This window comes from Strix uralensis, chromosome 1, assembly GCF_047716275.1.
Source record: "Strix uralensis isolate ZFMK-TIS-50842 chromosome 1, bStrUra1, whole genome shotgun sequence".
Taxonomy (NCBI): domain Eukaryota; kingdom Metazoa; phylum Chordata; class Aves; order Strigiformes; family Strigidae; genus Strix; species Strix uralensis.
In genome coordinates, this window is record NC_133972.1 from 167,008,023 (window position 1) to 167,296,380 (window position 288,358).

Below are 288,358 nucleotides of genomic sequence, written 5' to 3' on the forward strand. Positions count from 1 at the left end.
TATCTCACTCCCTTCATCTCGCCCTGTGAGATACAGCCACTGCCAGCTGCTCTTTTGTTAACACAGATATTTATATCACATTTAACCTCACTCGGATTTATCACTGCCTTTCCTTAAAACGGTGTGAAATTTATCCTTGCTGCTCCTAAGGGAAAGTATTCAGAGCCCAGTAAAACAGCTCCTCAGAATGCCTATTGGGTATGAACAAAACATCGCATCCAGGGATTCACTGCGATCTCTGATAGTGCTGCTGATGCCCTTTTCTGTTTTCTCACATTTTGTTACACTGTGGATGGGCTCAGCTGCCTTTCTGCAGCTGTACCATGCAGTAGTTAGCAGGAGATGGAATAGGCAAGTTATTTTGTAAACCGAGGATTAAAGAGGGCTAGGAATAAACAAATGCTTGACAGAAAACCAGCATGAACTGGAAGACATACACACAGAGCATTTCCCTGGACCAGAAGAGCACAAAACTGTCCACACCCCAGAAGGGTCCCCATGGTGTCCTACAAACCGTGTTTATGGAAATGATGACTCAGAACTTCCATTTCCCTGCGCTTTGCTGGCAGCATGGTTACAAATCATATCCAGCATTAAAAGTGCACCTCAGACACAAAGGAGGTGAAAAAAGGGGCTAATTTTAACTCATCAAGAATATTTTCAGGCTGTCAGACCCAAGTTGTGTGTCTTTGTGAGGGAGAAATAGAATGAAAGGACCTAAGAGCACTTGAGAAAAAATTTAAAGCTAGCACAAGCACATCATTAACTCAAAGAAATCCTGCAGCCAGGATTTAGAAGAGCACCGGTACAAAGTAATAGGTTATAAATCCTTGATTCCCTTAAAAACACTAATGCCAATCATCTCAAGTTTGTTATTTACCGCCTGCCTACACAGCTGTCTTTCAGTTTGATCACTCAAGGAGAAATTTGTCTGGACAACAGACCAGCAGCGATTTAAACTTCAAAATCAAATTCATTACTTTAACCCCACAATCTCCAATACTCCGTGAAGAGAAAAATTGGTATTCCACTTAAAATTTAACAGAGCAGACCCAATCTTGCCAGTTTGCACAAGGTGACCAATTTTTCAGGGAAAAAAAAATAATTAAAGAGAGCTTACATTATTGGAAGGGGCTAGGGGGGAGAGAAACTTTGCCGTTTGCGTTTAGGGTTTTATATAAAGGGTTTTGTAAAGGGAGAGAGATCCAAAACATCTACTTGGGAAAAACCATGCAGAATCTGTTCAGAACCCAGGCTGTGTCACTCCAACCCCGCTCGCTTATTAAATGGAAATAGAAGCAACCAACCCAAAATGCTCCATCTTCTGATTAAAAAGAGAAAAGAAGAGGGGATGGAATTGTTATCACTGTATTTGCAGCATAGCATACTGACCTTTTTTTTTTTCTTCTTTTTTTTTGGTAACTTACTTTTACAAGTGCTCCATTAATAATTCATGCTGTTTCTAAACGGCAGGGCAGCCGCTGTTTCTTTGTGGCATATTACAATGGCTGAGTGACAACAGTGGCTCTGACTCCAGGCTACTATCTTTGACTATCTGCCGGGAGAGACACATTGCTGTCCTTCCTTTGTCATTCAATCCCTGACACAGTTGTGACAAATGTTGGCATGCCCTGTCATTCCCTTCACCCTCCGATAACAGAAATCTGCCATTTTTCAATATGCAGTCTGCACTCTTGTCCCCCAAAGAAGAAGCTGTATGTTAATGATGCCTGGTGATGTGCAGGTCTGCTTCTGCTGGTTGCTTTTCCTCCACTTACATATTTGGATTGACCGTGCTTCAAAAAGCACAGATTTTAAACGCTGCTTTGGGATCAGCACCCAGCTGAAGCTTGTGTGATAACAGTGTCTCCAGGAGGTTGAGGGGGAAAAATAAAGGCTTTTTTAGCAAAGGTGATAGGAGACAATGCCAGATTTTAGCTCAGGTAATAAAAACCACAGATGGAAAGAACTACATGTTTCCCATCGGTGCTAAGGAGCTTTTGGGCCTTAGGTGGCAGGGCATGGTGTAAACCCCAGTACTGCTGGAGGCTTCCCAAAACCTGGATAGGGCAGGTTAGGGCATGCAGGACATGCCACACACCCTCCTTCTGAGCTCAAGCATCACAAACTGTTTTGCAGAGATTCGTAAAGAAAACAATCCTGCTTTCTTCATCGGATGCTTGGCAGTGGGTGGGTTTGTTTTCGACAGGCAGAGCAAAGCATTCTGGGGTACTCTCTGACTCTCAGAGCAACTTTCAGCCCCCCTCCCTCTCTCCCTGCCTGCAGCAGGGAGGCACATGCTTGATGCATTCAGACAAAATTGCTCTATTCACTTAATGTGTGATATCCATTACAGAGTATCTAAGCACCTGTTTGTGTTGCTGATTCCAGGAAGGGGCTTGGAGCCTTAATGAGTTCCCTAATTTCCAGCACTTTGATCTTCCCAGATAAATGGATGCAGGCAAGTACAAAACAAGGATTAAGTCACCATAGCCAGAAATGCCAATACCAATCTATTGAAGCCACCATGCCCTCAGAGCAGGCTGCAGTGCTTTAATGGGGCACATCCAGCATTCAACCAACATACCCTCTGCAAACGCTCACTACACATTGCTATTACAAACACAGGGGACAAGATGTTACAAGGGCAGTCTCTTTCCCATGGAGATATTGAATGCTGCTTCCTTTACCCTTAGCTACAGCAGCGCTGATACCAATTACAATCACTAAAGGAGAACAGCTGGCACTTGTTCGAACAGAGCTCTCTCTCCAAAGCCCACTGAAGCCGACGGAAAAAGGATCTCCTTTCTTTCATTGGATTTTGGATCAGACTCAGAGAGACCTGATGGTTTAGAAAGCAGGTTTGGGTTTTTCTTCCATGCCTTTGTTATTTCTCCATCTCATGTTTGTGACTAGAAATCATTTTTTCCAATCTATACACCCAGTGACAGGAGGTTGGGGCAGCATTACCCCCACCATTTTTATAAAATAAGAGATGTTAATTAAAAAGCTGCACAGCGGGGCTGGAACTATTAGAAACTAGAAAGGAAGAAAGAATGAGGCAGAACAGCAAACAGGGACAGACTTTTGATGTCCTTTGCACATGATTTTTTTCCCATTACAGTACTTTCACGGCTGTTCCAAGTGCTTCTCAAAGCTCAGTTTGCCTTGCACACAGATCTTACTGAAAGGTAATAAGCAACTTCTTGCTACAGAGTCAATTAACATGTAATCTTTGACATTTTGAATCATCAGTGGCTGCCAGATGGGTTTTTCCTTTATACAGAATGAAATCTATTGCTTGAGTGTTTGAAAATTTGATTTTATGTTACATTTTTCCATATTCATCTAGACTGCTCTGTCTTCCAGTCCGATGGTGGGAAAGTGCACTGAGTTTTGCCTCGGAAATTATCAACAAAACTCTTTTTGAGCTCAGGGAGTTACAAACTGATCCAACAATGAATGTGTTGGGAGATCAAAATTTCCTTTCCTTTCTTTTCTTCTTGTCCATTTGGAGCCAAATTTTCATTTTCGTACCTGTAAGGCTCTGATTGGTGAAGAGGCAGCATACCCAAATGACTGCAGCAGCTGCTGACACTACCCTCCATTAAGGGCTCCCTCTCTTGCTGGATGAACAGCTCAGCGGCTCCTGAAGCAAGGACTGAACCCGATGCACAACAGTAATATGACCTGAGATTACCCTGTATTATCAGAATGCAAATCAGGAGAAGTTCAGCAGCTGCTTCACAAAGCAAAAACCACGGGGAGAGTGTGAAAGGGTGTGCAGTTTAAGATTATCATCTCTACATACTTCCCAAGTTGCCAAGACACTAGGTCCTTTATTTGCAGTGCAATAACAGTTTGAGCAGTTTTGGCAGGATACGTTACAGGTAAGGACAATGCAAGTATCTCAGAATTCAACTTGTAGACTGGTTGGACAGGAACTAATTTCTCAAGTAACTGTGAATGACCCCAACTGAGGTTTCAATTGCTACAGCGACAGAAAAATAATGGTAAGTAAACGATTATCATTGCTTTGTAATTTCATTATGTATAATAAAATGGTGTCTGTTAGTGAATAATACGCACATATCTAAATATAGCACTTGCAATAAGCTCCATCTTGCTCACCTTTCTGCATTACTGCAGGTTCCCCACCAGTCTCAACATGGCTGAGATTCCACATCAGTTCAAACAGTTGTAATTATCTGGCCTTGAAAGATTAACAAGGAAGCAGGATTATATAAAAGGATTAAACATACACATAAAAATAACATACTAAGTAACATAAAAAAAATTGTAGGTGGATTAATCTTTGAAACACCTGTGAAGGCTGAGAAGTTGTGAAATTGCCCTGTCTTACAGAGCTGAGTAATTTCTACACCTTGTTTAGCTATGTAGAATGCTTGCAATAAACTGTCACCTGTAACTAGACAAAAGGCTACAAGAATGTTGTATCGATAACTTCAGTTATTCTGGGCCACTTGCTAGAAACAGTCACAGCTCTGCAAGATGTTCAGTTCATCTGAATGTCATGCAAATATATATATGTTTGACATCAAGTGATGTCTCTGCTGTTTTCTCTTAACGCTTCTGAAAACCAGCCAAGATAATAGCAAGACTCATGAAAGAGTGATTACCATCACTGTGTTAATGATGGTCACAGAAGAAAGGCTCAGGCTCAATGAGCTCTTAATTAGAAATGAATTTTACAAAAGACGTAAGGAATAAATGGGAGAATCTGAAACGCAAATCCATGAGGAAGTGATTTACTGCAATTTTCTGTGGACTATATAATCCTAAAGTAGAACAGAATTCAAGCCTTTTAAGAGAGATCTCTGCCACATTAATAAGTTCGCTGCATCATCACTACAAACTGTCTCTACCCACGGCAATACGCTGCCCCCCAGTCAGATGAAATGGCTCACATCTCAGGTTCACTAGATGGTCAATTAAATCAAGCTGATAAAGCAGACAAATTCAGCCAAAGGAAAATTAAGCAGCACAGAAGATATCACTGCCAAAGCAGAAATGTAACACACGGAGCAGATGCAGAGAAGCTGCTGTACTCCCAGAAAGTGCCGTGCTGGCCAAAGCAAGGAAATGCTACCAGAAATAAATGGCAATAACTTGCTGAACAAGAAAGCCATGCCATGGAATGCATGGCCCAAACATTGCAGTTGATAAAAGTAAAAATGAGAGACAGAGAGATTATTCAAAGGGTAATCCAGCAGGTAAGAGTTTACCATCTTTTATGAAGGGTAGATCAATGTAAGAAGGTTCCCAATGAGAGAAGAAATTACTTGCAGTCAGCATTGCTGGTGTATGAGCAGAAAGGTCACCAAGGGTCTGGAGCAGGAGCTGAACAGATTGAAGTTTCCATTACACACTGTTAGATGGAAATGCAGAATAATTACTTTTGCAAGCTTGCAAAGGATTAAACTGATTTAAATGGGGTGAATCTATCTGCAGCCCACTGCATCAGCTGTGTGACAGTAATTAATATGCAGATTAGAAAAAAATTAAAGAGAGTAGTTTACTTTGCATTAAGGCAACATTTTCCTTTCAAAATGTTAGCGACATCTCAAGCCTTAGCATATATAGATAGTGTGGAAGATGTCTTCCAATAAGCAAAGTTCTTACTGTACAGATGAATTAGTCTTCCAGGCTTCTTTTTAATGATGAATAACTTTAGAATTGAAGTTCTAGTTTTACACTACAAATTTAAAAACTGTTTAGGAAGAAAATGTTCAAAATACTTACAAATATACATAGTGAAGTTGGGATAGATGTATTTGCTTTGGCTTGTATTTGTGCTTTGCAGCTACGTAAAGGCCACAGAGAGCATTAGACATGCTTAAATGGTCAAGTTAATTATTCCCAAATATGCACATTACAGTAGCATTCACACACTAGGGCCTAACTGCTTTATCCAATCTGTCAATCAAACCTAAAAATGCATGGGCAGAGCCGGGTGGTTGTAACAGGGTCCATCAGCAGCCCCAGACAAGGCAAGGGATGAATCCAGTCCAGGGTTCACCTAGAAATGCAGGAGACACAGCTACAGTGTAGGACTGAGGTCCATCCAGGAGACAGAGGCAGAGGCAGGACTGGAGACAAGCTACCTACAGCCAAGGTCCTTGTAGGAAGCAAGGCCAGAAAAGTCTGCAAAATATCCACAACATTTTCAATGTTGATCCCAGCTTCCAAAATACTTCTGTTTTCTGTTGGCTTTCAGTTATGCAGACTTAATAAGCATACTGTTATAACAGTCATGATGTAGGCAAGTACACTTGATGCCCATGTTAAGAAAAGAGAAACTAAGACTGGAAGCCCAGATTGTGTTACATATTGCTTCATTTTCAAAAATGTCATGATATTCAAACACTCCAGAGGGCATGCAAAGTGCTCCTCACCTCTGATAACAAAACCCGGACCTCTAGCTCTGTGCAATCTTCAAAATCATCATCCTATGAATTTCCTTTTTAAGATTACTAAAAATTCATTTTCACTTAAGAAAGTAATTGCATTCTTATTTAAGTTGTAGCTACCTGTCACTAACTAAAGAATGCTACTGCTTTAACCTCTACTATTTTTAGCTTAGAAATGACAGAAGGATGGCAAGAATAACTCAGGATTGTGACACTATTTGCAGTCAGCTGACAATCTTATAGAAAGCTTCACAAGTTTTGTGTAACTTACGTGAGAGAGAGTTACATCTAGGGAGAAATGTTTTATTGTTAGTTGTGCATTTCTCCTAGGATAATGTACATGTTACTGGTGAAAGTTTTAAACTACCTTTTTCACTGGACTGACTTCTTTGAAGTTCACTCCCTGCCTACAACACTACGAAATCAAAATCACCTCAAAGGTACTTGGCTCAAAACACACTGCAGCATGCTGGGATCTTTGCGGGCTGTTACCAGCGTGCAGAGCTGTTGCGGTGCTCTGTTTTATGCAAATAAGACTTGACCTTTGGCTGCTGAGAAACCAGCGGTGCAGCTCTCCAGCAAGTCCTGAGCAACTCTTCTGCATCTATTTTTACAGCAGCTTCATCTCGTATTCCAGATATTGCAGGAGTCCCCCAGCCACCGGCGTGTCAGCAGCGCAGTAATTGCTACCCAGCCCCCAGCTCAGCCCACCGTGCAGTTGGATGCTCACTGAGTTGCGATGAGCCCCCAAGCTCATTGGCATTGGAGAATTAGTTCTGTTGTTTGTGTGCTGATGCTTTATAATCTCTGCATATGCATAGCTAATTTTGTTTTTAACCACACTAGCTGTTCCTCTCAATCTCTAAAACCTCCTGAGAAGTGGTATAATCCCATTGGTTCCCATTTTCATGATACATGCTCCTAACACATGCAATTACTGCATGCATAATTGTCAGCTCACATAGGCTCAATTATTGGTTTCTAAATCAGGTATTTAACTAGTCCTTCTAAATCATTGGGAGGGTGATTTAAACACAAATTCATATACCCTTGTGGTGTCAGCCTCAGTGAAATGGTTTGGGTTCGCAGTAAATCACACAGTATCCAAGTCTTAGTGCCTTCTGTTTTATAAGCAGGATCTATCGTCTCGGAACAAGTAAAATCCTTTAATACACAGAATCCTTTTACATTTCTGAGCATGTGGATAAAGCAAACTGCCTTGAACAAAGGTTGAAAAATGGACCAACCTAAGCATTCAGCATAACAAAGGAGCATCAAGAGATCTGAAAGCAGAGCAAAAGTGGCAAGGCATTTTCTTCTGAATATAGAACACAAGGGAATAAGCATGAATGTCCAATTCAGAGGGATCTTGACTCAACTGGGAAATATGCAATTAAATGACAATCTGGCTTTATGCTGAGCTGTGATGTAGGACATTCTGACATCTAGTGTAGAAGCCTTATTGATGTCTCGCAGCACTCACTGCTCTGAAGTCTTTGCAGACCAACTTAAGCATGAAGTACAGATGCCAACAGCTAGTGAACAAGGCTGTGAAAAGAGAGAAGAAAGTAAAAAACAAAGTTTGTAGCTTAAGACAAAACACTTTCATTGCTTTGAGGGGTGGGCAGGAGGAAAGAAGTCCTGGAGGCTTACCTATAGAATAGTATAAATATAGAATTTTGCTTCTAAACAGATTAATATTGTTAAATCAAGACAGACATACTTCTCTCTTGCAACACTACAAAACCAGGCTTTTCAAGAACATCCCTTACACGTGATTTTGAAAGCTGTTTATGCTTACCTTGGCATCTACTAAAGTCTACCACTAGAGGCTAGACAGTAGCTATACAACAAAATATACTGATTTTATATATCTACAGATGTTCAAAGCTAGTCCCATGTAGACTCCCATACTGAGAATACTAACCAGAAATGTAACTGTTTGAAAGCAGCATAACAACTGAAATCATGCTGCCATCATTCAGCCAGTATCTGTGCTTTCGTGATTCCACCCCCCCTGGCACTGAAATATCAGCTACCAGAACTCAAGAAGCTCCAGGCTCTCACTTGTTCCATACACCCGTGTATGGCACCGTCTCCACGTGGCACTGCATGAAGATGCTGCACTGTACAAAGACATAGCAGAGAGGAATGTCAGTTAAGAGCCCTTTCAGCTGTGAGAAAAGCTTTCTTCCAGGATAGGTTCCACCTGTTTCCCTCCACACGCCTGTAGGCTTTTCTGCAACTTCATTATGTTTTGTATATCAAGAGGAACGACAACACAAGGACACCTGGCTTCTCTTGGCTCTGCTACAGATTTACACTACCCCCTACTCTAATTCTCCATTTAAAGACGTGGAATTCATATCAATCTTACATACTTAGAGAGTAAGATCTCTGGGGCAAGGATTTTCGGTGTGATTTTACAGCACCTACCACAAGATCAACCAATTCTCTTTTAGTACAAACTAATGGTAAAATAAATAGGCCTACATTAACTCCAGAATATGACATAGTAATATATTTCCTTTTTATCAATTCTTGTCAGATCTTGTGTTGCACTTTGCTTCCTGTTGTAACAGTTTTTAATATGAAGGTTAAAAAAAAACAAAACAAAACCAAAAAAGACCCCCCAAAACCTAGTAAACTTTGCACATAGTGCATCTTGCTTAGTATAGAATACCAGGAATAGATTTCATGTTGACTCTGTTTTAAGTATGACTAAATAAATGTTAGGTTTACTCAAAAGCAACATCTTGCATCTTTTACACAAAAGTCTAATAGTTTTACCCACTTCCCTTGTTTTCCTCACTTCAGACAAGGCCCTGGAGAAGCGCTCTAGTTAAATGCATCGCATGGGAAGCTGGAAGTTCTGGTGCAGCTTCAGGTAAAGTAAAATAAAAATAGTATTAGACTAATCACTAAAAAGTATAACACAATCACTGTGGCAGTCCCTCTGTTATTTATTTTCTGCCAAAGTACATACAAATTTAAATTTTCTGTCAGCTAGTTGGTTTTGGGTTTTTGTTCCAATCTGATCCAGGAGAACTAAAGCACTGAGACTGGCTAAAGTACACCATCTACAGCTTTGTCCGTGTTTTAGTCTTTTTTTTTTTTTTTTTTTTTTTTTAAAATCACACTTTAAGAGACAGAGAACTATAGCAGGTCACATTTCTAATGCAGATGCTGTTATGTTAGCAAAGACCTTTTGCCAGGAAAAAAATATTCTATACAGGCAAGTGGGAAAAGAATTTATTCTAAATAAGAAACACATTCAAGTAATACAGAACAAAAACATCTTATAATGATATTCCCAGCCTTAGCTATACCAGCGTAAGGAGTTTTATCCTGTCACCATTGCACCCTTTTCCACAGCCATATTGGTTGATATCGGTGGAGTCCCCAAAATGCTCATAATCAGCTGCCTCCTTGAGGCTGCCCAACAGCTCTCTGTGAGCAGAGGGCTCAGGTGAAACTCTCCAATATGCTTCAAGGGAAGTGTATGTGTTTAAGTTGATGCTCCAGTTTCCTTGGAGTAGACTAGAGAGCTCCTACATCACCTTTTCTGCTGGCAAAGCTATTGAGTAAATGCTAGCAAATGGAAGAGAATAGCACCTGAGGACCACACTGTCTTTTGTAAACATCTCTAGGTTCAAAAGTGGACATCTGTCTAGCACTTCAATAAATAATTTTGGTAGTTTCAAGTGTTACTGTCCCCCAGCTGTTTTCTGACCACACAAACCAGCACAGTTACGCCATAAGAACTTAACAAGTACTAGAATTTGTAGTAAAAAGTTCTTGTGTTGAGGCAGTGCCCAAGGAGTTCAAGTCAACACCCAAGGTGCCAGAATCACCCAAACAGAAATGGAAAGCATCTCTACACTAGTGGGACTGCACTGTAAATAGACAAGGCTTCACATGCAATTTATTATTTAAAGATTTAAAATGCAACCTGAATAGCTAAAACCAAACTTTAAATACAATGTGACCATCTAGGCTAACTTCGTGACAAGTGAAGGATGGCTGTTTCTGCTGGGTAAACTGATTGACCTTTGATCAAGGTGTAAGAGGTACGCACAAAACAACTCCAGAGTTAAAGACAGGGGATAAATCATCCAGAGTTTTTTACATCAGTTAGAGAATTATAATTTACTGGTATTCCTGAGCGTCATTCATGTACCCTATTTCTGTTGAGCCATGAACAGGCACCTGCTGTAATGAGAGAACACAAGCCACAAGGTGAAATCAGCAATGAATTTTTTTCTTGAAATTCAGGTGTGTATTACAAGTCCTGAACTTGTTACACGATGAAAACTGATACATTTATAATTAAAAAAAAAAGTTTCTTAATTTGTCTTCCATTCTTTTTCTAGTCTGAAGTTGTTTCAGTTGCCCTAGGATTATTTATGACCCACTCTGACTCCAGTCCCACTGAGGAAGAGTGTTCTCATCAGCAACATGCTCTCTATTTTTTTTTTTTTTTTTTAATTCCAATGCTAGCAGCTTGGACTGGTTGGTTCTAACACAAAATATCTCTGTACTGGATGTTAGTTTTCAGACAGAATAATCTAAAAAGGCAGCTACCTGACACTTCTGTCATCACCAAAATTGTAAATCTTATTTTCAGAGAAGAAAAGACATGTCACAGAACTTGCATCACAACAGCCACAGAAACTTTCCCACTGATCTACTAATGTGTTATTCAACTACTCTGAATATGACCTAAATTCAGGCTCCACCTGGCTGCTTGAAGTTTTGTTGTTTCAGTAAAAACTGACATGCTACTTCATTCCCAATTACATGGAGATTTTTTGACTTGGACCTTTTCTATCATATCTTGGATTTGAACTCCTTAACTCACTCTATTACCATCAGATGAAAGAAATCCTTGATGACTATACCTTTTGAATATGAACAAGCTACCTAGCACCAAAAAAGTCTGTACTCTAATACCCCAAGCCCATTCAGCTTTTGGCTTCCAGAAAGTATTTTCACTCCTAATGGTAGTAGCAAAATAAATGCTATCAAGGCTAATCAAAAAGGCGAACCATTTCCAAAACAAATTATAAAGCCATTGACTAGCTCTGTATTCCACTGTGATATTTTGTCCTTTATTTCATTGCTATCCCATAAATAATATTACAAATGATGTAGCTCCTATGGTCTCATTCTCACATATCTTATGTGTTCCTGTAAAATACACTTACAGTGTGTTTCATTTGGGTGCACGACACAAAATGATGCCTTATTTTCCAGAACTAACATTCCTTGAACTGAAGAAAAACACGTAACAAAACTTGCTTTACAAATTCCCATTAATTGTTTGATTTAATTCCAAAACACTGAAGACCTTTTGATCCCTTTTAATTTACCAGTGCTGATAAAGTTATTTCCAGCTTTTCAGAAAAATTTACAGCATTTAAAAAATCAGGAAGAGCTCTGTGCAATGTATTGACTGTAATTCCCCCTCTTCATCCACTTTTAGCAAACAAGACTGTAAAAACATTTTTATAGAGAATAAAAAGGTCATTTATAGCACTGTCAGAGATGTTTATTTTGTGGTTTTGTATTTTACTGGCAACCACTACTCACTTCAAGTCTTGCACTGGACTTTTCATGAAGAATAAGTGACATAAGAGTAAGAAAATATAAGTGACAATTTTGCTCTTCTTTAACATCCCATCAATGCCCAGCACATCAATTCCTTCCGAGTAAGCTCTGACAAGCAGCCTTGTTAGGTGTGGCTCTGAATATAAAAAAGATCTTAGGTCATTTTCTTCTCTTCTGCTGTTATTAAATGCACAGATCTCTGAGGTGTAAGAGAAACTATTGAGGCCAGCTGCTCTGTTCTTCACACCAGGCTCATTCCTAATGTCTGGCTGTATTTTACTCAGTGCAATAAGAGAGCAACTCAAGATGAAGAGTTTCTACTATTTCAGGTACTACCTTCCAAGCTAACAGTTCTCCCCAACAGAATGTTAATCTTGTTATTTGGCCTAATATTTCTTTTCCTCAATGACAATCTTATCATTCCATGGTTTTGTATCACACTAAGCCCTGCCTATTCTCCTCTGGTGAAATCCTTAAATACTATTGATCAGAGTACACATGGGCACTTGGTATCAATCACCTGGCCAACTGATGTAAACCTAAATCAAGAGACATGGGGGAAAGGACAAGAATATTTTCAGTGATCCTTAGCTCCAACTTCTTCCTCTCTTGGTTTCTGAGGAGTTGTAGGCTGATATGGAGTCAGTTGAACTCAGTAGAAAAACTCTACTGAGTTAAAGAAAAAAAAAAAAGGCCAATCCACTTTCACACGTCTCTATTAAGTATAGCATTCTCCTGAAGAAACTGTGGCCCATGGAGAGCCCAGGCGGGAGCAGGTTGTCCCTGAAGGACTGCAGCCCGGGGAAGGGCCCGGCTGGAGCAGGGAGACGGGGCAGGAGGGAGGAGCGGCCCAGAGGGCTGCGAGGGACCCACCGCAACCCCCAGCCCCAACCCCTGCGCCCCTTGGAGGGGAGAGGAGTCAGGAGTGTGGGAGCAACGTGTGCGTGTAGGAGAAAGATTATTTTTTTAAACTAGGATAACTATTGCCATCCCTTTCCTTCATCCAAAGGGCTTACAAATTAACTTAAGATTTATTAGGCACCTTAAATTGCATGTAGAGAGCAGAGAGAGGAAAATAGGTAGGTGCACTAAAACAAGAAAGGGACTCTTGAACTCTTCAGTTGAAATCCCCTCCTGCACATAGTGCTATCAGAGCAGGAATATACTGACTAGCTGGAGTCACTTGCTGACCAGCTGCTGCTGCAGCTGCAGTAGTCTCTTCTAGAGTTCTTACGCTTCACTGTAACTGAGGGCTGTCTGCACTCCTTGACAAATATCTATCCTAGCTGATGGCTTTTTATCAATGCGGCAAGTCATTCCCATAAGCATCAACATGTTCTGTACTCTCAAACATTCTGCTGGTTAATCTGAGAAAAGGTGATCAGGTTGGTCACTGGCAACTCTTTCTAAGTAAGAAAAAGTCACTCTGGGATGGTGAGTTTGTACAGGGATCTGCTTTGTACAGGACCTCTCAGTCCTGTACAAACCAGAATTAAAATCCAAAGGTTCACATCCAAGGACTTATGTTTATATACAAGCGGAGCATTTTTATCCATGAGTATGTAGCACGAGAGAACATGTGATGGCCTTTCTCTGCCGCAACCATCTTGAAGATTGACAGGGGGGAACACAACAGACTTGAACAGAGTGTTTTGTTAGGAACACACAATGAGGGTTCTGTAATTTGCACTGTCCTTTGAAATGTGTGGCACTGCTGCTAATCAGAGTCCAATAGAGGCAAGTTGAGAACAGGAACACATGAAAGATCTCCTATCAATTACCTGTACCTGGTGGAATTATGAATACAATACTGCATATTTATGTCGTAATATCAAGTCTGATACTCTCTGGATGTGCCAAAATACATCTCTGTGACTGAGTGAACATGAAAGTCTTCCAAGATGCAAACTTGTCCTCATTTCAAGGAAGAAAAAAAGACAAATGGAGCAGTGCTGCTACTGATAGAAATGACGTCTGCTAATGATGGGAAAGTTGGAAATGCAAAATGAGAAGCTGTCAAGCCATGTGCAGTACAACTCCGTAACCTCATTGTCATCGTATTACAACAGGGAAAAGAACACCCTATCACGTTATGAGCAAAGACTGTATTATTAGCATTACCCAAAGAAACCACATTTTTTCTAACGATGCAGTCTGCAAATGAGCTCATGTCTTTCCTTGTTTAAACTTTCAGATACAGCTCCAACATACCTACAAACGGCAGAAATTGTAATCTGGTGTAGAAAAAACCCCACAAACCGCAAAACAAACTATAATGATCAATATACTACAATTTTGTGTACACCATCTGTTTCACTCAGCTCTGCTATGTGCACTCTGACAAATCATTATTTTCAGATCAAAAGAATTAAAAAATAAAAATCAATATTCTTTTCAATTCAATACTAGCTGCACAGTCCTCAGTTGAACCTCACTGTTCTTACAGAAATAAAACTCCTCATTTAAGCAAGACAAGAAAAGACAGGCTTGTAGTCTCTTAAGGCTGGTTGATAATTCTCCTACCTCCATAAAACATTAGGTGCGACTTTGGAAAAAAGTTATTCCAGTTACTCCTCAGTATTCAGTATGCTTTCATCCCAGGATTTTGATTTCCAGAAGGGCCAGGTACTTAAAACTTGCTCACTGTGTGAATTTTTACATCTCCATTGACTTTACTGAAGATTCAACAATCTGGAGCAGCTAATGGTAAGTCTCCTCCACAGGCAGGCACAAAGAGTTCAATCCAAAAATCAAATGCTGATCCTTCAGTTAAGCACAATCCAAAAGGTTCCCTCACATGCCAAACTCTTTGCCCACTTGGATCTTAAAACATTTATTTCAACATCTGAGTATCTTGCAATATTTCTGCTACTTTCTTCCTTTCTCTACTGTGCTAATAGTACCTGCTCATTCTTGAAATGCAGGGGGTTTTATGTGTTTTGGTTTGAAGTTTGTAAAGCACACGTCCATGTTGTGAGCAAATTTATGAGAATGTGAAAGCATTTTTCTTTTTCTTTATTAAGAGCCAATGGATTAAGTGCCACATTCTATATGGCACCGCTAGGATGTTGTGTGGACTCAGAATTTTGTAACTTCAGAAGAAATTTATTAAAACATTTTGAAGATCTCAGACTTGAAGCAATGTTACTTCCGTAATCTTGTCTGAAAACATGCCATTAAAAGCATTCAAGTATATATACTCAAGGAGTGTAATTCCTTATTACAGTAGGAAAAATTGGTCTAACATTACCATCTCTGTAGTATTCCTGTCTCTAGCTGTGATTTCATACAACCCAAAATTTGAGGTAAAATAGCGAAGTAGGAGTATGTGGTTCCTTTCTCTTTTCATCCCATGGATTTTGCAGGTAAGTGATACAGATACAATACAAAGCCTCTATAAATTAGGATGTGATACAGATCCAGCACAAAGACTCTTACGTTAGGATGCTACAACAGCCAGCTAAAATCACTAGTATCAAGAAAAGGTGCTGGGATCAAGAGGAACCACAACCAGCCACAGAAACCAAACCACATCAGAAAGAAAGGCAGATCCCATCTTCTCCTCTACTCAGGAAAGAGAAATTACCCTCTGTGGATATAATAAATTAGGAATGTAAACGATTTTGGAACCTCCAATTTCCCATACCCTCTCCTGTGCCTTTTGCCCTGTGAGATCCAAATTTTTCCCTTTCTGTACAAATACTTACACCATTCTGTAACATGAGGTCCTTCCAGAACTAGCATTAATTTCTGTAAGGCCTTTCGAATAAGTCAGCTTCAAGCATCATAATCTTACCTTCCATTTAATATGACTCTGCTGCCACTAAAATTATTTGCAGCTTCCTTTTTCCATTTTTTAAAATCCTTGCACGATTCCAAGCCCTATCTCCCCTCTGTACTCAACACATTCCCAGAAACATTAGATGTGTTCTTAGCTGTGAAGATCAGTTAGCCCATCAGTTACTTGATTTATGCATGCATAAGCTTTTAAGAGTAATATTTGCCAAGTGTTAGCCTAAAGCCAGGATATTCCTCAGGTGTCAAAGAAAGAGGAAAAACCAGAAGATCATATAGTGTAGTAAATGCTAATGAAAACTATTAATGTGTGTGGAAAGAATGTATAATCTCTAGAAACAGGAGCTACTTGACTACCTTAGAACTGTGACTACTTGTCTCCCCTTAACTGAAAAGGTCACTTAACCCTCAGAAAAGATTAATTGGATGAAAGGGAGTTGAATCTACACTGAAAACAATCTGTGCTGTGTAGGTGATAACAGAAGCAGAGTTTGCCAAGCAAAAGATTTAATTCTTACCTTTTTGGTTGTTTGGAATCCAGACAAAAGACAACTGGAACAGCCACGGCCTCTCAAAACAAATGCCTGGTATAAACAAAGCTCTCTTTGCTTTCTTTATGCTTCTGAAAAAATGCAAATCTTTGGACATTCACTGTGTAAAGTATAATGGCTTACATTAAAGAGGAAGTACTTACCTCCTCATAGCATTACAGATGTTGCATATTCTAGAAAGAAGAAAATGTATTAATTATGGAGGCAAGAAATCAATACACAGTAGTCAGCACAGCTGAAAGTCCTTCCTGACTTACACCTCGTATGTTTCCAACCATTGGATTTCCAAGCACAGTTGGGAAAAAACTTGGAACTTAAGAAAAGAACTGAATTGGAAAGTATTTTTTAAATTAAAAAAAAAGGATACAGAAAATTCACAAAAATGTTTATGCTTTAGTGTAGGAAAATGTGATATAACTTATCAATTGTAAATCAAGCCTTAAAATTAGAGTAGATATGCATGGCAGCGATATACTAGAATTAAAATAAACAAAAAAACAAACCCAAAACCTTTCCTCCAAATACAGACACACCTCTCATAGACTTAAATACTGAGTCTATCTGGAAATAATTTACTTAAGGATTCCTGAGTGATGCATAGCAAAATACTTTTCCATTCTCTCCCCCCAGTCAGAAAATAATACAATACATTGTTGGACAGATTCAGAAAGGTTTTACATTAAGAACATAGCTGTTACCACATACGATCATAACGCTCTTCCAAATGTGGTTTTAACAGCAAGTAGGCTGTGAATATTTCAGTAAATTCTAAGAAAACTTTCTGAGACTGTTTTCTTCTCTTTTAGATACTAGAAACCATTATTCTTGCAAATCAACACTGAATTTTAAGCAGTGATTACAAAAAACAAAGTTTCTTATGCAGAGTAATCAACTTGATACATTTGGTGGATCAGTTTCTATCACGTTGCAGATGTTACTAAACACTTCATGGCTCATTCTAGTCGTTTACTGAACATACAAGAAACCAACACTGCCATTTGTGACCAGCTCCAGGCAGTTACACCAAATGGCAAAAAGGCCTCCATCCTACAAATGTAACATCCTTGGAGCTTCTTGTGCACTTTCAAGATTAAAACAGAGGAAACACAGCTATCACCAAAGCTGAATGATTTTCTGTTCTTTTCCATTAACAAATTTAAATTGCCTATCACCAGAGTTAAGGGAGAAGCTACCACTAAATGTTTCCACTCTGGTTTTGTGTAGCATTACCAGACTTAGAAGAGGCAGACAACCAACTCACTACATTACTTCAACTTAAGTCAAAAGCTTTTTTCCACTTTTCTACCCAGAATGCCCATAAATAAGTTCAATCACATAGAAAGGTCAGCCTGGATTTCATTATGCTACTTTCTTGATTAGAGACTACTAACTGGAGGAATAATTTGTCAGAGTGATTGCAAAACAGCATTTTTCACTTAGCTATGAAAGGGAAGCCAACACTTAAGAAATTGGAGCATTAGAAGAAAACATGACAACCTTGTTATTAATAACTTTTATAGCCCAAATTTAAAAATATTAAATCAAAAACAATTCAAGATTCATGAAGAAAAATCTGGAACTATATACATGCATAATTAAGAATATCTAGATTCTTGTCAATATTTACTTAAGATTTTTTGTACAAGTTCTTTCACACAATCATATTTACAAGCATGTCTGTTTAAAACATATGAACATACATCTTTTATAGCATTTACAAAACATTTGAATATATTTTTTTTCTTAAAAACAAAAGAACATTTCATCAATCTGACAGATTTGGTTTCATCGTATGGTACTGGACACGTATTTATCCAGTGGGATGGGAAGAGTTATCACTATTCAACTATCTAAGTAACAGTCATCCTACTGGTACCCAGAATTATCATATATGGCTTTAAATACCTCCCAAACTCAAATGATCATCTCACAAGTACAAGCTACAGTCCATCTGTGGTATGTTTCTAATTAAAGTCTTGAGCCTTTGTTTGGGTTAGATCCACAACTCAGCAAACACATTCTAAGCATGTCCTCAGAAATAGGAAGCACTTCTAATTTAAAGAAAAAACAACTCTGCTGCCAATCAAGTCAAGCACATATTAAGTATGTATAAAATGTGATGTATGGACTTTTCTAGACATTCCAGCTACCTTTACGGATGTTTTATTATTGTGGAATAACATGGTTTTGAACAGACAGTATTTGTAGGGATTTACAGGAATCAAGTGAGAGATCTTCTAAGAAGGGGAAGAATCTTTTTCCTCAAAATATGAACATTTTTTAGAAAAAAAACTTCTGAGGAGGTTGTGTACATAATATATCTAAGTTACTGATACAATCCAACCAATCAGATCACTATCTAGTAACAAGGTCTCTCTTCACAAATTAACTGAAGAGTTGTCAGCTTGCTTGCTTTTGGCTAGGTGTCCTGGTTTCAGCCAGGATAGAGTTAACTTTCCTTGGGCTGGGAGGGAGCACAGCTGGAGGGCTGGGCGCAGATTGCTCATTGGAGTATTCCATATCACGTGACGCCATGCTCAGTGTATAAAGAAGACGCGTGCTCTCTCATTTTGGTTTTCCAGTTGGTGTGGTGGGATCTTTGGTATGGTTGGGATCGCTCCTGGGGGTGGGCTGTGTACCAGCTGCCAGGTGGTGAGCAACCACATTGTGTGTTACCCATTTGGACTTCCTGTTGTTAGTTGTTTTGTTACCATCACTAAACTGTTTTTTTTTTTTTATTTAACCTACAAATTCTCCCTTTTTTGCCCCTCCCCTATTTTACCAGGGAGCGGGGAAAAAAGTAAGCGACTGGCTGCGTGGTGATTGGCTACCAGCAGTGTTCAAACCACAACAGTCCTTTTGGCGCCCAATGTGGGGCACGAACTCACAACCCTGGGATTAAGAGTCCCATGCTCTACCGACCGAGTTAGCCATGAGGGAGATGGCTTACTATGACCCAGATAATGCATGGCTACCCACAGATCCAGACAAAGTCCGATGCACCTGGCCCATGGGGTGGAAGTTTGTACAGAGCACACCATCATATGCCAATGCATTAGCAGTAACGGACTGGAGAGACGAAGAGGGACCAACCCTGGATGAATTGGCTCACTGACTATGACAATATGAAGAAAGTCTCTCTTCCCCCTCGTCATGGCTGTGGAGAAATTATCTCAAGAATTCCAGCAATTTAAAGAGGACATGGCCTACTCCCCACCTGCACCGACTAGAACCTTGGCTATTAGGAGTAGTCGTTTCCCCACTCGAGAGAACTGGTACACACCACGGGGGAAGCTGTGGCATCGCCTGCGTGACCATGGAGAAGACATGAGAAACTGGGATGGAAAACCTACCTACCTCCTAGAACAGCGGGTAAGTGAGTTGGAAGGAAGAACAACTACAAAACAGGGTTCTTCGAGAAATGTGGCTCCAGTTTCCAGTAATCAGTTGCCCAAACAGAGCAGAAAGGTCACCTTTGCTCACGATCCTATGAGAAGAACTTCTGATTTGTATTCACAAGAAGTGAGTGACCAAGATGACTCTGAAGCGTGTGCATGTCACACTAACCCACTTGCCTGTTAATAACCCGTTAGCGGGTATTATGACCAACATCAGAGGGGCCCTGCCTCCAGCCAGGTGGAGGACAGGGACAATCGAGTTTATTGGTCCATGTGGATTCGATGGCCTGGCACATCTGACCCCCAGCAGTATATAAGGCTCTAGTGGACACTGGTGCTCAATGCACCCTAATGCTGTCAAATTTTAAAGGGGCTAAACCCATTTGTACTTCAGAAGCGACAGGGGGGTCTCAACAGCTGACTGTATTGGAGGCCGAGGTAAGCCTAACTGAAAAAGAGCAGGAAAAACACCCCATTGTGACTGGCCCAGACACTCCATGTATTCTTGGCATAGATTATCTCAGGAGAGGGTATTTTAAGGACCCAAAAGTGTATCGATGGTGTTAGGTGTCAGAAGCGTGAGAAAAACAAAACAGTGAGAAATCTGTAAAGCACACACATTTCCTTGACACAGGGTGCCCAGAGCAAGCACAGGATGGGATGGAGGTCCAGTGATTTGTGTTTGTTGTGGCGCCAAGGAGGAATGAGAAGCGAGGGTTGATGGTTGGACTGGATGATCTTCAAGATCTTTTAAAACCTAGATAATTCTGTGATTCTGTGAGGTGTAGGCCACGCGGTCCCATTCTTTCACTCATTTCAATGACAGATTTATCTCCTGATCTACTCTTTCCTCTCAAGGGATGATTTTTGCAGTAGCCTGCCAGCCTTGTTCCTCTTCCTCCCTTTTTTCTCACAAAACCCAGCTGTATCCCTAGCACCAAGGAACGTACTGTGTTGTTACTCAAAAGATAATGGCTTGACTGCAGTCCCACCCACTCACACATATAAACTAAGATAAATACTACCGCAAGTTTGTACCTAACTTGGAGGGACGATAATCCAACACCAAATTGGAGGGACAGATCAATGGGTTTGTGCTCTTGCCCCCACCCCCCCCCCCCCCCCCAAGAAGGGATGCCTTTTGGTAAGATTTCCTCAGTTACGCCGAGTGTATACCCGGGAACTTTGTGTGACTGCAATCGTTTTCCTTTTGTGTAGTGCTATATAGCCAACCTGCAGTTTGTGCATTTATTGTAGGCAATCTTAAAGAATCTGTAGATGTTGCATAAAAATAAACCATACTATTCATGAATCTGACTGCTTCTCTTGAATGCAACTGGACCTACAGCATACCGGCTGCTCGGGCATCTGGATCAGACCTAGAGTTACGGCCCCAATTGGCATACCTACTAAGAGATAAGTCCAGCCACCCCTAACCCCTCTAATCTCTGAGGACCAGCTAGAACGCAAGGGGATTTATCTCTTACCAAATTTATTCTCACCCTAAAAGCAACAGGTGGGCTTTTGGTATAGCTGCCTTGGAAACAGAAGAAATTAAACAGCTGTCTGTGTTACCTGGTCTTTCAGAGGACCCTTCTGTTGTGGGATTGCTGAGGGTTGAAGAACAACGAGTGGCAATTGCCACTACAACAGTGCACCAACAGCAATACCGCACCAATCGAGGCTCTGTAATCTCTATCCATAAACTGATTCGTCAGCTAGAGAGCCAAGGAGTCATCAGCAAGATGTGCTCCCCCTTTAACAGCCCCATATGGCCAGTGCTAAAGTCTAATGGAGAGTGGAGTTGACCGTGGTCTATCGTGGCCTGAATGAAGTCACACCACCGCTGAGTGCTACAGTGCCAGAAATGCTAGAACTTCAGTATGAACTAGAGTCGAAGGCAGCCAAGTGGTACGCCACGATTGATATTGCCAACGCATTTTTCTCCATCCCTCTGGCAGCAGAATGCAGGCCACAGTTTGCTTTTACCTGGAGGGGTGTCCAATACACCTGGAATCGACTGCCCCAGGGGTGGAACCACAGCCCCACCATTTGCCATGGACTGATCCATGCTGCACTGGAACAGGGTGAAGCCCCAGAACATTTACAGTATGTTGATGACATCATTACATGGGGTAATACAGCAGAAATTTTTGAGAAAGGGGAGAAAATAATCCAAATCCTTCTGAAAGCTGGTTTTGCCATAAAGCATGCTAAGGTCAAGGGACCTGCACAAGAGATTCAGTTTTTAGGAGTAAAATGGCAAGATGGATGTCACCAGATTCCAATGGAGGTGATTAATAAAATAACAGCTATGTCCCCACCGGCTAACAGAAAGGAAACACAAGCTTTCTTAGGTGTTGCGGGTTTCTGGAGATGGCACATTCCAAATTACAGTCAGATTGTCAGCCCTCTCTACCAAGTGACCTGGAAAAAGAATGATTTTATATGGGGCCTGGAGCAACAAACTTTTGAACAAATTAATCAGGAAATAGTTCATGCAGTAGCCCTCGGGCCAGTTCAGACAGGGCAAGATGTTAAAAATGTGCTCTACACTGCAGCCGGGAAGAATGGCCCTACCTGGAGTCTCTGGCAGAGAGCACCAGGGGACACTCGGAGTTGACCCCTGGGGTTTTGGAGTTGGGGATATAGAGGATCCCAGGCCCACTCTACTCCAACCGAAAAGGAGATACTGGCAGCATATGAAGGGGTCTGAGCTGCTTCAGAGGTGATCAGGACTGAAGCACAGCTCCTCCTGGCTCCCCGACTGCCAGTGCTGGGCTGGATGTTCAAAGGGAGGGTCCCCTCTACACACCATGCAGCCAATGCCACGTGGAGTAAATGGGTCGCATTAATCACACAACGGGCTCGAATAGGGAGCCCCAGCTGTCCAGGAATACTGGAAGTGATCACAAATTGGCCAGAAAGCAAAGATTTTGGAATGGTGGCAGAGGAAGAAGTAACGTGTGCTGAGGAGGCTCCAACATATACTGAGCTACCGGATAATGAGAAGCGATATGCCCTGTAACCGACGGGTCCTGTCGCATTGTGGGGAAACATCGAAGGTGGAAAGCAGCTGTGTGGAGCCCTACAACGGGTTGCTGAAGCTGCTGAAGGAGAATGTGAATCGAGTCAGTTCGCAGAGGTGAAAGCCGTCCAGTTGGCCTTGGATATTGCTGCGAGGAAAAGTGGCCGGCGCTCTACCTCTATACTGACTCACGGATGGTGGCAAATGCGCTGTGGGGGTGGTTACAGCAGCGGAAATGGAACAACTGGCAGCGCAGAGGCAAACCCATCTGGGCTGCTGAATTATGGCAAGATATTGCTGCTTGGGTAGAGAATCTGGTTGTGAAAGTACGCCATGTAGACGCTCATGTACCCAAGAGCCGGGCCACTGAAGAACATCAGAACAACCAACAGGCGGATCAGGCTGCCAAGATTAAAGTGGCTCAAGTAGATCTGGACTGGCAACATAAGGGTGAACAATTTCTGGCTCGCTGGGCCCACGACTCCTCAGGCCATCAGGGAAGAGCTGCAACATATAGATGGGCTCATGACTGAGGGGTGGACTTAACCATGGATGCTATTGCACAGGTAATCCATGAATGTGAGACATGTGCTATGATCAAGCAAGCCAAACAGTTAAAGCCCATTTGGTATGGAGGACAATGGTCAAAATATAAATATGGGGAGGCCTGGCAGATTGATTATATCACGCTCCCACAAACTCGGCAAGGCAAACACTATGTGCTTACAATGGTGGAAGCAGCCACCGGATGGTTGGAAACTTATGCTGTGCCCCATGCCACTGCCTGGAACATCATTTTAGGCCTTGAGGAGAAAGTCTTATGGTGGCATGGCGCTCCAGAAAGAATTGAGTCAGATAATGGGACACATTTCCAAAACAACCTCATAGACACTTGGGCCAAAGATTTGGTATTGATGGTATTGAGTGGATATATCACATTCCCTAATATACACCAGCCTCTGGAAAAATTGAGCGATACAATGGGTTGCTAAAAACTACACTGAGAGCAAGGGGTGGTGGAACTTTCAAGCACTGGGATGTGCATTTAGCAAAAGCCACCTGGTTAGTCAATACCAGAGGATCTGCCAAGCAAGCTTGCCCTGCTCAATCAAAACTCCTACATACTGCGGATGGGGATAAAGCCCCCGTAGTGTGCATTAAAAAAATGGTGGGGAAGACCATCTGGGTTATTCCTGCATTGAGTAAAGGTAAACCCATGCATGGGATTACTTTTGCCAAAGGACCTGGGTGCACTTGGTGAGTAATGCAGAAGGATGGAGAAGTCCAATGTGTGCCTCAAGGAGATTTGATTTTAGGTGAAAATAGCCAATGAATCGAACTGTCAAATAACCCTGGTATTGCAATTGGTACCTTGCAACATTCCCGTGCCACATCCAAAGCCTCCTGCTCCACCGACTGAGCCAACTCCACCTCATTCCTCCAGCCTTAAAGACTGTCATAACAGATGGAACCCAAAGTTATGGACTAAATTAATTCAGTAGACATCTTGGAAGGATGAACCATAGACTGAGGGAATGATATCTGTGAGACCTGGGAAAAGGGTGGTGATTCCCTAGAATGTATTTGGAACCTGAGCATAACGTAAATGGTATCAAATAAGGGTTGGAGACTGTCCTGGTTTCAGCCAGGATAGAGTTAACTTTCCTTGGGCTGGGAGGGAGCACAGGTGGAGGGCTGGGCCCAGATTGATCATTGGAATATTCCATATCACGTGACGTCATGCTCAGTGCATAAGGGGACGGTGCTCTCTCATTTCCACTTCTGGTCGGCTGGTGGGATCTTTGGTATGGTCGGGATCGCTGCTGGGGTTGGGCTGTGTACCGGTCACCAGGTGGTGAGCAACTGCTGTATATTACCTGTTTGGACTTCCTACTGTTACTGTTGTTTTGTTACCATCACCAAACTGTTTTTTTTTTTATTCAAGCTATGAATTCTCCCTTTTCTGTCCCTCCCCTATTTTACCAGGGAGGGGGGAAAAGTAAGTGACTGGCTGCGTGGTGATTGGCTACCAGCAGAGTTCAAACCACAACACTAGGAAAAGAAACCCAGACTTTTGGCTTTTGCAAATCAAGTAGTCATCTCCTTTGAACACTGTTCTCTAGAGCTCCTGCACCGATTGCTCCACAGTTTGTTCTTCGACAGGCTGCATAGCTTCCTGAACGTAAACTATGAATTCTGAAGCCTCTCCCCCCTGCGTATAGACAGTCACTGTCTCAATCCCCTCCACTTCATCTGATGAGACTACCAGGTGATGCTGCTCAGACAGCTCCACTGAAGCTTGCTGCAGTGTCTCTTGAATCATCAAAGTGTGATTGGCTGATTGCTCCTCTTCTTTTACCTAAGGAGTAATTGAAGAGGTTACAGAAATTTCACCTTTCCAGTAAGCATCTGGTATTGTGATGATTAATGGAAATACAGCACAGAAATTAGAAATCAGATAGTTTTGAAAGAAAATGTCAGTTTTAGAGAAAATTTGTTGTCAGTACTTTTGATTAATAAGTGTATAGCTAGATAGAATACTTAAAGCAGTAACACAGGATCTCAGTTACATGCACAGAGAGCTGCAAAGTTCCAAGAACACAGGTCTTTGGAGACAGCTTCAATCTCTCAGCAGTCATTCATAGAATCAGAGAATGGTTTGGGTTGGAAGGGACCTTAAACCAACCCCCCTTCCATGGGCAGGCACACCTTCCACTAGACCAGGTTGCTCAAAGCCCCGTCCAACCTGGCCTTGAACACTTCCAGGGAGGAGGCATCCACCACCTCTCTGGGAAACCTATTCCAGTGTCTCACCACCCTCACAGTGAAGAACTTCTCCCTTATATCTAATCTGAATCTACCCTCTTTGAGTTTAAAGCCATTACCCCTTGTCCTATCACTACATATCCTTGTAAAATGTCCCCCCCCAGCTTTCCTGTAAGTCCCCTTTAGGTACTTAAAGGACACTATAAGGTGTCCCTGGAGCCTTCTCTTCTCCAGACTGAACAACCCCAACTCTCTCCGCCTGTCCTCACAGGGTAGGTGCTCCAGCCCCCTGATCATCTTCGTGGCCTTCTCTGAACCTGCTCCAACAGGTCCAAGTCCTTCTTATGTTGGTGCCCCCAGGGCTGGACACAGCACTGCAGGTGGGGTCTCATGAGAGCAGAGTAGAGGGGGAGAATCCCCTCCCTCGACCTGCTGGTTACACTGCTCTTGATGCAGCCCAGGATATGGTTGGCTTTCTGGGCTGCAAACTTATACTGCAGGGTCACGTTGAGCTTCTCAACAACCAACACACCCAAGTCCTTCTTCTCAGGGCTGCTCTCAATCCATTCTCTGCCCAGCCTGTATTTGTGCTTGGGATTGCACCAACCCATGTGCGGGTCCTTGCACTTGGCCTTGTTGAACGGGCCCACCTCTCCAAGTCCCTCTGGATGGCACATCCCTTCCCTCCAGCATGTCGACCGCACCACACAGCTTGGTGTTGTCAGTGAACTTGCTGAGGGTGCACTCGATTCCACTGTCCATGTCACCAACAAAGATGTTAAACAGCACCGGACCCAATACCAACCTCTGAGGAACACCACTCACCACACATCATTTCGAATGAATGATGCCACTCATTATTCATTCAAAACCACTCTTATTTAAATAAATCTGAAGTCAAACAATTCCTCTAGTAGCACTGAGATGAGAATCCACCAAGAACCACATGAAGAAACATCTACTGTACCCATCCTTTCTTTTTCTTTTTTGTCCTAGCCAACTGATCGCTCAGAGAAGCAAAAATTCATTGTAAACCTTTTATTAGAAAACTGCAAAATGTAAATATTACTGAAATAGATTCCTAAAATCTACTGTTTGTGAGACAGCAATTTTTACATTATTGAAAGGATAGACACAGATACAAACAAAAAGAACAGAATTCTTACTGAACATTTTGCTTCTTCTCAAAAAGAAAAGAACGAATACTACTTGGAATTGAATTTCAAAGAGTTCAAACAGCTGTCTGTCAATTATTAAAATACAGTACTTACTAGAATTAAAGAACAAATCTCAATTCTTTACCAGATCTATATAAAATTCCTATGCAAACTACTCCAGGGCAGTAAATACACATCAGAAAACTCAAAGTCATGTGGAGGAAATGCATTCTCTGAAGTTTCAGTGATAAAATAATGTACTTTTGAGAACAGAATGGAATAGCAATTTTTTGTTATGCAAGATATATGCAAAGGCATTTGTTAGATGCTTTCAGTACAATACCACTCCCTGAGTTCATTGAAGAGAGCTGTTTTATTTGCTGGACCATAAATGCCAACCCACCTGCAAATGCAACACGCAGTTAATCAAATCCTCTCTTCCTTCTCGTTTCAGAAAATGGGTTGGTTTTGTTAAGGCCTATTTCTCTTTCATTTAGGCTTAGCAAATATTTTATGAAGTAAGCTTCCAGAGATAAATCATGTTTATTTCTCACTGTAAGAAAGTAGCTGATTGAATTTGTAGGAGGTCACATTCTCTACAAGATACTTTTTTCATATCATCAAGTGCATCTATAAATTGTCCACTTACACAAACAACAGGGAACAAAGACAGAACTGCTGGCTCACCTGCGTCTCATGATGGAAAGCAGAACTCCACAGTCCTTTCAATAACCATATGAAGTGTAATAAGAGAACAAAGGACTGATAGATATCAATTTACTGGATCTCAGTGTACACTTGTATCTCGGAGCAGTATATGGTGTGCCCTTCACAGCACTGAACTCATAGAAGATTTTAAAAAGGATAGGTCAAACATGGTGGATTATGCAAATTAGAAAGGGGTTATTTTTTTAATGAAAAGCTGATCCAAAAGTTCTTCTCCAATTCTCATTTATATGACACTGTTTCGTAAACAGTAGTATTAGAACAATCAAATTCAAGAAAATATAATTAAGATCAATGTTGTTGCTTAAGAGGGGAGCAGGAACAGAAAAGAACTACAGCGAAGATTCCAAGCATGCGTCTGACTCCTCAGAGACCAGCAATGAGAAAAAGAATGTTTATTTTCCTGATGCACTTTTCTAATTTTTTTTTTCCCTAAGCAACCATTCCTATTATTGTACACTGACTTTTAACTTTTTTATTCCGTGTTTAAAATACCTGTCAGATGAGTATTTCAGAGATGCATAAACCCCTTAGGACTTCATATCACTTTGAACTTTCACTCAATCCATCAGGCTGTACAAAGCTTTTTCCTGAACAATAACAAGTATGTTCAGGTGTTAAATTATTCAGAGGTCCCAGAGTCAGTATGCCTGTAATATATTGATGAAATAGATAAGAGTTTATCTGGTGAAAGATTTAACATCTAAAGAGAATCTTGCATTGTCACTGACCTTAATGCAACAGCACAATCGTATCTACTGATGCTGACTCTGGCTTTGTTGCACAGGATTTAGATTACAGGGATACAATTACAGGAATGGGCTGAAGTCCTCTCCACATTCTGTTTCTTTCACCAAGCATATCTGAACATTTCAACTGAAAGTTACTTTAAACAGCTCCTGTTGAAGTTCAAGCTCAACATCCTACAAAAGTGGGTGATGCTGGACGCTTGTCTTGACACAATAAAATTTGCGAACACCCTCAGAAAAAATAATTTATGTTGTCACAAAATATGGGCATTACTAAAGTGCCCTATACTAATGGAAGCTTGAGCTTCTCTTCAAAAAGCAAGGAGCTAAAATCATGAAAAGACATAGCACTGTTAACTGTTAACTTTCTTCTCTTGTTCATCTCCACACACCCCCTTTTCTTTTTTTCCTTAATTCCTAAGTCCTACTGGCAGCAATAGGAATTTTGTGAATCATACACAGGACTCCCTTTTCATAACTATTCTCTTCTCTTTGCTGAGGCTACCTGCTCCCAGTGTCAGCTCGTGTGAAAGGAAAGGACATACACAAGATCTGCTAATGAAGACCACAATAGACAGACAAAAGCCTAATCGCTATCAAATTCAGATAGGAAGCTGCAGTTAAAAATGTTAGATAATTAACATCTCACAACTTGTTATGAATCAGCTCACAATTACAGCCCTTGATGCTAGAGATCCTCAAACAAATAGACAAATAGGGGTGTCTAAAATTTGGCCCTTAATTATGTAATATGCACTAACTTCTCTCGTGCTAGTGCACTACAAATTATCCTCTGACAACATGCCTCAGCTGAGAAAAATTACACTACATTTGCTAAGAGCTGAAAGAATGCACAACTCAATCTAAGCAGGATCTCGCACAGTCTTGCTTTAGTCACTCTAAATCAAAACCCATAAATAATTTTAAATATAGTTTTGTGAGTGTACATAAATAACAAAGAAAGGAAAATAAATAAAGCAGAGTTGACATGAAAATGAAATGAAACCAGAATCTCATTCAATTCAATAGGAGCAATCTAATACTTATTCAGTTTTATATGCTTTTGAAATGAAAATGGCCAATAAAGAAAGTTAATTTAACCTCCCTACCTGACTTTATCGATGTGGTTTTATTACCCTTGTCATGCAGGGTAAAGAAGACTAATGCCCTTATTTCTGGTGTTTCTAGCTTCCAGTATCTTTTTTGGACAGCTATCTGTAATCCTTTTAGTTTGACAAATCACCACATTATTTTGGATATTTACATTTCAAATCAGTTCAATGTTTACATGCTTCTGCTTGGTTCCTATTAGATTGTTCCACAGGGAATAATCTCAAAATGTTAATTTACATCCCTCAAATTGATGAAACAGTGGGACAGCTGCCATCAGAATGAATGAAGTCACTGTGCTCAATTCTTTTTATTGGCATCTGAAATCTTTTGAAGAGTAGCATCCAAGACCTCTTTTCTGTTTGAGAGCCAGCTGAAAAGCATCTGGCTGCTTATCCTTCGCTAAAGAATGACAGCAAGAAGCTGAAGCCACACACAGCTGGCATATTAAATCAATTCAGTACCTGCATAAATATTCTTTACTAGCTAAATGTGTCTCTCTCAGAAGCCAATGGGACTTTCACCCCATGTCTTCATAAGACGCTCAATATTTCTAAATTATAAATGTTCCTAATTTAAATATCTGAGGACCATCCAAATACATGCAAGTGACATTAAAAATGGGTATCTCTATAGAGGAATCTCTTCCTCTCAAAACAAGCAAGTATTTTTTAATTTGAAATTAATTCAAGCCATTAAGGAAAATATACTTCTTCCCTTCCCTGAAAAGGAGTTAAAAAAAATATTTGCAGTAAGATGCTAAAGCTGCTTTCTTATTCTAGAGCTCATCCTGAGAAATAATGAATATCTTCAATTTTCTTTGAAGCCAGCAGGAGTTGCACGTCCACAGTGTTTAAAACAGTCTTGCTGGGCTTGACCCAAAATCCTCTACAGAGTCTTTCCCTTGATTTCAGATTGAATGCTGTCTTTTAGTTTGCCATGAAGAAGAAAAGTTAATCACAGAGATCTTGCAGAATTTCAAAACATTACACTAGGTTACAGATGCTCCTGTTTATAAGACACCACAATAAGAAAATATACAAAATATCTACAGAAAGGATTAAAACTGAATATAAGCATTCTACATCACAGAGAGCACCTGGGTATGTGATGTGCCAGCTTACTTTGGTGCCTACAGGACTGTCTCTACCATTTTGTTCAGTGCCATTCGAACAATTTGATCTCTCTCTCTCTCTCGATTCTAGTTTACATATAGATATACTGTGTGAAAAACACACACAGACATACACAAAAACCACTATCACTTGATCATATGAACCTCTATAATGAGCTACAAAACAATCTGGCGCACAATAGTCTCAGAATAATAAGAGACTTGAATATGAAAGACTTGCTTTGCATAAAATAAAAAATTCAAGGTGGCAATCAAATCTTCATATTGGTGATGTAGATTTTTTAAAAGTTTTAGCAATTGGTTTGTTCAATATATTCTGATAGAGAGACTGTAACTAGTAACTTCACTCATCTGGCAAAACACTGTATCACCAGATTTCCTCCTGAGGAAGTATGGTAACATGCCATCATTTCAAAAGCTCTAACAGGACAGTAATCTTGATATGAGATTTTAGATGTATGTTACACAAATGACAAGAACTCCACAGAGGCTGAGAAAACAGAGCCATGTGCCCCAGTTAAAACTTCCTTTTGCTGGTACCATCACATTAAACAGCAAATTGCTCCATGTCCTAAAGCAACCACAAACTTGACAATCAACCTATATATAACTCCATGTTTTGGCAAGTTTTCTAGATGAACACCAGCATCCAGCATCATGTAGGTACAAATCAGAGCCAGACTGAAAAATAAGGTGTGTTGCTGAAGTAAAATGTGCAGTAGCCTTTAACATGACAGGCATGCTAATATTATTAGATATTTATTTTTGAAGATGTGTTACACTATAAAATTCTGTTTTGTGATCAGCTTCAAGCTGGTGTGTAATCTTTGCTGTGTATTGCTACCGCTGTCACTCTGAAGATAGTGACTGTTACCATGGTAGGATTTTACTGGAGCCTGAAGAGATCAGAGAATAAAAGGATGAAAGGAACTAAAATAAAGGGTGAAGTGCATGGAAAACCAGTGTTTTTGTAAGCTTGATAAAGATCTGCCTAGTTAGTGAAACAGTTGATATACTTACTCTTCAGAGCAAATTACGTAGAAGTCTAGGTTGAAATTATCTTACTATGCTTTTCAGGAGTAGAGTTAATCCTACACTCCAAGCTACAGAGGCAGTAAAAACATCAGTCCTGTCTCTTATTTCTGAATAGGAAAAAAAGATAAAGAATCAGCAGCCCATTACTGCTCTTTATTGTTAGTGTAGTGCTTTGGACCAGGACCTAGATTGCATCAGGTATGCTACGTACAAAAAGCATTTCATGCCCCAAAGGCCTTATAATTTCAATATTAAACAAGAGACAGCAAGCAGACACAGAAAAGGGGAGGTGGGGAGTACAACATAAATGAGACAGTGGTAGTTTTGTGTGACAGGCATTAGTATCAATATACCAATAGCCTAACCACAGATAATTACTGTCATCATATTTTTGAAGAGTAATTGAGAGAAGACAATGAGGTACAAATTGCTCTTCATTAAAAATCCACACAACTAAGCACAATATGAAAGAAGGCATTAAGAAACTTGTTTGAAAAAAGTAATGAGCAATTAAATCTTCATGGACTAAGTAAAGGTAGGAGTGAAAATCTTTACAGCTAATGAGAAATGGGACACGAAGTCAGAAACGAGTAAAAAGTCCTGGAAATGAAAATAAGGTTTTGTTTGATGTGGCAAAAAAGGAAGATCAAGTGAACAGAATAACAGAAGATGATGTCAAGAGGGGCAGAGAAAAGTAATATTTGGATTTTTCTGAAAGAATACAGAAGGCGCAAAACATAATCTGCGAATGTCAGAAAAAAGACTATCACAGTTAACTGTAGCATAAAATAATGATGGCTTGGACAACCATTTTAGCTAAGTGGTTGAAATAAGAGACCATATAGAAGTCGCCATGCAGAACAAGTCAGCACCATTTAGCTAATCACCTGCACAGAGGCCCAAGAATCCTACCTGAAGAGGACATCAGCTTTCTGGTTTGAGTAACAGGAAAGACTTCCATCCCATAGGCTTGAAAAAGAAAGTGAACTACTGAAGAACAGTTGTGCAGAAAGACTGATATAATAATTTTTGTGATTAATAATAAGGACTAGTGATTAATAAAATCTTAGCCATCTTCAGAGTGAGCTCAAAATGATGGCTCTAGAGCAACAGAAAAACTTTAGAGTAATATTTACTTGGGCCAGAAGATTGTTTAGAGTGGCAATGTAATTTTGCAAAGAAAGATAATGCAAGTCAAATGTCCGTGTATTACTTAGCATGTGAAGCTCAGGATTTTTGACTAAAGCTTTTATATGCTAATGTGCTACAAGTAAGGTGGCATAAAAATGTCTATTTGAAGTGCTCACCTAGATATATTGTTCAAAAGAATTAGAAATTAAGGAAAAGAACAGGGAGTTGACAGGGTGAACAAGACCGTGGGCATAGGTTAGTTGTTTTTTTGGGGTGCTGGTTTTGTTTTGTTAGAAAAAAGACTGTTGCTCTGCTCTCTAGCTGTTCTCTGTATAAGAGGCAGTCAGGATTTGTTCTGAAGAGGGACCTCAGTGACTTGTTCAGATAGGAAAAATAATATGGAGGAGAAGATTTAAAGCTTTACACAATCATCTGCTGATGAGTTTCTCACATCAGGACAATAATCTCTGGTCCGGTATGACACATAAAACATATCTGTGGTAGGTTAACCCTGGCTGGATGCCAGGTGCCCACCAAAGCCACTTCCCTCCTCAGCTGGACAGGGGAGAGAGAAAATGTAACAAAAGGATCATGGGTCAGGATAAGGACAGAGAGGTCACTCACCAATTACCGTCATGGGCAAAACGGACTCGACTTGGGGAAATCAGTTTAATTTACTACCAATCAAATCAGAGTAGGATAATGAGAAATAAAAACTGTATCTTAAAACACCTTCCCCCTACCCCTCCTTTCTTCCTGGGCTCAAGTTTACTCCCTAATTTCTCTAGGTAAATTTCTCTACCTCCTCCCTGCCAGTGGCACAGAGGGATGGGGAATGGGGGTTGTGGTCAGTTCATGACACGTTGTCTCTGCTGCTCCTTCCTCCCCACTCTTCCCCTGCTCCAGCATGGGGTTCCTCCCACAGGAGACAGACCTCCATGAACATTGCCTATGTTGAGTCCTACCCACGGGCTGCAGTTCTTCTGCTCCAGTGTGGGCCCCCCGCAGGGTCACAAGTCCTGCCAGAAAACCTGCTCCAGTGAGGGCTTCCCACCGGGTCACAGCCTCCATCAGGCATCCATCTGCTCTGGCGTGGGGTCCTCCACGGGCTGCAGGGGCACAGCTGCCTCACCACAGTCTTCCCCACGGGCTGCAGGGGAATCTCTGCTCTGGCACCTGAAGCATCTCCTCCCTCTCCTTATTCACTGTCCTTGGTGTCTGCAGGGTTGCTGCTCTCACATATTCTCACTCCTCTCTTTGTCTGCAGTTGTGCCAGGTATCTCCCCCTTCTTAAATACGTTATCACAGAGGCACTACCACCGCCAATGATGGGCTCAGCCTTGGCCAGCAGTGGGTCTGCCTTGGAGCTGGCTGGTGTTGGCTCTATCAGACATAGGGGAAGCTTCTAGCTTTGCCACGCAAACCCAATACAATATTACAGGCCTAAACATGGCAAATTAGCAGCACATTTGTCTATCAGTATCTAAATGAAAAAAGTCCAAAAGATAGATAACAAGCAAACAAATTTCACACGTTACTATATTATACTGATTCAAAACTCTGGTTGAGACTAGGAATCCAAAAATATACTGCTTTGGTTCAGTAATTTGAGGCAAAAAGAAAAATTCAAATTTGGACAAAGGACCGTACATAGTTTCTACCCTTTGTTTCAAAAAGTTTTGGTGCAAGTAATACATGCATTTACAAAAAATAAATTAATTAAAACAGAACGTATCTTGCTACCATTACACATTCCTGCTTACAAGGACTGGAAATGGGAGAGTAACAACAAAAACTAGAGCAGATGGACACAGACCAAGAAGGCACAACTCTCCTGATGTTCTGGTCAATGCTGTGAGGGATTCAGGAAATAAGCTTTCAAGGACGTTCACACTGTGAAACCAAGAAAACGCTCTTTGAATCTTGTCTTGTCGGAGAATAAGTTACAAACACTACACACTGAAAGAGTCCCCTCTGCAAAAATTAAGGTAACAGGAGTGCTCATTTCTGAGGAAAATGTTTCTTCACAAGAAATTCAGTATTTAAATCAAACAAATGTTTAACTTGGAACAAACTTTTTCAGGATCATTTAACAGCCTTACTTGATGTATATGCTAACTTAAAGAAATAACTATACATCAAGGTAGTTTGCAGTTTAACATTCTCTCTCTCTCTGTTCTAGTCTACATACAGATAGATATATTGTGTGAAAAACAAGTCTCTGAACACAGACCTGCAGACCTGTAAATCAAGGGTGGCTATGATACTACAAAGACACTCATCCTCCAAACCTGCCTTTATATTCAGCACATGAGCTAGGAGAATAGTCTGCCTATATAAATAATGGACGGAACAGCCTCTGCTAGCAAAATAAACAAAAAACCAAATCAATCAGTCGTTACCCTAAGGCATGAGAGCAAAAGTGTATCTGTAATATGGACACAGAGTCAAATGCGCAGGAAGTAAAGTAGCTTGTTTTACACTTCCAGTTCCTCCACCTTGCTAGGTGCACTGTTCCCACAAAACTCCTTTCTCCGCAGTTTCTTGTCTGTGTTTACCATCCACTATGAACAATACTTCCTGCCTTTTCTAAACATGTTAGCCTCTTTTCTAGTTATTCTTCAAACTCAGCACTCTTTGCTCTCACCTTTTCCCCACCTTGTTACTTTTTTTGATCTCTAAGCAGTACAGAACAACTCAAATATTATGCCATAAAGAAATGTCTTCATTAGCTCTGTCAGAAAGACATCCAGACTGGATCACTAGTAACTGAAAAGGACTCAAATTGACAAGGATACACTTCTCCTGCCATGCTGTGAGCAAAGATTCAGTGTGGATTTTTGCCAATCTCAGATCACACTGGTAAAACTTCATATTATTAACTTTTTTTCTCAGGCATTTGGTGCGTATTATGTTCCTTAGCAGCTGTATGTTTTCATAGCTGTCACACAACAAGACTTCTCCCAAATTAGATGCCAGAAAAGTTTAACTTTGATAACAGGTTAGTATACTGACTCTCAGGCAAGAATGAGCTAAAGTAATTTTGGGCTCTAGACACAACCTTTGAAAGGCCTCATAGACGTGATGCTACCAGAGCCAAGAAGGATTCCTATTTCCCAATTATAATCCAAGCTAAATAGGGCTAACTTTGCATTTTTGGGGTTTAAAATCATAAACTGAGTCCTGATTCAGGCTGGGATTGGTTATTGCTATGCTGTCAGAGTGTTTTCTTTTACAAAATCATTCCTATGAACAAAAAATATAAGCTTTCCAAAGTCAGAACTGAAATTTTTTTCTTCTCAACACCCAATTCAGGAGCTGGGGGCTTTGAACAGCCAGTCTGATCTTGATTTCACCACCATTATAATGTGTAGGCATGATTTAAGATACTTGCAATAAGACTACATGCAACCCAGAACAATAATTTGATAGAAGAACACCTCAAGCATGGTATCCTTTCTGTTTTGTGATGTAGGAAACAATTTTAAAAATACACCAGTCAGATCTAGCTAATACACTGGACATCTTGTGATGTGTTGAAAAGGACTTATGGATAAAGGCAGTTTGTTTCTGCAGGCAAAAGTCTTGCATTAACCTGAAATACTACAAGTATTGCACACCAAAGGTATCTGAACACACAGGTTAGGGGAAGTGCTAAAGCATGAAGATGGCAGCATTACTGATAGATACAACTGGATTCACATAAATTTAAGGATCAAGTGCAAATGGCACTTTTATGGGTGAAAAGTAAGGAAGAGGACAGCTGTGGGAGAAAGTTCCAGGGAGGAAATGGGAGACAAAGCAACTATATAGTGTAAAATTACAGAAGAATTTACTTCTAAAATGTTCTAATAATTTAGGATTTAGAAGAAATTTCTTGGTGCAAATAGAGAAATATAAAGGCAACTTGTAAGGGCTAGCTAAAAATGAGATATGAAGGTAAGAACTGATGAAAAAAAATGGATAATGTATGACCTTAGAGAAAAAGAAAAAAACAACGTAACAGCATAAAAATCGGAACAACTACAATATATGTTTTTATGGAAAAAAAATGGAACCAAGCTGCTAAGCAAGGACTTGGTAAGGCCATTAAAGAACAAGAGGGGAAATCCAGTGACAGATGATGCTGATATACTGCTGACACCCTGAATGAATTTTTTGTCTCACAACTCACAAGAGAAGCTGAAGGTCAGAAAAGAAAGTGTGGAATAAATTTTCCAGTAGGAAAATAAAATATGAACATGTCTTAAGATCGCTTCAAGGTTAACAATTAGGAACTCAGCATAATTAAAACCTGACAAAGTCACAGGTACAAATGAGTGATATCCCATAGAAAGCATTGAAATGTTGAAGAAAAAAGAAAAGCTGACAATTCTGAATAGGAGAGGATTACAGTCATGTTAATAACATTTAAAGGCTTCTTTCCCTCAAATTAAAAATGAGTAAGGCTGTAATTCTGAAGCAATCTTCTGGTGGGAAGACAAGAACTGGAAACTAAAGCTGTATAACAGATCAAACAGACTTTGATAAAACACTGATTTCTACAGAAAATTAAAAGAGAAAAATGAAAGGAGAGAAATTTAAAAGAGAAATAATAATAATCATCATCTACAGATCTCCTTTGGTCCTTGCTCTAGTTCTGTAAAACCCACTAAAGGTAACTCAGCAGTCAGGTGTACTGCCACCTGATCCTCCCCTGGGATATCACAGATCTGCACACTTTTGCACACGCAGAGTGAAAAGTCACTGAGGCTACCAGAGAAAGAAATGAGTAGGCATTCTAGTACATGCAAGAAACACGTTAATAGATGAACGGTGCTTCGAGCAGTAAGTAAGGCATTAGTAAAACCCAGCATAAACAGAGGTGGCACAAGACCACTCAGCTTGAGATGTACTTAAATTCTTCACTGATTTTGCTTCTGTGCAACTTCAAGTTAGGGGGAAAAAGGCGCTTTACATAAACAAGATTCTAAAGGTGGGAAGGGGGGAGAAAATAAAAAGCAGGGAAGAGATTCTGTGCTCTGAGAATTTAGTATTTGATTTGATATAGGAGTGAATCTTGTAAGTTTGACTACAGACCAGTGACAGTCATTGATGTATACAAGGAAAGGGAAAAGTGATCAACGCTTAGCAGCTTGTAAACTCAAAAGGCTAGAAATATAGATTAAAAGTGAGGGAGAAAACTGATTTGGAATATAAACATTTACTTACAAAAAGCTATCAGCAAATTCAGATGGTCTAACAAGGAAGATGATCGATTTTAAAATTAATCAGACACTGATCAGATTTAATACTTGGAGGAGGAAGAATCACTGAATTATTTTAATTATGTATTTTTGAAGTTTAACATTCAAATATCAAAATGCAGGTTCTCCTTGGCAGCTGATACTTCAACAGTCACTTTCTCCTACACTTTTAGTAGAAGGGCCTCAAAAGATGCATTTTTAAGGGAAGAACACCATTCAGTAATATTGACAGACAGCACAGACTAACACTAATAGCCAATACTGCATTCAACCCTTAAATAGGTCATATGTATAGCACAGCATGCACGTTGGCAGTCACTCTACTGTTAAAGTTGTTTTGAAACTTGTACGTAATAGGACTAAAATGTTTCTTCTCTTTAATGACTGAATTTAGTTTTCAAATCTGGATCTGTTACGCTTCAAAAACCCCAAAAACTCCTGCATGGTTTCTAATCAAAATACCTGTTAAGTATTGCAAAGCAACATCTCAAAATGCTTTGTCTTAAAACTTGCCTTATCTCCCTGACATCTGGGCAGCAAGTTTAGGATCTATCCAAATACCGCCTTCAGAGACTACAGACTTCCCACTGCTATGGAGCTCTCAGGAATTCAACATTCACAACACTACAAATAAATACTAAACTCAATAGTTACTTCTAGCACTCAATCAGTTTGGGTTCATTTAAATAAAAGGAGTTACAGGAATTTAAGACTTCTCATGTACTTTCCTTCCCTCACCTATCAACCATATTGAGCACAGAGACCCCAGTGAAGCAATGAACAGAATGAGAAAAGGGATAAGCTGAGAGGTATGATGAAACAGGAGGAACAAGTGGGGCTTGGAGAACACTGTGAGGAGAAACGTAAAATGTCAGCAACAAAGTTAGCAGGCACCTGTGAGGAAGAAATACTGAGCAAAAGTTTTGATGTTTGCACTCAATAGCCACCTCAAATTGGAAATTATTTCCTTTCACTTGCGATTTTGTGTATCTTCTTCTTAATTTCTAAAGTGCTTTAGTAACACTGTACATTGCAAATAATTTTAGCAAAAACTGTGCAGTACCAAACTTCATGAAAAATGTACACACATTAAAATTACTTCTACCAATATCTTATAATGTTTGTCTCATTTTAAGAGGAACTGTATTGCCTACCACAAATTATGTTATGTAATTATCAGCTGAGTCCACCATTTTTCTGTAAAGTGAATTTGTGCAAAAGCGTGAAATTAACTATCAATCTTATACTTTTTTTTTTTATATTGATCTGTATCTTCCGGTCTTGCACAATTTCTCTGGTAACAACAAAATTAAACACAGATTTTTTTCAACCAACTACAACTCAACTGAATTTTTCTTTATTTATCGCAAACGTGGGTGCCCACGCTGACTTTTCTCTCACATAAGCAACTGCTGTAAGGAGCACCTGTAATATTCTTCTCGGAGCTGTTACATGCCTGCAGCTCACTTGTGTTGCAACCCTCCCTAGAAAGGCAGTGTGAACTCAGACTGAGGAGAAGTCTCATTTGTCCCCAGGGTACATGACTTTAGGACCCCACAAGTCTGTCAAACTTCAGCCACAGGACAGCACTGCAAAGACTAATGACAACGGTTCATCTCTGGGTATGGTCCTACAGTGCTACGGTTGTAGAGCACACACAGTTCTGCAACACCCTTTCATGCTCTTCTGTATCTGGATGAATGATGTGCCAAGGATCTCCTGGTTCTTTTAGATGACAATGGAACGAAATGCACATGCACAATGCAGGCATGTTATTTTAAAAAGCCCGAAAACACCTGCTAGAAAAATGCTGTATTTTCACACACACACACACACACACGTACATATATATGTGTATTGTTCATTCATATTTTATATACATGCAAAAATGTATGCCTTTTTATATGTATAAGCATATATGTGTCTATATGTATAAACATGTATGTGTGGGGGCATATAAACACACATATATACAATATGTAGTAAAAAATTAGTTTAGGGAAAACTCTATACATGTCTTGCATGGTCATTCAAAATTTAACCGTTGCAAAATAATACTCATTTCACAATAAATATATGAAAATTAAATATAGCTGTTTTAAAGAAAAGAGCTCTTACCTGCTTTACCACTGTTACAGTGCCAGGTGCCATGGTAACTACAGAAGCAACTGCAGTGGCATCATGGGTTTCCGAACCCAACTCAATGATTTGCTGGAGGATGTTTACAGCTGTTGGATCAAGTCTTTCACCTTATCAGAAAGACAATAACCATAAGATCATTACAGTTAACCAGCTCTCAGAGTATGTGAATCTAAGTGTTACAGGCACTCTTTCCCCTCCTGCATTAACCCCGACTCACAGCACTGTTTATACATTTCAAAGAGCTTAATAACATGACACTTTAATAACAGATCTATGTCAGGAAGGTATTAACAAAACAAATTTGCCTGAGGAACGCATGAATCACCAAGTGAAGCCACACTGATCATTTTTATGTCTATTTGAAAGAGATCTAAAAGAATACATTGAATAAACAAACAATACGTACAACTCAAAGCAGTAACTGTAAATTAGGAAGCTGCAAGCCTTTACAAATCCAAATGTGTTATTTGCCAAACATTCAGGTTAACCAGAACCTGAACTCTATACCTATAACCACAACAGCTATTTAGAATATTACAAACCTGTGTTTACCATCTGTCTGGCCATCTGCAATACCCCTCAACCTAGAAGAAGTACTGTTATCAATAGCATGCTGAAGGGAAAAGTTAATTCTTTGAAAGAGTTTATGCTTATCATTTTATAAGCATGGGATCAGAATATGTTTTCCCTTTTTAAAAAAATCTTGAGGTATGTAGCCCTGCTAAAGGAAAGGCAAGTTTACAAAAAAGCCCCCACACATAGTTGTACTCTCCCTTCTCCCAAAGTGGGAAAAGGAAAGATTTGGATATTGGAAAATGCTTTTTGTTATGCAGGAATATGAATTCACCTCCTGTGGCCCACCATTCCCACATGCCCAGTGTCAGCATTAGAGAGATGTCAGAAAGGGAAAGAAACTGTCACAGTCACATTACAGCTGTCTTGTATTTGCTATATTCACTGTGGGAAGTAGGAAAGAGACGGTAAATAGAATAAAACTCATCTCTTAACCTCAAACCCTTTCAAACTGAGTTTGATACTGTGATGGCAATCTAGGTCAGATAATTTAATTTCAAACAGGAAGTAGTTATATTTTGTTATCTACGTAAGATACAAGTTTATCTGGGTACTGAAAAATGTTTGCTTGCTTTAGTTTTTTTCTATATAACTGCCTTTAGATGCACTAAAAAGCAAATCATTCTACTCTGAAAACTACAACCTCACGCTCAAAATCAACACTGTTATATACAGCATATTCCACGATCATGTTCACTTAAATTCAAATATAGAAAAGCTTAAGAAAAGTTCTCAGGAGGATTTTACTCATTCAGAATTCCCAGTTACTACAATAAAATTGTCAGTAACATAATTTAATTGCAACATGCTTGGAAACTCCATTAAAGGTGGGAGTTTTTGAAACGTACCTGTATTCTGAACTATAAAGACCACAGTGGTAAACAACTGTAAAATGCTATCTTCTGATAACCAACACATTTATTTATATATATAAAAACAAAACATATGAACACCTACTCTAGACTCTGATGTTTTAACACTCAGAAACCTGGACATTTTTCCTTTTCTTCCAGTTTTTGTAATTTCACACTTAGCAATCATTATCTAATCTCACTCTTGTTCTTCCTCAATCTGATACAGAGTAGCTTACTTAGGTTTGTGTACCATCAGAATTAAGTTTGTTAGTACTCTCTTGGGAACATGGTAAATGAGCTATTCCGTGTCACTTCTGCAGTCTGGCTGACTTAAGCAGGGAGAAAAATAATAGCTAGAGAATTGCCATTAGATACACACCATCTACTCTGCCAAGATAGCTGATTTCACAATATATTTAATAATATAGGCAGGAAATTCCACATACCTAACAACAAAGTGCAAAACAGTGTGGTAAGCATTAAAGACTTAAGGATATAGAAATTCATAAAGAATGGCAATTTCTCATTATTTATCCTCAAAGAAAAATATAACCCCCCAGAAGTAAGCTCTGGATGACTTTCATCATTTTTAATAGTTTCACAGGGGATCATATACTGCCCACTATACTCAAAAGAATTAGATATTTATGAAAAAAGATATATTTTGTGTTCCAACCTAAAAAAGGTAACTTACCGTTCTCAGAAGTATATCTAAGGTTCTGTAATGCAGCTACAGCAGCTTGAGTGCCTTGAACATCTTCCCCAGCCTCCGTGATATGGAGATACTGAGTGGATGCTTCTTCAGAAACTTCAGCAGTTAACTTGAAAACAAAACCCAGCCAAGGCATGAATAATCTCACTCTCATTTTAGCAATTTAGAGGACAATGAAAATTCTGAGTTTAAAGGGATGAGTTTTGAACAATAAATATTGTAACAAGAGTTATAGAAATACTGGGTGAGGCAGAATTCAGGAAGAATGTTACGTGGGAGTCAGGACATCATTCCACAGCATTCTCTCAGATTTTACTTCAAAAGTTGTTTTAAGCATGCTAAATTATCTTCACTTCATTTTTGTTGCAGAGTTATTTTAGAACTAACAATGGACTTCTATTGTATCAGGGTCTAGTAAAGACTTTTTGGGCAAAATTAGTTTATAATGGACGTCCTTGCAGATTTGGTAAAATGCCTCTGAACTTTGAAAATGGCATTTTGTTTTAGAAGAATTTTTCTTTCCATAACTACGTTTTTTCAAGACAAGCTGTTGATATGTATTCCTGCTCTGATGGGACTTCTTTATTTATAGCTGTTTCAGCAGCAGAGACATGCTTGCATCCTGGATGTCCTCTTATTTCTTCAGGTTTGGACATCTACTGGGAGAGTGTACAGAGAATTGTTTGTGAAATGCATGTGGATACAAGACTTTGAAGGACTACATTTTAAAATGCTTGCCCTGTCTTCTTTGAATAACTGTCCATTTAGAACCTGCTCTGATATTTTTCAAGGACTTAACATTCTATCTGTGGATACTCAAAAACTGTTAAACAAGAACTGCAGGATGGCTCTCCAAATCAGGCATTAGATTTATAACACGGGCTAGACTGCCTGAAATTTAGCAGAACAGGTCTTAGACTGTGGAGGTCAGCCAGCTGCAGTTGACTTCCAGCTTCTTCCTCTCATTGGACACCAACAATAGCCTGCTCAGGCAGTGGAAAAAAACCACAGCTAGCCAACCGTCATTTTTTTAATAAAAGCGTCTAGATAGTTCTGTGGTTTACCCACAGGTTCTGCATCTACAGCCACCTCTGCTCTAGAAGAGTAACAGTTTTCATTTTAGAACAAATTGCTATGCATATGACAGCAGATAAAAGCTTGAAAGGGTAAACCCTCTCAAGATAGCTGCCCTACCCCATCCCAAACCGAGAAAATTCAGGTTGCTGGTTTGGTTTTCTAACCCCGTTTCTTAGGTCTAACTTTAAGGTCTGATCTTAGTGATACTGTGATTTCCTATACACTTTGGAATGAAGCTGAAAACACAGAACAAATGATAGAAGACTTACTCTGTATAACAGTACCATTTTTTTAGCTATCAGTTTACAAATTTGTTTTTCTAGATTCCAACCTTTTCTGGACCAAGACATAAGCTTTCTTCATTAATTCCAAGTTTGCAGCTTTGCACATCTTACAGTTAATACCAGTGAACATTTGGCATACAACAAAATGTAGCAAGTTTTTCAATTTCACGGGTTTTTGCTAAAACTTTCACTCTTTCTGCTGCAAATACAGGACTAGAGGCCTAAACTGCAGAAATAAGCACTTACAAGGTTGTTAATCCTACCAGGTATTAGAGCAGTCAAGCTTAACAGTCATAGCAATGTACGCATTCAAAATGGAGATGAGATCACATGATCTCCTGATCTTATGTAAAGTCAAGAATACATTTTTGAATACTTCTTATTCTTATCCTTACTTTTCTCCCTAGAATTTTTTAAAATCTTAGGGCCAAAGACATGGCAACTTTGCTTTACCTCCCACTTGGTGTCCCCATCATGTTCTACTAGCTTCATTCCATGCTTGTTTTTAAGATGTCTGTTGAACTCCCATTTTGTACCATACACAAAGCTGCAAACAGGACATTTAATGCCACCTATAAGGAAACACAAATAAATTTCTTGAGTTATTTTCATATACATTATTTTTCAAGGCAGTAAGGATCCATTTACGTTAACCCCATCTCAATCAAGCCACATAATTTAAAAGTTTTTCCCTTAGCCATGTGTCCAACATGAAAAATGAGGGAGAAAAAAAAAAAAAAGTAATTGAACTCTCACAATGCTTGAAGGGCAATTTTGGATAATGGTAATGGAATGATTCTGGAACAACTCATGTATCTGGGAAGCTATAGCAATCCTGCTCCCCTGCCTGCATGCCTCCCTTTGGTGGATGTGAAGTTGCAGAAATGCTGTTCCCATCTTCCTCCCCCTCTCCAACCCTCTCCCTGGGAAACCCCTATCACAGACCAGTTAGAAAGAGAGAGCAGGAATAGAGAACTATTTGCTTTAGTCTCAGATACAGCACCATTTCTGCAATTAGGTCCATGTAAGAAGCACGGGTTTACTCTCTCAGGAGCTAGATGTTAAGGGAGACCGTTAACAGAGAGAACATAAACTGCAGAGTAAATAATAACTTATCTACCGGGTGAGAACTTGTACTGGCTTTGCTAACAAAAGTCGTTCTAGAAGTGGCATGTACATTAGAAAGTGAGAAGTTTTTTTCAAGGAATGACAACATACTAAGTTTGACTAACCCCACCCCATTTTTTTGCTTGGCCACACAAAAATACTGCAAACCTAGGGCATGCTTTAGTCTGTGCAGAATCATTTCCACAGTCATGACTCTGGTTGAAATTCAAGTCTAGCAGCACCAATGAAGACTATCAAGTCTGAGGGTGTCTATGACTTATGTTCTGCTTTAGGCCCACCAAAAACAAAGCCTAGCACATGTTTTAAAAAATTCTGAACTAATGCTTTTGCCCTGTAAATGCTCTTTTATTTTAAAATATAGAGATCCTTAAAGACTATTTTTAATGCCTACTCCATTACATGTCATTGCAGCTCCAAATCTAAATTGTATGTATAGTCCAAAAACCTACAAGACTGGAGTCTCTGACAAGCTTTAAATATTGGTTCTCTGTTGTCTTGCAAAGCCCTGGTGTGCCAGCCTTCAGGACACAACACAAACCCATAGTGCATTGTACTCTTCCAGTAAGTGCTGGGATTCTTTTTAAGTGCTTATAAACACACTGAGATCTCAATATTTAACATACACAGTAGTGGCATACATTTAAAAACAATTATTAAAGTATCATCTCTAAGACAGCTGTTCTAGTTTTCCCAAGTTTCAAACAAACATGATTAAGTTTTTGGGCACATTATCAAAGCAAACTAGGAAGAGTTAACAATGTAATGTCATCTTCACCCAACTATCTTTGCTTTTGAGAGTTTCTACTGTTTATGTTAACATACAAAACTGTAAACCTAAGTTTTCTGTCTATCTACAAAATGATGCATAGCATGAATTTAACACTATGTTTACTGTCTGAATATGCGGCATTACAAGTGAAAAACAGCATGGTGAAATCACAGGCATCTGATTTTCTACACTAGATTAAACAGTTTGGACTTCTTTTTCTTATGAAAGTCATTTGGTCAAATGCCAGATCTCAGCTGCTCATAATTATGCAAATAATATTTCTCTTCTTTCCTCCTATTGACTAAAGCAGAACAAAAATAATCTGCACGTGATAAACAGCTGCATTAGGTGACCAGAACTCACTCTAACAAATCTAATGGCTAGGGGAGTGCGTTATGCCACTTTAGGAACTATGCCACCAGATGGCTGACTCCACGTTATCACGGCAAATTACGACTCTTACCCATCATGTTCAAATGCTTCAAATATACTCTCATAAACTGGTTATAAGCCAAGTCCTCACTGCACATAGTCTTTTATGAATAAGGTGATTAGACAAAGCATTCTGGTTTACAGTAATGGAAACCAACCATATGGTATTCTATCAGGCAAAAAGAAATAAACTTTTTATTTTTATAAAACAGAATATAACAACACCCAGTCGCTAGAGTTTTCACTGACACTTCTTATTCCTATACAATCTTCCCTCTTTGCTCTCAATCTATTATAAGTCTTCACCAAACTTCACTATTATAGCAGATGCTCAGTACTCCATCTGTAGACAAAACTGAAATAGTTTCCCTGTTAAGGGAAACTCAAAAGTTCACAAAAGGAAAATACCTTTGCTCAGATTAGGGTAAAGATATTATTAGTTACAGAAAATGAAATTAGATATTAATTTCACACCAATGTGCAGTATTAGGAAAAACTTGCCATTGTGAAAGAGAGGACACTTTTCCACATTACTTTGATACTGAAACTACTATAATAATACACCTGATAAATTAAAGCTGTAACTTTTGTCGTTATGACTTTAATTAAAGAACAAATAATGGAAGAATAGAATGACACTGGTAATATGTAACTCCATGTCAGTGACTTGATATGAAAGCTCAGGAAAATTAATTTTCAGACAATTCTTTAAAGTAATGGGTAACATACAAAGTAAACGAATTACACACCTTATCTACTTTCAATACCAAAACTGATGCTTGCAACAAAATAATGCACACAAATATTATACAGCTCCACAACTGTTTTCCATCAAGGCACTGACATGTGTTCTCCAAACAATTTATTTATTGGCCTAAAATCTCTATAAGGCAACTATTATTTTGTGTTAAAAGAAAGCATGTGATGATAGCAGTATAACAGAACATAGAGGCCACAATTGGATCATCATCTATGTACTGCACAAGTTGCTGCACAAACACAAATAGAAAATCCGTCTCCCAGAGAGTGCAGGAATACATAAGCAAATCAATGGATGGCAGGGAGTATCAGTGAAAATAAACAATTTTGGGAGCAATTTTATGTGACTTGCCCAGCACAAAGCAAATGAAACTAAAAAAGGAAGCTATCAAATGAGCAAGCAGGTAGGGTCTTGCAAAAAACTAGTGGGTAATGCATATATAATACTCTTGTCCCCTACGCAGAATACATCAAATTCTTATAGTATCTATTTTCCTTTATTACTTTAAAATACTAAAATAAATGTCAGATCATAGACTTCTATTTAAGCAAACAAACAAAAAAATCCCCCAAACCCCCGAAGTATTTCTCTGATCCTGGCTGATTCTGATTGCTAATATAAGCCCAGAAATGAAATACTGCTCTCTATCCCTGGCAATGCACTTGCTCAGATGAACATCTTCCCTCTTCTATTCTATGAATCATTCATTTATTTATGAAGTCATTCTAGGAATCCTGAGTAGAGTCCAGCAGTCTACATTCATATAAACATTTTCAATTAAGGTTATTTGCAAAGTCTGCAATGCAGTCAAAAACCAGTTGAGAGCAGAAAAGAAAAGATGAGTAAGTATGAGGCAATTCACTCTGGGCTCAGTGGGTAATGTAGAACAAGCAGAAAACAATACGAATAGATATAGACAGCTTTTATTATACATTAATCTTTGTTAGTTTCCCTTCTCGCTTTTTTCCCAAACCCTTTTGCTTGCTGGTTCTCCCGTCTTTTCCTTTTCATCTATAGTCCTCCAATTTCAAAGGACTTGTTTAATATCAGGTCTGAAGGGTCTTCTTCCCTCTTATGAATACATGAATAATTTTCCAAAATTGCTTTTCAGATCTATGAATGTGGTAAATTGAAACTTGATAGAGGCTAGTCAGACAGCAAGTTGCAACTGCTGGCCCAAGCAGCTCAGAAACACATACCTTGTCATACTGCATAATATGTCCAGAATGATCTGTTTGTGCTATGTGACCCAGATACAGATCTTCTGATTCCAAAACCAGGAAAAATTTTATTAACTTCAATAGGACTCATGTTTATCAACTCAAAATGCAAATCCTAATTAACTAAAGTCTCCCACAAGGAACATCTTTTTTTTTTTTTTTTTTCCCCCAGTGAGATACCAAAACACTGAGACAAACTGATATTTCTACAGTATGATAAAAAATATGCAGGTCTTGTTTTTATTTTGAGCCCATGCGTAAGATCCATGTGATGCATTACAGAGCAGGAAATGGAGCTGGCAAAGGAGGTTGCATGTGGCAAAAGTGCACCTATTGACATGGCTTTCTTCATGGCAGAGTCCTGATATGAGGCAGTGACTTCACACCTACTACATGGATTTGAAGCCCCTTTACTCTTCTAAAACTCCATACAGTAGGTGAACACATGGAAAGCAGGCACAGCGCTAGTGGTAGCACAGGAAATATAAATGCTGTGTAAGGAAGGGAAGAGATAGAAGGATGCAGAGTCAGAGATGGAAAGAATAGACTAGACTATTTCAGTTGGAAGGGACCTAAACCAATCTTCTAGTCCAACTGCCTGACCAATTCAGGGCTGACCAAAAGTTAAAGCATGCTATTAAGGGCATTGTCCAAATGATTCTTAAACACTGACAGGCTTGGGGCATCAACCACCTCTCTAGAAGCCTGTTCCAGTGTTTGACCACCCTCTTAGTACAGAAATGCTTCTTAATGTCCAGTCTAAACCTCCCCTGGTGCAGTTTTGATCCATCCCCACATGTCCTGTCACTGGATCCCAGGGAGAAGAGCTCAGCACCTCCCTCTCCCCTTCCCCTCCTCGGGGGGCTGTAGAGAGCAATGAGGTTCCCCCTCAGCCTCCTTCTCTCCAAACTAGACAAACCCAGGGTCCTCAGCCGCTCCTCACAGGACATGCCTTCCAGCCCTTTCACCAGCTTTGTTGCCCTCCTCTGGACTCATTCAAGGACCTTCACATCCTTCTTACATTGTGGGGCCCAGCACTGCACCCACTATTCAAGGTGAGGCTGCACCAGCACTGAATACAGCGGGATAATCACCTCTCTTGACTGGCTGGTTACGCTGTGTTTGATCCACCCCAGGGTGTGGTTTGACCTCTTGGCTGCCAGGGCACACTGCTGGCTCACACTGAGCCTGCTGCCCACTGGCACCCCCAGATCCCTTTCTGCAGGGCTGCTCTCCAGCCACTCCTCTCCCAGTTAGACTTGTGCTCAGCGTTACTACATCCTCTGTGCAGAATCCAGCATATGGACTTGTTAAATCATTGCCCAATGCTCCAAAGTGGTGGGCAAAGCATGTCCACCACAAAAAAAATCAAAGGCTGCTCCCTCCCATCTCACTCTAATGTTTTCACTATAAGACTACTCCTGCATTCTCAACAACTTTACAGGTTTTTTGTTTCAGTGGAAAAGAATTAGTTTCAGAAGTGCATTTATCTGACTCCCAAAGGGGAAGGAGAACCTAACTAGCATACGATTAATTTAATTTGTTCAAAACATTATAAATATGATCCTTAATTTCATATTAACAGAATTCCATCTCAGGTACCTGTTCTTATGAGTGGCTATGGACAAATAATTCTTTGCAGTGCTCAGATATCTGGAAAGTTAAAGAAAGCTCCCCATAGTGCACAGTTCTTCCTTCACCAGCATAACTACAGAATAGAGGCTTTGTTTACAGACCAAGTAAATATTACATCTTTAAAATAACTGCAGGTTCCCTGACAACTTTCACTGTCTGTGAAAATAATCATAAAATTCTACTATACATTCCTGCCAGGAAATTTATAGACAAAGATCTACTTTTTAAATTATTTTTGGTTTTGTGAGAAAAAGGAAACAAAGAAATGTCATATAAAAGTAACACAGGTTCAAACTCCTTAATGTAGTTATAGATTTCTCCATTTTATTGCAAGTTTAAAGGTATAGTCTCAGACTTTGAGTCTTTCTCTGTGTCATGATTTCAGTATTATTTTAACATGGATTAATGCCCTCAATAGATAAATGTTCTCTGTTAGATGAATAATTTGGAAATACTATTTAGAAATAATGTCATCTTAGAAGAATTATATTTAATTAATTATCTAATACTACAGCATTATTTTGGTCTCTATTCTTCTTCAACAAAACCAGAAATTTTGAAGATCCCAAAAGATACTATAAAAAGGCTGGAAGTTTCTATTAAAAAATAGGGAAAATGCTCAGCAAAATTATCAGAAACAAAGTAAGAAACTCAACTCTACCAAGCATTAAAATATTTTCAACACAATTTAATATTTCACAGAATCACAGAATCACAGAATCAACTAGGTTGGAAAGGACCTTGAAGATCATCTAGTCCAACCATTAACCTAGCACTGCCAGTTCCCATCTACACCATATCACCCAGCACTATATTGACCCTAGTCTTAAACACCTCCAGGGATGGGGATTCCACCACCTCCCTGGGCAATCCATTCCACTGCCTAATAACCCGTTCTGTAAAGAAATACTTCCTGACATCTAGTCTAAACCTTCCCTGGCGCAATTTGAGGCCATGCCCTCTTGTCCTATCACTTGTTACTTGGTTAAAGAGACTCATCCCCAGCTCTCTGCAACCTCCTTTCAGGTAGTTGTAGAGGGCGATGAGGTCTCCCCTCAGCCTCCTCTTCTCCAGACTAAACAACCCCAGTTCCCTCAGCCGCTCCTCGTATGACATGTGCTCCAGACCCTTCACCAGCTTCGTTGCCCTTCTCTGGACACGCTCGAGTAATTCAATGTCCTTTTTGTAGTGAGGGGCCCAAAACTGAACACAGTAATCGAGGTGCGGCCTCACCAGTGCCGAGTACAGGGGTAAGATCACTTCCCTGTCTCTGCTGGCCACGCTATTTCTGATGCAAGCCAGGATGCCATTGGCCTTCTTGGCCACCTGGGCACACTGCTGGCTCATGTTCAGCCGGCTGTCAATCAACACCCCCAGGTCCCTCTCTGACTGGCAGCTCTCCAGCCACTCCTCCCCAAGCCTGTAGCGCTGCTGGGGGTTGTTGTGGCCCAAGTGCAGCACCCGGCATTTGGCCTTATTGAACTTCATACAGTTGGCCTGGGCCCATCGCTCCAGCCTGTCCAGGTCTCTCTGCAGAGCCTCCCTACCCTCAAGCAGATCAACACTCCCACCCAGCTTGGTGTCATCTGCAAACTCACTGAGGGTGCATTCGATCCCCTCGTCTAGGTCATCAATAAAGATATTAAAGAGGAGTGGCCCCAAAACCGAGCCCTGGGGGACACCACTCGTGACCGGCCTCCAACCGGATTTAACTCCATTCACCACAACTCTCTGGGCCCGGCCATCCAGCCAGTTTCTTACCCAGCAAAGTGTGCGATCATCTAAGCCTCGAGCAGCCAGTTTCACCAGAAGAATGTTGTGGGAAACGGTGTCAAAGGCCTTGCTAAAGTCAAGGTAAACTACATCCACAGCCTTTCCCTCATCCAATAAGGAGGTTACTTTGTCGTAGAAGGAGATCAGGTTTGTCAAGCAGGACCTGCCTTTCATAAACCCATGCTGACTGGGCCTGATCCCCTGGTTGTCCCGCATGTGTTGTAAGATGGTACTCTGGATGAGCTGCTCCATCAGCTTCCCGGGTATCGAAGTCAAGCTGACAGGCCTGTAATTTCCCGGATCATCCTTCTGACCCTTCTTATAGATGGGCGTCACATTGGCCAGTTTCCAATCTGTTGGGACCTCCCCGGTCAGCCAGGACTGCTGGTAAATGATGGAAAGCGGCTTGGTGAGCACCCCAGCCAGCTCCTTCAGCACCCTCGGGTGTATCCCATCTGGTCCCATAGACTTGTGTGTGTCTATGTGGTGTAGCAGGTCACTGACTCTCTCCTGGATTGCGGGGGGGTCGCTCACCCAGTCTCTATCATCTGGCTGAGGGGGCTGGATTCCCTCAACACAACTAGTCTTGTTATTAAAGACTGAGGCAAAGAAGGCATTAAGGACCTCAGCCTTCCCCTCATCACTTGTTACCAAGTTTCCTTCAGCATCTAGCAGGGGATGGAGACTCTCCCTGGTCTTTCTTTTGCTATTGACATACTTATAGAAACATTTCTTGTTATCTTTGATTGCTGACGCTAGATTAATTTCCAGCTGGGCTTTGGACCTCCTGATTTCCGCCCTGCATAGCCTCACAGCATCTTTGTAATCACTGTGAGTGGCTAGCCCCTTCCTCCAAAGGCTGTAAACTCTCCTTTTCTCCTTGAGTTGTAGCCAAAGCTCCCTGTTCAGCCAGGGTGGTCTTCTCTGCCGCCTGCTCCTCTTAGAGCACCTGGGGACTGCCTGCTCCTGAGCCATTAACACTTCCTTCTTAAGGAGCGCCCAGCCTTCCTGGACCCCTATACTCTTCAGAACCGTCTCCCAAGGGATCCTTTCAAGCAGGTGCCTAAACAAGACAAAATCAGCTCTTTGGAAGTCCAGGATGTCAGTCCTGCTTAGCCCTTTCCTGGCCTCCCTAAGAATAGAGAACTCTATTATTTCATGATCGCTGTGCCCTAGTCGTCCTCCAACTGCCACATCATCCACCAGTCCATCTCTGTTCACAAGGAGGAGATCTAGCAGGGCACCTTCTCTGGTTGGTTCTCTTACCAGTTGTGTTAGGAAGTTGTCCCCTACACATTCCAGGAATCTTCAGGACTGGTCCCGCTCTGCTGTGTTGTATTTCCAGCAGATGTCTGGGAAGTTGAAGTCCCCCACAAGAACAAGGGCAATTGACCGTGAGATTACACCCAAGTGCCTATAGAATATTTCATCCACCTCTCTGTCCTGCATGGGTGGCCTATAGTAGACTCCTACTACAACATCTGCCCTGTTGGCCTTCCCCCTGATTCTAACACAAAGACATTCCATCCTGTCTTCACTGCATTTGTATTCGAGGCAATCATAACAGTCCCTGACATACATTGCTACCCCACCGCCTCTCCTACCTTGTCTATCCCTTCTAAAGAGCTTGTAGCCATCAACTGGCACGCTCCAATCATGGGAGGCATCCCACCATGTTTCTGTGATAGCCACAACATCATAATTTTCCTGTTTCATCACGGCTTCAAGCTCCTCCTGTTTGTTACCCATGCTGCGTGCATTGGTATACATGCACTTCAGATGGGCTGGTGTTTTGCCCCCTTCCCCCTTCAAATTTAGTTTAAAGCTCTGTCAATTTAATTTGGCCTTCTGCTCTTCTTCCCCACTTCCCCCCACAGCAGAATACACTAGAACTGAAGGGGTTTTACTCCCAAAAAAGTATCTGACTGCATAGTCAACTGTTTGCCTTGGTTCACCTGCCCAGTGTGCAACAGCACAACTACTTCATGGGAGTACAACTTGAACCCATCTCCTTTGCTAGCACCCAGACACTGCCAGGAATGAGTTACAATTTGTGATACTTGTATCAAGCAGAAACAAAGCAGCTAGGGGCACTGACCATCTTTTCAGAAGGATACAGGACTTCAGCTGGGATGAAATAGATAAACAAAACCAAAACCAGCCAGGAATATAACTTTAACTTTTTATGCTACTAAACGTGGTAAAAACTACTACAATCTGATTTTCTCTTCTCCCTGACGGTGGTGGACTTAGCAGTGTTAGGTTTATGGTTAGATTCGATGATCTCAAAGGTCTTTTCTAACCTAAATGATTCTATGATTCTATTCCATTAGCTCCTACACTTAATCTTGAATTTTTGATCCTCCCCAAAACCCTTGTTGCCTTTACTTAGTTTATTTGTGACAGCAATTTCTCTAATCGACCACATGTCTATATCTAATTAATTTTGACTTTGTGCATACAACTATAGTTTTACACAGACAGCAGTAACAAGCCATTGTTCTAGGCAGAATGAGATATTTAGGATTCTAACACAGAGATGTAATGTAGAGAAATGCAGGCCTGGCATGACAGCCTTGAGAAGTAGAGAGGAGGGCAGGCATGGAGTGATAAGAAGTGGGGCACAAACTTGGCACTAAAGAACCCACAGCTGTAAACAAATCAGAAATCATCAGTTAAAAATGTGCAAATGTGTAGCTGGATAAAATCTGTTTCAGGGACAACAAAAACCAGTATTTAACATACATGAAAGGCAGTGTATACAATACATTTGGATTTAATCTGGAGCTAGAGACTAATGAAAAACATAAATGTGTGTAAGCAAACATGTAACAACGGCCCCAAGTGGAAGGAGAGAACAAGATGAAATCATCAAGATGTACATCATACTCCTCCCAGCAAAGAACTCCAGATGCTGACAACTTACTGAACTGAAACCCCCACCCCAATGCCAACACCAGAGGGAAACCACCCATCTTAGGCCTCAGAAAAACAGTAGAAGGGTGACCACAGCACCAGGCAAAGCAGTAAAAATTAAGAAGTGTGCTACCATTTTAATTGTATTAATAATACTATTGAGATTTTTCCTGTATATACTCATAACTATATTTTATTGGCTTTTTTTAAATAATAATTAGATCTAGATTAATGGTGATTCTTGAATTAGACTGTTAAGATTTCCATTATACTAACAAATTCTTGGCTTCACTTATATAGATAAGGTGTGCTTCCTTTGCCCATAAACAAGATTCTGACCATAACAATTTGTAACCTGTTTTATCTGCACTATCTTTTTCCCAAAATTTTTCTAGCGGGAGAATAATTTGCCGCCATTTACTCTTCAGTCTCTTTCCCTACATCTTCTCAACCTTACCTTGAGTTCAACCTTGCAAAATTGTCACAGAAATTTATCAGTAGAATGATAGAAATTTATCATTCTTTTCAACAGATAGTGATACTTTACTTAAAAAAGCAGACAAACAAGTGAAAATGATAAATGTATGCAACAATGAATAGTACAGGCAAGGTCAATCAAAATTTGGTTCACCCATCCTTAGAAACCAAGAACAAAGGACACTGAATGAAGGGTAAAAGGTGGCCATTTCAGAATTACTGAAAAGTAGTAATATTTATCGTATAACACGCATTGAGGAACGTGTATCGCACAAAAGCGTACCTTTACACCAAGTTTGCTTCAGAAAAAAAAATAACAAGTCTTATGTGGTGGAGATGTACCTTGTTGGATAAGGGCTTCTGCTGCAGGCTCCCCAGAACCTACATTTACATACTCTTCATTAGGATGCTTTCTGTTGTAATGCCTCTTCAGGGAACCAGATATGTTGCAGGAGTAGTGGCAATGTGCACAACGGAAAGGCTAGAAGCAAAAAGGAAAATGTTAGACCATATTTCGTGACCTCTTCAGGATACAGGTCTAAGCTGCAATGTGTTGATCCTGAGAAACCATGTTCATTTCTGGTTTAGGTATCTTCCAGGGAGACTTTCCAAAATTCAATATAAATGGAGGTTGCCACTAAATGCTACCTAAAATTTGGTATTTTTATTATGGACAAGACACCAAGTATTCTCAACATTATAAGATCATTACCTACTTTTCATAATTCAGTAAACTGTGTTTTCATAATTGATGATCACAGGTCTGACCACGTGGAGACTTTCTACTACAAGGAAATGACTCAGCTGCCGTGAGCTTTGGTCTGAAAAGGGGGAGTAAGAGAACTAAAATAACTGAAGGTACAATACAATTGTACAGCCAACCTAATTTAACAGATAACTGTACCTGACAGGGTTGATCTCTTCCCTTGCATTTTACTTCTCTCTCCAACATGCTCCCAACTGCTTCCCTTTCACTGGCACTTGCATTCACCTGACCATTTGGTGAGCTAAGTTTTGGGAACTAAATTAATTAATTTTTAAGAACATACATCTCCCTTCAACTGACAGAGAGAGAAGGAAAACAAGAGTTTGTGCCCAAAGTTAGCTTTTGAGAATAACTTTCTGACTGAGATATGTCACAGTTACAGGAAGCTTGACATAACTATTAGGGTCGTGAAAAAGAATACAGACATCGACCAAAGTCCTTGGGGAAAAGTCAAGCACCTCAGAATGGGATGTAAAATGTTTCATGCACAGCAACCAGGCCCACCTAAACCTAGTCAGCAGAAAATGGTTGGTACAGAAATGTTTATTAAGAAGCTGAATTTAAAGCAGGGAAATGTCTGCAGTCAGGGTCCATTGACCAGAATATTCCCATAAGCTTGTTGCTCATGACCTTTCTTCAGGCTCTGAACAGCAAAAATAAGGAAGAAAAGTGGTGTTCAGATTCCCTTAACCTTACAAATCAGAAGGTAGTGTAACGTTCAGTTACTCATTTTTTCAGAGGGGGTACTCTCCTTTTCTATTGCTGAAACTGTGTTTTGTTCAAGAAAATAATCCAGACAGACTGCTGTGTTCTTGTAACACTGTCTACGTACTTGCATGCCCTATATGTTACCTGCTGTCGGATAGCAGCATTGCAAATTCACAGAGCTTGGAAATATGATGGATTAAATTATTATTAGGTTACGTAACTACTGACATTCCTCTGAGTTTGATATGCATGCAAACAACTGTCCCAGAAGAAGGCAACACATTACTAACAGACAGGTTTTGAACTCCTTTTGACAAATACTCTTGATTGACCTATTTCAGTGTTTTGCAGTTCTCTTGATAATGCATTGAACAGCCACACTTATATGCAGGCTGACAGAGGACTGAAAAGAGGTGCTGAGTCAACAGTTCTAAAGCTGATCCCAAGGTCAGAACCAGCTATATTTCAAGAACTGCATTATGAGTACATTCATCCTGTTAGCTGTTAAAAAACAAAAATTATGTATTTTCATTTACAAAAAATCCTTTTAAGAAGGTAAGTCCACAGCAAAACTACATACTTAAGAAAGAAAAATTACTTGTTCAAAACACATCATCTCTTTAGATGAATTGCTTAATTTTCTTACATGTCTTGTCTTCCAAAATTTAAACCATGAATCGAAAGACTGTCTTCCTTTCTGCTTTAAAGAGGTACATAGCATTGCTACTGATTAAGAATGGCTGAAGTGTACTCTTTATAGAAGGAAAATGATTTGTTGTATAATGAAAGATGTTGCATATGGAAATAGTATGATGTTTTCAATAAGAAACAGTCTCATTGCCAAGATAAAGTGTTACATTAAAATGAACATTTTCATACATACAAAATACTGGATTTTTCTGGAAAAGAAACTAGTATAATTTCTATTTCCTGACTCTAAAATTTCACAATTCATTACAGCAAGACCTATCATGCTGAGAACCAATGTGAAATTTAGGAATAAAACCATACTACAGTTTATTAAAATAAACCGTAGCTCTAATCTAAACACTTCATAGAAACATTAACAATCTTCAAAAATCTTTGCAAGACATGTTTCAGATAAATGGGATGTTTTAAAATTAATTCTCTTCAATTTTCTTCAAGTATATGAACTCATTTATAGTACATTAGACTGTCAAACTTTCAGAGAAAATTAAGGTGCGCAATGAACAGCAATGTATAGGATTTGCTTTCCTACTTCCCTAGGACATTTTAAGGTACATATTAGATTAGTTCTCTCAAGAACTCACAGTCAAATAAAACAATAATTTTTGTTTTATATTGCAACACACATATATTTTTGGCAGGTAAAGATACTAATTACAAATTGTCTATGAACAAAATAACCCTACCTCCAAGGTCTGAATATAAAGTCAAAATTCCCGAAATACTAAAATATTAAGATGCCATAATTGCCTCCAAAAAGGAAAGTGTGCCAGTTTTAAAACTGTTGTCTGACATTCTATGTATTTCTAAATGACTTATCAATAAGCAAGATTTATATGTTTTCTTACCTTGAAAGAGACGTGTTGTTCCATATGACGCAGGAGCTGTGGTTTTTGTGCAGCTGTGTAGTCACACACTGTACATTTAAACTGCTTTCCTGAAATGGGAATAGAAAATGGAGTAACTTTCTTCTGTTTAAGTTCAGAAAACTACTGATTGTATTTTCTCATAAAGATGATTTTGAAAATGGTAAGAATGAACAATGAACAACAGTAGAAGTCTGGCACTTGCTCCGAGATCAGAGTAAAGAAGAAAAAAGGTTTGAGTGTCATCTTTAAATTACAAGCATTAAATAGTCTAGATGCTCCTGGGATAGACACTTGGGAAAGAAGAAAACGAATCATTATACCGCAGCTTAAATGGAAGAAGGAAATCAGTTATTTACAACTGCAGGCACAGTTATTTTTCTATTTATAAAGCAGATTTAGAAATCCTTAAAACACGGATGTTTGGTCATGTTCACATGTTTTTACCTACTTCTGTCCCAAGTACTGAATTGCTATGATTCAAATACATTTAAATTTTCTTGGTGTTACTTTAAGTTCCACAGAGAAGACATTATACTTGAAATTTCTTTACATGCCTGTCAGCTTTCTAGTCAGGCATCGATAATGAAGGTATTAACTCTCCAACCTGAAACAGCAACAATCAAATTGAGGAGAACTCAACAAGAACTGGAATTTCAACTAACGAAAGCCGACGCTCAGAACATTCAGTCTAAAATAAAGTCAGTATTTTTAACAGAGAGCATGAGTAATGACTGTGACAATTCACTAGAAATCAGACGGATGTCCTGTCATAAGAAGTCTTTAAATCAAGTCTGCTTAGCCCTTCCTAAGAAGATATACTACAGTCCAGCGGAAATTCTTAGATTAAGTTATGGCCTGTACTTTGCTAAAGATCAGACTTTGTGATCATAACAGTCTGGTTTTGGCCCTGAAATCACTAGTCTGAGTCCTTCTTAAAGCAAGATGGTCAGATATTGTCATGATGTTTTTTTAGGATTCTCTAACAGGAATGAATTCTCTCTGACATTTTCAAGAAATATCTGTTGTTGTTTGTGGCTTTGCAAAGAGTGAAACTCCCAAACATACTACCATTCTGGAGGTATCTCTTTACATTCCCTTCAATGCATTCTCTCTCCCAAATATTTTTTCCTTATGATTTAAAATAACACAATTTCCTTCCTTTTATTCTCTGGGTTTCATGCTCCTTTTCTCCATATTTCATCTTTAAGATTCTTCCAGTCCTGCTACCTCCAGCCAAATTACAAAAGACTTAATTCCTGTATTAAATGTCTATGGCTGGCAAACTGTATTTGGCTAACGTGGAACAAGTATGTGCTAAAAACTGCTCCACAAGCAAAAGAACCAAAAGAAAGGATGGAGAAGTACAATACTGAATATTCTGTATTATCCTGAAGAGATCAGGTTTCTTTAGATTCTGGATCTTACTCAAAAAAGTTACAAGCATTTTATACTCAGTGTGAAAGTTTCCATAAAACACAGCTAAGAAAAACCTTAAGACAGTTTCTGATTTCTAATTAAAATAATGAAAAGTAGGTTTTCTGGTTTATTTCTAATCACAAACAGCAATAAGCCTGGACTACAGAATTGTCTTCTATCATGCCACTCTTGAGAAGCCTGTCTTCTGGAGAAGAATAAAGCAGACAGAAAACTACTTTATATTTGACTAGTTAAATTGACCTTGCAGGGATGATACTTGAACAAAAATTGCCTGGATTCATAAGTCAGGAAGACAAGACTCATAAACAGTGAAACATCTTTTAAATTCTTTTTATTTGTGAAATAAATGAAGAGTACTAGATATGCTAAAAAAAAAAGTAAGAACTTTTGAAGTGCTGCCACTACAGAGAGGGACACTGGGCAAAGAGAAACTGCCAGCATTCAAGAGGCTGAGTCCCTTGACAAATCAAACACTACATTCCTGGTGACAAATGTTACTTTATTTTTCACAAGTGTCCACTGGGGTGGACTTAGTGAAGAAAATTACTTAAGTCTCCACAGACAGTGAGATTCTGTTTCCAAAGGTACGAGGAATTTCCTGGAACACTTTTGGAAGTGTAAAAAGCAAGGTAAAAGAGTCTAAGTCTTGGATTTATTTGTATTGGTCAAAAAGGGAGCTGCATCAAAACCAAACATGCAGTCACCTCAGTTACTGCAGAAGATGATGACAGTCTGAAGGCTCTTGGTAATAACATTACCTCTAGAGTCAAGGCTTCAGCCTGACCTAGCAGTAAATGGTAAGAGTATATAGTTTCTTCCATGCAGTTAAATGTTTAAAACTAACTTCAAACCTTTAAACCAAATCCCTACAAAGCTAGCTTCCGCACGACTATAGTGCTATTCTTAACAGTGCCAAATTTCAAAGCAGCCTCAGTTGAATTGCAATATTTACTCACACACATACATATTTTGTTCCAAGACATAGAACTAACTTACAGGTAAAAACAAATTCAACTTTCATTGCTGAATGTCACTATTGTGACATGCCAGATGGTGAAAACAAAACAGAAAGGTTTTGAAATGAAACCCCATGCAGGGATTTTTTTTTACATCACCATAGAAAAAGACCACTTTTTTCTTTATAGTCTGATCATGCTCCAAATTTCCTTTTAATTCAAATACAACCTGTCGTCTTCTCCCAGCCAGGAATCAGCTGAGGATTGCATTTGATAAGTAAAATCTTGATTCTTGCATATGAAGTTTAGATGTATGTGCAACACCTGCTTGCTACTGACCAAGTTATTTCAAAATATTGGAAGGTACTTTTTGAATAATGAGTAATTTACTAACTCATGGTAGTACTACAGTAACTATATGCTTCCTAAAATATGTATCATATCCATCAATGTAAAAGGGATCATCTCTTTCACTTATACATACAGATATAAGCATACATAAAAATAAATATCTCTGACACAAAAACTTCACATACATTCTAAGATGTAACAGAGCATTGTGTGCTTTTTGTGAAAGGACAATGATAATGAATATGCAAATTCTTTTTAAAAAAAGAATTTAAATGAAATGGTCAATAAAGGGGAATGAGGTTTCACAAGGTTGCATGAGTAACAAAGATCAAGCTAGTAAGTCATAATGAAGGTCTGTACAACTTATCCTGATAAATCATTTACTTCAATTTGATAATCACAGAGGAATAAAGTATTATTGTGTCCCAAATTTTTATATAAAAGATGCTATTTTTCTGGATTTGCATCTCACTTTTTTCTGCTATCATCACAGAAATATTAAAATTACAGAGCAAATGCTTGTGCTGCATATGTGCCTATAGAGAATACACACTCAGACTTGCCACCGGCTGACTAGACGTGGGGACACAGAGCTGCAGCAGCCCTGCCTCTATTGTGCTACTGGATTGGGCAACTCCTAACAATATTCTCACAGAAGAAAGTAGTAAGAGACTTAGCTACAGAACTATTTGTATTTTCAAATTTCTATTGAGATCAGCAATTCTCCATAAGAATACAAATGGATATAAAGCCAAGACAAAATTTCAGAAAAATCAAGTATTCCAGAGACAGTTGTCTCTATTTCACAGAAATTAATTTTGCAAAGTTTTGAATTATTTCACAGTGTCTCCTGGGAATAAATAAAATTTGTAAGTAGCACTTAGTGTTCAACTGAAAAATGCTTGTTATTAAGGTCCTATAGTACAGCCAGTATTTATTGCCCTAAAATAAACTTGGATTTAATAAATATGCACTTACCATCAGCAGTATGAAGGAGTTTATGGCTTTTCAAAGTGCCTTTTGATTTGAACTTTTTCCCACACATATCACAAAGGTGTGTTTTCTCAGTGCTGTGACGATTCATATGGGCTTTCAAGTTACTCTTGCTGCGAGTGGCATACTCACATAGAGAACATTTGAAGGGTTTGACACCTAAAAATAAAGAAATACACTATGAAGAAACACGTTGTACCTTTTGATGAGAGGGTGGAAATTTCCTTGAAAGAAATTTCAGATCATGTGAGCAGCATGGGCAACAAGGTCAACGTTTTAAAATTTGGATATCTACATTTAAGAAATTTCATCTATAGCTTCTGTGTAAATGATATTGAGCTCTTGACAGCATCACTTAACTTAGTAAGCAAAAGGAAAGGTTCTTTTAGAATTAAATACTTCCCTATTGAAGTCAGGTACTGAGTTTAACCAAGCAAATACTAGTATTTTGGCCTTGGTGTGTCCAGCCTTCATTTAAAAGCAGAATCCAGACTGCCTAAATTGATGCCTAGCTGTTATACATACCAAATCTCCCTCTAAAAGTCTTCAGATATCTATCATTCTCTATTTACTACAATAAAGAATGAAGAAACCTGTTTTAAGGAGGACCGGTTCATTAGGTACTTAATATGTAAGCAGAAGTTAAATGTGCAAAGCTGTGTTCTATTGTTAATTAGTATCAGATTTGGTAATGGCTCAGGCAGTAGTACTTTTTCTTTTCTTTTTCCTTCCCCTTGGTAAGATGCAAGCACTTAAAATTTCACTTCTCTCAAACATTCCAAAGTATGCAATAGAGAGACGCACTGTATGTCATCTAGCAGAAGGTCTACATGAACAAAGTAAATCCTTCAAAGAAAAGTTGAATAAATCTGAATTGGCAGAGTAGCTCAACAGTTTCATGAGGTTCTGGCAGTTTTAGATTGATATTCATGACCTTAAAACTAGATTTACAAGCATAAGGAATTATAGCTTACTTTAAGCAGACCTGATTGCACACTTTGATTTGGGAATAAATGTCTGTTCACCTCTTTTCTCCTGCTAGGTTAGATGAGTTCCAAGTTTTCCTGGCAGAATAAACAATCTATGGAATACAGACATAATTGCTCTAAGCCTACAGTTTGGCATTACCTAACCTCCTTGATGGAGTAAAGGCTATTGGAGAGGACCACTACTATAGTACACAGGCAGGTAAGCTCATAGTTAAAGCATTCAAACAAATAAGCAGTACCAGTATAAATGTCTGAACTATCTGCATGGGAGCAAACACTTTGGAACCAAAATATCAGTTCGGGATTTTATTATCCCCTTTATGAGGAGGGATGGGTAAAGAATCCAAAACACCATATGCAATCTGTTCCTCGAACACCATATGCAATCTGTTCCATAGATTATTAAAGAAACTGAAGAGCATACAAGTGGTCTTCCACCTGTTATAAAAATAGACAGACTGGGTAGACACAGGATTTGACTGGGCATAGATTTTAAGTTCAAGGGATTTTTAACCTGTGTGTTGCCATATTAGTGGAATTTCTCCCCCAAAAGTCATAGATATGATCAGCATTATCTTATGGGGTTTTTAATCACTGTTTCTGTCCTGTCAGCTAGCTGTCATGCTCAGCATGATTTAATTAAAATACAGAATTTACAAGTATACACCACAGCAAGTGGATTTCAATTGTTTTACTAATGGATTTCCAGACCAACTATTTTTAGACAAATGTGAAAGGAGCAGCATGAGAAGGTACAGAAAATTACTTGTTTTAAGGGACCGAGCATGTATTTAATTCACTCCTCCTTAGCACGTTTATTATAAAATATTTTATAGATGTTTATGAATGAGTTTTGGAAAAAAATGAATCAAAAACTTGTATAAAACATTTAAGCTATCTATTCATGTTATGAGCATGCAATTTCATATGTGATCCAAAATCCATTAAACTAATTATTTAACCTCTACTGTACCTTGAAGTTTTTGATTCAGGTATAGCAATAAATTTGAATTTTTATGTCAGCAAATCTTGTGTGGAATCTGAGACTGATTACACACCCAACAGCTTAAAACCAGAGCTTTACCTTCATGAGCCCAAATATGACGTTGAAGGTCTGATCCATTCTTCATAAAATAAAAATCACAGTAGGGACATTTCACAGCTCGTTTTCCAATAAGTCCTTTCAGCTGAACTCTTCTGCCAAGAATCTCAGAAATAGTAGTCATTGAAACCTCTGAGAGAAATGTAAAAGGTAATAAAAACCAGAAGGACGTAAGGGAATCTGTTCTGTAAGTAATACTGAAGAGCTAGATCCTGATTCACTCCAACTTTTTGAAAGCTCTACTTCCCCTGCTGCCACTCAGATAAAATCTGAGCAAAGAATTTAAGAACCTTTTTTCCCTTAGGGTTTCTAGGATGTTCTGTCCTTTCTTTGCTGATCTATGTACTCAGTGTCCCCACTGCCTGGTTAAAAAAAAAAAATTAAATATAAAAAGTTTGGGTGTGCCACTGGCTTAGAAATAATTTTCCAACTATGAACTTTCCCAATAAGTTAATTTGGCAATTTTTTTTCAATATTTTCAAAAGACTTTATTCAAAGTCTTTTATTCAAAGACTTTGAGACTTATTCATTTTTATGTCAAGGATATAAAGACAATTCACTTCAGCCACAACTATAGTGATCAGAATGCCTGATAATCAGAAATTTTAAAGGGAAAAACAAACTCATGGAATAAATTCAATTGGAAGGGACCTCTAAAGGCATGTGCTCCAAGCAGGGTCAACTCTGGAGTTCCAACTTCAAAGTTATATTGCTTGGGGTCATATCCAGTCCCATTTTGAACATATCCAAGGATGGAGATTCTACATCTTCTCTTGGCCCATTCCAGTGTTTGACCACCTTTACAGTCAAAATAACTTTCCTAACTTAATCAGAATCTCCTTGCTTCAACTCATATCCCTTCACTGTATAGTTTCAAGAAAATAGTGGCTCTGTCTTCCTTCTTATCTCCTATTAGATAGCTGAAGACAGCAACTAAGATCCCCCTCCTGGCCTTCATTTATTCAGGCTCAACACACTCAAGTCTCCAAGTTTTTCCTTCCTACAATCTAATGTTTTGGTTGTCATAGTGAAAAAGCTCAAAATAATGAAATTTAAATTAAAATGTCCCAAACACACATAATGAAAACATTGCCAAATGCTTTTAAAAAATAAATCAGATTACTCAAATGCATTTCAGATTAAGAAAATGCTAAATATCACAACTCAATGGAAGTACAGCACTCATGCAATCTAAACATTAAGACATGAAAGCTGATGACTTATTATGCCCAAAGTCTTACAGAATTTGAAAGTTACAGTCTAAACTTAGATTTTTTTACCGAATATTAACTGTCATACCTAGTCATGACTGGTCCCAGAGCGGAATCAAAAATCCTGCCTGAACTCATATGCACTAGGAAAACAACCTCAAAAGGGAAATATAGAAGCCCATGAACTGAGCAGAGATATGTTCTAAAGTACCCAAAAAAGAAAAATGCAAACACAAGTCTGAACCCTCATCTGCCTTCTATGGCTTAGATCCTTCATTCATGACTGCGGGCTAGTATGTCTGCTCAGTAGGGATCTATAAAAGCTGATGCCTCTCATGTCTCAGGACTACTAACAAATATCATATTAAATCAGACAGTGGATGAAAAGGTAGATAATTCTGAGAGCTAGGACCAGAATCCAAGACTACTTCTTCACTGCTGAGTACCCAAATCATTTGGCAATAAAGCCAAGCTCTCTTATCTCTTTGGTTTGAAATATTGCTCTACTGAAGTCTACAGAGATTTTTGTCCCACTGCCTTCATGGGACTAGAATTCATTTCCTATTCTGTACAAACGTAGAAGAGGAAGGAGTGCTGTTTTATTTCATACTTTCCACTTGATGAAATAGAAGAGACAAGAGAGGGGTCATGCTGAATGATATTAAGAAATGAAGGAGACGGGAGCTCCAGAAATAGCATTTTAATGAGTCTAAATCAGTTTAAATTAATTCTTGATATGTCATTTTAAGATTCAATTCCTTTTAACAGTATCCATTTTTCCTTTCATCTTTATTCTTTTCTATTTTCATTTTTAAAAACAACTGCAGTCATTCCAATGCAATACTTGATAGTTTATACCATCAGCCCCCTAACATTTATTTGGCTTGTAATTAAGTATGTTGTACAAATAAAGGATTTCCTCCTGATTACAAGGACAGGATGAACAGGAAAAAGATTTGTGTATTAATTCTCTTCCATATATTAAACCAGTGTTGTTGCATAACTACTGCATAGGCATATCTTAGATGTAGTATTTCTTTAGTACCATGGAGATATATCTAATAAATCTGGTATTTTGCTTCTAAGTTCTATTTGCCTGCAATATATGAATTAAAAATGAGGACACAAAATAATAGGCTGTGCAGATTTTCTTTTTTAACCTCACCTCTATTATAACCCAGAATTTAAAAGAACCCACCTTCCTGGATCAAAAAAATTACACTATAGTTTTAGAGGGATTCAGATACTAAATGATTTGTTCAAAAGTATTTAAATGCATGAGTTTAGCCCATCAGCGCTCCAGAGTTAACTGGTATTTCTGGACCCCAGACACAGCATACACTAATAATTCAGCAGTCAATGGACCAGTGCAGACCAATGGCAACCTGTAAGGACACAGTATATAACGTACACCTAGTTCACAGATCACATTATTTAGGGAGGCCACCTATAGTCCCTGGCTGAGACAGCACAAAGGCACAGGTCTTGAGATTCAGTTTCTATGCTTACTGGGTGACATACCTCCTGACTACAGTATAGCACAGAAGCCTTTCCTCATCTCAATTTGCTGCATCAGACATGTCCCCTGATGTATGACAAGCCCTCCAACCACACTGTTGTAGAGTGGTCTGCAAATAAAGAGGTTTGGTAACTAAAGAGCTAAAGCGGGAGTTAGTCTGAAATTAAAGTGAAGGAAATTGTTTAAAACACGGGTCTAGCACTATCTAGTGGCAGTAGGAAGATAAGAAACTACTGCTTTACCTATTATGTTGTATTTCTGCCAAAGACAAGAAAAGTTACATCATTTTAATTTGATTTTTTCTTCCCCAAACACAGTTTGAGCATGGCCCGTATTTTCTTTCTTAGTATCAAATTATGTCAGGTGATAAGTAACACTGCAAATTAAAGTATGTTGGCCAATACAGACAACTCTCCTTCATCCACAGTAGCCTTTCTATCCAACATAACGCAGATACTAAGGAGAAAAGTATGGACACACCAATGCAGCTCTGCCGAGTTCACATCAGTCAGATTTAAATCAGTCCCTGCACCAGTCACTTGAGCACTTTGGCACTGAATTTCCAAAATTTGAGAAAGGATTGTTTACTCAGGCACAGCGTGTTGACTTAAAGCATTCATTTTACGTTGTGCTTGCACTGATAAATCAGAGTGCTAGAATGAAAGGTATAAACAAGAGTTTGACTGGACTGCAGTGGTTAGCTTGGATCCAGCCAGGCTTGTCAGCTGCAGCTTAATTCTGGCCATACTACATCACAGCTGGTTCTAGTAAGAGACCTGCTGCAGACTTCAGTTGGCCCTGGAGGTAAAGCCCAGCCACATGCCAACTGAGCACGCATAGAGACAGCTCAGGGATCTCTGCATCGACATCAATTACCTATAGACAAAATAATGTGCAATAAATGCATTTCTGTCAGTTTATGTATGGCCAATGGGAATTTTATGTCTCATGGGTTGTTACAGGATATCTATATGTCTAATTCCAAACTTCCCAATGCTTAATTTGAATTCATCTAGGTCCTCTTTTCGAAATGAGTTCTTTGCCAGATGAAGACAGATTTCTTAACCGAACTACCTGATATACTCCACAATGTATATACACACACCTGATATACTCCACGCTGGAACAATAACCTTTTTCACTCTGAATTCTAACATCTGCAAAACCAATATAATTCTTACTCTAAACCAGTTAAATTAAACATAGACTCTTCTAATTCTTTGGAGTGTAATCACATTACACTTCTCACTCTAAACCTTTATCCATTTATTGCAACAGAGTGAGAAATTTTCCTTGATTTTTTCTTACCAGGGTGATTTGTCTTGATGTGAGATTTTATAAGCCGATCTTCAGAAAATGACTTCTCACACACAGGACAGGAATAACTCTTTTTATCCTTAAGCAAGAAAGAAAGAAAGAAAGAAAGAAAGAAAGAAAGAGATTGCATTATCAGTCCACTGGTGTAATCACTACAGTCATTATTCAGTAATACATGGTTCTCAACAAAGTTATAATTGAAGGTTCAGTTTTTAAGGAAAAAATGAACATATTTATAGTGAAATAAGTGAAGGAGAAATATTAAAGTATTCTAAGCACATCATTAATCCTCATGAATGAAGGGCTCCAAGTTACAGAACTTGAGAATATGCACAATAAATGTAGGCATTATCTTCCAACTGACTCTTTAGAGAACCAAGAGTCGAAGGATCAAGTCACATAACAGAAGAAAATGTATTTGATATAAGTAGTAATATTCAGGGTTTTTTCAGTTTTTTCACAAGTCCACCCTTCTGAAACCTAAGGATCAGATCTCATTATTCTGAAGACATCCACCAGTATGTGTATTTCTACTACTACTTAATGGACTGAAATTGAGCAGAAAACTTAACAATGATGAATACTATTACTTATTCAGTGTCTACATTTCTAACTACTTTATAAATATTCAGCATTTTATGTATTACCAATCAAGTATTATTCTACTATTTTGATTTTAAACCTTACTGACTACTCTGGCTTTTACCAGTGTCACTGATGTTATATAAGATTTAACACCATCAAACAAGTTGAACTTGAGAGTTTTGATGCAATTTCTTCCTATATGCAATTTTAGTGTAATGGTAATTTTAATGTTTTTACAAACACATCTACCTGCACATAAAAACGTAGGACTTTTCTCCATTAATTGGTAAATCACCCAATTTAAAATAATCTTTGCCACTTATTATATAAATTGAAGAGGTTGTTCTTTCCACAAGCACCTGCTGACACAACAGACTGGATGCTCAATCAAATGATTGGATCATCTAGTCAACTCTGCATTGACTAGATTAACATACGAAAGGGTTATCAAAACAACAGATGGAGTGAAGTCTAGTGAGTCCTGACAAGTATGCAGAGAACCAGATAACATATTACCCAGTGGGAGATGTGTACCTACCAAACTACCAAGAGATCACTGTAAAAGGCAAGCTGAAGCTACAAAACAGGTATTTCACTAGTTATTTCAGGACGACAGAGAAGTTCTTGAAGAGCATGGAAGATTACTGTATCAAAAAGAGACAGACTCCTGTGTTACAAAAGAGAAATTTGGAGGTAACAGGAGAATAAGGGTCTATCAGTTTCTGACCTGAGACCAAACAATATCTCTGAATAGCGAGAAAAAATGCACGAGGGGGTAATTATTGTCTATATGCCACAGTTATACCTCTATAAATGGACACCTCTCTTAAAAGAAAAGCAAAAATTGATGGGTTTTCATGGCAAACAGGTTTTGGAATATGATGCAGGTCTTTGCATTCAGTGTCATGTACCTATGAGAAAGAAATCCTTATATTGAAGTACCTACAAATTAAAAGCAGAAGTAGCTTGAGAACCTATGGGCGGAAATAGCAATAAATAATTTAATGGCAGTAGGATATGGGATATAAGCTCTCATTGCTATTAATATGACAACAGCACAAGGAGAATTCTTCCTGCGCTGTTAGAAGGTCATTTTCTCCTGTGAGAAGACCTACACCAGGGACTGGGCATGGCAGCTTCTAAAGGATTACCACCCTGAGTAGAGCAAGGACACTATCTTGCTATGATTGAGTTGGGGCAGTGGCCATTTTGAGTCCTGAGAATCTCAAGTGAAGAAGGAACAGCAGAGAATACTAGTTGGTTTTTGGATGGAGAGATTCAACGAGCCTACAATGCTGGCAAAATCCTCTCAAGAAAAAGCTGTTAATTTGTGGAATTAGGGTCTCTCAAATGATATAAGCTATTAACCCTAAACCTGCTACTGGTGACTTTGGATTTCTACTTGACTACGTTACTCAAATGAAAATTGGAAGATTAATTCTAATAAAACTCTGTAGCAATGTTTGCACCTTTTCAAAGACTGGGTTGCATGATCACATTCATAATTTAGCACATGTAAGAAAAACATAAGCACAGTATCATTTATGGGTTGTTGAGGGGCCAGCTGAAATCTGCTGACAGATCTCAGTCTGTTCCTCAAACTTGCTATATACCTGGTTTAAAAATATACAATAAATGAAGGAAAAAAAAAAGTATACTTTTAATGTACAGTTTCGTCTTGCTAGTCTCTAATACTCATTGTATTAAGTATTTCTCAGTGTGCCCAGAACACGGAGACAAATACACCTTGCTCTTTTGTAAAGTTAAATAAGAAAAAAATAGAAACAACACTCCACACACACTACTTTAAGTAAAATGCTATAATTGTGACAACTTCACATTCTTGCTAATATTCTTCGGGAAGGCAAGGCCATAAGCCTATGCCTAAGAGAAAAAAATCAAAATCATCAGTAAATGCATCAAGAGCTATAGAGCAACATGAAAGTATGGGCACCAAGAACACACCTTTCCACATGACAATGGTAACAAAATATTCCAAACAGTTTTCTTCAAGCAGTTAGAAAGTTATCTATACCAAGTTCTGCAGTAAATGATCTTCAAAATGGGGTATCTTTTGTAGTGTAACAGATTGCGCTTTCAAGCACTGAGTCCCTCCAAAGTGTATCTGTCAAACTCCAGCCTCTCACAGAAAGCATCCAGCTGTAGCCAAACCTTTCACTGTCCAGGTCAGTGTCACAGACTTTTGGAGCTTACAGTATTAGTTTTGAATGTTTAAGGACTTCTGTCGCTGCCCTGAGAGCTTGTGACAGTGGTAGTCCTTCAGTGTAACCCCATCACTCACAAAACCAGCCTTTAAGAAATCCTCTTTTGCAAATTAAGTATTTCAGAACACCCAGGTCACAACACAAAGCCCCAAAGAAGGTCTCCCCCACCACAGCTCTAGCTCTTCAGAGTGCCCTTGTCATAGGCAATGACAGAGGCACTTTGAAGGACTTAGGCTGAGGCTGTAGTAATACCTTCATCACATTCTCAGCATGCAAGTTTTCCACTGGTAAGAATAAAAGTGATTTATCCTATGCCTTATCGGAGTGCCTGCCTTTAAAATGCCTTTGGTGGTTTTTTTTGAAGGACACAAACAGAAGCAAAGCATCGAGAGAGCTGGATCTACCTGTGTTAGAGACCATCTGCATAGTCCAAACAGCTACTTAAATTTCAAAGTCACTTCCACACTTCCTGAGATTTGCTTAATACCCCTATTAGCCAATTTGAGAAAATATAAGAAACCTAAAATAATTCCAAAATAAAGTTAGCTTTCTGACTGAAAGTACTGTTGACATTCCACAAATCAGGAATTAATCAGGTCCATAACTATTCTCAAACGTCATGAAAAAATTAGTCTAATACTATTACAGAATTTTCTTGTTTATGCTATGTTTCATTATAAAATAAGGCCACTTACATAGGAATCACAAAGCCTTTCTCTTTCTATAAATGAATCAAAATTGTGCTAAGAAAGCATCAGCTATAGTGATAGCTCTCTGAAGAGAATTTCGTTTCTCTAAGGCATGTGTTTCAAGATAATTCAAGGGGTAGGTGTACTGGTATGGAGTCTCGAAAAGAAAAATGAAAAGCCTCTATATATGTAGCATTTAAACCCACAGGCCACTGTGAAGTTTATTTAATGAATCAAATAGTACTAAATATGACCTACACTGCAAAACATCAGAAACATTAGCAGCTGTTCTACTGTACTCATCAGTAAAGAGACATTCCGATGACACAAGTATCTTCTTATGAACATACACAGAATACATATGATCATATAGTATATGATCTCTATGGCAAATCTGCCACTAATTTCAAAAGAAACTGTGTGAACTCCTGACTGCTTTGTTATCAATTTTATTAATAGTGTAAAATTAAGACCATGGCCGTAATAAAAAGTGTTTAGGCCCAAATTAGACATATATTCTATAAATCAACAGTCCATTCCCCTCCTTTTAGTAGTAGTGACTTTATAGTGATTTTATGAGCAGGAAATAAACCAAAGCTCTACTAAATATTGGTATTCTGAGATCATTTCCAGCAGAAGTTCCCACAACTCAATTAATACAACATTTGACTGTATAATTTCATAGAGGAATAGAGAGCCAAAGGCAGCTCCTGCATCTACTCAGATCAACAGAAATTCAATTTCTAATGCCTATGGGAATAGAATTAGGCCCCTGAGTTACACTTCTGCAGAGTGAAGACATCCAGAAATCTTCAACACAGTTGTCATGACATTCAAATAAAAATTTTCATGAAACATTCCTGAATTAAGCTGATGTCCTATTAAAATGCAACTTAGCTAAAAGGATCTGATGTACCCAGGAGGCGGCTCTGCACACGTGTGAAGCAGGCTACAGAAAAATTTGCAAATGGTTAGACAGACTTTTATGAAGTCTGGCAAGCAGCAGATATCACAGTTCACAAAACGACAAGCACCTGCACACAGCACCGCTTAAGCATTTTTTTGTGAAATAACGACTAGAAAGAAATGAACAGTTAGCTCACATTCATTATGGAAGCAAAGACTGAGAACAAAAGCAATTTTCTAACTGAGTGCTTGGTCATTAGATCATAGATTTTTTTGGTTAATTCCCTCCTTTCCACTACCTTGCATTCTTGACTACATAGTGGCACTGCTCCAGAGGCAAAGGTATCGCAGACAGACCAGCGATGGTCTGAAAATGAACACTCCTCAGGAAGGGCAAATAAGCAATCAGAGCTCAAGTATCTCACTTCCTACCGAAAGCTCTAACTATGCTATTACACGAAAGGTCAGCAGCATAACGAAATTTCTAAACATCCTTCCAAAGACAATCATTTACATCCCAAAGTGTACCTGAATGCAGATGCAGACAACTAGGAGCAAGTGGTGGTTCTGGGTCTGAACTCCAGTTTTACAGAGGTGTTTATCTTGCAGTATCAATAACATATATACATTTAAAATAATTTCGGAGACAAACCTCTCTGTGATGTTTATCTGCTCAGCATACTGAATATTGTAAAAGCCACTGAAGGTGGTAAACAAACTCTGGTACCTGTATCAGAATTGTTTAGTTCCACAACTGGTACCTAATGTTACCACTAGTTCATTCAAAACCGTAAATTATTCTGAAGTCATTATAAACTGTCCATCCCTTAGGTGCTATGACACTGACATGATACACGTGTTATGGTACGAACTTCTAAAGAGCTCCATAAATGCAAGAATTGTCAAAAAACACTACACAAGCCTTAGAGATAAAAGATGGTACTGAAAATCAGAGAATATATGCAAAATTTTTGTTCTGAATCAAGTTGAGCCTCAATTCCCTGACTTCAAAAGTAAAAATCTTCCTTTTAACGATAACACGTAGCAAATACAGAGGGAAGAAGCAGCACATACACATTCTCCTTCAGGGAATAAACAATCTCAAATTCAGTGCAAGACTTGGATGGTGCATACTACTATACACTGAGTGACAAGGATGAACAGTAAGCTACTTTTTAATAACCATAACTTATCCTGTTCACCAAATAATACAGGGATCCAGTTGAAAAGCAGCCAGCAACAAGGAAATGAAAGACATGCATTCATACAAGGAACTGAACTGAGATTTTGATATCTTCTATCTCCAGGAAAGCTTTAATTTTAATATTTATTAAGAATTGATTTTGCAAACTAAAATTAACATTAAACTAGCTTTCCACATTTAACTGTGCATAGTTTGTTAAAGTACTCTATTTTGGAATAAGTGGTCCTGTTCAGTGAGGTATGCATTAAGTAAATATACTAAGCAGTGGGCACAAAGGTCAATATGAGAACTGTCAAGTTTAGTCACTGAGTAAATTCTAATACATGAATTTTTCAATCCATTTAAATACGCAAATATATTTGACGGTAAGCATCAGTAAGCATACTTCTGAAAGATTGCACTGTCACACTGTTTTTAATTATGAAATGCATTTTCTTGGTTCTATTTAGTATCTTGAAAATGATCCTCCTGGTGGGAGCTGTCGGACATTCATCACACTTGAAAAACAGGTACTTACGTAAGGATATAGGATAACTAATTTTAGGCTCTTTTTTCTTAAGTAGTCTCAGACATCATTTACACAGATTTTTGCCATCAGATAGACATCATAAACATAATAAATTCAAAAGTAGTCTAAAAGAAGGTCTATTATGTGAGCTTTCTGCACATTTTGTAACAAACTCAGATTCTGTTTAAAATATCTACAGAATTGGGGGACAAGAAGGAGAAAAATGTTCTGTGTCACCTGTTTTGTTTTGTTTTTTAAAGCTGTCCTGCAGTTACAGAAGACTAGTACTTAACAAGAGTAGGAGGTGAAGTGTTCTGTTCCGTTACAAACACCTTTAAAGTAACTTCAGCTGTGGGAAATACTGGCCAAGAGCCTACATGGCTCACTGCAGAAGACGACCTGAACCACTAGGCACTGTATGTTATCAACTTTTTTAAGTAGCTACACAGAAATTGTCCACATCTGGGGAAAAATTAACATGAATCCTTAATTCAAGCATCACATTTCACTAGTAAAAGGAAGTGTAACAACAATACTTATCACAGCACTTTTAAGTGAGTTGTGATGTTTCTTTCTCATGTCATTATGAGGAATCTGTGGTCATATGTGGTGCATTCTGCCAAGGGTGCATAAGATTTATTTACAAGACAATGCCAGTGAAAACCATAATGTTGTGTAAAGAATGAAGAAAAGTCTTATCTGCGTGAATATTTCCTTGTTCTAAAAGACAGAAGAGTGAGTGTTGCAGTTAAACAACTGGTATTTTCTCCTCTGCTGGAATAAGAGTAAAAATAAATTCAGGGGAAGGGTAAAATAGCCTTTTGGAAGTATTTTACTGCACAAATTACTAAAAATGCAAATTGCAATGATGTAGTTCATGCCAATTTTCTGGCATTATCAGTCAGGAGAGTTTAATTACAAATAGCATGCTTGTCAAACACTTTATGAAATCCTAAACTGTACTTTATTTAATACCAGTACCTTCATATAAAATAGCATGAGGTAAAATGTTCTACCTAAGCATTACAGATGGCCTTCAAGAAAGAATCCAGTCAAAAGTGGACTAAATCCATTATGCTGGGAGAGCAAGCACTTGCCAAACACCCTTTTCCAGAGGTCAATTTGGAACGGGAAGGAACTTACCTGTGTTCATACACTGTGCGAGTGTATGCACATTATAACCTCTCTGGGTATACACAAGTCTAGAATGTCCCAGATCAACTATACCCTGCAAGTAGGCAAAGAAGTCCATGGTACTCACACCTTTTCTGACAATAGCTTAACCTATTTGGGCCATTAAGGCAAAACAATAAAACAAGAAAAAGCTAGGCAACACTGATGTAAAGAAAATAATTGTTTTTTCTTAATCTGCCAAGAAAAGCATGTAAATAATTTCACTTCTAAAAAAGCATTTTAATCAACAATGAAGAATAAAATCTCATTCCCTAGTTTTAAAATATTTCTTATTCTGAATACCATAATACATTTATTAAAATGTACTTTTGAAACAAATGCAAGCAAGGTTGATGTAGAAAATATTTTTCCTCAAAAGATTATTCATGTGATAATCTTGGATCAGAGCAAGATCACAAAGCAGTGCCTTACACAAAGAGGGCTTCCAGTCAGGCATGCAGCCCCTTGCATAGTATCAGAGAAAACATGCAAGAGGGCAAATTGAAGAAGCAGACCAGACCTGTTTTTAACATAGTGGCATTCAGAGCTGGAAGGCTTACTGAATAAGATAGGAGCCTTTGATACATGATCTCTTCATCTTTGTAACCACAACAGAAAATTCTAGATATTCAAAGAGAATGGCTGCAACTAGTTGGAGCTATTAAGAAAAAAACCCTATTTTCAACAACTTAAACTTCTTCTGTTTATAGTAATTAAGAGAGGAATATATTTTCATTTTACCAGAGTCATCTATTTATGAAGGAAGGGAATTCAGGCCCATGGAATGAAATAAAGTGACAATAGTACCAGATCTCATTTTACTCTCTCAGAACCCAAAGAACCTGACAATACTGGGGAAACCAAAGGGAGAAGATGGATACAGACATACTCTACTGGAAACTAATATGAGAGGGACCAAATATCTAGTTGCTGCAACTCATGCAACTAGAAGAAGTATGCAGAGAGCGCTCAGGTAAGAACTCTTACCTATGTCTTCAAATATTGCCACATGATTGCAAAACAGTATGATGATGACACTGAACTTAGACAAACACACCACTTTGTTTGTTACTTACCAGTTCTGTGTGAACTTTAAGATGTGCCTGGAGCTTGTATTTATCTGGTGTAGAGTAGTCGCAATGTTCTGTGGGACATTTCAGCAAAATATTACTGTGTTTCTGAATGACATGACGCTTAAGGCAGTTTTTGGTGATGGAAGAATAATTGCACTGGGAGCAGTAATATAAATGTTCTCGAGTATGCGTACGAACATGCATGTCATAATGCACTTGGTACCAAAACAACTTGCCTGAAAATGAAATTAGACATGAAGAAAGTAATTTTTAAACAATTGTTAGTGAAAATACCAATATATACCCAATTTTCTTTCAGGGCAAAACACACCATTTGAATCCTGCCCCTTTTGTCTTTAATGAAAACTTGTCCTAAAGACCCTTCTCTACTGAAAATATATTTACAAAAACCACTGTTGTCTAAAAAGATTGTGTCATATGTCCTGAAACAGCCTAACCAGGGCAACTTCAATACATATCAATGACCTTTTTGCTAATGAGAAAGTCCTTTAAACCAGTTCTCCTGTACAAAGAATCTGAATGCAACTGTACACTAGAAGAGATTGTCAAAATCTTTTTTGTTACTTCTTTTCATGTTACTCCTTCCTTAAAGCCTTTCTGACATAATGGCACCAAAAAGTGCATAGCAATTTATCTAATGTACAATCTTATGGTGTTTCAAAAACTTTTTTTTTTTTCAAACTTTAATTCCTTTCCTTTCTCAAGAATGAAGACTACAAGATAAACCCCAAATTGTTTCCTTTACAGTTATAAAAACACAAAAAAATTTCAGTTAGAATAAATGGGAATGGTTTAATACTCCCACTTTCATAAATTTAAAAAACCAATTACAATCATAACAGTCTTGACCTGACACTATGTAATGAAAATTTTAATCTCAAAAAAACTGATTCAAAACATGTCACAAAAATATGCCAGTATATACATATCTAATGTACAGAATGTATATTATCATACATCCTCCCCTACTACATGAAAAAGACCCTGAATTTTATTATAAGCTGATAATGAAGTTTAAGCATTAAAGCATGAACTGACTAATTCTGATCACATGCCTGAATCTGCTGTGCCTGGCCCCAGTGAAAGTTATGAGGTGGGGAGAGACACATGGACAGAAATAATCTACTTCTATCAGAGTTCACATGAACAGAAAATTGAGCTTAGCAAAGTATTGCTTTGCTATATTCTGCTAGTGTTTCTTTGAGGAGATCTGAGTAATTTCACACCATTTATAAAGCAAAAAGTAGATCTTGCTGGACTGAATGCATACTGAAATACAAAATTAATACTAACACAAAGATACACAAATATATCAAACACTATAAACCAGAGGAGCAGAAAAAAGATGGCCCACTACATAACATTTAAAAAAAAACCCCAAACGTAATTCTACTGCTCCTTACCACAATATTCACATTCTAAGTCTCCATAAACCTTCCTTATCCTCTCACACAACTCTGTGTTCATTTGTCTCTTCTGCAAGCTATCCAAGATCTGCATGAAGGCAACAGCTCCACTCCCACCGTTGGATGTAACCGCATTGGAAGAGGCTGCCTGTGGACTGATGGCTGCATTAGCTTCTGGTGCTGGCAAAGGGTTTGTGGTTTCTGCCGAATTTTGAATTGGTGGATTGCTTGTTTCTGATTCACTATAAGGAACGGATTCATTTCTCTCTTCAGAGACTGAAAGGTTCTCAGTCACTACATTGTTCTGACTCGGATTTAAACTTTTGTCTTCAGACAGCAAAAGTTGCATTTCTTCACCCTGCTCATTTACAGAACTGCAGTGATTAACTTCCTCTTCATTTGCAGGAGAAACTTTTAACTCATCAGGACCAGAAGTACCGTTTTTCAGCAGAAAGCAATCTGATGCTACACAGGATTGAATATTTGGGACTGCTATATCTGTTGTCTGACACAGCGTCTCTGTTACATTCTCCACCAGAGGATTTTCAAATTCTAAGGAAGGAACGGTATCAATTTTTAAGTCACCATTATGTTGACCATTATGGTTTACATCCGCAGCTGTTGATTCACCTTTAGAAGCAGATGGTTGTGGTATGTTAATAGCATCAGTACTCATGATAGTCAATTCATCCGCACTTTGTGCCAGCTGTTCACCAAGGGCTTCTGGCTGGATATCACCTCCTGGCTCAAGCAGGCAGAAACTCTGATTGATAGAACTGTTAAAAACAGAAGTCTCCTGCAAATCTGCATGCACATCTTTGATGTGAGCACGGAGTCTTACGGAACTGACAAATTTCTTCAGGCACACGGAACACACGTATACAAATGGGTGCTTTCGAACATGAAGCTCAAGGGCTTGGTATTTAGTGGCTCCATGACCACAGAGCTCACAAGCAAAGGGCCTTTCATCACCATGAACAAGCATGTGACGGTCTCGATCAAGTTCATTTTTGAATTTGCGTTCACAAATATGGCAGTCATAAAGAAGTTGTCTTTTGCCCTCTCGTGTCATCAAGCGAAGCTCATCAAAAACATCCTTCACCTTTTTATCTTGAAGGTCATGCGTTTCCTTGATATGCTTGATCAGATTTTTAACATCTGAGTATTTCTTTTTGCAGAAGCGACAATGCTGCTTAATCTTCTTATGAACTCTTTCAATATGGACTTTGAGATGGCCTTTGCTGAGACAAGTGAACGTACAATAATCGCAGCTAAACTTCTCCCCTGTATGTTTCCGCATGTGAACATTAAGGTTGGCTTTGATTGCACTGGCATAACTGCAGTATGAACACTTGTAAGGCTTTTCATTTGTATGAATCCTCAAATGTGCTTGGAGGGAGTGTTTAAATTTGAACACCTTGTTACAGTATTCACATGTAAAAATCTTCAGTTGAGTTGGACCCAACCTAGAAAAAACCCAAACTAGTTATCTTTACAATACTGAAGCTTGGTGACATAGTATGTCAAAATTTCCCTAGATATTCCTAATATACAGAAATGTTTACTTTACTTCATTTTAAAAAGGTATTTGCCACAGGCTTTTTAAATTCTACAACTTATGCACAGATTATTTTCAGCTATTCCTTTATTTAAAAAGCTCAGAAAATATTTCATTTTCATGAATATGGATAGGAAAGCATTTCATTCATATTTTGCATGAACACAAATATAAGTACTTCAAAACTACCTGCTTGATTTCATTGCCTGTTCATATGGGGTTTGCTGAATGGCATATTCTTGATATCCTCTTCGTTGTGATGGGTCTTGAACTGTTGCCTCTGGAGTTGTGGGTTCACATTCTTGGGGAGCAGCCTCAACAGGAACAATTTTTGTGGCTCCTAAAAGCAAGAAGAAAAAATGCGCATTAAAAATGTCATATTAAAACATGCATTGTCTGTAATACACAAGTGTAAACAAAACTTTAAACTCTGTAATGATTAGTTCAACTATTTTAGTTTCTGTTGTTACATTCATGTGCATAAAATGATGGATACACTTCGAGAATACATCAGTTATTACACTGTACAGTTACACCACAGATCTCCTTAAATAACATGCCAGGACTGCTGGTTCTGAGGGTTATTCATGGAGCATGATAACTACTATTATGAGATTCTACATGCAAATATTTCCACCTTTAAATAACTGTAACTTTCCAAAATGAAAGTTTAATTTTTCTATTTCTGCCTCATATTACATCCTTTGAAAATTTCAGCCAAGCTGTTTAACCAGTTCCACAAATAAGGCCAGGGAAAAGACACTGTTTAGTCTGCGTTTGAAAGTCTGCACATCTTTTCCTTAAACAGATCTTTTACTGCTTATATTTTGGGGCATGCTGCAATCCCCTCAGAATAAAAGAATATGTTCCATGTGCACTTCTTAATCTTCATCAGAGGCAGGAGTAAAGGGGCTCTACCGAATGCAACAGGATCAGATTCTTTAGCTTTAGTTAGTTGAGGCAAAAATAAACATATTTTGAGATGTCATTGAGATGAGATTATTTAGCTGAGTGTTCTTTATCTTCTGAACAGTGGTAGGAAAAACTTAATGCTGGGTACCCACAGTTAGCATTGAAGGTAATGAAATTCTATATAAATATTAATTTACACTAAAAAATACCCAAACAAAACCTCATGTATATCAAATCAAGCACCCATTATTGATTGATCTCCTCCTTTTAACTTATTTGTCTGTCTGTAACTCATCTACCCATGTGTTCAATGGGAATGCTATTATCTTCAACAGTTGAAATTATATATATTTGTATATTTATGGATTTATTCACATATATATATTACAATTATATATATATATTTGCAAAATCTTCATATTCTACTAACAAGTACTACAGAAAAATCTCTGAGAAAAAAATTACTTTCTGGTCTGGTAATACAAAATGAATAGTAAATGAGGGCCCATATACTGAAAAATAGAAAACAAGACATTGAATATGTATCAACAGATGAACACCCATCCATCCTAGGAAAAAAATATTACAGGACGTGTAATTAAAGCTTGTTCTATCATATACTGGGTACAGGGAAGCAAGAGAGGTTGCACATGAAAGTATCTTTGAGTTAAATAACAAAAGTTAACAACTTCAGGTAAAACTGAAATTTGGTAAGGTTCACTTTATTTTCTTTTTCTTGGATATCACATTAGTGTCTGACCTCATTTCAATTCACCTGATTAGAAGCTGAAGGGAAAAAAAAGTACAGTAGACCTTTGTGACACAGGAAAGAACTACAATAAGAATCAAAGAAATCTGAGACATGAGATCCTAGAAAGAGCTCAGAAAGCAAAAGAGAGTCAACATACTCAACATATTTTTAACAGATTCTCACTGTTATTCATATAAAATGAAACACCTGAATAGAAGGAAGTTCAAAGAATGATGCATGAGCTATTCCTTTAATAAAAGGATGAAATTAATTCTTTTTCCAGTCAAAGAGCATATTCCTGAATGTATAATTTACAAAATATACGTAGTATTATTAACAGAAAATCTCTGAAACAACAATTATAAGAACAACAAAACTAAAGAACAGAGAGTACACAGTCCAAAGAAAACTAGCCACTTAGCAAATTACTAAATCTAGTTTCCCTACAAAAAACCTTTTAGCCTGCAGACCAGCAAAAGCATCAAGAAAAAGGCAGGTAGAGCATACGGGAAAAATCAGTAATAAGTGGGGGTTACCCAACAACATGTGTGAAAGACTTAGGGACATTAAGTTGAGGAAAGCAGTGCTGCAGACAAGACAGAGAGAAAGATGGAGATCTTCTGGGTCCTTCAGAGTGATTTAAAGTGGGAAATTGAGATATTTTGAACAGAGGTCATTTGGAAGTATGTAAGGCTATTGAAGCTTTTTGTATCAGATGGGACATGAGCCAACACTGTAAATAAACAGGCTGTAATAGCTCTGCTGCTCACTGACCTGGATGGATCTAAAAATGGCTTTTTTTGACTACTGTTTTTTTAATAATGCTTTCAGTTCTGTACTAGAGATTCTGCCAGTTGATCAGAACTATCTTCCAAATTTTCAACCTGAATGTTACCAGAACATTACCACTTCTATTCTTCCTGTCACCCCCTCTCCCAGAAATGCCAGGTTTTTCAGCACTATTGCATACCCCAAATTGCACTGTAGTAGCCCAGTGAGACAGGAGCTTGTCATTACGGTACAGGAGATGTGGTTCAACCAGTGGGTTTGGTACAAAGATCATAAAACAGACATTAGACACCAGACCAGTGTTCCCACAGTTCAATATTTTAAAAATAGAAGCTATTTCCCCTTTATTTAGAACAATCCAGTTAAAAGAAAATAGAACTGCTCTACATGTATGGATACATCTTCCAGGCCTCCCCTTTCCTGAATGTGACACAAAGCTCCTCATTAAATGCTCTGCACTGAACCTCCTCTGTACCCTTCTGTCTTTCAGGATGTTTAAGCATTTCTTGAAAAGATTGTTGAACTATTTAATAGACTTTTGTGTTCTCAGTATAAAATTTTAATCACCTAAATTAGGTGGACTAGATAAATTCTAACTCACCAGTATTTTACATACTTGGGAGTGGACAGAATGCTCCAGGTCATCCTAGCACTACAGTCTATATTCCCCATGCAGTTCACAGGCAAATAGCTCATAAGCACCTACAGAGGGAGATCCAGTTCTTCGAACATACTGACAGAGTACTTGCTCACAGCAGGCAATCATGTCCCCTCATGTTAGGAAGTTACCTCCTACCCTTAGAAGATAGGGAAGCATTAACAAACATTAGATACCTCCATCCACTTGAGAAGCTGCCTAAGTCTGAGGTACTAATGAACCAGTAGCCATAAGCAATCACAGCTGTATCATAAACTAATCACTAAAGCGTATGCCCAGAAAGTGAGAAACTTGGTTTCTAGGCTCCACCCAAGCTAGTAGGTAGTGAACCCACATGACCCACATCCCAAAAGAATGCCCTCAGTATTCACGTCTCTAAAAGCAGCCACAAGCTGGGGAAAAGTGTAAGAACAAGGCACACAGATACAAGGTCTGGTTTTCCATTAAAAATATCATATGCCAATAAGGAAGATAAAAGGTTTCCTGTTTCCCTGGATGATCATTTCAAGAAGTCAGAATATACAAATACCAGGGGGAAAAAAAAGAGGTTAACTGTACTTACTATTTCTTTCACAAAAATCCTTCCTCCAGCACTATTATCTATTTTAAATGCAGAATGGACTTCAGTTTACTAGACTTTATTTATGCCTTTTGCTTTCCTCTTTCCAGTCAGTATCATCTGTTCTAAGTAAATCTGCTTTAAGAGTAATAAGGTTTGAGTTCCTCATGACAGCAACTTCTACAGATAAGCATCACCCAGCGTGCCTTATCTCTGGCTCAAACTCAGTGATGGCCTCTAATCACTTACAGTCTGGCCCTTAGAAGAGTAGCTTGCCCTCCACTATAGAGCTCTCCAATACTTATCAACAGTCTAAAAGGTAATCACAATGGAAGGAATTATTAGGAATGGATCAGAAATAAAACAGGAGACATCATCAACCAAAGTAAAACCCAACTAAATTCCATGAAACCTCCTACAACTTCAAGTATGGACAACAAAAAGGATATAGAAGAACCAGGAAACAGTAACAAAGACAAATCAGAAGTATTTTGTTTGGAAAAGGGATACATATCTCAGAGACCTTCAGCTTGGAAGAGAGATAAGTGGAAGAGGAATGTCAGAAAAACCTCTAAAATTAGCAATACTGTGAAAAAAGTGTGAATAATCATTCTCTATCTCATAAACCACAAACAAAGAGCAGTTCAAAGAAATAAGCAGTCAGCAAGCTTAAAAAAATCCGAAAGAATGTACACTTTCACCCTGCGCGTAATTAAATTATGGAACAGTTATTGCACAACCTTACAGAGACTGAAAATATAAATGTATTCAAGAAGGGATTTAGACAAATTAATAGATATGTCTTAAATATGATGATCCAGATGCAACCACCAGCTGAATGGCTATGAGAATCCAGGAGGCTTTACATAATAAGTTTCTTATATCCTTCCTATAGAGATGCTGCAAGCTGCCTTTAGAGACAACTGGTCCGACTAGATGAACCTTTTAAAAAAATAAAGCACTGTAGCTTAAGTTTAGGTGTAAAAAAATCCTTCATAATGTAGGTACCCTGGTCTATACAGGTGAAGTAATTTGCTAAGGGTATGTAGCGAGTACTTGTTCCTTACAATCTCCTTCTGAAGGAATGTACTTTTTCAGCTTCTACAATATCCTATGGCATGTGCTCCAAATGCATATGATCCCTGGTAAAACAGATCTGACAGTGAAATCAACAGAAACTAACTCTACCCATAACATCCAACGTTCCCCATGCAAACCTACCCCTCACCCCCAAAATAAAGCTTAAAAAAAACCCCAAAGGAACCTTTTAAGAGGTTGGCTCACCATGAGGTTAAACACATTTTAACTCGAACAAAGAAACAGAAGCACAGACCTGAGTATGGTGGGATGAAGATTACTACCCCTTTCAGCAGAGCTGGGCATTAGATTGGCTGAGCTAAATCAATCTGTAACCCCATGGTAATATAGATACCTGCTCACATTCAGAGGGGTAAGCTTTAATTTTCCTAACCTCATTTAATTCCACATTTGCTTTAAATCAACATAAGGTTAGCTTCTTTTCTCTAGCCCTCCACTCAACTACATGTTCCTGATGCCTTAAAGTGCCAGCACAGAAGTTTACAAAGATGGTAAGAGAAGGGATCAGGCTAAAATCTGCACCATGTCAACCTTCTGCAAATATATAATCAGTTTTCTGGTGTGTTTTACCACACAACTGCATAAACAGGCACAGTGATCCAAAGGACAGGAATGTGTGGCGAGGGGCTGGGGCAGGAGGACAGCACTGCCACTGTGACAGCAGTCTACACGTACTGATGCAGCTACTTTAAAAAGGGGTAGTTAGTCCCAATTCTCCTTTTCCCTAACACTCATTTTGTCACCACTTTCCCTCTTCCCACTTTTGAAACTTGTGTGGCCCCAATGTGAGACATTTCAGTAAGCAAAACTGGTAGAAAAAAACTTCTCCGACAGAGAAAATGTGGATGTGTGTGTGTATGTGCATGTTTTCTGAATCAGTTTACCGCAGGCTGACACAAGCACTAGTGCCGGTGCAAGAAAGTGGAAGTGAACTGGGACATAAGAGACAAGCAGGAAAGCTCCCTTGGCAACAGTCTGATATAAAATCCATTCAGATGTGTCATAAACCCACAACCATCGTTCTGTGAGCTACAAATACGAAGTCATCTTAAACAGAAAAGACTGTTATCAGTTTAACGGAAAAGACTGTCATCAGTTAAACTAAGTCAGTCCCAAAATAGTAAGCAAAATGACATTCTTCAACTTCTTACTGCTTCCCAAAAAGTCTCCATGGGAGAATGAACCAACTGTTTATAAATTACAGCACAGGGTATAGTAGCAAGAGAACATAGCTGGCCTTTTATAGATAGTGGTTCCTCAGTGGAAATCGGGGACAGAAAAACCTGAACAGTGTTGTATTAAGAATTTGTAGGAGAAAAAATCCAGCTCCTTTAGAAATCAAAAAATAATTAACATCAAGAATTTAAATACTTTAGACTATTTTTGTATATCTTGAGCTCTACCAAAAAAACCAAGAATTCTATCACTGACCATCTTCACAGAAACGAGTTCTTTAAAATTAATTACAGGACTCACATAAAACAACAATTTAAATGCTCAAAGTAGAATCTCTCCTGAATCAAACTACTTGACAATGAACAATAAATTGTTTTTAGAAGCCTGATAATATTACGGAATTTAAGCATGGGAAATAAAATACATAAAAACCCAAGAAGATTGAGAATTTGTCAGTGTTTACTCAGTGGTTCTTAAAAATAGACTATGAACAAAAGCATCTGCCATTCAAAACAGAGTATTTTTAGATGTGCATATAACTCCAGTTATTCACTCTCATTCTTAATTTCGATGCTTATGAAAAGCTGCACTATGTTTAATTTGATACCAGGCAAGTGTGTTCATGAACACAGCACTCCCTCTCTTCAAGGTCTTTGGCTCCCTTCAGTTATAGAATCATAGAACAGTCTGGATTGGAAAGGACCTTAAACATCATCTAGTTCAACCCCCCTGCCATGGGCAGGGACACCCTCCACTAGCCCAGGTTACTCAAAGCCCCGTCCAACCTGGCCTTGAACACTGCCAGGAAGGGGGCAGCCACAGCTGCTCTGCACAACCTGTGCCAGTGTCTCACCACCCTCACAGGGAAGAATTTCTTCCTTATATCTAATCTAAGTCTACACTCTTCCAGTTTAAAACCGTTACCCCTCGTCCTATTCCTACACTCCCTGATGCAGAGTCCCTCCCCATCTTTCCTGTAGCCCACTTTAAGTACCAGAAGGCTGCTATAAGGTCTCCCCAGAGCCTTCTCTTCTCCAGGCTGAACATCCCCAACTCTCTCAGCCTGTCCTCACAGGGGAGGTGCTCCAGCCCCTGATCATCTTTGTGGCCTCCTCTGGACCCACCTGAGCAGGTCCATGTCCTTCTTATGTTGGGGGCCCCAGAGCTGGACACAGCACTGCAGGGGGGGTCTCAAGAGAGCAGAGTAGAGGGGGAGAATCCCCTTCCTCAACCTGGTGGCCACACTGCTCTAGATGCAGCCCAGAACACGGTTGGCTTTCTGGGCTGCAAGTGCACATTGGCAGGTCATGTTGAGCTTCTTGTCAACCAACATCCCCAACTCCTTCTCTGCAGGGCTGCTCTCAATCCACTCATCATCCAGCCTGTATTTGTGCTTGGGATTGCCTTGACCCATGTGCAGGACCTTGCACTTGGCCTTGTTGAACTTCCTGACATTCACACGGGCCCACCTCTCCAGCCTGTCAAGGTACTTCCAGGCATGCACAGAAAAACATTTACCACTTTTATTCAAACTGTATTTATTCTGTGGGTTAATGCAAGCTTTCAAATTTCTAAAGCTGTGAATCTATTACCTTTTATATGACTCCCAAGTAAACATTACAGAAAAAGAACATGACAAAAAATCAATGTTTGTCTAACCGTCCTTTCTGGGAAGTTAAAAACTAACTGATCTATTTGTTCGAAGGGTTTTTGAAGAGATCAATTTAGTCATAATCTACCAAACACATGATGTAAAGCAGTGTCCCTGCTAAACAGTGTATAGCAAAATTACTGCAAACTGTTAATACTCCTTCATTTAAGAAGGGAGACACACAGTCTGAATATTTCCTCTATGCTGTGGATAAAATACAACTAATTCTTAAAGCCTTCTCTATTTTTCTAATTGACAGAATGCTTATCTGACATCTTCAATGGGATTTTACTGCACTGGACACAAAAAGGGGTATTTCCATGCAACTTTCAAGCTAGATAACAGATGGCTTCAGAATGCTAATGCTTGAAGAAAGATGACTAAGTTTTGATACTGCTTAAGCACTTTTAAACTTTATTTTCAACTTAACTTTACAGATGATCTAGCACACAGAAAGCAGAGGAGAAGGGAGAAATGTTTTATCTATTTATATTCTTCAACAGCAGTCTATAGCAATAACTCATCTCTTCAGCACATGATAAATCTCCAGAAAAATGGAATAAAAGACTATGAAAGATCTTTATAAAAACTCCAGATATTAAAGCATTACTCAGGAAGGGGAATAGCCTAGAGAATTGCTAGCAATATTAAAATATAGTCAGATCATGGAAATTAATGAAAAAATAGAAGGAAAAGCAATGAAAAAGAAATTAAAACATAATTGTATTAAATTAAATGTTTTTCTTTTCAATCTTCAAAGAGTTAAACACTTATATAATATCTTCTAGAATTTCCAAACGCTGAAAAATAGTATAATTCATAACTGTCCTAACAGCAATGACTTTTTTATTATACGTGGTGTAGCTGGGAACTTGAACATAAGATTACTAATTGTCAACCCAATGAGAGGACCTTCAAAAATAGCTGCGGATTCACATTTGACCGTAAATCCCTTCAGTTCATTACAGCCTTCTAAATGTAACACGTACTATGCAGAAATAGCTCCAAAGTTGAAGCTGTTTCAGTATTTTGAGTCACTCAAAAAGCGTATCTATAAAGAAAGCCCAAACTTTTTGTTGTCCAAATAAAAATTTTACTATGTAGCAATTAAACCACCAATCTCCTCTAGATTTTCATTTCCTCTCCCATATCATGTGCTTACTACATCTTCTTCCCTATCCATATTTGCTATCATTTTATTCACCTCTTTAGGCTAATTTCCTAAGAAAATGGGTCTTTCCCATTTCCCCAATGTCTACCATGTCTTTCCTCCCCCCCTTGAAAATTCTTCTAGCCCTTGACAGAAATGTAAAGATCTCAAAGACAAAAATTCTTACAAGGTTCATGAAATTTAACACCTGGAGAGAGGAGACCCCAATTACAGCTCTTCCCAAAAGCCCTGAGGAAGGGAGGCTGTGCGTGTAAATCCATAAACTAACACCTATATGAACCCATTTACTAACACCTACATGAGCCCCTTAACCAGCCATCGCATGCTCCCTTTGCCCAGGTGAAGGAGTAGAGGATGGGAGGGGAGCCTCATGCGTGGCAGTGAGGGAATGGGCATCAGCAGAGGGGAGAAGCTACATACAGTGGGAAAAAGGCAAAACAGGTGGGAGATACAGTGGGAAAATGAGTGTTTAGCAACAGCTAGGAAAGAGCCCAGGGTTACATCACACAAGAGAAAGGGGCCTGCGGTTAGTGAAACGAAGCGGTGCAGACCTCAAACCACCATGAAGCCAGGTTCCCACATTGCCAGTGCTCATCAGTCTTCTTTCACCCTCCCCTGTATTTACAATATTTGAAGACCAAATTTTAGCAGTCCAAAACCCTATGCAATGTTCCTCAAACAGTGAATGTGAAGGTGTTTTATATTTCCCTCCTGAACACACAGGATATTCACAGGTGAGCTCATCCAGCTTTCTCTACTATGGCAATTAGAAATGCATTTTAGCAAAGTCCAAGCATATCCTAAATCTCAACATCCAAAGAGATTAAAGAACAACACAGAAAATCCAGCTAGCTTCCAACCCACAACAATAAATAAATAAATACATTCCAGCTGTTCTGAGAGCTATAAGCAAAGCAAATATTTAGAAATGTTAGGAATAATGAAAAGGGGAACAATAAATCTACAAAGCTGAAAATAATGGATGAAACTATTAAAAAGGGATTCTGTCAGTCAGGTGAGTGAATGGTTTATATAAACAGGCAAATGTAAGGCTAGTTTTAAAACAAATAGTTTGAAATTATTCCAAAATCCTTTGATGAAAAGGCAGTATAGAAATTTATGGGTGAAGAATACTTTAATCATTATATAGGAACTTTATACTTGATTTTCAAATACATATACAGATCTTCTGTCAAACGATTTGCATGCATAAATATGAATTTGTATCTATACTAAGCTATTTGTGTTTTCATAAACAAATTTACATTTATCATAAATACACACACAAATCAAGAGCTATAACAAAGATATTACAGGGGAAAAATACTTTCCTGTTCTTTGGTCACTGTTTTTTTCATTTTGATCTTTAAAACTATTCACAGACTAAACATAACTGATGTTAATGGAGATAACCCAGGTCCAGCATTTGTCATACCTATGAAGAAATATGACGGTAGTTCTAAAATTATGTAGGTGCCAGATGCAAAGATTCTGTATCAAAATAATCAAATAATACTAAACATTTTTCATATAATAAATATCCTAAGCAGTTCAGTCTTAGATCAATGACTATTTTATACAGTGTCAGCATGGACAAAACCAAATCTGATTATATAATCAGTGATTCCAATTACCTGGAATGGCTTCATGGGCTGTCAAAACCACACTTATAATAGGATTTTTAGCTCCTGAAACCTGTTCAGTCTCCTTAGTTGATGGAGTTTTCTCTGTTTTCTGAACTCTGGGCCTCTTTGGAGTTTTCTCTCGCTCATCTTCCTTCCTGTCAAGGTCAACGTCACAATCATTACCTAAAGAGCAAACATCAAAAAGAATGTAACTATGTACAAAAGAAATGCAGGTAACAGTCACTAGCACTATAAGAAAGAATTAGGAGAAAATTAATGCTACTGTAGAAAGAAATACATGTTATCAAAACAAGATATGCTGCATGACCCCCTAAAGGGGAACTTTTTCTTCTAGGTAATAAAACTAGTGTGATACAAATAGAGAAAACAGACAAAACAAAGAAAAAATAAAAAATTTTTAAATGGAATCTCAGAAACATTTCTGTTTCTAAATTATCTTGACATTATTGTGGATTTTTGTGAAAATTCTACAAACTTTGTAGAATTTCTTATGATTTCACCATTAATGAACAAATTATTTTTCTCCTATCCATATATGTAATTGTTCTGATGACTTTAGGATTACTTCTCCTACTACTGGATTCATTATCCATCTTATTTAATGGAAAGTCTTCCAACAGCCCCTCTGAATTACACTTTTTTCCCCCCACTGTTACTGTGAATCAATAGCCAGAAACATACTTTTCTTTTTCAGTGTTGATTCAAGAATAATTAAGGTTCAAAACAGTTCTTTGGTTCAACCTAACTCCTGACATGTAATTCTTCATTTTGAAGGCATGTACGTCTAAAACATTCCCTAGCTGTTGCTGTTCAGAATGTCTTCAGCCTTTTAAACTGCATAACTTTTGGACCTGTTAACTAGAAAGCAATGCAATAGTTGCAATCAAAACACTCATCTGAAATAAGAATAAATAATAAGTAATCAGCTAAATTGTTCCTTGAAGCTATTTCTTCCTTAAAGCAAGTGAGGAATTCCTTATTGAAATTCTAAAAAAAAAAAATAAAAATTCTTACATATAAAGAATAAGTAGCATAAAGAATAAAACCAGACAGGTGCATGTTTATACCAACAATTTTTTTTTATATTAGATGAAGTGGTAGAAAATGCAGTCTAGAGAAAATAAACTTGGCAAATTAAGGCATTATGCAAACGTTCCAGAGGTAATGACTAAGGAAAGCAAAAACTGATGGAAGAAAATTATAAATTAACGCAGTGAATTTATTTTTTTTCCACTGAATCTAAAGCTGCTGACACAATATGCAGAATAAGTCATCCACTGTATATTCATAACATGCTGTAGCTGCTCTACTGAGATAGGGAAACAATATATAAATAAAAACCAGTAACATCAAAGCTGTGGTGTGTCTAAAGTTGTTTATGACATGCAAATAGCAAAAGCAGTGGAAAGATATGCTACATGGAAATTGCTGTGTTTTAATTTCAGTAATATTTTGTTAATATTCAACTGAGATTCAAACAAGTCTGTCTCCCATGGTCTTACCTTAATGGAACAAAGGGTTAAAGAGTGCTGGCTGTTCCTTAAAAAAATGAAAGAAACAAGCACAAACTGAAGTAGCATAGTTAGGACTGATCATGTAACTATCACCTGGATAAACTGCAAGCTCTTTACTAGATAGAAAACCAGAAGGAAACAAGGTATGTAGGAATTAAGTTTAGATTTCTCTGAGGAAGAAATGTGTATATTGACACCAGTTGATGACTTGATGCCAATCTGTAAATCTGAAATTCATATTTACAATACCTAGAATGAGCAACAACCACATAGCAAACTGAATTCAAACACAGTTAGCAAAGCCATCTTTCTATGGAGTCACATTAGCAATGTTTTCGCTCTAACATCCAGTTTCTAGATTACAGAAAATTATGCTCTGCCTTGAAAGCCCTCTGCTTTTCAGTGCCTGCTAATGATTTCATTAGATAAATTCGTTGATATATGCTTCTTCTCAACTACCTTTTTCTCTGTAGATTTCTATGATTTTGGAAAATATTGCCGTTTTATAGGTATAAAGGGTCTCATTATGTCCCCATTTAAGTCCTTAATATAGTTGTAAATTATTGATTGATATTAAAACTACATATGTCTAACACCGACATTTCTCTGCAATACTTCAAAGGGATACTTGAGCATAAAGAAATATTCCCTTCGACCAGAAAGTGCTTGTGCAGTGTTTTCTTTTGGCGTGATGAAGGGGGGTGGAAGGAAACAAACATTTTTCCACATTTCCTTCATGAAACAGCCTCTGTTAATTTATTAACAACAATAAAAGGAATCATCACAAATTTCAGAGTAGGACCAGGCCAAGAACAGAAGAAAGTCTTCTCATAAAGAATCAGAATGCACAAAGAATGTAAGGTGCTTATTAAATTGTGTTTCCCTGAGGCTACTTCACATACTGTTAAATAACAAATATAAAAATTAATTGGGTTAATTACTCTGCTTTTGTTCAGTGGACAGTAGGAGTCAGTGATAGTATCAGGGGAAAACAAAAAAAAAAGATTTGATATACCTGTGGATCAAACTCTAAGTCATTTTTTGCATGTTTTAGCTAAAAGAAATTCAGAACTATAGACGAAAGGAAAGCTTGAGATCACATAATGAATTCCTAGTAGGCATATGAATAGAATCCAAGCACCCTACTCCTAAATCCTCCTTTCTGACCATTACAAAGTAAGAGTTAGTTTAATGAGGAAATAAAGTGGTTGAAACCAAACGACAAAACCATTTTACTGTCTTTTCATGCTCTTCCTATTAACCTGTAACTCTATTAACTTTTCAATATTGGAATTCTACTAAAAAACAGAAAAGGACAAACCACAGACTTGAGTTTGTTAGTGATCCACACTAATGAATAACTATTACCACAGTAACAAGCTAACAAATGTTTCATGTTGTTTTTCTTTTCTAATGTGCCTCTATCAGGCAGATCAATTTGCTAGGTCCTTCAGTTTGACCAAGGGTAAAAGCTGTGGAAAAGAACAGACATGTTACAATAAATATAATTGACTCCCTGCTTTCAAAACAGAACTCCAAAAATGCTATTTAAAAAAAAAATTAAAATAACGTACAGAATTGCAATATAAAAATATTTCTTTATTAAAATGCTGCTATTTCATATGCATAGAAACCTTGTACATGGATGCTAAGTACTAAATACTAAGACTATTGCCATGAGAAAATGTTTTTCTTAAGAAACCCAAAGCAGGTAAGTACTTCAAACAAAGGACTGAATCTCAATTTTCATCTCCTCAGTATGAGCTCAGAACATCCAACAGCTAACAGGAGGACTACATTCAGTATTTGCAAAGATCTGAGGAAGGTGTTGAGTGCCATGCAAATTCCATTAAAAAAAACCCCACATATATTGGCCAAAAACAGGCAAGCGAGAAAATTCAAGTGATTTGCTGATCATACATCTTCAACTAGTGCTGAATATTTGTATGAATATTTTCAATACTCACATGATACATGAAAAAAAAAAATTGTCTCCTCTCTACAGAGTGGTCAAGTTCTGATACTTCAACATTAAAATTTATTCACTGATCTGATGCATGTTGACGGCAGTAGCCCCATTCTTCCCCTTTCTGAGAGGAACAAGCATCTTCCAGAAACGATTTCTTGATATCACGTGCAGCTGGGGCTGCACATTTTGCCAGTACTTTTTGTATATAACTATTTCATAGTCTGTGTGTAACCTGGAAGAGATTTAAAAAAAAACCCAAAACCAACACTCCCCATCAACTCACCAAACTAAAAAAACCCTTAACTCTCAATGACAGCTGCTTTCATCCTGAACTCTCTCTATACCATGAACTAGAAGGTGTGCTTTAGGAAAGGATTAAGAGGGAGACAAAAGCATGTTTTAATGAAAAACAAGAACTTCAGTTTTGACCACAAGGCTCAAACTGCCTTTCCATAATATGGGACCATCCCATCAGTAATTTAGTTGTGTTCCTGGAATAAATTACTTAAGTGTAACATTGTGGATTAGAGTGTCAAAATAAGTGTTTTGTCTCTCACAACTAGGACAATTCAAGAATTATAAAGGAACACTCATAAGTGATTTTAAGACCATTTATGAGAAAATGGGAGTATATGCAACTTAGAATAGCTAAGAGAAGTTTCTCTAAGTGGTAAGGGTCTTTGCTTGCTCCTAAACAGATTTATTTAGACAAACTGCCTCACTTTGCATCTCCCTTGCTAAGCAGGCAGCTTAACACTTTGTCAGCTGGCACTTCGATTCAACAGACGAATAAACTGACCTTCCCTATCTAGCGACAGGCATTTTAAATGCCTGCTTCTGTTTGTGCAAGAAATACAACACCGTGCCTGTGCCTTCTAACACGTTTAAGAAACGGCCGTGTCTGTGTTGATGAGTAAAGCTACTGTCAACTCTGAATGAATCACTGCTTTCAGAGTCCCATCGAACTACATTGTTCATCTGTCCCATGATTCTATTTGAGTCATTAATTGAAGGTATTGCTCTCTGCATTCATAATTGGACATACGACATTTTGCAGGCACAGCTACACATCCTTAATTGGCATGTTTTTAAACTAGTCTTCATTCAAATTTCTATTTTTTTATCCCCTAAAAGATGGTGGTATTTCACAGTAGCAAGAGAGCAGGTTGAAAAACACAAGGAAACTGGCCATTCAAAATGAACACATGTAAGTGCTTCTCCTGCAGAGACTGATACACTACTCGCGGAAAGAATTCACTTAAATTAAAATCCAGCTGATAGTCAAGCCATTTTAAACTAAGGCCAGAAGTGTCATCTTTAAGAATTATGCAGGCTCCTAATTCAGTAGGAATGAATGGTTCACTCTAGAGAAGAGAATCTGTACGCTGCTATAATGTGTTTTCCACCCAAATCCCATTCTCCAGCCATCAAATGTCCTCTCTTCTACCTGACAGAGATTCAGGTATGCTGCAGTGCAAGAGAGAGATGGTGGTTAAAATAATTACCTGTTGTCTATCTCTCAAAACAAGTGAGCTTAGAGGCAGCTGTTGGGGAACTGATCCAATCCAGCAACAGCCAAAATCCCCAAACCCATCCCATCCCAGCAGCAGAGGCTGAAGCAGCTCCATTTTCTGGCTGGGAGCAGACACTGTGAAGACACGTGACTGTTCAGGAAGAATCTCAACTCTTCTAGTTTTGTCTTAAAACAAAAAGAATGGATGGCAGTACCATCAGCCAGCCAGATCCAAATCATTAGCCAAAACCATCAATTTGGTTTAACCAAATAAAACCAGATGTAGGTGTACACACAGCTCTACTTAAATCACAGCAAGTTTCTTAGACAAATAAGCCCTCTGTTAAAAAAATATATTTACTAAGAATGTGCATGGGGGATTTATACGCACAATAGATATTTTTTAATTCTGTGCATAAAATTAATACTTTTTTCTTGCTGTTTTAGTGAATGGGCCCACAAGGTGAAGGCAATCATTATGCATCAAAGGATTAAATTAGATACACTGAGGATGTCAGTAACCAGGTAAATCTTGGTGACTCCTGAAAGAGTGAGAGAACTATCAATGAGACACTGATGTCTGAGAGGTCAATGTGGATCACTAATCACAGAAGCAAAGAACAGCGGAGCCCTATTACATCCACCAATTATTCCTCTAACCAATACATATTACAATTTCAATAGAGTTTTATAGTGATTTACTAATTGTAATTTTAAATGTCCAATATGATAAGGATTTCAACACTTCCCTTGTGGATCTATAAAAGACAGCAAAACATTTTATTCCTTGGAAACCTTTCCTAAGGTTTCAACTTCAGCTCAAAACATGTATTATGCTTCTCTCAATAAATAATATCACACAGATCTTTTCAATATTTATATGTTTAGCGTATTTTAGCAATAGCTAAAACATTAGCGTGTTATCAACATTATTTTGGTCACAAATCTAAAACATTGCATCATATGAGCTGCTATGAAGAAAATTAACTCCACCCCAGCCAGACCCAGTGCAAAGTGAAAACATACTTGATTGTTAATCAATAATTCATTAATATATTAATAATTAATATTAATTATAGAAAAATCCCAGAAGCATTAGAAAAATAAACAAAAGTCATTTAAAGTTGGAAAGACAGACAAAAATGGGGAAAAAACCAACCCATGGGTATTAGGCAAAAGGTCAAAGACTAAGGGAGAAGAACTAGCAGTCAAAGTTCCTTATGATTTTTAGCCATCTACTCTGAACTACTGTGTCTGAAATGAGAGAAGAGATATTGTAACTCTGGAAGGTTTAAAGACCGACAATAAAATTCTCCATTTAGCTCTCAGAACTTCAGCAGTAATCTCACCAGATTAGAAGTTTCAGTAATCCTTTTCTCATATGCACCAAAATAAGTGTGATTTCAATAAGTTTTTATCTCAGACATAGTTTAGTCTAGAAAATGTTGGCACCAAGCACATCTGCTCAAATAAGTGAAATCTCGGTTGAACATTATACACACACAAAAAAAAGGAGACACAAAATAAATTCCTGGTGTAATACTTATGTACTATGTGCTGAGACAGATACAGTACTGTGTGTGATACATTCAGATTCAACACCATTTGATGACAGTGAAGTTAGAGAATGATCTCTCAATAATCAGTAACTGGTGACAGAATAACCTGGAATTAAACCAGATTAAGGCACCCACAAGCTACATTTCTAAATTGCCACTATAGACAGAGCTCTAGTTAACACAGTCAGTGGAGCCTACAAGCAATTCAGCTAACCCTATGCCACTCCACAGGCTCGCCTCGAGTACTGACTTGATCTTTGCAGAGTATAATTAAAGCTTAGAAAACCTAAACACATATATGCAGACAGATGCTAATGTGGAACAGACTCCCATCTACAGTGACAATAAATGCAAAGCAAAGCACATAAAGAAAAAAACTGTACTGATAAAACAATAGGCTCTAAATTGACTCTTACAACACAGGAAAGATGTGGCTGTCTTTCTAAATAGTTCCCTGAAAACATAAATTCAATACTCAGCAGTAGTCAGCAAATCAAACATAATCTGAGGAATCATCAAAAAAAAGAGTAGAACAGAAAAAAAAAATTATGCCATGGTATAAACCAGGGATGCTCTTGTGTCTTGAACACCACTTGTAGTTCTGGTCCTCCATTTCAGAACAGTTCCAGCAGAGTTGCTAAGACTGACCAGATGCATAAACAATTTCCATATAGTCTAGTTAGCCTGTTACTTAAGACTCAGACGGGACAAGAATATTCTAAATGCAAATATGAAGATTTCTAAATTATTAACCTTATGCAAGAGGTTATACAGAACTATTATTCCCCACTTCCCAGAGTTACAGAGTAAGATGGCACCCAATGAAATGAGCAGCATCGGGTTTAAGAAACAAGCAGAAGTACCACTATTTCACAGACTGTGTAATAATGCACTTAAACTCAGTAACACAGAACATACTGAAAACTGGAAAAACAGACAGCTTTGTAATCCACTTAGATAAATTAATGAGTTTTAACAGCTTTCAGGTGCCAATGATATGGGTGAAACCTCTAGTTCAGTGACTCTGTCAACAACTTTGACTACTAAAAATCTTGGGGCATTTGGGTATGTATTTTTCTTAATTTTTAAGTTATGAAAAGGTCCTCGTGAAATTACATGAACAGATAAAAATACATTTATAATTTCATTATTTGCTTGCTTTTTCAATTTTAGACTTTTTTGTTCACATTTAGAATCACTCATCACCCTCAAAACTTTCTTCTTAATGAAAACTGAGTCTGATAATAATTCAACTCCAAGAGCTCAAATTGTAAAGAACATGTTTTCTGAGCCTGTAAAGCAACACAAGTATGAGAAACAATCCTAGGCATAGGCCATACTGTTCTTGTGCACTCCTCAGAAAGTTTCGAGCTACTCAGTGTAATCACATTTTCTTAATAATAATGTGAATGCTACTTTCATCTACGTAATCAGAAACTGAAAAGTTGTCCCAGAGCAGTTCATACGGTAAAGTCAGAAATGAAAAGTTTTCCTGTGATGGAACAGTAATCGGTAGATGGCTAAAGACTTAATTTCCCTGATGTATTCCAAGGCAGAATTATTCCTTCAGGATAAAAACAGTCCCAAATAATTTCACAGTTTGCAGTCAAGGTAGGAAGCTTTGGGTTGGAGACATTCCAGCTGCATTAGTCACTAACAACTGGAAGCCCTTATTATTTGCTGCTCAAGAATGACTGTCTTTGATTGACTGCTTTGTTTTTGCCAGAGAATAAATAAAAAATGTTTCATCTGCCCAAAATTTAGGCTATTTTCTTTTTAAAGAAAGAAAAGGATGAGCAATTTACTTGGAAAAATCTAGTGTGTTTTGCAGGAAAACAGATCAAGATACAGTTTAGGAGCTCTAATGAGCTAACAGGTCAAGAACACTTAATTTGAGTTTATACTCTGACATGAGATTTGACTTTTAAAGGACATTAGAAAAGGCAACATTGCCGAAATAATGCAAATGTTAACATCATACCTAGTACATACAAACAGCAAAGGGCATGGACATTTGTGATGTCAGAGATGAAACAGCTGGAGTAAAGATCACTATGTATAGTTGTAAAATCCTACCACTGATGATAGTAAAAAAATAACCATGTACTTTATCAAAGCAAGAGTTTCTGTTCTCTGTCAACATATTCTAAGCCCATTTTAATTAGTCTTTGTCACAGCAGTTAAATGCTACATCTCACTGAAAGTATAATAGTCATACTAGTTGTGTATTATAATGACAGACTGGACACAAAAGGGTAACAGAAAACTGAAGAAAAATCAATAGCAAATTTTGTCTACAATTAGAATCACCAGGATAACATGATAATCAACTACAGGAAAAGCAAAAAAACTTAATTTTAATGCAAACATAAAACTCACAGTTAGATAGATTTATAGAGTTAGATAGATTTAGAGTTAGATAACTTGGACAAATGTGTTACTTTGTATGCATGTGACATCCACCTTTGAGCAAAGTTAAATATGCAGTTGAACTAGATGATTGTTGTAGGTCCCTTTCAACTCTTGTCTCCCTCTCGTCTCCCTCTCCTCCGCCTCTCCTCTCCCCTCCCTCTCCCTCTCCCTCTCCCTCTCCCTCTCCCTCTCCCTCTCCCTCTCCCTCTCCCTCTCCCTCTCCCTCTCCCTCTCTGTTGTCTTTTTAAACAGGCTTCCTAGTGAGGCGGTCAATGCCCCAAGCTTGTCAGTGTTTAAAAGGCATTTGGACAATGCCCTTAACAACATGCTTTAACTTTTGGTCAGTCCTAAAGTAGTCAGGCAATTGGACTAGATGATCATTGTAGGTCCCTTCTAACTGAAAATACCCTGTTCTGTTCGATTCTATTTATTGTAACACTTTGAGAGGCTGAATATATTCAAAGCAATCTTAAAGCAAAATTTAAAACAACAAACTCTCATACTCCAGAGACAGTCATTCACATGAAGTTTTGTAAAATAGAAGAGGTGAGTTTGGCATTATTTTTTATACAGCAAAACACACTATCCGGAAAAGCAGTCCTTAAATCTATCAAAAGAACAGGACAGAACTGAGGTTTCCCAAGTCACAGGATAGAAACACCTGCACAGGATCAGCCTTCCTCACCTATGTGTGATAGTTACCACATACCACTTCTCGCTGGAAAACTGTAATCCTCTTTTTGAGAAACTGAACAGTTGCTTATGCAAAGGAAGCACTTCAGGGAGTTTAAGATAATCATTAGAGCAATAAACATTTTGACCTTTTTGAAAAAAATTAAAATACTTTGTGTGATTTTATTCTGTTTTGCTTCAACATGCTTTTTGTCATAAAAGAAACAGACAATTCCATTCCATTTAAAATTAACACTGGGGATTACAAGTTGTTACCAGCCAGGTCACAGAATGGAAATAGAGTTTCACAACATGCTTCAGGTATTTCTGACAGATATTTTCTTACCTCCATCTCCGTCTTCCTCTCCTTCATTTAAAACAATAATGCAGATATGTTTCCTCAGCTGACGTGTGTTGGAGAACTTCCGATTGCATTTCTTACATTCCAAGCTGCCTGGTGAGACTTCAGACAGTTCTGGTCCTTCTTCTGTCCCAGGTGGAGTTTCTTCATTTGGAGCAGGGTTATTTTCTGCCACATCTTCATCCACACAAAACTTCTTAGTAGAGCCTTTTGGTCTGCCCCTTTTCCTCTTCACTACAAGAAGCTCTAGAAAAAAAAAGTCAAATTTAGAAAGAAGCTATAATTAAATTCCACAGCTGATTAGCTAATATCCATATGATCTTTGAAAAACAGGAATATTAAATGAAGTTTGAGAGCCTCTACCCCTAAAGCTTAAAAAAAGCTTAGCTTCACACAAACTTATTTTTAAGCAGTGGTATTTGCTGGCATTTCTGCTAGCTGCAAAGCAATAACATTTGTGTTACTGAGATTGGCAGATGTCAAAGTGCCACAGTTTTACAGAAATTGCACTGCAAACACTCTTTTAGATTGTTGTATAACTGTCTCAGCATGCATATTCTACAAAGTTGCTCCGCTGCGTTCTCACACTCTACAAAAAGCCTTTTTAATTTAAATAACTCTCAAAGAAATTGCTTAAGTATTGAGATGTATTAAAGAAAACCAGTTTCTCTTTTAAAACCAAAAGTTCATTGTCCTTTGAATAAATTAAACAATTACTTTCAAATGTTTCCTGTGGTTCTTTTTAGCTCTTTCTAGCCAACAGTTGGTATAAAAAATTGTTGACAACAAATAAATTCCAGAAATCATGCAAAAAAATGTTTCCTTAATGAGCGTTTCAAATAATTAAAATCAGAAGTCATCCATGATTCTTAATAAATACAACATAACTCTACATTTCTGTCTTTCTGTAGAGAAAACACTGATAAAATCAATGAGACGTAGTGAACACAGAAATGCGTGACAACATAAAAAACTTCACACTTGTATTTCCTGCTTAAGATTTCGCTCATCACTGCTGTAGCTACTTCAAAAGCCAACTTGTTATTATCCATTCATGGATGTAACTATTAACTTCATTGACCAAACCAATTAGATCTCAAGAAAACTTTCAGTCAACAAAAGCAGATACTCAGAGGTAAGGAGGGAAATTTCCAGAGAGTGACCAAGTTATTATAGGATATTTCATCGTAGCTATAAGTTACCTCTATCTAATAGTTTAATACAATGAGAAGAATCAGTCTCTATCAGTCTCTATCTTTCATGTTCATCTCAGGGGTTGCTTGCTTGTTTTTTTACTTCTTTAGAGTGCTTCGTGAGGAATTATCTGATTGTCATTGTATAAATTTTAGTTATTTACTTTGAACTTGCTCTTCTGCAAGAAACTGTCACTTCACTAACAGCAAAACATGGTAGCATTTAAATGATTTTTTTGAGTCTGAGCAGACATCTGGTGAAGTATCATATCTACTCTGCACAGAAGGAAAAATTAGCATGCATCAAAAAGCATTTGACACTGTCCCACAAGAAATCCTTGTCTCTAAATTGGAGAGACATGGATTTGACGAATGGACCACTCGGTGGATAAGGAATTGGCTGAATGGTCACACTCAAACACTGGCAGTCAACAGCTCAATGTCCAAGTGCAGAGCAGTGACGAGTGGTGTTCCTCAGGGGTCAGTGTTGGGACCAGCACTGTTTATCATCTTTGTTGGTGACATGGACAGTGGGATCGAGTGCACCCTCAGCAAGTTTGCTTATGACCAAGCTGTGTGGTGCGGTCACACGCTGGAGGGAAGGGATGTGCCATCCAGAGGGACTTGGACAGGCTGGAGAGGTGGGCCTGTGTGAACCTCATGAAGTTCAACAAGGCCAAGTACAAAGTCCTGCACACGGGTGGAGGCAATCACAAACACAAATATAGGCTGGAAAATGAGTGGATTGAGAGCAGCCCTGCGGAGAATGACCTGGGGGTAGTAGCAGATGAAAAACTGAGTATGAGTCAGCAATGTGCACTCTTATGAAGACAGGGTGGGAGAGTTGGGGGTGTTCAGCCTAGAGAAGAAAAGGCTCCAGGAAGACCTTATAGCAGCCTTCCAGTACTTAAAGGGGGCTACAAAAAGGTGGGGAGGGACTCTCTATCAGGGAGTGTAATGATAGGATGAGGGGTAACAGTTTTAAACTGAAAAATCTTAGATTTTGGTTAGAGATAAGGAAGAAATTCTTTACTGTGAGGGTAGTGACACACTGGCACAGGTTGCCCAGAGACACTGTGGCTGCCCCCTCCCTGGCAGTGTTCAAGGCCAGGTTGGACGGGGCTTTGAGTAACCTGGGCTAGTGGAAGGTGTCCCTGCCCATGGCAGGGGGGTTGGAACTAGATGATCTTGAAGGTCCCTTCCAATCCAAACCATTCTCTGATTCTATGAAAACAGCTTGCCTGATGGTGTATGGAGAAACAGGACAGAGTCACGGTTCTTTCAGGCTTTCAGGATTCACTTTATCTAACGTTAGACACTTGACCTCTCAAATTAGTTAATGTTTGTCTTCTATACTGAAGGAATTGAGAAACTACTCTTCAAAGTGCAGTTCAGATCACGTAAGGCCTGAATCATCTCTGGATCCCAGGATGACTAAGATCCCAGTTTAAGACCCTTCAGTTACGTGAAGTGAATTCAGCTCTGAGAATTAAAAGGTAAAAGAGCTTGATACAGTCGTCATAATGGAAAAAAAACCCTGGAGTATAATGTGCATTAAAATGTGCTAAGTGAAATAGTACAGGCATGAAGCACCTGTCAGCTATCATCTTCGTATTATCAGAGACAGACAAAGGACTGGCACATACAAAAATTTTGCCAAGAACTCATGTTTTTAATGCTCAGGACAAAACAAACAAACCTAAATCTCATGCATGTTTCAGCTAATGGAAATCACAACAAAGAAGCCCCTTGAAGTTTTTTAATACCAATATGTTTCCAAATCTTGAGACTTGTGCAAAAATAAAAAAATAAAATTATTGTCAGAATTTCATACTTTAATTGTTGGTTTGGTGTTTTTGGTTTTTTGGGGGTTTTTTTGAATAGCACGGATGGGAGATGTATGAAATGTGTCTTCTGGGTTCTAAGAGAGAACAAAATGTGACTTATGCATAATTTGTATAACAGCAACATCTGCCTGGTACCCTTGGTTCTATACTCAATAAAAAAATTCTAACATCACCCTACGAAAACAGTTAGGACAAATAAACTCTAAATAGATTGTGACTTAACTATGGGAAAGTGGCGTGACTAAATAAAATTCAGCAGAGAGCATTGCCAATAAAATAACATTAGAGTAATAAACACATATTACTTGCCTAGCATTTTACTTGTTCACAGTACTTATAAAACCATTAATTTGTTACTCAGGCAGAACAAAGAGCTCCATTAACAACTCAGCATTCAAGTCTATACCAATTCTGGAGCAGCTACAGTGTTTACCAATACTCGAAGAGAAACTGTGCTTTCAAAGGACAAAAAGATGTTAATCAGCCAACAAGTACTAAAAGGAAGTTGCAATTTCTAAGACTGTCATTCATCAATCACTTCTCCTTTTAGTGACAATATCAAATTACTACAAAGAAGGGTCCACTGAGAAAAAAATTGCATATTATAAACTTTTAAAAGTTTTATCTGCTGCAGATTCCATAACAGGCACGAAAAAATTGATGCCTTGACAGAAGAACTCTCCAAATTCCTATATTCAACTGTGAAATGCCCTATTTTTTTAAACAGAACACAGTAAACAATTGAATAGGACTTCAGAACAGACTATGCTCTTCTCCGATCAATCTGTGTGACGGGAAAGAATAAATATTAAAGTATGTCTAGAATACAAGTTGAAATCTATGTGAAAATAATTTACCTTGACATTCTTACCAACAGCAGATGGCAAAGAGTTGGGCTACATAATCTGAAAAAGGTGGCACCGTATGATCAGATCAGATCATGAAGTGTTCACCAAGAATAATAAAAAAGGTAACTTATGAATATAACAACATATGAATGTTATATTTTACATAATTAGATTTGCAAAGTTATTTTCTTAAAAGCTGCATATGTCTAATTTCTGTTGCTTCAGATCATGATGGTAAATTACATACTAATGTCATAAATGTACAATGCATGCTTAACAACATACAATACAGACAGTGGAGATAGTCCCTGACACAAACGCAAAAAGTTTACAGAAGAGCCTTTTTACTAAGAGGAATAAGAATATGTCACAAAGTACCAGTCCCACTGTGCTCAGAAATACAATTTAGTGAAGGGATAACAGGAAACAAAGATTTAAGAAAGGAAGATGCATTCTGCATGCCTGAGAAATTCATTCTGTACAATTAAATAAAACTAGAATTGCATTTTAAAACTGTACATCTGATATTTATTCACAGAATCACAGAATCATCTAGGTTGGAAAGGGCCTTGAAGATCATCTAGTCCAACTGTTATTCATCTTCTTCTGATGCACTGTTAATTTTAAGTGTGTGAAATAATAATCTGGTGCAATTTTTCCTCACCAACCATCAGAGATATAGCAGCTACAGTTGAATACTATATGACCACTATTAGAAATATCTCCTTATGTTGATGAAGTTAATATAACTACTGAATTACTGCTGGTAAATAAATGAGGAAATATTAGATGCATATGTTAATGATAAAAAAATTATTTAAAGTATGGTATTAGAGTGCTTTTTATTCATAAGCATATAGTTTTTAAAATCCAGAAATCATAATGATTGGAAAATCCTAGTAGTTGTGATAAGTAAGAGGTTTGCCAACAATACAAATCCACTGCTCAGTAAGAGTCTAAAAGAGGATATAATTATGAAGTCTGAATTATTTTCAACACAGTGTAATATTAGAAGGGATTGAAATTATAACCAGTTAAAAATGGAATGAATGCAACTTCTTCCACTGCAGAGTAAAATTCTTCTGTATAACTAATTCAACCTTTGAATACCAGATTGCTTTATTTACCAGTGCCAGTATCAAAGCACAATACCAATGCCGCTTCCTTTTTGGACTAGAACTATTAACATTATCTGAATCACAACAAACAAGTTAGACAACTCAAAAAGCACGCCGCCATTCTTAAGCTCAAGACACACCCCATTCCATGGTGTCCTTGTTGCTTTCCACTGCTATTACACAATCTTCCCACTGCTATTACACAGCTCAAATTAAAGCTGTAGGAAGCAGACTTTGCTATACTTGACATTTAAAATTAATGGACCAATGTCATCATCCTCTATCACATGCTGAGTTTATCCACATCTGTCTTCTGATCTATTCTGCACTGAATGAAATTCAGGGAGGCAGTTGCACAGCGACCATTATAAAAACAAGCTATGTAAATCGTTTTATACACAATGCAGAATCATCACACCGCAGGTTTTATTAAAAATATAAATGACTTTGAAAATTACATTCTTCTTAATTTATGAATGTACCTTCTCCATCCTTGTTTACGTTTGTGGGTGTTGTTAGAGGTTGGAGTGGAATAATGATGTCATCCACATTGGTCCCTTCTTCTGTATGCTTCTCAGAGACATGAGACAATAGTTCGGATTGATTTGGTGAAAATAAGTTACAAAGTTTACACATGAAGATGGAATTGATCCCTGAAAAATAAGTTTGAAAATGAGGAGTTAATATTTCCAAATTTAAGTTGTTTATTTATATTACCACTAGTTGTTGAGATTTTGGTTCAGCTAACACAGTAACTACCAGTTAACTCAAAACACTTAAGAGACAGTAATGAGCTGAAATGAAGAATCTTACACCATTAAATGAAGACATTCATAATAAATGCCAAAATGAATTAATTTAAGAAATGGGTAAACTTCTACCCAGATCCTCACAGAGGAAAAAAATTTATTCTGGCTCAAATCCTAGAAATTTTCCAATGAGACCCAAAAGGAAGCAGGATAGATTAAGATCTTTTTTTTCCTTCCAGCCTCAGACAACATTACAATTTCGTATTTTTTCAAACATATGGTAAATTTATATAAGACATTAAGTCATTGTCCAGGTGCGCTGTCTATCACGTTGGTATAAATAAAAAACATTTTACCCTTTACAAAGCAGCTCTGAAATACAGCTGGGCTCCAAATCCTAATTTATGTTCACAGGCCTCACTGTTCTTTCCTACATGTACTTAAACTTTCTACTTCCCTCACCTAAGCAAGTCTAATTCTCAAATTACCTGTGTAAGTGCTGGAAATAAAAGAAGGAAGGAAGAATTAAATACCATAAAAAAAATAAAAGGAAACTTTTCCTTCACTATAGTAACATCTGTTAGAAAATAAATATATTTTATAAAAAATGTATGCTTTGATGTGTCATTTTTGCCTTACCATGTTACCACGAGCATACACAGTGAGTTAAAAACGTTAAGTACATGGTTTCAGGGGTCATTATCATTAGATGTGGCTCTGCCACTAATGAAAGACTGGGGAGGAAGGCCAAAACATCTGCAGTGCTATAGACCACAAAATGCTGCACCACACGACAGCTAAGCAATCACATTGTCTTCCTTTCTCCTTCTGGCCATTCACTTAAGAGCTGTACAAACACAGATTTTTCTTCTTTTATCCCAATATATGAAATAAAATATCAGGCCTCATCTTGACACATCTACACAGAGAAAAATGAGCAGGAATAGGAGGAAAATTTAAGGAGGGAAAAAGTCTTGCTCTCAAAACAAAATATGTCATATCAGCCTCAGAGGCAATGTTAACATTCACCGTTAACATTCACCATTAACAAAAACATCTAGTATTTCATATGCATTGACATACAAGTTCCTGTTTGTTCAAAAAAAACCCCCAATAAACTAAAAACCTTCAAAGCGGCAGCAAATGAAGAATTTTGTTAAAACTTCCCTTGATCAATGCTTTAAAAAGAAATTTTATAGAACTTTTTAGACAAAACTTCATGGGGTTTTTTTAATTCACAGGTAGTAGAGGTGTGATGTGAAAGCAAAACCACTAGAGAGTAAATAACAATAAAGAAGGGTTAATATAAAGTTAACAATTCAGAAAAAACAGAGCTAAAAAAAAGCTCACAAACTTTCGGCAGAGTTAATTCACAGGACTTTGCTTTCTAAAACTACTGTCATTTGTTTAATTTTTCAACAGTTCCTGCTCCCTTCAGTGTCCAATGAAACCTAACAACGTCCAGGAGCCAATTTTAACAGCATGCTTGTTCTTCAATTACATATATAAACTCCTGAACCAGAGATTGGTTTCTCCCTCCTCCTCCCTAAGGAAAATTAGGCACATACGTTCACGGAAATCAAAGTGGAACAACCAATGTTATTTGAGGTACAAACCAAACCACAGATTTGGCAGATAAGTACAGAAATAAAGTGATATTTTGTGAACTTTGGGATGAATCTGGGAAGAAGAGAACAGGGAAGCTGTATTTTGGGACATGTTTTCAAAACAAAGATCACTACCCCTATTCAACATTATTCCCCTCCCTTCATGACACACTAATTATACAGTTCACCCCACTCAAGAAAAATCCATCTTTAAAGTGTTCTGAATGGTAAGAACAGCAGAGCTAGCTCTCTTTTACAGTTATTTGCACCTGAAACTGTAACAAAAGCATCTTGATCTTCAGATATAATACAACTACCTCAAAACGGAAAGGCAAGAGTATGTCTTCATCTCTTTTAAAACATCTCTGAAAAACAACTCAAATACTGTTTCTGTTGTTTGAAATATACTCTATATTACACACACAAGCAGCTATGTAAAACGTCTAATACACTCAATGTGTTCTTAGAAGAGCATCCTGCTGTCTTGAGCACACACACATTTCTATTCTGATTGCAGTATGTTTATAATGGAACTGTTCCTTTGAATCAGTTTCTTTGAACTAGTTCTGCTCTAGTTAACATTATTTTCTTTTTTTAAAGTAAATGAAGCCTGTCATTGACCCAGTGATGACAACTGTTTTCTCTAAATGCACATTTAAGATTCACACTACAAAACCTATAAGCATTTACCTAAAGGTTTAACTAACAGCGAACATTGAAATTCCATTATTTAGTGGACACTTCCATTATGAGGTTTTATTTGCCACTGTTTCTGCTTCCTGACCTGCTAGCTGTTTTCCCTAAAAGTTCACACTCACTGCTTCATATCTCCTGTCTCCTCCTGCAACAGCTGTAATCAGTACTCACACACCACTTTATCTCTCACTTCTCCCAGTGAGGACTTGGAGATGGGAAGAAGAGCAAGAAGAATCTCCAAAAGTCTCTGTGGTTGTTTAAAGTCCACAATTACACAAACCATCAAACAGAAGTAAAGCTGGAACAAAACCAGAAGGGAACAGACCAGGTGGCAGAGAACAATGTGAGTGTTAGTGAAGGTGCAGAAAGCATCTGGAGAATACGCAGAAGATGCATGTTCTTTGCTCAGAGGAGAGATGGAAACAAAACTGAGTAAAGAAATTATTTTAGGAAGAATGACTGGAAATGGAGGTCAGATAGCAGAGGATACACTGTGCTGATCATGGGCCTAAACAACGAGTTTAGGAGTAAGCAAACAATAATTGATTAACCAGTTGCTAATTAGGTGGTGTAGTAATAGAGCAATGAATTATGGTCAATTAAGTGTAAAAATCAAATAAGCAATAAGTTAATTAACTATGCAGGGAATCAATGATTAATTAGTGAATAATTAATTATGTAGGAAATCAACAGAGCAATTAATTAGACAGCAATTAAATATGCAGAAAAATAAAGGAACAGTAATCAAGTATGCAGGTAAACAAACAACAGGAATTTCAGCCAAAACCAATTTGGAACATTTTGTTCACTAAACACACTTTCTGTTAATTCATTATCTTCAGTTTGCCCATATAAACTGTGCTAAGTGTACACTGAAATAAATAATATCAGTTATTTTCTTCTTAAATGGGAAAGTTGAAAATTAAGCTATAATGTAAGTGAAGTAATTTCAATTTGTTTAACTCTTCCAAAGGTCTCAGCAGACTTCTTAATTAGTCTTTTTTTTTTTTTTGACTTATACTGAGTATATATACAGCAAAGGGAGATTAACAAATGGATTACTAGAAACAAATAGCAAGTTGCAGACTATGAAGCAGGTTTCTTATTCCCAATCCCTTCACAAAGCATAAAACAGATCCTGTGCTGTTTCCCTTTAAAGTTGGAGTGGGGAGGAGAGAAGGGGGGGGAGAAAGAAGCACTTAGAAAGATCACTGAAATTAACAGTATTTAATGGAATCAGGTAATATATTATTGTCATATATACTTTCAATCATTGGATGCCAAAACTTAGTCCAGAGTTAATTTTAATTAATCAAAAAATTTCATTTTGCGTAAAAGGTAGGCTAGGGGTTGGGTATTGTTTTGTTTTATTTTTAAATAACTATTTTCACAAGAAACACAGAGCAAGGAAACAAAACTGTATCTATATGCCATAAATCATTCTAATGTATCCAGAACTTTTCACAACAGGCAACAGTTTAAAAGTTCTGTAATAGCCTTTGAAGTTCTGCAACTGTTAAAAGGAACTAAAACGTTGTAGTTAAATATAGGAATAAAAATTCACTGGATATCTATTGGCCTATGGAATAATAAAGTTGATAGTACACATCCTTATGCATCTGGTCAACCTTTCTAAAATACACAGCAATAAAGTTCAGAATACGAGTAAATATTTATTTCCTTCTAAACTTACAACTGAGCTGAAACAAAACTTGCTGCCTCATCACCATCAAATCCGTAACAAGAACTTTCTGCAATTCAAAATCTTACATGACATTCTTAGCCTAGGACTTGTTTTTCCTAGGTTTTGGGCTTTTTTAGTGACAATTAGGTATTTGTGATTGTATTACAGACAATTAGTAATGCTAATAGTGAAAATGAAATAGAGTATATTAAATCTAAAATATTTCCTCCCATCTCAGCATTTGTAATATAATCTTTATTCTCAGTTTAGTGACTCCTTTATCTCTTAATTGGAAACAAACACTAGTATAACTTATCTTTTTTTTTCCCCATTTCCTATCATGCGTTTTTAACCTTTCCTCTTCTGTCTCCTGCATCTCTTACCCCATGCTCTCTATCAGACTCTCTCTTCTCTCTCCCTGTTCCTTGCTACACACTTCCAAGCTTTCAACATAACTACCCATGTTAACTTGTGCTTCTGTTTCCAACCTCTCTTTTTCTTGCAGCTACAAGAACTTTGCCCCTCTCCGTTGAGGCCTGGTTGGAATCCAACAGTGCTCATTCTTAGCTTAAAACTTTAAAGGTAAACATAGCTTCCAGCTTTTGCAAGATTTAGACAGGTCAGACCCAAAGCTACCACAGTCTTCAGTGGGCATATTATACCATTCAGCTACCAGTCACTGTTTTACTGAATCCTGCCAGAAGATTCAATATTCTTAAATCAGATTAAGTTAAAAAAACCCCACCTGTATCTTTATTTCCAGGGTTAACACCCAGTTACACCACAGAGGAAACCACCATGTCTCTTCTCCAGCAGTACTTCTCCCCATAAAGACATGATTTAAACCACTGATTTGCCATCTTCTACCCCAGCAAAACAGCTAGATGATCTCCATGTACTTAGCCACAGACTTGGTTCCTCACACAAACTCCCTTTTGCTTCTATCTTCCTATCTACAAGCACATCAACATTTGCAAAGAAAGGCCTTGTGATGGTGTTAGTTTCTTTACAAAACCTACTAGAATTATTAGAAACACAAACACATGCCTTCAGCTCAGGATCACATCCTTGAGTCTATTCTCCTTCTCCTACTTTCCCAGCGCTGGCTCCTTCTCAAGTGTTTGGCTGCATTTCCAATTTGTGGCGGGTCACTGAAGTCCCTGCTCCAGCTCACCAGCAGCTCAGCCAGAGCTAACAGGGAGCGGTGCAGCAGGGAGCACACAGCAGCCCGGCTGCTCAGTCACTTCACCTGATGCGCAGGTCCACAGGCCCACTTACTCTTCACCACTCAGGTTTTCCAACTCTGGAGTAGAGTCATGTCATAGCACACAGAACTTGTTGAAAATTCAATTAGGTGAAGATTTTGTTTTGTTTTTTTAATGTTCTCTGTATGAAAGCTCTTAAAAATAACTATATGAAAGTCCTTTTGTTGTGCATCCAAGGGTACAGCCAGGAAACAGCATGTAATGAGCCAAGAATGAGGTGAGAAACATGAACTACTTAAAAGAGATTTTAGTCTTTTTTATCATTTATAAGGGTATGCGGAAGGTGAGAGTGCTTCATTAAGGCTATCTGATCAAGGACCCTCTCAATGCAAAGGAGGTCAGTAAATTAACAGGATAAATTATGAACAAGAATACACAGAGCCACAAACCTGGCAGACAAGAAGTAACAGACAATGTCAAGGACCAAAAGTCTCCAGTTACTAATTGACGGGACACCAAGAAATTATAGGCACAGCTTTGGAGAAGGCTACCTGGACTCTGTAACTGGTAAGACAAGAGAAACCAAAGGAACAGGAAGATTTGGGACACTTAAGGAGCATCTGTAGGACTATGTGTATCTGTTTTAAATGGCAAGGTTTTGGTAGCAGAGGGGAGGCTGCAGAGGTGGCTTCTGTGAGATGACACCAGGAGCTGCCCCCATGTCAGGCAGAGATGGACCCACCGCTGCCTGAATCAGTCCATCAGTGATGCTGGTGGTGTCTCTGTGATAACATATTTAAGAAAGAGTAAAAACCGTTGCACAGCTGATAGGAGGAGTGAGAAAAATGTGAGAGGAACAACTCTGCAGACACCAAGGTCAGTGAAGAAGGAGGGGGAGGAGGTGCTCCAGGCGCTGGAGCAGAGATTCCCCTGCAGCCTGTGGTGCAGCCCATGGTGAGGCAGCTGTGCCCTGCACCCATGGAGGTCCATGGTAGAGCAGATCTCCACCTGCAGCCCGTGGGGGACCCCACGCCAGAGCAGGGGGTTGTGCCCTGAGTGAAGCTGGAACACTTAGAGAGGAGCCTACGCAGAAGCAGGCTCCTCGCAGGAGCTGCAGCCCACAGAGGGAAGCCCACACTGGAGCAGGTTTTCTGGCATGACCTGTGGCCCTGTGGGGGATCCACGCTGGAGCAGTCTGTTCCCGAAGGACTGTACCCCATGGAAAGGACCCACACTGGAGTAGTTTGTGAAGAACTGTCTCTCATGGCAGGGACCCCATGCTGGAGCAGGGGAAGAGCATGAGGAGGAAGGAGCAGCAGAGTCACAAGTGTTATGAGCTGACCACAACCCCCATTTACCATCCTCACCTCCAGCCACTGGGATGGGACCACTGTGCGTCCCAGGCACAGCTACTGGGGGGACTGGGATGAGTGGAGTAAGGGGCTCAGCACCAGCAGCTGGAGCGGGACCAGGCTTGTGTGCCTGGGGCCAGCTGCTGGGTGGGGGGACACAAGTGTCTGCATCTTCCCCAGACCTGGTGTGTGGGTGTCATATCAGAAGGACAGAGGGGCCATGACAGTACCTGGGAGATCTGTGAATGTGCATGTGCTTGTGAATCTAGAGAGGGCTCTGTGTGTTTGGTCACTAGTGAATGTCAGCCTCCACCAGCCGAAGAGGACTTGGCTGTCTCTCCTTACACTTCATGTGAGCCCTGGACGTACGTGCTGTCGAAGGCAGTGCCTCCCATTTGGTGTCTTGTGCGTGCGGTGTGTCTCTGGGGTACGTACTCAGCTTTGCCGCTGGCTGGATCTGCAAGTGGTAAAGCAGCAGCCGTGTCCATCAGCCTGTGACAGGGACTCCCCCAGGATATCCCCCACAATGTTGTTTCTGATCTTTCACCAACAAGTTTTATTTCCTTGAGGTGCTACTCTCAAATCTCCTAGCTCAAACCTATAAAAACAGCTATGTTTGTGGACCAAGGAAAAGCAAATCCTACAGTTCTACCTGAATATATTTCAGCACGGGACTACATTCAGAGGTAACTACCTAAAATCCAGAACTAACTTCAAAGTATTCCTAAAATAAATACTTATTCTTATAAAAGCTCCCAGTATCTAACACCTTAACAATGTCTACAACTAGCTAACACAAATGTTTACAATGCAATCAGAAACAGATTGTAGTTTCATCTACCAGCAAAGCAGAGCACTGCATTGCTGCACAACAAGCTTATAAAAAGTTATTTATCTTACTTCAGTGCCTGACTTCCCCACTGTCTTGCCACTGCTCTCCCACTGCACTGTTATCTTCAAATCTGCAATTATTAGATCACAGCTCTATTAACTACAAGCTGTCTTTATTCAATGGAGTCACATTTTCCATTATAATACCAAACATGATAATAATACACTAGCATGAGCATTACTGAGAAAATACAAGGGTTTCTGTTCAAATCTCAAGTGCAATAAAAAGTGGGCCCAATTCTTCAATAAAACTATTGTTTTTATTAAAGAACTCTTCATACACAAATGCTGAGCATGTAAGATATTAAAGTGTCTAAGAACAATATACAAAACTTTTCCTTGGTAGCTTCTTTAGGTAGAAGTATTGAAATTGTGAGATAAGTTAATATGAAAGCAACGTGTAAAAAGCCAATAATTTGTGTTTCATACAAGCAACATTATTTCTCAGTTAAAAAATGGTTTGAAGTGAACATCAAAGAATTGGCACGTACAGCACAGTGAATTATGATATCCAACACTAATGTCAAATACGTTAAAAATATTTTTCTTAGACATCAAATCTTACTCTTCTGTGCATGTTATATTGTTTTCATTTTCAATGCTATTTCAAAAATATGAAATTTTCAAAAACATGTTATAATGCATCTCTGACTTTTATTGCTTCACTAGAGGGACACTTTTTTGTTGCTGTGTTTTTTACTTAAAATCTACTTTAATCTGTTTAAAAAAAATCAAAATATTTTTTTAAATACTGTGAAATACATGATTATGTGTTTTTAGTATCTTCAGGTAATGAGTACTATTTCATAATTTCATTAAAATGTAAATAACTGTCAATTGTATTTTTCTATTTTACAAAAAAGGATCTTTAAATGAATATAAGTTTTGATTAACATATACTTTAACCTCAGAAGGCTATATTTAGCCATAGATTTATGCCTTAAACCTCTTCCTCAACCTTACACCATGTTAGCTATCATTTTAATAAAGACGCTGGTATAAACTAACTTTATTTCTCTTCACTTGATAAAGTAAAATAAATAAATAAATACTTGTTTCCTGCTACTTTCTCTAATTTGATTCATCAAGAAACTACTATGCAGGATTATGGCATATCTCCAAATCAAAAGCATTATCCTCACTAAGCATTAAGGAAAAAAAACCTGCCACTACTTGCTACTATTAGAACAGCAGCATCACAAGAATCCCATGTCCAAAACTAACAAATTAACTGTACTAAAAGCAGCAGGCAAGAGAGAATAGAAAGCTATTTTAGGGCTAGCTTCATCTGGATTTGAACTATTCTGAACAGCAAGCAACTAGTTTTTAATTCACCAGCACAGGATGACCACTGAGACAAAACCCACAATACAGAATACATTCCGTCACAGAAGAGCAGCACCTGACCATGTCTGTTCTCATTTTCAGCTGGTAACAAAAATCAGGACAATTTAATTATCATTAGTTAAATGCCACAAACATTTTTTATTTTAACATTAAGGAAAAAAGTTATAGACGTTGATACAGGATGCATTCCTGCAAAAACTAAAACATGATACTAAAATCAACGCAGCTTAATATGGTTTTATGGAAAACCTAATTATATACACTAAACATGTTTTCTAACAAGGCCACAAGTTTAGTTTACAAGGTAAAATACACCTATAGAGATTCTCAGAGATTACAGAGAGGTACACAGTACATAAGACTAAATTACACTGAAATTTGTGAATGTTTCTGATTAAGAAATAAACTATTTAAAAATCTATACAATACAAATATACTAGGACAGAGAAAACAGCAGGAAAAAAAGAAAGCACTAGTTGAAGCGATCGGGACATGAATGCATGATGGTGCTGTTGTGAACAGAAAACTAAGTTGATAGTTTTGTATATACCTAAGGGAACATTACAAATTGAGAAAAAATACAGAGGAGCACCAGGCTTCATTCAAACCTAAATTTAAGAGATTGTGAAAATGTTCTTAAATTAAAGGCTGAAGGGTAGGTGACAAGTGCAAAAGATCAAGGTGATTCACCTTGCAGTAGTAAAATCATGAAGACTATTTTCAAATGAAGGATGACACTGTCAACAGGGAACAAAGAACAGTTGAAACAAATTGTTGGGTCTCTCTTCCATTTCTTCCTAGTTGCTTTATAAAAAGATAAATCTACATGCTACTACAATAATGCAAGAAGCCTAATAAGGTGTCAAAATCAGAATGCCTAGCTGTAGACAAGGATTATTGGCAGACACACATTCAAACGAGTTTCTGAAAAACACTGTTGTGATGCCAGTGGAACACCACTACATCAAAATATTGAGGACAGAAAGTAGGATGTGTTGTTTGTGAAGCAATGCCATCTGTCAGAAGCAGCTTAGGGTCAAATCTGATTAACAGGCTATTTTAACAAGTAACAGAATCTCTAAGGAATAAAATACTCGCATTGTACCAAAAAGCACAGTGTTAGGACTATATGAGCAACAGTCTGACCACACTGGTAAGAATGACTGTGACACACTGAAGGGGATAAAAGAGGTTACATAGACAGAAACAACAAAATATTGCAGGCTCCAACTGTCAGGCCAGGACAGGAAGCCAAGATTAAATGTTTAGACACCATTAACGACTGCTTCAGCCAGCAAGCAGTCAGGGAAACCACGCGAGGAGAAACAGTTCGTGACTTTATCAGAAGTAAAACACAGGACCCCCTTCAAAGTCACACTACTTGAGAGTTACTCTGTAACCGTGATTAAAGAAGTACTTAGAAATCCTTTAAAAGAGTGATAAAGAGGCAAATGTTTGTGTTTAACTTCAACAATGTGAACTATATAAAGATAAAAAGCATCTTTAACAAAACAAAAACAAACCACAAAAAGGACTAAAAAGATTCCAAGAAGAGTTAAATCCTTGAAAGCAGCATGAAGGCTATTTAAAAGCATCATATTTGATGCTAATCATCAAAGAAGATTTTAGAAAAGGGAAGAAAAAAATCTAGCACAGCTAAATAGCAGTGAAAGGAAGCTTTAGTAGAAGAAAACATCTTTATAAAAGTTAAAGTTTTGTCAAAGGAGGAGAACAAAAAAGATTGTAAATAGTGTCAAGTTATATGCAAAAACACAGTAAGGCAGGTCAATAAGGTTTTTATTAACTTGAAAAATAGAAAGTAGAATGCAGCAATTTTTAAAAAACATCACAACAGTAACAGGCCTGCCTGAGAGCCTGTGTGGTAAAAAGTAATCCGTGTATGAAAAGACTCTTCAAAGAAGGTAAGCCCATAGCAAAACAAGCTTTTCAATTTGCTGTACTCTATAAGGGTCTGGAGAGGTTTTCTATGAAAGATCTCTCAATTATGGCAAACACTTTAAAGACAGCCTCAAAACAAAGCTAAGAACTGCACTATTAAAAAAAAAAAACACCTTACAGTTATAATAGATAGTCCTATAAAACAGATGGTCCTATAACATGTATAATATGTAGACCTATAAAAAACAGAAAGGAAGATTACTGCTGCAAAAGTCCTTATTGGGCTTATATCTTTGGATATTGTTTCTCTAACTTGAAAAACTAAAATAATAATAATAATAATGCTTTAAAGGTACAGAAATAAGGACAACCAACAACACAATACAGTTCCATACAAGCAGCAGTTATATTAATTAGAATTTTTCTGCCTGGAAAGGACGGAACTGAGGAGTGGAGAAGAGGCAAAGCGTAAAATGAAGAACTACAAAATCATGTGTCTCATGAGGAGATGACCTGCGAATGATCCCTCTGAAACTACTCTCTGCTGTTTTAGCTGATCTCTCCCTGGTGCCGCACTGGGAGACACAGAGAACATGAAAGGAGGAGTTCTTCACATAACTGTACAATGGGTACACATCCACTTGGTGTTAAATATTCTCGGAAGGAAAGTCCAGCAAGAACTAGTAAGTGGAAAGACACTAGTCGGGGCTCGGTAAGGCCATCAGAAGGCCTAAGAGAGTATTCTGGGCAAATACCGCTGGGTGCTTGCCCTGTTCTTACACTTCTCCATTTAAACATCCACCATGAGTCACTGTTAAAGGCATGATGTGTCAGGCGTGCACAAAATTAAGATCCAGCTCATTGATACTTTCTTAGATATTTTTTTAAAGTCACAATAAGAGCACTACACCGTGTAGACTTTAACACAGCTCAGTTACTCTAGCAAATACTATCACATTTCACTAACATAACACAGTACCTCTGAAAAATCTCTAAATATTTGACACAAAGACATCATTATCTCCAATACAAAGGCAGAGAAACAGACTAGTAAGGGGCCAGAGTTCTGCCTTTTGGTAGATTAATTTTAGATGGTTAACTTGAGTTACTGGAAGACTAAGTATCCAGGTTACACTGACTGGCTTCAGACTTGTCTAAGCTATTACCAGAAACCAGAGCCTGCCTCATGCCACATGATGAAAGAGCCACCCCAATAGGAAAGGGGCACAAGGCTCTTATATCTCTTTTTTGTCTGAAGTATGTCCTCACACTCTCACAACATATTGTATTTAACTAGTCTCTTACTAGATTTGTCGAAAGAAACTTGCATTTAAAAGTAATGAAGGCAAATAAAAGCATATCTGTTGTTTTTCTTTTACACATGCCAGCTTTAGAAATGCTCCTGGAAAAAGTTACATAAAGTTCTTCAAAAGAAGACAACTGCTGACACACATTTGTGTTGGGTAAATACACAAAATTCAGAACTGGATTAAAAAGGATGTTCTAACATATAGAAAATGAAATTATTTGGAGCAGTTTAGAATAATCAGTTTATCAAACGTATCAGCAAGGCAGCTTTTCCATCACTAAAAACAAAAAGCCGTAAGAGATGTGCTTAGACCGACTGTCTTTTTTTATGTTCTAAGATCGCCCTCATGTGGCTAAATACAACACTGCTGAAGTTACCACTAAAATACACTATGGCACAATATCGTCCTGTAACCACAGCACCAGAGATACCGAAAACACTCGGAACCTCTCAGAGAATAAGCACGAATCGCGCGATCAGCCACTGACTTCAGGATGCCCTGGCTGAAATGCTCCGAATCTGGTTTTCGGAAGCACACAACAGAAATGCATCTGAAGTCGGATACAGTTCAGCAGTTGCAGTATCAAACACACCGGGCACTCGTGACAGTTCTGGGTTCAACTACCCTCAGAACGCTTTTTATTAAGACCAACTATGCTTGAATAAATACGACTTTAGGAGTAGTAAGAGATTTAGTTTCTCATCTAAAGTTGGATCAGCCCATATAAAGCAGTCATAAAGCAGTCCTGAAATACTTTTAAAAGTTATTTAACAGCACCTGATAGATATTCTGCTTTTTAGATACAAGTTATTCTCCTGATAGCGCTGTTGTCTTTGGCATAAAATTCTGTTTGAGTTGTAAATTAATTATCTGTAAATACTCCATAGGGCAGCTATGGATTGGTAATTTAGGATTCTAAATATCAATTAAAACGTCATCTCAGGGAATGACAACCAAAAGCCAAATCTGAGTATACAGGGTAATTAGCGTTAAATTACGCAACGTCACCTCACAAACTTGTACTGCAACAAACACACTGCGATTGTGAAATACAGAAAGCACGTATACAATACTACTTGGCTATCACCTCCTTGTAATTTTACTTACACTTGTAATCCCCATGAACATCAGAGCAATGCAAGGCCTGTAAAGGACTGAAATGACAATGCAGTGGAAGCACCTAACTTTGTTATCTCCCTTCTGCAGCTGAACTCTTAGGCGCTTGAGTTAAAACAAGTTGAGTTACACAAGCTGTCAAAAGAAAGCACGAGTGTTTTACATCCAGATGTGCAGCAGTTCAACACAAACAGGAGGCAGCCCGGCAGCTGCTCTTTTCCAGGTGTTCCCTAATATGCTCCTGAGCGGGAGCGGCGGAACAGGCAGCCGGGGGGTGCCCGGGGCTCCCCAAGCCCTCCGGCGCCCGCCCAAGCACCACCCGGGGCCCCCCGAGCGTGGAGGGGCCTGCGTGGCCCGGCGGACCATGTGCTTCCGCCGCAGGGAGACGGCGCTGGGGCAGCCCCGGCGCCTCCCCACACACAGCCGGCGGCCCGCGGCCCTCCCTCACCCCGCCCTGGGGCGCCCCCCGGCCTCGGCGGCTCCACCACCCTCCAGAGCCCGCGGCAGCCGCTGCCCCCGCCCCCCGCCTCTGGTGCCAGCGGAGGGGCGGCGGTGGCTGGGGGGAGCAGCAGCCGTCCCGCCGGTGGGGGCACTACTTCTCGTGCGGATGGAGCGTGATGACACACTCGCGCCGGAACTACTTTTCTCCCCCCCCCCGTCAGCGCCGGCCCTGCTGTAAGAGGATCCGTGCGCGTTCCCCCGCCCTGCCCGGCCTGCCGCCTGCGGCCGGCCCCGCGCCGCCCCGCTCACCTGCAGCCGCAGCCTCCATAACCGCGGCGGGAAGGGGCGGCGGCAGCGGGGGAGCTGCGCGAAGGCCAAGCGGCGCGGCGCGGCCCGGCCCGGGTTAAAAGAAAGGGGTGGGGGGGGGGCGGGGGAGGGCAAAACAAAAATCACTTCCGCGCCAGCGGGCCGGGCTCCCCCGGGCCGCGCCCAGGCCCCGCGGGCCCCCCGCTTTGGTAAAGAAAATATTATTTTAATGGGTGGGGGCGGAGGGGGCGAGACTGGCCGGGCGGCGGGTTATGGCGAATCTGCCGCGTCCGACACGGCGGCTTCTTCCTCGGCGACGTCGCGCAGAGAGCGCGCGGGCCGGGCGGGGCGGGGGCGGGGCGGGGAGGCCGAGCCGCGGCCCGCGGGCGGCGCCTGCGCAGTCTCGGCCTCGCGCCCTCCCCTGAGGCGCGCGCTCGCGGGACAGGGCCCGAGCCGCGGCTCAGCCGGGGCTCCGCCTGCTGGGGTCAAGGCCCCGGCCCTCTCCACCGCGCGGGCCCGGAGCAGCCTCCTCCCGAGGGGGAGGAGACGGCCCAGTGCACCGAATCGTCTAGGTTGGAAAGGACCGTGAAGATCATCCAGTCCAACCATTAACCTAGCACTGACAGTTCCCAACTACACCATATCCCTCAGCGCTAAGTCAACTTTACTCTTAAACACCTCCAGGGATGGGGACTCCAGCACCTCCCTGGGCAGCCCTTTCCAACGCCCAACAACCCCTTCTGGAAAGAAATACTTCCTAATATCCAGTCTAAACCTTCCCTGGTGCAACTTGAGGCAATTACGTCTTTTCCTATCGCTTATTACTTGGTTAAAGAGAATCATCTCCAGCTCTCTGCAACCCCCTTTCAGGTAGTTGTAGAGGGCGATGAGGTCTCCCCTCAGCCTCCTCCAGACTAAACCCCCCCAGTTCCCTCAGCCGCTCCTCATACGACATGTGCTCCAGACCCTGCACCAGCTTCGTTGCCCTTCTCTGGACACGCTCGAGTCATTCAATGGCCTTTTTGTAGTGAGGGGCCCAAAACTGAACACAGTCATCGAGGTGCAGCCTCACCAGTGCCGAGTACAGGGGCGAGATCACTTCCCTGTCCCTGCTGGCCACGCTATTGCTGATGCAAGCCAGGATGCCATTGGCCTTCTTGGCCACCTGGGCACACTGCTGGCTCATGTGCAGCCGGCTGGCAATCAAAAACTGACACAGCCCTTGGAGCGCGAAGCCACCTGAACTACCCAGCAGTGATTACAAACGTGTCTCTCGTACTACAGAATAATTGGACAAGTTTGAAGGAAAACACAATTCCCACCATATCAAGTCCATAAACAAAACATTTGTGATGTAGTTTCACATGGGTGTTCAGCCTCATGCCAAAGGCCATGACTTACCTGACTGCACTTCAGAAGTTTTACGTTATCCATAGATCAGCATGTAGCAACAGTCTGGTGAATCACTCTAATTTTTTGATTCAGCTCCTAAGTTATGAATTTGGGTATTAAATTATTGAGGCTTTTTTCTTAATAGGAGCTTGAAGACAGGAGCTTCCATGATGCAGCACTAGTGCCACTGAAATACTCAAAAACACCTGCTTCAGCCTCATGCTTTTCTGTTTTGTTACTTTACTGCTTTGTTTCTACACTAACAACCACTGAATACCAGGGGATTTTTAATCACTTTTAATCATAAGTGTTTGAACACATTCAATATTAATGAATTTAGTGTTGAATTCCATAATGTCTGTTACTGTAGTTAATTTCAGTACAAATGACTGTATAGGGATCTCATTATCCTCCGTAAACATTAGTAGTATTATGTTTTTGTCATACTGCAGATGTACTCAGTGAAGTGTAAAGAGTAAGAATTGTGAAAACAAGAATTAATTTCAGTATTAATTACAGTAATAAACCTAAATAATTTCCCGTTGTAAGAGAAATAATGCATACATATTAACTGAGAAATAGCTTATAAAAATATTTTTTAAACATGACTGCATATATCTCATTGTGATAAGTAAAATTCAGCCACGGGCAGAAGGCCACAAAACCTATATATATTTGTCCGACAAAGCAGTTTTTAACCTAGAAAATATCTATATGGTGGTTGCATCATAAATGCTGACTCCAGGGCCCAAACCCGATTCACCACAGCACTGGGACTGAGCCACCTCTGCTGGCATTGGGGCATTTTCTGACCATTTTTGCTCTTTTCCACTGTAAAACTGTTTTCCATCAGTGCGGTCTTGGTGATCTTCCTGCCATGGTGGAAATAGCCTCTCAACCACCATCCCATCTCAAAAACTTATCTTCCCCCCCCCCCCCCCCGCCTTCTCTGCCAGATGCTGAAGTAATTAGAATCTCTATCCTAACAGCCAGCCTCACAGTTTGACCCCATACTCTGTTCTTGGAAGAGTCTTTTGACCTGGACAGAAAAATCCATCGCGTACAAGGACTCCTTGAAGCAAATGCCCTTAGATCAGATATAAGAGAAGACCGAGAACAAACCACAGCCCTGTAGCCAGATGAAGGCAGGTCCCCCTGTTATTTAACTTGCCAGCACCTACAGGAAGCTGCAGTCAAGGAGCTGGCAGGGGTGGGAGTGCGGAGGTTTAACAGAAACGTTAAGATCATTACAAACGGAGGTGTGAGTGTTGGGAGCAGAAGGAGCTGAAGCAGTGTGTGCTCAGCAGGTCATCGATACTATGGCACGTCTACGTGTAGCTCCTCAGGACACCCAGATCAGGAAAGCAGAGGGCAGAAACACCCAGAGGACACAAGACAGTAAGTCAGCAGCGTTGCAAATGACTCATGGGGTGGGGCAAGATGAACGCACAGAAGATGAAAATTACTGTCAGCTCCTAAACAGCACAAGACACCTCCAAACACCAAGCTTGCCAGATGAGAAACAACCAGGAGACATGATGATGGGGACTCGGTGTGTCCCTTGTCCTCCATGTCACAAGTAATTCTGGCCAGACTGCCTGAACAAACATCCTTGATGCTTATGTGTATGACAGGGTGAGTGCAAGGAACTGAAATAATTGGTGTGTAAAACAAAGTCACCTCTCCTAACCGGTGTCACGTTCTGTCCTGTTACACTACTTGCAGCATTAAACAGTCTTATATTGAGTTTTGCTATATTAGTTGCTACAGGAGGAGGACTTGGCCAGAGCCAGTCTTGGGCCCCAGCAGAAAAACTGTGGCTGAGCAGCTGTACTCCACCAATGTTCACCCCACCAATACTCCTCTTGCTCAGAATGACTTGCAGGAGACAGCTAGTACAGAAACATGTTCTTTAGAATTTATGTCAGAGACCCAAATACAAAGCAGAAGGGAAAGACAACCAGACATTTCCAGATGCTATGGCCAAACTCCTCTGCTAAATTATTTCATTTGTCTCCTCTGACCTGAATGACAGAGCAACATTATAGCAGAGTCATGCATGGATATTCTGACCTGATGAGAAGGAACATTTAGGAATCTGTCTTTAGCTTGCTGCCTTGACTTGCCCTCTTCACCTTCTGGACTCCTAGTGCCCCTTTTTGCCCCTCTTCCCATCCCTGCTCACTACTGCACCTACCAGCTTCTGGGGAATGTTTTCTACTAGGAGCAATAAAGATGAAAGCACATTCGTGCTCAGGCACCCATGAAAGGAAGGGATTCTGCTCTTTTTAGTACATGAGTAATACTCATCCTTACCTTGGCATTGAAAGAACATTCTCTGGTCCTTGAGTCACCGAGCCTCACCATAGCATGTAGGGTGGACTCTCCTGCCAAGAAAAGTGCTTGTCCCAAATCTTTCATGTAGTTGGAACCACTGGTTGAACATCACTATGACAAGTGGTTTCTTACTTTTTACATAGTTGTTGCATACAGTTCTGCTTTGCACAATTACAAGCCTGTGTAAAAGGCCACATTAATAAAGTCTTGTTCTTTACCAAAGACAAAAAAAAAAAAATCAGAGCTGGAATCTCTGAGCTTTGGTGTCTGGCCCAGTCAAAATTGTTCTGGGAGCTCTGCCTGTTGGAGGTCAGGAGAGAAGGAGATGAGCTATCACTGCTGGGGTGCCTGGCCAGGTCACAGAGCCACATTAAAGCAAAGTCTTTGCAACTCTGAATCACAGCTTCCACTGCTTAAATAAAAATACCCCCAAATTTTTCCAGAAATTTCACCACGTGCAGCCATATTAAACCCCACATAGCTCACCACCAGCATGAGTTTAGAAGCTGCCACACAACAGCTGATCCAGTTGACAGAATAACCAGCATTGACTGGAAGTGCCCTCTCAAAGCAGAAAACAGCCCTCACCTTGGGAGGGAATCTGATCCTGGTCCGTTTATCCATCTCATTCTGTCCTAGTTTTCTTACTGACTAAATTCAAGGTCCACTCTCTACCTGTGCATTCCCTGTCTCTCCTGCATATCTCCTTGTCTGACCTCTTACTGCCTTTCAGCTCCCAGTCCCAGTTTTCATTCACAGGAATCTCTCCTGTTCTCCTCAAAGCCTCTTTCCAGGTACTTTCTGCACTTAACTCTCTCACCCCAGCTTCTGTCAGGCCACTCGCAGATAAGCTCCTGCATGCACAAGTGTTCAAATACAGCTACCAGTTCCCTCCCTTCAGTCCACTGAGTGGTTCCTTGTTCTAGCTTCCATGTCTAGCCAATATCAGTTGGCTTCTCCTTAACCAACTCTCATAATACTAACGAAAAATGCTAGAGAATACAAAGTTCACATATAGAGACAGTTAAGTACTGCATAGGGCTTCAGCCTGTTTCTGGAGCTGGAATCCATGAAGAGAGTGTAGGTGCCCTTACTGAGGGCACAACAGATACCAACTGCTCCTTTTCCCAGTTACACAGTTTGGCTTTATTCACAAGCAATGGGAAAAGCACTTTACTGTGTGAAGGTGTGAAACCAGAGTGCACCTTGCTTAGCTGTTCAATAAGAGTGGTCCCACACAGTTGTAGTAGTAAAATCAAGAAAAAATTAGAATTAGTACTGCCTTGTGCAGCTTTCATTTCCATTTGGTTTTGCAGAAGCTATTTCTTGGAATCTTTAGCATCTCAGTCATGTACTGCATTTGAGCAGGATCTCCGACTCATTTAGCATTGTTGATAGATCTGACCTAGATATGCATTAGGACTACATAGCAAAGGGGGTTGTCTGTAAAACAAGACTCTGCCTCGTTTGTTACAGAAGCTGGAAAATACTGAGAAATAAACATGAGGTTTTACAAAGGGAAGTTAGGAATGGGTTTTTCAGGAGGATAATATTTTTCTCAAAGAGCTCATTTATGATATAGAAACAGTGTTCATTAATTGTGTCTTTTCTGGTTGCTCACCATGGCATCTTGCAACGTGCTTTGAAAAGTATCACGTATTTCTATAGCTGAAAATGTTAGAATCTGTGCTTAAATGTGATAATTGCTTTTAAAAACCCTCATCCTAGATATCTTAAATTGAACATATAAAGTTAGGGAAACTTTTTACCCTAACCTTCAGTGCTTCACTTTCCCTTTTTCCCCACAAGCATTTTGTGAAAATAAAGCCATTTCTATTGAAGCAGCAAATCAATATAAATGCCCCATAAGCACCCACAACAAAATTAATTAAGCCACAGGGAGGATGCAGAGCTCTATATAGGACACACACCAAGTGCTATTTAACTGCGTAAATGAAGTAGTAGTCCTGTGAGAGAAAACAGTAAATTATGTGATCACAGACCTAAGGATCTGCAACAAAAAATATCAGCAAGAGGATAAAAACAGACATATGCTGACAGTCTTGACTCTGACACTTAATTAGCTTTCAGTGCTTGACTTTCCAACCTTACTGATTTTTATTAGTAGTACTTTTAAAATACAAAAACCTTCTAGCCTTTTATGAAGTAGAATGCATAAAGCATTCTAACAGAAGTGCAGAACTCAGAGATATGACTAATTAAATGCTCTAAGAAGTCTTCAAATCAACTTTGGCACACTTGCTGTAGAATTGAGGAAATCTACCCGAAATGTGTGTTGGGGTTCTTTACTAATGCAAAGAATGCTACAGTACACATGCACTTTACTGCATGTGAGTTTACCATTCTCGCTCGCAAACAATTTTTTGGGAAGTACACAATTCTCACTGGAATCAGTGGTGGTCTCTGAATTAATATTTTTTAGAAGAGCAGTTTGACCAAAAAGCAGTTTTAAATAAACAGGGTAGGTATATTCTTAATACAGATGAGATCACTTTACAAACTCACATGAAGATTTTTCCCACGTCTTTCATGACAAAGGGCATTGCAACGCAGGACAGCTGTGATCTAAATCAGATAATTCAGGAAGTCTTATGAACAGCACTTCTTTTATACAATTTTTTTCCCCTTTTGATTGGCACATCAGGAACTATGATTCTTTTCTCTAGGAATAACAAGTATTTTATTGAATGTTATTTAAAGAATAAAACATTGATGTACTAAGTTGTGTCCTTTCAGGTAGTTAACAGATTTTAATTTAACCTAACTGATCTTTGATAGAATTATTCTTTCAAACTGCTTTGTTAATGCTAATTAGAGTATTTACTACTTGGAATTGTCCTTTGCATGTTCCCACTTTGAGATGTATCTTCATTACTGCTGAATTTCAAAAAAACCCTCCAGAATTTTGTTTGTTTGTTTTTTGTTTTTTTTCCAATTGCTAGAGCAAAAGTTTCCCCCTCCTCAATACTGAATACTTGGAACCAAAAATACAAATATTTACAAAAATATTTCCCAGTTTGCCAATAGTACCGTACCATACATTTTAGTATTTTGCATTCCCCACACATCACTACAATTCATATTTCTAGACTTCCCTTGGGGTCATTTTGAGGACATAATACTCATTACAGACATTACAGAGCTTTAGGCAGAGCTTGGCCCACGCCGTTACACCACAACACCCGGTTCAGTAGCCTGCAGATAGCCTAACAGCCAGTGGCACTGCCACCGAAACAAGCTTTCGCACTACACCCTCAAAACGTACTCTAATGCTGGCTTTACAGTCCTGCAGTTGGACGTAGCAGTTCCTCAGTCACAAGCCTAGCCATGTAAGATACAGACACTTAATTCCAGACTTAACTTCTTCAGCACAGGATGTTAAGAGTTCCCTGGTGACAAAACAGTTCCAATGCTCCTCACACTCTTTTTTCCCCCCTTCAGTCCTCCTTGCCCGTAAGTTTATTGCCATCTAACTATACCTGTTAAACTTTGCGCAGCCAAGTGCTTTATATCCAATTTGCAAAACAATCTGCATACAAAACTTGTCTGAAAAAAGTTATTCGTGACCTGGATTTGTCCTTTCAACCAGCCCGCAGACAACTGCGCCGAAACAACTAAGGAGACAGAAAAGAGCGGGAATGGGAGTTGTATCACCACTCATCGATCCATAACGTCCATATTTAATTTTAGTCAATTAAACAGGTTTCAAACCAATCAGTGCAACTATTGGCTTTCAATTTACACTGTAGAGACAGTCCGAGTCCATCACCTTCACCTCCAACTCAGAGACTTGGGTGAACATGTATTATCATGGAGGGAACACATTTCATTATTATTAAAATAAAAGCACCATGTTTAATGACAGCAAAGACTGAAGTAGGTTAAGTAATTAAAGTAGTTCTTCCTGGGTTTTGTACACTGTTTTTCCACTAAGGGAAAACTCTTAGCCATATTTACAGCTGTGGAGGTATTCACCAGTGTCCATTGAAGATAGATTCTGGGAGAGGACATGAAGGAAACATTCTCAAAGTATTTTAAATATATAATTTAGGATACATAAAATACATAATTTAAGTTAAACTGAGTAAAACCATGGGGTTCTTCCAAGAGAAGCTCAAATCACTACATTTAACAAAAATATTAGGTGTTTAAAGTGGATTTACCTTCACTTTCTTGTGACTAATACTGCCCTTTATCCCTATTCCATCAGTTGGATCATCTGTGTGGCTAAAGTCAGTCCACCACTACACAGGTTTGAGAAATTTTCAGAGCTATTCAGCACATATTTTTTACCTCACTTCTATTTCCCCGCTGTTTCAAAGGAAAAACAACTCAAGCTGATGCTGTGCATTTGTGGAAGTCCTACTAGAAAATACAAAGATTAATGCTCAGAAATCATAGGAGGTTGTTTTTAACCATAACTGGTTTTATGCTTAAGAAAAGTTGTCATTGCTTTACTGGAAATGCTGCATTTTTTTTCCCCACAGTATCTGTCTGGAGTAACTGTATCTGCTTGTTACTTTTATCTGCTCTGTTTAATGTGGGGTTCTGTGTTTAGGGCTGCATAATTGCTGTTTTCTTGTTACAGAACATTAACCAGTAACAACTTTATAATGAAAATGCTAATAAAAATGGGGCAGTGCAAACTGCACATTTACAAATCTCTCCAGAGCTTAGCGTGAGGCTTATCATAATTCTTGCCATCTCAGGGTTGTATAGTCTACTGATACTGATTACACTGCACAGTTAATTTAAAAATTATCTCCTGCAGGCCTGAAAGGCAACAATTATAAATAACTTCAGAAAAAAAAAAATATACACATACTGAAAATGCTTCTAATAAACAGATTCTAGTTTTCTCAGTGTAGCAATATAATCATTGCAGGACTTGGAAACAGCCTGTATTAATCACATTTCTGCTTGCAGGTTTATACTGTTTAATCCTATTACAACTGTACAGCATGTTTTTCCTTTGCTAGGTGATGTCAGACTATCTGGAGACAGCAGCACAGCTGGAACACTGTGCAGATTTAAATGGTGTTTTTCCTTGTTCTTTTAAGGACTTTTGGATTGTGGGTTGTTTTCTTACACAGGCTCCTATGAGACAAGAAATTATGTTAAAAAAAATGAAAGTTAAGAAGAAACATTATTATATGCTGTTTCTTTCGTCTGGTACAAAACGAACACCGTGCAGCTGGACTAAGATAGAAATGCATGTGAGAAGGCAAACTTTTCTGGAAGCTTTTCAAAATGCAGCACTGGCAAAATAGATGATTATTTATATTTGTGATTATATATAAAATATACAATGCAACATCCAAACAGCACTCTGATTTCATTCTCTTCACCTTTACTGTAATTCAGAGAAAGAAGAAATACACACGTACCAAATAGAAAAAGTAAACTCATAGTATGACTAGCATATTCTCAATGCCACTAAGAGACAGTGGTATTGAAAAAGGCACAAAGACAGGTGTAGAAGACAGACATCTTTGTTACTGTATTCCTACTGGGAAAGTTGGCACAGCTCTCACTCAACAGTGAGCTATTTATAGGAGAGTGGAGCAGAGAGGAAAACCAGCACCAATCACACTGGTTTTGATTTATTAACTCTACAGTAGGAATTTGACAACCATGATATACCCAAACTGCAAACTATAGAAATCTGACAGTTTGTATGATTTTGATTTGATGAGACATTTCATCATATGTTTGGCTTCAGCAGACTACTGTCCTATTCTTAATCTTCATCAATTTTCTGCAAGATTAGCATGTCATTAAATACTTGATATCCTAAATTCCCTCCTAGGAAAGTGAGAACCACCACCACTACCTACCTAAATAGTTCCTCCAATGAAATCATACATACATACATATAGATATCTATTACATACACACCCAGTTACCCACGTTCTTTTCCATATACACTTTATTTGTGCTACTAAAATGCATGTCTGATGCTTTATTAACTGCTGTTTTTTTTTTTTTTTTCCCTCAATAAGCTTAAATAGAATATGGCATGCCTTCATGCATCCATCAAGCTCAATGGGTAAGGCAATCCTAAGTTTGCTCAGTATTCACTGCTTCATTGCTAAAACTATTTTGAAATTACAAGAAACAGTACACATACACTACTATATCCCTAGGACTTTCATCCAGAGAAGGAAAAAACAAAAGTAATGGGGATTTCTTATAAGCAAATAAGAGGTAGTTTGCTTACTAGAAGCTCTCCTTTTCTGGTAAAAAATACCTGTTAGTTATAAAAATGCAGTAAAAAATAACCAGTTAGTTATACTCTGATAGTTGTCTATCAAATACATGCAACTGAATGTTTTTAAATTGAAAACCACTGCTCCTTCTCATACAAAAATCACCACAGAATTCAGGCTGTCTGCAAGTGTAGCGTTCACCATCCCTATTCTTCTAATTATATTTTTTACATAAAATGGTAATTAAGTAAAGAATTTCCTATTCTTGGGGATTGGAGATGGCAGCTTTCAGTGTCCTCAGCTCACAGGCAACTCCAAACCCACTTTCACTAGCATTTGAAGTCAAGATGTTGGGTTTCGAGCAGCAGTGACTGAGGCATGGGCGTACTTTCCTCTCCTGGCTCTGTATGGATACGCATACTAATATATGGAAAAAAAAATCTGCAGCTAAATTCTTCAGAGCCTGTCTGCCTACAGCTTCTGGAGGTCTTCAGAAGCATCCAGACTTTCCCACTGCCTGCAGAAGGAGACTGATGGGACTACTGTGACCATCTAAACAACACTGTAAGAGGACAACATGCCTACTTCTGAAACAAGGGGGGAAAAAAAAGTTAAGGTATGTAACTTGTGAAGTGTTGATATCATTGATTTGCTCATTAGTCTTTGCATATTAACAGTGCAAATTCCACAGTTATCACAGTCCAATAATTCACTCTTCAACATAGTAAATACTGATGACAGAAAAAAGCCTTGAAAAGGAAAAAGCTGTAAATAAGTCCTTTTTCAGAGTAATATCCGTTGACTGACAAAGTCCTATCCCCACCCATTCGTTCTTTGCTTCTTACAAGGAGGGAAACACACACGCTGCACAGTGTTTGTGGATATTTTAACCAAAACCCCTCCATCTCTCTTAGAGATGAATTTTGAAGGTAGTATGGAGATTACACCACAAAATATTTTAAGGAAAATTTACAGTTTTAGAATTTTCGTAAAATCACAAATATTGCTTATGTTTTGAATACTCCAGCTACTAAAATGTAATGACAGCAACACTGAATTGAACAGTCTACAGGAAGTCTGCGTAAGAGAAGAGGACTTCATTTTTCTGAACTCCATCTACTAGGACTGACAGAAGCTCCAGTTAAAACTCCTTAATTGGTGTAAGCTGTTTGAATTTCCTTTTTTATTACTTCTTCAGTTTAAGCTAGTATCTTCAGGTTTCATTGTGTATTATCTCAAAACCAAGCAACTGTATGCTCGATCTGGGATTGATCTCTTGGCCATGATACCAGGGTTTTCCTGGTCCAAGGATGATTTTATTTTTCCCTCTTCCCTGATAAAAACTTCTAGAGTGCATTTAATTTGTAACTCCAGTGCTCTGAGATAATTGCTCAAATTGGAGGGTAAAAGAAAATAAGTTTTGCAGCTTGCACACCTGAATATTTCCCCTATTTTTGGAGTGCTCTTCAGGTCATTTTCTGTGTTATTTTAACAATGAGTGAAAAATTAAGCTTTAAAAGGTTTAGCTGTATTTCTTTCTGCCTCACTTCCCTTTCTCTGAAAGAACAGCACAGTTGCATAATATGTGAAGTGCAGTACCTAAAAACCATCTGCTCAGTCTACTTTCATTAGTACATCACGTCAAGGGTTTTGGGTTTTTTGGGGTTTTATTTTTGTAACACAGACACCATTACTTAAACATCTAATAAAAACACATGGGTTCAGTTTTCATGTTCATGCAGCAAGCTGTGCTAATAAATTAGTCATCCTTGTCATATCTCAGCTGTCAATTCCACAAAACTTGTTTATGATTAAACCAACTTATGTATTGTGTACACTTCACGTGCTTTATGTAACTGTTTACATTTGCTTATATTTAGTACCTCCTGATAAATTCTGAAGCATAACAAGCCTGGTTTTAATCTCATTCATATACATGAAAGCCAGAAAATACCTTAGAAATCAGTGAAGTCACCCAGATGTAATGGAATGGCTGCTCGAGGCTTAGATGATCGCACGCTTTGCTGGGTAAAAAACTGGCTGGATGGCCGGGCCCAGAGAGTTGTGGTGAACGGAGTTAAATCCGGTTGGAGGCCGGTCACGAGTGGTGTCCCCCAGGGCTCGGTTTTGGGGCCACTCCTGTTTAACATCTTTATTGATGATCTAGACAAGGGGATCGAATGCACCCTCAGTAAGTTTACAGACGACACCAAGTTGGGTGGGAGTGTTGATCTGCTCGAGGGTAGGGAGGCTCTGCAGAGAGACCTGGACAGGCTAGAGCTATGGGCTAAGGCCAACTGTAGGAGTTTCAATAAGGCCAAATGCCGGGTGCTGCACTTGGGCCACAACAACCCCCAGCAGCGCTACAGGCTTGGGGAGGAGTGGCTGGAGAGCTGCCAGTCAGAGAGGGACCTGGGGGTGTTGATTGACAGCCGGCTGAACAGGAGCCAGCAGTGTGCCCAGGTGGCCAAGAAGGCCAATGGCATCCTGGCCTGTATCAGAAATAGCGTGGCCAGCAGGGACAGGGAAGGGATCTTACCCCTGTACTCGGCACTGGTGAGGCCGCACCTCGATGACTGTGTTCAGTTTTGGGCCCCTCACTACAAAAAGGCCATTGAATGACTCGAGCGTGTCCAGAGAAGGGCAACGGAGCTGGTGAAGGGTCTGGAGCACAGGTCTGATGGGGAGCGGCTGAGGGAACTGGGGGGGTTTAGTCTGGAGAAGAGGAGGCTGAGGGGAGACCTCATCGCCCTCTACAACTACCTGAAAGGGGGTTGCAGAGAGCTGGGTGAGTCTCTTTAACGAAGTAACAAGTGATAGGACAAGAGGGAATGGCCTCAAGTTGCGCCAGGGAAGGTTTAGACTAGATGCCAGGAAGTATTTCTTTACAGAACGGGTTATTAGGCAGTGGAATGGATTGCCCAGGGAGGTGGTGGAGTCCCCATCCCTGGAGGTGTTTAAGGGTAGGGTCGACATAGCGCTGAGAGATATGGTGTAGATGGGAACTGGCAGTGTTAGGTTAATGGTTGGACTAGATGATCTTCAAGGTCCTTTCCAACCTAGTTGATTCTGTGATTCTGTGAATGCAATGGCATCAGAATCTGGCCTTCAGTCACAACTACAGATTGATTAAATGCTCTCAAGTCAGCACTACTATTCTGCTATAAAAAACTATGATCAGATCTAACTAATAGGCACGAGCTATCACAGATCAAGGCGTTGGAAACTACTAGTTTAGTGTGACCTCACCTATTTTTCTAGCAGAAATGTGGCAGCTCAAACAAAAATTCAGGGAAGTTTGGTACTCGAGGGTTTTCCAATATCCCCTCTGGACGCACTGGAGGAAATCTGTCCGAGGACCAGCGGAACCTTCACGTACCTTGCGGTTCCCATGCATGTAGGCCATGTCTGCAAGAGCTTCACTACCAAAGCTGCCAGTGAAAGGTCAGAGCTTGGCATAGTGCAAACCTCCACATTGCTGTCAGTCCTCTCCCTGGCTCCTGAGAGGCAAGGAAAGCTTTTCATCCCTATCACTGGGGAAGCCCAGGTAGTGATCTTTTGTCTGCAAGGGCAAACTGAAGCCTGCCATCTGTGGTTTGGAGAAGACTTGAAATACCACTTTATCTCCCTCTCCCCTTCCCTCCCAAAAGAACTGATGCCTTCCTAAAAAGCTACCAGCCTGGCAACGAAGGTCTATAGCCCTTCTTGTCCTATCATCTCATCCGCCTCTCCCACCCACTTCTTAGCCCCTCCGACACACTCTTCCTCCCTTCCCCCAACAGTCAGTTTGGAACTGTGGAAACTCAACTCTCCTTTCTGCCATCTACAAGCCCATACAGACCCCTGGGCAACATTTCTCAGTCACCTCTCACAAAACACCGGTAACGCCTTAGAGCTTCTCCTGTTCCTCTACTCCTGGAGGGAAGCAGCGCCATCAGCAATCCCAGAGAGCACCCTAACATGGCTGTGGAGTCTGCAGAAGGCACTGTCCTCATTCACCGAGGTGTATCAAAGAGCAACAGCAACAGCTGAATGTCTTCTCCAGTCCCTCCACACCGAGGTATGATGATGACTACGATCATGGACACACCTGACTAGGATACACCAGTGGCAAGACAGGGCAGTGAAGGGCGCAGTGAGAGGAAGGGAGGCAAGAAACAGACTTGAGCAAAGTAGAAATTGAGTAAGTCCATGGCATTAAATAACTTCTTAGATGATTATATCCACCCCTGAGCTTTCTTTTGGAATGTGCAGAACTGGTTACTTCCAGAAGAGTCATCCCTGAGTTTTAAGACTGTTTTGCTTCAGGAACACCTTCTACTACCCCACCAAGTGGGCTCCTGCAGTCCTAGAGTCCTCTAACACCACCCAAGCAATGCTACCACTGCACCCTCCCACACCAGAACAGCCCCCCCCCCGCCATCCCCCCCGGATTCCTGCCCCGAGAACACTACTCCAGGGAGTTACAGCACAGCCCCCGGTGTCACACACTGCCAAAAGGAAAGGAGGGAACACAACCCCGTGTGTCTTACGACAGGGGCAGTACACAGGAGATGGAGGAGAACCAGAGTCAAATGCTGTGTAGTGCAGCTCCAGCCAGTCCAGAGGGGACAGCTCTGAGCACCGTGGGTGCAGTCTTTCGGGTGGTGGTTGGAGGAGAGGCAGGGGAAGGAATCACTCACTGGAGCAAGTGTATTTATCAGCACAGATGTGGCCTGTACGTTGGACAGACAGACAGTCTTAGCCTCCATCTTATTTACGGGAAGAAACTCTTCTATCCCCAAACCAAAAAGCATAAACTCCTCCTAGCTTTATAGAACAGTTCACAGATGCACAGAATGTACTTGCCTGCTTGTAAAATAAAAAAAGGTATTTATTAAAAAAAAAGAGGTATGAGGTTTAATTAAAATGCTTCAACATCAAAAAGGGCTGTTTTAATAAGGTATTTCAGACTTCCTTGTGCATCTCTCAATACTAACTACTGCCTCAGCAGCTGAAGTAGTAGTAAGATAACATTCTTATCAGAGTAGCACTAGAAAAAATTTCACTAGACCTTGATTTTTCTTGCCACTACTACGTATACACTCTCTATGGTACAATACCTTAAATTTCCACTTTAAGCAGTCAAAATAAATAGAAAAAAGTTTTAAGAGTAAGATCTGTATGGAAATTATTTCTGATTATTCAACATGCAACAGATTTTTCTGGACTTAAAAAAAAATGAAGGTTAAAAACTACATCCAAAACTTTACTCTTACCATACATTATTTAAGTATTTATTGTCTGCTACTAAACATGTGTAAATGGCCAAAGATTCCATGTCCTGAATTCACTGATGAAAAACAGGAACTTAAGTGCAGTAGCAAAGACTAAAAAAGGTTCAGAAAGGAGCAAAAAATTTAGAAATCTGTGCTTCATTGGAAGCCTACAGAAGATCAGTCAATTTAGTTATCAAGAAGCATATAATCATAATGTAGATAATGTACATAGAAAAAATTCCTCACAACTTCTTAACTTAGTTTTCACTAAGTTTTCTAATGAGAGGAAGCTAGAGCTAAACACAGGTGTAAATATATTTAGTGGGCAATGTAACATGACTGTTAGAATTCCTGCAGAACAGAAAGAATATAAGTAAACAAGTGGAAAGGTCCTTAGCCCACTGTGGCATTAGAGAGACAACACGCCTACAAATGCGAGAGTCAAACAGCATTCTGCTGAGTGTGGCAGGCAGCTGTCTCAGAACAGCACCTAGTCCTGATGAAAAATCCACCCTTACCAGATCTGACACAAAGAGAGAGTTGTAATGAAGGTTTCCAAGGGTAATGAGGTTTTTTTTTTTCTTAACAGATGTTCAGAAGGAACAACTCCAAACAGCAGCTGTGCTCAGGACAGTGGCAGTAAATAGATGACATTATACAGATGGGCTGCTTGTGTATGTTGTCAGATCATGATTTACTAGAAAATAAATATAGTGTTTCAGTTTGGGCATGAAGCTCTTTTTGGGGGGTGGGGGTAGGCATTTTTTTCCCATTTTTCAGTATCCTAGTTTAAAAGAAATGGGAAAAGTCTACCACTGTGATACTTTTTTTTTTTTTAGTCTATTTAGTATATTTTATTAAGATTACATCCCATTTTTGCTTCAGAAAAATCAGTTTACAGTATGGTCAAATATTGATTCTTAGATATCTCGAAGAAATGAATATTTATTCCATTTTACAGTAAAGAGACATATTACTTGTTCTGTCCCTGCCAACTGTGTTTAAATATTGCTAACCAACATAAGTTTAACTAGCAAAAGAAATTTCTCAGGAGTTAAAGTTACCAAGGGCGCAATTTAAATTATTTCTACAAAGCACTTAAAATCTCATAAAATGTTAAAGTGTTCTTGTAACATTGAGAATATATTTGGAGCAAGTTTCCCCACATTCCTATATTTACCAGTCAGTTGGGTGGGTCTGTGTCATAGTGTACATCTAACGAACTTAAACAAGAGTGATAAAACAATATTCAGAATACTTCCTTTTGCTTGGTATTTTGTTATATCTCTGTGATAGAAGCCATAAGAACACCACACACTGGCAAACCTTCTAGTAGCAGAAAATAAAATTTTCATATAGCACGTTGACTTTGGGAAATACTATTTTCAGAGCTCCTTAAGCATCTTATTACTCTATCATCCTTGAGAATTAAAAAAAAAAATCATTTGTAAGTGGGATATTCTTACCCAATTCACTTTTTTTTTTTACTCAAAATCTCAAAAACTTTAGATTCTTACACTCTGTGAAGTTTTCCTATTCTACCTAATATACAAAGACTGATTGCCATGTGTCCATAAACCTCCGAGATCGGGCTCTGTCCTATGTAATGTTTGTTACTACAATTTAGTTGTCACAGATGGACAGTTTATCTTCATAATATCAATTAAGCTTTTGTGCCTTCACAGTAGCATTCTCTGAATTAGAGGATTTGGTGAATCCTCCTTCCCCAGTGTCTTGGTTTAAACCCAGCCAGCAGCCAAACACCACGCAGCTGCTTGCTCACCCTCCCCTGCCCTGGGGATGGGGGAGAATGGGAAGGGTAAGGGTAAGGAGAGTTATAGGTTGAGATAAAAACAATTTTAAAATTGAAATGAAATAGAATTAAAATAATAATAGTAGTAATAACAGAATAATCAAACAAGTGATGCACAGTGCAACTGCTTACCACCCGCTGACAGATGCCCAGCCCATTACTGGCTAGCAAGCCCAGGAAAGGAAAATCCCAAAGCAGTAATCCTAGAAGAGAGCGTGCAAGCTTCCTGGCCAACCTTAATCTAGATACGGAGCAGGACGTTCCATGATATGGGATATTCCACTGGCTAGTTTGGGTCCGCTGCTCTGGCCGTGCCCCCTCACAGCTTCTTGTACACCTGCGGCTGGCAGGACACAGTTTGGTGGTGCAATTCTCACCCCTCCCCGCCCCTCCTTGTTGGGCTGCTTGGTGCTAGGTGTGATTCCACCCAACTCCCCCAGCTATACACCAGTCTGTGGAGATAAGGACTGCTAACTGCAGTGATCAGAATGTTAAGTGCCCCTTTAACGAGCCTGGCTCCTGCCCCTCCCGATTGCTCAGAATCAGTTGTAACAGCCCATCATCTCCTAAGGGCCTGGCACACCTGTGCCTGGGATGTGGTCAAATGGGAACAATAAGAGTTGCACATTCATCAAGTTCTTGTGCAACTGCTGGAAGACACCAGAATACTTCGTTGTTCAAGCTGGGTGTGAGAAAAAGGTATCTGACAAAAGTCAATTATCTTGGACCCTATAAATGGCAACCACAAGGGAGACCCTTGGAGCTCTCCTGGATCGCAGCGGGCCTGTGACCAGCATCTCCCCTGAGCTGGGACGCCTCTCAGGTACCAAACCCTTAAGGTGTCGTCTGCTGCCAGAGCTGACAGAAGGCCAGGGCGAAGTCCACCCGCTCGAGTCTCAATTATCACCCGTTGAGGAACGCCGAGGCATTGTATTTACTCTAAACTTGAGAGAAGGGAAATTTTACTTTGAGCTGGCTTCTCTTTCACCCACTCTTTCTCTGCTTACTGGTGTGTGTAGGTACATACTTCACTCTACTGGATCTGAATAGTTTTGTCTCTGTGTGTGTTTGTACATTTGTGTTTGTGCATGTACATGTGTATAGAGTTAAGATACCATAAAGTAAGTTAGTGTGAATCTTGTCATTTTAGAATCTGTAAATAAGTTACTGTTTTTATAACATTTTCTGAATTATTTTGTAATGATCAATTGCTGTTAGTTATTAATAAATCTACATTTCCTGTTAAATCATTACCGTGTTAATACTTTCATCTGTGACATACAGAAAGCTGAAAAGTCTTTGATTTCTTAGAGACAACTAAAAACATCAGTGCATTATCAACATTCTTCTCGTACCAAATCCCATACTGAATTCAACATACAGCACTATTCTAGCTACGAAGAAGGAAAATTAGCTCTATCCCAGATAAAAGCAGGACACCCAGACAATATCATCTGTAAGACTTGCCTGGTATCTTTCAACACCTAAGAAAATGCCATCTTGTGGAGCCCCTAGAAGATACCCTTGTGAGATATTCCTACCTGCAACTAACTCGGACAATGCAAATTCCTTAAGGCACAAAACAGCACGATATTCCCTACTCCACATGTTTACAGCTTGGAGTGAAGAACAGCCTCTGTTTAAAGCAGTGAAAAGTTACGTGCCTGTTCCTGATACTAGGTCTAAGCAAAGGGAGCCTGAATTTACCCAGCCCTTAGAGAACAAGGCAGTCTTAAAATAACCCTCGTTAGGCCACAGCCACTCTTCAAAACTGCACCTAACAAGTTTAGCTACGGAGCAAAAGCTACCTCCTATAAAACAAGTTGAAAAGGAGAGAGATCCTTGTGAACATTATCCAGTGAACCTGGTTAATTCCTCCTGTTTACTGTCTACAAATACGGTTTGTACTCTGGAAACTCTGGCAAAAAAATGCCCTTCATACCTCTGTCTTTGTTAAACTTGGAGGATTCGCTCCTCTCTTTTCTGTAGTCTCAGACTAAGGCCACCAAAGACACTATCCCTGCTTTTGCCTTACTGGCACTTGCTTCCCTGTTCTCTTTCCTTGGGAAGGAGAACTCTTCCTTTACTTCTGAGGAGACAAGTAGGAGTGAAAGACAAAAACCTCCTTTACTGCAATTAAAGGAACTCTGCGTTTCTTTTTGTCTGAAATGAACCAATTGGAACACTCTACCACTTTCAAGTCTGGACAAAGCTTTGAACCTTAATTTTGTGAGTGGATGTTGTGGTTTAACCCCAGCTGGCAATTAAGCACCACACAGCTGCTTGCTCACTCCCCTGCAGCAGGATGGGGGAGAGAATAGACAGTTTAATAGGACAGAAAAGAAAGAAAATAATAATAATTGTAATAACAAAAATGATGATGGAACTAGATGATCTTTAAGGTCACTTTCAGCCCAAACCATTCTATGATAACAATAACACTAATAAAAGAATCAGAATATACAAAACAAGTGATGCACAATGCAATTGTTCACCACTCACCCACTGATGCCCAGTCAGCTCTTGAGCAGCAGACCCCGGGCAGCTTTCCCCCCAGTTTATATACTGAGCATGACATCATATGGTAAGGAACATCCCTTTGGCCAGTTGGGGTCAGCTGTCCTGGCTGAGTCCCCTCCCAACTTCTCGTGCACCCCAGCCTCCTCGCTGGCAGGGCAGCGGGAGAAGCTGAACAGTCTTTGTCTTAGGATAAGCACTGCTCAGCAACAACTAAAAACATCTGTGTGTTATCAACATTATTCTCATCCTAAATCCAAAATGCAGCACTGTACCAGCTACCAGGAAGACAATTAACTCTATCCTGGCCAAAACCAAGACAGCGGATTAAAAAAAAATTCAAGGACCAATACTGCACCCCACAAAATAAATATAGATTTGTCATAAACATGTTGTTCTATTTGTTTTCAGTATCTTTTAAGCATGACAATCTAGAAAGTCCCAAAGCAACTGTTATTAACAATGTAAGTGCCAAAGTGTTTTTATTCCTGGAAAAAAATTAAATTGACAGCATCGAGTTAAAAAACCCTCTATCACCACAACATCACCAAAAAATTCATAAGCCTAGTAATGCTAACTTTTTAGGTAAATGTAATCAGGTCTTTGGAAGGGGAAGTTTCTCTTTCACTGCAATCTGAATGACAACATTTCTTTAAAATACAAAGTATTTTACAATACAGGCAAGCATTCTGCAGTTCAATGAACTCATTGTTGCCCCTGCTGAAGAGGTAACAGGTATGGATAGGCTTGGGTCTGCACAGCAGCTCCCCCCAGGACTGACAGGAGTTGTGAAGGCAAGAGGTAACTGCCCAGAACAGGTCAAACGGGTGCAATGGACTTAGGGACACCATCACTCCCCTGCAACTCCAAAACGAACCAGCCCGCACTTCCAGAAGGTCAATACCAAGCAACAGAATATGAAGCAGAGTTCGAAAAATTCAGCTCATTTCAAATAAACAAATAATGCAAGAACATGAACGTCAGTAGTAGCATTTGCAAGCATAGATTTGAGCAGTTAAACCCTACCTGTTCCCGATTAACTCCACATGAGAAAAACGAGTATTTTGTTTCTATTAAAACACTTTCAGTTCTTCTGGCATAAATACATATGAAATTAATCTGGAGCCATTTTTGGACCCAAAGTTCAATATAAAGCATGATGTATGAGTAAAATAATGGAAAATGTTCTTATACTGCCACCCACTTTTTCTCTAGCAGCACACATCGCACATACTGTGGTATTTAGGCACTGAGAATGGAAAAGAAAGTTTATATGGCAGAATTCAGTAAAACTAAAGTCGCCTCTGCATTTTAATGTCACCCCACAAAGTTAAGACAGAAATGTAAGTCCAATCCTGCTCTCCCTGGAGCTTAAAGTGGCTTCAGCAGCTTTGTTTACATAGATAATATACTAACATTATAAGTATAAATCCCACTTATGCTTAACCCCCTTGTAGAAAACAAGAATTTCTCACATTATTGAAAATACAGAGCAGGTATATTAATCAAAATTAAGCATCTTCTGAACACTTCTTGATTGGAATTATAAACAACCTATTTTATGATTGAAAAAATGTTTATTAACACGCACCAAAATGAGCATAAAAATTTTGTCATCTCTAATGCAAATCTAGCATTTGAAGGCCTGACCATTAGAACTTCTAAATGAGATGGTCTAAACTACATAGGTGCAGTGACAAACAGTCCTGCATGAAACTTGTTATGCAAAGTAGGGCTTCTATTATTAGCATGTAGCTGTCATTTAAAAGCTACTGAGACTTAAACTGTTGACTGAAAAAAATCTCAACCTGTGCAAGTGTCCTCTGAATTGAAACTGATGTTGTGTACACAATCTTCTCAAAACATTTAGCTCTGAATTTTAGCCCTTCTCTTTCCCATTCCCAGGTTTTTTATTTGGAAGTAACTTTTCTAGAAGACAAGACTCTACACATTTAAAAATGACAGGTTTTTTGTTAGGTTGTTGGGGGTTTTTTGTGGTGGTCTTTGATTTTTAATCAGCTTTCACAAATAAAAACGGGAAGCAGCAGTAAATTTAAGATACAACGGAGAACACCTCAATTCTTTGACAGAGAACAGGTTACTTACTACAATTTTTGGATGAGTTTTTTCCCCCTTCTTTTTTGGCTTAAGAAAAATTATAAAGCGAGTTTTCAGAGTTTGCATCTCAGCCATACCTAAAGCTTTCACTTCACTTAATTCGGTGTCTTGAAGCAGAAGCCAACAGATGTTCTCTTGGCCTTGGCCTCTAGCACCAACACCACACATACACTAGTGCCTCTAACCTGAAAACTCTGTATTAGATTACTCTTCCCCCCTCATGAATATTCCTCCTTTTGATAAGATCTAGTTTGCTTCTTGTTTTCCTGCCTCTATCCCATAACACCAGCTTTTCTAGAAGACTAATTTATGCAAGAAGGGGTAGCGGGCGTTTCTTTGTTTAGCAGCAAGCAAGATTTCATTAACACTTCTCTGAAGGCAACTGTACGAAGTTTGTGTCTCCAGCCGACAGAACTGGACTGGTGAAATCCTTGGCATGTGATGGAACCGAGAAATGCCTACGCCTGGAGAACCAGAGTGGCTGTGAAAGTAGAAATACTGGGTGTATGTCATGTGTCCACTGCAGGTAGGAGGAAGGAAGCAACCTATAACAGCTAACAGCAGACAGTTCAATAGGATAGACAAGAATTCAAGTGTAGTGGGCACAGAATAGATCATATTTCATGAAATCATGCTCAGATATAACATTTCTGTTGCCTATTAACACTAAATTGGAATCCAGGTTAAGGAGAGATTTGCTAGCTCACAAATTCCTTAGACACTAAGTGTGAAACATCTCTAAAAAATTATTAATATATCATATTTTCTACTAGTTAGTCAATTCAACTAATTTATTAATATTTGGGGACATGTGTTTATAAAAAAAGGCATTAAGCTATGCAATTAATGTATATGTTTTCAGCATGTTTTCCATAATCTTAAGTAAACAGAATTCAGTTCACAAAGCATCTTTCATCCCTGCCACCTCCCTTTTTTTTCCTGTCAAAGATAAAGCTTGTGCAAAGTTTGGAAAAATAATTTTCCACTTTATTAAAAGGGCAGATTTTAAAGATAAATAAAGCCATACTGTTTACAGGAAATTATTTCTCTACTGAGAAAGCGATGCTGACAGACCACGAATGATCCAGACTGACATAAACTACATTTCCTTCCCTCTGCTTACAGGACCCATGCATTGCTTTGAGGGCTAGGCTTTCCTCTTTAAAGATGCAGACATTAGAGGTCTGCTCTTCCTTAAGAGGGAAAAACACCAAACAACTTAGAGCTTTCCTGAACTGTCTGAACAGACTTCAGCATCAGAGTTAAGGCTCTTGCTACTCATACTCAGCTGCTACAGAATCATGTGGATTCAGTGGTGATTCAAGAGTATAACGAGGAACTTTTAATGATGCCCTTGTTCACCACACACACAGAACCCCTATAAAACATGAACTAAGCTGGGTAGGACTGGCGTAGCTGGTTTAGAGGGAGTGCACTGAACTACAGGAAGAACAATCTTAGTGAAGACCACAACAGACAAGAAAAGTGGGTATCAATGTACTTTTATTTATGTAAGCATTTGTATTTTTAGCATAAGACAAAACCAGGAGGAATTAAAGAGAAGAGTAAATGCATATTTTCAAAATTGCCATAAAAACCCATTAGCTATGCCTATGTGTTTTCAAGAGAAATTTAATTTTTGACTTACCACTGCTGCAGTATCTATGCAAAACTTCCAGACAATCTTCTAAATCACACACACTGTATCATTTTCCCTGCTACTTATCCAATTTTGTTTTATGCCATCACTGGCGCCATGGGATTATGATTTATCTGTTTAAAAAGCACCAACATAATGGAAGAAAAAGATTGACCTATGTGATTTAACACAGAACTTCAAATTCTGAAGTTGTTATTTTAGGCTTGGAATATTTGAACATATATTCTAGGTTAGAAGTTTAACTTTTTGTTTTACTTTAGTACAAGCTACAATGACAAACAATACCCAGCAAATAGGGCTGAGGAGAAACAGTATGAGAATTAGTCTATTTAATTCTCAAATTAAGATTTTCACCAAATGGAAAACAAGTTAGCAGCTTACACTTTTACAACATCTGCACATGCAGCCAAGCACACGGAAGGATGCACCAATACTCACTCTCCTATCAAATCCTCGCTAAAAAAAAAAAACCCACATCAAAAAAACCCCAACAGTTTGGCTTACCTTTAGAAATTTCATGTCATGATACTGGTCCTGATGCTTCTCAGTGAATGTGTTGCCTCCCTTAGGAAGGGTCAAACTACTTGAAATATTTTGGTGAGAATATCATAACCTAGTCTACTGCCCATTTATCCAAGGAGTAGCCAAAAAAAATTTAATCCCCCAAACCTGAAGCCATGGTAGAACTCAAAACTACTGGAAGCCCCAAATGTTCAAAATGTTATTTAAATTTCAAGCTTCAATAGGCTTTTTTTTTTTTTTTTACTAATTTTAACATTTAACTCCTCAGTTTTTAAAGGCAGTCACAACTGTTCTGTCTATAATAAAGTAAGACTGTAGTTTTGGTCATATTTATATTTCTGCAATATGAATTCTAGATCTCAAATACATTTAAAACAAACCTGCTGGAACACCAAAGACACATCCATATCTACTCAGATTGTTTACTCACTACCCATGCTACCAATTAGTTCCAGATAGAGGCACTTGCTGAAAAAAATAACCTTTACACCTTTTGGTTGGCTGTAATGTTGATTTGAGGATTCTTTCTTGCTCTCAAACCCTTTTTTTCCTGTCACTATCCCACGGCTCCATCAGCATGTGGCGCTGCAGAATACACCAAGCAAGGGAACCAATCTAGACTGAGGAAGAACAGCAAGTGCTTCTGTCCTGCTGCCAAAATCTGACATTCCCAGAGCATGGTAACTCACACTAGGATGCTTTTTCAGAATGGAGAGAAGAGACACACCAGCAAGCTGGAGTGAAGTTCTCTCAGACATAGTTAGGGATGCCATGAGGCATCTAACTCTGGGGAATAGAACAGAAAGACACGCAGATTCTTTCTGGAGGTAAGCTTTTTTAACTGCATGATCTCTTTAAGAGGACAACTTGCTCCCCTCATACTTCCTTAGTTCACCCCTACTGGAAAAGTCAATGCATTAAACAAATGCACTAAATCCAAATCCACTAGAATCTTTTATATACATAGACATGTACACACAGTAAATACACGCTGTACTGCAGTCTTCACACACTAGAATTCTGCCTAAATACAGAATTTGATGGCATTTTCTTGCATGCAATTGTTTGCAATGCCATATATTACATATAACCTGCCCACCACAAGGACTTCTGCAAGTTAAAACCACCTCTTTGAGCTTGGAAGCAAAAAACAGAAAGTATGGCAAAAAGCTTAACTATAACAAAAAGCTGCTCATGTACTTGAATTTAAATGCAGAAAAATTCTCTTGATAATGTATTTTGATAATGCCTTATAAATAAGAAGTATGTTACATCTCGAGTCTGAGCCTTTCAAGTATTTATGGCAATACAAAACTGTAAAAAATGATCCTCAGGAAACCAGGTTATGCTTCATAATGATGAATCCCATGTGCTTCATTCTTCCATTTCAAGAAAATATTTGAGTTCTTTTTGAACAGTTAAATTTGGTACTTCATATTCTCCAAATGCTAGAGCCATACTTCATTTAACAACGCATCCATCACTACTGGGAATGGGATTTGAGGAGATAAGCCATGAGGTAAGAAGAGTTACACGGAAACCAAAAGATTCTTGTCCCCTTTCTTGCTCTCCTATTCAGATTTTCCCCATCAGAATGAGATGTTTCTCATTTCGTTAGACATAAAGGGCTACAGAAACGGTTAAGTCTAAGTAGTCTTACTACTTTAATGATCTGCTGGTTTGGGGCAGGTTTTTTTAGTGTTACCCAATATATCTATTCCTCCTGTGACAATGAGCAAGTAGGTAACAAGCAATAAATCACTGCTGCAATTGAGAACTGAACATTCAATAGAAGATTGTAGATTATTTCTCTACCATCAGGGTATCAGAAGTTACTTTTCCAGCAAAAAAACCACTACTACAGTTTATTTGCAATTAGAAAAAAATACAGACTTCATCAGATTGCTTCACAATAAACATGTATGCCTTTATACAGCCAATATAACTCATAATGTGAATGCTAAGACATTTATAGAAATACATACTACTTCCACAGAAATTTGAGTATTTACAATACAATAAGCTTATTTGAATACTACTGAAAAAATAGTATTCCGTTCTTGCCAATATGTCACTTGATCATTGAGGAAAGCTGCCTTTCCAAGTCAGTTGAAGTAAACATCCACCCCCCAGCCCTACCACTTGTTATAGCTGAGTGTAGGATGTTTACAGGAACTAAAAATTAGCTTAACAATATAAATACAGCATTGGCTTTCAAGATATCCAAAAATGAATCTGCACAGACCTATTTCAATTTATTGTGAGAGCTACAATTTGCTCAACTCATAAGGCACATGCAACACTTATTAGGCCTTACATTATGAAGTTGGAACACAGATTTTTAACATTTAATCTTCTAAATATCAGAACACAGTAATACACCTGTACAGGCCCTGATGCTCTAGAGATACAAGGAAGAAAATAAGAGTTTCTCACAGCCCGTGGAGATCAGCATTCTGTTGCACTTACCTGCCGAGGCCCTTGATGCTCAGAGTAGATACCTTCTAGAAATCTCAAATCCAAATAGTTTTCAAAACTGAAACTCAACACCAAAATATATATGGGAGATTAATGGAGTAGTACAAACTGGGTAACAGTCCTCAAAGATGTCCATTTCAAACTGTTCATGGAAAAATACTGTGGTGCTGAACATTTCAACACTTTAACATGCTAAATTTTACAGCTTTTGTTGCTACATTTGTACCCCTTCCTATTTGGCTTCTATTTTCTTGGACTAATTCCCATTCCTCCTCCAGAACTTTTTCCCGAGGTACTCCTGTTATTTCAATCTTTTGCATTCTTGTTTTCCTCCACATGGATTTAGCTGCTCAGAAATAATTTTTAACAACAAGAGAGAAGAATGCTATTACTTTAGCGTCAACATCTTATCTTAGATTTTAGAGGTATGTTTAATGTCTACAGTCTCAAACAAACAAGATCTCAGCAGCCCAGGAAAAGAATACTTCATAAACTCAATCAGCCAAGAGGCCAAGCCTCAGCTTTCTCAAAAATCTTGTCTGAACAGGTGTTTTGCAGATTTACTAGGGGGAAGGAATCACAGATGCAGATTATTTCATCCACAGAGGAGGAGGGGTGGGGGGGAGCCCTCCAAATGTTTAACAGTTGTTCTTTGTATGAAGAAAAACATGAGCTCAAGCATTTCTGCTGAACGCAGCTGCAAGTTCACAGCAAGGGAAGACACTGCTTCACAGAGGCGGGTCTAAATTCACCGAGGACTTTGATGTATGGCTTAAGCGGTCATAAAAACCACTCAGAGGAAAACCACAGGCAACTAATCCAGACCCCAAACACTAGTCTTCACAGGCATTCCACTTGCTCAGCAAGTGAGGACCTTCGTGTCCCTCCCTAGCTTCCCTCTCCAAAGGTAACTGTACATTGCACCTGCACGGACAGCGTACGACGGCCACCCAACGTGACCAGCTGCGTGCCCACAATTTCCCTGCTGGCTTCTGGACCACCAACCTGATTTTCATTCAGGTATTCTCCTCCGTTTCAGAATTAGTGCACTGCAAAACCTCAGGAATTGAACCATGACTCTTTGTAATATAAGCAATAGTCACAGGCTTCACGTTAACAAGATGGTGTATCTTGCTTGTTGATCACCAGGCTGACATGTCAAATTTGCCTCTCCCATTCCCAAAATTCATTGTTGTATTTGTGGCCCTGTGCTGCCTAATTCTACAACGATTGCTTCAACTCCTGCCCTCCTGAAGAACTGCGCAGCCAGCATGCCAAATTCCCATCATCCCTTCCCAGCAATCCCAGTACTGAGAGCACACTTGGAATCACTGCATAAATATGCATTTGGACAACACTTTAAGAGACACCACCTTCTTCAGTTGCAAACAACAGCCATGCCTGAGACAAGATGTTGAGCGCTTTGTATTTCATGTATAGAGAAAGGAGATACTTGTATTTCAAACACTTGGCAAAAAAACCTCAAACAAAAATGCAGTGTTGTTTTTTAAATTTATTTATTTCCAGTTACAAGCCACTTCAGTATGTTTTCATGTGCAGACATATGACAGCTGGTTTTGAGTACATGTATTAGGTACTAGTACAATATAAATGCACGCATAAGTAAAGTTCCACAAGACTGGACTGACAAACTGCACATGAACTAAGCTTATAAAAAAGCACTGCTGTTATCTGGCACGTAGAAAGGCTAAGACAGCATTAACCAAAATTTCTACTAGATTAATTATGAGATAACATGTTTACTTTGATCATTCACAGAAGTTTGTTAACAGAGAACACTTCCTTTCTTCTAAGTCCAAATACTATAAAGAACTAGGAAATGCTAAATATTTATAACAAAGAAAGCTTGGAAAACAACTACCAGCATCTTCTGTTTTGTTAAAGAAATCAAGATCTGTAAATTCTGCTTCGAAGTCATTTTTATAAATATACCTACCTGAATTAGCAAGCCAAACAGATAATATTTAAAAAATGTGATTTTAACTGTATTGCATTAAGTGTGCAAGTTGCTTTAAAAACAAATCTTTGTAGAGGTGCTAGAAATTAATTGGATCAATAAGTAAGTTCACCACCTTCTATCACCACCAGATATGTCTTATGTCATCAGACAGAACAAAAGGAAACAAAACCAAAATAGTTAAGGTCACGGGACCATCACAGAAGAAGAATGGCTGTCTGTGATTCACGTTTGGTCATTCGCTGCCTACTTGAAAATCATTACCTTTCTAATGCTTATTAGCCTAGCTTTCCCAGGACCAAGAAATCCTGGTAGTTTTAATTCTGATAAAAGAGAAAACCTTTCACTTTTCTAAGTAACTGTATCTTTGGACATACTCTTCTTTTATAGAATCACTATAGAAAAGTTGAACAAAAAATATCTAGGTTTATTATACTATCTAATAAATTAAACAGTTTTTCTTTTAAGTGTTAGGGAATAAAAATATAACATTTTGGGAGAGGGAAGAATGGAGAAGTAAAACATTGCAAGAATATTTTCTGTCTTAGCAGCAGCAGAAATTACTCACATAGACCGTTCCTTTAAAAATAGAAGAATAGAGACAAACAAAGGAGAAAAGAAATCCTAGACAAGATCCAGGAAACAGCATGTGCAGGTGCCACTCCAAGAAAAGTGAAAAGTGCTGAAGCTTTTTTGCAGATAGCTGTTCCTGTTGACGTGATTGCTTTAAGTCGTTTTGGAACTGAATCGTGAAGAGTTAATTCTGAAGAAGTAATTTCAAAAGCTGCTATTTACATGAAAAATAAACCTTTGTAGTGCCATGGTGGGGGGTAGCACAAACCAAGACGACCATACCACAAACAAGTGTATAGCTATGCATTGTTAGTGCAAAAATACATCCTCTGTCATATTTTTTAAACCTTCATTTTGGCCTTGGATTATATCCAGCTTACAAACAATAAAAGCACCACCCACTCATAGGAGACTCAGAACACGGACTTTCAGAAAAAACAACACAAAGCAAGGCATATCAGATAAAAATGCCTGACAGCATTTATAATAATTTTTCCTACGAGTCGTAAGGAACAGAAGCTGCTAAAACAGACAATTTAGAAACTAAGTCTAATTTATGGATAATTGCACAAGAAATTAACCACCACTTGCTGTTATGTTCCAGTGAAGCATAATTCCATAGTTCATACCACAAAGCGAAGAACTCTGCTCCAATCCATATGCAACAGCTTTGTATCTCCATTTCAGACCAGATTTCAAGAAATCGTACCTACCCTATTAATAACTATCAGGTTAATTCATTTGAAGGCAATTCAACTGTGTCTACAGAAACAGTGTTAGATATATATATACACGCACATGTATTTATGACAGCTTTTCCTTCTGATGTTGTCCAAAAATAGCCAGGTGCAGCAAACATCTGACTGAAAGCTAGAACTGGTACAGCTTCCAGTCGGGGATGTTTACAGCAACAGACTACTATGCATCACTGCAACTGTCTAACAGTACAAAGCAGCCGGCCACCTTCAGAGGAGGGGGAAATAAAAAAGAAAATATTTAAGACATGCTTCTATAACATTCCAACCAATTACTGTTCAGCTAATGCTGAAAACGACCTTATATTTCACATTCAGTAACAAAAATACAGTTCTAGATTCTCAACTTACATTAAATTAACAAAGTTTCTAAATGCAACATAGAACACAAATTCTCAATTTTAACATACATTTTTCAGACCTCTTTAGGTTCAAATATATATAAAAACCATTTTATTTCATATTTATATACTTTTTTTATACATTTAATATATATATTAAAATAGATTTTTTTTTAAGATCCCTTGATTTTACCTCCCTATATCCTCATTCCTACAGCTCTCAAAAATAAACGGACTTCCACTTTGAACATCCTATGAATTTTGCATATAGCTATCCTTTTATAGTTCTTTCTATTTTTAAATAAAGTTACATGCAAAATTAAAGACAGAAGCAAAACAAGCCATGCTCCTAATAAAAAAAATCAGAAACTCGACAGAATTCTGAAAATATTTACTTTCAGTATCAGAATCGTACCTGATCAGTTTAAAGCTCTATTAGAGCCAACTAATTAAAAAAACCCAACCAAAACCAAACTCAAAACCACCTATCTTTGGGTAAGCATTAAAGGAGAGGGAGAGGGTGGGAGGGAAAACAATAGCAGCCTCAGGATGGAACCATTTTACTTCCCATCTTCAACAAGTTACTACAAAAACTCCTGCAAGACTGCACTCTGCTCTGCAACAATCTATTTTCTTTAAAGTTAAAAGAACCTTTATAATATTAAAAATATTTACAATGCATAACACTTAAAGAGGAAACAAATTACTTTGGTTTAAATGAAATTATTAAGTGCATTTCACTGAGTTAGTAGTTGCATATATTCTCCTAACACTCCAATTCCACACTGTTGTGCATAGAAATAATCCAAAAGTCAAAATTCAAAGGACTCCTGTGGTGCCCCTGCTGTTGTGAAAGTTTCCCCCATCTTTGCAATGGACGTGGAATGTCTGAAACAACTACCTGCAGATTTTTTTTAACCATGTAATTCTGGCTTGACCATATTCATGTAATACTTAAATGCTTTAATTTTGTACTTTATAGTGGAATGTCTTCCTTTTACTAACTGAGCTGAAAGCAGATCGATATATTCCCATGTAGCAGTCTTTATCCCTCAGAAAGAAAAGAATTTTGCAAGTAAAAAGTCTTCTACTGCAGGATTATATATAGACTTCAGCAATTTAAGGTTGCTTGTTCTGGGGGTTCTGTTTAGGCCCCTACGGCAATTCATAAAAAAATAAATTATGACAAGGAGTTTAAAAGTGAAGAAAAGCTAAAACATTCAAGATTTCACAGTTACAGGAACCCAATCACATCCAGTTTTCAAATAAAGGTTTCCTCCTGAAACATGAAAACTTGTTAGTAGTAACTGAATTTTGTTATTACAGCACTATGCCAAGATTAATGAGAAAGCTGCATGCAGTCACTATGGATACCATGCTGACCTTCATTATTTTTGAGAATAAATAGTTAAAAAGCCAGTGGTCATTTGCAACAAAGGCCTCTTCAGGCTGTTCCAAAACTGAAAATTCCTATTTTACATTGGAAAGAAATAAGCTATTTCATGCAGAGATAGGCACATGGTATTTGACTAATTAAGCTGCTGAGCATTAAGTTGCAATGAACCATTTCTTATACTGCTTTCCTTTAACACTTACTTCTTAAGGAATAATGAAGGTTACTACAATGTCACCTGCCCAAAGAGAACAAACTCTCCACAACCTCCTTTTGTTTTAACATGTAAATCACCACAAAATAGCCAATATACATGACAGCAAAGTCTCTTACTGCTTTATCAAACTCGCTGTCAACTACAAATACTTACACACATCTTAGGAAGTGGTTATGTTGGTATAAACGGAGTTGAAATTTTCATTTCCAAATGTGGTGTTAAGAAAGGTAGAGGCATTGCAGATCACTTCGTACAACTACATGCTTGAAAGATAACTTCTGTAAGAAGTTCAATCAAAATTGAAGCTGTACATTTATTAAGAAGTATCTTCAGCTATTCTCCCAAACACTTTATTTCTTTTAAGCAAACCTAAGTAGACAGCATACACCAGCCTTCGTTGAAGGCGCCGCCCTCTCACTTTTATAAAGCTTAAAAGCACTAAAACCAAACAGGATTTATTCTAAAGCCATCACAAACTGAAGAATATCGACTGCTGGCTTCTGTTAATGCCTTTAACCGTTTTTCTAAAGAACAGCAATAAAGATCCAATTATTTGAAGTGCAAAATCCCCTCCTAACTCCCCATGTAGAGAACATGCAGAATGATGCAAATCTTTAATACTACACAAAGTCTTTCTGACACAGGAAATTTACCTATTTGTCATTTTCCAAGAACAATGTATGATCACCTGCCTTAGGAACTGTTCTTCAGCTGTCAATACTCCAGAACTAGAAAAAAGGTTTAATACTAAAAAAAGGACACCATTATGATACCCCAAGTTTGCGTTCTATCACAATTTCCAAATCAAAGCCATGAAGGCCCCAGAGATTTACTGCAGTCTTCCTGAACCTGAAGCATTATTTTACCAGGCACCTGAAGTTTTCCTGCACCTTACATGAGCACCTTGAGCAAAGAGTTCAACGAGACAGGAGAAAGGAAGAGGGGGAAGAGGCAAGCAGACAAATAGAGCTTCTTCCTTCTTTTCTCCCCACACCTTAAGACGTGCTCACTCTACAAACAGCATGACCACTATAACCCATTGAATTTGAAACCTCAGTTGTCACAGAGATAGTTAAATGTAAACAGAGTCAAAGGAGTCTGTCTACACATTCATGCTCATGTGTGTGTTTTGGAGTCTAAGTCTTGTCAATCAGCCCATCTATCAGTCAAAGCAGTTCAGCCACAGACGCCCGATGCTCTGATAGAGACAGATGCTCACTCTCGCTATGAATTTTTTAAAGTCACATGTATTGACCAGAAAAGAATTGAGAATTAAACATTACATCCTAGCTATAAAAGGGATTCTTGAACTGCACACAAATTTAAAAAACAGTAGGAAGAACTTCACAATGGAACATTGTGACAGCATTCACCAATTTTCTAGCAGTTAAATCTGGATTTTAAAATCTGTTAGTATACTACAGTGTAGTCTGTTTAAAGACTAATGCTACATGAATTGATATGCTCTCAATATGGTCTTTTCTCCCTCCCCCACAAACTCCTCCTAAGTATAAAACTAGGTAAAAAAATTAATATAAATCCAGGCATTTGTTTTTGAATAGATTTTTTCCCTTTTTACCTGATAGTCATGTAAATATACCAAACTATCTAAACAAATCCAGAACAGATTTTATATTTAAGTCTCCCCCCACCGCCCCCCCCTTTCTCCTTTCCTTGGTGGGGGGAGAGGGGTCAGGGAGGGAAGAACATCTTTTCACTAGACAGTTTATTTCTAAGCTAAGTGTTCAAAGAAATCCATCCAACTCTGAAGTATTAAGTGATTAAATTTTCACTATTTTTTTATAATTTTTTTAACTAGCCTTATAGTTCACAAGCATTTTTATTCCACTTCTTCAGGGATCACAAAGAATAAATTAAGCTATTTGCCCTGGGCTAAACAGTGTGTCTGAATCAGCATTACATTTTAAGAACTGTAGCTTGCAGCTCGTACGTAATCCAAATCACATCATCTCCAACAGCACTTATGTCATGCAGTGATTCAGATGTGTGTTACTGCCTTGAATATTGATTGTATGTTGTAGTGAGCTTCTAATACCCACAGAGAGTTCACTGTAGCAGTAGAATTGACAATACATGATGAATTATGATGAAGTAGGAAGAGTACATTAGTAGTTTTAATACTGCATTTCCTGCGTATTTTCAGAAAAGCACACACTCTGCTTCTTTTAATCACTAATACATATGCAGTACAACTAGCAATTTTGGAACAGGACGTAGAAGGATATATTAAATTGGGCCATGAATTCTAAAACAATTAAAGAGATTGAATCTAACATTACCAATTGTAAAGAAAGAGAAAAAAGCATCCCGATATTTTAAAAATGTATGGGAAACCATGAAAGTAGAATGTTACTAAAATGGCTGAAACCGAATTTGTGAGGGCTGGAGACATATGCCATATGTAATTATTTCAGAAAAAAACACCTAGAAGTCCATGTTGTAAAATGATCCTCTGATCTGAGAAAAGGAGATCTAAGGAGGACAAACTACAGAAAAAGGATGATGGTGTGAGCTAAAAATAATATTCAGAACCTGATTCAAGATTGCCCCACATCTGAGTCTGAACAAAGTTAGAACAAAATCAAATTTAGTCTGCTATGGCTAAGAATGATGGCAGCAATTAGACACCCCCCACACCATCCTGTATTCCTCGGACTGAACAACACAGCTCAGCTTGAAGAAATGGTATGTTTATTTACAGAATACCAGCTTGGCTCTCCATTAGGTGGAGTAACATGCCCTAGAAGTTATTCAGACAAATTAAGTCTTTATTTCAGGTAATTTGGGCAGCACTGCAGTAATCGGTCATCCCCACAGTCACCGCAGGAGGCAGGAAGTGGCTAATCCAAGACCATTTTGCTTTAAAAATGAGCCAAAAAAAATACCCATCAACCACACTAAAAACTTATCATAATCAAATACCCTCATAAAAATCCTAATCAATAGGTTAACCTGCAATCAAGAACAGAAAAAGGAAGAAAGAATATTAGCACCCTTGTACTTCTTTTCCTCAGAGCACAGACATTCAGCAGTTTATATTGCTATATGATATATAGCAACCTGCATGGCTATTTTTACTTTTTTAGATTTTAAACTTTTCTAGCCCGATAGCTACATCAATGCATTGGCCATAACAGAAACCTGAACAACTAGAACTACAAACTTAGGAGAAACATGAATACTCTGAATGTGTTAGGCCAGATTTCACAAAGATTTGATGCCTTTCTTTACGTTCCCATAAAAGTATTCCTTCTTCAGATTTGTCACGAAATTTTGATTATACAAACTTACTGGGTTTAACATATAACTCAATGTTGCTGTCCACAGTATAGTTCTCTTACAGGAAAGGACTTTTTGCCTCATTCCTGGTAAAGAGGTACACTGAAAGTAGATTGTTTAATCTGGGGTAGATCCTTGGAGATACTTAATTACAAACTATTAAAACAAATCACTGTAAATATTTTACAGCTACCTCTACATGATATGTTTCTGTGTTATCCTGAAGAGTCTTCCAATTCCTCATTTGGACCCAGAGTCTTGCCTTTTCTTCTTTCAAGGTAACCAATATCTCTGGTCCAAGATAACAAAGCTATCTGTAGAAAATGAGCTCTTTCTTTTCAAAAGCATCTTTAAGTATAAGATTTAGAAGATCCTCCAATCTGAAAAATACAAAGGAAGTTCACACCACTTAATATACAGTAACTGATCTTATCTTTAGGAGTGGAAGACAGAAGTACCAGGGCAAAAAACAACCCCAACACTTAACAAGAAATAGAAACAAAGAATACATTTAATAGATGTTCTTTGCAGTAGTATCAGAAGAGTTCTGCCCATAAAAAAATAACCTAAATACAAATAATTCAGTCTTTACTATTTCTAGTAGCAAGTTTCCTAAAATGTTGAAGCTTTCCATGCCTGCTGACTCAAATATGGCCAAGCATGAATGGAAAAATCTCCCTAAAAAGATCAAGACCAAAAAAAGCGATATAAATTCATCATCTGTTAAGGCTAGGTTGTTTTTTCTTTTTCTTTTTTTTTTTTTTTTTTAAGTGGATATAAATTGAGTCTGGGGTAGCAGACTGGAATCAATTGCACATTTAGCACACTCCTTCACTTAATGACTTTTCACTCAAATTTGCAATTATAATTCTCTGGTGATATCAGCTGCCAACAATAGTTCTCTGTAACACTGTGATGGAAACAAGCAGAGAATTGCAAGGAGACATTCATACTCCAAAGTCCCTTTGCTTACCTTTGCTAACAAGGACACATTTGGATAGTCTGCTAACATCAGCAGCCCAACAATTAAGTCTACACCACATTACTAGGTTGCTGGAGAAGCTGGTAAGGGCCAAGGCACCACAAAATCTACAGGCAACACAAGACAAATGTTCCCATTTTAAGGGTAATCTTGTATGAACATACTCCAATCCTTGTAAACAAGTATAGTTGCAAATATGACAAATCCTGGCATTTGCACACTTAATTTTGGTAAGTGGAGTCTGGAGATTGTTACTGCAGCCTGTAGATTTTGGTGAAAGTAGTGTCACAACAACATATTTCCCCTGCTGTGAGCTCAACTCCTCCACTGCAATTAAATCCTGAATGATATCAGACTGAAGTGATCTGTACACCAGTATCAATCCTAACCTTGCTCCAGAGCACACACAATTTTTAAAAATTACTTCAAAGAGAATATCCTCAAGCCAACAAGCATGCAAGTCCCGAACATCAGATAAGTGCATGGCACTCAGTTTTACAAAGCATCTTTGTCCTTCTGCACAAGTTCAAAAAAAACAGTTATTTGTTTTGCAATAATACTCAAGAGACCCATTCTTTTAAGTACACATATACAGCCTGCTTCCACAAAGGAAACAGTCCACACAACAGCAGCGTGCAATCATGGCATCCACTTCAGGATCAACAATCTCAAAATCAAAGCAAAAACCATACAACAAAAAAAATAATACAAAATACCTTTCAGCTACTCTCAGAATGATTATTTAAAATGCAGATTTCACCAAGTTCTTTTCAGAAAATAGTTTTCAGAATTTACTGACAGTAATTGGAAACAAACATAATGCGCTGCCAAACAGTTAATTTTGAAAACATTACTCCATATTCTCAAATCAATCTTACATAGGATCTGACAAATATACCTAGGAAATTACTACTTTCATAGTCTCTCAAACACCATTTCCTCTAGAATCAAGCCACCTCATTCAATAATTCATAACACAACAAGAATTAAAATAGACTTTCCTAGTCTGTAAATATGCCAGGAGTATCTCTGACAAATTCGAGTCATGTTTCCCTACTTGGAGCAATATAACATTTAACATTTAGTTATTGGACTGCAATAAGAGACAGCACTCAATTTTTTTTTTTTGGAGAAGACAGAAACGACTTTTAGCAAGGAACTTTTTGCTAAATCATTAAAAAAAATCTTTGAATTTCGTACTGTTAAAAATTTTGCTTACCAACTACAAATGTATTAGTCTTTTACTGTATTCTATACAGAATTACCAGTATCCTGTAGAAAAAAGCATCATGGCATTCATAGGAGGTTCCTGACAAGCACAAAAAGCACCACTCCTGTATGAGAAAGTCAAAAGAAGAGTCAGGGTACCACCAACTTCTGGAAGGCACATTGGAACACATCCATTTGGAATTAATTTTTAAAGATGTGGACAAAAAGATAATCATGAACAGTTAAAGACTTATCAAAGGCAGAATGTACCCACAAAACTCACATGAAGAGCTGGGGGCCTACTCTGATGAAAGTTGAATGGTGCATGTAACATATTTTGACTTTAGGACAGCTTTTAACAGTTTCCCACCACAATCTCACCTGGGAGCTGAGCAAGCCCGAGCTCAATGAACAGAAGGGAGCTGAGCCAAAAAACTGCCCAGATCACTGGCTCACGTGGCTGCAAGCAACGGCTGAACGTCCAGCTGCAAGCTGGTAAGGGAGGACCCCGCGGGCCAGCACAGGCCTCCAAACACACTCATCAGCAACCAGGAAGACGGCACAGAGTGCACCCTCAGCAAACTGGCAGGTGACAGTAAAGTGGAGGCGGGCAGAGAAGAAGAGGGGGCTGACAGTGCATGGCAGTGCTTCTAGCAACAGAGACAGACCACCAGAGGCCTCATTGCATTCAAGAAGGAAAAGTGCAAAGCTCTGCCCCCAGGGCAGCAGAACCCCATGCATCAGCACAGCCTGGGGAGAGCTGGCTGAGGAACAGCCCTGCTGGAAAGGGCCCAGGTGCTGGGGCAGAAGCCAGCTGAAACGGGAGCCAACGTCTCGCTGCAGAGAAGGCAAACGCAGAGGGGACTGCAGGGAAGGGATGTTATCCCTCCTCTGCCTGCCACTGGCAAGGCCACTCTGCAGATACCGAGCGCTCAGGTGAGGACCCCCACTGCAACGGGATGCTGAGGAACCAAGGAGGGTCCAGCCCTGGGCTACTAAGGCGGTCAAGGGCTTCAAGGGCATCACCCACAGGGAGAGGCTGAGGGACATGGGCCTGTTTTCTTTGGCAAAGAGAAGGCCAGGACCACCTAAGAGCTGTCCACAGCTACCGAGATGGGGACTCTAAAGACAGCACAGACAAGCTCTCTCAGCACTAGCAGACAGAAGAGCAGTGGCCACAGAAGGCAGCATGGAGAATTCAGGTTGGACACAGTGACAGATTTTTTCACTAGGAAGGTGGTGAAGCCCGGGAATAGGCTTTCCAGGGAGGCTGGGGATTCCCTGTTCTTGGGGGCTTTCATGGCTTTGTAGGACAAAGCCACGGCTGAGCCCCGCAAGGTGCTGGTTAGAGCCCTGCTTTGAACAAGTGGTTGGACCAGACACCTCCAGAAGTCTCTTCTGATCAGCACTTCAATGACTCTGATTATAACAGCTGTAAAACAAAAATGCGGTGGACTAGTTACCTAAGTAAGGAAAGTAATAGAAGTCAGGAAGAATATTTGCAGTCACTGCAGAAGAGCTCCCATGCTTGGAATAAGGAGTTTGAAGCTTAAGGCCTCTTGAGGAAAAAATGCAATAAAGATAAAGATGGTATAAAGTAAGTTGGTGAGATCATAAAGATGGATGACCTGGGGGATCGCACCTTCTTTATTTTGAACATTTATTTTGGTTTTTTCTGATTTTTAGAAAAAAAACCCCTGCTGCTCTCTTTTCAAGGCAAGCATAGCAGGGAATGCTCTTTGCAGCAAAGGTATAGCTGAGCAACTACTGCTATGCTCCTGAAATTGCTGGTGGGCCTGGGATCCCTCGCAGAGCCCCAGAAGTGCTGCTCGGCCGTATGGCAGCATCTTTTCCCCACGTACTCCAAGCTTGGACACAGGTGTCAGATCCAAAACTAAGCAGGAGCTGAGAGGTGCCATCTTAAATACAGGTATGAATCCAACTCATCTTGTGCAAAGGGTTTCCACACTTCTACAAGTGAGGAGGAGTGGGAATCACTGCCTCCCTTGAGGCAAGTTACCACTAGCCAGAGGATCTGAAGGGTTCTGCCTCTGTTGGGGGGGAACGTCTGAGTCTAAAAACCCACATCCCCTCAAGCACTCCACTGGGAGGAGCAGAAACGGGATGTAAGGGCCATGACTGATAGACGCTATGGATGCTCTAAGTGCACGATGACTGGCAAGGCTGAAAGCAGGTCTTGGAGACATATGGTGTGCAGCTATGGTCCCAAGAAACGAGACCTCCAGAAGTCTCTTCTGACTAATATACTTGCAACTCTGTGATCTCATCAATTCCTGTAATATGTGGTTCCAGAAACTATAGCCTTGCTTATATAATCATCCTCAGACATGAAAAAGTCAATAAGTCTTTGGAAAAGAGTTATCCATGGATGACATCAGTACAGACTTTCCTATAAATAGCAAGGTGTTATCAACAGTGCTAGGAGGTCCTACAGTTCTAAAATCACAAATATTTTATGTTAAAACTATTTTAATCAGGTGGTGCCAAATATTTTAATAAACTACAGAGAAAATGGTAATTGCATACCTAAGCCTACTGAATTTAAATATGCTGCCAAACACTATCCTGTGGTCGCCTTTGTAGATCATAATAATCTTCCAGAAAAAAACTTCAGGATTACAATTTTATGCCAGTGTCTTTAAGAACAGGTGATATAAAAGGTATTTTCACTTAGCTTGCTTGTAGAAGCTCCCTCGAATTTGAAAGAGGCAACAGAATGTTTCCCACAAGACAATTTTGAATGTGAAAGTTTCCTTACATTTAAGGATGGACTACAGATTTTAAGTCTCTATTTTTCCCTAGCAAGTCTCAATTTTGTTTCTTCCCAGTATTAATTATAGCTTTTTAAATCATAATAAACTAAATACAGAAGACGGACAGTATGGCCCATCAAACTGTCCTTTTGTCACACTACAAATGCAGAGCTTTAGAGATAATCAGAATTAAACTAATTGGAGTAAATGAACAGTTTGGGAGTAATTTAGGAGTAAAAGGACTGGTTCCTATAACTCACTTTGAGGACCACACAGATTAAGCAACAATTCAATGCAATAGACAAAACAGCTTGGTCAAGGGGAAACCTAGGTCATTACCTGACATCATAATCCTGCTTTTTGGGTACTTTTGGTCCAACAAACCTTAAATTATCTCATGTTGTCATTTCAAAATAAGAATGAGAGGTACTCAATTTAATCAATAAGACTAGTAGCTAAAAGGAACTCTCTTCCTTGCGTTGACTGGTGTTTTCACACCTTTTGGTTAACTAAGCAATGTATTAATTTAAAAAAACCCTACGCCCGCATTAGTGGGTAGTGTACTGCAAGAGGAGGAGATCTGCAAAACTAAACAGTTTGTGCTGAAGACAATATTCAAGCTACATATATTCCAGGGAAGCTCACTTCAGAATTAGCTCTAGTCCTACCTATGCTCTAAACAGCTTTAAAACAAATGCATTAGACAAGTCCAAAAGCACACCTCTCAATCTTTTTTCGTCCAAAAAGAAGTTGATTTGCATGTTCAGCAGGATCAGCAGCAAAGAACGCCATTATGCAGCCTACAGGGATAGGCACTCTGGAGATAATAACACACAGCTACTCCAAAGCTAATCCTAAAGCAATTTTTATTAGCTACATTTTTAAGTCACAGAACCTAAACACTTAAATTTTATCCATGCCTGCAAAATACAGATTAATGCACGAATGCAACAATTACATGCAGCTGAGATCTTCGTCACATCTCAAATAGAAAACAACTGTGCAATAATAAGATAATTTACTGCAATTTATTACTGCTTTATAATTATCTTAACGAGGGATGCTGTTGCACAATGACCATTCCAAAAACATGAAGATAATACTCACGCCACAGAGCCTGACTATTGGTGCACTTTAAGGATGGTTTACACTGAGCATGGTAAGAGCACTGTGACAGAAGAGCAGTCCTGCTCTGTCTTCCAGCTGAGGGCTTTCTGCTTCCTCCACTGTGACAGGAATTTTATAATTTCATGATGCAAGTTACTTGGACAACTATATTAGCTGCAGACTAATCCTGGAAAAAGAAAAAAAAGATTATTTCTCTGCTACAGCAGGAAGCTGTTTTGGTGACAATATAGTGTTAAATCAATATAGGTGAATTGTTTAACCACAACAGGAACATTTCACCACCACCCTCCCAGAAAAAGATAGCAATACTTAAGACCTCTGGTATCAACATTTTGAGTGGGGAATAATAACATGAGCAAGCTATATATCTCATAAAGACACAGTAAACAACAAAAAAGTGAATTTGGCAAAGTCGTGCTCCCTTAAATGTAGTATCAACTTTATAAGCATTTAGATTTAGCTTCACTACATCCATGACTTGCAACAGGAAACTGACATTTGAAAAAAAACAACAGAGAAACACCAAGTTGCCTTTCACTCTCTGCATCAAAGTTCTCCCCAACTGCAAGTCTGAACACTGTCCTTCGTCATTTTTTGTTAACACTGCATGTTAACATGGAGCTCTGCCCACAGATTTCTATGCCAAACACAGTCAGCAGACTCCACCTCCACAGAAATCAGCTGAGCAGGACTTACAGGGCAATCACTTTTCCTAAATGCTGGAGGGAATTAGAAGTCTGCCGTGAGTTACCAATGCTCCACCTGCTGGTATGCGGACAGTACAGGTTAGTCCAGAAATCATCCTGACCTTGGAGACACAAAGAACAAACAAAAATGTTTCTGAGTAGTCAGAAGCATCTGAAGCACCTAAGGCAAAACCTCCCCTGAAGAACTTGGCAGTATAATACATTTCTGAATACTAATATTCCTGAAAATTATTTGTGAAAACCTCTAACCAAGGATGTGGTTCAATCCTCCTTTGGTGGCTGGCTGGCTACTAACACATGAATATTAGTTACTTCATTAGGTTAAGGGTACAGCTCTGCAGAAAAGTTTGCATAAGAGATGCAAGCTAAGTCTGAAAGTGGAGCTCCCACCAAAAAAAAATCATCATGATGTCTGGAGTTTCTACATTATAAATTTTATCAGGATTTTAAAATGAAGTTTATACTAGAGCCCAAAATAAAATCTCAATAAAGCCAGGCATCTCCCCCACAAATGAGGCAAGAAAAAAAAAGCTGCCCACCTCATTTCACCACGTTTACATATGAAAAATAACATGTTTACAAAATTAAAAAATAAGCAAATATGTGGCTCTTCATAGGAATCCTGCCATACTCAGCTCATAAACCACAGGATGTTCCCTGAAAGAGCTTTGAAGAACAAGAATGCAACAGCCCTTAAGACTTATTTCACCTGTTGAAAGAACTGAAAGGTCTTCATTCATCTTTCCACAACATCTATTATCTGTTTCAATTGCTTTTTTATAAACCATACAAACAAGGATAAGTAACTGAAAAAAACTCTCAAGGTGTTTGGAGATTAACTCAACTTGCAAATCAGCTATTCTCATTAACCTCTTCTCCATTGTTTACCTGCAAGTGCGGGACAAGTTACTGCAAGCACTTTTTACAGATACCCACTACTCCTATTCTTTATCTGAGTGACCACCTGCAAATTCTCAGTCAGTTTTGCAGATCTGTTTTATCTCAGGCAGAGGTCAGTGGAGACCATATCAGCTCAACAGAAATGTTGTAAAAACATCAAGAAATTACTTTAAGGAATCAATTCAATTAAAAAAAAAAATCCATGTGCAGTTTGTAATCCTCTTCCAATGTGTAGAATTAAAACACTAACTGGTACTAGAGTAATAAGCATCAGCCATAGCATCTCTAGAACAAATACGTTCTGTGCAAACAGTTAACCTGTACAATGGGACCAATGAAGGTACACTTAAGGAAATGCTGCAGATACAGGCTTCCAGGCGTTGTATAAACTCAAGCACCAACAGCAGACCAAAACTCACTGCCCTGACACAAAAAGTCAGCTGCCTTAGACCCCACTTAAATGCAAGAGGTTATCACAGTTGGCAGTATTTATCAAGCTCTGTATGCAAATGAAATCTCATATTCAATCTTTCAAATTCCAACTTAACTACAACACTATTTAAAAGTAGAACTCCTCAAACTAATTCTGTTCTCCAACTTAAAGCAGTAGCTTAAAAGACAGGAAACTGAGTTACCAATAACCTGTACAGCACAGTGCTTCAGTTGCCAATGATCTGAAAGTCCTATCTGTGCAAAGATTAACCAGACAGCTAAAATAACTTCTTGATTCTACAGAGGGTGAAGAAACGACTGAAGCAGATAGCCACACAGTTCAAGTTAACAGCATATTATAAATCGTCTAAGCTATTAAGAAAAATTCTGCAATAGTAGATTTGTAGTGTACCAGTAAATTGACAGAAAACCAGTATTTATTTTTTATTTAAAGGAGGTGACTTAGGAAAACATTCCCCTTTTCACAAAAAGAAAAATAATTAATGATTAACAGTCTTTGAGAATTGTAGCAGAGGTTTGGTTTTATGGGGACGCCTGGTATTCTTAGGAGAAATTTAAAAGTAATACTACACGTAACAGCAATTCAAGCTGTGTAAAGGTCTCGTTTCTTAATTTACATATAAGCAAGCAGTTAGATCATTAACTACAATAAGGAACATCACACTGAAATCTGTGTTGTGTAAGAAAGAGCAACAAATAAACCAGTACTTCTTAATATTCTAGTATGCAACTTCACATTAACATACAGAGTAACAGCTTCAACCAGTCTGTTAGAACCAAGGAATGTTTAAGTACATAGATTTATATTACTTTCCTGAGATTTTACTGCTTCTAGTTAATATTTGGCATAACCTGACTTTTAACTGAACCACCAGCTTAGTAATTCCTGATCCAACTACTGTGTTTATCAAGACAAGTCATTTCGTCACCATATTCAAAGTGAAAAAACACATTGTAAAATTAGGCTTTTGAACTCAAAGCAGTTATGCAGGCTGAAATCAAACAAAAAAATACAAGACCAGACTATCACACCTAATCACATAATATCTGAGGATATCAACTATTAAATTTATTTGCAATTAATAATATTAAAATCATTGGATCAGATGTGGCAACTCATTTTTCAAGTTAGAGTAATTAAAAAACAGTCAGAGGAGAGGGAAGAGTCAAAATAGATGTGTATTTTAAGAAAGTATCACAAGTTTCCTTGGTAAACAATCTCTTATCACAGCTGATTCAAGTTTTTAACATGGCAAGCTCTGGGTAGTGTTATAATTTTCTCTTCTGCTATGAAGGCTAGAGCTATGGCATACCTATCTTCATAAAACTCTAGAAGTCACCTTAACTTTCCTTGATATTTCCTTGTAATACTCCCTTGATATATTCAGAACTGATGAGGGACAGGTTGCAGAAGAACTAGCTTCCCTGATACGAGAACATTCCCAGTGTTCCAGTGACCTGAAAGTGCCTGATCCTGTCAGCAGACAGCTTAGTTATCCCACAGCAAAGGGCTATGTGAAAATGAAGATGTCCTTGACATACAGGGAGATCAGAGAGTTAAGACTCATAGAACCACCATCAAGAAACACAGCCTTGAAAACACTTGCCCTTGTCTTACTGGGATAAAGTATATACCTGTCAAACTTCATATTAAAAATTAGTTAGCTGTAGTATTTGTCTTAACCAAATTTGATGGAAAAAAATGTGTTTATTTATCCTTCCAGAAGTGAGTGCAATATTGATTACTCAAGTTTTACTGCTTTAACTTACTGAACAATAATTTAAGATAAGCGAAACTCCAAAAGAAGTAGACTGAAGGGCAATGATGAGAAAGAATATTTATTTACAAGTATGATCTGTATATAATCAGATCATTTAATTACAAAGTTTATCAGCAGCGGTAACAGTATATCACGTGGTCTCTACAAAAAGCTAGATACTCTCAGTAAACATGTTAACAATACACATTACACTAAGTGTATGACTATGTTGTAAAAATGTATGTTAAAATAATGACGCATAGCAAATACGGACTAGTCAGCCAGCAGAATGAACATGGATAAAAAGAAAAAGCAACAGTCTTTAAGCACAAAGTGTCCATCTCCAGGAAAAGCCATGAACAACACACAACTTACGTGCCCCCAGCCAGAGCACTAGTAAGGATAAAGCAAAAGAAAGGAAGATGTGATGGAAAACTCACAGCAATTTTAACTTTAAATACTTAATCAAAGCTAACACTGATGCGAGAGTATTGCAATGAGTAGCAACTCTCCAGCTCCAACAGCCAAGGTATGTCTTAGGAATTCTAGGTAACAGCAGCTAAACAACTAGACAGATCACCGTTTGCTTAAACCAGCACAGAGTTTTCAGTGTGTTCTGCTTTTACCCTTTTGTTTCCAATTTCTATCTTACTAAGTAACTCTGTCCTCTATTTTACTGTTCTGTTTGCCTGGTACTGAGGATATGGGGAAAGTTTAGTTAAGGTTAAAAAAAGAAGAAATACTCTGTGCCAGCAGCACCAAGCAGTCTGTACCCTGGGATATATGCTCAGGAAAATCACGCACCAAGGAGCGTTTTCTGCCAAGCTGCAGAGGGTCAGCAGGGCATCTTCTGTTGCCAAGCATCAGCTTTGGGACACAGTACTTTCCAGAAGGTACAAAATTGAGACTTTTCTGTAGGTTATCAACAGTACACAAAATACCTCACAACTCACCCAAAACTGCAAACTCACACTGTGATTTCTGCATATAAAAGTGCTCAGTTAGTGCATTGAACACTCCAAAATGACAAAGTCAGCAGTTTGAGATAACACATAGAAAAGAGCTCAGTCTTCACGAACACTTAGAAACACTTTGAACATCAGAAGAATGACAACCCTGCATTTGGCTGAACCATGCTGTATCTGCAGAGAAAACAATGAAGTCAATGAAGAAAGTCCTCTGAGGCTCATCTGGCATTTTGATTTATTATACTCATGTTAAGCCTCCAACATTCATCCTCCACAAAGCTCTGACACAGCAAAAGATTTGTTTTGGACTAACTTATTTTATTTCTATATTCTTTATATAAAATGCCCACGTTCTTACAAATTCCACCAATACCAGTTTGGTATCTGACATCGTGTTGATTCAGTGTGAAACATAAGAATTAAACAGCCCTTTAGTAGTCTAGCTTCCTCATTCCCACAGGATTCAACATGCCCTCAGACATGAAACAATCTTATCTAGGGCACTTCTTGTGAATATTTTAATCTTTTTTTTCCTTTATCTTTCTAACCTTCATTTCTGCAGAAATATAGACCTAATTCCCTCAACCTTCTTGTGCTGTTAAAACTCTTTATTGGTGGTGTTCAGACTGAGGCATCCTAAGACAACAGTATACAAGGAGCAAACTGGTATTACTAAAGGATAACTTCAGGCATAGAAAACTTATCTGTACTAAATAAAGTTTAAACTGCAAGGTGGGGTGTGTTGCTTCTCATTAAGTGCCAGCTCAGACAAAGCAATGCCTCTTTATTGGGTAGTTGGGCATTCTCCAGTTAGACCAGTTCACTGCTGTTGTAACTTATGGACCTCCCTAAAAAAGAAAAAAGCAGGAACATTTTGAAATAAATATAAACAGGAAAGACTGAGACTGCTGTTGCACAGACAAGCTGATCAACAGGATCTCTGTACATTCTCTTCCATGTGTATGCTTTATTATTATTATAAATTGATATTATAACCTTTTTGAAGCAAGAATCAGTGGGGGAGGAGTTTTTCCATTTCCGGATTTTTTTTTTTTTTTGTATAACCTTTAGCATTGTTACAGGATCGACCATTCATTAGTACAACCATCCCTTTGTTCTTCTTTACCTTCATCACTCCAATACTGCCTCCAAGCAACAATCTGGAAAAGATCACCGAGCCAGGCAAAGAACAGTTAGACTAAACAACTAACCAAAAAGTTTTTAAACAAACTAGATAATTTTTTTACATAATTTATTTTATCACAAATACGTCTTGTTACCTTCTAGACCATTTCAGAAAAAAAAAAATTCTGTTGGCATGCAGCACATCCATATTATCCAGGCACTAAGCTTTCAGATCATTTTAATATTATTCCAGGTTGCGCATGCCAAAGATAGATCTGAATAAACTTGCAGATGAAAATGGTAAAACTGAACAGTTTTTTTTAAGGTCTTCCAGTCCAGATAGTTCTGAAAGAACTGACCTTTCTCTTCTCCCAAAAGTTCCTTCCAACAACGGCAGGCACGCTTTCACCATTATATATGCTTCTAGCTACAAGACTTTTACCTCTCTGTTCCATAGATCAAAACCAGAAAAATCCCCATCGTGTTAACTAAACCAAAAATGCAAGCAGCATACTAACTTGCACAGTCTATTCAGCTTGTTCTCAGTCTGATTATTCACCTGTTTTGTACCGACTGCCATCTGCCCACTCCTCCTCCTGTCTGTCTCTGACACAGACTTTGTGCCATTTCAGAAGCCACCACCCCCCCCCCCTTTTTTTTTTAAGCACTTTCTTGCACCCTTCTTCCAGGTCACTGATACCTACTGTGAATAAACTTCATTACACAATTGTTTCTCAGGGCTCCTCAGTCATTATATTTCAAATCAACTTCAATGGAGAGGTTTTGCTGTGTAACACTTAAAAAGACCTATATACTTACTTTCTGTCTTTAAATATATTTATATACATAAAACGTGTATGCAGATAAATTATACATATTAAATATGTATATAACTATATTGACATGCATATTTAAGACAGGAAATAGATTCAAGACCAAGTCAACCACTGCTCATGCTTATTTTCCCATTTAAACTGCAGCATGAGAACTAATCACCAGTAGATACATACAAGAGTAAGCACACAGGTATTTTTATTTTAGGCAAACAATCCACTGCTTCATGGAACTTGACAGTTGTCTCCATTAACTCTATAGCTGTTACAGCCAAATCTTATCATGTGTTGAAAAGGATGCTGGGATTAATTATGTAGTTCCAATCTGGCCCTTTTATTACTATCAGGAATGTTCGTTTCCTAAGTTGTACATGACAGTCACTTAAAACTCCATCTGGCTTTTTTGATTTACACCAGGAACTTCCCTGCTAAGAGTTCATGAATATATTATCTGCACTGATTTTTATCTTCCTCTCCTAAAGAACAAAAAAAGTTTTCAACAAAATGCCTAAATACAAAGGAACCTGTAAATGCCTGTTAACATGTGGAAATTTAGGAAGTAACAAAGAAAGATTCTATGCATCTTTACATAAGGAGGTTTTTTTTTAAAAAAAAAAAGTAGAAAAATAAATCCAAAAGAACCTTCACTTTACTTTGCCACTGACCTTTAGACGTGACACCCACTGCATCCTGTGGGAAACTTTTCCAAGAGCCAACTTTCTTATAAATATTTTAGCAGATTTAAGCATCCTGACTATATTTTATTTGCCTACATCTACAGAATGAAAAGTCTGTTGAATAATGACAACGTATATGTGGACTTTCATATTCACATAAGTATCTGTAAAGCAATAAAACAATGTAATGGAATCTTGAATGTGCTACATACAGGTGCTTTTGAAGTTTTGATGGTGGGGAGTTTTTTGTGCTTTTTTATGAGGTTTACTCTTACAGCTGCTACAAGTCTCTAAAATGCATAAAACAGCATTGCTGTTCATTTTCCCACATACGGTTTTAAAACAGATTTGCATATCATCCAAAATAAACAAAAGCACTGGAAAAAGACCACTCATTCCTAGATTTGTGTGATAAAAGTGATCGTGATAACTCAATTCCCTACTCAAAAAGAAAATTCAAGTCCCTCTTAGGCGTTTTGCCAATAAATTTAAACTCTGCAAAGAACAGTTCACTTAAGAGGAATTTGTTTAGCTTTTAAGTGTCAAAGCACTGCACCTGTTCCTTTTCAGATAACCAGTCTCCTTGTCAAGTCTTACATTCCTCTCGTTTCTCCATTACAATGAGAAATTGTTTTCTGCAGTATAAAACAGATCACTTGTGGAAAGTCACAGGAAAGATTTCTTCGTTACTTCCACGGGCCACATCCGCACTCCTCTCCAGGTGTGCTTCTCCTTGTCAACCCTTCTTCCCTTCCATGTATGGTTCCACTGCAGAGCTATACATCTTGTTCAGTCCTGTACATGACTCTGCTATATCACTGCTCGTAAGGAAACTTCCCAGCTGTTCAAAACAAGCCATGGAGCCAGCCAAGGACAACCACATTGACTAAGACAGGTAAGCAGGAATTGGCTCCCTCACACTGCTAGAGCGCCAACTAAAGAGACTAGAGTATATTTAAGAAACACTTTTTGTTTTTTTAAACTGAAACATTAGCTACTGTTGAAAGAAGGTGTCCGATTTACTTGGAATGAAACTATAAACATTGCATTACTGGAGGATTTTATGCCAGCAAGTTTCAGCTAGATTTAGCAAGCAAGAAAAACAGAAGGAATGTTTGTTTTTGAGAGCTTATAATGGAGGGTTTGCTTCAATTTCACCCATCAAGTGACAGTATCTTCATTATGCATGACTAAATGCTAACTACAAGTTTAAAACATCAGTATCTGAAGGCACAATTCCTCACAAAGACCTTGTGCACAAGAAGTGCACAGTAATAGTCTATAAAAGCCTTTATTTTCCAGTCTTAATATTATCAAAGCTTCTGTTGAAACTGTAGTCCTTTGGTTTTATGACTGTTTTATCACCAGCCATCAAAACTGCATTAGTGGTCCATCTATGTATGATACAGATCAAGGCTTCTGTCCAGTAAAACCTCTCTCTCACGATTATCTCCATAGCCACATTACTTCACAGTGGTTACAGTTCCCATTACCAAAAGGAACCAGGGGGATGAGCTCAGTCTCACTCCAAGTTATTCCTCTGATGTCTCCTAGGACAGTATTATGCTCCTGGCATAGATCTCCTCGGCATGCTCGTAAGAAATTTGCATGTAGACATTTGAGACAACGAGCAGCCAGTAACTATTCAGCTCTCAAAACCTACAGTAAGATAACGCCAATGATTTTTCATGCATGAGAACAGCAGGACAGGATGTACAGTGCAAGCTTACATAAGACACAAGGCACTGCTGGGAACCAACAGCAGAAATGGCTCAGGAAAATGCTGATGTCACTCGTATACGTTTGGGTTGCACTGGCCAAGTTTATCTGATCCTAAAACTGGCCTTTCTAGCTGTTTGTAAAAGCTCACAGCTTGCTCTGTTTTACCAAGATCTTGAAAAAAAGAACATGTTTTCAAAAACCCAAGTTTCTTCCTAATATTAAGGTGAAAGATAAAAAATAAAATCCAAGAAGACTCTAGATTCACTGTAGCACTTATAAGCAAGAATCTAAAGAAAAACAGAGAATGTAATGGAGAACTGGAAAAAGCATGTCATTATATACACAAATACTTGCTCCTAATAATGAAAAAAAATAGTTCAAGCACAACTTATCTGTTTTAAAATATGACCTCTGCAAACCAACTAAGGTCAATGAGACTTAGAGTAGTTACTCAGTGAGCCCTGCTTGCATAAATTAAAGATGCCTAAGGGTAGCTATGAAACCGGGTATTTGATTTTTCCAGGGCACCTACATATTATGAATTAACAATGAATTGCCATTTTACCAGAGCAGCTTTCAGTTTTGTTAAGAAAAAAAGAGAAAACCACAAACAACCAACCCCCAACTGTGTTGTGCTTACCTTCTCCTTGACATATAAAATATTAAAACTGATTATGGAAGTTTCATATTAACTTGAGTAGACAAGTGAGAAACTATAGATCAAATTACTTTCAAAAAGCCCCTAAGATATGAGTCAAATAGTGCTTCTTCCTGGTGTATCCTTCTACAATAGACTTAAAAAAACCTCAAGTAATCTAGCTGCACAAGATAGTTTAAAGCAAAATTTTAAAGAGCGAAAACTTAGCTCACTGAGGTCAGTATTCACAGCAGCAACTCCGAGCTCTGTGCCTGGTGCTTTCACCTGTTACTGCAGTGGCTGCACACCACTTCAGAGCAGTGTGTGAACCACCAGGTAACTCCTTCATAGTTCTAGGACTCTTGCTTTGAAGTTCTTCCCTATGGCATACTTAAGGCATTTGATTTTCTATCGAGAGCGATATAAGGTGACAGGGAAAATACTGTTCCTAAAAGTGCACTACTCAGTTTATCTTTCATTACACACGTAAAGAACATATTGTCACTCCCTTTAATATTTTCTTGCAAATGCAGAGGCACCCTGAGATACCATCGAGTTAATACAACTACCCAACCCTGGCAAGCGCCACTGGATGGTCTCACAGTAAGTTACAAACCAATGCCAGAAGTAATTTCTTCATCATATCAAATATTTCAGAATACCTCTCTTCCAGTTCCCTACCAAAACACCCAATCTAACTATGTAGCTCAGAGATACTAACTATGGGAGATAATCAGCCACATTAGAAATTCACAAGGTTTCCTTGGCACTAGAAGAGGACACCAGCTTTCTTCTAAGCAAAGGGGAGGGAAAAAACACCCACAAACTATTCGCACTGTGGAATGGCAGCTCACTGAAAGCATATTAGCACACACTCTTCAAAAATATGAAGTGTAAGATGACCACACAGTGCAGATCATGCAGTTTCACAGGTTATTAAACATCTTTTTAAGCGACTATTTCCATCGAAGTGTAGTAGCTACTACAGGAAAATTCTGCAAGCAAAACACTCGCACCCTGGCTAAAGCCTTTGTACTTCTGTAGTAGAAATAATGTCGGTATCTACCTGTTATTACTATAGCAGATAAGCATTTCAGTCATTAGTATATTTATTCACAGTACGTTTCTGGAAGGGCACCACTATTCCTGATTCATAAGCAAACAGGACTGATGCAGAAAGACTGATCCAAGGTCACAGAGTAAGTCTGTGGTAAACTAAGAAACTTCACCTGGTTTTGCCTTCATGCAACTAATACTTTCTATTAATGAGTCATTACGGCTCCTCTAAATTATTCTTTAAACATGAAGAGACAACAGACTGCCTGTGGCATTCAAACTCTACATGCTAACAGCAGCTTCACTCCAGGGTTTTCTAAAAAATATCACGCCCAAGGGCCTTGTTCTATACTATCACAGAATCCTACTTCAGCGCTAGGCTGCTGTAGGGGAAAAAAAGGGAAATATATATCTAGAGAGAGAGATAGATAAAAAATTAGATAGTCTGCCTTGTTCGTGATCCAGCTCTCTCACAAGAGAAACAAAAATCAGTCTTTGAATAGTTTTACTCCCTCATGCTACAGACCACCGGGCAAGGGCAAAGTGCAGGGAGGAAGGGACAGTCAGCTCGGGAGACAAGTTATGCAAAGCTGGGGGCCGGGGCGGGGGCAGAAGTCCCTACAGCCCACAGAAAAAAAAAAAAAAAAAGCCCAACTTCTGTTCTCAGGTCAACGAGGTCAAAGCGCGGTGAGGGGGCGCACAGCGCCCAAGGGCTCTGCGGTGGGAAACGGACCCCCGGCACGGGGCGGGGGGTGCACGGTGAAGGGTGCGGGGCTCCTCTCCCCCCCACCGAAACCCCGTCCCATCCCGTCGAGCGCAAGGGGGTGGCGAGCCCCCTCCCCCGGCTCACCCCTCGACGGGGAGACGGCAGCCTGCGAACTGCCCGCTGCCCGGGGCACCCCCCGCCCCTCGGCGGAGGGAGGGCGCTCCCCCGCCCCACCAGCACCCCCTCCCCGCGCCCCGCTCGAGGCCGCGGCCTGTCCCCCGCCCCAGCCCGCCTCCACAGCGGGGCGGCCCTGCCGGGGCGCCGCTCCCTCGTACCTGTGAGGGCAGGCGGCGGGGGGCAGCCGGCTCCGCCGCGGGCACCGGAGGGGCGGCCACCAGAGGGGCTGCCTCGCCGGGGCTGCCTCGCCCGCGCTGCCTCGCCCGGCCCGCTCGCTCGCAGCCCCCCCGCTGGCGGCAGCCGCCGCCCTCGCTCGGCCGACGGGTCCCGCGGAGCCACCCGGGGCCGGCGCGGCCTCGGCCCGGCCCGGCGGCGGCCGCGTCTCCTCCTCGCCTTTAGTTTGACCTTTTCCGTGTCTCCGCTCCCTGTCCCCGACACACTTTGACGTCACTCCCATGGCAACCACGCCCCGCCCCCTTCCACCTCGCGCGCGCGCTGCCCGGACTCCCCCCTCCCCTCTTTTCCCCGCCTCCTCCCCCGGACGCACGCACGCACGCGCCGCCGGGAGAGGAGGAGCCGCCTCCCTCCTGGCCAATGAGCGCGCGCCGGGGCCCTGAGCGTGCCGGGTGGGCGGGGCGCGTCGTGCGAGGGGCGCGCGGGGAGCCGCGGGGGCGCGCGCTGCAGGGAGGCGGGCGGGGCGCGGGCCGTGCGCGTGCCTGTGGCGCCGCGGGCTGCGGGGCGGCCGCCGCCGCTGTGGTGCGGTTCAGCGGTTCACCCCCGCCAGCCCCAGGGGGGTGTAGGAGGGACGGTGAGCGGCGGAGCCGTCTGAGAGCACGTCGGGGGGCAGGGTGCAGGTCTCGCGAGGGGCATGTGACGGTGGGAACAGAGGTGGAGCGGGAGGAATGCCGGGCATGGCTGTGCGGAGCCCGGGCCAGAGCACTGTGTGGAAGGGAAAGGCCTCTGGTCCTTCCGTGGAACCATACGGGCGAAAGAAGGAGGACATGTTCTTTCACACTCCTCAGATGAGTGAATCCCTTCCTCTCCAGAGGGAGAGAGGAGATCTTAACACACGAATTTAAACACTGCCTTTTCTCTGCACACACGTACGCAAGCCAAGCGAGTGCCATCAGAGCTTGCCTGCTCCTTTCCATCTGCAGTGTTCCTCCTCATCCCATGGTGCTTCCATATTCCCCGGGGATCATCATCGTAGAATCATCATCACAGAATACCAGGTTGGAAGGGACCTCAAGGATCATCTGGTCCAACCTTTCTTGGCAAAAGCATGGTCTAGACAAGATGGCCCAGCACCCTGTCCAGATGAATCTTAAGAGTGTCCATTGTTGGGGAATCCATCACTTCCCTGGGGAGATGATTCCAGCGGCTGATTGTTCTCATTGTGAAAAATTTCCTCTTGTGTCCAACTGGAATCTCTCCAGGAGTGACTTGCACCCATTACCCCTCATCTTTTCCATGTGACTCCTAAAGAGGGAGTCTCCCATCTTCTTTGTAGCCACCCTTCAAACACTGGTACATGCTGATAAGGTCTCCCCAAAGCCTTCTTTCCTCAAGGCTTTTTCTCAAGCTCCTTCCCCAATCCCACAATTTACAGCATGTTCCCATTGTTTGGGGAGCATATGGGCAATTGCATTTACTTTCCCCAAAATATTTGGCATAGGTACCATATATGTAATATGTGTAACATATGGAAGGCTGCATATTTCAATGCCTCAGTGCACAATGTGTGCATAAATTTTTTATGTGTAAATACTTTGCTTAAAATGCTGTCATCTGGGAAAAGGTTACACAGACACAGCATGCAACCTGTGCAAGATCGGTGTATTAGACTCTGGGTTTGTACCTTGTTTCATGAAAGGTGTGTGCATTAATGACACGTTAGGTATTACAGGCTCTAAGTTGAGATAATTACACAGGCATGATATTTAAATACACTATCAATTAGCAGTTACACTGTTTCATTTACCCTACATGCAGAACACACTATATACTCTATATGTGCCACATACCTGTCACGGCTTCAAAATGACAGTTTCAAATTATTTTTAATCAGAAATATTAATTCAGAAATACAATCCAATATTCATCAGAAATACATGCTGAGATGTATTCAACGAACCCTTTCTGAAGGTGGATAAAAGGGCACGGATACCGTTTCCTTGCCTTTGAAATGCATGATACCTTTCTCCCAGAGTATTAACAAGCCAGTTTAAATCCTATCACGGCAAGACCAGGATCTGCAGTGTGAATTCATACATGGTCTGGGTCTTGCTCATTTGAAGGAAGAGATTTAATAAGGAAATTATTTTAAAGAGAGCTTTTTAACTATCACTGAGTTTGTGAGATGGCTTATTTCTTATCAGCCCAACTAGATTTAATGTTGTATTACCAAGGGCCAGCAAAACACTCAGGTTTAGTGATATTCAGAGCAGGAACGTTGGGGTGGAAGGCGGCTCTTGCACAGGTGCAGCGTGGTGTGCGCAGGGTTAGGTGCTGGCCTTCCCGCTGGGGTAACACCAGCCCATACCGGGGAGGCCGTGCGTGGATCTGCTGGCTTTGTGCAGTGGTTCTGGTAGGCCCCAGCTCTGATGGAGCTTGCTTTTTGATGGGTCTCTTTTTTCTTCCAGTCTCCAAACCGTGAGCCTGTCTGTGGCCACCTCACGGGGCTGTGAAAGGGCTGAGTTTGGCCAGGCAGCAGCAGCCAGGAGTGACCTTATTCTAAGGGTCACAACCATCTGGGGCCAGTATGACTGCCAGCCACGATGAGCTGCATATTAAGACACCAGGACTTCATATTTATAAAGCTGGAAAAATTCAGTGTTCGTGTTACTGATCCTCCCACAAAATCCCTCTTAAATCAAGAGGAAGACTTCGAACAGCAAACTCTTGGGAAGGGCATAAATAATTGTGCCACCATGGATATATCAATATGACACCGGCTTGTCCCCAGGCAAGTAATTTTCTTCCTGCACATCTCCTGTTGCCCCTCAGTTTTGTAAGGACAGTGCTTCCTTTTCTCCTAGGCGTCAAACGGTGTAATCAGTGTTTGCATACCATATATTGGGGTAGATAAATACAGTCCTCAGCATGAGAAAAGTCAGGTCAAATCCACTTATTTCGCATTTTTGTCCATGAAATCTTAAAAGTGCCAAGATAAGCCCATAATGACTAATTGGACTTGATGAAGAGGAGAAGACGCAACAATGTAGGTGAGGGAGGAGATGGAGAAATCAATCCTGAGGAAGGATCTGGCACTTGTGAGGCATGAGAGAGCCAGAGCTCGTCGGTTCAAATATAATCTCCCAGAAAGCGAGAGGGGGGGGAAAAAAAAAAAAAAAAAAAAAAAAGCAATGTCTCTCCTTCAAGCATGGACAATGCTGGACTCCTGTGCCTGATTTCCATGAGAAAGGCCACTTCTGGCATTGACATTCTGCGGCATCGAGTCCCAGTCACAGACCTCCTCCTCAATGCGAGGCTGAAAGAGGAGGGGAGGAATAAACTCTGCTTTCCAAAAGGGCTGGAGCTGCCAGAGAGGCCCATGGAAAGCCAATTGTGCAATGAGGGAAAACAGGGAGAGAGGATCCCTGAACATAGACACAGTGAAACGCCTGCCGAAAATAAGTGGGAGGAGGGCTAAGAGGCATTTCTGATGCATTTATACAGACTTTGAGTGAGCGCTGGTTTAAAGCGAAATTGTTGACAAGGACACTGATGTAGGGTTGCTTTTGAATACTGGAGCGGTGCACTGAAGTCTTTCCTTCATATGCATAACATCCATAAGTGCTGCTGATTTCAAATCCCGGCTCACACAGAGTTTTTATGAGTACTTTTTATTTGTAGATCTTGGAGGGCTTTACAAAGGAGAGCTATAAATAAGACAGATGGGAAAGTGAGGAATAGAGAGGGGCTTTTAAAGGGAGATAGATTGTTTCTGTAAGAGTTTCTGTGTATAAGAACTAGATAAGAACTGTCATTTTACTGAATATAAAATATTTTGCAATGACACACTGTGACAAATTACTTGTGCACAGATATTTATGTTATTAAGGCAAAGTTTTGTCATGCTGTGTACAAATTGTTTCTAGCTAAGCTTTTGGAAAATACGAAAATAAAAGCATTTAATGGTAGATTTTAACATAGTGTATGCATGTTTTAGGCACTTTTAAATTGAACAGATCAAAGCCTTTTATTCCTAAATGCCAGAAATCCAGTGATATTTGTGTAACTATGTAATTTGACCTGTCTGTTTTACATGTTCCCAAGGGTTTATTATAGGCAGCTTTCAAATTAAGTGGGCTGGAACATTTGATGCTCTCTTTCCTGGTTTTCAAAGCCTGTGCAGAGCCCATACTGTGTGACTGACACTGCTGTTAAAGTGGTAGCATTTTAGTTTTATCACAAGGTACGCAGCGCGGCGAGGGAATGGAGATTACCCTGGTCCTCATTCCGGCTCTGCCACTCCAAGGCAGCCATTTCATTTCTGCTTCCTTCATCTTTCCCCTCCACAGAGCTGGGTACAATATTTCCTTATCCTCCAAGGTGTCACAAAGCTTAATTAACCTTGAGAAAAAGAATGGGTAAATTGCAAACAACAGGGACAATGTGGGGAAGACCCTGGCAGTTTAAGCGTCTCCATGTTTGTACTCACCTGCGTGGGGCTGTTTTACCACTGATGCTTTGCAGCGCCGCAAACTTGGCAAGCTTGGGAGAGCCTCAAATATTTTCCCCACGTTTGAAATAACATTATTATATAACTGGGAGGCAGCCATAGGCTGATGGCTCAGTAATGTTTTATGCAGCAATCCTTTCACCCAACGGTGACCTTGTAACTGGATAATAAAAGCTATATTCCACTCGCAATTGCACCTGTGCTGCCACTATTTACATTGCAATAGCACCTAGAGACCCCATTGTGTAAGGCACAGTAAAACTGTCTCTGTCTGGAAGAGACTGAAAGTAGGAGGGGAAGCAGTAACAGAAGCAAAATGTTTGACTCAAGGTCATATATCAGAAAAGTAGCTCTGGCAGGAGAAACACTCAGGTGTCCCAAGTCCCTGTACTTCACCCTGTGAACAAAAGGACATATTTACTTCTAGGAATATAAATACAAAAAGCTGGGAGATCAGAACGTCTGCAGCAGGATTTGCCCTTTGTTTATTATTCTGGCTGTAGAAGTGCTTGTTTGGTAGTTTTGGGGTTTTTTTTTTTAGACACTTTAATTTTTAGGCAAATATTATTTTGCAATTAAATTGTCAATGCCTTCATGAGAGGCATGATTTTATCTGAAGTACGTTATGATTTTCCTAATAACAAACTCAAAAGATCAACATTTCTCTTTCAGATTTTTCTTTGTTTGAAAAGTTAATTGTTCCTGAAGTAATGCTTGCTGTTTTTGCAGTGGTCTTTTGTAGGTCGTGAAACAATGAAACTTCAAGTCACATCATCCTACTTTCTATCCAGTGTGTTTCTATGTCACTATCAGCTCTGCTTTGGATTGATCTAACCAGATGGTATCTCACAAGATGCTAGACATGAATATTTCATATGGTTTAGAAACTGTTTTTCCTCACTCTTCAGTGGTAAAATGTGTTGATACAAGACTTTTCACAACTTGAGATACTTTCTGGCACAGCGCCATAACTCAGGCCAAAGACAGCTGAGCATTGTTGTCATCTCACAATGTGGGAAGCAGAGGATGTTTTGGACCGCTGGAAAAATGGAGCTGAAATTTTCCATTAAGAGAAAGAAAAGCATTTGTCAGGCAGCAATCTTCCAGTCTAGCTGTACTTAGGTTACGTTTTCTGGACATAATGTGGAAAGTCAGAGGTATTAGATCAATGCAATTTTTGATCCATTGAATCAGCAGCCAAGTTAATCTCACATCTCTGAGCCAGTGAACACTTTGTTTTCATTAAAAGTTGGTCTTATTTCAGTTTAGGCCCTTTCTAACACTTTTTTCTTATTTACAGCATCAAAGTCTTCAGCCACTTTATCCTGTGATATAAATCAATTAATAGTCACCTGCCTTTATAATTTTTCACTTAGACTTTGCTTTTGCTCCTCTTTGGAGACGTGAGTGTTTTCTTTTTTTCTAGATCTGTGTTGTTTTTAGTGGATAATCAATATTGAGTTGCAAGTATTGCACTGAAACTCTGGAGCTTGCAAAACCAGTTTATTTAGTTTCTTCAGCCACACATAAAAAATTTTAGCTATAAGCCTTCTCAGGGGCGACCCAGCTCCATATTAATACACACAGAGCTTGATTCAGTTGCCCACAAATAGAAGTCAGTGCCATTTAAGGTGTACTAGATGACCCTGCCTAACCTACACCTCCTGCTTCAGAAGGTCACAAATCCACTGTAGATCCTGTGTAATTTCTGCCAGTCCTGTAAATACATCTGAGATACCCTGGGGCATCTCCAATGACACTTGACACTTGTGTATCAGTTAGTTAAATATAAGTGTCTGTGGGCATCTACCTTTGAGCTGGGTGTCTACATTCCCACTAGAGTCAACAAAGATCCAGTTAGAAGAGCCTAGAGAGCATCCACTTGACCAGACCTTAAGTGTCCACTTTAGGGTATGTAATCATCATGTTTTTCTACTTCACTTTCAGATGACACATATTTCAGAGCAGGACATATTTTGCTTTTTAGTGAGCATGTTGGCAACTGATTGAAACACTCTTTGCCCACCAGACAACAGTCACACATAGAAGGAGGCATGTAGCAAGGGACTAGGGATCTGGGACTTTCTTTCCAGATAGAAGGAAGACATCTCAGAAGGCAAATTTCCAGGCAAAAAATCCTCCTTAACCCAGCTGTGTGTCTTCTCTGTCCCCCAACACATGCCTTGCAATCTCTTGTAGTCTTTGGTGGTCCATTCACAGGAATGAGCAGTTGTAGTCCCTCAAGCCACACTTTATATCAATGTCCATCTGCTCTTGTTTAATTTATGTTCTCCATCATACGATACCCTCTTTAGGCACACACTCCACATAGAATCTGGTAGGTATAGATTCCCATGTGATATCAATTTGCAGGTAAGTAATACCAACACCTCTTCAGGAAGACATGGGAGGCAAGAGTGAATGGTGGTGGACAAAGAGCTGGGAGTTGAAGTCAGAGATCCAGGATGATAGGGAAGATCAAGCAGGTGTAGCACAGGGCAAAAGAAAAGAAATAAGGAGCAAGAGTGAGATGGGTGGTAGAATGTGGAGATAAGGAAGAAAAGGGAATAACAGGTATGCTGCTTGAGAGGCAGTGTCAGATGATGCTGGAAAAAATAGAGGATAAAGCATCGAAGAAGGCCTTGGTCCTTTGACTGGACTACGGTATCTCCCCAGGAAACCAGAGGAACAAAGAATTGAGATTAACAAGAAATTTGTGAAAGCAAAAGAAAACATTTAGGCTGTGTTTACTAAAGCAATTTGAAAAGCAGTGTAATTTTGCCCTGATGGCAGAACAGCATGGGGGATGCAGCATCTCTGCCCTTCGACACACCAGCCCTGCAGGGCCAGAGGCAAAGCTGCTCCTAGGTGACTGAGTCCCATCATCTGCTGTTACAGCCACATGATATGGTTCAAAACCTGTCAAAATGTCAGAAAAATAGTTTGGATGACCCCCTCAACACACTGCAGCTATTACTCACCCTTAGGACATCCCTATTCAGTTGGTTAGAAATCTTCTTGACTAATTTTTTTCTGACCACTTTATACCATTTGTTTTTGCACCGGAATTGGCTTTTCACTTAAATAGTTCTCCCCAGTGTTTCCCTCCCTGCTGTATTTATAGAAAGCAGTCATGTTCCCTTGTAGCCACTCTTCTGCCAGACTAAACAAGAGTCATTATGAAACAGGACATTATAAAATAAGATCTCCATTCCATTGGTCCTTCAAAAAGCCCTTCCTTTCACCTAGTCCACACTGAATTTGTCTTTTCCGAACTCGGTCGGTCAGATGTGATCACAGTTTTTAAGAGAGGCTGGATGGATGGTAGCGTTTCTTGGGACCATAGCTGCACACCATATGTCTCCAAGACCTGCTTTCAGCCTTGCCAGTCATCGTGCACTTAGAGCATCCATAGCGTCTATCAGTCATGGCCCTTACATCCCGTTTCTGCTCCTCCCAGTGGAGTGCTTGAGGGGATGTGGGTTTTTAGACTCAGATGTTCCCCCCCAACAGAGGCAGAACCCTTCAGATCCTCTGGCTAGTGGTAACTTGCCTCAAGGGAGGCAGTGATTCCCACTCCTCCTCTGTCGGGGTCACCATTAGCCGGGGTCCTTATTTCTCCGTGCGGGAACAGAAACAACGCAACACCAATGTGATGATCAGGTCGTCCATCTTTTTTATTATATAATATTGTTATATTCTATTCCTTTTCTGGTTACATTTATACTCTACTAAGTTCCGTACATGCACTCATCTATCTTCTAATAGGCTACAGGTCATCTACACGCGCTGTTCACGCGCCTCTACAAGCATTTGCATTGGTTAATTGCAATTAGCACGTAAAGCCCAAAACTTGCCAAAACTCCCTTATCTCATACCCTGTTTTGCTCAGACTTGTGTGCTTTTGCTGACCACAGGTGTTTCTCACTTATCTGCTATCTTGTGTGTTTTTGCCAGCCTTATTTTGCTGGCCTTGTCTTCGTCCTTGCATTCTTCTGTCTGCACTAACTTTCTCCCAGCGCGGCCCAGACTCCTACACTCCTCTCTTGTAGAAGTGTGGAAACCCTTTGCACAAGATGAGTTGGATTCATACCTGTATTTAAGATGGCACCTCTCAGCTCCTGCTTAGTTTTGGATCTGACACTTGTGTCCAAGCTTGGAGTACGTGGGGAAAAGATGCTGCCATACGGCCGAGCAGCACTTCTGGGGCTCTGCGAGGGATCCCAGGCCCACCAGCAATTTCAGGAGCATAGCAGTAGTTGCTCAGCTGTACCTTTGCTGCAAAGAGCATTCCCTGCTATGCTTGCCTTGAAAAGAGAGCAGCAGGGGTTTCTTTTCTAAAAATCAGAAAAAAAACCAAAATAAATGTTCAAAATAAAGAAGGTGCGATCCCCCAGGTCATCCATCTTTATGATCTCACCAACTTACTTTATACCATCTTTATCTTTATTGCATTTTTTCCTCAAGAGGCCTTAAGCTTCAAACTCCTTATTCCAAGCATGGGAGCTCTTCTGCAGTGACTGCAAATATTCTTCCTGACTTCTATTACTTTCCTTACTTAGGTAACTAGTCCACCACATTTTTGTTTTACAGCTGTTATAATCAGAGTCATTGAAGTGCTGATCAGAAGAGACTTCTGGAGGTGTCTGGTCCAACCACTTGTTCAAAGCAGGGCTCTAACCAGCACCTTGCGGGGCTCAGCCGTGGCTTTGTCCTACAAAGCCATGAAAGCCCCCAAGAACAGGGAATCCCCAGCCTCCCTGGAAAGCCTATTCCCGGGCTTCACCACCTTCCTAGTGAAAAAATCTGTCACTGTGTCCAACCTGAATTCTCCATGCTGCCTTCTGTGGCCACTGCTCTTCTGTCTGCTAGTGCTGAGAGAGCTTGTCTGTGCTGTCTTTAGAGTCCCCATCTCGGTAGCTGTGGACAGCTCTTAGGTGGTCCTGGCCTTCTCTTTGCCAAAGAAAACAGGCCCATGTCCCTCAGCCTCTCCCTGTGGGTGATGCCCTTGAAGCCCTTGACCGCCTTAGTAGCCCAGGGCTGGACCCTCCTTGGTTCCTCAGCATCCCGTTGCAGTGGGGGTCCTCACCTGAGCGCTCGGTATCTGCAGAGTGGCCTTGCCAGTGGCAGGCAGAGGAGGGATAACATCCCTTCCCTGCAGTCCCCTCTGCGTTTGCCTTCTCTGCAGCGAGACGTTGGCTCCCGTTTCAGCTGGCTTCTGCCCCAGCACCTGGGCCCTTTCCAGCAGGGCTGTTCCTCAGCCAGCTCTCCCCAGGCTGTGCTGATGCATGGGGTTCTGCTGCCCTGGGGGCAGAGCTTTGCACTTTTCCTTCTTGAATGCAATGAGGCCTCTGGTGGTCTGTCTCTGTTGCTAGAAGCACTGCCATGCGCTGTCAGCCCCCTCTTCTTCTCTGCCCGCCTCCACTTTACTGTCACCTGCCAGTTTGCTGAGGGTGCACTCTGTGCCGTCTTCCTGGTTGCTGATGAGTGTGTTTGGAGGCCTGTGCTGGCCCGCGGGGTCCTCCCTTACCAGCTTGCAGCTGGACGTTCAGCCGTTGCTTGCAGCCACGTGAGCCAGTGATCTGGGCAGTTTTTTGGCTCAGCTCCCTTCTGTTCATTGAGCTCGGGCTTGCTCAGCTCCCAGGTGAGATTGTGGTGGGAAACTGTTAAAAGCTGTCCTAAAGTCAGTCTTACCTGGGTGCTGTGGCTAGCATCCAACAGCCCTTAAGCTTAAGCCCTCCTTAAGAGGACAGGGGGAGAAAAGAGAATGAAAAAGTGGGAGATCATTTACCAAGTACTGTCACAGATGAAACAAACTTGATTTGGGGAAAATTAATTTCATTTGCTGCCAATTAAAACAGATTCAGATAGTGAGAAACAAAGAGAAAAAGCTAAAATTACACTTTCCTACCCTCACCTTTCCCAGGCCCAGCTTCACTCCTTTAAACCTTTTCCACCAAGCAGCACGGGGGGTGGGGATGGGGGTTACGGTCATAGAATCATAGAAGAACACAAATTGGAAGGGACTCATAAGGAAGATCAAGTCCAACTGCTTGCTCCTTGTGGGACTACTTAAAACTAAACCATATGACTAAGAGTGTTGTACAGACACTCCTTGAACTCTGACAGACTTGGTGCTGTGACCACTTCCCTGGGGAGCCTGTTCCAGTGATGAGCCACCCTTCTCAGTGAAGGACCTTTACCTAATGTCCAATCTGAACTTTCCCTAATGAAGCTTCATCTCATTTCCTTGTGTCCTATCGCTGGTCAAGAGAGAGAGGAGATCAGCACCTCCGCCTCCACTGCCCACCTTGAAGAAGTTGTAGACTACGATGAAGTCAGTCCCTCGCAGCCCTCTGGGCCGCTCCTCCCTCCTGCCCCGTCTCCCTGCTCCAGCCGGGCCCTTCCCCGGGCTGCAGTCCTTCAGGGACAACCTGCTCCCGCCTGGGCTCTCCACGGCCGCAGTTCCTGCAGGAAATATCCCCCCGCTGCGGCGTGGGGCCCTCCCCGGGCTGCAGGGTGGGTCTCTGCTCCCGCGGGGTCTCTCCAGGGCTGCAGGGGATCCCTGCTCCGGGCCTGCAGCACCTCCTGCCCTCCTTGTCCTCCGGCCTCGGGGTCCCTCTGCTGCTGCTCCCTCCTTGGCTTCCTCCTCCTCTGCCTGGGCCACCTTTGGCCCTTGCTGAAACCTGGTTTCCCCTGGGCGCCCCCAGCTTGGCTGAGGGGCTCAGCTGTGTCCTGCGCTGGGGCCGTTGGAACCGGCTGGGACTGGCTGGGACCGGCTGTGTCCGGCACGGGGCAGCCCCGGCCTCTCCCCACAGAGGCCGCCCTGCAGCCCCCTGCCAGCCCCTGGGCATGGCCAAATCCTGCCAAAAGCAACATGCTGGGCAACTTTCATTGAAGCTGCCCCTCAGCTCATCACATGAGTCTGGTCAGGCAAGATCTGTCCTTGGGAAGTTTTCATTGACTGTTTCATAAGTGGAGAGTATATGAAGGAAAACTTAGAAAATTCTCTCCCGGAACATCCAATTTTCTCTATTTCAAAAATTGATAGTTCTAATTTCTCTTCTAATAAAAGCAAACTCTTCATAGACAAGTCTCTTTTCATGGTTTGGGGTGCTTGCTTTAGGGACAATTTACAAGTGGATCTCCACTTAGGCTTTGACTCTGCTCTGGTCCCGTCACAGAATGTCAAACCCATCATCACATCTTGCCCTTGTCACACTTCTGCTCTCTTACTACCTGTGCCAGAAGGATTTTGCTGGAGATCAGTATAGTCTGTGCCCAGTTTTGAGTCCCCTCCACAATACTCTCATCTTTCTCACTGAAAACTGAAAAAAAAAATGTTCTTTCTGGTTTTAGACTGTAATTAGATTATCTTTAGTTATTACTCCACTCTTTCTGCTGAATAGATATGCTTTTACCCTCTTCTCTTTTTAATTATAAGGCTAGAAATCTTTTACTGTGATATATCTTTTGTCTTGCTGTGTTTACTTTTCTCTCTAATGTTTCTCTAGATCAGAACAACATCTGTGTACACCACAGAGGCCATGGTTTCCATCATTTTTTGATGAATGGATCTCTACCAACCTTCAGCGTTCCTCACAGAACACCATGCACCACTATTACCTAAAAATTAATTGGAAACATTATTGGAAATGTTGCTTAATGTAGCTCCAGAGACTGGCTGCGAATTAATTACTACAGCTAACTCTACCCCATCCAAAATTTCTTTTGAAAAACCTCAGTTCTGAGGACAGACTGGATGGAGAGCAGAGGAAGTGATCCAGCCCCAGCACTGAGATGCAGTCCTGAAGGGTGATGTGTGATGCTCTGTTTTATTGTGTCAGACCCCTGCTGATGGAGATATATCAAATATACGAAAATGTTTGGTGTCAGCCATTTTTCCAAAGTCTCTTTCTTTTGTAAGATGTGGATCATATTCCTTCTTTTACCTACTTGGTTAATTATTTCAGGTATCTGAAAGTATTCTGTTGTTTTCTACAGTGATCAGTGAGGCAAAATCTACAAAATAAACAACATTGGGGCCATTATCTTGCTAAGGACTGACTGGCATGGTTGGCTACAGCTGTATTTTTAAGCTTCTACCATCCAAAACAGAGTGGCCTCATCCAGACTGCACCAGATCTTGCATGGTGTGCAGGAATTGTTTGGGAAAATACTAGCTGGCTGAGATAAACCCATCACTCTTCTCTTAATGTAAGACAGGGAAGATTCAGTCCCAGTGCCCAGGAACCTTCCCTGCATTGTTCCAGCCATTTGTATGGGTGTAACCTGCATGGCAGCTCTGCTGATTTATGTTAAAATAAATTATGTCTTTAAAAAACAGGGGAAGGGAGGACCCAATACTGTAATTCAACATTGCAACTCTGATACTTGGAAAGATACTGAAATTAATTATTTGCTCATCCCTAGAGGATTATAGGCCTGTGAGAAGCAGCCAACATGGATTTGTTAAGAATAAAGCGTATCACATGAATTCAGTTTAGTTCTTTAACCCAGTGGATAAAGGCAAAACAGTTTTGTCTTGGCTGTAGTAAAACTCTTGGCCTAGCCCTGTAAAATGTCCTCACTGACAAAGAAAACTGGTCTAGATGAGCACTGCTTAACCCAGATGATACCCCGCATCAGCAAAGTCCAGCACATTAAGTCCCTGAGGCTACTTTCTGTGATGAGGCATGAGGAAGCCTCCACCAGCTGGAGGAAGACATGAACTAAAATGTTTGAGAAGGAGGAACATCTTTGTTCAGAGGAAATTGCTACAAGGCAGAGAGAACAACTGCCTGAAAAAATAATGCTCAAAGAGAACTTACAAATTATTCACTTGCCACCACCGAGGTCATTTGGAGCTGTGGTGGTTTGACCTTGGCTAAATGCCAGGTACCCACCAAGTTGCTCTATCACTTCCCCCCCTTTCCTCTTTTTTTCTCAACAGGGCAAAGAGAGGAAAGAAAATAAGATAGGAAAAAAAACCAACCCTTGTGGGTAAAACAACAGCAGTTTTAATATAAGCAAAGCGAAGCAAAGGTCCGCGCACGGAAGCAAAAAAAAAGAAAACAGATTTATTCTCTACTTTCCATGAACAGGCGATGTCGGGCCTTCTCAGGAAGCAGGGCTCCAATACGCGTAGTGGTTGCCTCGGAGGACCAAGGGTGACCCCACCCCCTTCCTCCTTTCTCCCCGCTTTATACTCGAGCAGACGTCATATGGTCTGGAATATCCCTTTGGTCAGTTCGGGTCAGCTGTCCTGGTTGTGTCCCCTCCCAAGATCTTGCCCACCCCGTCCCACCCAGGGGGGGAAAATGTCAGAAAGAGCCTTGGTGCTGTGTAAGCACTACTCAGCAGTAGCCACAACACCAGTGTGCTATCGACACCCTGCCAGCTCCCAGCATAAAACACAGCACCATGAGGGCTGCTACAGGGGAAAACAAGTTCTGGCTCAGCCAGACCCAGTACAGGGGATGAATGGGTGATGTTCTTGTTGCCACATTTCCTGGTGATATAGAACATACTCTTATACAGTTTGCAGAAGGTAATATTCTGGGAAGAGATGCAAGTGTTTTGGAAGACAGTGTTAGAACTAAAGTAATCATGATAACTTTGAGAAATAGCTTGTAATTGATAAAGCAAAATTCAATAACAGAAAGTGCAAAGTGTTTCACCTTTGAAAGAAAAATGAAATGCAAAAAACCCCCAAAATGGTGAATATTGGTCTATGCCCCAGTATAGTAAAAAAAGAGTACAGAGGCTGAATATAAACCAGCAGATAAGATGCTGTTGAGCCATTCTTGTGTATGTCACATGTAAGAGATGAAAGGCTATTATTCCACTCTATTTAGCAGGGGTAAGACCTTTCCTGGGGTATGTGTCCCGTTTTGGGCACACATACTTTAAGAAGTAGGGTGTGTGTATGTGCATGCATACATCTGTGTATATAGGGGAGGGCTCGGGGAGAGCTCAGTGGGAGCAACTGGAGTGGTAAGAGATTTAGTCAGCATGACCTATCAAGAAAGGGCCACCAAAGGGGGTTGTTTGGTTGAATAAAAAGAGCATCAAATGTGGATGTGGAAACAGGCTTCAGAGAACAGTGCCACAAAGGGGATACTCATCATTTGTTTCCCAGGCTGAGGACAGGACTAAAGAGGCATTTGTTATACACTTAGAACAACCTTGCTTAGACATTAAGAAACACTTAGCAATTAGGAGTATAATTACGTGCTGGGACACATTACTGGGAAGGCTATGAAAGCCCAGAACAGGGGTGTCAGACATCTTTGGAGGGTGTTGGTACTTTTCATCACAGCCTGCAGTGAGGAAGTGGTGTGGTTTGAGCTCCCCTCTTACACTGTGGATCCCGAGAAAGAAGCCTGCCCTGTTCTGTCAGCCACCACAGCAGGGCAGGAGACATTTTCAGTGGCAACAAACAGGAGGTGGCTCTGGTTTTGTTGATATCTGTTCTCTGCTCCTATCCCTTAGGATATTCTTAATTTTTCAATTGAATTCACATTGATAATGTTTTTAAACCAAGAATTGCTACTATTTTCCCTTGGTACTATTACAAAAGACAATTTTTTCTTTTTTTTTTTTTTTTTCCTCACTGAATATTTACTTCAGTCATTTCCAAGACAGGCTAAATTGTGACTGTATGTTTGAGGTTGATGTTCCTCAGGGGTTGGTGTTGGGACCAGCACTATTTAACATCTTTGTTGGCGACATGGATAGTGGGATTGAGTGCACCCTCAGCAAGTTTGCCGACAACACCAAGCTGTGTGGTACGGTCGACATGCTGGAGGGAAGGGATGTGCCATCCAGAGGGACCTGAACAGGCTGGAGAGGTGGGCCTGTGTGAACCTCATGAAGTTCAACAAGGCCAAGTGCAAGGTCCTGCACATGGGTCGAGGCAATCCCAAGCACAAATACAGGCTGGGCGATGAGTGGATTGAGAGCAGCCCTGCGGAGAAGGACTTGAGGTGGATGGAAAACTGAATATGAGCCAGCAACGTGTGCTTGCAGCCCAGATGGCCAGCCATATCCTGGGCTGCATCAAGAGAAGCGTGGCCAGCAGGTTAAGGGAGGAGAATTTTCCCCCTCTACTCCACTCTGGTGAGAACCCACCTGGAGTACTGCACTCAGCTCTGGGGCCCCCAACATAAGAAGGATGTGGACCTGCTTGAGTGGGGTCCAGAGGAAGCCACAAAGATGATCAGGGGGCTGGAGCACCTCCCCTGTGAGCACAGGCTGAGAGAGTTGGGGATGTTCAGCCTGGAGAAAAGATGGCTCTGGCGAGACCTTCTAGCAGCCTTCCAGTACTTAAATGGGGCTACAGGAAAGATGGGGAGGGACTCTGCATCAGGGAGTGTAGGAATAGGACAAGGGGTAATGGTTTTAAACTGAAAGAAGGTAGATTTAGATTAGATATAAGGAAGAAATTCTTTACTGTGAGGGTGGTGAGACACTGGCACAGGTTGCCCAGAGCAGCTGTGGCTGCCCTCTCCCTGGCAGTGTTCAAGGCCGGGCTGGACAGGGCTTTGAGCAACCTGGTCTAGTGGAAGGTGTCCCTGCCCATGGCAGGAGGGTTGGAACTAGATGATCTTTAAGTTCCCTTCTAACCCAAACCATTCTATGATTCTATGATTCTATGAGGTTGCGCTATGTTGCCCTTTGCTATCGCATGCCATCATCACAGCAATAACATTACCTTCCTTGCTGGTGCCCAGTGTAACACTATATCTTTGCCTTCCGAATCCCTTCTGCCTTCCCTTATCACCACATTCACTCTCTGGAAGCTGGCCAGATCCACGTCCGCAGGCCAAGGGGATCAGACAGGTTGAGGGAACAGAAAAGCAGTGATTTCTCTGCAGTCCTACGCTCTCGGGGAGTAGCTGCCAGGTCAGCAACAGTTTCTCTGAGGAGGGCTCACACACACAAAGCAGCTTGTTGATCTAGAGGTGGGTGGTTGGAGAAGCAGGAGAAGGCCTGAAGGACAGATGCAGTTCACACCATTTTCCCATCCTATAGAAAAGGCAATAAGAAGTGAATGCACAGCCTCTCTCTCTAGTTCTATACCTCCTCTGGCAGATACATTATATTTTCAGGGTTTGCCTATTTCTGTGTTCTATTTTTTAACATCTTTCATCAAATGAGTGTGAAGAACATATTAAGAGCAACGAGAAAGCAATCACAACAATACCTAGAAGAAAGGGCAGCAATTTCCTCCCACCCTCCTACTTCAATTAGCTGTTCTCCCCCACATCTGAAATTACGTTAATTTGTTGGCACAGTCATTTTGGGCCTGATGAGTTTTGAAACTATGGTTTTAAAGCCAAGAAAATCCTACCAACTCATGCCCAGGAAGTCAGGAGTTGTCAAAACAAACATTGCTGTTTTCTGAACTGCTTCAATCTGCACCTTCTTGGGTTTGTTTCCCGTGTGCCCTGCAGGAGAGTAGAAGTGGGGCTGTGGTCATCAGGCACATGACTTTCCCAACCTGAACTTTGTTTAAGCCTGAAGAGAAGGGAATGTGACCTTTGCCAGTCATTTGTGGCATCTTGCAGTTGTCTTTAAGCTTTGCATCAGTTGTCCTAATCCCAACTTGTTCAGTCATAGCATGTCATGCGCTCTGGGTGTGTGTGTAAGCGGTGTGCATACTCGTGCTGCTGCACCAGTGCTCACGACAGATACAAGCAGACAAAGATACATCACACTGGCAGATTTTATAGATACATTCTCATTTTGCCACAGGTTGAAAAACCATCAACATGAGCTCAAGCTGTACAAAACTCTTGCTCGTTGAAATGCACCCCAGATTTGTCTCATGTGAAAAGCTTATGAAAATTATTTTACCTGTGTTTTCCTTCCTATACTGGATGTGGAATGGCTGTTTTGTATTGCACCGCACTCTTTTTTGCAGCCAACTTGCTTTATGCACTTTAGCTTATTAATGAATGGAGCTCTTCAGAAGCAGTGAGGGAGGCATTTGCATGTCTTTGAAGCAATTATCCAAAACCCATGTGATATATCCTAAGCTTTGTGCAATTCAGAAGCTAAGAGGGAGCCCTCATGTATACTCCAAATCAGGAAATTTTGAGTTCTAAGGGGTTTTATTATTATCTTTAAAATTCAGCAGATCTATGCCTTAGCAAAAAGTTCATAAAATTTCTGGGAATGGCTGCAAAAGAACAGCCAGTACAGGAAGGGGTACTGAAGCTTGGAAGAGCCAGGGATGCTCATGCCAGGGATGCTTATAGAAGTAATAGCTTGAAGGATTCAGAAACTGATGGTCGATGAGGTTGACCACCTGGCACATGAGCTTGGATGAGGTGCCCAGCTTGGTGACAGGTGGTTTTCTTCCTGAGCATTAGCTCTGTCAGCACAAACCCATTAATCAGTTTTAAATAAATGTCACTGTAAATACAGAATCTGGCCTGAGTCCGGCAAAGTGCTAAATACCTCCATCCCTTTTCGGATGAAGCTGGAGTTGCAGGTGATCTGTCCTTTCAAGAATTTGCTGCTATTCTGTGAAGAAGCAGAAAGAAACTGTAAAAGGCTGTAAAAAGCCTATGTTTTTCCTAAAGAATATCTGACCTCATGAAAGGAAAGTTATAGTCTCTCTTCTTTTTGTTACCAGTGTTGTAAAACTGGTATTTAAATAGTATTTTCTCCCTGACAATTCAGGGGGAATATAAAAATTAAAACGGCTCAGATAAAAGCACCCACATTTTCTAGTAACCACCTCCCCATCTCTGAAAAATACCCAAACAAATGAACCAAACCCAAAAACCAAACTAAGAAAACGAGGGTTGCTGGCTCATTGATGTAACAGTAAAAAAAATCAGACCTACTGAGAAATTTCTTGTTATTTTCAATACTGCTCGGTATGTCATTTTTGTGGAGCACTATGTTCTGGTGATGCCCTGCTGATGTGGTAACAGGAACGATCTATCAGCATTGCCATTATAAACCTCATCTTTATAACCTGGATGTGCACATTTGCTGTTATTTGGTATTTGTTATAAAAATATTCAATTTTCTTTTTAATGACTTGATAATTTTTAAAGTAGAAAAATATAAAAGGTTTCAGAAAGCAAAAGAGAAAGGCAGTTTTAAAAGAAAAATCTACAAATGACATTGTTAATTACTTTTAGTAATAATAGCTGTAAATTTTATTTGTATTGCAGTAGTGCCCATATACTCTGCAGAATTAGGTGCTGTACAAACACTTGAAATTTTTTTTAATGGATTTAGTGCTGGCAGAAAGTGTTGGACTGAAAGCCTTATGAATTCTTTTTTTTTTTTTTTTTTTGTCTTTGATAGTGCCCTAGTATCTGTCTGAGATTTGGCTTTTATTGTGATAGATGTTGTACATGTACTCAATTATCTCCATTGTGAAAAGCACTTTAATGCGTGCTTACTTTTAAAAGGGAACTGAAACACTTGCCATGGAAAAGAGCACATTTGCAGAGCAGAGAACAAGCCTCATCACATAAAGCATATAAAGCACATATTTCTTGCAAAGCCACACGGTAGAGGTGCAGCAGAGATATCTGAGCAGCCTCCACATGTGCTGCTGTGTTTGCATGGTGCTGAAGACATGGGCTGCTGGCTCAGATGCTGGAAGCGACGCAGCCGTATTAGTGCAAAACTCTTGCAGCATCAATCTGCAGGTACTCCATGGAGCTACCTAGCTTGGGTGGACCTCCAGGCTGGTGAGATCATACAGCTGCTTGGCCCCAACTCAGTGAGGCCCTGAGTATGCTTTTTCCTTGGCTCTGTCTTGCACAGGAGGGATGTACTCCTTCAACCGAAGGCTAAATTCCTACATAGTGCGGTTGGGTTGGGCTACTACACCTGTGCAAAGCCCCCATGGAGTTTACAGTCTCTGTACTGCCTAATGAAGGAGCAGGTGCCCTATTGGTGACCCCAAAAAAAGCAGAGGGGAAAAAAAAGAGCACTTTGCCCTCAGTTTTATGAAGACCATCATTTGGGTATTGGTACCTACCAAGTGGCTTGCCCAGGATCACGGAGGGTTACAGGGCACGGACACAGCTGGATCTTACACACAACTATGTTTCTGACAGTTCTTAGCTGATCCCAGGCTCCTTCATTTGTAGTCCAGTGCCTTGCACAGGATTTGATTTGTCCAGAATCCCTCTTGGATGGATGGCTTAATACAGTCTAATTGCTTTTTTTTTGCTCTCAACTAAGCTCGTCAGCAGAGTCAGCCTATGATGTAGTTGAGAATAAAAGCAAACAAAGGAATTGAGGCACTTCTAATTTTAGTAATATGCAGTTTATCCCCTTCTTTCTATCTAGTCTTGTGCACCATGTTCTCAAATTTACTTTAATTTTTGCTTTAGTTTTTTTATAGATTAACCATTATGTCTCAGACTGGTTCTAATCACACACATACTAACTCTTTGGTTGGAAGCAGCATGCCCAGACAAAGCATACTGCGCTTTTTTTTTCATGACAAGACACACACTGCTCATGTAGATTCACATTTAAGCCTCCCTGTCTCATGATGCATTGTGCTGCCTCTAAAGACTAAGCAAGCAGTAGCTTTCATTAAAAAAAAAATCATAAATATATTTTACTACTTGGACTTAGTGCAAATGCACAACTGACTCGTTGGCTCGATAGATGTAATTGCTCTCAAGGAGCCTTTATGGTCTATTGTTTCAATTATAAGTGAATTACATAGTCCCCAAGTACTTACTCACTCTGCTTTCAAGGAGAGTGAAAAGGCCAAGTCAAGGCAGGAAATTAGACAAAAAGGACATCATTTTATTGAAACTCTTCACCTTCTGAGTGAGGAAGGGAAACACATCAAGCACAGTCCAAGCCATTTATGAATTACATATTTTATCTGTCTGAAAGCATTATAAGTCCTAAATTGTATAAATTCAGATGAGGCAAAAATCAAACGTAATGTACGCACAGAAAAGACAAAGCTCCTGAGGGATGAGTCAAGGAATAGAATGAAATAATCTTCCTTCCTGTGATAAGTGATTGGGTAAAGGGAAAAGGAACAAGAACCAAGGATAGGATTAGATCACTGAGAAGCTGAACTGCATTTTGAAGGACATCTTGCTGTTTTTCCTGAGTAGCAAAGGCTTCTAGGATCTGCAACTTTCAGTACCACACACTCACCGTTGGAAATCGCAACATTCTTCAAGAAACTATAGCAAATGCTAAAATTAGGCAGGAGGAGCACAGATACGACATTACTTTGTAAAATAAGACCTTCAGGTAATGGTCATCCCAAGACAATGGACAAGATGTAGCAATGCTTTAGTGACAACTTTGAATGAGTTTATCATAAATAAGAGAATGGAAATAGTCTACGATAACAACAATGCATGAACAATAAGCAAAGATATTCTGCATATTTCCTCTATGAAGTCTCTGACAAGGGACTATTTACAGTCTTTTATATAGCCTAAATATATAGACTATTATAATAATTCCAAATTTACACATAAAAATATTGGTGTTTTAAGCTATATTTCATCAAGAACAATTAATTTGTAAACTGGAATGTGAATGCTTCGGTGCATCCCTTGGTATTTTGGATCAAAAGATCTTCACATGTTTAATTTTCTAGGAGAGCTCTGTTCCAGTATGCAAGATCCTCTGAAAAATCCCAGATTCAGCTGGAATCAGGAAGAGAATATCAGTGGAAACATTGTTCAAGTATAGCACAGCTCCATGCATTGCCAACATCCCACAGCCTCTAAATGGAAAAAAAATATTCAGGGTGGTTTGTGGTGTTGATGAAAGGACATCCATAAGTCCCTGAAAGGGGAGTGAAATGTTTGTTTTCTTGTCATTTGGTGACTGGTTTGGAGGCTCTGCACTTCGGCTGTGATCTGTGTCTGGGTGCTTAAATTGTGGGCATGATTCTTGAGGAAGTTCCTGGTGGAGTTTTTCCTTGCCCAGAGGGAGGATTGAGAGAAGTCATGGAAGAGATTACAGGGAAGCAAGTGGAGAAAACACGAAGTCCAGAGGTGGATTCAAGAATGAGGGAAGGTTGTACAGACAACTCAGAGTTTGCAGACTCCTGCTGAACAGGAGAGCCAGAAGGTCAAAGCTACTCTGGAGAGCCAACTACGCAAGTGTAAAGTTCAGTCAAAGAGTCAAACCCAAGCACGAAAACATGGATAGACAAACAGACTTTGGTGCCTGAAAGGTTGAAGAAGGAAAACTGAACAGCAAGGAAGCACAGTCTGCGCTGCCGAAAGAGAAGAGACAACATCAACCTATCAGACACCAAGACCTAGAGTAAGAATGTGGTATGCAGAAGCAAATGAGAGCTACTGAACAAGGAGCCACAAAAAATTATCCTACTCAGTATGCTTTTGCCCACAGCTGATCAACAGGAGAATACTTAGTGTAGGGCAAGTCCTCCATCGCAGCACACAGAGCCACATGAAGGCTTGCTGGGAAGCATCTCGATGGAGCTGGGCTCCACAGTTGTGGACTTTCTCTTGTTTTTGAGGTCCCTTCTCTGTTACCCAGGGAACGTGCATGCAAGAGATCCTCTCGCAGCACCTACTGGATTGGGTCTGAGAGAAAATAGGTGAAAGAGATCCTGCATATCCCCAGGGACTTTATTACTAGTGAGCTGTACCTTTGGTTTTTTTCCAGACAAAATGCCAGTAGATTACATTTATTTTCTCTAAGGCTGTACGGAAAAAGCACTAAATACACCTCAGAGTCTGACTCTTTTAAGGTTTATTAGTAATTATTATTTTAATCCCATTCTTTGCTACCCATGGCTCTAGCAATGTTGGAAACTTGAATTGACGTATCTAAACCACACACAATGCTAAAATTCAGATTCAGAGACTTGTGGTGTGCAGGATTTAGCTATGTCAGCTATACCCTGTCTAACAAACTGACTCAGTGTGCAAGGTCACCTCTTATCTGTAGCATCTTCTGGTAGAATTAATTTAAGGAATTATCTAGGACAGGTACATTGTTTCCTCTAGTCAATAGAGGGAAATCTATGCTTATCTAGCTGCTGGGGACCCATGTTTGCTACACTATCAACACAGGCTCTTTGACTTGACTTCTGGTTCAAGTGACATACCTCAAAGGCTTTTTAAAATTGGTTTTTATTTGCCACTTCTCTGGCAGGGTTTTTTATCTTGTTTGATCACTACATGATTTTTTTTTTCTTCCTTTCAAAAGTTTTCTCTAACAATAGGGGTTCCCATCCCCTTCCTCCTAGCTGGCATATCCATACTCCAGCTCTGGACTTGCTGCAGGTTTTGTGACAAACTGTTGCCTGTGAAGGGATGGGTCAGCACTTTATCCCAGGAGAAAGAGCAGTGCTTCCTAAATTAAGGTATTTCTGTTTATTTAGGGGAGCCAGACGTAAGGCACAGCACTTTCCACTGTATTTCCTGGTGACTTGGCCAGATATTTGCCTTCTCCATGTGCTAACATGCATATGCTTGATTTTCAGGTGTCCAACAGCCCTATTTGGGCCCTTCTCCCATGGACTGGCCCAGCCAGGCACTGTTTGTGAGGAACTGGAGATCTCTTCACTGGCCTGTGTCCCAGGACACCCCCAAATGCATCCCATCTTCCTAATGGGATGAGACACGGGCATGCAACATCCTCCCACCCCACTACCCCTCCTGCTCGTGGGAGGAGACCTGCATGTGTGGCCAGAAGGGCACCAAGAAGACCCTGAGGTTGCAAAGCTGAGGAGCAGAGCTGCAATTGGTGCTACCAGATACCTCTCCACCACGTACCCTGCATCGGTTGGTGCGTGTTTTTGAAATTCCCAGCATACAAGGTGGTGCCCATGCAGCAACAAGAAGCTGCTTCTTTCCTCTAATGTGTTGCTGTAACATGGTATAAGACACTGAGGACTAATTTGGGGTGATGGTGGGGGCTGTGTATGTTTAGTCAGACACCAACTATTTCCTGGAATAAATAGGTGGGATGTAAGCCAGTGTGGATAGATTTCAGATGACTGCTGGGATATATGCCAATGTACAGGAGAATAAAAGCAGATCCAACCAAGTATGTAAGGGAATAATGAGATACGGAATAATTCTTTATAACAATAGAATTATAATAATAACATAATTCAGAGCATAAGTTATTTTAAATAAAAGTATTATTCTAAATATAATTTTGAATAATAATCTTAAATAATTCTACATACAATGGCATGGGAGTGACAGCTGGGCTTTATAGCCAGCATAACTGAAAGCAGTTTTTCAGAGTGATTTTTGATAAAGGGATTTGAATAAAGATCTCTCACTTTTACCTGACCCTAGAATAATTCCCCATCTTCACATTTTCCAGACTTTTTAATAAAATACAACATCAAATTGTCCAGATCACTAGATCTCTTAAGTGGTGGTTTATTCTTTGATAAGCCACTGGGCTGTGCTATTACTCTACATTTTAAGGTTTCTCATATACCAGCTTCCAACATGTTGTTCAGAAGAATGACTGCTGCTAGTGGCAGATTTAAATTGTACAGTAACATAAGAATCTGGTCAATAATTAATGCCACAATAGCAAATAATGAGCTGAATTTTAGCTCAGTCGCTTTTTTTGTTTTCTTTGTGTACCTGTAAATGCATAGAGTAAACCAATTACTGTTGGATCAAAATAGTTTTCAGGCACATTAGAAATATCTAGTGATGCATATTACTTGTAATTGAATGCTGCAGTCCAGCTACCAGCTTCTTTCCAAACAGATGCTCCGTTCTCTATAGGTAAATGGAAAATTTAATCCAAATTAAAAAAAAGAAGGCTTAGCTTCAGTCTATATTTTTGTCCATTTTTTTACAGTGTTGTCGCTTGCAGTTGATCTCAATCACTGAGCATCCAGGTTCATCTCTGTATTGCACGGACTTGGTTTTTAAAGGTGCTGCTCCAGAAAAGTATGTGGCAGTCAATATACTAAAATATTAATAATATTTTTAACCAGAGCAAAAAGATCAAGCAAGTGGAAGTAACCCACTCCTCTCTGGCAGCCTGCTTGGTCCTTCTGATGTTCAAGGTTGCGCTGTGCGTTGTGTTTTTCTTTTTTTAAAATTTTATTTTTAGTGATCAAGCTGCAGTGCAAGGTGATAAAGATTCCCTGTGTGTGCTCACTCGGCTTTAACCTTTGTCAGCCACTCAGCACCGGATTTTGTTTCAGGATAAAAAGCTGGAAATTCTGTGTATGTTTTACAAGAAAATATGATTTACTCGCCAATATACTTTCTCCTCCTTCTCAAGTTATCCACAGTTTTAAAATACTTCTGAAGTCTTCTTATTAGGCACATGTAATGCACCACATCTGCTTGACTGTGGCAGCATTAAATCAGGAAATAAACTTCACATTCTTGAAATACAGCTTTGAGTGGCATAATGGCCCATGCATTATTCTGTGTGGTTTATCTTGTGGCAAGGCTAGTAATCATGGACAGAGATCCCATCACACAAAGTACTGTAAAACACAAACCCAGACAGTAGTGGCAAAGATCTTGCAATGTCTAAGTAGTTTACTGGGGCAATTTGTGTTGTGATTAGTCCATCTTCTATAGGGTCTTCAGATCAAGAAATTCAATGGGTTAGGCATTATCTTGAGTGAGGTCCCAAATAGGACTGGCAGAAAAAAGTGCCTAAGTGCTTTTTCAATCTGGCAGGTAGTCCAAGGCTGTTAAAATGCGAAAATGTCCTGGTGGTCTCTGCAGCATGTGGTGTGATCTAAGACCAGACCTCGCCAGACACACGTTCACCCCAGCTGACAGTGTCTCGAGAGGTCAGACCACATGGCCAAGGAATGACCCATCCTAGGAAGTATTTTTACCTAGTCTGATTTGAGGCCTGACAGGAGAATAATGTTTGAAAACTTGGTTTTGCACTGACCGAGCTGCAGAGGTTACACAGCCACTTGAGGTTCCAAGACTGTCAATCTGTTATCTCTCAGGAACATTACATTTGCTGTAATATCTTGCAAATGGCTTTAATTTTAATGCACAGTTTGATCTATAATTAGTTAACAAGCCTCTCTTGAGCTAGCTATGACAATGATTACTAATTTTTAGTAGCATATTTATAGAACTGGTCACTAAGATATATGTAGTTCTTCATCTTTTTACTGCTGTCCTGGAGCATGTAATTATTTTACTGGATCTAGGGACATAGCTGAAAATAATTCTCCAAATATATTATTAATAACACAGTAATCATTAAAGTAAATTTTAAAAACAACTCATTTACCTTTTTTCTATTAGGAACATTTATTCACTGTTTACATTATGCAAGGTCTGGATAGTGGAGTATGATATTCAGAGCTTTCTTTATAGTTTTCATATTCTGGTTCTTCAAGACTATTATAATGAGGCTGCAAACATACGTTTTAGAGGCAAACAAATGACTGTTTTCACTGTGCTTTTGACTTTTCCCTGAATCACATATTGCTAATGATTTTTACGTAGGCTTGATTTTGATCTTTGGTGGCCTGATAAAATAGTGATTTGATGTCTTTTAGAGACACTTGTTTTGACATGTCTTTGGATCCCTGGAAGAGAGAGATCGCCTCTGGGAGCAGATGCAGTGGACAGAGGGGAGTGCGTTTTTCTCCTGGGGGTGTAGGCATCCACTGGTGCAGGCCAGTGTGTGAAACATCCCTCCCTGCAGGGTCAGTTCCTCACCCTCGGAAAGAGTCTTTAGCATCCTTCGCACACAGACATTCGTTTTCACGCTCTAACATGATTTCTAGAGAGTCAACTGCACTCACCAAGGGTGTTGTCCCAAGGGATGTGGCTCTTGGAAGTGCATCACCCTGACCTGCCGACGGGAAGGAAGCTTATTATCAAACTGCCTCTCTCTTCCAGAAAAGTAAAAAGCCTGATTTCTTGCTTTTAATCCTTTTTCACCCTTTCCTGAAAATAAATTAGGTATTTCAGTGCCACAGGGTCTGCCAGCAAGGACTGATCCTGCCACCCAAAAGGACACTAGCTGCTTTTAGCCTTTGGCTTGCCTTTTTGCCATGGCTCCCCATCCCCTCTGTCCCAGGGCACTGTGGGCACACTGCTGTCACATACCCAGATGTGGCCTTGCCCTGCAGAAGGCACCTGTTCCCTCTGTGGTACCACTTGGTGACGTCTCAAATATCTCGGCCAATTGACAGATTCCAGCTGATCTACTAATTTCCTAGGAATAGATATCCTGGTCAATGGTGTAGCAGAAGGTGATGAACTAAACTCCTCTTGGATGCTGGTTTCATGGGTCCCCTGAAAGATATTGCAGTGAGGGGCAAGAAAAGAGTTTCCAGGCACTTTTTTATGCAACACAGTCAGATGTGTGCTACTTAGCTTGCAACTTTTATTCCTGGTGAGTGCTTTTCAATGTCCTTGCCCAACAAGTGCAAACTTCTCTCTTAATCCATCCACCTCCTCATAAAACAGTAATTCTAACTTGGAAACAAACGAGTAACTCTCATAAACAGAGCCTGTGTCAGTGCATTTTGTGAAGAATACACAATATGAGTCAGACAGAGCTGGAAAAGCAGGGGGGTTGCAGGGGGACCAAGTACGGGCATAGATGTTGGATGCTTAAAAGAGGACGTCACTGTCAGAGATTCTCCACTTTAAAGTGCAGTTATCATCTGGCAAGTGTAAAAGTGACATCCTGGTATGCCACATTTATTCCTCCTCCGCAATTTCTATTCCAAATTCACTCAGTCTTCAAGTCAATACCATGTTTTTTTCTCTGACTGCCAGCACAGCTAGCTCAGCCTGTTACCTGAGAATCAAGCTGTGTTCTTTCTGCTTATTAAAACATTGCCAACTGCAAAGCTTCTGGAATCAGACATTAACTGGCAATACTGTGGGAGAGGCAGGAGAGCTGAGCGCGACATGGCTAGCACATCCCTAGCTACAGGAAAGAGAGACAGCGAGCAAAAAACCAAACGGTCCTTAAACTCAGCACATATGCCTCAGGAGACCCACAGAGAACACATATTTACAGCACCTAGGTGCCATTTTTATGCAGTTACTTTTCTGACTATCACTACATTTCATGATGGAGCCGCTAAATAGGGAGCCAAAGAGCCCCTTACTCAAATCCCAGCTGTGCCAGATTTCCAAAGGATTCATTATAGAGGAAACAGGTGAAAAAAACATGCAGCCAGGATTTATTTACTATCGATTTTCTCTGTCGTCTCTAAACTGTAGCACCTCCTGCAGCATGTAAACCTGGCCAAGGTGCACTTATTCCTTTTCTTACATTGTATGTGTTTAGTTGGTGAGAGAGTTTAAACAGTGTCTTCACAAAGGGATTAAGATTTCTGGGTAAAAGGAGGAAATGAGAAATGACGAGTGAACAAAAGCCTTAAATAGTTCAGAACTTGTGCTGGATTCAGAAGAGAATCGTAAAGTCCACATGCTTGCCTGGAGCTTAGCTGAACTCCTAGTGCCTGCAAATGTAGGCAGGAACTCTCATGAGGTCTCTCAGGTTCCGGTGCTTCTCGTCCCATCTGGAAGCACTGCAGGCTTGAGTCGTCGCTGCTTTGCACCCCGTGTAACCACTTATCTCTGCAAAGACTGAAAGCAAAGAAGGTGCAAAATGCTAGAGGATTACAGCATTTCAGCACCTTCTTTTGCACACAGGCACAGAAATGGATAATGAACTGTTCAGAGCTGCTCAGTCTGGTTCTTATCCCAGCAGCTTTACTGATGTCTAGAAAACACCTGCTTTCCTCGAGGGCAATATGGCTACTGGAGGCAGCAGATGAGCTTCCTTACACAACTTCCTTGATTTAAATCCAAAATACATAGGACTAGTGATCCCTTTGGGATCTTAATTTCTCCCAACTGCAGATTCCACTGCCTGGAAAATTATAATCTGATAATTTGATAACTGTAAATTATCTGCCAATCTGGTGGTCTCCAAAGGACAGTCAGAGTTTGCACGCAGAGGATGTGGTCCCTGACTGCTCCTCATGAACCCACTAGCTCTGGCATTATGCAAATTGACTGTATCAGTCAGTTACTGGAGTGGCTGACTTTGGGCCAAATTTGAAAGAAGGTTAATGGGGCTTAACCGGTTACTGTGTGTCATCTGATTTGCAATAAGTCTCCATGTGCCTGAATCACAGAATCACAGAATGGTTGATGTTGGAAGGGACCTGTGGAGGTCATCTTGTCCCCCCCTCCCTGCTCAGGCAGGGCCACCTAGCTCCAGTTGCCCAGGACCATGTCCAGGTGCCTTTGGAATATCTCCAGGGGTAGAGACTCCACAACCTTCCTGGGCAACCTGTGCCAGCACTCAGTCAGCCTCACAGTAAAAAAGTGTTTCCTGATGTTCTGAGGGAACCTCCTGTGTTTCAGTTTGAGCCTGTTGCCTCTGGTCCTGTCAGTTGAAGAGATGGTAGGTAATAGCCTGCAGTGAACCAAGCAGATGGAAGCTAATTCGTGTATTTTATTGTAGTGTCTAACTGAAGTGTGTAACACAGGACAGACCCTGGCAAAATCTTTGCTTTGTTTCAGGGAAAGAAAGATGTGAATCTTGCAGTTCATGCTGAACCATGCTTAGCACTGTCAGTCACTTGTGGATGCAGGGTTTGGCACTGGACATGTCTTTAATTCCAAAGGTGTGGAATATCGCCTTCAGTCAACTTGACAAGCATTTTTCTTCCAGAATTTAGTTGTCAAAACCACAAATCTCAGCAGCAAGTACCACATAAATCTTTAAAATTGGGCAGTGGATAGGACTTGCTGCTTTTAGTTCTTTTCTAATCTTTGCTGAGGTCCTGTTCTTTAAATAGCTGCTACAACTACCTAATTTCACACCCCAGTATTGCCAGTTGTTGTTTATTTATTTAATTAATTAATTTTTATTATGTAATTATTTATTCTTGGCTGAATGGTGAAAGATAATAGCCATGTCACAGTGATTCAGCACTAACTCCAGGCACCAGCTCTGGTGATGTCATGGCTGTGTTACAGCAGGGACACACCAGCGCTTAGAACCAGCCCTAGTGATGTCATGGCTGATAGGACATTGGTAGTGGCTGTGTCCCAGGGGAGTTGTTGGTGACATGGGTGGCCCAGGATGGGTATAAAAAGAGCTGCTCCAGACCAGGCTGACAGACAAGAAACCAGGTGACCAAGGGCTGAGAGGGAAGGGCAGGGGAGGGCTGGGCAGGAGCTGCCCATGCCGATGGAGGGTGGCTGCTCCTCCTCTGTTGCTTCTCCTGTCTATTACAGCCAGACACCTGGATAGGGACGTGACCAGACCATGGCACGCTCCTGTCCTCTCCCTCCTCCAACACTCAGCCAGAGAGCTGTCAACATGCTACAGAATAGACAAGATAGCCCCAACCTATACCCCATTATGGTCTTACAGGGAGCTGGAAGTTCCCTCCAGCCATGGCAAAGCCATGTACCCTTTTTCCCTGGGTAGCCAAGGGCTGGGCCACACATGAGCTCCTGAAACCAGCCCGAGCATCCAGGTCACAGCAGGGAAAACCTTGGTGATGTCCCACATTGCAGTGGGGTTGGTGACATGGTGGCCCAGGACAGGGCCCAGGACAGGGACACACGGGATGGACAGCCTTGACATGAGGCTGGGAGGGTGCCGGGGAAGGGAGGCAGGGCTGCACGTGGCAACGGGGGGTGGCTGCTGCTCTGTTCTTTGATGCTCCGGTCTTTGACAGCTAAATCCCCAGACCGGGACATGACAGGATCGTAGCATGCACCCGTCCTCCACCTCTGCTGCTCAGCTAGAGAGTGTTGCAACTTTCTATGATGACATGGACCTAAAGATAAGGAAACACACATAGCCCTAGTCTGTACCCTATTATGGTCCTACAGGCAGCTGGAAGCTCCCTGTAGCCACGGACAAAGGGAGCTCCACACCACCCCCCACCCTTGTACCCCGTCATGGTCCAACAGGCAGCTGGAAGCTCCCTGTTGCCATGGAGAAAGTGAGCTCCACACCACCTACTGTCTCTGTTTGAAACTTATCTCAAAATAAAGTTTAAGATTCATGAACCCATTGGCTGGTTCTTCTGATTTGTGCTGTCATTTGGGGGAAACCTTTTGCGGCCTTTCCTTTCGCGTGTTGCATCAATATCTTAGGAAAAGAGCCCCCATTGGCAGGGTCTTCCAGACAGACCACCTCTTTGACTGCAAGGACTCACCTTTCAACAGCTCTTGTCACATGTTCCTTTAATTTTTGGAAACATGCACTGATCTTACACCCTCGTTCCAATTCTCCTTTTATTACCTGATAGCAAAATTGCTTATCCTCACATAAGGCCCGAGTCCATGCCCTGCCTTTCTCGCTAAACAAAGAGCATGAAACAAAAGGAAATGGCAAAGGAGCATCGCAGAAGCCCCATCACTCCGTCTCCCCCTACGCAGTTCCCTTCAGCTACAGAAGAACAGAACAGTGTTGTTCTGCACTAGAAATGCTAGTCGGCTTCTCTGTGATTAAAATAGCCACTCTGCAATAACAAATAGCCAGTGGGGATGAGAGGTTTTTGAGGACACCGTGGCAGCTCAGCATGGAGGATTTGGGTATGCCATTTCATCCCAGACATTTGGTGCATGCAGTACACCCCTGTTTGTACAAATCTCTCATTATATTATTTTTCTCATGCCTTCACAGAAAATGCAGGCAAACAGCGGCGAGACCCGTTAGTGGGGCAGCCTATCAGGTTTGCACTGTGGGGTTAGGCCCAGGCATGATGCAGTGGGAGGGGACATCAGCGAGCAGGTAGGCTGTGGCACTCAGCAGTTTGAGACTGCTTTGGGGCACAGCAGCCACCTGACTGAACCAACGTGCTTGTTTGACTGATGCTGTGATCACCTGCTGCATTCCTGGTCAGGAAGCCACTAGGATCCCCACCGATCCTCCTCCTATAATCTTTGGGAAGTCTGCCTGAAGATAGGAAATCAGCAGGCTGTTTTGTTCTTCTTGCATGAATCCAGATGAAAAATTACTTTTTTACATGATCAAGCATTGGAGTGGAACTGGAACAAAATGTCCAGGGGACAACTGTTCCCTTGCTATCAGCTTGCAGGGTTTCCAAAGGCAGCAGATTCACACTTTCCACCACACTGAACTACATGGTGCGTCTCAACGCGTAAGAGGTCAAGAAGTATTTGTTTGCTAAATGAGTCAGGAAAGAAGATGAATGGAAAAATAATTGCAGGGCTCAATAACACATCTGATGATAGGTCAAAAGCAAAGAGTGCAGAAGCAAATACAAGCAAACATACGGACGAGGCTTGAGACCCTGATATCCTGCTGTGGACTGCAGCAGAATTAGCCTTCTGGGGATGACTGTAAGTGGTGTGTGGAAATTTAAGTACTGCCTGTACTTAGTGAGCTCTTCACAGGATGTAATACTGCACAAGGAGGACTATGAGCATCCAAGCAGCCCTTTCCAGAACCCAGCCCTGCTGCCAAAGGCTTAACAAAAAGACTCAGACAAAAGAACAGATAGAATAACACAGCAATAGCAAAATGCTGGTACCACCCCTGACTGCTGTTATATTTCCCTGCTGTGCAGGTGGTGGAGCATGATATTAGCACCAAACATTCATATCAGGGTCCTCTCCCCGCAAAGCCGTGTGCCTGTGCATTAAGAGAGATAATCCAAATCCAAGCTCTTCTGCCATGAAACAGAGTCACTAGAAGGCAGCATGCCTTGCTGGGCACCACCTTTGCAAAATGGTAAATTATGCTAAGTTTGATGACGTGGTTATGCTGATGTCAAGGACCTCAGACAATCCTCTCCTACCCAGCCCTGACACTTCAGGCGCTTTATGAAGAGACAGAAATTCAGTTTGAATTCTTCAGCTTCGTGGGATAAAAGGTCTATCTTCCCTCCTAAACATCACTGGAGGATGATGACAGGATCCATTATGTTGAAACTGCTTGGGTCAATGCTGATTTTAGATACAGGTCTAGGCTCTGAATGTTTTTGCCTGCAAAATAGGACCAGTGAGATAGAAAGAGATGGAACAATACAGTTGGTGATTTAAATAGTATTGCTCTGCTGCCATTGAGGCTCTGGCCTAACCCCTCTGATGAACAGAGTTACTTGAAAATCAGATGCTTTCCTTTGTGGTCTATTTTTTTATTCTCTGTCTCATGCACTCCATATATAAAGGTATCTGTCTTCCTATGAAGGGAGCAAAAAGATTAATTTGTTAAGTCAAATATTCATGACTCCCAACGAAGGGAGAGGAAGTCACCTGAAGATCATTCATTATGGACAAATAGCTGAGGTTCCTCTGGAAAAAAGTATAACTGCAAATCTGTGACACAGAGGGTTTCTGACAAGGGATGAGTCATCTCCTGTCCTCCCTGTCACACACCTGGAATTAAGACCACTGACAGTTAACAACCCTGGCACACGATGGCTCATTTTGCATAGATTTCAGTGGCTGCTGTTACAAATCTTGGGGTCAGATGATTGGGAGAAGATTCCAGAGCACCCCTATAATGGCTGTGATAAGGTAGGGGATTAAAGGACCTCGTGTCTTCCTGGGGAAGACCAAGCAACTTTGCAAAGTCAGAAGGACTGTGCTGATCAACACCGGCACAACAGTGGGTTTAAGAGTGCTTTACAGGGGGATTTTCCATTTGGCTTAAACTAGGAAGATAAACTAATTATGTGAATGAATGTTTCTGGCTGCGGCAATATCAACCATTTGAATGCATTTAGCCAATGAACTATTAAGTACAGTATATCTTTAGCATGTTAGGAGACAGTAACTTATCTCATGTGGCAGCTAATCATTGCTGCCTCAGCTCTGCCCGTTCAGTCCCTTTGAGTGGAGTTACACCCACCCATAATCAAGCCATTCATGCTCAGTCATGCATACAGCCATCTCCAGAGACACACAGTCCTACTAATCACCACCTCAACTCTCACTTAGGCTGCCATTTGGAGTATGATTCAATACTAAAATGGATCTCGGCAGCACAAAAAGCCTGTCTTGTACTCCTTCTCATTTAATGTGGCAGTTCCCTACTCTAATCATTCATGTGGTGCAGAGAGTAACCCTGTCACTGCAAACACTGTTCACTGTAACATTAGCTGTCTGCTGCGCTGTCGCGTAAGGTCAGTCTATGAGCTTTAAAAATATGATGCAAAAGGGATGTAGATTTTTGTAGGCTTTGAAGTGTCTTATGAAAGCATCTTGCACCTGTAGAAATAGACAGTTTTCAAAGATTCACCCTGAATTCTTAAATTCATGGGTAACGCTTTGGGGTGGTCTGGTAGCTCGGTTCTTGGCTCAGTGCTGGTCCTGCAGAGCCAGGGCTGACACCATGCAAAGTCACTTGTATGCCTCCATGTCCCAAATCTCCGAACTTCAGGCTGCTGCATGGCTATTACCTTGTACCAGTGCCTGAAACAGGTTTGCATGATACTTCCAGGGCAAAGATGACCAGGTCTCCTCCATCAGCATTTTACCAATATTATTTGTGCCTTCTGGCTCAGGAGGAAGAAAGGATGCAGAAATTGTCACCAGAGCTTTAAATAAAATTTCTTCTTCTTTCACATATTCAGGCAGCTCTCTTGTTCCCCCTCCACAGCTCATGGTCCAAGTCTTGTTTTTTTCTGAGGGCTGAGAGGCATTTTCTTAACTTGTCATCTTTTATTTTAGGCTGGAGTAAAGTTTTTGTGCAGGATTGACCATCCTGTCTCTGATGAGTAACTGTAGCTCAGCACTGAGGATCTGTTTCTCAGTGTGTCTCCTTGCACCTTGACATTGTTACCTGCAATTCCCAGACCTCATTGGTGACAAAGATAGTAACGTCCTAGATGTGCTAGTGAAATATTTGGATTTTTTTCAAAGTTACTCTTAGGTGTTTCCATTCAAGTGGTCTTCATTTTCCTTGGTCATGTCTATACAGGGACAATCAGGAAAGTTGATTTAAATTAACTAAAGGCAGGAGTTTAAAGTGAATTAGCTAAATTGCATTAAACCTCCTGTTTCACAATTAAAGTGGCCTTAATATGACTTAGCCTTGGAAGAGAAGTAAACCAAATCAAATCAAAGCCACTTTAATTCTGACAGTTCCCACAAAGGGCTTTAATTAATGCAGTTTAACTAATCCACTTAAAAATTTAGATCAACTTTTCTGAGCAACTTCATGTAAACAAGCTCTTACAACTGCTCTGCACTGAAATGATTTAGCTTGGTTGGATAGTTTTCCCTCATAAGGCAAGTCTGTGCAAGACTTGTTCTGGTGGAAGTACCACTACAGAGGCTTGCACTTGGGTAACTGTATCAACTGGAAAAGTTGCATGAATATAAATTCAGGCTGGTTTAGCTCTTTGCAATGCCAGCTAGCTCCAAGCTATTCTTGCTGGTCTACTAGCTCCAAGCGAATGCCCGCTAGCTCCAAGTAGGCACCGTGCTTTCATACTATTACACACATACCAAAAAAAAAAAAAAAAAGACTACCTCATCAATTTAGGAAAGAGAAAACGCTGGTATGCGGCCCCATTTCTCTCCTTCGGTTAGCGCAGAGGTCAGCTGTGTTGGTAACTAGTTGATATAATTTGCATCGTGCCCTAGTAAGTCCTTACACTGTATGCTGGCAGGCTGCAATCAGGCTGGGATTTATTTTAGGTGGGATGAGACTTACATTAGCACAAAATTCATTTGCCTCAATGGGCCTTAGAATTCTATAAATTAGGGCTTATAGAGATTTTTTTCTTTTTTTTTTTTTTTTTTTTTTTTTTTTTTTACATAAACCTTATATTTGGCTAGTGTCAGTTCTGACTGGGGTCACAGCAAAGGACATGGCTTACAAAGAACAAAAATCACAGATAACATTGGCCAAGGGAAAAAAAAAAAGACTATTTCAGCCAAAATAGACATTTAGTCAATTTGAAGTATATCTCATCAGTGTGCACATCAATCTGGCCCATTAAATAGCACATCCTTTAATTCCTTCTGCCTTTATGAACAATTCCCTTTGTAGCTAAAATGCTTGATGAAGGTAGTGCAGCCTCTTTTTTAGCAGGAATGGGGATGTTTGACTTTCTCAATTAGCTGAAAGTCCTTCAGCAGGGGGTTCCCTGAGGCACATAGCATTCCTTGGCTGGTGACCCTCATTCCCTGTGCCACTTTACCCTGGCAGGGACAGCAAGTGCAGACTTTCCACCAGGGTTTCTTCACTTTTTCCAAACCTTGCCAGTCTGCCAGCTTGAAACATCATCCCCTTTTTTGGGTGAATAATCTGGCTATTTCAAAGTGCCCTTCTTACTGCACAGATTCCCAGACCAGTCTGTGCTGTGCTCCCCCTACTCTCCCCGCCCTCCTGGATCACATCTGATGGTCCCCACAGGCTGCCAACCTGCGATGCCTTGGTCCAGACATGGGCAGCCACCCTGACCGCAGTTAGCAGAGCTCTCACTTTTCATCACATTTATTAGGCTGTATCTTTGTGAAAGAGCTCCTCCAAAATAACTTGGGCAACTGCAATGCTCTAGTAGCACTGTACACAAATAAAATATTCCCAGTGAAATAAGTGTCAGCATCACCTCCGCTGGATCAAAAGTCATGTCAGAGAAGATATCAAAGCATGAAAATCTGCTTGCATAAAAAAGGCAAAAGCCTGAAGCCATCCCAACCACCTTCAAACAAGCTGGGAGTCTGCACACAGAGCTGCTGTGCAGTGGTGATGGATCAAGAGGTAACGCAATTTCTAGCCAGACTCCTTCAGCTGTTGCCATTTTCTCCCAGAGTTGTTTTCAAACTGTGCAGAGATTAACTTTTTGGGGAAAAAAAGCCATTGCACAGTGTTGGAAGTCCTACTTGATTCAAAGACTCAGCTCCTGTCAGGTATAATTTCCTTTAGGGCAGCAGAAGCAGGAGTTATCCTGTCCCAGTCAGAGATGAAAACTGTAAGGGAATGGTTTTCTGCCCAGATTTTGCAGGTGTGGGAAGCAGCTGGCTCTGGGGATGGGTAATGGGGTACATAAGCCTCCAGCTCATCATTAGCTCAGGTGCCACCCGGGCAGGAGGAACCTGTAAGTCATTCAGTCTGATGGAGCCTGTCATTTATTCTCAGGAGCACTTGCCACACACAAGATGCTTTCCAAGCTCTTAAAAAGCATGGTGATTTTTTTTTTTTTCCTCTAAAGAATTTGCAATCTAACAGACAAGTTGCACTTTAGGCATCTTTGAAACAACTTTCCCATGGAACCAATTTGATTCACTACATGTGACAGAGCACTGAAGGCTGTTAAGTCCCCCCGTGGGGCTGCAGACGGCCTCCGCAGAGCCGTGTTATTCACAGGCAGCAGCTCAGCAGCGGGTGCCCGCGGGCTGCGTTTCGTGGCTGGGGGAGAGGCAGTGGGCAGCTGGTTGGGTTCACTGGGATGCTTATCCCAGCGCTGGATGTCCTTGGTGCAGCGCTGACTGCACGTGAGCAGAGGTGGCCCAAAGGACTGAACATCTCCAAGTGCTTCTGGGCACTGCTGCTCATCGATCAGTTTGGCCTCACTGCTTTCCTGCTGTGACAGGCGCTGCATATTTCTGTTACACGCAGTTGTCTCTTCTGTCATTACTCTAAAAGGGTGAGAGCTCATCTTCCCGCAGCAGCAGGCAGCCTTTCTGTGCAAGTGTGCATCACCTTCCTCCTGGAGGCTCTGCCCTCCTGAAGGGAGACCTGAAGGGCCATGGATGAAGTGGGGACCAGCTTGTAACACATTCTTGCCCTTAGTGACCAGCTTGGAAAAAAAAAAAAAAGAATTCTGCTGATTGCATTTTTGCAGTTGAATATTTCCATTCTGTCATTTTTTTCCTTGGATATTAATGCAGGAGGATAATTTGTAGGAAAACCCAGGGGATCCTGACCACATACGTACTCCAGCTGTTTTGTGTGTAGAACACAGTGCCTGTGCAGAAGTCCTTGAGCAGCTGGGGCAAAGAGCATCTTCTGCTGCCCCATGATAAAGAAAACATCGCGTGTCTCCTCCTTGCACTATTTATCTCTTCCCAGTAGGACTGTGAGGTAGGAGCCCTTTGCAAGCACAAAGACTGAGAGGGGAGATAACTAACTTGTGTCACTTATAGTGGAGCAGCTTTCCCAGTCCTGCTCATCTGGTGTCCCCTCTAAGTCTTGTTCTTCACTCACTAAGGCAATTGAGAGTGTTTCACTCTAAGAACACCCTGGTGTTTCCAGTTCTGGAACTTAAGGGTGAAAAAGCTAAATCTAATGTTTCTACAGATTTGATTCTTTGGTGCTGTTGGAAGGGAGAAACAGTATTTTCCACTGATGTTGCATATGACTAGTGTTGGTGCATCATTTCTTGGGGATGTAGGTGGCTCCATTATTGTGCCATGCACTATTTCAGTCCTTTCCTATAGTCCTCTCCACCTTCACAAACCTGGCCAGCTACTTCCTTACTTTTGCAAAGGACACAAACTAAATAGCTTATGTACTTCTGAAATGGGAACTCAGCATGTTTTTTCACAGTTTATCTTGTAGCCTGAAGGACTCTGTTTCTTCGCACTTGCTGTTGGTTTTCCCTGCCTTACTGTGCCCGGCTAGCTTTGGTATCTCTCCGAGTTTATCTATCTGTGCTGAGAGCTGCACTCTATTTTGTATCAGTTTATTTCCCTCCATGTAAACACACATTATAGTCTGATTTCCTCCTATTACTTGAAGTTGCTCATCTGTTTATACCATCTTCACAACACACTATGTCTGCAGTATCAACCTACTACTATTCCTGTAATACCTGAGGCCCTCTGAAAATTCCTTCATCTTTGTAAACTAGGGTTTGGCTTAGATCTGCCATCAGTTTGTAATAGTTTTTCTTTAAAAAGACAAATGAAGCTGATTGATAGTCATAATGTTAAGTTTCACAAATCTCATATAAAGGAACGTAGATTTTTACATGTGTGAATAATGGAAATGGTATGCCTGATAATCCCACTGCTGATATTCTATCTCCTATGCAGCATTACTAGTCAGCATGTGAAGCCAAACTGCTGAGGAGAGTCACACTATCGGAAAGCTTAATTTTGAATTTCAGACTCTGAAGTCTAAATTCTATTTAATATTATTTATGGGATCTTATTATGTGGCTTACAAATATACAGACTATTGCCAGTTATTCATGAAAACCAGACCTCCACTTAATCCATATGAATAGTTGGCTGAATGGTGATACCTGGATTTTGGGGTATTTAATAATTGTTATTTCTCTGTTTGAAAAAAGATGTTCCAACAGTCCAATCGCAGACTGAGAACAGCATCAAATAGCTCTGTCATGAATAAAGCAAATATGATCACTTCCCAAACAGCCCTGAATTTGAGGTTTTGTCCAGAACCATTTAGTAAGTTCTTTTAAAAACCAATAATAAATTAAATGTGCATGCATGCATGTGAAAGTGCATATGTTCAGAAACATGAAAATTTCTAAACATAGTCACACTTATTAAAAAATTTTCAGTGAATAGTCCTCCTAAAAAACCCTCCTTATGGATGCCTATGGAGAGAAAAAAATAATTAATTGAGTAAAAATTTGGAAAGGCATGGGGAAATTCATGTTTGTGCAATCAGAAATTGTACTGTCTGGTTACAGTGCTTAGGTACTGTGGTAAAAAATTCTGATAGGGTCTTTACATTGATCTGATTAGGGCAGTGTAATATTTTTTTGGGTGTCAACCTAAAATAGACTGTTTTCTTTTTTCTGTATGTTAAAAAACTTTCATTTAGATTTAAATGGGTTTTTTGTTCAACCCGAAACAAATCATTTTTCTTGGAGGCTTTTTTTTTTTTAAAAAAAACCAAACCAAAACAAAACATAAAACCTAGATCCATAAAAGCAAGGAGTTAGAAACAGACCAAGCTCGAGGTGATCTGAGACAGCTGCCTTCAGATCTCTTCTCTACTTGATCAGAAAAATTTAAAACCAGCTCGAAGTGTGGGTTACAGAGGAAATGATGGAAGTCAGTTCACTTTGGTATGTGGCCTTGTCACAGGGTGAAAATTATCCCCCTGGCTTTCCTCCAGCGAGTACTGCTGTTGAAAGCTGGGATGCAGAGAGCTGCACTCGAGAAGAGCCTGCAGTTGGGTGTGAGGGGGTCCTCTGGGAGCTGGAAAATACAGATGCAGAGCCCTGTTTTGACTGAGGTAGGGAAACCAGGCAAAGGAAGGAAGAGAGTGTAAGTGCTCCCACAGCAACTTCCATTCATTTTGCATGGTCCAGTAGGAGGATAGTCAAAAATAGTTGGGAAATCTGAAATAAAATATCACTACTCCAGGTGAAACTAGCTCAGTTTTTGGCTTGTTCTGATTGACTGTATTCAACTCAAATTTCTAAATGTTTTTGAATCAAATTGGAACTGTCTCTGAAAATGCATGTCCAGCTGCAAACTTTTCTTTTCCACTCCTGATCTCTCTCACTCCATTCTGTGGTTACATTTGGCTGTTTCCATGTTCTATTCTTGCACTGACCTATTGGTATTTTTTTCAGCAACCTCTAAAGGAAAAGAAGATAAAGATGGAGCCCTGTTGAGACACCCACTCTAATCCATCGCCAAGGCAGGGCTCTTTGTGTGTAGCCTAGCCAAATGGCTGAGTTGTCATTTTCTTGTGATCCTCAACCAGATTCCACCCTTCTCTTGGGGGTGGGATGATGCAGACAAAAGGCTTGGATGCTGCTCTGGCTTGTGACTAATGCACAAGCAGGTGGGAGAGAGGGTATAATATTTCCTTCCAATTCTCCAAGCCATCGGGCGGCTGGGGGCCAGGAAGCCAAGTCTTGTGCTCCAGCATACGAGCACCACAGGCATGCTGGAGCTCAACAGCATAACAGCTGGGGGCTGGCAGCTGCTCCACGGGCAGCATCTGCTGTGCTTCGGAAAAGGAGGTGGGAGAATCAGCACCAACATAGGCTGTGCCTATTTCTTCTTCCCCTGCTCCCGTTCAAGGACTGTCCCTGTGTCCCTTGGCTCTGGCCACTCTAAAGGAAGAGGCCCTGGTCCTCCTGGTGGGTAAGTGGCCGCCGTCTCTTCCCACATCTGTTTCCACGTGACAAAGAGTGATGGGGGGGGATCAACACTGCACCTCGAGTTGAGTCTCTGCAGACCAGCCGGGTGGGTGTTAAATCCTGTGAGGGGCTTTGTTTTCGTTTCCCTTCAGTTCCCTCAGATTTGGAGAACACTGAATAATGAATGCGGCATTTACAAACTGGCTGAATTAAGCAGCATTCAGCTTAATTAGGGGGATGGTTATTCAGGGAAGAAATCAACATGTGCATCAGGTATGCAGTCCAAAGGGTGGTGTAGGAGAAGGGGACAAAGATCTGCCTGCAGACAGCAAGGTGAATATCCATGTGCCCTCTTTGGGCAACCTAGCATGCCCACAGCCAGGCAGATCTTTCCCCTGTGCTTGCACAGATCTCTGAAGTGGCTTTTTACAGCACTGTTTGTCAGCATTCAAGAGCTTCCTGCTTCGCCCCAAGTTAACATTTATTATTCATATTACAATATTACTTAAGCATCCTGCATTGGCTGAGCTGGGAGTTACCTGGACCATAAAGATGATCCCAAATTAAACTTATAAGGTTAGGCTGAGTTTATCTCTTTCTTGTGTGCATTAAGAGAATGAGGCTGTGGTATTTACTGTCTTCCAGCTGAGCAGTTGTGACCTCAGAGGCATTTCACTTTGGCAGGAACAGGAAATTTCCATTTTCTGCATGAGCCTGAATGGCAGGCAAAACCCCAAAAGCTTATTGCCAAACATACCTAGATTTCCCCCTGTTTATGGCAGTAGAATAGATGGATACCCAGGTCTCATATCCTAGTGTTCGAGCATGTGATAAGGCCTTAGGTAAGTTATTTCTCTTTCCTTCACTTTACTCTCCCTAATAGTAGATTGCAGATAATGGTGGAATTTGTAGGGTGTTTAAGCAGCTACAGATAAGTGGAAATCTCAAGTGTGAAAATCTCTGGTCTAAGCTTTTGGGGAGGCAGAGACTCGGCCTCTCTCTGTGCAGAATCAGTACAATGGAATCCTGAGGCAGGACTAAATACTGCAGTATTTGATATGAAGGTGGATGTTCACAGACTTCAGCTCTCCTTTTTGCTCCCAGGATTTGACTGTTTTTCTAAACATTGTAAGTTCTCTTTTTTCTCGTGAAGCTCTTGTGCCTTTTGATTTTCATTAATGGTTTTGTATTAGCTTTCAGCTTTCTGCCAATCTGTTGTTTCCAGCCTTGGAGGTCAGTTTTTAGTCCCTGGCACATGCTTAAATTTTCAAAGATGCTGGAGTATTTAAAGCTTATGAGAGCAACCCCGATGACACCAGTAGAAACACTCAAGTGCCCAAGTAATGCATAAATTTAAGAGCCTTGTTGAACAGATTTAAATCTGGAGTAATGCTACAGAAGCAGGGCAAGTTGTCTAGATTTATACTGGGTGTTTAGAAGCAGAATCGGGACTCTATTTTACTGGAAGCACCTCTAACACCTCAATAGATAGGTGCTCTGTTGTATAAATGCAGTTAATGAGAATGATTTGAGACTTCCTATATACTGTACTTTTGAAGGTTTACTGTAAGATATTGCAGTTGTAGCAGAAATTGCGGAAAGCACCGTGTCCCCACGGTACATTATGTGCAGCACTTCCCAGTGGCAGTAAATGTTCTGACTTAATCAAAAAGATCACATTTCTTTCTATTACTACCTGCCTAGAGAAGCTAGAATAACTTTTGGCCAAGGAATACATTAGTTTAAATCTTAAATTTCAAAACTAAATTACACAAAGACTTGCAGATGTGATTCATATGTCCCCCATTACTTCCAATCTCTTTCTTTTTCTCCTGCTAACTTAAATTTGTGTGAGAATTGTAGTGCTGTCGGTAGCAATTGCGCAGGTTGGAGGCTCAGCGCAGGCAGGCATGGCATCCAGGCATCCCTGGTGCACTGGGACTTTGCTCCCCAGCCTTAGCACAACCCAGCTGCCTTGCTGCTCACCTCCTCCCGTTGGAGGTCATTTAGATAAACTGCTCCTGGTGAATTGTCTGCTCAGCCAGAGTAACTCTCGTACTTCTTGCAAATTATCCTCAAGCAGCCATAGATTTAGATTTAAATCACTATGTTCTGCTATTTGCAAAGTGCATGGAAAGATTTCTGTGGGCATTTGTTGGCCTTCGGGCTCTCCCTAACCCGATTGCTACAGGCACATATTTTGGCAGTTTTGTCTCTACCTGCTGTGATGCATGAGCATCCCAGTTTGGTAAAGTGGGGATAACGCTGGTTACCCACCCACCGCACACGCCTGCCATGAAGATTTATGAAGTGATATTTTCAAAGTGTAAAGCATTATTTATGCCAGGTGCTGTGATCTATCAATAACAAATGGGATAAACATTGGGTTGTTAAATATTTAAAGCACAGTCTTTGGAATTGGGACATCTGTGGCCTTTTCCAGCTCTGCTAATGGCTTCCTGCCTGTTCCTGGACAAGACACTTCACAGTTCCTGCCACTCCTCTCCCCCCAGCTTTTGTATAATACATCTATTTAGCTGTGAACTCTTCTGGTGAGCAGTGCTCTGATAGGTGCTGGCTGAAAGGCAGATACAGCAGGTCCTGGATGCTCATGAGGCCCTCAAGGCTTTGGACGGAAGATTTCAGCCCGGTCTGAATCCAGGGATGGAAAGGAAGAGCAACTCTTCCACCAGCCACCTTTGGTTCTATTTCAACTCTAAACTTTCCTGTTATTGTCTGTTCCCAATATTACATCTGCTGTATAGCTCGGTATGCCAGGGCTGTTTTAGGGTGTCACTGTGTCACAGCTTGAGGAAACATCTGGCTCAAGGCAGTGATAGCTGTATGAAGTGTGATGGCCTGAGACAGAGATGTCTGGGAATAGACTATTGAAGCTTCCCTTCTGCTTTTAAACTCTGATTTAATGAATAGAAAACAAACACAGTTCTGTGTCTTTGACAACAAGTGTTTTCACCTTTTAAGAGAAACCTGATGTTGACTTTTCTTCCTGGTTGGTGCATTTCCCCTTATTTCAGAGCTCAAATGTACAGATATATAGCAGTGTTCCTGTCCCTTTTGTGTCATATCAAAATATTTATAGAAAAAATGACTGCAGACATACCTCAGAATGGTTTATCAAATAAAGAAGTGGACACAGATCCAGTCAAACTCAGGCAGCAGCCCCAGCTCCAACTATAAGAGACTGCTAGCTGCCTCTCATGGTTTATATGATTCCAAGCTGTAGGTCTTAAGAACTGACACATCTTCAGCAGAACCTCCTATTTGTCCATGTAAAACGTCCTCATTCCGTCAGTTACTCATGTAAATACTTCCCTTGCCCTGAAATTACATCTTAGTCTGGTGTCCACTTGATCCAGGCTGTGATCCAATGGAATACTCAACACAGGCATCTTTTATAAATCACATCCAAGGCACTTTCATGGTAGTATTCCTTGAAGGACCACAACACGGAGTACACTTTGTCCCTGGATTCTTGATACCAGCTTCTGACTCAACTGCAATGTGCATATTTTGTGATGGAAGATTTTTTTTTCTGCAGTACTTAATGTTCGGAGAGAGTTTAATCAAGAAACATGAGTAATTGTCATTAACATTCACTTCTGAGCAAGAGAACAGCTTTGATAGCATCTATACTCATTAGACTTTTCGTTCCAAACACTGTTCATTGCAGTGAGCACTCTTTGTATTGGCTTTTACTTTGTAAATACAGCACAGATTCTGCTCAGCACAGAAGCATGCTTTGAACAAACACTCTGTGGTTACACAAAAGTAAAAAGTTTTAACTGTCAAAAAGAAACAAGTGGAGCATTGCAGGTGCTTCGAGAAAATTGCTGTGCAGTCTGCAACACAACAGAAAAACTTGCAATGACAGGACACAAGATTTATTTATTGGCTGCCTAATTGGAATAAGTAGGATTGATTTTGTTCACATTCTGAAATGAATCCTTGGAGAAGCTCAAGTTTCAACTTGGGAGGCCTGATGAGAGTTTGTTGGGGTGCACTTATGGACCAGTTTATGTAGTGCAGGAGCATGAACCATGCCAGCAGTGAGACAGGAGGGACCTAGACAGGTCTTGATACTTCACAGTTCTGTCTGCTTATGTAAAAGTCCTGAACAGCAAATGGGTACTGATCCCCAAAGTGACTATATCAGCACATCTGCACCACACTCCCTGTCCTCCTACCAGAGGAATTAGTACAGGTGAGAGACATTTAAGCCCCTTACAATCTCTGTTTACTTTTTCAAACGCATCTTAACTACAGATGTATGATTAAGCACTTCCTCTGTTCACTGTGGAAAAGAAGCACACAGAGTAATGCTGATGATCAGCTAGCTTATAAAATAACAATAAGAGTATTATGTTACTGTAATATCTAAAATGGCCCTCGAGCAGAAGATAGGAAGTGTGTTCTGTGTCAATTCACCCCTTCACTCCCTGATTAAATTTGCACCCAAATCAAGTAGTTCAAAGTCTCAATTTGTTTAATGAGTTGACTTGACAAATAGGTCATTTTCTCTTTTAGCAATTACCCTGAAAATGTGAGACAGCAGGAGCCCTGTTTTTCATATCTATCAATACAAACAGACTGGAGATTTTGTTCTACTCTTCTATGATATTTAACATTTTCACAACTTTAATGCATTTCTCAGGTGATGTGCCATCTATTATTTCAAGTAATGCTAACTATGCTCGTGTTGAGTGAAGTACAGAAATGTCAATTGCTTTATGCCAGTATTTGAGGGTAACGTGCCAATGGAAGAACTCTTGGATCCCAGTTGCCTGCTGTGACCATCTGACCTGAGTTTTTACTCATTGCTGCACCCTGCAGGGTGATCTGCAGTAGCCAAATCATTTCATAAGATCTTCAGCCTGTTTACCTGGTCCATGGCTTCCTGGGTATGGTATAGCCAAGAGCCAGAAAATTTTAGTGACCACTACTCATTTAAGGAAAATCTGTTTGAAAAATGCTGCCCTAGGGGCACCTTTCTAATGCCAATATCATATGAGATTTGTCTGGTTAGGCTCTTCATCCTGCACAGAGCAATGCAACCCAAGAAATAGGGCTTTACTTGGTTTTGGCCAAAGTCTGCCCTCACTGAACTAAACATGAAACTTGCCATGATGAAGAATATAGTAGTTGAGTGCTCTGGGACAACAGTTTCCCAGTCACCTCTCCCTAGATACAATGCTTTTGCTCTTTCCAGCCTTATATTTTTCAAGCCTGTATCCCAGAAAAAAGGCTTAGGTGAAATCAAGCCATCTTTCTCCTTGGCTGGGCTCAAGGATGATCTGGGAGACTGGCTCAGCATGACAGAGCCATGCCCCCTGCTACGTGCAGGTGAAAGTGCTGCCAAGTCTCACCTCTGACTCTAATTCTCTGTCCCCAGCTCTTTCAGGCAGCTGCCAGGAGGCATTTGTGGATTAACACTTGCAGTAAGTCCATGCCAGAGCAGACCATCTTAATGACATTTTCTTATTACCCAGCAGCAGTGGCACTGAAGGAGCTATAGCCCACCGGAGAGATACTTACCAGATATTGGTAGCCACAGTCTCCTTTCCCTCTATGCTGCAAACATCACTTTTCTTCTTAAAAAGTAGTAAGAGCATAGTACTTTACTACTGTTGCTGTCGCTTCATAGTAGCAGTAACAAAATATGGGTTGTTCCAGCCACACAATTTGCATTTCTCTTGCCTCTTTCCTGCTTTTTCTTTACTACTTCTAAGCTTTGTTTTCTTTCTTAGAGATCCAGCAGGATCTTATGCTGGTGTAACAACTCCCTCTCAGAAGCCTACACCACCTCACATCTATTAGGGTGGGAGTGTGAACATGACCAGTTATCACAATGTCGCTGATGTGCTGGGAAGCCCTACCCAAATATAACTCAGGGAAACTGGCCTGTGGGACTGCACTCCAACACGGTAGCTCTCGCTCTTGCAGAGAGTGGGGGGAGAAGTCTGTCGAGAGGATAGAAGGTGAGGGGATCTGAGCAAGAACAGGAGGCTGATATAGCCCTGATGGACCAGAAGAAAGAATGAGCTCAAGGAAAGAGTGTGAGGGCAGAACAAGAGGGAAAGGATAAAGGTAGGAGCATAAGTATGGGCAGGAAGGAGCAACACAAGGCCTTAAGGACCGAATTAGAGATGGTGAAAAGGGTTAAGGACTGTCAGTAAGTAGATACACAGTCTGAATGATAATGGATAAGGAGCTTTAGCTGCAATGCTGTGAATGTTAAGGAGAGGAGGAAAATAGGTGGCAGGGAGTTTGCAGTAATCTAATTAGCCAGAAGGGACCTCAACTCAGCTCTTCAGACCTGAGAGCAAGGTGGGACGCTCATGAGAAGAGGCTTTCTTGGGGGATTCACAAGGCTTTCTGGATGGAAATAGCATAGAAAGACCTTTGCACAGCAGATTTTTGTCACTGCTGGCTTAACTCCTAGCTGGAGATGGAAGGCGAAACAAAAATAAATATTTCTTTTCCTCCAGCTATCCTCGATCATTGAAATATTGAGTGAGTCTGTGGGTTGGTTTAATCAATGCTGGTCTGGTCAAACTTGTCACTTATAGACAAAAATGTATGTATGCTGGAAGAGAAAACGAGACTAGAGAAAATAAACACTATTGACAATGACCTTTGAGCAAAAGTGGATTTTATTTCTGTTATCCTTGTATATTTTAAACCTCTTAGATCAAAGTTCACAGTAGCAATCAGAGCTAAGTTCAGATGCCTTAGTTCACAGTAAGGAGCTTGAATAAATGACCTGATTTGTCAGAAGTTCAGAGCACTGATTTCCCATGAAAACAGTGGAAATATCAAGTGCTGCATGTCTTCCAAAACAAAGTTTTAATTAGTTGTGGCACTTTTTCTGATCCCAGGGTCTTTGACAGGTCTCCTGTGATGTCTTGGACCTTTCAGCTTGGTTTCCTAGTAGAGGAACAATAAGTGACCGCAAACCTGGCATGTTCCAAGTGTTTTGTCACTGGATCCGGAAAAAAAAGTGACCCAAAACTATGCAGAATTTTATTATTTTTTCTATGCTGAGGGGAATAACCTTAAAAAAAGAAGAAATCCTCTGTTTATTCATGGATCTCATTCCAAATAGAAAAAGCAGTAAAGGATATCTGGTGTAGCTGAAACTAAGTACAATACAGCACATATTTCCAAGACTAAACACTGGGTCATACTAAGAAAAATAGTCTTGAAGATTATGGGAAACCATACTGTCTGCTGATACCTTCCCTGAGTGTGTCATGGTAGATATTTAACTCTGAGCATCTGACTCTGAAAAAGTCAGCATAGTTTTTTTATGTTGATTAGATCCATTTTGGCTAAAAGAACCAAATTCACTAAGGGGGAGATGGAGAAATATTGCATACCAGCATGATAACCTTGTGTGACAGCATAGTCATGATAAATACGCTATATATCTAGAAGTTCAGTCTGATACATAGTCTGGACCAAAGGGTTCTCTCGCAATGTGATGATCTATTGTATTGCCCAGCCAACTGGAGTGGCATTAAAATGAATTATACCAGGCTCCTGGTTTGGAAATTGTCTAGTCCATTATTTTTTAAGTACAGATTTCTTAAAGGGCAGAAGGAACCTTGGAGAGAGAGAATGAATTGGAAACAAATTGTAACCGTGACACTCTGCCCTCTTTCCTTTCCTTGCCATTTTTGGCAATTAGGGCATTATTTCCTCTTTCCTGACAAGGACCGTTAGGTTTTGAAAAAGACTTTTCAGCCTTTTACCTTTGTTCTGATTTGCAGAAAGGGAAGAAAAGAGTTGCTTATCCTTCCATGCCTGCACAGCTATCTCTGTGCTTCCTTTTTCCTGTTACACATCCTTTTCTTGTTTTCTGATACAGTTTCATAAAGTGAACATAAGAGATGGACCAATGGGTTGCCTGGGCTAAATTCTTAGCATTTTACAACTCTTTAATGATGCCACAGCCCACGATGTGCTGTACTGTTCAGCCGGTCTCTATGTTCACACATTTCTGTGTATTTATAATAATCACATTTCTGCGTATTTATAATAATCACATTTCTGCATGTTCTTTTTCTCCCAGCTGACTCATGTGTGAGAAGGTCTCCAAGATGCCCAATGCATTCTCAGGTTACTTAGGTAAGGTAATTTTATTTTTAATTTTTTATTTTTTTTTAATTTAATCTGTGCTAGTTTTAAATATCCTACTGATTATGTGGCACATTTCCAATTTTGTAGCCGCCACAGATTTTGTATTTCTGCTGTAGCTAGAAAACTTCTCAGCACCACCATAAACATGCAACATGCATTCTCTGGTAATAGCTAGTGCTTTCATGATATCGGATAGAGTGATCCACAGAAAGACATACCGATTTTGGCTTATCCTAGATATCCAGTAAGACAATGCAATTTTGATCCATTGCAGCCTATCTAACTCTGCAAACCCTGATCTTTCCCGCACAGAGCACACATACGGGTGCTGAGTGGTATTGTGTGAGTTCACAGCATTACTGGGTTGCTATCGGTCTCCTCATCTCCCCCTCACCTCCATTTGGAAACCAAGCTCTTACAGGCACTCACTTCACATTTTGATTTCTCTGGCCTTCAGAAAAGTGTGCAATTTAGTATGATACCCAGATATACCAGGTGCTAGTCGTGGTGAATCACCCTCAATCTTGGATGTGCAAAATTGTTTAGTTGCTTATTGAGTCGAAAGGTGGAAGAGACTTGGATATGTTTCACCTGAATTCATATATAGTTGTCTTTGGATGTGCTAATCAGATATCCAGGGAAGTTGCTCAAGTCAACCTGGCTTTGATTTTGCATGAAGTCCTTACAACTGAAGTCCTAATTTTGGACTGTGATGCCTAAGTCACCTGCAAGAAATAAGATTATATGATCATACGATGGTTGCTTATTTTGACAGATGCTGAAAATATTGGTACAAGTCCCATTTTCTGATAGTTCATATTGCTGTCTGCACCACTGGCTCTATTTCTCTCATAGCTTTATGTAAACTTTTCAGTGTGCAATCCCTGTGGAGAGATGATCAATTTGTGTAATTTAATAATTACAAATAATTACATACTTCGGATTTGTCCAGTGTCATGAGCAGCTGCTGATGGATCTACAGGCATAGAGTCTCTGTCCATGCCCTCCCAAGGCTCTCTTGGAGCTGCTCAGTGATGTTAAGCACTTAAACAGCAGGGACTTTCTGGGAAGAGTCCAGCTTGCTCTGGTATTAGGAGTCATTTAGCAAATGGTGACAACTAATTTAATTAAGATCAGATGCTAATGCCATTTGTGAAGATGGTGCCGTATGGACACAGGCCTACTGTTCTTTGGCTCTGAAGCATCCTTCTCTGATTTCTGGAGTGCCATGATATACATGCACTAACACACTGACAGCAATGCACAATAAATGGTTGGAGTATTCAGATATTTGTCATTCAACCAAGGTATTTTATCTACTCAGCTGTCAGATGTCATCAAGACCAGCAGTTTTATCATTCTTAAAGAATTCATTTCTCAAATGACTGACTCAAAATGATCAATATTCTGAAATTCTGTCACTTAGTGTGTAATTTACACTTTGGGTCCAATTTACACACTTTGGATACTCAAGAGATTGGTATGCACTGATAGTATAAGTCTATTTTTTGTTAGGCAATAGAGGGGTTCTGGCTAATTGTTGGTCCTTTTCTGCTGTTGTGGATTATGTCTACATGTTCTATGGAGCATGACTCCCATCTTCTGCCCATTCAGAGAAAAAAATATCCTCACTCAGTAAGTTACTTTACAGTTCAAGAAAATCCTGTTTGTATTTCCTGCATCTGACAATTTGCACAATTTCCAGCTAAACCACGGAGGTGCCTGCCACAGGATCATAGAATTATCGAATGGTTTGGGTTGGAAGGGACCTTCAAGATCATCTAGTTCCAAGCCCCCTGCCATGGGCAGGGACACCTTCCACTAGACCAGGTTGCTCAAAGTGCTGCCCAACCTGGCCTTGAACTAAAAGTTTCCATGGCTTTTAGAAGATGTTATACAAGTTCATGGGAGCTATTGTAATACCTTCTCTCTGTCTAGCAATGATGGTGATGACAGAGGCCTGATATAGATTATTGTACTTATTTTTGTCAATCATGACTGAAGACAGTCTGGAACACGGACCAGATTCAAAGTACACACATGTCCATACTTCTACCATTACCACCCATCATGACTTATGTTGAAGCATCAGTTGAAACAGTAGCTGCTAAGATTGCTGGCAACATCTCACATTTTGCCACAACCAAAACTGACCATTCTGTCTGATGGTGTATAGACAGAACTAACAGAAATGCCGCTGACACCTCTAGGTAGACTCCTTATGTTCCCTATCAGCAATGGGTGCTGCACTGACAACAGAATCAGGCTTAACAATAACCCTAATAGTTTGCTCACATGTTTTTTTCTCTGGTCAGGTTCATTCTTGATGTCCTGGTGGTAGATGCTGTTTATCCCCTTACATTCTGGTTGTAGACTTAGCACCTGGCAGTTACACTTATCACACAACTGGATGATGATTTCTTGTTTGACAGCTGAGGGCCCTTCGACATTTGCAGATATTATTGTCAGTGCAGGTCCTGATAAGAGACCTTTTATAAACAACTGACAGCTTGCACATCTAGGCACATCTTTAGTTGTGATATTAGGTATTTAGCAGGATTTGTGGATTCATAGAATCTGACAGGGATGGCAATGTAAGCATTTCTGCTGGGGTCCTGTTTTATATGAATAGCTATGAAAAACACTCAATTTTCATTTCCCATTCTCTGCCTGACTGCTTACAGGTATCTCCAGAGTGAGAAAAGCGACAGAGTTATAAATTTTGCCTTGTCTCTGTATCAGAAAGCTTTAAAATATTCTTGTTGATCTACTGTAAATTTGAAATCCCATGAAGTCTTTTCTTCTTTCTTTGTAATGAAGGAAGAACTAACAGAATCTGTATATAATGGTGAAACAGATATGATTCCCTGCAAATAGATTTTTAACCAAGAATTATTTCTGTTTTGTTAACAAACTGAGAGTATATATATTGTGTGATTGAGGAGCATATTTATTGTCAATGTCCCCTTACCTCAAATTTGTAAATGCCCCACCCTAGTCCTCCAAGGATTTCTGCAGCATAGTTATGAGAGACAGATTAACAAGCTCTACTTCCAGCAAGGTTTTTCCTACCCTTTCCTGATTAAGAAGCAAGAGAAAGAGAACAAAAATACATTTCATCTACTGGTTTCTCAAACATTCCCCCACAGTTCTGTTAACACAGAAGGGGAGATCCTTCTAGAGGTGCAGAGGTTGAAACCATGCATAATACTTCTCTAGGTAGATGCTTTCTCGATTGTTATGTACATGCACAGACAGCAGTCCTAGTCTCTAAGTCTTGGTCAGACGCCCAATATTCTGTTGCTGAGATCCTTTAGAGGAGGGAACAGCTTTTTGCAATGTGCTACTTGCTGCTGAAGGACCAATGAAGGTTGGTGACATGTGGCTTTAGGTCTGGTGCTGAGATTTTGCTAGATGGGTTTTACACGCAGAACAGGAACACTTTCTCTCCACATTTAAATGCTTAGTTGAAAAAGGTTTGCTATTATAAAAATGATACATTAGGAAGTATGATCAAGATCCAAAAAACAGAGCAGCTTAGATAACCACCATCAATGAGCAGACATCCCTTTTCATTTACAGAACATGTGAATACTGTGAGAGCATAATGTGGCTGAAAAGGACTGAGGAGAAATTAAGGCAGTATAGTATCAGATAAGAGTAGGAGTCTACACAACTTATTCACTGAAATCCCACATCCCCATTTCTAGAATTATTCTTGTTTTTCCAATCAGAGTTTCCAGGTTCACTAATTTTCAGAATATGTGATTTACCAACAGAACAGTGTTGGTTTTGGTTTTTGTTTTTCTGTTGGGTTGTTTTTGGTTTTTTTGTTTTCTTTTTTTTTTTTTATATAAGCAACCATCAAGGATTTTTAAAAAATAAAAACGGTGCTTAACCTCGATCAGAGAGCAAAGCTCTCACTGTGTGTGAAGTTTCTCAAATCTATAACAAGAAAATGAACCCCTGCTATAAGCAGCAGGGAGCCAACAGGTATATATTAAAGAAGGGAGAATGTTTGGTTGGAGGGCAGGAACAAACAATGCAAAGATGGCAATGGGATACTTTGATTTTTTAAATAAATCTAGGATTAAGTCTTTTCAGGAGAATAGCAATACACCAGCAAAGTGAAACAGAGAACTGCAGTGCCTAGCCCCGGAAGATGAGAGATGTATAAACCAAATCCCTAACGTTCACAGCAAGCGAGAAACGGCAATAAATTTCTAGCTATGAGTCTAGGATGTTGCTGTCAAAAACTCTTGGCATTTGATGCAGTAAATGAGATTGGAAGGTAAATTCAGAGTCAATATTTGCCCTGGGGCTTCTGACAAGTAGATGTAAACTGATGGTCATCATAATCCTCTGCCAGTGGAAGAACATGTCTTAGCACATGTTGAAATTGAATTATGATTGGATAAATTGAGTTGTAAGAAATTAGTGTTTGTGTCTGCAGTCCTTTGAACTGAAAGAGCAGACATCCTGTAAGGAGGAATGCAAATCTGTAGGTGTGTTCCTGGGCAGGCAGGTGCTCAGTCTTGGGGAACTGGAACCTATGATTTTCCTTACAAAGCTGAAGAGCTTAACACTAGAAAGCAAAACACTTTCTGGTGAACATGGAGACATATGAATATACAAGAAGATTTCTGAGCTCTGTGAACACAAGCCATAGGAACTGCCTCAACTTGCCCAAGTATTTGTTTCTGCTCCAAAACATAGTTTCTGTAAGAGCTGTGAATTGGAATAACAGGCAGCTGTGGCACTTCTCTTACAGAGCAAGTGCTCAAAGTTCTCCAGACTCCTAACTGTCACAATCTCACTTCTGGTTCATAAAAAGCATAATTAATCTTTGTTTTTACAAATCTTTCAGATATTGTTTCAGAGCTTTGTTAAACTAGGATTTAATGGTGATACAACATAAGAAAACTTGCAAAGCTGCTTTATTTTTCTGAGCAATTGTTTATGGGTAAAAGTCTGCAAAGACAAGTATCATTGGTTTTGGGTCACTGTACATGAGCCAGAAATTTAAAATAAAATTTTGATCTTGTATATATACATATGGACATATATATTTATACATTTTAAATTTATATTTATACCATATGAAGACCTATTCCTCTACCTGTTGAATGTTGCATTTACAAAAATGGATTTAGAACTGAATGAAAAAAAATGACCTCTATTTTTCTCTTTGTTCTTCATTCAGAGCAACACGACTGATTTCAGTAGGAGTTGCCTCTGATTAAAACTAGTGAGTGTGACAGAACAGCCTTAACACGTAGGGGTATAGAATAGCAAGCTAAAATCACCCAAATACATTTACTGTTCAAGTTAGGATTTAAAAGTCCTGAAAATCTTATTTATGTAATTTTTATTTCCCTTTAACCCCTTGGCAATAGCTGGTAGGACTCCTGCCATAAGCACTAATGAATTTTGCATTGAATTCTGACTCTTGGCATTTAGGGCTTAATAAAATCTTCTTTTCCTTTATCTGGAAGATTCCTTTTCTGCTAATTGGTGTCAACATCAATCAAGATCAGAGGTGCAACAACACTAGTTTAAAGGCCTTTTGCTCATCTGCTTTATACCCCAAGTAATATGGAGCTGTAGGCAGCTTACACATAAAAGTGGCAATAAATGTCCTTTCACTCTAAAATGCTCAAAAATCTTGGAAACTTTGAAAAATTGTGTTGTTGCAATAAATAAAAAGCTGCTTCCAGAGGTCTGTCAGTTACACAAGTGGCATTTTGAGTATGTGGGGCTGTGCTAAATATTTTATGTAGCTCTAGAAGAGCTTCCTCCAGACCTTCAAAACTGTGGGTGACACTGGGGAGTTCTTTAGAGGAAGCTCCCCTGGAAGATGAGGACTGGGTGACAGCTCCATGCACTTGCATGTCTAGTATCATATGTGATAGGCATGTTCAGGGCAATTTGCATTGCTTGTGCAAGTTCAACAGATCATTGCAGCCTGTCTGGGGGCAAGGGTAGGAGTTGGAAATCTGGTTCTAGATGCTGCTGGTGGGCAGTGCCTTGTTTCCATGTGAGGTGACTGCCCCTTGCTCTGTACAAGGCTAGTGATCTTGGGTCCCACTGCATTTGGAGTTTGCTTAGGCAGAAGCAAGATCCAGGCAACCAGCAGCTATGGGTGAGTCCCTGCAGAGGCTCTTTGATGCTGCACCAAGTATCATGCATGTTGGTGAGATAGTGGCTCCTGAGCCAGCCAGCTCACCCCATCCCTGCAGGAACTCGGAGAAGGGAGCAGCAGCCCATCATATCAGTTGTAGGGTTGCAACAACTGCTCCTGCTGTCCTGTTGTTGCCTTTCTGAATGCTTTCATGGCTGACAAACCATGAAAGGATGATGTCAAAGATAAAACCAGGACACCACGGGGCTGCACACATAGACTCCACCCGAGCTCTCATCATTTCCTTCTTGTCCTGCAACAAAGAACACAGTATAACCATTACAGTGGCAAAGGACCATAGACTCTACCCCCTACAGTAATGAGGGGTAGATGTGTGTGTGCACAGAGACCAAGCCAAGGATTGGAGGAGTGGGCTGGAAAAAGTGGTATGTAAGGAATGGCTTTTAGTACTGACCAAAACTTGTGTGCCTTCCCAATGGCTCATGGAAAGTGACTGACAACATCAGACCACGTACCTGTGCCCAGGCCACCCTCAGCCCCAGCAGACTCTGCAGAATCATCACGGTAAAGCAGCAGAGGGTAAAGAAATGATGCCCCTGACTTTCAGAGAGTGTGTCTCTTGGTCACCAGGGCTCCACGTGTCTGCTGACTATTCCCATGGATGGAAAGAAGATTTAATTGCATGGAGCTTGCTGTCTCTTCATTGCCTGATGCACCTTCTTGATCCAACAGGGTTTTTCACCACCATGAGAGCAGCCAGGACTATTTCAAAGGACGTGGCAACCCCAGCTGGGGGATCCCCACCTCCACCACTCTCACTGCAGGAACTTGCAGTGCAGAGTTGAGATGGTCTGTGGAGATCCTAATGCCTCAGAAGGACCAGCAGAAAGCTTCACCTTAGATTGATGAGTCTTGCTCTGTCCTCCACATGATCAATCCATTGCTTAGTAAAACGTAAGTGAAGAAAAAGATTTCTCTTCTACACGTGAAATCAAAGCCAGAGGGAGAAAAAGCACACAGTAAACAGTGTTCCTTTTTGGACCCAGTAATGTTTTTTCTTCAAAACAAGGGTAAATGACATGCAGGATATTCCCTTCCTTTCCCATGGCTGAGCTGGGGAAAAGTGCTTTCATTCACAGAAGCGCTATGAGACTGAAGTCAATGCTGACAGAGGACAAGAGGCAACAAACAGCGAATTTCAAGTTCCCCTATGATACCTTGTGGCTCATGCTGCTGCACAGCTCATTGAGCTGTAGCATTGGGGTAGCTTGATCTTGCTGCCCAGTGAAGCCTAAAATGAAAGAGAGGGGAGCTTCATGGTACTTGCTTTGTTAGGTGCAATGGTGTCCATAATGGAAGAATACACGAGGAAAGGACAAACATACCTAGAATCATAGAATCATTTAGTTTGGAAAAGACCCTTAAGATCACTGAGTCCAACTGTTAACCTAACACTGCCAAGCCCACCACTAAACCATGTCCCTAAGTGCCACGTCTACACGTCTTTTAAATGCCTCCAGGGACAGTGACTCCACCACTTCCCTGGGCAGCCTGTTCCAGTGCTTGATAACCCTTTCAGTAAAGAAAGTTTTCCTAATATCCAATGTAAACCTCCCCTGGCATAACTTGAGGACATTTCCTCTTGTCCTACTAGTCATTATTTGGGAGAAGAGACCAACACCCATCTTGCTACAGCCTCCTTTCAGGTGGTTGTAGAGAGCAATAATGTTTCCCTGAGCCTCCTTTTCTCCAGACTAAACAACCCCAGTTCCCTCAGCTGCTCCTGATAGGACTTGTGCTCCAGACCCTTCACCAGCTTTGTCGCCTTTCTTTGGACACGCTCCAGCACCTCAATGTCTTTCTTGTAGTGAGGGGCCCAAAACTGAACACAGTACTCAAGATGCGGCCTCACCAGGTGCCAAGTACAGGGAGACAATCACTTCCCTAGTCCTGCTGGCCACGCTATTTCTGATACAAGCCAGGATGCCATTGGCCTTCTTGGCCACCTGGACACACTGCTGGCTCATGGTCAGCCAGCTGTCAATCAACACCCCCAGGTCCTTTTCCACCAGGCAGCTTTCCAGACACTCTTCCCTAAGCCTGTAGCATTGCCTGGGGTTGTTGTGACCCAAAGGCAGAACCCAGCACTGAGCCTTGTTGAATCTCATAAAACTGGCCCTGGGCCATCAATCCAGCCTGTCCAGATCCCTCTGTAGAGCTTTTCTACCCTCAAGCAGATCAGGACTCCTGCCCAACCTGGTGTCATCTACAAACTTACTGAGGGTGCACTCAATCCCCTCATCCAGATCATTGATAAAGATGTTAAACAGAACTGGCCCCAATACTGAGTCCCAGAGAACACCACTTGTGACCGGTTGCCAAATGGATTTAACTCCATTCACCACCACTCTTTGGGCTCAGCCGTCCAGCCAGTTTTTTACCCAGTGAAGAGTAGACCTGTCCAAGCCATGAGCATCCAGTTTCGCCAGGAGAATGCTGTGGGAAATGGTGTCAAAGGCTTTACTAAAGTCCACGTAAACAACATCCACAGCCTTTCCCTCATCCACTAAGCAGGTTACCTTGTCATAGAAGGAGATCAGGTTTGTCAAGCAGGACCTGCCTTTCATAAACCCATGCTGACTGGGCCTGATCATCTGGTGATCCTGTATGTGCTGTGTGATGGCACTCAAGGTGATCTGCTCCATAATCTTCCCTGGCACTGGGGTTAGACTGACAGGCCTATAGTTCCCTGGATCCTTATTCTGGCTCTTCTTGTAGATGGCTGTCACATTTGCTAACCTCCAGTCTGGGACCTGTCCAGTTAGGCACGACTGCTGATAAATGATTGAAAGTGGCTTGGTGAGCACTTCTGCCAACTCCCTCAGTACCCTTGGGTGGATCCCATCTGGCACCGTAGACTTGTGTATGTCCACATGGAGTATCATGTTGCTAACCATTTCCCCTTGGATTATGGGGGCTTCATTCTGCTCCCGGTACTTGTCTTCCAGCTCAGGGGCCTGGGTACCCTGAGAACAACTGGTCTTATCATTAAGAAGTGAGGCAAAGAAAGCATTGAGTACCTCAGCCTTTTCCTCACCCTTGTTGCTCTGTTTCTACCTGCATCCAATAAAGGATGGAGATTTCCTTAGCCCTCCTTTGTTGCTAATGTATGTCTAGAAACATTTTCATTGTCTTTTACTGCAGTAGCCAGATTAAGTTCTAGTTGGGCTTTGGCCATTCTAATTTTCTCCCTGCATAGCCTCATGACATTTTTGTAGTCCTCCTGAGTTGCCTGCTTCTTCTTCCAAAGATAATAAACTCTCTTTCTTTTCCTGAATTCCAGCCAAATCTCTCTGTTCATCCAGGATGGTTGTCTTCCCTGCCGGCTTGTCCTTCAACATGTAGAGATGGCCTGCTTCTGTGCTTTTAACATTTCTTTCTTGAAGAATGTCCAGCCTTCCTGGACTCCTTTGCCCTTCAGGACTGTCTCCCAAGGGACTCTGTCAACCAGACTCCTAAACAGGCCAACATCTGCCTCTGGAAGTCCAAGGTAGGAGTGCTGCTTAAACCCCCTCCTTACTTCTCTGAGAATTAAAAATTCTATCATTTCATGATCACTGTGCCCAAAACAGCCTCCAACTATCACATCACCCACAAGCCCTTCTCTGTTCAAAAACAACAGGTCCAGCAGGGAGCCTTCACTAGTTGGCTTCCTCACTAAATGTGTCAGGAATTTATTTTCCACACACTCCAAGAATCTCCTAGACTGTTTCCTCTCTGCTATATTGTATTTCCAGCAGACATCTGGTAAATTGACATCCCCCATGAGAACAAGGTCTATCTATTGTGAGACTTCTCCCAGCTGCTTATAGAATATTTCATCTGCCTCTGTATCCTGGTTGGGTGGTCTATAACAGACTCCCACCATGATGTCTGCCTTGTTGGCCTTTCCTCTGATTCCTACCCATAAACACCCAACCCTTTCGTCACCATAGTCAAGCTCTAGCCAGTCAAAACACTCCCTAACATACAAGGCTACCCCACCACCTCTCCTTCCTTGCCTATCCCTTCTGAAGAGTTTATAGCCATCCACTGCAGCACTCCAGCTGTGTGAGTCATCCCACCATGTTTCTGTGATTGAAAGTACGTCATAGTTTTCCAGCTACACAATGGCTGCTAATTCCTCCTGTTTGTTGCCCATGCTGCATGCACTGCTGTAGATGAGCTTCAGTTGGGCTATTGACCCTGCCACCATTACTGGCGAGAAGCCCTAATTGCTATGGGACTGTTCTCAGGTGCTTACATGGTTTCCAACACATTAACAGCCCTTACGTCTTTGCTGCTGTGTGGATCTCCATCCCCTACCCCCACTGAGATGGCTAAGGTGCTGTGCACATTAGTACAAGGACATTTCAAATGTGCTCCAGTGTACTCAGCAAATCATGGAGCAGACAGAAGGACTTTGCTGACACACCATCCCTCAAACATTGGCATGCCACCCCCAGGCTTATCTCTGGTGAGCCTGGTTTTATCCCCTTCCCTTCTTTCAATAAGGCCTGTTAATTCCTGCACAAAGATCCTTTTCCCCCTTTAAGAAAGGTGTACCCCATCTGTTGCTTGCAGACCTGCTGTTGTGTGACACCAGTCGTGGAGACAGGTATTGGTTATCTGGTTTTTCCTGTTTCTTTCCTCATCATTCCCTGCAACTGGAAGTATAGAGAATACTACTTCTGCTCCTGATCCCTTAACCAGTTGTCCTAAGGCCCTGAAGTCTCTTTTGATTGCCCTCAAACTTCTTATTGCACTTCATTGCTTCCTACGTGACAAAATCACTAATGGATAATAATCCAAGGGCGATACCAGGGTGAGAAGTTTTCTCTTCAAATCTTTAATCTGGGCCCCAGGGATGCAGCAGACTTCCCTAAGAAGTGAGTCCAGTGGGCCATCTGTTCCCCACAGAAGAGAGTCTCCTATGACAATGACCTATGTTTTTTTCTTTATGGAAGTGGTTTTGATGCAGGGCGTAGGCTGACCTAACCTTGGTGACTCCTCCAACCTAGATGAACCATCATCCTCCTCATTGTTCGGTTCCACTTGCAGACCTGTACCTATTACACACGGGCACCTGGATAGGTAGGGCAGTCACGGAGGAGACATGCCTGTTGTGCGGGCAGGAACTTGTCACCATTGTCCCCTATCCCTTAAGTCACCACATTCTGCCAGGTGGGGAGAGGACGGGAAATCCTCCATATCGTGTGTCCCGTTGGCCTGACAGGCCTGTCCCAGGGAAGGCAGGTGCAGTTCCCGCAGTCTGTCTCCCTCTCGCTCTCCCTGATACCCCTCAACCTGCTGCCCCCCTCCCGGAGCTCTGTCCCTAAGCGGAGGAGCTCCTCTCCCTGGGCGCAGCTCCCACAGCTGTGCTCACTGCTGCCGGCCGGCGCTGGCAGAAGAGCAGGGCCCACCCTGCAGCCTGGCACCCGGGTGGCAGCGTGTTCCACCGGAGCTCTGGCTGCGAAGCTGCCTCAGGCGCGGCGGGTGCAGAGTTTAGAGAGGCCACGGCCTTTTGCCGGGTGGGTGCCATTGCTCCCCTCTGGGCAGACTGCTGCACCACGCCCTGTTTGCCCACCCTGGTCATGGTGCTCCCCATAGGGCTTCTTTTATAGGTGTGGGGGCTTGGCCGCCGTTTCTCCTGGCCCTGCCCAGGTCTCAGCCACTGTGGTGTGAGCTGCTGGCTCCTGGCAGGTCTCTCCACTCCCCTCAGGTTCCCCCTGTTCAGGGAACTCCCCTTTGCACTGCACTAGAGTGCTCCGCTGCTGATTATGTCGGCACTGGAGCTGCTCACCTCAGCAACTCAAGCCTCTAGATGTCTGCTAGAGAAATTCACTTTTGCCTTCCACATTCAGCTCAGAGTTAATAGTCCGATGGGTTAAAATCTAGTGTCAGACTCATTGAAATACACAGCTTGAGACAACTACCATGATCAATTTGAGAGAGTATGGAGATTTCATTGAGGATCTAATAAATCACCTCAAGTGGATCTTTTTTATCAAGCTGGACAGGGACTTAATCTCAGTCTTTCCTGGGCTGGGATTTCAGGAAACACTTCAGAACTGCGGGATTCATGGTGACAATCACCAAATCTCTAGCAACTCTTTCTTTCAGCTGGTGTAGAGGTGACCGGAATGCTATTTGCCTTGTGTTTTGAAGAGAGGTCTTAACAACCTATTACATTATTCTTAGTGACAATCCTCTAACAAACAGGAAATATGGTGAAATAGCCCTTGTCTATGATGAGATGCTCCACTTCTGCCCCAGTGCTTTTGGTGTTGGCAACACCCCAGTTTTCTGCCTTGTTCCTGGGGTCAGTGCATCACTGGATGATGTCAAAAGCAGCCTAACTGGTGATAAGTGGAGGATTTTATCCTCGTGGTCTGGCAACCTGGTAACTTTCTCTGGAAAAATGTCTTTTGATGCTACTTCATTACACAGTGCAATACAAGGCTGCCCCTGGTCAATAGACCCATGGCAAATCTTTTGGTGTCCCGTAGGCCATTGTGCATTTTGAGTAATAGCTGCCTGGAGAGCAAGTTAATGCCAGGAGCGGGCATTGTTTGCTGTAACTCACATGAATAGCTGTGAACAGAAAGGCTGAATGTTGCGATGACAACACATCAATAAGCAAAGCCACTTTCTCCACCTTTTGACATGAATTACCTGTCTTGGATACTGCACTATAATCAGCACTTGCATTGCCAGGAGCAAAATAAAGGGCAGTTTGACCTTCTGGAGCAACGGGATCTGTTTTCCTGGACTGGTGAGAGAGTCATTAGTCTGCAAAGCTACTTTGACTGTTAGTAACCTGCTCACTGTGTGATGCACTGCCTTGGCTGAGCCACACCTCAGTGTTTAATTTATATCTTTTGCATAGGGTGAGTTCTTTAGGCACTGTTAGCATAAATGTGTCTGCAAGCATGATGACTGAGAAGCCTGCAGGACAAATCTGTACAATGACAACATGAAAACTCTGCGCAGATTCAAAAGTGAGTCCTTTGGGGTGAGTCAGTGGGTTACAGAGGGAGAGAACTGGGAGGAGTAGCTTTTCTGGGATTGCCAACAACCTTCTTGACCAACCTGGCTGTGCACATCGCTGGTCCGGGGCTGCTGCACTGCTGCAAGGAAGCAGTTACGACAGCAGTGGGAGTGCTTCTGAGTTAGAGGGACACTCATATCACTAGGCAAGACAAATCAGACTGGTTTGTCTCCCATTCACCTTCTAGGCAAATCAGCGCAGTCCTTAGTGCTGGTCTTAGCTATTTCCCTCTTCATTTCACACATATTTCAAACAAACAGGGATGACAAAAGTATGCAATTTATTGCAACACACAATGCTGGTAATTTTGCAGGATCTGAGGCCAGCTGAGCAATATGCTGCTGACCTTAAATTGCTCATTCCCCTTTGCTGTTAAGTAAAAAAATAAATCAATGGGTAATTCCTTTCTCTCACCATACCTCCTCTCCCTCCTCTTTTTTCAAAGCCAGACATCAGTCCTTTTTATTTAGTCATGACAATGCAACTAGTGCAAAGAAAATCTTGATACCATACCAATATGTTTAGTTTCTTTTATAGTGTTAATTAGGTGTCAAAGGAATGCTTAGTGCCTTTCTGAGAAAAGCATGATGCTAACTCAGGAAGCTCAGGTAATGCTATTGTCAAATTTATTTGTTTATTAAAAGAAGGGGTTTTTTTGCTGTAGAGGACTTAGCCTCTCTTCTAAAAAACAAACTAACCAGGGGATTACTGGATGCCACGGCATGCCATTGTCCAATAATTGCAGCTACCTGCTGCTATATCTTGTCTGAGCAATGTGTGCAGGTGCAGCATAGCACTGCTGCTTGAGGAGCTGGGAGAGATGTAAAACCATTTTAATCCTTTGTAGTTCTTGTGTGAAGTTCTTGACTAGCAGGATATTAGAACAAAATGAAGAGGGCTTTTTTTAAAATACGTGCAAAATATGAACTAGGTACTCCTGCTGCTGTTGAACGTGCTCTCCAGTAAGTGCAGCTTAATTCACATTTGGAGGTAGCTTAAAGGAACTAGTTCTTTCATTCATTTATACAGATACAGTGTCTGAATAGGCCAGTCTGAATTGCAGTGCACCTTCAGTGCTCCAAAGAAGTGAAATAGCAGACAGAAAAAGGGACTAGATAATAGCAAAAAGCCACACCATATATGTTTGAAGTCTCCTGTGAGCTAATGAATGTAAAATTTTATGTATGCATGTATAGTAATGTATATGTATATATGTTTTTTACTGCATCATGACAGCACCATCTGCCAGGAGTATATCTGGCAGCATCTGTAAAGTGGAACCCCTGAAGTGTGTTTCTTTACCTCTCAGCATCTTGTCCAAGGCAGTGAGCCTGTGCAGTGGCAGGAGGCTGTCCTACCTGACTCACTGTGCACAGGACAAAAGGTGTATAGGCAGGCAGGCACTTTATCTGAGCTATCCATCTGGGAGCAGAAATAGGATTTCTTACCAGCACAGAAAACCATTCTAATACTAAGAAATAACTCACAGGGAATTAAATTATAAATGTATATGCTGCCCTGAGGGTATGTCAGTTTGTATCACAGAGTATCCATAACCATTCACTTTTGTGCTGTTGGGCAAAGGAGGCCTGTTAAGCTGCTCTGTGGCAGATGAACTGTTAATATCCAAGGCACCCTCTAATAGAAAGAAGCATGAGGGCACTATATCAATTTATTGTAATGCAATGAAATATTAACTGTAGCAAAAATAGAAAAAAAAAATCTGTTTCAGTGAACAATCAGATTTTGGAATATATTTTCCCGGTGGTGGAAATTTAATAAAATAACTGGAAGTCATCAGGAAATAATAAATTATTTTCTGACTAAGGAAGAAGGCTTTTGGCTAGTTCAGAAAATCTGAGTATCATTCTTATCTCTGTTTCAGACGAGCCATGTCACAGAAGCCAGCCACGACTTGATTTCTCAACAGGCTGCTTCCTTTTCTCAGACTTTCTTTTGCATACAGTAGGGGTTTCAGAGCTAGTTAGGTCTTTGATTTCACTCGATATGGCAGTACCTACGGTCTTCTGAGCCTGTTATTCTGAAAGATGGACAATCAACAATAAAAATGAGATGATATGTGCCAGCAGACTAGTCTTGTGAAGCCACATGGCCAGCTGTCCTTGATATGCAACAGAATAGCTGGGTAGTGAATCACCACCGCTGATTAACCTAAAGCATTGCCAGTGACAATATTTCCTGTCACATAATCGTTCTACACAGTCTTTTGCAGAAATTAATTTTACAGAACTAACAATCAGTATTTTGTTTGTTTTAAATGCATCTGCCATGAATCCCATGAAGTTGCCCCTCACTTCCCCTTTTCAGTGGTTTTCCCTCTCCTACCATGAGACAGAGTGAATAACAAAAAATCATTCAGTTTTCACTGGTTTAAGACTTGTCATCCTGTGTTTTATGACTTAGAATTGGTCTTGCTAGAAAAAGAAGCCACTGGGAAGAGAGACTTATTTGTTCAAACTGACAGTGGGATAGACAGGTATCATCTCATGATGACATTTAAAGGTGGACGAGCCCCATGAGTGAGGGAGTTCAGTCTGGTGTAATCAGTGTCAAATCTGATGAAGATTATTTTTGTCAACTTTATTTATTCCTTTGAGAGATTACTTTATAATAACAGGAAGACTGTAATTTAAATGGCTAGGGGGGAAAACTGAATTATTCATTCTTTACAGAAAGCAAAGTCTCCATCGAAACTCAAAAGTGAATGACATACAATACCCTCTCTCTTCCCTTCACACCTTTGGTGCCCTGAAACACAACAATACTATGGCTCCTTCAGTTAATCTGCAGGGATGGAAAATTAGTATCTTCCCCTTTTATTTAAAGAAGATGCTTCACCCCTGAGACTTTCCCAGAGACACGCTAATTGGTCATCTTTCAGAGCTTTGATTTTAATAAGAAATGGTGAGCAGCATGTTGCAGTCAGCCTAAGAAAAAAGATGCTGAAGTTTCTTGTAGCATGGATCTCAAAAATACTGAAATAAAGACTTGTGCATGCACTTTGCAATGGCTTCTGCTATTTAAATGCAAATGTGTATACAGAGCTTTGTTCTAGATACCAGTCATTTGATATGTCTTGACTTTTGTCCCTGCCTTTAAATACATGAGTTCCTTCTGAGATGCACTTTCCTTTAAAAAAACCCAAAAGAACAAAACAAAAAAACCCCACAAACCCTAGCCTATATATCTAAAGTCAAGATTGCCTGTGCAGCTCAGCATCTATAAAAATGTGTTTCATCCAGGCTGGTCCCTCACCTTATGCATATGGCCCTGAGGCCACCAGCTGCTGCTGGGGTAGAGAGGCATATATAGGGGAATATACTTGCCATGACATACCAAATACAGTTGCCACAGCAGCAACCCTTTTTTTTTTTTTTTCCCCCCTCTTTCTTCCTCTAGGAATCTTGAATATGTTTAAATATTAAAGCTGGACACATCTCAGTGTATCCCCTGTGGAGTTTTTCTATTGAAAGCATCCGAAATCCAATAAAATTAACTGGTCCTTTTGATGTTTGCAAAGTGGCTGCTCACTGAGGTAGCTTGTCTGGGAGTCCAGTATCAGACTCCTATAAAGATATCTACAGAGCATTTCCAATAGTGCTGATATCTGTAATCTCCTTGCTAGGTATCCCGTTCTGCTCACCAGCATATCCTTTATTTTAAAAAGGCTATTTTGGAAGGTTTGTTTGCTTTATTCCTACTTCAATGTAGCATTGATTTACCTTATGTCTTAGAGAAATCCCTCAATCAAAAAAACACTTTGAGTTTACAGAAATCTATTCAATTCCTAGGCAAAAATGTTGACAGTACTCTCTAAAACAGGGATCATTTCAAATTAGCTAAGGAGGGAAAGTGGTTGCTGTGTCAACAGGGTGAAAGCTCAGAAATTCTAGTATTTAGGGGTTTGCCTTGCTGCTCTATTCCCATCTCCTTACAAAAACAAATGGAGGACAACAGGCTCTCCAGGTACTTTTCATGACTGCAGACCTGAGCACATCTGGGAATAACAGCAACCCCCAAGACCTTTAGGATTAAGTTAACATGCAAAATAAGCTTATGTGCTTTGCTTTACAAAGCACACCATTTCCGTGCTCTCAAATCAAGGCTGGTAAAATACCAGGACAAACCCTCAGCTCCTGCAGAAATATTTATACCTCCATTTAATTTTCACATCAGGCACAAATACTATTCATGAAGATTAAAAATAGGAGTCAGAAGACAATAGAGATCCTCAGCCAAATTAGTATTGTCTGTCAGAAAGAACTGACTCTTTCAGCAGCCACCACATTAACCATTGGCCTAAGTCAGTTTTCCATTGAGTAGCAGGCACTTTTCCAATTTTCTAATACATACTATTGCCTTGGCAAAGAATAAATGGGATCTGGTGCCAGGACACTTGTATCTAGAGCATACTTTGACTCCTTGCTGTATTTGCAGAAATTCCAGGTACACATCATTAATCACAAAGTCTGTCCTATTCTTGAATTATTTAATACAATATTGGAACAGTTCTGAATTATTTAAAGCAATATGTGAAAGGTTTTCTGTGATATACATGCAGAGATTATTAAGAACCTTGCTAAACAGATTTAAATTGCCAGAACCTAATATCAGCTCCCCATGTTCCACAGCCCTAACTCAAGGAGGGAAAGAAACTGCATACTTCTGTCCAATAGCCTCCTGATTTACCCAGAAATTTACTGCAACTGTTATAAATAAGTGAAATGATTTTAATCTATCTCATCATAAGATGCTCAAAACATGACAGGCAAAAAGAAAAGGCCCAATGCATCATAATTTGGTACTAGAGGAGAATGGACAAGCCAGAAGTTTTATCTGATCCTCCTGAATCTGTGAACCAGGCATAGAAATAACATGGAAACAGATTGTCTTCCAAAGTATTTTGATGTCTGCTTTTTTCCTGGAGACACCAGGAGTGACTGTTCCAATGAATCTGTGGTTGTTCTTCCAGATCCATTAAGAGTAGAAAACATTCCTTGGGTCTACCTGAGAAGTTCATTTGACTCCTTAGTCACACCCAGAATGGGTGGACCACTGCCAGGCTGCTCTTCCATGGGCACTGTGCACCCCAGCTGCAAAGTTCAGTCTCGTGAGCAGTCCTACAAAGCTACTACTTCTGCTGTACATGCAGGTGTTCTCAGATACTTTCTGAAAAGTTTTCTGTTGTGCTCTTGCAGTGTGCAACTCTGTTCAGACCACCAGATTATAAACATAAGGGGTGATAGATTCTCATCAGCACCCTGTTTCCATAAACAAGCTCAAGACTGGACTGCCTATGAATCCGTATAATAGATGAAGTTGGAGAGGTAGCCCAGACTAACTTCCCTGCCTCAAATCAATCAGATGGCAAGATAGATGAGTGATGGTGTCTAGCCACACAGCAGATTTATCCCCTGGATATACTGTAATGCTCAGGCTACATCTGTGATTTCCCACCCAGAAACACCAGCTGGATCACCAGGAGATCAGTGCAAAGGGTGCAAGTAACAAAGTTGGGCAGCAAAATGTGACTTGAATGTAGCTTCATAAGTAGTTCAACCCACTCCTAAACAGTGGTTTAGATCCAGACTTTGCAGCCATGACCTTATTTTTGGGTGATGACTATGGTTTTCCACCGAAACGGTCCTGCTCTTCACACTCACCACAAAGGTGGGCTGGGAAAGATTCCTTTTACGTAAGAGAAGGGAGAAGCGGCAGCTGAGAAATTCTCAGCATCAAGAGAATAATTTCCTGCATCCTCGTCCTCCTCTTCCTCCTCTTCTGTTATACACTCATTTGCTAGGAAAGACAGGGACTAGCTCTTTAAAAGGCCCCTGACAACAACTGCATATAGAATTAGGACCCTATAGAAATGAATATGCCAGGTGACCCTAATCAGAGCTGTTGTCATTCAGGCTCATTAGCAGATACACTCAGGTTATTTTCTTGAAACTTTTCTTCCCAAACAAGCAGGTGGACTGAAACTTCCTGTTGAATCTTCCCCTCAACTTGACAGAGAGAAGCTGAGATTCTCCTCCAGTCACAGGATTGAAGGAGCTGCAGCTTTATGTGTAAGTGTGCCTATCCATCCTTTAACTGGGCCCAATAGGGACATTTACATTAAGGAGTCATTTTCAATATGAATATTATTTTTCCTCTGTTTCTAAATAATTTATCTCTGCAAAAAGCCTGGTCAGTTTTCCCTGAAAAGTACATAGCATTTTCTCCATTGTTAAAATTTTGCAATTAAGTGGTGAAGAAGGGCAGAAGACGGATTACTGGCATGTATTTTTTTAGCCAAGTAATCACAATGGAAGCATTCACCTTTCCACTCATTTCAAGATAGCCATGAACTTATTATATAGCCAACTCTAACACACCACGATAATATACGGCAGTGAATCATCTTAGTTTATCCATTCAGCTTGCCCTGTGAGTTTACAAGGGCTTAAAATCTATTTGCTTTTCACCTCATTTAGCCTTGATTTAAAGGTATGACAGCAAATAAGTGGATGCTATACTTCAATGTCTCTCTGTATGGAGTAAAGCATGTCATACATTGTTGCTGATGTTTCTGCCCTAGTATGTAAATGGGGCTATGACTCCATGTGTACGAGGGACGAAGGCAAACGCACAGCTCTGTGCCTGAGCAGAAGGCAGGCACAAAACATTTGGGATTTTGCCCGCTCTGTGTCCAGCGGCTTGGTTGCTGGAGAAATGAGGGTCAGACAGTCCCACTGCACCTCCACCCTGAGTGCTTCTGGGACTGTGCAAGGTATCAGGAGGCCCTGCCTTGGCAGGAACTTGAATTTCTACACCTAGAAAAGGTAAAGAATTATTCCAGGATAGATGAGAGCATCTGGGGGACAGTACTTCTGCCCAGTTCTTTGTGCTTTCACTGGTTTGAAGCATGCCCATGTCTGATTATTTCTTTTAGAATGTCATATAGAATAACATGCTGTCCTTCCCTTTTTTTCTCCCCCAATCTTTGCTGGCACTGAATCAGGTAGATTTTGCCCTGTACACTTTCCAGTAGTTCATTCAGCACCATATATTCTTTATTTCATGTACATCCAAAATTACATCATAAAAGTCAACCAACCAGTGCCTTGTCTATACTGAAGACAGTGTAATCACATCACAGGTACAGCTGGCTTGTATTTCTTTCTTTCCTTTTTCAGTTTTTCCCATAATGTTTAATTTAAACAATTTTAAAACCAGACGACAAGTTCAGTGGCTGTCACTTTATGTCTTGACTGTTGAAAAAGGGTTTTATGAATATATTATTTTTGTTTCATGGACATCCATTCTCATCACTTTATTCCTTTGAAATCAGTTTTGCGTTTGTAGAACTTAAGAGCTGTTGTCCTTAATCTTAACATCCTTATAAAGATTTTCAATCAGTCACTTATGTTAATCCAGAGCCCACAATATACACCATAAAATTGTTTTAAGGGCAATGTAGACTTTCAAAGGCGAACATGCTGCAAAATATTTTTAACTCATATTTTCCTCAACTTCTGGATAATTTAATTGTTTGCTTTTTTGAAAGAAATGCGTTTGTTTTTTTTTTTTATGCAACATTATTTTTCCTGCAGAGTATTCTTTGAGGTACGCAAAAACAATAATACAGAGATACCCATCTTCTTGTGCCATTATCATGGTACTTCAAGACTTCTTTGAATTATTTGTGGTGCTGCAAGGATTAGAAGGCTCTCAATTTGTACAACAGGATCTTTCATTTAATTCAGACACAGCTACTGCTGTTTATTAAATGCTTTCAATAAGATGACACCATCACAAAGAAGCAAAATGCTGCCCAGTTCTTATTGTCACTGCAAATTTTACATCCTGCTGCAGCTCAGGGTCTGTTATCTTTTGCACCATTGCTTTCTTTGCTAAGTGAAATATTTAGGGTAAAATTCTGACATCTTAATCACATCCTGCAATAACTTCTTCCACTGAAATCAATAAGACTACTCAAAGGATGAAGAGTTGCATAATATGTTTGAGGTAGACAGAATCCAATCCCTTGGAATTTATCTGCATTTCTTTTTAGTCTGGTTGACAAAGCTGTTAGAACACCCATAAACCAGCACTCTGCTCCGGCCCACATGAAAATGCTGCTGTTACCAGGTGAGTGGGATTCAAAACAAAACTGTAGCCCCTCTAAAGTAAAAGATGGAGAAATAAAAGGGAAACAATTACAAAAGAGCCACTAATTTATTTATCAACAATCTACAAAGTCCATATGAAGCAATTATTTTGTTGAAAAGCAAGGAAGGAAATTGCACTGCAGTAATTTCCACAGTGTCATTCAAAATGGAAAAAATTGCAAGGTTGGGAAGTCTGACAAAGTTATTGTGACCTGCAGCTTTTCTTTGATTCTTTATTAATAACAAAGGCATCTTAGGATAAATATTCTAACAGGCACATTTATATGTCTAAGCTGAGAAGCCACTGTAATGGTTTTGTCCAAAGCAAATGTGCCAAGCAAAGAGACTATGAATTGAACCTGTATATACTGGCACTGCTGATGTCCCTCAAGGACCCTTCTTTGATTTTTACAACTATTTTCTCTGCTCTCATGCCTGAACAATTTTCTCCAACAAATCACGGTATTTCCTCTACAAGATGTTGTATCCTGAATCCAGCCAACCTTGCAGACCCCAGGTCCCAAGAGACCAGAAAACCAGAGTAGAGCTGCGGACTTCCCATGTGCCGCTCTTGGTGTATGTGTTCAAAGGCAATTGTAGGGATTTTTTACCCTTGTACCCTTTTCTCAGGTGAGCTGGAAGGGTAAAGAAAGTGGTTCAGAAACTTGAGCAGAGAGGAGATAAGACAGTCTGGTCTGGGGAGCTATGTGGTTCTGCTGACTTGAAGATGTGCTGAAAGAAATAAACTATGGCTCTCCTAATTTTTATTTATTTATCTACATTATTTATTTGTTTAATTATCTATTTATTTATTACTATTTTAATGGGGACACATCACATTATTAATGTGGTGGGAGGTACAGCTTCCAAACTCCAGCAGATTGGGTGCAGGGTTGCAGGGTACTGGTCTCTGTTTTGCCATATGGACTTGCAGGTGGAAGAGCTACTGCAGACCTTGTGTGTACTCCTTTGGCAGAGTGAACAGGGGTGTTTTAAATATTCAGAGCCATACAACATTTAGCCATCTCTCGTAACCTTAATCAGGCTAGATTTAGTCTACATGAGGGGACTGGAGGAGCTCTGATGCCTTCTGACCAGGCTGATTGCCCTGATAAACTCATACTTCTGACTTATCTGCCCGTTCTCCTCAGTGGTCTCATCTTAACACTTGGATTTAAAAGTTTGCTTTGTGCTAGTAAAGCCTCTGTTACAGCTGTCGTTGATGACTATGTCTGCTAAGCCTGGTTATGATATAAATAAATAATAGTGAGCAATGCGGATGTGGCTGAAGCCAAGAAAGCTGATGAAATTGGAAGGTTTTTGTGTTTAGGCATTAGCATGAGAAAGTTGGTGATGTGCCTCCAGTTGCTGTCATAGACTTCCAGAAACAGAGCTTGGGTTCCATGTGGCAGGATCCTGGGGACTGTAATTAAGATCAATGACTAATCATTTTAATGAATATGGCCCCATATCACAATGGGAAATTTTGCACATTGTGTCTCAGTGTTTCAGTTTCCTTTAGAGAAAGCAGGGAAGGTAAAACTTCCTTTTTCCAGTTCTTTGTATCTTCTTCTCCAGTAAGCACGTTGGGGCCAGGACTGTGTTTGTTCAGCACCTACAATAGTAGTGACCTGGACTCAGATACAGTGTTTAAATGAAGTTGCAGTGGGAGTCATAACAACAGATTTGCTTTTCAACTTCTTGGTTATGCATTGCTATAACTTTAATACAAGCAAGCTATGTTATGGAAGTGGGGCTTCTGGTTTCGATCCGAATCCAAAAATGCAGAGTCATGACAAGAAGTTAATAACAAAGAACAGGTTAATTGAACTCTGGAACTGTTTTGACTAGCACTTGTTCAAGTTCTTAGCAATGCTTTTGTCAGTACTTTTTAACCTGGACTAATTCACCCATCCCTTTCTGGAAAATTTATTGTATTGTGTCATTCAGCATCAGAGAAAAGCAGTGTTTTTCATGATCTATACAATAATCAGTGTTTTTACCAGTTTATCTTGTCTTTCACATAGCAAAGATGTGCATTCCCAAGGTGCCAGATGTTAACAGCCCCAAATAGGTGAAATGTAGTAGAAAAGGATGTCATTTTGATGACTCTCTTTATAGCAAATTCCTACCAGTGCTCATTCGAGCATCTGGGATGACAGTAGTAAATAATGCTTAGTACTCCTATAGCATAGTACATGTTCAAAATGAAATTTTAGTAGTAGTAGGTTTAGCAATCTCTGAAAAAGTGAACATGTACCAAAGGGAGAGTTAACCCTTAACTGTAACAAAACCATAGCAAGCCAAGAAGTGTCCTCTGGGGAGTGACTCTTTCTCATTTAGAAAAATACTAAAAAATGCTTCTGTGAGTAGGTAAAATTAGACGTCTAAATGGACTCCAGGGAAATTATTGCTGGGGAAAAGTAACTGTTTAATTTCTCACTACAGATCAAATTTAACATCTGATTTGGGTAAATATCTAAATTCAAGAGAGACCTTGGTAATTAATAGTTATTTTACTTATCTGTGAGAATTAAGACACTTGCAATCCAACCTGACGTTACAGTGCTGTCAAGATACTAGAGAAGTGGAGGACTTCATAGTTTTCTCTTCCTGATATTTCAGAAAAGACAGATGTCAGACTGGAGGTGCCTTGGTCTGAAGGCCATATTCATAAGATGAGATCTAACACTGTAGTTTTTTAGAAAATACAGATAGTATTTGAATCAATGTTGTTGTATGCCACCTAAAAATTAGAAAGAAAAAACCCATACCATCAATATTTTGGTTGCTTAAATGTGTTAGTATTCTGCCACAGTAAAGACCATTCACTTGTGTTCCCTAACCCCCTCCTCCTGGCACAGGATGCTGGATGCCAGACGCAAAGCCATTTCTCCCTACATTATGCAGTGCAAAAGTCTGGTCTAAAACCTACTCTCATAGAGAAAAATAAGTTGTAAACCAGTGGAATTAAACACAACATGTTAAATATACATTTTGGAACATAAGGGATGAAAAGATAAATATTAAAAGTCAGCCCAATAATAGCAATGCATAAGATATCTGATGATTCCCAGAGTATTTTTAGAAAGCAATGCATTGCTGCAGAGTGCGACTGAAATATCACCCAGTGAGACTCCAGCATAATTAAGCAATGATTAATCAATACTTAACTAAAGAAATTAAGCTCAGGAGAAACAATTAATTGAAGTTAAGTGAACTTTGACAGCTCATATTAAACTAAGGCTCTAATTAACAAAAGCATTGTGCATCCTCTAAATGGAGGGACGTGCAGGCTTTAGGTGCTGAGGATGGGGTGAGTGTTATTCTGCAGATTTCTTGATGAGGAGGAATCACTGATGGAGAGCTTCATTTCAAGGCTTTGAAAGGAGAAACTGATTTTTCTTCAGGTGTCCAAGATGCTATTTGATGACTTGAATCTAAGCTCTGGCACTGAAGGTGGCTATCTGGAGCAATAAATGCAGTGTCTCCTGGTAGAGTTGCAGCCTGGCCCCATGTATACATGGCTTGTATAATGTAGGACCAAGCTGCTGCATGAGGGGGGGGGGGAACTGCCTTAAGCCTGTGCCATTGCCAAACTCCACAGTACCTTGGCCTTTTGTATCACTGAAGGTCTTTCAAGATCCACAGCCCAATTTCCCCTCACAGCCCTGCGCCCTTCCCCCGGCTGCTGGTGCAGCATTTCCCAGAGCCTCTGGGATATATTTTACCCTCTTGTTCTCACACTCTTGTTTGCTTTGCCTCCCCAAGCCCCTACAGTGATTTTGTGGTGGTTTCTCATGGCAAGATGAATGCCGCCAGTGTGAGACTCACCTCTTCTTTCCCCCTTTTCTAACATTGTGGTTGCAGCTTCTGGTTCATGTTCAGGGACCCAGTGACCCACCTGGAGCAGGGAGCAGCAGGCAACGCCTGCCCTGAGCTGAGCGCGACCAGTCAGCATGAACAGCTTCCTACGCAGGAGCTGCCAAGGGGAAGCGTGTGGGGTGTCCATGCACCAACGGCCCCAGCGCAGGACACAGCTGAGCCCCTCAGCCAAGCTGGGGGCGCCCGGGGGAAACCAGGTTTCAGCAAGGGCCACAGGTGGCCCAGGCAGAGGAGGAGGAAGCCAAGGAGGGAGCAGCAGCAGAGGGACCCCGAGGCCGGAGGAGGAGGAGGGCAGGAGGTGCTGCAGGCCCGGAGCAGGGATCCCCTGCAGCCCTGGAGAGACCCCGCGGGAGCAGAAACCCACCCTGCAGCCCGGGGAGGGCCCCACGCCGCAGCGGGGGGATATTTCCTGCAGGAACTGCGGCCGTGGAGAGCCCAGGTGGGAGCAGGTTGTCCCTGAAGGACTGCAGCCCGGGGAAGGGCCCGGCTGGAGCAGGGACACGGGGCAGGAGGGAGGAGCGGCCCAGAGGGCTGCAAGGGACGGACTGTAACAGTTTTCTTTTTCCCCTTTCTTCTCTACTCTTATGCTTCAACATTTCCCCAAAACTAACTTTCACTTTTAGGATTGATAAATGCCATCAGCTATGGACCCAACTAATAAACCTTCATGCATGTGAATGTCTCTCAATATTTTTTGTGTAAATCTTTTTATCATGAAACCCCAGAGTTGGGATAGCAGGTCTAACCTTCATGAAAAGATTGATTTATTATCTGGGAGACAAACCTGGTGGAGGGGAGGAGAAGAATGCAGGGAAGAGCTCTAAGCTACTGCTGTTATCTCTTGGCTCTCAGGAACTGAAACATCACTGGTTCTTTTTAAAGTAGCCAAGCCAGTCCATCAAGCTCAGACACGGCTTTTGGGCTCTGGACCCAACTCCATCAGTCCAAACAGTAGGCCTTTTTCTAACCCATTTCATTGTTAGTGAAGCATGGCAGGGAATGATCACATAAGCAGTTTATCAGGCAGGAGGAATGCTCGGAGGCTGGTATCTCTCCACTTGGGGCGGAGTTGCAGGCAGTTGTCTCTTCCACCTGCCCAGTCCCAAGAGGATGTGAGTCTACAACCTTGAAAGCCACCCCTGACACCTAATACCATGATAGCTAGGAAGAGGAGTCACACAGAGCATTATATGGCAGGACTCCTCAAGGTAACCTGCAGCACAGGGATACATCCTTGGGCTCTTGGAAGGGACAGGAATGGGGATTAGAGCCTGATCTCAGTCCCTCTCAGCTAAGGGGACTATTCCTCTAGAGAACGGGATCTTTCCTTGCTGTTTTTTTGAGGCACTGGAGAGTGGCAAAAGTCTGAGATGATGAAAAAAAACCCACAACAAACAAACAAAAAGAGATGGTTGGCTAGTGGCTTAATTGCTCTGTTAATTGCTTTGCCTCTGGTGCTCCCATCCCTGAGGAGAAGGGGCCTGAGGGTTATCCCAGCTGGTGCTAGTTCCCCTCAATGATAAGCAATTATCTCCCAGGCAGTGACTGCCAAATGGGGATGTCACAAGCTAGCTCCATTCAAAATGATGGATGGGCACAAAGCTGAACTTCATCCCTGGAATTAGCACTCAAATTAGGAGCTGACGTGCCCTGATCTGTATGGATTGGTCCTGACTTTGCAACGGTGTTAATGCTGAGGACTACCATGCTAAAGGTTCTGGTCTTGAACCCAGGTCTACTCCTGGAGTTCATCTGAAAACCCTTGTTGGACATGTACAGGTCTGATTTTCCTCTTGTTGAGGCCTCTGCAAGATTGCTGTTGTCACGGAAGTGTTCTAGATGCTTGACGTGGAGTTGGCAGCATTTCTCCACTCCCATTAACCAAACCTGGGCTAATCTGATCCAGTGGGATGGAGGAGCACTTGGAGACAGGTTACACAGGGTTGGTGGAGGTAAGGTAGTGGTCTGCTGCTTTGAAGCCACAAAGAAGGAAGAGCAAGCTGAGAACTTGCCCTTACTCTTTGAGTAGCTGTACAGCAATACCTTGGAGCTCCAGCTGTGCCAGGGTCCCTGTTCTGGGGAGTACATGCAACTGTGAGGGAAGGAAAAGGTCTACCCTGCAGGAAATTCCAAATCCTAATGAGGCAGAAGAAGAAAGCGAAGCAAAACAAACCAAATCCCCAGCCCCAGAAGTACAAGGGGTGAAGTGACTTGCCTGTGGACACACAGTAAAGCAGGAGCAGGGTGAGGAAGCACACCCTGTGCTATTCCCATTAAAGCACACTGCCTCTCCATTAAGAGTGCCTGACCAGGTGTATGATGTGTAAAGTGCATGTGGGTAAGTTTTCCCAAGCAGCTATATAAAAGCGCATTATTGCTGTGCTCCTGCCTGCCATATTTCCTCTTCTTTATTCACCAAGTGGTGGGAACTGTCTCTGGCTCATCAATTAAACCCAAGGGTGATGATTTCCAGAGGTATTGCTACTTGGTGAAAGAAATTCATCCTTAGGCTAAAGGACAAAGCACAAGGCCTAAGTGTTATTTAAATGGCTCATAAAGCATGTGCTGGCTCTTTAGCCAGAGTGAAAATCACCCTTTGCTAACATAGGAAATATCCTGCTTTCCTCTGCCTTCCCCAGTCTTTTCATGATGATGAATCTCTTTCCTCTTGCTCCCCATTATTTCTGTAAATGAGAATATGCCGTAACATTGCTGAGGTTGGTCTAATTAAATCAGCTCTTTCTTATCTCATTGATCTGCATTTTAAAGCTGAGCTGATTAAGGAGGGGAGACTATTTGATTAGAAATATGTTTTTGCCAGTTAGTTACAACAAAAGGTAGATTACAGTAGAGCAGAGGAGCTGAACTCACATGGCTACTGTTCTTCCTGGTTGTTAAAAGGAAAGAAAAATATTGTGAAAAAACAAACCCCAAGATGCATTTCTTACTCATATTTTTTCACAGCAAATGCAATACCTTTATCTTCTGGGAAAATTTAATAGAAGACACATGAAACTATTATGCAGAGAAAACATTTTCATAGGCTGTGCAATGCTATGAACAGTGCTTTACCTAACATCAGGCAGAAAGCACACTAAAAGAGCAATTGCTTCCTCGTTTTATGGGTGGTATCAGCAGTCATTCAACACTCAGGACCAAACCCTCACCTGGGCTGGCAGCCAGAGCAAAGGCTCAAAGCAGGGCCCCAGGCTGGTCCTCTGTGTGGGCAAATCGCTCAACTGTCGTGCTGTTTTTGTGGCATTTCCAACTGGCATGTCTGTCTATATTAATAGAGAAAATATTATGCCTGGTGTGACTACCTGACAAAGTCCTTTGTTCAGGTCCTTCGTTAAGCAAACTTTTTTGATAGCTCCAAGGATGCCTCATCCTCAGATCAGAGAGGGCTTTCTCAGGGGAAGGGGAGGTAGGGAAAAAGATAGAGGGTAGAAACTCCCAACTTCATTTCTCTTCCTCTTTGAGTTTTCCAGGAAGCCTCAGTGCCATATTTTGCACCACAAATTTGAAGATGGCAAGGAAACCAGTGTTCCTGTGACCTCCTGTGTTGGGCCACCATGTAGCCATCAGAATAGCTCCTAATTTCTCTTCAGTAGGGTTGGGTCTGAACCAGTGACTTTATTTTTGCGTACCACTGTTGAACCATACTAGGATATGCAGCAGAGCATCTTAGACGTCCCTCCTCCAGACCACTTCAGAGTGATGCTGTGCTTCACTTCTCAGTGACTGTAGGGAGGTTCCTCCTCTCTGTCATCTTTGTACCCGTACATCATCATACACACTGCTCAGTTACTCCTCTTCACCATTTCGTCTCAGGCTTGACGCATGGTCCTGACCTGAACTAAAATGGTAACTAGTAGAAGCAGTTTGTTCCCTTCGTTCCCTGCAGCCGGCGCCTGATGATGCCATCTAGCGATTCATTTTTTCAGTGGCTTAAATGGCTTCTTTGGAAAAGTGTGTTGTAAGTGGGTGTCAGGATACTTATATTCATCGCTTGGCTCTAAGATCAAGAAATCAGAACAGGAGATACAGACAGCAGAGAGATTCCCATAGATCTGGCATGAACGTCTGGAAAAGCAGCATAGTGGTGACAAAACATAGGCTAGGAGAAAAGAGCCATGAGTTTTACTCCTGGAGTAATACTATGCAATATTTTGCTTTATTAATTAAATGTAATAAGTAAATAGAGAGGAGCAGAAGACTAAAGAAATTTTTAATTTCAGCTCAGTGAAGGAGGAGACCATGGTTAGGAATAAGATACAGACAGCAACATTAACTGTTGTGCCTAGATCAGCCCAGTGCTCTTTTCTGAATACTAAAAACAACTGCAGGAATGAGTTTCTCCCTCTAGTTGCACCCATCCCTTCCCCCATTTTACTTGAAATATTCGTGTGAGGGGATTTCAAATACGCAAATGTGGAGGAACTCTAGCAAGTTTCATGCTTTCTACTCAAGGGCAGTAATAGATGAGGATGACAGGCATTAGCAAAAGCAACACCCTAGCCATGTATGTCCAGAAACAGCTTTATACCTAGTCCTTAAATTTTGATCAAAATATATTGAAAACTAACCTGTGCATAAAGTCTAACCACCAAACAAAATACAGAGTGAGAATGGTCAGCTCAACTGGCATGGGATTTCTGAAATGTCTGATCTGGAGAGAAACAAAACAAAATGCTATCAGTTCATGGCTTATCATTTTTCATTAGTGTCACAAGTGAGGTGGTACAAGAGTTTATTTATTTATTGTGAAGAAATACAGATATTTATCCTTAAATGAGAATTAAAGAAACTGTCTGCAAGAGATTAATCACAGTATGCCATCATGAGATTTGATAAGCATGAGATGCATGTAGAAATTATTTTTCTTTTTTCTTTTTTTTTTTTTTTGCAGTGGCTGTATTTGCCTGTGTTACTGCTCAGAGCAATAATAACAGCTCTAGTGGCATTGCTACTGAAATCTATGAAGTCTCCCTTGAACCAAAAGAATCCTTCAAGGAATGGCAAAGATGAAGAAGGTGACTCCAAAGCTAGCAAGTCTCCTTCCAGAAGACTGTGATTGCTGTCAGTAAGTTAGAAGGGACTGAATGTGCTTAGTCCTTTAAAGAGGTAGATTACATGTAGTTTGTTTTGTTTTTATGTGTTAGGCAATGAGAGTTGCAAAGAAAGTGGTCAGGACACAGGTTTCAGAGTTCACCCTCAGATGTGCATTTGCTTTCTTCATGTAAAGTGAGCAAGACTTTGCATTTTTGGATAGCCGTCCACCACTGGAGGTACATCAATTAAAATATTTATCAAAATGCTGATTCATCCTTGAAGCCAATATCTAATCACCTAGCTGAGCTTTCCTTGTTAGATGCCAATTCCACATGGAATTTAATTTATAAGTAAACAATTATTCATTTTATTAACTATATGACAGCAGAATTGATCCCATTTCAAACCTCCTTAAGTTTCTCTTTAATAGATGAATGCAGCAGTCTACAATGACGGCCTCTGTTAAACACAAATTAAAGGTTTATTTATGATATTCAGTTCTTATATTTTTCCAAATAGGAGGTTAACTTCTAACCCCAAGGAGCCAAACAGTGTACTCTGGGCTAGGTTTGAGCTAATATTTCATTTAAAAGACCTGTTTTAAGAACATTTGTACTTTGATTCATTAGTTTCCTTTGTAAGGCAATATAGGAGAGACACTGCAATGGTGAAAATAATAGTGTCTGAGTAATACTGGGGGTGGAGTTAACAGTGTGTATTGAGGAGGCATTTGAGTGACACTGTGTTGCCAAGTTTGCATTTTTGCATTTTTTTTATTATAGTGATTAATGGAAATAGTTGTTCTTCTGAATTCAAGGTTGTTATTTTGCCCAGGTTTATAAAGTCTGTTCAACAGGAAATGCGTATACATGTTTGTGTATAAGTGAGGAGGCTGCTAGCCGATTGCTTTCCTTAAATGTGATTGAACGTAGTGTGGCATTTCTAAGGAATTCTTTTCCTAAAGAAGATTTTGGCCAGGAGCTCTTAGGAAAAAATATCTACTTAAGGTTATTGTCCATGATTTCCGGGCCTGTGGATATTCTTTGCTGAAGGTTCAGGAATTGAATGTAAGCTAGAGTTTATGAAGTTAAAGTTTCTTGACTAATGAGTGCTGGATGCTCACTCAGATTTCAAGCAAAGCAAAGAACAGGAGAGAAAGGAATCCCCCCCCCCCCCCCCCCCCGCCCCGCCCCGCCCCTTCTTCTTTGTATCCTTCGGGGGTTAAAAAAAAATACTCCAGTCTGAGGAACTGAACTTTGAGCAGGACTTAATAAAACTGAGAGGTCACTTCCAACCTATATTTTTCTATGATCTTTAATCTATTTTGAGAAAGTATTTTTGTCATGAGAAGAAGTGTAAATAAACCCAGAATACCGTGTCATAATTTGGCGAGGGCTGTTTTGGATAGAAGAGGCCCAGGCAAAATGAAACTCTGAATGTGAGTTTTCCATGTCACAGGTTAACAGCTGTTTTCACCCCCACACATACACTTCCCACCTGTTTTCCCCACAAAAAGATCCAGAACTGACAAATGAAGATTTCTAAATAAGAATATACTTTGAAAAAAATAATCCCACAGAGGTCTGTTATAGTGATGCTCTATGCAATATTTTTTCTCTGTCTCGTCTCTAAGAAAGTTCAAAAGTATATTTCTTCCCTTTTTTTTTTTTTTTTTTTTTTTTTGTTTTGTTGTTTTAGCAAAGTATCAATTGTTTTAAAAATCTCCAGAGGTTGTAGCAGAGGAGCCATGCCTATGTGTTTTTCTCCCTGTAATATGGGATTCCTGTCTCAAGTCTCCTCTCCATCTAGTTGACACCCAGACACAGTCTGGGAAACTCAATTTATTGAGCCCTATTCATCTCAAAACTGTGTACAGAATAGACCTTAGCAGCAGCAATTTGTGTATTTGAAGGCAGGTCACTTGCAGAAGCACAGGACTGAGCAGAGCAGAATTTTCTTTCTCAGACCCCTTCCTCAGGTCTTGCTTGCACCATGTCATGCAATGAAGAGGAATAACTGTGTCTTTGACAGGCTCCATGCATGGAGAAGTTACCCACAGAGAAGCTGAGACTTCATACCATCCATGGCTGCTGGATAGACACATCCGTGTGCCTACCCATCTGTGTCTTCAGCAAATTTCTCCTAGATGGATGTACTCATTTTCATGAATGAGATATCATGGTCAAGCTCAGGAAATGGAGGCAATTCTGCACTGTTTCAAAAGTCTCCCTGATCAATGTAAAAGAGAACTACCTTGGAGGTGCTCGTAATCAATAAGGCATTATCATACACACTAGAGCTATGGCGTTTTGCTGGGGCATTCTACGAACAGTCGTGTCTGCCGCACTGTGTCTGGAGAGTGCCTGAGCTCTCAGCAGTGCCTGCAGTGCCTGCATGAGCCCAGTTACCTCCCAGACATGCAAGAGTGGGCTCACGCCTCATGGGAAAATGCAGCATTGCAATGCAGGCTAGTGCCCTTTCCTACTGAAGGACCTCCAGCAACTGCAGATCAGGTTCCACTTTGTCCCCATCCTTGCGCATGTGCTGTCTTCTACCTTTGCCTTGAGTAAGCCTCTTGTTAGGAGAGCTTTTCATATTTGAGTGAGCTGATCGAGCCAGTCTGAGATACAGAAAGCAAACAGTGATTATATCTCAGGAGCCTCTTTCAAGGCTACAGGATGAACAAACTGTGGTAGCAAGCAAAGAAAAAATTATCATGCATGTTTCCCTAACCTCAAATCCCTCCTGACTGTCTATCTCAGGGCCAATACCTGTAAGGAACAGCTAGTAATGACAAATGGTTATGAGAAACTGGAACTTGCATTTTTTCCCTTTAACATATTTAATTCTTAAATTGATTTCAGATGAGAACGAATATTTAAGATGTCTCATTGAAACAGGAGATGATGTTTTTCAGTTTAGCAAATCTTCCTCGAAGGGCTGTATGAGAATTAAAAGTTAATACTACTCTTTTTAAATGTATGGTCTCATTACTACCAATCCTACCGTAACTGAAATATCACACATTTTACATTCACTGGGATAACATACAGCACAACAATTTGTGGCTGCTTTAACAACCTAAGAAACTCAAATTGCAAAAATCAGCAGCTAACACTGCACACCAGATAAAATAAGCAATAAATCCAGAGTGAAAACATTTAAATGGCAGGCAAAGCACACTGTAAAAAAAAAACAAAAAACCTCTGTGGGAATAAAAGAAAAGTCTTTGAACTCCTGTGAGTGATAACGGGTTTTAAAGTCTTAATGCTGATACCCTGGCTAATAGGGCAACAGCCCTTAAAAGCATAGATCAGCTTTCCACCTGCGTAACATAATGTGTCCAGCCAATTCTTGTCCTTTATTTTCCCAGTGTTGTAAAGTTGATGAGGAACAGAAGCTGATTGAAGACTGTAGCGCCCAGTTTTTCAAAGACCAAATGTTATTTAATGTTCAGCTGGAAATCTGTGTGTGGATTTAAGCCTGGGCTGGTACTTTAATAATTGCTCTGGTTGTTACATTTGCCCAGAAGGAGGTCAATCCAAAGGTTGTATTAGACTCCAAAGTCAATTAGAGTAGCATTAGAGCAGATTTTGTTTATCATTGTAGTTATAAAAAGTATTTTTTTGTTTTTTCTCCAGCCTGTTGGGCTATCTAAAGTATGACAAGGGGTATTACTTAACAACAGCCAGAGGCCTTTGAGGAAACAAAGGCTGACTGATTAGGCTTAATTTGTCATTTTCTGATGAATTCTTTTGAACAAGAAGTAAATCAGGCATGTGGTTAATGATAGTTTTGAAGGACACAGTGGGAAAATATGGGGAAAGTTATAATTTTGTTAGGGTTATAGATTCAAAAATAGGAGATTGGAAATCAGCTAGAGGGGTGGGTAGAGGGTGCTTTAAAAATAATACGAATGCTATAAAATAAGCCACGCTTGCTTTGTTTTTTATAAGGCATCTTTATATATACAGTAATGAAAAATCCTGCTTCAACTTGTTTAGGAAATAGTAAAATCAGGTGTGAAATGTGTTTTGTGTTCTATGAAAATCTGAAGTTCTAACAATTGACCTTCATTAAGACAAAATTAACAATGTGCAAAATTTCACACAAAAAATACAGAGGAAAACCCAGGCAAAAATAGGGTTTCCCTCAGAAATAAGAAGCCTAGGTTAGAATTACCAGCTTTATCTTCAGAAGGACTGGGACTCCCCAGATCAGAGCAATTTTTCCTACTATATTCTTCAAAGAAACCTGATCGTTGCCATCACAGGCTTTTGATATTGACTAATTATAATTTTCCAATGAAATACAGTTTTGCTTCTTGCCTGTGTTGAGCCTGATCAGGGTGACAGGAGGTGTGAGTAATGGTAACATGCCATGACCACAGTAACCTTCATGAGGATACCGAGAGTGTTGTACAAATTAACCAACATCCTCTGATCACACGGAAGTGCCAGGTATGCTGAGTTCAAAGAAGGTTTGAATATCATACAAGGAAACAGAAACAATCATAAGTGCTGGAGAAGCAGCCATGGGATGAAATTCAGCAGTTCAAAATGCAAAGTCACACACTTTGGGCCAATAAGGATTTCAGCAAAGGCTGGGGACGTGACTTGGCAGGAGAAAGAGGCAGACATAGCGACTGATCACATGAGTCAAAACATAAGTCTGTATTGTATCAGGGAAGATATTTTCACTGGGGAAGAGTGAAGAATTTTATAGCCTTGTACTAGACTCTGTGAAAACTCATCTGGAATACTGACTGCCATGCTAGTTATGCTTCTGCAAGAATCATACACTCAAACTGGGTAAGATTCAGTGAAAAACTATTAGTTATGGTAAGAAAAGCCATAAAGAATTAGACTAAAGGCATATGCAGTGCAATAGCCTATCTCTGATGGTGACCAAGAGTAAAAGCTTAACAAAGAGTGTAAGATAGTATAAGCATGTGTAATAGTTCCCCAAAACACTGTCAGTCTTCAAAAATTTCAATTTAAAGGCTTCCTGAGCAAGAGGCATTATCTTGGTATTTAATATCTTCAGATGACTTTTTCCTCTACTGGATTTCCTCCCATACCTTCTTTTGCTCACTTTGCTTGCAGTTTGCTTTCTGAATCAATTTGAACTTTCAGCTTCTCTGTGACAGCAGGGACTGCTGCAGTCACAAGATGTGGGAAAACCATCACTTTTTGCTTCTTTAGGAATTGATCCTTGGTATTTCCTCTAATGTCACTAATTCTTGTTTTTAAGAAGACAATGAATAATCATTCCCTGTTCATTACTTTTTCCTTAACAGTGATCTGGGAAATGGAAGTGCCTGTCTTACACCAAGACATCTTAGCTTGTTAATTTTAACCCAATTAAGGATGAAAGAACATGACTGCAATCTATAAATGGGCACTGGGCTACACAGTGGTGAAGAGCAAGAGTGGTTTCAGCTAAAGAAAAATTTTGTTCGGAGAACAAAAGAATATTGAGAATGAATAAATTTAAATTGAAAAGTAGAATGAAGTTTTTAGCCATGAGGATAGTGAGACTCTGGGGTAGTCTTCTGGTCATGGGTTGACTTCGACTGAGCTGTAATTGTACAACTAGATCCATTCCTTTTGAAGAAAACACTTCTTGCTAGGAGCCTAGGAGATCAGTTGCATCAGGTGTGTTAAATTTGCACAAATGGAAATGGCTTGGCTAGCATCACTTCAGGTTGCCTTTCAGTCTCTTGTCTGAATAGTTGTGACCCATTTATAAGAGGATCAGTCATGGCCTTCTATTCATGTCTGCAGAGGTACCTGAATGAATGACCCAGATGCTTTAATCACTCAGACACCCCCCTTCTTGGGGGGACTGGAGAGAATCCTGAATGATTTAAAGATAGAGTATACAATTAATTAATGAGTGAAGTCACATCGCATGGTACAGGACCCTACTTGATGAGTTGGGAAGGCTCTTCCCATTCCCTGCCCTATTTTGGGGAATGAAAATGTAGTTTTAAGTACCCACTCAATTCCTGTCACTGCAGGACTGTAATTTAACACTGTATCTCCCCCCACAATGTTTTATCCCCTTTAGCTCTAAAACCTCCTCTGATGGAGTTCTGTTCCAACACTTACCCCAGAGGACTCTGCTTTCCCATCTAATAAATTTCACAGTTAGGAAGCTTGCTTTGATGCTTTGTCACTCACAGCCACATAAGAATGTATAAGGAGCTGGCTTCAGACGTCAGAGATGAAGGGTACTTATGTACATGGGAACAGTCCCGAAAGGAGTGAGATGAAGGACTACTGCAAATATCAGCAGCATGGTTACCTTTGCTCACCTTATATAGCAGGGATCTAACAAGAAATGCGAAGGTGTGAATTTCAGCACTTAAGAAAATGCCAGATTTACAGCCTTAAATAGCAAAGTCTTCTGCCTTTCCACAAAACAAATATAGCAGGATGTCCACTGTGAGAGTTTTCTCACAAGTAGGCGTCAGCCTGAGGGTGAAAAACGGTGAATAAACACCCAAAGTGGGGAAGAAGTGGTCTTCTGTCCTCTGACCGACAGAAATTGAATCAGGGTCACCAGTCTATTGCACTGTTGACGTTTGGCACGGATCAAATGAAAACACTTGGTTGTTATTGATATGGGTTCATTTTAACATGGCAATGGAAGATTTCCTTTCCAATTACCAGTCACCGAAATCACCCTGTCACCTGTCAGTGGCTTTAAAAACAATGTCATGGAAGGTGATTTGGGCTGGGATGTCATCTATAAAATATTTATTATAATGAGATATATGGGTTTCAGTCACTTAGTGCATCTTGCAGTAGCTGCTAGATGGGTTAAAGACCAAATTACTCAATCCTAATGGCATACACAGTTCTTGCACAGTATTTTTATTGCTAATTACTTGGTGGCATTATATTCGCATAAAATAAGACCAATATGGACATGGCTTTTTGGGCAGCCAGTTTGGACCTCTCCTGTGTAGCTCTTTACCTTGTCAGCGGAGGTGAATCACTAGTTGAAGCAAGATCCAAGCTGAAGCTGGTGTGTTTAATTACCCTTGAAAAATTGAAAGGTCAAAATAGGACAGGACTAACAAAGTCAATTCAGCCTCTGGACAGAGTCCAAGCTTCAGTCCTAACTGTCATCTCCTTGTTTCTTCCGTTGGAGGAGTATACCTTTAAGTGTAGTTGTGAGGACATATTCACACTGCACAGGTCTGTAGTCCTTTCTCTCTTTTTCTCCTCCTCTCCTTTTTAATCTCCTTCTTTCCCTCTTCCCCTGTTCCCTCTTTCTTCCTCCCTCTCCCCCTTCTCTCTCTCTCTCCTTTTCTCTCCCGCTCTCTTTTTACTTCCATGTGAGAACTTAGAATATTATTCTATTCTATTCTATTCTATTCTATTCTATTCTATTCTATTCTATTCTATTCTATTCTATTCTATTCTATTCTATTCTATTCTATTCTATTCTATTCTATTCATTTCCTACCTATTTTCTATCTCTACTATTTTTCTGACAGGACCAGTGTCAGGGTCCAAAGTGGGTTGGCTGCTCTTTGGGGCTGGGGGCCATGGGAGCTCTGCGGGGCAGCAGGGCAGGACCTCACAGCCAGGGCTTATCCCACCAGCTAGGAGCGGGGCAGGCTTGGGGAGCAGCCAGGGGAAGCCCCAGCCCCGAGCATCGAGCATCTCCCTGGGGATGAGAACGGGCCAAGTCCAGGCTGGGATGTCAGTCTGTGGGTGGGGGGGGTCAGGATCAGGCACAGTGAGGGGATCCAGGGTGAGACACAGCCTGACATAGTCAGGCAGGGCCATGGGCTGGTGCTGAGCTGGCCCCCAGACCCAGCAGCCAGACCCCCTAGTGTGGGGGGCTCTTATAGCTCTGCCACATATTAATCACGCAGATATTATGTATGGACACACACATATGTACAATCTATGCATCATAACACTTTCTGTATGCACATCTGGTGCATAAATATACACACAGAGAGAGGCACATTGATGGAATCAATTAAAAGCTCTCTCTGCGACACTCAAGTTTTGCTGATCGTTAGTCACAGATGTCTGATATCTTTTTATCTCAAGTCAGAGATTCTCAGTCTCCTTTATAGCAATCAATACACTGGGATGGTCTCACAAAGTCCGTGGATTTTTATTCCAAAGATCTGACAGGACAATAACCATATGATTCTGTCCCATGTAAGAGGCTTTGGGTAATGCATGTGCAAGACTGCTTGTATTATATCTATAATTCATTTGCAGCTCGATCTCTTGGGGGAGCGGGGGGAATCAAGGCAGCTGTTTAACAACCCACAGGTACAACAGAAAGTAAAGGGAGCTACAATTCATCTGAAACATCATGTAAAGATTGTGTTCACTGGGCCAGGGAATCTGGACTAACATTACTATTTTTGTGAGAAGTGTTGGGGGATTTTTAATGACTATGAGATCCTTGACTTTACAGCTCAGTCAGAAATACAATAGCCATAATAACATACTGTAGTGAGAGTATTCTTACAACTACAAAGTTTTAAAGGATGTACAAAAGGAAAAGTTAGTGTAGAGAAGTAATACCATTTATTAGACCAACAGAGACACCTGGAAAAAAGCAGACAAGCTTTCATGCACAAGGCCTTTCTGCAATTCTTGAACAAAGAAAATAGATGTGAAGCTAAGTAGGGCAAGGTGTAATTGCTCTGAGTTTAGCATTATCCTGTTAATTGTTTGAGAGAAAAGGTGCCTGATGAAAGTGAGCTCCTATGGGACAGAGAGGGACAGGTTATTACTGCCCCGGTAACCGTGTGGGAAGCAGGATGTGGTACACGTGGAAAATGGCAGTGCTGAACCATGTCCAGCAAGTGAATACAGAGGTTAGCTCAAATTAAGAGATTTCTGCAACACGTTGCCCCACTCGCTCTTTTCTGACTCTGCATCCCCTAATTCCCACAGATACAGCCCTTTGGGTGGACAGGCTGTTTCTTTTTTCTTTCTTTTTTTTTTTTTTTGTTTTGTTTTTAAATACTGATCTTTTCAGCCTTTCAGTTCATGATCAGAGAGGAGAAATTACCAGCTTTAAGTAGCAAGATACTGTGCCACTTCTACATGGAGTGAGGATTGCTGCATCTATGGATACAGTCAACAAATCATTCAATTTTTCTATTGTCAGCAACATTAGAACCCGCTCGAGGGAGCTGGGAAATCAATTGTACTGAGGTTCAACTCCTTCAAACAAAATTAATAAAAAAAGAAAGATTGTAAGGATAAATTTTGATGGTCTATTCGAAGATTATTTGTCCTCTCCCCTTAATCAAGACTGGCAAACATTCCTTAAAAACGACACATGTTTTTGAGTGATAAATATTTAGAATGGACAGAAAAAGCTACAAGGAAATGTTTCTTAGCATTCTGTCATACTAAAAATCCACAAAATAACTGGAATGTGGTGACAAAGGCCAGAAAAGATTTAATAAAATAGAAGGGTCTGAGAAACCAACTTCTCAGTGATTCTTTTTTTTCATACAACTGAGTTAGTCAGTCTTAGGATTGCTTTGTACAGCTATAATCAGAGAAAACTGCTGTTATCCAATAGGACCCCTTTTGCTTTTATTGCTTCTTTAAAAACAAACAAGTAAACAAATAAACTCAAAGTGTTTTGAAGATGACATGGAACAAAAACTATCAAAGTTTTATGTATCAGACTTCAGATGAAGCATATATGGTCCTTTGAGTGGTAGATTCTTTTCTTGTCTTCAGCAGACACTGACCCAAGGCTGCAAGTTTTTCTGAAAGACATGCTTAGGTTCATCAATGCCCATCTCCTGCTCTATTGGCTAGGTGTCCTCTTCTGGAAGTGAAGGGGGGCCAAATCAATGTCTCCTCCTCTGCTTCATGGCTGAGTGGGAGTATACACACACCAGAGATGTGGTGTGTGCCTGTGGCATGCAGAGAATCCAGCACATCCTTAATGTGTGACTAGTTGGTGTGCCATTTTCTGGATACACACGGGTAGACAGCAGTTGGGCACATCCTTGCATGCTCCCTGCCCGAGACTCAGGGAACTGCAGGATGGGGGTGGGGTTGTCAGGAAGATGCTGCTCCTTCCAGAGCTATCCATACAGAATAGGACACACAGAAAACAACTGCAGGTCTGGTGGATGAGTTCAATGTGAATCTGCAAAGTGTCCTTGCAGCAAAAGGCAGATGCACAGAGAGCAAGAACGTACCAGTAGGTCAAGGGAAAGGTTATTCTCTCCTATTTGGCACTTGTGAGACAGCATTGGGAGTCCAGTATGGACACGGGCACAGGCACAAAAAAGGCACTGACATACTGGGAGGAGTCTAGCAGAGGGGTATCATGTGGGTCAGCGGTTGGGGCACAGGACATGGTAGGATAGGCTGAGAGAAGTGGGTTTGTTCAGCCTGGGGAAGGGAAGGCTATCTAACTATGTAATGGGAGAGGGTGTAGAGAGACACAGCCAGACTTAAAGATGCACAGCAATAGAAGAAAAAGGAAACAAATTCTCCTTGCAACACAGGAAGTGTTGTCTCAATGTAAGGGGGAAAAAAAAAATCACTATGGGAGTGGTCAAATGGGGTCCCAAAAATACAGTGGGATCTCCATCCTTTGAGATATCCAGAACTCAACTGAACAAGGCCTGGAGTAATCTGCTCTTCCTGGACTTTCTTTGCACAGGAGGTTGGACTAGAAACCTCCAGAGGTCCCTTCCAAACTGATTTTTTCTGCAATCCTGTGATACAGCCCTCTCCCAAGTACCGGGGAGATCTAAAGATCCACCTGTGGACTTCTTCCTAACTGCAATTTTTTCTGGATGTCAGTGTTTTTGCCATATGACAGGAGAAGAAAGAATGGCGGACACAGGCAGGGTGCACTTCCAGAAATGAATCTCATATCTGCAGCTTGCTCCCTGTGCGTATCGAGGGACACCAGGTGAAAGTTGGTAGCTAAGAGGGAGTCATAGCGTGGACCTGGTTGAACCATGAGATATTGAGTTTAGAGCTGGAAGCCTGGTAGAGATTTCTGTATATCTGAGACTGAAATGAGTGAAAGGCTTACCACAGTGTAAGTCAGCCCCAGGCAAAACCACATCTTTGATTTTTTAAATGGACCCCCTCAAATTTGTGTGCAATGACTCAGTGAGTTACTTCAAGTCAGCTGAATAGGCATAGCTGACCCTGCTCTGACTGCAACGTAAACTGTTTTGACACTTACGGAGGTTTAGGCTTGTGTGTTTCACCTTTTTGTTGGTCTGGGTCTGCACACAGTCAGTTATGGGAGTTTAGCTGATACACCGTAATCCATTAAAGTCCTGTAAAGTAGATCATATGCTTCTATCCAAAGAGGGAGGAAAATGAAACATATAAGCTCAGCACTCTGCAACAGTCAAAAAGATATGGGGAAGAACAGGGAGCAACACAGAGCATGTTTCTAAGAGGCTGCAAAAGTACCACAGGCTCCCAGGTCTTGAATGCCGTATTTGTTTTATTTATCCTCACAGAGGAAGCAGTACAACTAGAAAATGTAACATGTATGAACTCCATCAGAAAAACAGCTTCCACAGGACAAGAGATGACCTAGGCTATCAATCACCAGCTTGGTAAATAGGTGCTTGTAGGGGTGGTAAGAGAGAAGATGAACAGGGGTTGGTGGTCTAGATGGACCTTTGACCTTAGGCACTAGGGCTGTTTGTATGGTGTTGCTGGCCACCCTGAACACTGCTCTTCTCCGGATGCCTTCTGGCTCACAGCCATGAAACTGAGAGCATATAATCAAGGGACCTCCACCTAGTGGTACTTGTCTGAGCTCTACCTTGAGTCTTTTATAAGTTTTCCACCTGCCTTTTCTCGACCTCAGGGAAACCGGTGGCTCTCTGTCAACCTCTGTCAACAGCAGATGCAAGGACAACATTTGCAAGACAGAATGACCAGCATAAGATTTCTCTGCAAGGAAGAGGGTGCTTTATTAAAAGGTCTGTTCTGCATCTAAGAGGTTAATAAATATTCACTGAGACTCATCATTGTCAAGACTAAAACCAAACAGGAAAATGGCAATCTCTTTCTCTTTTGTAAAGGAACTTGTTGAAATAACTGCCTAAGTCCGCCCTCTGTTTACTAAAATGGCTTCGGAAATCTCTAAATCCATTTATCCTGAGGATTATCATCATCTGGTGTCCAGACAACATTCTCATTTCCTCCAGTGAGGTTTTTTGATACCTTAGGCCATTAGCTGTGGTATTGATCTTTCCTTAATACGTGAGATTTCCTACAGCAAAGGCAGCGCTGCATCTAAAAAAACCCCAGCCAAACCTGTTTTATCTGAATAGCCAGAATAGCATTTTGTTAGAGACAAAATTTAACATTCTTTGGCTTTTGTTTACAATAAATGTATTAGGTCAGGCTCTGAACATATCCTCTGTGGAATAGACTGAGCCTGTTATCAGCCACTTGGGAAAATTCTGTTCCAGAGACAAAAGCTTGTGACATGCCAGTCCTTCAGCTGCTAGTGCCATGGCTCGATCCTGGGAAAAGAGATAATGGGCAGCACTCGGGAGTGCAGCCTCTGAGATTTTACCTGGACCTTCCTAGCCCAAAATCCACCCTCTTGACATATCCCGTGCCATGTTCCACAGAAAATTAGTAACCAAATCCCTTATTATTCATCCTACATGACCTGATGGGGCTAGTCAGGATGGTGCCTCTGTAATAAAAATGGAAGGAAGAAACTCTAAGCAAAGGTCTAATAAAAGAAATCAGCACACCTTTACTCTTTGTTTCCTGCTTTAGAGTCCTGTTTCCCCTTTTGTCTTCCACTTAATAGACAATGTTGGAAGCCCACAGTTACCTCTCCATTTAAGGGAGACAATCCATTAACTTTGGGAAGAGGGAGGTGGAGGCACCTGGGAAAGGATACCAGAACATTTGGATCATTAGTGGCTTGGACGGGTGGGAATCTATTGCTTCTTCTTCTGAACTAATCAGAGCTTGTTGAAAAGCTCGGGTTTCTGAGAAAATGTTTTCCCTGTAGCTGGAATCCCAGAGGCAGAGAACAAAGAGTTAAATTCATTAACCTTAACTATTGGGATGAACTTGTTTTCCTATTTGTTCAGACAGAATCTGTATATAAACAAGGCTTGTGCCCCCCACCCCCAATACCATGACCTTCAGCAAATCTCTCTCTCTCTGTTAAACGTGTCACCCAGCCTCATATAGAGTTAATGGGAGGAGGGAGGATCTCCCAACATTGCAAAAAAATATACTAAAAAACTACCACGGAATAGGAAAAAAATTGCTAGAATTTGCTTCCTGCTACTTTGGATTTCTTTTGGTGCTTGAAGCATAATGTTCAGCAGTTACAGAGAAGTATGATTTAAAATTTCTATACAAACATCAGAAGAGCCCTTTAATGTATGAAAGTCTTCATTAAGACCAAGGAGCAGTGTTTATGCAGAAAAAATTAAAATTCAGGTGCCTTAAGTAAGAATAAGTATATACTTTATCAATTTTTCAGTATGTCTGAGCACCTGCAGATAACATTTAAGACGAGTTCATTACAGGAACCTAAATATGGATTAAAGGATTAGTTTTAGAAATTAAATTGTGAAAAGTTGAGCTTATGTAACTTACCAGGGCCACATGGCAAGTTGTGGGATTTCTCTTTGTGTGTAGAATCACAAATCTTCTTAAATAGGAGGCAGGATGCAACAGAGGTTCCAGGTTTGCTTTTCTTGTTTGCAATGAACTGCTTCTTCCAGAAACTCGATAGACAATGAAAAAAACATTGGACTTAGTTTTCTTTCTTAAGTTACTTTCTCAATTGTATCAGCAATTAGGAGTGATCCTGTAGTATAAGAAAACAAACCAAAACGAAGCCCCAACAAAAAACAAAATCCCTGAACAAAGCAGTCGTCTTAGGCCATAGACAGATGCTCAGTGTGCAAACCCTCCACCACTTGATGACATTACCATGTTCAACTGCAATTTTACCCTCTGAATTTGTAACTCTCTTTTCCTTTTCTGCAAGCCCTTTAGCTCTGCCAGCAAAATGAGTCCTGTGAACACTCCCCAACTCAAGCAGTAAAAATAGGTGATTAGAATTATTTTATCTAGTTTTGGCTGAAGAGGATATAACAGTGCTGAAATGGGGGTGGAGAGCAAGTAATTTTTGGCTAAGAACAGTAACAGCTTCAAAATACAGAAGAGAAAATATGGAAGAGGACACTAGTTTTATGAGACAAACATACTGAGTTCAACCTCACAGCCCTCAAACTAATTACCCTGAGATAAAGCAAGTGGATTTTAACTTTTCTTTAAATAGTGAAGATAATCCAGTAGTGATTTAACAGTAAATGTCATAACAAACAGATTCAGGGCTAGAGCTCAGCCAAACAATGTTCTTTCACATGCGGTTTCACGTGGCAAATCACATATTAAACAAATACCTATGCTTTTCTTAATTAAAAGTTTCTGGTTTCCCTCTCCTTCTCCCAGACTGTGCCAGTAAAAACTCCGAATTTTTAGAACTCTATCTAGTTATATGCAATAACAACCAGGGTCAAAGGTCTTCCTTTGCTGTTATTTTGAGCCCTCTTGCAAAACAGGAGCTGCACAAAATGTCAGCTTGCTTGTGGCCTGTGAAGGCTGTACTTCGAGCAGCACTTCAAAGAGGCAGCTTGGGGGAAATTCGTTCTCAGCTCACTGTGGGGGCCTATGTGATTCACAGAGCCCCCGTCGGCACTGGCGACAGCTACGTGGCCAGAGCTATGCATGTCTCTGTATGGGAAATAAGGCTCTAAGATTTCACACAAATTAAGATTTCCTACTTCAGGCAAAGTTTGGATACCTGTTAAAAAAATCAAAGCATCTTGCATCCTCTGTCTTATGCAAATAATATAATAAAGAGGCTGGAGTGGCAAATGTGGTCAGTAAGACATTCCTCATCATAGTTACCTGCTTCTGGCATTAAGTGGTCTGTGAAAATGTTACAGTAAACCCCCACAAAGTTATTATTATAATAGCCTAGAACAAACATCTTTATAATTAGTATGGTGAAAATCAGAAGACATGGGGTTGAACCATGTTCCTTTGAAATATATGATTCCATTAAGATAAAATAAAATATTTATAAAAATTAAATGAGCTAATGAGAATTTCGTTTTGGAGAAAACTCATAAAATGCCAGTGATATCAGGGCACAATTTTCTCTTTTTTGGAACAAAAATTTCCAAAAGGAAATATTTTTGAAAGAAAAAAAAATGAATTAAAATAATTTATGACATAACAAAGATGTTTGAAAAAAACATTTACATTTTCTGTCTAAAAAGGTTTTGGATCACTCCAAAGCAATCTATATTGGGGGAAGAGGGAAATTTGCTTTCAGTGAGAATATCTACTTCTTTATTTTACATCAATCTGAAATAAATTTTATTATCAAAATTCCTCAGAGACAAGAAATATTCCCTTAACATAGACCTTGTTACATGGACACAAATAGTAATCCTGTGATGGCTGCAAAGGAAGGGTTATTTCTGGTGGATAAATTCTGCAGTTTCTTTGGTGCTCCTCTGAGATTAGGGACCCTGAGTGATGAGTGGAGACGATATATCTTGAGAAGCTGATGAGGTTATCGCTGCCAGTTCGCTGCCCCCTTCCTCCCTCCCCCCTCTGCCCTACTTTAGCCTCATCCCACTCACCAATACCTAAACTACTTGTCAAACAGCTCCAGGACTACAGGGCAGAATTTTAAGGAAAGTAAAGGTGGTGATGAGTTTCCATAAGATGTAATGCTGATGTCTCAGTGATGAGGAGGTCTAATGGATGAGCAGCTCAAATGTCTTGCTGTGAAGGGCAGAGGTGGCTGCCAGAGGCAGGTCTTTGTCTATTGGCATCTTAATTGCCAGATTTCAGAACTGCACATAAAACTGCAAACCCTGATGTTGCCCCTGGCACCTTTTTGGAGTTGGTCTGATTCACACCAGCCTACAACACATTGAAGAAAAGCTTTGAAGAGCAGGGAATGATGGTCTTGTAGGCAACAGGATCGAAACAGGTAGGATTTAGGAACAAGATCTATAAATTAACTGTAAATTTCTATAGCTACAGTAGAAAAGATGAGGCAATAAGAGCAAGTGGTAGCTAAGGAGTTAACTGGATTCCATATGGCAACATGTCCACTCTGTTAGGAGCACACTAGGACTGAAGTCTGTTTAGACAACCACAGAGAAAATGTAGAGAATGGCACTGAGGGCAGCGAATGGAAATTTCCATCATTTTTAGTGACTTTACACTGCCTATGTGCAAGTCACAAACTTCTTTATACATTGGTTTTCCTGATTGTGAAATATGCAGTAAAACTGAGCCAAGTGTGGCTGCAGCATTATGGCAGGACCTCCAAGACAGGACCTTGCACACATCAGGGCGTGTGGGTTGTCCAGGGTTTGTAATAGCACAGCTTTTGGAAACGCAACATTGGAAAACAATGACAGTTTGTAGACTGCAACTTGCTTGAAGTCCTCACCTTGAAAATGTTACTTGACAAATATATAGTATTTTTGTAGGTTCTAGGGATGGCAAAAAAATTTGAGTTTCTTCAGCTAGACCAAATGCAAGACTAGGTGAGTTTTTGGAAGCAGAGGTTGTCCAGAGCGGTTGTGTATTCTCCACCCTTGGATGTTTTTAAGGCTTGACTCAATAAAGCCCTGAGCAACCTCCTCTGATCCCCTAGCTGACCCTGCTTTGGGTAGGAAGTTGGGTTACAGAGCTCCTGAGGTCTTTTCTAGGCTGAATTATCTCATTATCCTATTTTTATTTTCCACTACCAACTAAAGCAAAACAATACCAAATTATGAGCAAGAGAATTTATGCAATTACTTTTTGGTCCCTAAATACTGCCAATGAGTGCAGAAACATAAAAGATCCCCCTGTCCCCTAGAGGATCTAGGAGACAGATCTGAGGAGACCATGCCTTATATGCAATGCATGATTCTTAAGGGGTTTAGCAGGTGTTAGTCCCCACTTAGTGCACCAGTAGAAGACACAAGGCTTTCTACTGTGCTTGTCACACCTCCCCTACTAACTCCTTTCTGCCATTTGTAACTCTTGCTGTGAGATACTGTAAAGTCTTCATTTCACTTCCCTGTCAATATTTATTGTGCATGTGTAATTTGAAGGTTTTAAGATAATGAGAGGAAATTCTTGCCTGCATTCATCAAGTCCAATAAGTCTGCAGCATACAATTTGAATACAGAACAATGTAAAACTACCATAGGAGACAGTGAAATAGATCAACCTTTATGTAATTGAATGAACAAATTCTCAGTCATAGCAGTGATGCCAGTGGGCAAAGGGAATTGTGGCCTCCCAGGTGCCCCGGCAAAACCTTTTTCTGGCAATTACATGGCTTCAAAGTTGGCAAATGCCAAGGATTCATCAGCAAACGATCTTTGTTTTCATACTACTACATAAAACATGTAAGGCACTTGTGGAAGATGTCATTTTAAGGAATGTATCCTTTCAAATGAGCAGGTCTTATAAGTGAAGATAATTTTAGATTTTAGGATTAGAAATGGTCTGCTATGCTTGAATTGCAAGTAGTGACTTATGGTTACTGCCTGGAAAATGTAGTTCACGTGAAAATTATTCTCTTAAAATTGCTTAAGTATCACTGGCTAATGTGAACAGAGTCTTGATTAAGGAAGTTTTAAGGAGGTGCATTGCAGGGTATAGAGATTTAAAGGAAGACAGTGTTTTCCCAGAGCTGTTCACATATTTTTCATAATCAGTCAGACCCTCCTTCTTCCTCCAACATTATTTTGATACTGATGAATTCATTTACATAAATTATTAGCTATTGAGTGGGGACACAGAGTGAGGGATAGAAAGGAGAAGCATCGTGGGCAATTCCTCTGGGATCAGTGGGGGAGGCTACCAGAAGGGACTTGAAAATTGGGACAATTTAAATTAGTCATTGGTAACTGAGAAAGTAGAACAATACCCTAGACACATAGTGAAATGTGGAGGGAAAGGGAAAGGGAAAGAAATCTCTGGATAACTACAAATACAAAGATGTTCCTGGGTCTGCATTAGCAGAGATTTCTCAAGTCCATAACAGCTCAAAGCACATAGTAGATTTAAGGGAAAAGAGAAATGAAAGTGAAAGCTTTATTATTATTTTCATGTATTAGCCAAAACAGGGAAAGGTGTCTTACCTACCACAGACCAGAATAAATTAACTCCTACTGGGATGAAGGGAACCATTGTAAACAATTCAGTTTGGTTGCAGATGTCAACATCCCAGGAGAATTTGTAATTTTGGGGCTGGAGTCTTACTCATGCTCCACAGAAATGGGAGAGAATCCAAGACACATCAGTGTCACAATGAAACCAGGGCCCTGGGGAAGTAATCCCTCCCGAGAAACTCCCACTGGATGCTGGTACCGCGAATCATGTGTGATTTATACTTGTGCTCTGATTACAGCTAGTTGGGAATTATTTTTAGCTTTCCATTCAGAAATGAAAATTCATCAGAAATGCTCTTTTTTTTTTTTTTTTTTGTCGCCCCCTTAGAACTTAGATGTTTCAACGGAGCAGATCCTCGGATAACGTTTCTGAACAAAACCAGCGAAACAGAGAATTGTCCAGAATAACCAAGGCAGTAATAGCATTATCTGGAAACTAAGTTTAAAGGTACCTCACAGTCCAGTGCTGTAAGCAGGCAAGTGAAAAGGTGAACCAAGATTCCTTCTCCGCCCAGTTTGGCCTATTGGTTATTCTAGTTAGTGCAGTATTGTGTTGTGACTGTCACTGTGGGTAGCTGACTGCTGCTGATCAGTTGAGAAGGGCTCTGAAAGACTTACAGTGTTGTAGCCCATTGATTTTTCTGGAGAGTCTCTCCTTGCCAGTTCTCATCTGGAATGTCTTGATTTGCTTCAATCTGTTTTTACTCAGGGTTTGACTTTAAACAACTCCCCCAACCCCCCACCCTCCAAAAAAAAAAAAAAAAAAAAAAAAAAAGGAGGGGGGACTGGGGGTACTCTAGGTCAACACACAGACTCAGTAATTCACAGATTTATAGTTTCGCTGTCTGGCGATTCCTTCCCAAACACCCAAGAGGGCATGAAAACTGCTAAGTGGCTATAGTCCCTTCTTTGTATTTAGGATCCCTCTAGCAAGGCTCTACATTGTAACTGCAATATTTTGCATTTTTTATCCCCTTCTGTCTGTTGTCTGATTGTGGTTGTAAAAGAGAAGACTGAGGGCTTGTGTTTGACTTCTAACTTCACCTCTGCTGTGTGTAATCAGCAGTGTTTTTCAAGCAGAAAAAACATGGGTAAAGTCTCATGTTTGCCTTTTGTTCCACATGAAAGGACATCACACATCCTGTTGTTCATCAGTCAAGGTTATTCCTCTTGGCTGCCTGCTTGCTTCTCCCATTACTTGTGCCTTAAACTCTGCCTTATTTACTCTCCTGTAGCTTAATGTACCCCTAGCTTCTTTCCTTGCTTACCCCAGGCTTGCCAAGGTGACAATGAGGAGAGTTAGCTTCAGGCATGGTGCTTTTTACTTATCCATCCATCTGACACCCTCCATCTTACCTGATTTTGGCATAATAGAAATGTCACATCTGTATGTATGTGCCCTTAATTTAGACCATAAAATACTTAGGGGTTATACAAGTATTAAAATTAACACTGTGACTCAGAAGGTGAGACCAAGACATAAATGTGGAGTCAGCAACTGTGCTCTTGGCAGTGCCATCCTCCCAAACCCACGCTGGTTTGGCACTGCAGGCGGGGACCACAAGAACTCTGTTCCAGGAAGGAATAGGTTTTGAAGTCCAGTTTTGTTCCAAGTCAGAATAAAACCCAACAAAAATGTTAATAATGTTCATGAATGAAAAGTTCACTGAAAAATTAAATAATTTTTGAGAACACAACAGCTTTGTTCAGACTTTACTTTTTTAATACACTGCCACCTTTTTTAATAATTTTTAATCTTTTTTTTTTTTTTTTTTTTTCTTTTTTCTTTTGGTCAGAACTAAGCACAGAATGAGAAATGAAAATTCCCTTTTTCCAAATGTCAGAAATGGGACAGACTGACACTGCTGTCACACCTCTCCCCTTCTACTCCTCCTCATCCCTTCCCTTCTTCCACATGAAATTTTGGCAAAAATAGATGAGATTTTCCATATGTGAAGTAAGTGATAAAAGCACCCACGCCAGGTTCTGATGAAATCTACTGTCATCCCAATCTGACATGACATTGCCAAGCAAGGTGATTGATCTGTAGGGTCTATCTTACAGTGACAACTACAAAGTTGTGAGATCTGGCTGCCAACCAGAAGATGTACTGGTAGACTTAAAGCAATGTTTCAGCAAGTCCTAAAGTTCTGCTTAGATGTGGGGGCCTGTTATCAATTGCATCTTCGTATCCCTTCTGCTTTGATTCACAGGGATAGTGGTGAGACAGCTCAGTGTCTAGGGGGCTGCCCCTGTCTCAGGGTATGTTGGCGCTGAAGTTTGATGCTCAAGAAGGTGCATGGGAAGAACCACAATCATAGCAGTTGTGCTGGTGAAATGAGTTGCTGTTACACAGCCAAGTGTCAGTTGGGAAAACTGTCATAGTTCTGCACTGCAGAGGTCCCTGTTTGAATTCTTGAAGCCTTGAAGCCTTGATTTTCTATTACTTCATATGTCCACAAACACTTTTTAATGAAAGGATTAGCAAATCCAAATTAGGGCTGCCATTTTTCCCATCAGGGTTGAGTGTCATTCTTCCCATCAGAGAAATGAGTGTACGCAGGTTGTGTAGTGTATGTACAGTCAGCCCATCTGTTGCATCCTGGAAGTGTCAGCCTTGTAGTGCGAGTGCTCAAGCAGAGTGAAGGCTGCCATACTTATTCTTGGGTTTTCCTGGATCTGTGCAAACACAGTGGGTGCCCTGCAAACACATATGGAGTGAAAGCTCACACCTCTAGGAAGCATTAGTCATGCTGGGCACACACTGTAGGGATGTTCAGCACATATACTGTGGTCATACCCAGGAGCTACCCTGTGTCTGAACAGACAGCAGCACCCTACCTAGTAGAGACTAGATATTCAGCACTGCAGATATCTTCTCAGTTAGCTCCTGTTCAGCTGGGCTGCTGAGACAACTTCCATCAGCCAAGGTGAAGGAAAGGCTAATAAACATGGATGACATGTGAGAAACTGTGCAGAGATGCAGGAGTGTAGGAGGGCTCAAGGAGAGATCATGAGCTATAGTACAAAAAACCAGTTGGTTTCCTCTGCTCAGTCTTGTCAGATTCTCCTCAGAGACATCCAGTATTGCATCTTCACCATTATCTCCCATTCCTATGATTGCTGCCCACTCCTTTTCTCTCTTGTCAATCCCATCCTCTTCCTTCAGATTTCTTCTGCCTCCCACCTTACTGTCCCTTCATGTGTGCCTTTGCTTGTCCCATATTACATCATCTGTCCCTGCTGTGACTTTCTTTCCTGGGCTGGAAACCATCTAATTTCCTTTGGATAACTCCATCCAGAACAGCTTTGGGCACTCTAGATCCTGGGATGTGTTGCAAAGGCACTGGAGCTTGCCAAAGTTGGTGCTGACTCCTATCTTGAGGTCAGTGTCTCACTGAGCTTTTTCTCAATAAAGAGATTTGCCTTGCTGGTTAGGAAATGCTGGCCCAGAATATATTTGAGTTCAGATTGTCTGTGAGGGACAATCTGTGTCTCTCTGCGTTGAGGGAGTCACTTTGGGAATTGACTTTCTCCCTGTCTAATACAAGCTCATCTTGCTGTCTCAGACTCCTTGGTGAGGTTAGCAGCTATTTGGCAGTGTGAACAGTAAGGAGTAACAGTTTCTTCATAAACATTTTAGGAGGCTGTTGTTGGAAAACCAGGTCTGCTGATCTGTTCCACTAGACATTTGTGGAGGTCCTGGAAGATGGACTTACCTGCCAACGGAAGAAGGCTCATCTTACAGAAAGCTATTCTCAAAGCCTCTCAGAAGCAGGTTTTCCCACTGAATTATAAGCATGAACCAGGGACAAATCTGCCACTGAACTGTTATTGTTGCCTTGCTCAGCACTGTACTACCAATCCATGGAGTTTCTCCACACTTGTGCCCATGTAACACTCACTTTTCTCCCTTGCTTTTGTGGCTGCAGTGGTTGATGTATACACACTTCTTTGAACCACCTGTTTCAAGAGGTATCACTTGACAATTACAAAGGCATCTATTTTCCAGGGGAAATAGCAGAGCCACCCTAAGTGTTTGCTGTAACCTTTTGGCTTCTGACAAATCTGTCAGTCATCCATCTAAAGGGTAGATTGGTTCAGCATCTTTTTCATCTTTTGTTAAAAAGTAACTCTTTTACTCAAATCATTACTGCATTGTCTGTTTCTGAACATTCACATCCTCAGTACCAGATGATGGAATTTCGAGAACTTCCTCTATTACTTCCTTAATAAGAAAAGAAAATTTTCAAGATAGAAAATGTGACTTTTTCAGTTTTTTGAAGGATGTTGTTCTCTCCCAGGGAATTTGGGGTGGTTTCTCTGCTGCTGGAAGGCAAAACTCAATTTCTATATCTGCAGTCAGACAAATGAGGGTAAATCAGCTTACCAACAGGTAGTGTCAGCTTGGGGAAGGAAGAAAACATACACAAAGACCATGCAGCCAGACCACAATAGAGCCAGGACTGTGTACATGGGGCAATTTCACTAGGGGTTTTTAATCTGTTGGGGCATGGGAAAAGAAAATTGGGATTCTGGAACTCTGCTACTGAATTTGCCAGAAAATCACAGCGAGATGCCAGGAGAAGAACTTCAACCCAATTGCAATAAAGCTGTTTCTCATATAGTTTTTTGCTGTGTTTTTCTTCCGAGCAACTGTTACTGAGATGTACTTACATGATTGCTGCATTCAGTGTGACTACAGCTTCAACAGCTTCTCATGTGAGTAAGCATGAGTAGGAGCAATGTTTAATTTCTCTGTGACCGTACAACATTTAACAACCTTCTAGCGCAGTGAGCAGGAAGAGTTAGCTTTACCTGGTGTTCTGAGATATTTTGGTGTAGGCTGCTGTGCTATAGAGGGTGGGTTTATTGTGTGCACCCTTTCTAAGAAGATGCTACTATTACCTGTTGGATTTAAAAAGATACCCATTAGAAATAGCATGCAGGCACTGTAATGTCAGACTCTCATAATTTCTAGTACTGTCATTATTAATCAAATAGTAAAAGGTATTTTGAGAGTCCTAACAGCCACTGGAGTCTATCCATCCCTCCCCATCCCTACCTCTCCTCCCCTGCTTCTTTACTTCATTTACAATGCAAAGAAGAAAGTGTTTGGTGACATTAGAGCAGGTATGAAGGCAGGGTGGAACTGGCAGCTCTCAGCAGTGAAGTACCTCCATCAGTGGGGATTACAGGAGAGTGGGGACAGCAGGAAAGGGAAGGATGAAGTGATCCTATTTATAAATGTATTCCCCCACTCCCTGTCTGTACCATGCAGATATCTCAGCAACGCAGATGGATCTGCATACTGATGAAGACATGGGGCATCTATGAGAAATGCTGGATCTGGCTGAGCTCCCTGCAGGCACAGGGTCTGCTTTCTCTTCTATTAGAGCCCAACACATTCGCATTTTTCAAAGCCTGGACATGCATGCCAGGTTTTGGTGCTGCTGTTGTGACTTTGCTTCTGCCTAAAAGCAAAGCCCAGTTTCCACTTCAACAATCAGATAAAAGAGTACAAAGCGACTGAACAAGAGGCTGGACCTACAAGTAAGAGGTAACTTCAAATCAGCTCATCAGTAGGCAATGCGAATAGGGGAAAATTAGTATCACTACAAAAAGGCCATGTAGAATTACCAGCCAGAATGCCTGGAGAAAGCCAGCTCTGTCAAATATAAGAGATCAGCTTGCTGAAGTGCTTGGAGGATTATAGAGAAAAATCTGGGCAATTCCTCAAAGCCTAGGCATTGTGCTACACCAGCACTGTGAGAAACATAGTGGAGTTACTGTAGTTTCTTTCACAGTATGTACATCTGACAGTGCCATATGAATATCAGTGAAGTGGCGCAATACCCTGTGGAGGTAGGTATGAGAAATCACGTCTTTTCATTACAGGCATCGAAGAGTCAAGAGGGTTGTGGTTCTTTGGTTTCAATGTACCGAACAGACAATGCTTCATCTGGAGTCAGTGGGATATATGCGTGTCCAGTGTGCCCCAATACCAGGCCCTCAGTAACTGGCCTGAGATCACACCACAAGCCAGTGACAGATCTGTTCAGAGCTCAGGATTTGTGACTGTCAGGCCACCTGCTCTTCCTCTAAGATAATCCTACCATATAGTCTTATGCCAAAGTCTTTGGAGAAGGAAAATGACTAGAAAGGGTAAGATCTATGTTAATAGTGTATGAATTTCCTTAATTAAAGATCAAACAATGCCACTTGAAGTTTTGGGGGACTGGGATGAAATATATTAGTGTCTGAAAAAATGCTAACCCCTCAAAGGTCCCTTTTTTATATGTGAGCACAGATGGAGTGATCTCCTGGATGCCAGGGCAATGGAGATCCTTGATGAGCTCCTTGTAGATGTAAGTTTCCCTTAATTCTCTTTCTCGTCCATGATGGCCTTAGTGCCCTTTCCAAAATGGGTCTTATGCTGGTTCCTGGTGAACAAATTTCTGTGCTGCAAGAAACATTCTCACAGCTGTCTGCAGTGAGCCAGACAGAAACCAAAGACCCGAAGAATCAAAAATCTCTTAGGAAATCTTCCTGGAAAGGAGAAAAACTTACTTTACAGTAAGGCCAAGTAGAAACATTGGGTCTACCTGGCTCATCTGTTGACCACAGCTGTCAGATCTGCAAGCTGCTTTCAACTTCACACAGGAGGAAGGACACCTGCTAGAGCAGAGGAGCACCATGCACCTCAGGTCCCTCCTTTCCATTCCTGTTTCTGCCTTGCTTCAAGCCACCCTCTCAGGGCAGACACATGGCTAACACAGCAACGTTACCATCTTGAGTGTCTCCCAGGAACCACAAGAGCAAATCTACCTTTGTTTGTAAAGCAAGCCACTTGAAATACCATCCAAAGAGATCTCAGGAAAGGTTTTGATCTTTCCTTCCAAGCCTGGACCAGACATGCACAGACTGTTCATCCCAATCAGCATGATAGATACTCCTGAAAGGAATACAATTTTAGCTGTTTTAGTACATATCTGCCATCACCATCTGCTATTTGTTGGCATCAATGTGTACTATAAGAAAACTAGGTTCAAGGGAAAAAAAAAGGACCTCACCAACCCTTTAGAGTTTCAAGTTCATTCTAAGGTTTGGATTTTGTTTTGTTTTAAACATCAGATATTCTCACACAAAGCACAGTATGTCTTCTGTGTTTATGTTCTTATGTTCTCTTTTTTTTTTTTTTTTTTTTTTTTTTTTTTTTTTTTGTGAGCATTGCTATTACTAGAGATCTTCAAACAAGGGTACAGTCCTTACAATAAGCACTAGAAACTCAGTTAACTTGGCAGGATAGTCTGTGAAAGGTATGGAAGAGCTTCTCAAGATGAGTAGGAAAGTTTTCAGATGATGTTCTTAAAAGTCTCACTGTATTCTTGACCAGGACTTTAGTCTTTCTCTTTCTCTCACCGGGATTTTCTGTCCCAGTTAATGTTAGACAACCAAAAAGGGGCCTGAACAGAAAACCATCTACAAGAGTATGAGAGACATCAAATAGCCTCATCCCTCCCTAAAAGTAATAACACAGAAGTTTGGTATGTGATACTAGTGAGAAATATTTGTACAGTGCTTTGAAGTTTGGAAGCACTATATAAATGCTAAGTATTATTAACTACATGAATCAGTCATCTTCAGAGACATCTAACACCGTTAAAGATGGGAGAGAAGTCTTTTCTTAATGATAACCGACCCTCAAAGTTATTAATTAAAAAAATACTTTTAAAAATAGATCAAATGATTTCCCCATCATGTGGTAATCCCTCTGATTGCCCCCATGTTTCAGTTCACTGTATCATCTGAGAGATCAAAGGATGTGTCTGAAGCTGGCAAACCAATCCCACAAAGAAGAAAACCTTCTTCTGCTGTAGATAAACAAAATACAATTTCCAGATAACATCATGGTGCTGATCAAAATAGCTGCTTTTCCAATTAGATTTCAAAGAATTCTTAATTGTTATTGATTTAATCTGGCGATGTGCAGATTTTTCCAGTCAGGAACCTGTTTCACAGGGAGCTTATTACCCTGGGGATTTCAGTTACAGACAGGTTTTAGTAAGCAGCAACAGCCTGGCTGTCAGGCAGGTGACAATAAAAAAGAAATCTGTCCAGATACAGGAGACAGTCCTATTTGTGTTTCTGTTTCCTGCAATCATTTAGAGCACATAGCCTTATCCATTCTGAAATGGCAGCAGACCTCACATCTGCATAAAGGCATTTGCCTTTAAATTATAATAGGAAGAGTACTTAAATAAAAAACTATCTTATCTATCTACCTAGTTATCACCTCAGTCTTTCCTTGTTTTTATACTTATTAATTCAGACCATGGGGGTCTGCCCTGAAACTTCTTGCGATTCCCAGATCAGATGCTCATGTTCAGCAGATAGAGATATATATATTTGTAGTTTGCTGTGCAAATAGATAGATAGATAGATAGATAGATAGATAGATAGATAGATAGATAGATAGATAGATAGATAGATAGATGATTCTATAATGTCTGCTGAGCTGCCATTTCAAAGTAGGGTAAAACAGCAGGGTGTGGGAAGAAGGGAGGGAAATGGGGACTGCTGCTCTACAGACAGGTGACATTTTGGAGCAGAACAACATGAGATGGCTTCCTGTCAAGCAGCAATAAGAGGAGGAAGAATGAAAAATAGCCCCCTGAAGAAAATTGTTCTGTCCCAGGCAAATGACGGTGGAAAGATTTCTAATCCTTTGGTAAAGTGACAGTGGGGGATTTAATGCTGTCAGGTAGGTATGACAGTGTCAGGAAGAGTGACTCAGGAAAGGTGAGTCAGAGCCAGTTGCCATCGGGAAAATAAGTGCCCAGCCCATGAGCAAGATCTGTCGCTCAGTATCTTCTTGCAAGGCAGCTGCGCTACAGCTTGATGGCAAAGCACAGCGATCTGTGCACGCCACATCCTGCATGGACCATGACGGGATGCTCTGCCAGGTGGGGAATTTGCTCTCAAGAGGAACAGAGAGGGCCTGGGTCAGAGTCATGAGTAACACCAGGAAAAAAGATTAAGGCTGGTGTCATCAGGGGAAAATATTAAGAAGGGCTTGAAGAATCTTCAGCCACTCTGGCTGATGTGGAGAGTGATGAGAAATGCGCTTTCCTGTATGTTTTAAAGCACTGAAGTGGCCTAAGAATACCTGGGTTCCTCTCTGGCTGGATTTACTGCCAGGATGCACCATGGAGGCAAGGAGCTGATCAGTTAATCCTAAACCAAAAGGCCGAAAGGGATATAAATTTTTTCATTGGGGCAAAAGCCAACCTTCAACTTTATGAGTTATTTCCAGTGATGCTGCATTTCTAGGATCCACTCAGGAATTCATGTGCCTGGATGGCTATACAAACCATCTGCATTCTAAATTAGTATGAAAGGTGAATTTTATGTATGGGGCTGATATGAAAAACCTTGAACTAAGGGAGAGTCCCATTGCTAAGAAGTCAAAAGCACTAGAAACCCGTGGGAGATCCTTTCCATTTTGGATTTCTATTTCCCAGAGGCTCTGAGAAGCATCAGAACTTGGATCCCTGTGAGCAGAATCTATTTATTCCAGACACTGTACATTCAGACTGAACTTGTTTAGAAAAAAAAGATGGTTATGAACTAATTCCCAGCTCTGTCTTCCAAGCAATTTCATCTAACCACAATAGGCTTTTTCTCCAAAACTAAGGTTTCTAAACAGCATTATTAAACATCAGCTGTCTATTTGATGATGTAGAAAATAACTGACTCTGTAGGCAACCAAGCCAAAGCCGCATCTGCTAAAGTCAAGGTTACATTTATGTTAAGTTTAGCTTAATCCCAAGAGCTATATTTTTTTTTTTTTCTCCATTGTCCTACAGGAAAGTGGTGCTTCATTAATAAAAGACGTTTTAAAGGACATTTAGATGACAACATTAGGGGGCAGTACTCAGCTAGCAACCAGTCCTATCAGTTCATTGAACAGCTGTGTTTATATGGGGTTGTTTGTAAAATTTATGTTTGAGTTTGTTTTAACCTTACTTTATTGCTACTGGAGAAACAATAGATCTTTTTCCATTACAAGTCATTGAGTGCCACATTAAAATCCAGCAGGAGGGGTGAAACTTCCCATGCCCCTTGTCTCCACAAATCTCTGATTATATATATGTATATTTTTTGTAAACAAAAAACACTGCACAGTCTGAGACGCCTTCTTCTCAGTGAGCTGCCAGAACTGTATTGCATCTATCTAGGTCCTTATTTTGCTTTTCCCCTGTGACTCCATGCCTGATCTTTTCACAGGAGAGTGGATGTCCTGTATCTCAATCCCCTGGCCAGGTCAGGCACATCATGACCCATTCATAGTAGGCAAACAAAATCCGCATGACTGTAGGGTGGGCACCTACCCTCCCTTGTATCCCTTCAGTGGGTAGGTAGATCAAACACATTATTTCAAGCACATCCTCCCTCTTCTGGGCTTTGTATCACCCCAGTTCATCCCTCTGTTTATGGCTTCTCCTTTCTGCTTTCCTTCAAGGGAATATCACCTTCTCCTCTACATTTTGTTTTTCTGTCCCACTCTTGAGTCTACTGCAGGAACCAAATCTGCAGTTTAGGAGGAGAACCTTGTGTGACCTCTCTCCAGTCTGTTCTGGAAGGTTAACCCCATTCCCTTCTGAGCCTGATCTGGGCTCCAGCTCTTCCAAATCCACCCAGTAATCCAAAAGTTTCCTTCCTTGGTTGTCTTATTCCTGCCAGAGACATCTTCTGATGCAACAACCAGGTTGTTGGGTATGGTACTGTGAGAGTGTTGCCCTGTCCTACACATGTGAAGCTCAGTGCTCTGAGTTCCTCTCGACTCTAGGTCACTAACATCAGCCATCACGGCTGTATCTCAACATCCCCAGCATTACTTTCTGTGGTATGCCTAGCTTTCATGCTGTGGTTTTCCATGTGCATCCTACCCTGAGATCAGGAGTCCCAGCACAATTCAGATGCCCTGGCCTGCTGTCAGCAGCTTCGCTGTTACTACACATCATCTCCTGGATCGATGCCCTCCTAAGAAATACAGCCATTCTTGGCATCATCTCTTACAGGCTGGAGGCCAAGACAATAACACTCTCAGTCCTGCCACTATGTCATCATTGCTTCTTCCTGGTCCTGTCCTGCATATCCAGAAAATGGCCATCTTCATGGATGCACTCTGTGTGTCTTTTCTTTGGATCCTTGTTGTTTTCCTCTGTTTGCCACCATCCCAGATTGAGATTCCTCAGTCCTACCTCCCTCCCTGATACTCCTTGAGCTAGTTTTCAAAATATTGGGGATGAAAATGGGGAGGAAAAGCCCACAGAAACTGACTGTTTTCTGCTGCATCATAGTATGATGCCATATTGTATCCATGATCCCTTGCTTGTCCATTTATACACATGAGCAGGAGTTTCCATTTACAAACATAGTAACTGAGGCCAAAAAAATAGCTTGATTTACCAAATGTCAAAAGCAGGTATGGAAATAAGAGCAATTCTCCAAACACCCTGCCCGGTCCATATACACTTAATCTTGAGGCTGGCCACTTCAATTAATAGCTGTGCAGATTTACAGCCACTGATGACGACTGTTTCCTCACACAGTGTGTAATCAGCCTACATCTGCCACAAGAGGTTGAAGAGTCAGACACCAGAGCTGGATTTTAAATATAATTCTTAATAAAGCTGCCAGCCCCAAGCCAGCTGTGGTTATGCTAAAGTTGCCTCAAGCCTCTGGATGAGAATGTAGCAGCAATGGGATGAGGAAGAGCCATCCTCGCCCTCCCCAACATCGCCTTCTGCCGCAGCTATTTAGTGCTGTGGGAAGGACACCAGGCATGATGGACTGAAGCTGGAAGCCTTTACAGCAAATTCTGTCTCCCAAATGCTTCCTCAGCTCGTTGCATCTCTGCGACCATGGCAGGTACATTGATCTAGCTGACAGACTAAGGTCCTATAGCTCAGTTTTATGTAGATGAACAGTAATTTTAGTAATAGGATGTTTAAATAATATTGTGTCACTTTTACATCTCACCTCCCTTTCCTTTGAATGAAAGTGCCTGTCTCCTTTAGACAGGTGCAGATTTTTATTTTTTTTCTTCTCCTTTTCCCCACAAAGACTTTGCCTGAAGGACATCAGGAGTCATAATAATGGTTGATGCTTTCATGAGATCCTTACAGATTACGGCTAAATGGAATGGTGCTGTAATGTGATTACCTCCCCACTCTTACTCCTGCTGTGCCATGTAATGGCATGGCAGGACTCTCCGCTGGGATTAAAGCCAGTCAGACTGAAAATTGACTTGCCTTGGGGGCCATCAAGCAAATTTAAATGGCTATTTCAAGATTCTGCCTGCCAGTGAGCCATTTCTTCAGTGGATTAGCAAAATGAATGAAATATGGAGATGGGAAGGCAGTAAAAACTGTGCCATTAGGCATACACGCTCTCTCTCCCCCCCTTCTTTCTGATTTTTCTCTAAACACTAATCCTAAATCCTTGTAATTTCTCTTGATGTTCTGCTTCATGCCAGAAATGGGAAGGGAGATCAGCACAGTAAAAAACCTGGGATCTGCATTCACTGGGCTTCAGGTGGGCTGGTGGGGCAGCAAGGAGGACAGAAGGACTTGCCCTTCTCTTTCACGCATTTTCCCCAGGGATAGAGACTCTTCTAGAGAGAATTCAGAATAGATAAACTTGTTTTCTGCTTCAAGTCACCCTCGGGTGTAATTCCTCCTACAAGACTAAAGCTGAGCGGTGGGAAGGAATGACTATCCCCTGTTGCTCTTGTGATCAGGTTCTTCCCTCACAGCCACAGGGGACATCTGCTCCCTCCCTCCTGTACTTACACTGCACTGGGACAGGGGCTCAATTCCCTTTGCACGGTAACCTCCTGGTTGTCACGAGACTGTAAAAGTCTCAAGTGTATGACAGCAATCTGGATAAAACAGATTCTTAAAACAAGCATCCATCGGAGGAGAAGGCACATCGCAGCAGATTCTCACCAGCCGTCTTGTACTGGGAACAATGTTGGTGTCTGAGGAGGATTCACATCTACTCCCTTGTCATCCAGTGCCCTTTGGTAACGCCAGCTCTACTTAAATTCCTTAGATTTCAGATAACATGAATGGGATTTAAGCATGTTTAGGTACTCCCATGAATAGAAGTGGTTTCCCATCTCAGACCCCAAGAATGCTGAGATAGGACTAGTGTGTTCTTAGCCTATTTACAGAAAGACATTAATGAGGTATGACTTTGAATATCGCAGTTATGCCACAACTTTCCTTGGCAGCTCAGCCTAGTTTTTTTCAGCTATTTTCTTAATATTCTGTCTAAAAATTTCCCTGATGCAGCTGAAGTTTAATTACTTCTTTCTCTATCATTGCTGACTAATGATAATAATTGCTTCCTGTCCTCTGGTGCAACATTCTTTTCTTTATCTGCAGACAGTTATTGTGTCTCCCCTTGGTATTATTTCTCTACTTCAAAATTGCCCAGAAGCACAGTCCCATTTCTTGTCTAGCTGCTAAATAAAACCCAGAAATATAGCAGCGAGAGTGAAACCTGGGTAGTGGTGGAGCACAGACAGGTGGGATAACCCAGGAAACCAGCACTGGCAGAGACTTTTGCTCTGCAGTAGGTCGCTTTGACAGCTTTTTGACAACTTACACAAAAGGAACTGATGGTCTCAGCTCAGGTACTAATGGACTAAATTCTACATTACAGGTACTGGTAGTTACTGTCTTTATTACAGGCAGTTTCTTAACAGAAGTTCAGGCCTGAGAGGCTATGGAGATTAACACATCATTTTTCTTCTAGAAAGTCTCTTTCCAGTGATGGAAGGAAGGAGCCACTGGTTCCATTTTTAGAGATGCAAAGTCAAGAGATGCAGTGTATTGCCTGAGGTCACAGACTCAGGAGGAAGAAATATGTCTAACTCCCAAGTCCCAGGCAGCCTTCCTAAATCATGGTGTTTAAGTATTCACGATTTCCTTTAGCATAATAAAACTCTAATTATCTTCAGAAGTGCAGGATGAGGACTCCAAGGCTTAGACAAGACTATTCATATGATTAAATCTCTAAATGTGGTTTTAAGCATTTTGCTGGCTTGGGGTCTTCTTTTTTTGAGGTAAATCTGCAGTCGAAATCAGCATCCACAGAGAAACTCAACCTGTGTGTTACGCTTCTGTCACTGATTAGCCTATACACACTCTACTTTTCCCAATTCATTTTTATGAACCAACTTTTTCTCAAATGCAAAGGGTTTTTTTCTGCTTCGGGGGAAAAAAAAAAAATTACAGCTCCATGGGAAGAAAGAGACAGATTTTGTTATCTGCTAATAGTGTGCATAGGACTTCTTAAAATATCTGTAAATAGGTCTTCATTTAGCTAGCAAGGCTGGCTACAAATAAAACTCCTCAAAGATTCTTTCAAACATAGTGTGTTATTTTTTTCCAAGGAGATGCACCTGAAATATAAATGCCTCTCAAGCAGAGTTCTCCATTCTGGTTACTTATAGAGAAATAGCTCCACATCCCATCTCCAGACACCAAAGACCTTTGGGAAAGAATGTGAAAACTGGCATCTTTTGGGAAAGGTGGAGATTACCTCATTGCTCAAAGTAGAGGTAGCATGGTTCACTGGATAAGGCATTGAACCAAGACTGTGGAGTCTCTGATGTTTGACTTGCTGTCCTTACCTTTCTTCTGTTGTGTACTTAGATTAAAGCTACACTGAGGCACAGACTTTTTCTTAGTAAGCATTTTTATATCACCTAATACAACAGTGTATTATATCTGTCTTAATAGACACTTCTGCATGCACTAAAAATAAAATGAAATAAAACAAATAAATAAAAGAGAGAAATCCATGACTCTCTTAACTATTTGTTTATATTTTTTCTGTCACTGTCAGCTTTTCATACTGTGTACCTTGTCTGTAGGTAAATATCTGATAAAGACAGACCTTGTCCAAAACAGCTGAGATGAGAACTGGCAGAAAGCAAAAATGCAGAAAGGAAACAGATATAAACACGGTGGTTGTACTGAGTCTGGCTGGGATGCAGTTAACTTTCTTCATAACAGCCCATATGGGACCGTGTTTTGGATTTGTGACTAAAACAGTGTCCATAACAGACTGATGTTTTAGTGCATTGTTGTGCAGTGCTTGCTCAGAGTCAAGGCCTTTTCTGCTCCTCACCCCACCCCACCAGTGAGTAGCTGGGGGTGCACAAGAAGTTGTGAGGGGACACAGCTGGGACAGCTGACCCCAACTGACCCAAGAGATGTTCCATACCATATGATGTCATGCTCTACAATAAAACTGGGGGAAATGAAGAGGAAGAGGGGAATCATAGAATCATAAAATGGTTTGGGTTGGAAGGGACCTTAAAGATCATCTAGTCCCAACCCCCTGCCATGGGCAGGGACACCTTCCACTAGACCAGGTTGCTCAAAGTCCCGTCCAACCTGGCCTTGAACACTGCCAGGGAGGGGGCAGCCACAGCTTCTCTGGGCAACCTCTTCTAGTGTCTCACCACCCTCACAGTAAAGAATTTCTTCCTTACATCTAATCTAAATCTGCCCTCTTTCAGTTTAAAACTGTACCCCTTGTTCTATCACTACACACCCTGATGCAGAGTCCCTCCCCATCTTTCCTGTAGCCCCTTTAAGTACTGGAAGGCCGCTATAAAATTTCCCTGGAGCCTTCTCTTCTCCAGGCTGAACAACCCCAACTCTCAGCCTGTCCTCACAGGGGAGGTGCTCCAGGCTCCTGATCATCTTCATGGCCTCCTCTGGACCTGCTTGAGCAGGTCCATGTCCTGATGTTGGGGCCCCCAGAGCTGGACATGGCACTGCAAGTGGGGTCTCACAAGAGAGGAGTAGAGGAGGAAAATCACCTCCCTTGACCTGCTGGCCACACTTCTCTTGATGCAGCCCAGGATAATGGTTGGCTTTCTGGGCTGTGAGCACACACTGCTGGCTCACAGTCAATTTTCCATCCACTAATACTCCCAAGTCCTTCTCTGCAGGGCTGCTCTCAATCCACTCATTGCCCAGCCTGTATTTGTGCTTGGGATTGCCCTGATTCATGTACAGGACCTTGCACTTGGTCTTGTTGAACTTCATGAGGTTGTGCACAGGCCCACCTCTCAAGCCTGTCCAGGTCCCTCTGGATGGCACATCCCTTCCCTCCAGCATGTCGACCACACCACACAGCTTGGTGTCCTCAGCAAACTTCCTGAGGGTGCACTCAATCCCACTGTCCATGTGACTGACAAAGATGTCAAACAGCACCAGTCCCAATACTAACCCCCACTCATCACTGTTCTTCACTTGGACATTGCGTTGTTGACCGCAACTCTTTGAGTGCAATCATCCAGCCAATTCCTTATCCACCAAGTGGTCAGTTTCTCAAATCCATGTCTCTCCAATTTAGAGACTAGGATGTTGTGCAGGAGCAAGGATGTTGTGCAAGAACATTCATGGTTACAGTGTTTGTCTTCCCAAGTAACCATGACATGTGATGAAGCCCTCCTTTCTAGTAAGTGGTTGGACATCTGCCAGTAGATAAAAAGTAATGAATATATTACTTATTTCACTTTGCTTGCTCACAGCTTTGTTTCAGTTAACAAACTGTCTGTATCTTGGCCCATGAGTTTTCAGCTTTTGTTCTTCAGATTCTCTCCCCTGGGTCCTGCTGGAGGGGAAGTGAGTGACTGGGTGGGTGCTTGGCTGCTGGCTAGGGTCAACTCACCATGGTAGTAAACATCAGACATCCAGCCAGTTAACAACTATCAAATGTTTTAAAGACCTCATGGCAAATGATTTCCACCACCACTCAATGACCAATCCCATCTCTTATATTTTGGCTCAAGATGATGCAGCTCCTGTAGATGTTTACGAGGCTAAAAGCAGAAGGTAGTAAGAATAACAGGGCTAACCCTGTGATTTGGTACCTTAACCATGAGGGACAACTGTTTGGTGAACCAGAGTGCAGTTTTGTCTCTATAGGATGGGGTAGGGGAAAGGAACAGACAAAAGAAAATCAGTTTCTGCTCAATGTACAAATCCAAGTAGTTTTCTCACCTACCAGCAGGTAAGTTGTAGCTCATTATTGCTGTGAGGATAGAGGTGGTTGCACAAATGAATGGGGTGAGACAGCAGTAGCTTACTCAGGCTAAAATTATGAAGTCACTGCCTTTGGGAAGAGAAAGTCTCTCTAGCAGGTGTCCTTGCCTGCATTGTGGATAAAAGAAAAAAAACCCCAACCAATCCACCACCACCAAATATAAGTTGGGGTTTTTTTTGTGAGCAATGGCAATACATTTCAGCCAAGGTTAAATGACCTCCAACTTTTGTAATGTGAAAATGACATATATTTTGATTTTTTCAGTTTTGTCCTTTATCTCCATTTTGGAAGTTTATCTCCCGTGCTTCTCTAAAGGCAAACCAAAGGATCAACAACCTCAGGAGACTGGAGATGGTGACCTTGAAAATACCGGATGGCTTGGCTAAGCACATAAATGCAATGAGGCAGCACTAATTCTTGTCCAGGTGTCTGGAAGGCAAAGAACAATATAACTCAATATAACTAAGCCATGGGAGGTGGGGTGGGGGGAGGAAGGACAGCGTTTTCACAACACTCTGTGTTTGGCTGAGTGATGACAGTGGACACCACCACTTCCACAGCACCGTGCTGTCACTCTGTGTGTCTGTGCTGTCTGTCACCTGGCTCTAATCCATGAGGGGTGGCCAAGTGCAGTTTTGCTTAACCTAGCTTTTGTGTTCATAACAATTTTAGAGATAAGGGGTAATTTTAAAAACACATACACAAATTTCTTCCCAGGAAATGAGACCCACTGCTTTAAGTAGCCTCTTATCAGGCATTGTGGATCTCTGTTTCAGCCTGTATCATTTTATGCTGCTGTTGTTAAATCAATCCAACATGGAAGTCTGGACCACCTGAGACTGTACCCATGTACAGCTCTTTTTAATTATGTCTGTATGAATAGACATAAATAGACCCCAGTGTAGGTGTCTATTCTGATCTAAGAATGTCATATTTAAATGTAGCTTGAACCTGTTCCTTGCTGACTTAATCTAAACCAAAATAAACCCTTTCTTAAGCCACAAAAGACTGCTCATTATTTTATAACTAACCACTAAAGATATATTGTGTCAAATTAAAAATGGTTAAGGTTGTTTGGAAAAAATTCTTTACAACCAGATAAGTTAATGGAAAGCATATTGAACTCTAGCCAGGGCTGTGCTGAAAGCAATTCAGTAAGTGTATATTTAACCCACTTCTGAAATCTAAGCCAGGTCCAAAACTAGCTGTTAAAATCTGTCTTCAACATGCTGCCTTCTGCCCTATTGCTGTCTTCATGTGCACAAACCCAGCGTTTATGCTTGACTCTATAGGAGACTTCTTTTCCCTACACTTGCTCAGGGTCCAGCAAAGGAGCAGATGCAATCTCATCTGTTACTGAGATTACAGCAGAAAGGCTCGTTACTCCAACTGCTCCCTCATCCATCCTCTTTCCTTTTTCTGCTTCTGGGCTTGATTGATATTCAGAGGGTGGAATAACCCTGGAAATTTGTTTAGGAGCAAATCACAAGTAATATTGTAGAATATCATCTATCACTGTACATAGTGTATTCTTATCTCTTAAAATGACTGTTTTGTGTCAGCATTGAATGAAACATGAAAGTTTAGATCACATGCTTCCACAAAATTGATGCTCAGATTTAACTTGCATTGTTTGGAGACACTGAGGTAAAATGAAATAAAAAACTGGTTTAAAAACTCTACATACTATTTGTGTTCACACAATAATCTTGGGTTATATCCTTCACTCCTGTGGCACTTGATGGACAGATTTGGATGCCTTTCCCAAACTAAACTCAGAAAAGGAATGCGAAAGAATGGTGCTTCACAGTCTACAGCTGGCCGTGAGGAGTTTCTGCATCATCTCTGCATGTTATCTACAAGCGAGTCGGCACTGAGCCTGCATCAGCCTGTGACCGCACTAGCTGAGAGCGGAGGAGAGGTGGAGTGTTTAGCCTTCCTTGTGTGGGGAAGGAGGCTGCTGTGATCCAGAGTAAGAAGCATCATTGGAGAGGTCAAATACTGGGCGAACTTGTTCACAGGGAACAGCCCAAGGCTTCCAGTCCTCAGGCCTTTTTTTCCTTTACTGCTAAGTATAGAGGTTGGAAAGCTCTGTGTGTGTCTATGTCTTGAAAAAATACTTAAGTTGGTCACAGAGTAATGCATTCCCCCAC

The 288,358-nt window shown here is 40.5% G+C and overlaps 1 protein-coding gene across 9 annotated transcripts; it reads right to left on the reverse strand.

Annotated features, from left to right (window-relative positions):
* Positions 1–20,563: 20,563 nt before the first annotated feature.
* ZFAT (zinc finger and AT-hook domain containing) lies at positions 20,564–171,970 on the reverse strand. 9 transcript variants are annotated; one of them, XM_074888324.1, is made up of 18 exons: positions 171,769–171,970; positions 160,586–160,697; positions 159,869–160,055; positions 104,794–104,964; positions 99,291–99,551; positions 89,294–89,467; positions 79,084–79,234; positions 77,334–78,802; positions 75,913–76,145; positions 67,538–67,625; positions 63,482–63,631; positions 61,394–61,567; positions 57,651–57,739; positions 54,963–55,101; positions 43,964–44,082; positions 42,132–42,258; positions 39,987–40,117; positions 20,564–25,172 (listed from the first exon to the last, which is right to left on the reverse strand). In XM_074888324.1, the coding sequence occupies exons 4-18, from the start codon at positions 104,945–104,947 to the stop codon at positions 24,933–24,935; spliced, it is 3,699 nt and encodes a 1,232-aa protein (XP_074744425.1). In that variant the 5' UTR covers positions 104,948–104,964; positions 159,869–160,055; positions 160,586–160,697; positions 171,769–171,970; the 3' UTR covers positions 20,564–24,932. The 9 variants fall into 9 exon arrangements, with proteins under 9 accessions (XP_074744425.1, XP_074744433.1, XP_074744417.1 ...); XM_074888332.1 differs by lacking the exon at positions 160,586–160,697; XM_074888316.1 differs by lacking the exons at positions 159,869–160,055; positions 160,586–160,697; positions 171,769–171,970 and adding an exon at positions 118,918–119,193.
* Positions 171,971–288,358: the final 116,388 nt, after the last annotated feature.

Coding starts and splice junctions, on each gene's coding strand:
- ZFAT (XM_074888316.1), bottom strand. Junction 89,468..99,290: donor AGAGGAAGACGGAGATGGAG/GTAAGAAAATAT, acceptor TTTGCTCTTTAG/GTAATGATTGTGACGTTGAC. Junction 79,235..89,293: donor AGCCCATGAAGCCATTCCAG/GTAATTGGAATC, acceptor TCTTGCTTTTAG/GAGCCACAAAAATTGTTCCT.